The 288,358-nt window shown below is 41.7% G+C and overlaps 1 protein-coding gene across 1 annotated transcript; it reads left to right on the forward strand.

Annotated features, from left to right (window-relative positions):
- Positions 1 to 40,254: 40,254 nt before the first annotated feature.
- On the forward strand, positions 40,255 to 214,910 carry LOC126276148 (delta-1-pyrroline-5-carboxylate synthase). The gene is made up of 15 exons (XM_049977255.1): positions 40,255 to 40,514; positions 64,721 to 64,894; positions 76,399 to 76,542; positions 89,426 to 89,533; positions 96,390 to 96,557; positions 125,701 to 125,916; positions 141,395 to 141,563; positions 148,111 to 148,320; positions 157,720 to 157,871; positions 170,918 to 171,055; positions 174,900 to 175,095; positions 177,385 to 177,509; positions 180,837 to 181,023; positions 196,589 to 196,684; positions 214,548 to 214,910. Exons 1-15 carry the CDS (start codon positions 40,368 to 40,370, stop codon positions 214,712 to 214,714), a joined length of 2,397 nt encoding a protein of 798 aa, XP_049833212.1. The 5' UTR covers positions 40,255 to 40,367; the 3' UTR covers positions 214,715 to 214,910.
- The last annotated feature ends 73,448 nt before the right edge of the window (positions 214,911 to 288,358 follow it).

Here is a 288,358-nt window from a genome sequence, read left to right on the forward strand (position 1 = left end):
ATCTAAATAAAAGATTACAGTAAAAACTTTTGCGGATCTTCAGATTTTATCGTACTTCTGCTTGTAATGTGAAAGCGTAAACACGGTTGTCTTTAGGCCATTAAAGTGAGCGGTCTTGCCAGCGTGCAGACAGCATTATTAATTAATAAAATTCGAGTAATTTATGTTCGATACTGTAAACCGGCAAGTTATTGTTATGAAGGTGTTGAAGGGTGCAAGAATTGTCTTGAAGGAAGGAGAAAAATAATTACTGTAATTTGTGACAAAAACTTGAACCAAGGAGCTAGCCTAGGACAGGCTGTAATCTGACCGCAGCATACAGTTAGAAAAGTACTTATATAAGCTATACTCTTTATAAATAAGGCCTAATTGCTTGTGAGAATTGTTTGAATATATTTAGTGTGTACCAGATTTCTTATACTATTGCTTTTCTTTATATATTTTTTTTACCTCCATGTCAAATTATTTTTGTAGCTATCAAACAGCCTTTACTACAGCAGAGAACACTGCGGCATCTTGGTCGTAGACAGAAGGCCGCTCCTTGTCTTCTATACAACACATAGCTGCCCCATTTATTAATGATTTCATTTGCAAATGCAATTTTTTATTGTTCATTGTTAAAGCTCCCGTAGGCGATTATAAATTTCATATTTATTAATTAAAGAAATCCGGGTTTCTCTTTTCCAAATAATAGAAGTCTTTGCGTAATCAAAAACTTGCCTCCTTATGACAACGATCAGAAGCCGACCAGAAGACGGGCGTCTTCGACCGTTTTCGTGTTTCCTGTGCCAAACTGGGAACACGACATTCTAGTATGAGACACAATATAATAAAATTGAAATAAAATTCAAATATATTTTCCGTAACTTATTTGTTTTTTTTTTTCTTTTATCATACTAGAACTACTGTCACTTTGAACGGTACTCTTGAGTCGTCGTAGGTCCCATTCTTGCAGGATCTTTTTCCGGCCGCAGCGATGTCAGAGATTTGACGTTTTACCGAATTCCCGATATTTACGGTACACTCGTGAAATGGTCCTATTGAAAAATCCCCACTTCATCTATACCTGAGGGGTGCTGTGTCCCATCGCTCGTGCGCCGACTATAGCACCACCTTCAATGGTTCAAATGGCTCTGAGTACTATGGGACTTAACTTCAGAGGTCATCAGTTACCTAGAACTCAGAACTACTTAAACCTAACTAACTTAAGGACATCACACACATCCATGTCCGTGGCAGGATTCAAACCTGCGACCGTAGCGGTCCGCGGTCCCAGACTGTAGCGCCTACAACCGCTCGGCCACCTCGGCCGGCACACCACGTTCAAACTCACTTAAATCTTGATAATCAGCCGTTGTAGCAGCAGTAGCCGATCTAACAATTGCGCCAAACACTTGTCTTATATAGACACTGCCGACCGCAGCGCCGTATTCTGCCTGTTTACACAGCTCTGTATTTGAATACGCATGCCTATATCAGTTTCTTTGGCACTTCAGTGTATTGTTATGAAATATCAAGAATTGTTAATATCACCAGAAATCTTCCTATTATTATTAATTCAATTACCTTCATTACATAGATTCTCCTTCTTCTTGTCGTATCGACCATATGCAAACAGTGATATTTCATCTCTGCTCCCCTTTTCGTTGAACCTCGGCTTTAACTTTAGTTCACTATTCCTTTTTTTCCTTCCCTGCGCAGTCTTAACACTGCTTCAGTACATATTTTGCCAGTTTGTAGTTTCGTCTTTTCTTGTAAACCAGGTTGCTCTTGGTTTTTCTCATTGAATGGAATGCTTTTACTTACGCGTTCGTGAGGTGTTCCAAACTCCAAAGTAACGCTGACCTCACGTAGCTTGCTCGAAATCCCATAGCTTTCAACGCGAATTCCTGAATTAACGCTTGGACTGTGAAAGCAATAGCGTACAATGTGTTAGCAAAGATCATCACAATTACATCCTTGTGCAATACATTCTGGATATTCATCCCACACGAAATTAGCGGCAATTACGTGAATTGTCCCAGAAAAGATGTTGGCGGTTGGCAATCTTTTGTTTTAATTTCACACGTATAGAGTTATGGGAATATTTCACGTTATAGTGTTGTTGTTTCACACATGTATTGAAGTTAGAAAAAACTGTTGAGTGTATATTGCGTACATGTGAATTATGTGGAAATAAGAAAAATTTTAACAGACACCTGGAACGAGTCTCACGTCAATCAACAAAGCGCGTGAAAACACGGCGAATAGTTTACAATAGTCTACGACTGTGGTTGACTCAGAATACACCGACGAAAAAAAAAAAACCGTGCACGAAAGGTGGCAGTCGTGTTCCCACATCTGAAAGATGACGTCTATTAAAAATTCACGCCATCCGCACTCGGAGGATCCAAATCTGGTTTGCTTTAAATGCTTATATAATGGTCGTTAGTTGCCTCTGAGGTTGGGCGTGGAGAATTGATGTTAGTCAAGAGCGACGAAGGCACCATTATCAACAGCTCATTCAGTCTGAACGACGTCATTTAAGAGAGTTACGGGAAGCTGGATATTCCTTTCGCGATACTGCCGAACGACTTTGCAAGAACGTAGCCACTGTATGTGACTACTGGCATTAGTGGTCACGGGAAACGACGGTTGTAATAAGATTGGACCCCATACTGATACGCGACGCTACCGTGAGGGAAGACCGTCGTGTTCCACGTATAGCTGTGGCTCATCATATTGTGCCTGCAGCAGGAATTCGAGTAGTAGTTGACACCACCGTGACACGAAGAACTGTTGCAAATCGTTTACTTTAATGATAGCTACGAGCCAAACGCCCTGAGCGTCCGTTCCACTGACTCCAAATCACCGCCATTTTTGACTTCAGTGATCTCAAGCGAGAGCTCATTGGAGGGCCGAGCGGAGGTCTGTTGTGTTTTCTGACAAAATCCGGTGCTGTCTCGGTGCCAGTGATGGCTATGTTTTGGTTAGGAGCACAGATGAACTACTCCAACCATCCTGTCTGCGGCCTAGACACTTTGGAACTACACTTGGTGTTGTGGTCTGCAGCACAAATTCGTAAAACAACAGGAGCACTTTCGTTCCTATCCCATCCGCCCTGACTGAAAATCTGATCGTCAGTCTGGTGATTCGACCTGCTGATCTGCCATTCATGACCATTAGTCGTAATGAACGCCACGCAGAGTGGTTTGCCATTTGGTGCTACTTCTCAGCACTAGCTACCGTTATATTCCATGTCCAGTAGTCAAATACCATGTCGCAGCCAGCATGGCATTATACCACGAGAAAGCAAGATGTGGCACGTAATCCGCTGTTCGTGCCATTCTTGGTCCAAGTTGTACATACAGTACATTATGATAGCGCACCTGGCATGCCATTTCAATGCCTCGAATTTCTTATAATATGATGTTAAAATTTGACTTATGTGAGCAGACTTTTATGAGGGTTATTGTTTTCCAACAGATTACATAGTGCTAATGTGACAGAGTGATTGAAGCACTGGGTGGTGTAACTACCACTGTCCGGTTTTAAGAGTATGTAGTTTTCGTCATTGAGCTGTTGTGTATACCATGATACAGTTTTCATATTACTGTAAGCCTGTAAACTCGGCCTATTTTCTTGTTGTAAATCTGAAGGTAGCAATACATATTGTCGAAACTACTAATCCAATACCTGTGTTAACATAGCGATCTAGTCAAGTAAACCGGTTCTCACAAGAGGACTAAAGTCCAAATTTATGGATAGCCTCCTGCACTGAATGATCTTCTCAGGTAACAATAATATGCCAAAGTAATGAAGAAGTAATTGTGAAATATGTCAATAGAAAATCATCCAGGCCAAAACATAAATAAATCAAAGTAATAAACTGATGAAAAATATTTATAAGCAATGAAATATGAAAATACAATTGTAGTCTGTAAGAAAAATGTTAAGAATTGTTTTTAAAGAAGAATTATTTAAGTTCTTAGTATATCGATGATGAATGGAATATCCGCACCAAGATCTTTGTTGGCGGGAGAGCCAGCATATTGATACATACAGAGTGCGGCGAGAAGCGCGCAGCATTACTGATAGAACACCCTTGAGTCAACCTTTGTCCAGTGAAGTTGTGTGTAGAGACAGAGACGTGTGCCTGTTCGCCGCCAGCTATATATTACATTTGATCAGTCACATTAATATTGTTGCCAATAAAGGCACAAGGTGTATAACACTGTGTACGCTTAAGACTACCATGTCAGACACGTTGTCAAAAGCAAGGCCAGACAGGAAGCGGCAAGGCAAAAAAAGTTCCAATCTCTTTCTTTATTTCATTAGACGGAAAAAAGTTAAATAATTATTATTATTAAGTTATATTATTCTAGACAGGAAGGTAATCGTTTAAACGCATTAGGTTCAATTATTATTTCTTTTATTTATTCGATGGGAGGGTTTCACTTGGTGACATCCGCACGCTACGAATACTAAGAGAATCTACTGTGAAAGTGTGGATATACTAACTCTGAAATATTTTCTTGTTAAGCTAATATTAAGTGGCGCAACGCATTTACTAATGTGTATACATTTATTTATAGCCCATCGGCAATTCTGTTTGCCTTTTTGTTGGCTCCGCTTTATAAATTGACTTATTGTGGCGCACAGTGTTAATTACCGACCATGCCGTGCAGAACCATTACTCGTACCTTCCGTGACAGGAGCGTAGAAAATAAAGATTTTTTTCAGCAGTAGTTAATAATCCTACACGTAATGACCTCAGTGGTGAAATGTCAGAGAATCAGATGTTCGAGAGTGTAAATAATTTACAATCCAGTGACGAACATATGAATTTACCTATGCCATCAGACAGTGTGACAACAATGCAAAACCGTATACTTTCAAATACAACAGAAGGTACAGAGCTACAGACAGTCACAATAACGAAGACGCCACAATGCAGTCAAACAATGTGACACCATTGCACGATGCAACACGTACAAATACAACAGATGGTACACAGCTACTGAATCCGCGTAGCAGAGACGATAGTTATAGTGACGAAAAATCCGAAATCACGGAAAACGTGATGAATGAATCGGATACCAATGTAGCAACAAACGGTATCTCAGCAACAAACACACAGTTACATTCATCTGAAAATGTTCAAATGAACACAGATGCACAACTTCCAACAATGATGGCAATTTTGCTACAAATGAAACCACAAGCGGACAAACAAGAAAAACAGTCACAAAAACTGGAGAAGCAGTCACAAGACACGAATAAAAAACTAGACAAAATGTCACAAGAATCAAAAGACACAAAAAAATAAATTAAAGCAGAAATAAAAACAGTCGCTAAAATATGCTCACAGACAACAGGAGAATTACACGCTAAGTATAAGGAACTATCAAAAAAACATGATGAACTCGCACTTAGTCTACGTGAGACAATGTCAGAAAACTTTGCCAAACATAACGCTCAGATTGACGAACGTTTTAATAATTAATAATCACGTAGAAAATTGCTTGATACGTCTCCAAAAACGGGTGCCATCACAAGACAAAGAAATCACTAAACAGCGACAAGAAGACAAAGGCAAACTGTTTGCCCAAGGGAAAAAGTATGTAGATAATAACATTGCATCAATTTTGGAAGAAATTGAAACAATATATTAAAGAGAGCATTACTCAAATACAAGAAACTCTTACTACGATACAAATGAACACAGAAGAGGCAAAAACAAACACAAACACTGAAATACAGTGTGTCAAGGACAAACTTTCAGATGGCATTCAAACACTCACTGACAGAATAGAGCAGATCTAAATTGTACAAGATCGAGAAACTTTTAAATCAGACTTAAAGAAAGTGACTAAAAGAAATCGTAAGTTACAAAAAGAACTCACAAAGAGAATCGATGAGAATGGGTATGTTAGACACCAACAACGATACCAAATCAGATAACACAACACCAAATGATACTCCACCAGTCCCACTTCAACAGATTTCTGGAAGTCAGAGTATGCGAAGTCAGAATGTGCAACAGACAATATCAGATTTAGAATCACGTAACAACTTGTTACACCAAAAAATTGATTAATTACAGCAAGTAATAGCTGAAACACACGAAACGGTTCCAAACAATCTGTACCAACAAAACGCACATTATCATGCTATGTCACAGTTGCATAATCCATACAACATAGGTAGACTACAGAGAGTCAGGGGTCTTGATCACTAACAAAGACACACAAACCCATGTTCATACCATTGTGATAACAGTTACTCATACAGAAATTATGGTTTCGACGACAAACATTTTCTATCCGTTAGGAAATTCAAAACGTTCAAGAATGACAGAACACAAATACATCCCTTACATTGGATACAGTATTTAGCATTGCATTCCCAACGTCGTGACCAGTACAACACAAATTGAAATTCATTAGTATTTTCCTTGAAGGTGAACTGGCTAGGAGAATGAGACTAATTGCAAGGCAATGTTATTCACTAGAAACATTTCAAGACGCATTTTTGTCAGCGTATTGGTAAGGCGCAACCCAAAGAAGTATCAAAGATCAGTTAATTAGCCTGGCAACTGAGAATTCCAACTTTCAGACCATAACACAATTCTTTGAATACATCTTAGAGCAAAACGAGTATTTAAATGAATCGCACAGCCAATCCCACTAATACAGTTGTGCATTTCAAAACTTCCAAGATCATTGAAGGTTTCATTACTAACAGGGCAACAGAAAGACAACATTTCCATATTTAGGGAACTATTACAACTACTAGAAGTAAAACAATCCGATTATGCGTTTATCAATAAAAATGTTGAAGACAAAACGAAAATCAGCCAAACAAAGGTAATTTTGAACAGTCACGCTTCGTCAATAACAATCGTAAGAAACGCTTCTGCAGTGAAGGGGAAAATTTTGTTTCAGATTACACACAAGGCCATAATGAAACGCAGTATAGCAACAGTGCGAGTTTGAATACACAGCATCAACGAAGCCAGTCGCGTAGCACGACGGAGGTACAGCACAACATTCCAAATAGGCCTAATTTTCACATGACTCAGCTTCCAACACACACACGAGCTGTGACTCATTCTACGACGCCATAGCGAAGATACCTATACATACACAAGTCGCAGTTCCATAATAATGCGCGCCACACGCAATATAACAGCAGTTATAGTAACAGGCGTAGATGAAACGAACAGGGATCACAACGCATATTCCACAACAGTGATTTTAATCAGTATCACAACAATTCACAACAAAATAATTATCGTGTGAACGAACCTGATACCGTCACAGAACGCCAATAACCAGTGTGTTAGAACTGTGTGTGTAATAGAAAACTCACAACATTCCTCGACAGGAAATGACACACCAGAACACGTATGACTAGAAACAGTCCCTGACGCGTTTCTGAACAACGATACAAATAACAGGGAAATATAATGTATCACGATTGAACTTGCAATTACATTCGATGATGTACTTGATACACTACTACATAAGAAGCCAGTAGTACAGAAAAGCATATGCCACCCTATAGTCTACATAAGAATACAATCACAGGTTATCCCAGCAATAATTGATTCAGGATCACCAATGTAAGTAATTAATGAAGAAACATTTAACAGATGCAATATGAAGAATAACTGCCCGGTATTGCCATTAAGTAAAACCAAATTTAAAGTTGCATTTCCAGGTAAAGGAATAGAAGTAAAGGGACAGACACAGTTATCATTTATTCTTGCAGGTACAGCATTTCACACTAATTGTTGGATAGTTCCACTACTGATAACAGACGTCATATTAGGAGTAAATTTCCCCGTGCAGTACGACGCAAATGTCGATTTTAAACTGTGATATCTAACACTACATTATGGAGTCTAAGGAATTGTACTGTTATTCCAAAATGCATCTTCAACGGAAGAACAAAGCATTAATAGGATTGAAATTATTCCATATTCTTCCGACAATGATTGTTATTTAACATTATACACAGATGTAAATAATGGCGATTCCCAGAGGACCATGAATATAATTTGATAGAATCTATTGCACATGACGTAGGGTATAGTATGGCGAATACCAAACCAGAAAATACAGAATTAGAGAATATTCTTGTGTAGCATAAAACAGTCTTCATTAACATTCCAGGAACTACGACAGGATTCATGTATGAATTCCAGGTAAAACCACATGAAACTTTTAAAGCAAAACATTATCTCATTCCACACATATACAGATAAGGTAAAGAAGGAATTACAAGCAATGCTTAAACAACGAATAATTGATCCAGCATCCAGTCAGTCTATAAATCCTTTGCATATTGCAAAAACGAGCTGCAGAGCGTCGAAAGATCACCAGAGGCAGGTAAGTAAACTTAAAAATTATGAGATTGGTGACAAAGTATTAGTTCGCACTCATTATACAGAATTCGCAATATTCCACATGACAATGTAGTGCATGTTGAAACGATATGTAACAAGAAATGCAAACGATACCACAATGTCTCCAATGTGAAACATTTCTTAACTTAGAAAACTCTCCAGAATGAGATTTTCACTCTGCAGCGCAGTGTGCACTGATATGAAACTTCCTAGCAGATTAAAACTGTATGCCCGACCGAGGCTCGAACTCGGGACCTTTGACTTTCGCGGGCAAGTGCACTACCATCTTTTCTTTTATTTTTTTTTCGTAATCTATCGTTGTGTTTGATCGTTGCCGACGTCGCAAGACGTCCTGTTCAAGTTCGGTGGCTGATCCTTCTACTCAGTTTTTTTGTTACAGAGGCCAACCGGCTCTCTGACCGAACACGCTGAGCTACCGTGCCGGCTGCCATCTGAGCTACCGAAGCACGACTCTCGCCCGGTGCTCACAGCTTTACTTCTGACAGCATCTCGTCTCCCACCTTCCAAACTCGAGTCGTGCTTCGGTAGCTCAGATGGTAGAGCACTTACTCGCGAAAGGCAAAGGTCCCGAGTTCGAGTCTCGGTCGGGCACATAGTTTTAATCTGCCAGGAAGTTTAGAAAACTTTATTCCAGACTACACAAGGGAACAGAATGAAACGTAAACATGCAACTATGGTAGTTTCAGCGCGCTTCAGCAACAAACAAATCCATATAACACAGCAAACCAATAATGGTATTTTCCAAGTACAAAATAGGTCCACAAGGGGCTGCCCCGGGCAAATGAATCAGCTGTGGTTAATTACGCTGTATCGCAGAGAGAAAATAACAGTTCCTGAAAGAGGACTTCCAGTATATTTCGTCGCAAATTCTATACAACAGAGCTGTGCTTAATCATACTGCGTCAAGGCAAGAGAAACATGTGAAACATTTCTTATCTGAAAGACAAGATACAGATAATGAAACGACTATTGAATTTGTGCACTGTTGATTTATTCAGCAATAAAAATATATTACATTGAAGAATACTATAATTATATAATTGGTAATTATTCATGAATGATTAAAAATCAACGTCATGAAGATATCAAGGTATTTTTAGCGCTAACTGCATATTGTAAGTTCGTTGCTACATTTTTAATCTGTTTTATGTAAACGATCCCCAAACTAAAGCTTTATAAACTGAATCATTATAAAGAGTTAAAAATTTATATTCAATCATTTTCACAAGAGATCAGTTTACCTCAGTCACTATCGTATTATTTTTCATTGAACCTAGTAACCACAAGATTTAACTTTTGTTGAGTTTTCTCAGTTTTTTTAATTTAATAGTGACATTGAATTTGGCACCAGTAACTTCAATCAAAAAGAAAATTAATAATAACCACAGTTTGAGCCCACATATCTGCAATCCTAGTAAATGAATGCCAACCAAAATAATTATCAACAACATCAACAACAGATCAGAGTGAGTATATTCAGACATGCAGTCAGATGACGTTATGCAGAGGCGACCCAGTAAAACAAAAGGTAAGAAAAATATATACGTATGTTTTCAGGTTCACTGCACAGACAAACAGTACTAAGGGCCACGGCGTAAGCTTTTGTGTTCACGTCGAAATAATCTTCTTTTGATCAGTCACATTAATATTGTTACCGATAAAGGCACAAATCGTATAACATTGTGTACGCTAAAGACTACTAGATCAGACACGTTGTCAAAAGCAAGTCCAGACAGGAAAGCTGTAAGGCACAAAAAGTTCAATGCTCTTTCTATCTTTCATTAGACGGAAAGTAAGTTAAATTATTTTATTCTAGACGGGAAGGTTATCGTCTAAACACATTAAGATCAATCATTATTCCTTTTCTTTATTCGACGGGAAGGTTTCAATTGCATTAAGGAGTAACTGCATTACTATAGACTGGGTGGCGTCCAGTGATGTGGATAGTCATAAGTATAATGTCAGTATCATGAGCAGAAGTGTGGTAACTGCTCAGAATGGTTGTTATTGATCGTTATCATTTATTCAGCGATGCTAAACTGTGACAGACGATGTAATTGATGAGAATAATTTGCGACTTACAAAGCAGTGCTTCATACGGAATGTTGTGGAATGTCTCGTGACTGTATTTTGGAGACTGTAGTAGCAAGACTCACGACGACGAATAAATTAATGGTATCCCTAAAACGGAATTTATGTACGCTTTACAGGAATGTACAGCAACATTTTTCCCACAATAGTCGCAGTGACACATCATAAATGGACCCACTACCGTGTCGGGAGTTCTGCCAGAGGGATAGCTTTAGAGGATGCAAATTGAGCAAATAGAGTCCTGCAGAATGTGCCCGACGCTGTACGTATCCAACTGCATCCTTTCCATAAACTGTCATGCTGCTACCGACGGCCATACTATCACGGCTTTTAGAGCAAACGTGTCGCGAAGTATGTGCGAGTGAAGTTATGAGAAATGGGAATGACACTGTGGTTCGACAGCCGTGTTATAAAGCAGCAACGAAAGAAAAAAGAGCTTCACTGTGAATTGGAAAGTAGCCAGTGCCCAGTAGACGAAAAAAAAATTAAAACGAAGTCAAAATAAGCCTAAGGAGAGTCGTGGGTAAAGCGTCCTACGAATTTGAAAGTAAAGGTCTATCTACTTACCTGACATAAGATGCTAAGAAGTTTTGGACTTTTGTTAGTTCAGTAAACGGGTAAACCTTCTGCCCAGATACCCTCTGATCATACTTGCCTCAACGAAGAAGTACAGAGAGAACTCCTTTTAGAAAAATTGATTCGCTGCTGAAGATTGAGTAAATTGTCACGTGAACGTCAGATTGACAGACAGCAAAACAACAGAAAATGGGATAAAAAAGTCAGCTAACGCCATTCAACAAGGAGAAAAATGACTGGGTCTTACACTATTTTAGTGTTAAGGTTTAGATTTCACAACATCTATACAATCTTCTTACTGCAACCTTGACAAAATGTGTAGGCGTGAAACTAACTTAAATGGCCACCGAGTCGCTATCTGCTGATAGAAGTTGAGGTGATCAATCTCTCCCAGATAATTGGCAGAGAGGGACCAGTGTTATTCGGCAGAGATGGACCACTTGTCTTAATGTGAGAGAGATGGAGCACAGTTAAATTTAGTTTTAAGGTATGTGGAATAATTCCAGTGGTTCAAATGGCTCTGAGCACTATGGGACTTAACATCTGTGGTCATCAGTCCCCTAGAACTTAGAACTACTTAAACCTAACTAACCTAATGACATCACACACATCCATGCCCGAGGCAGGATTCGAACCTGCTACCGTAGCAGTCGCGCGGTTATGGACTGCGCGCCTAGAACCGCTAGACCACCGCGGCCGGCTAATAATTCCAATTAAAATGACAAAAGTAACATACTATGTTTAGTTGTCGTCTATGGCTGTGCCAGCAAATGGAAGATCAGAATCTCACACACTGACCAGCCAACCACTTCGAAGCTCATTCAAAGACTTACTGATCCCAAGCAACATCAAAAGACTTGAATTATCTGCACAAATCAATTTCCTTCACGAACACAACTCCGGACTCCACTCCTATTAAATCTATAACTTTCAGGATCACCGCCTCAGAACAGACTACTACTAAGCAGACACAGACAAAACTTTTGGGAAAAAATCACCTAATCCTTCTATTGACAAAACCATGAATTTTAAGATGAAGGCAGCAACTGTATCCAGAGGGACAGACTCTGATGAAAATATTGAAACAGTCCAGAAAAAGAGGGATAAGAAATGAAAGGAAACAGAAAAACGCACCAAAAGATCACCAGAGGAAATACTAGAGAAGAGAAAAGCAGATTGAAGAAGCTAAGGAACAAAAATACTGCCAACAGTTCACCATGTTCACCAATGCGGACATCGTAAAAGATTACGAATATAACTTTGATTAATGGGATGAAGAAGTATGTGTTAGATGAAGATGACTGCGTTCAATGTTGTGAAATCTGTTTATTACGAAACTAATAAAAATAATGATTCATTCAGTGTGCTTCCTGTTCACGATGGTCACACGAATGTTGTTCAGCATTTGGTAATACGTACAGCTGTTGTGGTGAAAGAAAGACAGGATAATACTTGAACAAAACCAACAAGTCATCAGAAAAGCCAGTGTTTAATCAAGATTTATAATAAAATGATAAGATTGTTTCTGACTAAGATATTTAATAGCATAATTCTGCCTTCATGATATTATATTCCAAATCAAATTATGTAGTTTTAATTGACTCCTTTCTTCCTGTATAGCTATTTTTGTTTGGTCCATTTCTCCCAGTACACTTGCCTATATACTTATGGCTGAGGTGGACCACACATGTATATTTTCATTTTATCATCTCTCTTTTATTTTAAGTGGCAGTGTCCCAGCAATATATTGTACTTCAGTTTAATATCACTCCATACGACCATGCGGCCAGAATTAAAAAAAACTTGAAAAACGTGACGAACCTTTTGCTGAAAGAAAGTGACGTAGCTCTCCGAAATTGTCAAAATAAGTTGTACCTCTTCTAGTAGCTATCTTACAGAGGTCACTCGAGCAACGGTGCATTCCAAGTAAATGAAAAAACAGACAGTTTATAAGAAGGACCGCAGAACAAATGCGCACAACTATATCCCTACATTCCTGATATTAGTGTGTTATAGAAGTATGGAGTAGGTGTTACGGCTGCGTATAATAATTCTTTCGGGTGGTAGAAAATCTTATCTGAAGCATGAACAAATATTCAGCAAACAACGATCGTGTAAAACACAGCTCGGTCTGTTTGTCCACGAGACCCAGAAGGCAGTAGATGGTGGTGGCCACCAGATTAATGCAGTATTTCTTGCCTTCTGGAAGTCGTTCGATACAGTTCCAAAATGTTGCATAACGAACGAAATACGTGAGTATGACATATGAGACTAGCTGTGTGATGGTAATGAAGAGTTCCGAGGAAATCATTCTTAACACAGAGAGATCTTCAGACTAAAAGGGAAGCATTAGACTGCCATTACCCTTCACAATATTTATAACTGACTTAACAAATGGTTCAAATGGCTCTGAGCACTATGGGACGTAACATCTATGGCCATCAGTCCACTAGAACTTAGAACTACTTAAACCTAAGTAACCTAAGGACATCACACAACGCCCAGCCATCACGCGGCAGAGAAAATCCCTGACCCCGCCGGGAATCGAACCCGGGAACCCGGACGTGGGAAGCAAGAAGGCTAACGCACGACCACGAGATGTGGGCACTGACTTAACAGACAACGTCCGAAGCTCCATGAAGTTGTTTACGGGTGACAAGGTGAGGCAGCTAAGACAGGCTAATACAAATTTATCCAGAATGAATAAATACACTCCTGGAAATTGAAATAAGAACACCGTGAATTCATTGTCCCAGGAAGGGTAAACTTTATTGACACATTCCTGGGGTCAGATACATCACATGATCACACTGACAGAACCACAGGCACATAGACACAGGCAACAGAGCATGCACAATGTCGGCACTAGTACAATGTATATCCACCTTTCGCAGCAATGCAGGCTGCTATTCTCCCATGGAGACGATCGTAGAGATTCTGGATGTAGTCCTGTGGAACGGCTTGCCATGCCATTTCCACCTGGCGCCTCAGTTGGACCAGCGTTCGTGCTGGACGTGCAGACCGCGTGAGACGACGCTTCATCCAGTCCCAAACATGCTCAATGGAGGACAGATCCCGAGATCTTGCTGGCCAGGTTAGTTGACTTACACCTTCTAGAGCACGTTGCGTGGCACGGGATACATGCGGACGTGCATTGTCCTGTTGGAACAGCAAGTTCCCTTGCTGGTCTAGGAATGGTAGAACGATACGTTCGATGACGGTTTGGATGTACCGTGCACTATTCAGTGTCCCCTCGACGATCACCAGAGGTGTACGGCCAGTGTAGGAGATCGCTCCCCACACCATGATACCGGGTGTTGGCTCTCTGTGCCTTGGTCGTATGCAGTCCTGATTGTGGCGCTCACCTGCACGGCGCCAAACATGCATACGACCATCATTGGCATCAAGGCAGAAGCGACTCTCATCGCTGAAGACGACACGTCTCCATTCGTCCCTCCATTCACGCCTGTCGCGATACCACTGGAGGCGGGCTGCACGATGTTGGGGCGTGAGCGGAAGACGGCTTAACGGTGTGCGGGACCGTTGCCGAGCTTCATGGAGACGGTTGCGAATGGTCCTCACCGATACCCCAGGAATAACAGTGTCCCTAATTTGCTGGGAAGTGGCGGTGCGGTCCCCTACGGCACTGCGTAGGACCCTACGGTCTTGGAGTGCATCCGTGCGTCGCTGCGGTCCGGTCCCAGGTCGACGGGCACGTGCACCTTCCGCCGACCACTGGCGACAACATCGATGTACTGTGGAGACCTCACGCCCCACGTGTTGAGCAATTCGGCGGTACGTCCACCCGGCCTCCCGCATGCCCACTATACGCCCTCGCTCGAAGTCCGTCAACTGCACATACTGTTCACGTCCACGCTGTCGCGGCATGCTACCAGTGTTAAAGAATGCGATGGAGCTCCGTATGCCACGGCAAACTGGCTGACACTGACGGCGGCGGTGCACAAATAATGCGCAGCTAGCGCCATTCGACGGCCAACACCGTGGTTCCTGGTGTGTCCGATGTGCCGTGCTTGTGATCATTGCTTGTACAGCCCTCTCGCAGTGTCCGGAGCAAACATGATGGGTCTGACACACTGGTGTCAATGTGTTCTTTTTTCCATTTCCAGGAGTGTATATGGAGGTGTGATTTTTGCCAAGTTATAGTGGACAATATGGAGAATTTGCTGATGTTCACCAGTAACTTTATCGTTTATACTCATCGAATTACTACAACGACTGTGCTTTTTTTTGTTTTCTAATGGACGTATGTACCTTTTTCTGGGTGCGTTTGAAATAGCTTCTAAGAGAACTTCAGCAGTATAAGATGTGTGGGACTTGATCAAATAGTATCAAGATAACAGCGTCACAAACCACTTCCTCGCCGTCAGGAGAACAATTTCCACAAACGACTGCACTGTTATACCAAATGTAAGTAAGCATGTAACTCAGATACGGTTCGTGTGACTACTGCTGTGGCTGTCATCCCAAGGGCTTAAAGTGATGATTGAGTACAGCTACATGCTATGAAGAGAGAAATAATACTGCATGTTGAAATTCATTTAGAGTTAATGGCAGCACAGGTCAATGCTATAAGGCATTTCACTCCTTTCGAAGTCGTCGGTGTTTCCTAATAACCCTCTTGTTTTAATTTTCGCCACCGAGAGAAGTATAATATTTTCAAATTTGTTGAGACCACTGACCATTTTGCGTTCCCTATCGACAGTTCTACAGCGCTCCAAATATTCTCGTAAGAGGGTCTGTCATTACATGTGCGGAAAGGGAGACACATCCTTGATTTTCAACTGATTATTAGCACATATAGCGAAAATTGACTTTCCCTGGTTTGTAAACAATACATCTACCTTACAAAAATTTTTCCGTAGATATACCACATCATTTTGCACTTTTCGTAGATAACAGTGGGAGAATTCTTAATAGCATTGGAAGAACTGTAAACGAGTGAAATGTAAAGAGAAAGAAATTGTAGGTAGTACTGGAAGTCATTCCCACAAAACTGTAAATGAGCGAAATGCGAAGAGAATGAAAAGAGACGTAATGTAGTGTTCGCAGAACGCTCGCTTGGTTGATCCCTCTCGTACTTCCGAGATGCCTCTTACGAGGAGAAAATTCCAAGTTCCATAAGCCGAATTCCCAGAACCTTCTCTCAGCGGAAGAGGAGTCAAAATAAGCGAGCACGTGCCTCTGCTTATCTGTAGATACTCGACTGTCTCTGAGAAGACGACGCTCTAAGTTTTCGACTTCATTTAGATGCCTTTTAGCACGTGGCACTGTGATTTGCGTTGCGGCCTTTCGCTTTGCGTCCCGCGTTCGAAACCTTTTTATTGTTTTTATCTATTTTATTTTACTTTATTAGGTATATTTAACCAGGTCCGTACAAAGCTACTACACGAATGTTTCTTATGAAGTAGAGGATACAGAGGTGCTGTGTTAACTGTAAAATTACAATTTATAAGTCTAGGTTCCCACAGTTTGCAGTCACAGACAAATCGTAACTCTGCCTGACTTCCCCTTTTATTCACTATACGTGGACTGTGTTTTTAATAACAGCCTCCAGCTTCAAAGCTTGTCCGAATGGGAAACTTTGTCTCTTCCCACATTACGAAGCAATATTACGTTACCAAGGCGGTCGGATTTGCACGCTCTCACTGGCTTCCGACTGGACGCCCCACGTTCTACACGGGTGGTCGACGGCAGTTTGGAGACGCTTTATAGAAAATATCGCTGCCTCGCGGAAGTGCCGGGGGTAGCTGGCGGATCACGTCAGCCAGTCGCCGTCAATTCGAGCAAACTTTAATCCTCTCAAACAGAGAAACCGCCGCCGGCCCACCTGAAGGACCATGGACAAACGGTCCACGGCCCTCGCCTAAACAACGGCTTATAGCATACTGGTTCCCCGGGTGCTTACCTGGCCTCCATCCCTGCCCTACCCACATCCCCTGGTCACCGCTCTGCTATTCTGCCCTCTAATTACAAAGATATTCAGTTCAGCAAGATGTATTACAATTACAAATGGGTAATCTGAGTAATCGTCACACACACCTCTCCAGAATTAATTTCTGCATTATGTACATGTTACATTCTCGAAAACAAAATCTACCTATAATATTTCTGATTCAATCCAAACACGTAATCAGAATGAAGCATGAACCTCATTCATTTCAAAGTCCAGTAACTGCTCTGGTTTACTTACTTAATCCAGCGAAGGTCTTTCTTCCACTGATTATGGAACAATGTCAATTTGTATTTGTTCCTCTAGGTTATCACGTTTATATGTTCCCTTGTATTAATGTGTTTTCCATTGGTTTTCTTTCTAGCGTATGTGATGCCTGTGTCAATCCTTACATTGTATCATTTGATAAATAAACAATTATCTGCATTGCGGATTTTCATTTTTCAGATTTGGCGTCACTTATATTGTTATAGTTATGTCAATATCTACCATAAGTTAGTTGTTGCATTCATCATCGCAGTCAATTTGCATATCACCTCTTTAGGAGCTTTTCCTTAGGCTTAGCATGTACATTATAGCCCCCACCCCCCAGCCAAAGGATCCAGAGTAACAGGGATAAAAAAAACAGTTAGAATGGGGGCTAGATTCTTTTAGACAAGTTGTTCCATAAAATCGTTTTTCCCCAATTCGATTTAGTATTTCCTCATTCGTCTGTTGCACCGTATTTCAAATGCTTCTAGTCTCTTTCTGCCTGAACTGCTTATAGTCCACGTTTCACGTCTGTGTAAGACCAATTCTTTCAGAACAGACTTCCAAACACTGAAATTTAAAGTAGATGTTAGCTAATTAATCGTTTTCATAAAATGAATTTTATATCGTTTCTGCTTCGGCCATCATCAGTTGTTTTGCTACCCAAATTTCACAACGCATCTATTACTTTTAGTGACTCATTTTCTAATCTAATTCCTTCAGCATCATTTGATTGGACTCGACGGTATTCCCCTTAACCTCTTTGCAAGACGCTATACATTCAATTCAACGGCTCTTCAATGTCCTTTGCTGTCTGTACAAAAATTACAGCGTCATCCTTAAACCTCAAAATTTTTATTTATTCTGCCTAAATTTCTACTCCCTTTCCAAACATCTTGATTTCCTTTATGGCTTTCCGTTGGTACGCCTGTCTCAATCCCTCCTGCTTCCCTTTCAGGCTCTTCGGTTCTTATATTGACAGGCTGGATTCTGTACAAGCTGTAGATAACTTTAATTTTTTGTCTTTTATTCCTCCTATCTTCAGAAACACGAAGAGTATATTCCAGTGAAGAATGTCAAATAATTTATCTACATCTACATTTGCTATAAACGTAGGTTTTCCTTGCTTTAACTTACCGTTTATGGAAAGTCGTATGTATCCCTATTCTTCGCTTGTCCTTGCGATTCACCGAAACCCATACAGAGCTTCTACGAACTCGGGTACCACCAGTTTTTCTATTCTTCTGCAAACAATTCTTGTAAGTGTTATGTAAGCATGACTTATTAAACTGATGGTTCAATGTTACTGACATCTTTCAGCAAATGCCTTCATTGGTGTTGGAAATTTTCCATTCTTGTTGTAGTATTTCTCATGTCCCACATGTCTTACACAACAAATTGCATAGTTTTGTCATGGATGGCTTTGACAAGGATTTCAATAATTCTGAGTGAATGTCGTTACTCTAGGGGCTCCGTTACGACTTAAACTTGTAGTGTTCTAATTTTTATCGTAGTATCACGTGCCAGTCTTATCTTCATTTACATTCCCTTCCTTTTCTATAACATTGCCTTCATTTCACTTGCACAGCCCCTCCCTATTTTCCTTCGAGCTTTCAGCTTTTCCTTCTTTGCTTAGTACCGGATTCCCATCTCAGTTCTTGATTTTCAGACGGTTGCTTCACTTTATTCCAAACGTCTACTTAATTTTTGCGTATGTAATATTGTCTATTTGTCTATCTCATTTTTTTAGACGTGAGAATTTTTCTACTCCAGTTATATTCTGGAATCCAAGAAGAGTTTTTTTTTTTTTTTTTTTTTTTTTTTTTTTTTTTTTTTTTGTAAAGGCTCGAATTTTCCTTTCCTTACAGAACAGATAAGATGGAGACAGATCCAGGCTAATCCCAAACTACCTATTATTCACTCACAAGTTAAGCAGCACAAAAATAATTTGCCGATATATTCGATTATAAATGGGTGCAAAGGCTCTAATTACAGTATCAATAAGATTTGATACATTAAATTAAAAATTGCTTTCATATTTGTCAAGATGGTCTGTTAAAATAGTTATGAAATGGATATGTAGAGAATCCAGTGTGCCACAAGGAGTCATTATTGCTTCTTGGGATATCACTACTCTACATACAAATATTCCTATAGATATTGTGAAAGTAAATTTCCTGAGGTACGCGAAATTAACCGTTGGGGAAATATTCGAGTTGATGGGAATGATACGCTTATTGCTGACCTTGAACCATTTTGCATTTAATAATAAAATACACTGTCAAAAACATATTGAAATGGATTGTTGTCTCTTTGGCAACCTCGCCGACATCTTCAGCAATGACACAAATTTTCTTTTAATCATAGAATTATTTCTGAAAATATTCTTGTCTATTGAAGGTACGTTAATGAATGACCTTTTTTTTACTTAAGGTAAATTATCAGATTATAGCTGATTTGGCAAAACGTTCAACCAGCTGCACTCACATATCGTGTTTACATTGCAATTAGAAACGAATAAGAGACTCAATAATTGGGACCTGCAGGAAGTTCAGAAATGTACAAGTTTCGCCTTGAACATTTTTAGAAAATCGACTGCCTCGAACGTAATCATCAGTGCTGACTCTTGCCAACCAAGAATGCACAAACGTGCGTTCTTCAAGCCGACGTTCAACATAACAGCCAACCTAGTCATGAATCAAGCATACATTTGGAGAGAAACAAACATAGTCTTACAGATAGGATTGTAGACTGGTTATAAAGAGAGCGTTATTCGTGAAATAAGATATCCAGGTTTTAGTAGAGAAACAACCGCACTTGGGGCAACGGATATAGCGTTAAAGTTTGCTTCCATCTCTTACTCAGGCCAGTTTTGCGAATGTATCGCAAGGGCCAGAATGAGATTTTCACTCTGCAGCGGAGTGTGCGCTGATATGAAACTTCCTGGCAGATTAAAACTGTGTGCCCGACCGAGACTCGAACTCGGGACCTTTGCCTTTCGCGGGCAAGTGCTCTACCAACTGAGCTACCGAAGCACGACTCACGTCCGGTACTCACAGCTTTACTTCTGCCAGTATCCGTCTCCTACCTTCCAAACTTTACAGAAGCTCTTCCGCGAACCTTGCAGAACTAGCACTCCTGAAAGAAAGGATACTGCGGAGACATGGCTTAGCCACAGCCTGGGGGATGGTTCCAGAATGAGATTTTCACTCTGCAGCGGAGTGTGCGCTTCTGTAAAGTTTGGAAGGTAGGAGACGGATACTGGCAGAAGTAAAGCTGTGAGTACCGGCCGTAAGTCGTGCTTTGGTAGCTCAGTTGGTAGAGCACTTGTCCGCGAAAGGCAAAGGTCCCGAGTTCGAGTCTCGGTCGGGCACATAGTTTTAATCTGCCAGGAAGTTTTATAGCAAGGGCATCTACGAAAGCTAATTTACTTCAGACACAGGGTAAGCACAGATCAGTGATACGCACTTCGTTTGGTGGAAACTCAAGCAAATTCTTAACATCAGGTGTCTTCAAAATATCAAGTAGACCCTGTGATAAAATGTAAATCGACAAAATGGTTAGTGATTTTCAAACAAGATTAAAGGAACATTGGAGTTACAATTCCACGGCCTTAGGATGCCACCTTTCCAGGGATAAACATACATTTGAGGCAACTGAAAAGTTTTTGTCTGAATACATAGCCCAAGGGGTTAGAGCTGGATATTTTGTGAGAGACTACGATGTATAAAACATTTAATGACTGGACAGGTAATATATTGAATTAGCAAATCTACTCCAATCAGAAGTGGTTTTCTGATTTTTTTAAAGATTTGATATAGACAGGTCTTTTCATTTTCCAAGGCATTTGTCCTAAACTCATATCTGTCTTTGATCCATTGTGTTCCCCTTCTTCTCCCCTCCCCCCCCCCACCTGTTAACCACCACCCTCCGCCTTCCCCCCCCCCCCCCCTTCCCTTAGCTCCCATATACCACCACCCCCTGATACGGAAATTTCGCTTACTGTTGACACTGTTCTATGTGTAGCGTATCTCTGAACACAATATTGTTTGGAAATTTTTTTGGAAATTTGAGATAAGTTCCTATGGGACCAAACTGCTGAGGTCATCGGTCCCTAGGCTTACATATTACTTGATCTAACTTTAACTTACGCTACGGACAACACACACACACACACACACACACACACACACACACACACACACACACACACTCATGCCCTAGGGAGGACCCGAAGGGAGGACCCGAAGCTCCGACGGGAGGAGCCGCACAAACCGCAACAAGGCGCCCTCGAGACCGCTCGGTTACACCGCGATGCATATTCAGTTTGCATTGACGTTGTATCTTATGATCATTCTCATATATCTTAAAATTCAGCAGGTAGTAATAATACTGCACCTTTATGTTACTCGGAAAGTCTAGCGTTTTTGAGTCGGTATTATAAATCTTGTCGCTTCCCAAAGTTTTGTACCACGTAATGTGATTTGTTACTTGTACTGTAACACCTCTTTGGTGCAATACACTCCCCTTCTTGTACCCTATCCCTAACCCTCCTCCTCCCCCTTCCTACTATGAGCAATTTTCATACTGGTGTTACTTTTCTACTAATAACAAGTATCTAACTACGAAATCCAATCTGCATTGACATTCTATTTTATTGTCATTTGTATATGTACTAAATTTTTATACTAGCAGTAACAAACTGTGCCTTAACTTGTTTCTTGAAATGGGTTGCGTCTTTGTCTCATAGCACATTTATTTTGTTTATTCTACTTCTGTGCGTTAACTAGTTTTGTAAAGACACTAACTCTTGTGATCATTTCATTTGGTAGCTTTATTACAAGCTGACGTCAGCCAATACGGTTCTGTTAATCCGTTTTCGTATTTGTATTGTAATTTTATTTAATTTTATTGTCTAGCTTTTATTACATCCACTGTCAATTGCGACAACATAGGCACCCATGTCGCTACTATTCTGTCAACTGACAGCAGCCAGCAAGGCATCGAGTATTACTTTTTATTTTGTATTTTAAATTTTGTGATTTTTTGTTGTTCATCTTTCATTATGTCTCATTCTTCATAAATGTAATTCGTTCTCAATCTTGAAGATGTACAACGCAACATTCGCTTCAATTCTGCCACCTGATCGCAGTGATGCGACTTTTTTCTGTGCTGTTTTTGTTTTAAACTAAAAATATTTGCAATCTTTCTTAAAGTTAAATTGTTATCGTTTGTATTTGACTATTATATTTTAAGGGGACATGCAGCTTTACTGTACGGTTAAATGATCATGGCGTCCTCTTGGGTAAAATATTCCAGAGGTAAAATAGTCCCCCATTCGGATCTCCGGGCGGGGACTACTCAAGAGGACGTCGTTATCAGAAGAAAGAATACTGGCGTTCTACGGATCGGACCTTGATTGTCAGATACCTTAATCGGGCAGGTAGGTTAGAAAATTTAAAAAGGAAAATGGCTAGGCTAACGTTAGATATAATGGGAATTAGTGAAGTTCGGCGGCAGGAGGAACAAGACTTTTGGTCAGGCGAATACAGGGTTGTAAATACAAAGTCAAATAGGGGTAATGCAGGAGTAGGTTTAATAATGAATAAAAAATAGGAATGCAGGTAAGCTACTACAAACAGCATAGTGAACGCAGTATTGTGGCCGAGATAGACACGAAGGCCACGCCTACTACAGTAGTACAAGTTTATATGCCAACTAGCTCTGCAGATGACGAAGAAATTGAAGAAATGTATAATGAAATAAAAGAAGTTATTCAGATAGTGAAGGGTGACGAAAATTTAATAGTCATGGGCGACTGAAATTCGGTAGTAGGAAAAGGGAGGGAAGCAAACGTAGTAGGTGAATATGGTTTCGGGCTAAGTAATGAAAGAGGAAGCCACCTGGTTGCATTTTGCACAGAGCACATCATAGCTAACACTTGGTTCAAGAATCATAATAGAAGGCTGTATACATGGAAGAAGCCTGGAGATACTGACAGGTTTCAGATAGATTATCTAATGCGAAGACAGAGATATAGGAACCAGGTTTTAAATTGTACAACATTTCCAGGGGCAGATATGGACTCTGACCACAATCTATTAGTAATGACCTGTAGATTAAAACTAAAGAAACTGCAAAAAGGTGGGAATTTAAGGAGACGGAACCTGGAAAAACCTGAAAGAACTAGAGGTTGTGCAGAGTTTCAGGGAGAGCATAAGGGAACAATTGACAGGAATTGGGGAAAGAAATACAGTAGAAGAAGAATGAGTAGCTTTGAGGGATGGAGTAGTGAAGGCAGCAGAGCATCAAGTAGGTAAAAAGACGAGGGTTAGTAGAAATCCTTGGATAACAGATGATATATTGAATTTAATTGATGAAAGGAGAGAATATAAAAATGCAATAAATGAAGCAAAAAGGAACACAAACGTCTCAAAAATGAGATCTACAGGAAGGGCAAAATGGCTAAGCAGGGATGGCTAGAGGACATATGTAACGATGTAGAGGCTTATTTCACTAGGGGTAAGACAGATACTGCTTACAGGAAGATTAAAGATACTATTGGAGAAAAGGGAACCACTTGTATGAATATCAAGGGCTCAGATGGAAACCCAGTTCTAAGCAAAGAAGGGAAAGCAGAAAGGTGGAAGGAGTATATAGAGGGTCTATACAAGGGCGATGCACTTCAGGACAATATTATGGAAATGTAAGAGGATGTAGATGAAGAAGAAATTGGAGATACGATACTGCGTGAAGAGTTTGACAGAGAACTGAAAGACCTGAGTCGAAACAAGGCCCCCGGAGCAGACAACATTCCACTTGAACTACTGACGACCTTGGGAGAGCCAGTCCTAACAAAACTCTACCATCTGGTGAGCAAGATGTATGAAACAGGAGAAATACCCTCAGACTTCAAGAAGAATTCTTTACAGAAGAATGGAAAAACTAGTAGAAACCGACCTAGGGGAAGATCAGTTTGGATTCCGTAGAAATGTTGGAACACGTGAGGCAATACTGACCCAACGACTCATCTTGGAAGCTAGATTAAGCAAGGGCAAACCTACGTTTCTAGCATTTGTAGACTTAGAGAAAGCTTTAGACAATGTTGACTTGAATACTCTCTTTCAAATTCTGAAGGTTGCAGGGATAAAATACAGGGAGCGAAAGGCTATTTACAATTTGAACAGAAACCACATGGCAGTTATACGAGTCGAGGGACATGAAAGGGAAGCAAGTGGTTGGGAAGGGAGTGAGACAGGGCTGTAGCCTCTCCCCGATGTTATTCAATCTGTATATTGAGCAAGCAGTGAAGGAAACAAAAGAAAAATTCGGAGTAGGTATTAAAATCCATGGAGAAGAAATAAAAACTTTGAGGTTCGCCGATGACATTGTAATTCTTCAGTGACGGCAAAGCGCTTGGAAAAATTTGTTAACGTCTAGTATAGATTTAAGTGTCAGGAAGCCATTTCTGAAAGTATTTGTTTGGAATGTAACATGTATGGAAGTGAAAAATGGACGATAAATAGTTTGGACAAGAAGAGAATAGAAGCTTTTGAAATGTGGTGCTACAGAAGAATGCTGAAGATTAGATGGGTAGATCACATAACTAATGAGGAAGTATTGAATATGATTGGGGAGAAGAGACGTTTGTGGCACAACTTGACTGGAAGAAGGGATCGGTTGGTAGAACATGTTCTGAGGCATCAAGGGATCACCAATTTAGTATTGGAGGGCAGCGTTGAGGGTAAAAATCGTAGAGGGAGACCAAGAGATGAATACACTAAGCAGATTCAGAAGGATGTAGGTTGCGGTAGGTACTGTGAGATGAAAGGATAGAGTAGCATTTAGAGCTGCATCAAACCAGTCTCAGGACTGAAGACCACAACAACAATAACAACATTTTTATGATTTGATTTTTTAGACTATGTTGTCAATTACGACGAAGTATGGCACCACCATCACTACCACACTCCCATCTAGCGTGAATAGTCACCTCTAAGTTTAATTTTAAGATTTTTTCGCTAGCCTGCTTCTGATTGGACTTTTATATCTACGTGCGGCATGTTGCTCGTAGGTATGTTTTTACCTGAAGTTCTTTCTGTGTACAACTGAGACTTGTCTTGTTTTTCCCTATTCTTAATTTTTTGTGATTTCCATGTATCTCGACTATCTTTTAACAGATATCAGAAGTCCGAAACGCCATTTCGATCAGCGACCACTCTAGACTTTGTGCAGTACTACTGTTCATTTTGAACATGGTTGCCTGCGTCCTGAACGACTTATGTTGCCGTTCTGTTGCTTCTACAATCCTACATTTGTTTTCTAGTCTTAGCGGCCCCGTTTTGCACTTCCTGTCTATCTCTTATTCTAGATGTCTGATAATCCTTTTGCTAAAATTTTTTTCTCCTTTCGTGAATTGTATGTTGCTTCTATGCCTTCAGAATGTCATCTCTGAAAACTACTCATTCGCCTTTTGTAGTGTTTCTTTCCTCTGTTTCAGTCAATAGCTGCCTAATGTTCCCCATGAAACTCTCAGCAACCACTCGTTATTTTAGTTATACTTATAGGTCCCTGATGAAAGGCACCTTGCTCCAAATGTATAAAAATGCAAATTACTGCAGGTGAGTACGGAAAACAATCCCTTACTGTTGTAATACGGAATTAGTAGTGTACTGCTTGACACAGTCATGTCGATTAAATATCTAGACGTAAGGTTTCAAAACGATATAAAATGAAACGAGGACGTGCGGGCATTAATTATGAAGGCGAATGGTCAACTATGATTTGTTGTAAGAATTTAGGACTTTGTAGATCTATGGAGGAGACCACATATAGAACACTAGTACGACCCATTCTTGAGTCCTGCTCGTGTGTTTGTGATCCCTACCAGATCGAAAGACATCGAAGTAATTCAGGGTTGTGCTGTTAAATTTGTTACCGGTAGGTTCGCCCTACATGCAAGTGCTCTGACAACGTTTTATCAACTCAAATGGAAATCGCTGGATAGAAGACGATGTTCTTTCCGTGAAAAAAAAATTGAGACCCGGCATCTGAAGATGGCTGAAAAACTCTTCTACTCCCACCTTCTTAATGACCACGAAGATAAAACAAACAAAAAATTAAATTTCTTCTCCTGTCCAAGAATCCAGCAACATGGGTCATACTTTTAGCTTCTATCTGTGCTCTCTATAATCCTCATAGTCTAAATTCTCAAGAAGTGATAATTTATTCCACTAACTTCAGCCCCCAATTCTTCCACAACTTTAGTTCTTCCTTTGTTTCCATCACTAAATGTAAAGCCAGAGTAATTTACTCTAGGCTTCAGTTGATATTAACGATACTTTTTTTTTGTAGTCGTGACAAAATAACATAGCTGAAAGACTCATTGACCTGTTTAGATTTTCGTTTCAGACATTTTATCTTAATTAGAGAAATCTCTATGAACTTGATATATTATCTCATGAAGAGCCTCACGAAAAATTTTTTAAATGAATTCACGATGACTTAGAGATCCTTTTCTCCTGTTTTTTTTTTTTTTATTTTCTAGTAACACGAATCTGTGGAACACACAATATGCGAATGCTTTTAAAAGATTCTTTGTGAAAATATGTTGCCGATAAAGCTCTTCTCGTAGTATTTTTCTATATGTAGGTTGACCATAAACATGGTTCAAATGGCTCTGAGCACTATGGGACTCAACACCTGAGGACATCAGTCGCCTAGAACTTAGAACTACTTAAACCTAACTAACCTAAGGACATCACATACGTCCATGCCCGAGGCAGGATTAGAACATGCGACCGTAGCGCTGAAGCGCCTAGAACAGCTCGGGCAAAGTGGCCGGCCGGTTGACCATAGCTCTGATCCAATGGAGGTGTGCAGTGAGCGCGTAACTGCCAGTTGGCGCCAGTTCGATACCGATGCTTCTCGGACATACTCTTTGATTTGTTGATTTGATTGGGCGGGATCTGTGACTTTCGCCGTGAAAATGCAGTGGTGGTTGGTGAGAAGCGTATTTAGAGACATGCCGTGCTCGGACTGAAGGAAGTCGACCCCATGAAAAAGTAGTTGGCGTGGCTCGTGGAAGGAGTGTGCGCAGGACCGTGTTGACACGGATCAGGTTGGGTTTGGCGAGAAACACAGCGGCGCTTCTGTCAACAAGTCTGTGCGGCCGGGGCCAGTGGGCGGCTGGCGTTCGTACGTGAGGCCGTAAACGCAGCAACAAGCGTTGGACAATCTGCACTCCGTTCAGTTTCGAGAACACTGGTGATTCAAGATGCATTTGTACGTGTAAGAGCATCCCTTGGTGTTTTGGGTCTGACTGTGTGCCATTCAGTGACCTTCGGGCTTCAGTAGCGACAGAGCGTGCGCGATAAATTTTGATTAAGACTGAGCTGAAATGTGACTAACTGTATGGTCCTGTGTATGTTTCAGAGAAGTGCTACTACTAAATCAGGCCGGACTGTTAATTCAAATGGTGTTGTTAAGCTTTGCTTCTCTTGCTAAGGCTGGTAAGTGAGTGTCAGCGGAATTAAGATGCCAGTTCTAAGCATTGCTTTTTTGTAGGGCCCCTCAAATAAAACCGGTCACCCCGTTTGGTTAAGCAAATATTTTTCTTGGCATCAGCGGTAGTATAAGCCCACCATAACTGCCGGCAATTGGTATCCTTTAAGGCTATTACGGAGAATATTTTGCTCTGGGGGATTCCTGTTAAGTGTGTTGACACAAACCTACGGCTGCGCCTCTGTTTAAGGTTGGATCTTATGCACGCTCTCAAGACTTTGAATTTATTTAGTTAGTATTCTTTAATAGTGCTGGGGAAGGGGTGCGCTACCTATTCCACGCTCCGAGAGGCGAAAGATTGGGTTCATGGTTAACCAGATCAGGGGCGTGTGCAATTGCACTGGACGACGTAAATTGTAAAAGTCTTTAAAATACCTACTGTGGAATTTTGGTATTCATTCATTGTATTATGTAAACATAAAATGTTAATGGTTAAGTTTTCTCAGCCCACCTTTTACTGACGAAAAAATTTCAGTTTATACCTCATGAAGTCCTCTGTTTTCTTGAAACTGCCCAAGTAACCAAAGCCAAAGATATACAAGGCTATTCAAAAAGAAGGAGCAGGGGTTATTGCTTCCAAACTGCAAAAGATAGAAACACAATTCCAACATTCCTCGAAAGAGAAAAGTTCAAATTTTTATGCATTCAATGAGAGCACAATCTTTTACACCAAAAATACGAAAACGGTGCCTCATTTCCTGCCACACAGGAAGCAGCTGGTCTCTTGTTATCGAATTCACAGCTTCAACAATGCGATGTCGCAGACTTTCAAGATGTCAGACATAGGGGGATGAAAACGCGGTCCTTTAAGTAATCCCGCAGATAAAAGTCACAAGGTGTGGGTATAGAGCTCTGGGAGGCCACTGTGGATGAAGTTTGCCTTCTGCTCCTCCTTTTCCAGTTCAACACCATGGAATGGTGTCATTCAGGTAACAAAGGATGTGCTTAGAGAATTTCAATAAAGACCACGTTTTTTCCCCTTGTGACTGACACTTTTATGATGCTCACATTGAATGCATAAAAATTTGATCTTTTTTTTCAGTAACATTGGAATTGTTTTTCTGTCTTTTGTAGTTTGGAAGCAAGAAATGTTATGAGTCCGTTCCTTCTTTTTCAGTAGCCCTGTGTATAGATTTGTTTCTTTGGGTTACCTGAAAATTTACCTCCCCTCTCTAATGCGTATTTAGATTATGCTTTTATTGCTTTTATGTGAACGTAAAGAATGAAATCTAGATAAGATCTGCAAGTGAATACTTGACCTTTTCTTTATGATTAGACTGGTCTCTGGGTTAATCCATAAAGTTTTATCAACTGAGCCTAGTGGATTGTTTAACTAGTAATTTTGGAGGCATTGTGTTCTTTAATGTTGGAACACAAAAGGGGAAACAAAAATTGGCTAATGCCAAAATTAAATATTATTTTACCATGTACCAACCCCCTACCGATCCCAATCCAACCACTGCACTACCGCCTCAGGCGGTATAATTACTTTTCATTGTAGAACAGGAGTAATTATTGTGTATTTTGCTACGTTACGACGAAGAAACAATTCACTAAAAATCACACTCTTCCACTTAGAACCAGCTAATGCTCATTCCACGGAAAAAATCAACAGCGCAAATGTTACCAACAGCTGCACATGTAGGCCTATGTAAGCCATAGCCTTCTGAATCAACCTGAACACGAAATTACACTTTGCAGTGTACTAATAACCTAATAACGAGTTAACAAACGCGTTTTCATTTTGCCAAAGATAGAACACATGACAAGCGGAAGAGTAGATCCCAAATTTTCACTTTTCCCCAAAAACAGAAAGTGATTTTTTCCATAACGGTATTTGCTGTCTTCTGAATGTTCCACTCGACGTTACACTAAAATTATTTCCTTAATATATGCCAAACTACTGAAAGATGTTTACCACCACTGCAATGCGAGAGACCTGTGATACATATTTTGACATCTCCTATGCTACAAGTAAATTTATCATACGCTATTATTTTCAGATCCAATACCGAATGTTCACCTTCACTAATTTTCCCTAGTGATGAACCAGCTGGATGTTTTAACAACTTCAGCACGAAATTGGAATTAAGAGGACAAGTGAAGTCTCTGCGTGTCAGGAGCCGTTGGGGGGAGGGGGAAGTGGATGGGGAGGGGGGGGGGGCGGGGGAATTTGCCGCCCCGTGTTCATCAGGTGCGAGATAGGACGGTTCAGTACTTACGAACCCACTTATCTCTGCAGATCCCAGGTAAGAAAGTGTGCCTGCAGTTTAGTGACATAAAAATAAGCAACGTTTTCAGGAATGTCCCATTATCTGAGGGCTATCCCCACGAAATTCATTTACCCTACATCGATTCGCCACAGGAAAAACCAATCGTATATAGAGGCCTTGAGCGATATGACGAGTAAATATAAACACGATGATGTCGATTGTCATGTTCTGGATAAGAAAGACCGCAGTGATATACCTGTCTCTACGCATGAGAAGTCGTAAACACTCATCCAGTTCTTTAGATATGAAATTCTTGACATCAGAACTACTGTGACAGTAGCTGATACGTCACTAGTTCTACATCCTTGTAGTTACGTTGACTCTTCCTACGGTTGAGTTTTACATTACTGGTGTCCATGTTCACCATAGGTACGGGCTTAAGGGGTACAGCATGAGTTTGGGAACATACTGCTTAATTATTGTTTATGTAATTCCTGTTTTTAGGAAAAGAGTCTGATAACTATACATAGACTACGAGAGGTTATAAATCAATAACACATTATTTTCCCGTAAACTCAAGATGAGGAATCATGGTTAGAGGAAAAGATGTGTGTTCAAATCACTTTCCCGTAATTAGACCAATAGCCTTAATAGAAACTTGGAACTAATTTTCTAAAAGGAATTTCTTTAGAAAAACTATTAACAGCATTTATATTACAAAGTAGAGTGTAAAAAACTGAATCAACAGAGACTGGAGGAATACGTAGCAAAATTCTAACTGAAAAAGATGTGGAGACAGGGTGAAGCGATATAAAATACTACATACAAAGAGTAGCTTTAGAAGCAGTTGGTAAGAAGAAAAAGTTAAGGAGAAGAGGGCTAAAAATTTGGAATATAGAAACTGGAGAAACCGTAAAGTGAAAGCAGAAGGCGTATCACCTCCTGCTATGTAAAAAGAAAACACAAGAAGCAGAGCAGTAGTATAAGGAAAAGCAGAATAATGCTACATCAAGACACTTGGGACAAATTAGTTACAAATAGGTATATCGACCTTGATATAGATGAGATACAGAATTTTGTATATAAAATATTAAATAACTTAAATCACTCGGTCAGAGATATACCTAGAATTAATGCACTTAATAATGAACAGTGGATACAATATTATAGCAATCTATAGTATTGTGAAAGCTCTGCAATAAATACAGAATGCCTAACACCCTGTGTCACAAGACAATTGATTCGATAACCTTAGACGAGGCTCAACACGTTCTGAAAAGTTTGAAAAATCGCCGAAGTTGTGCCCCACATGGAATAAATATTGAACTTACTAAGTATGGGAAGACACTGTAAGAACTAAGACCTTTACATTTATTTAACGAATGCCGGAAAAGCTGCGAAATTCCTGATGACTGAAAAACTGACGCAGTAATTTCTGCTTTCAAAAAGGTCCAAAGGAATTCGTGTTACAGTTACAGATCTCACGAATACAGTCCGTAAAGCTTACTCAAAAACAATATACAATCGACTGAAAGTAATAACAGATGCATGTTTGAGAGAAAACCAGAGTAGGTCTCGAATAGGAAGCGACTAAATTATCAACATCAAGGGAATATCAAAAAAGCGACGATAAGTCAATTTGGAAACATATGTTGCTTTCATTGCGTTAGAAAAATCCTGTGATTTGGTCATCAGAAATAAGACTATGGACAATAATGGAGAAAAAACGACAAGCGAGGATACATCATACGTCTTATCCTGGTAATCAAAAACATATAAAAGACATCAAAATAGTTAAAATACGGGCATTTCCAGAACAGATAAGATAATAAGATAATAATGAAAGTCAGACAGGTGTCTAGCATGTCACCTACTCTTTAACATTTGTCCTGAAGCCCTCATAAAAATCTGAAAGAAGGAAATCCATGGAGCATACAGCTGAAAAGAAACTATTACCTAAATGTTGTGTTGTATGTAGATGATGTTACTGTATTATAGTAAAAAGATAGACTAATAACACTCTGTGTATAAATTATGTTAGTTGAGAAGAAAACACTGCAATCTAAAGATATCTGCTATTGAACGAAAAGTTTTGGCACACTACGGGATATTCCCATTTCTATCTCAGACAATTACTGAAAACAAGGTAGTTGAGCAGGTTTCTATTTCAACTTATTTAGGCAATTACGTAAATCTGGACATACACAAAGACATAGACATAGAAAAGAGAATCAACAGATTTCATCAGAACTTTATTTTTTAAAGTTTGAAAAGTCACAAAACTGAAACTGTATAAAACAATGGCAGTGCTCGTGCTACTTTATGATAGCGAAACCTGGATTGATGGAACAAGAGAGAAAAATAATTTACAGTCAGCAGAAATAAGTTTTTTAATATGCGTCAAAGGTTGGTCAAGGTGCGTCCACAAAAAATGATGACATTTGGGTAGCGTTGGGACTTTGTAATTTTAATGAAAAGACTGAAGAATACAGGGAAGAATTGGGACAACACCTCAAGCACACGGATGACGATATAATTCCAGTCATTGTAAACAAGTAGAAGCCATCAGGAAGAAGAGATGTAGGACAACCGAGAAGAAAGAGACGGAGTTAAGTATATGAAGTTGGAACAGGCACATTGTCTAATCTTTTAAGTCCAGAAGAAGAAGACTTCTGTTTATTTCATTTTATTTATTGTGGAAGTTTTAGGGAATCGCACACCAAAGAAACAAAGAAACGAATCTAATGAAACGATTAGTCACACTCCAGTTGTACAATAAAAGTTACATTCACGTAGCAAGGAATTATAAATGTTGGTAATTCTTAGTTATAACAGATTCCAGAAGTTGATAATGGTTAGAGAAAAATATCCTTATTGTTATGCTCATAACACCAGTGTATTTGTTGACGGGTTTGTGAACTGATCACCGACAGCTGTCACAAGACACATCCACAGGCATAAATGTCAGATTTTATAATACGTTGGCTTTTTGTAGATGGTTCATTGAAGAACTGTTACGGTATAGAAGAATAAATTCAATATATTTTAGCTTCTAGACAAATTTTGCTTCCCCATTTATCAACAGTTATATTTATCAGAGAATAAAGGGATGGTGGATTTTTTTAAAAATAAAACGTTATTTTGTAAGATGGCCATTATTCTCGTTGCAGAATAAATTTTCCATTGCTCTGTTGTTGATTTGTTGCTATGTGTGGTCTCGGTGATACATATCATTGATCTACGTGGCCCCATCCATTGTAACGAAAAATGATCGTTGACAATGAAACTACATGCATCCGGGTCCTTTAGTACTTTTGAAAAGGATGTTCATTAACGTAAGCTGATAACAAGTAAAATTTAGGTCCTTTTAGGAGTACATAGACTTGATGATTGAATCACATTCTTTCTATGATCTGCCATTAGAAACAGCCAATGAGATTTACTCACCGATTTTTCGTGCTTATTTTGTAAAATGGCTTACGGTAAACGAGGCTACTTCGTAATGAGCTACTCCGCTGAGGCAGAAATGGTACAAGAACTCTAGTAAACGTAATATCATCAACAGTGGGAAATACGAAGATAGCAACGTTACTGCAGGTGTGATAGGTAATCTTGGAAGGACAGAAGCTATCAAGTCCTTCAGAGATATGCCTGTCTGATATCGTCAGGTAAACGTACCGGAACAGAAGAATTGAGTAACAGTATATACTTCAAAGGAAATTCGATTTTCTGATTTCAAGAGTGACTAACGCAGGTTTCCCACAAACTAAGTGCCTCTGCTAATGGGACAAGCCCTTTGTTCCCCTTTCGTGTTGCAGCACAAAAAGATAGCAAGTGCAAAAAAAGGTATGTCGACTGACATTTATCTTCCGCAGCTGCTTATAGGGAGGTACAGTCTCATTCCAACTCTGCCCCACCCACACCATAACCACTTACTGCGTTCGCACAGGGTGCGTGGCAAGAAAGAATGACTGTTAGCGCCTATACAGGATGAACATAAATAAACCCGACAAACTGTAGGGACGGATTCCTCACTGGAAATGGAGGAAGAAAGGTCCTATGAACAAATGTCCGGAAAGCATCCTTGCCATGATAGATGGCGCTGATGAATGAAAGTTCCTCCGACCAAGTGCCGTGTGTTCCTTGTGTGTTGCAGTTTGTGTGAGTGGCGCAGCGTACTGTAAGCAGCAGAATGGTCCGGTATTCAAGTCGGGAACAAGCCGAGATGGAATAGGTCGGGAGGAAGATCGGCTATATCAAAACAAGTACCCTCACAGACACCAGTCACATCGCACAACATTCAAGCCCTTTTTCGGCGTTTGTGTGATTATAGATCCTTCCAGACAGACAGATGAACATGCAGGGAGGCGGCGGCCTGTGTGTACACCAGAGTTGGAGGACCGGGTTCTACAGGATATTTAGTCAAACCAAATTGCGAGGGTTGGAACTTAAACAGCGCCAACTATTTATTCACAACCGTTACAAAAGAGTTACATGTTTGCACTTGTTACTGTCCTTAAAAGTAGTCACCAGCGTTGTGTATAGCCCGTTGCCAGCGATGTGGAAGTCGTAGTATACCGTTAGCAGAGCCCGTTCTGTTGATGGTGCGAATGGTGATTCTTGTGTACGACTGTGATGGTGTTATCCTAACGCATTACGTTCCTCCAAGGCAGACCGCCAGTGCACAGGATTACTCTTCGTTTTTGGAGCATCACCTGCGACCAGCTTTGCGAAAGAAGTGGCGGCGACACTCTCTGCGCAACCCACCCATCATTTTGCACCACAATGCGCGGGCGGGCGCATACGGCGCAAGCTGTGGCTGCTCTGTTCGTTCGATGGGACTGGGTGGTGCTGTACCACCCACCATAATGGCCGGACCTAAGTCCTTGTGACTTTGATTTTGATACTGAAGATGAAGTAACCACTCCGTGGCATTCGCTTTAGAACTGTTCCAGAGAATCGACAGGCAGTAGACTACTCCATTCGCACCATTAACAGAACAGGCTGTGCTAACAGTATACTACGCATTGTTCATCGCTGGCAACGCGTCCTACACGACGCTGGTGATTACTTTGAAGGACAGTAGGAGGTGCAAACATGTAACTCTTTTGTATCGGTTGTGGATAAAAAGTTGCCACTATTTGAGTTCCAACCCTCGTACAAGCTCCAGGCAAGTGGCCCGTCAACATGTTGTAGGCCAAAGTAAGATTTTGTGGTTCCTCCATTACAACCGATACTCTCCCTATCACCTGCAAATCCATGGAAGCCACGCTGAACAGCGACGTAGATGCGATGCAGCTCTGTACTGTGATCCAGGACGATCTGATGACGTGGCACGCACACCGTTCATTTCCGGACATATGTTCTTAAAACTTCTTTCCTCATTTAGGAATCTGTCCCTACAGTTTGTCGGTATTATTAATCTTCGCTCTGCATAAGCCCGAAGTTCTTCCGTTAAGCTGTATTCTGGCGACCTGAAACATTCGCCCGCTATATTTTGATAGTCTTTCCGGAATGCTCTACGTAATTCTTGTAGTGCTTTTTAGTAGAGTTAGCTGAGAATTTCTTCGCTCTTCTTAAAAAGATATGTAAAGAAGCTTCTCTGAATCATCTCAGTCTCCACCGATAATCCACCTTGGTAACAGGCTATGATAGAAAACAACACCAAGAGTCGGTTGGATGAGTGTTTCATAAATAATGTGTTGCCAGTAGAATGAGTTACTTCGAACTTCTAGCATTAGAGATTTTCTCCTTTTTCGCAATAAGAGGTAGATATTTTTCCTTCATCTGGTTGATTTATAGGATTGTAACCTTCATAATTTGTGTCTTACAATACTGATTGTAAATCTTCCTGTTGAGTTTATATTCTATTAATTAGCTTCTGCGTAATTCGTTTCTCCTTTTTCTTTCTGTTTCTTCCTCCTCGCATGCTGTAAAACCAGGAATTCTGAATAGATTTATTTGTGACAGTGGTTGAGAAACACATCTTCAACGTATATGAAGAAGGTAAGTGACTTGAAATAAAGAGGAACGTAATTTACTGTTGTTCCACTTACCTTTTCTCTACAAATATAGCCGACGATAAGTGGTTGAATGATTTCGTTAGTGCCATAAATTTGGTTTTCAGATCTATTCACTCTGATCTCATTGTGGGAGGTTTTCTTGGAACAGCTTACAGTTCCCGTCAGTCTGTGATAACAGAAGTATTTAAAGATTGCCAAATATGCTGACATGGAATTTGTTTACAAGTTTTGTAAAGAAAATGCTATTGCTGCTAGTGGAAAATGTTGTAAACAGCTTATAACCGCAAAACAACAAACTGTCTCGTGTCGTGTTCTCAGTATTCACAATGTTTCAAAATGACCAAATACAAAAAAATTGTGTATTAAATAGATGCTGTCTTGTCGGTTGACAAGAGTCTTACGACAAGCACACATGAAATTTCATTGCGTATCGTTCTTCCACACACAAAAGCATAGCAGAAACCGATGGAATGTAGTAGAGATTCAAATGCCAGTTGCCGGTTAATTGCGCTCACATTGTTCACTTTGAAGCTATTTTCACTTCTAATCACGTCAAAGGCACATGTAACCCACATCGGCTGTGAGTCGAAAATACTCACGCCATTCCGTAAAAATATTTACTGAAATATATCTCGTGGAATGTGCGTACCACAATAGTCGACCATAGTTTTAACTGAGCCCGTTGTGTTACTTTATCGTTTTACGCGGTTCACGCATTGTAGTTTACTGAGAAATAAATTATGACTTTCGTCAGAAGTTCATTTGTTAGCAAGATTAGACGAATTCTTTCAAAATAACTGAATCCTGACGAAAAACCTGTGAATTAGGCAGTTTATCATCTAAAACTAATGATCCTTAACCAATGACGCCCATTGATTAAGAAGACCGCCGTCGTGAGAGACTTTCCTCCCCTCCAGTAAGTTAGTGTCCGTGCACACACTTTTTGCGTTGCGCACTCGCCAAGCAACTCCAGTTGGCGAAATGGACCTATTGGTTCTCAATTAACCACGTGAGGACACGTTCAAAAGCCATCTGATGCCGTCTGCAACACGCTCAACAAGCGAAACAAACTTTCAACACCAGGCCCCAAGGTTTTTCTATTATGAATTACCCTGAATTAATACGGACGAATTGTCCATTCAGAAGAGTGCATTCACTGGGGGGTAGCCTATATGCAACGGAGTCTGACTCCAATGCAGGTACATACGCACCGATAGGTAGACATGTACAAAATGCGTCCAAACTGGACCAACATGCTTTTCTTGGTCGCCGAAGGACAAAGACTGGCAGACATCTATTGGAAAAGGAAGAATTTGTTTTTGACGTTGTGTCCGCGAAAACCACCGTTGCTGAATGGTGCGCCAAGTCCCGTTGTGGTCACGGTTTGACACAAAACGCCGGTCGATCTGGGAGGCCAGCCTCATCCATTAAGGAGCAACTCAGGGAAGACAATCGAGCACCTGCCCTACAGGCCTGATCTCTCCCGATGCGATTGTCACCTCTTCGGTCCCTTGAAAAAAACCCTACAAGGGGGTGACGCCTCTTATCGGATGAGGATGTGCAGCAGAGAGTTATGGACCTCTTCACGCAAGAAAACACGGTGTTTTACGAAGCGGTTATCTTCAACCTGGTGCGATGTTGGGATGATTGCCTCCGTGCTCAAGGCGATATTGTCTGATCGGCAAACAGATTCTTGCCTGTGCATCCATTGAAGGGAAACTTGCTGATCGCTCTCTATATAACAAATTTATTAAGATCTATGCTGTACTTTAGCTCTTTCGACGTTCGTGACGGAATGGTTATTTACCTATAACCCCGCTTAACGATAACTAGAATATTAGAGCTGAAGCCTTTTCTTTTGAACTGGTTCGACGTGGGCCACCACAACCTCTTCTCCTGTGGCCAGCCTCCTCATTACAGAGTATCATTTGCACCAAACGCCCTCAATTATATGTTGGATATGTTAAAATCTGCATCTTTCCCTCAGTTTTACAATCTACGGCTCCCTCTCGTATCCTGAAAGTGTTCTCTACATGTACCTATCTTCGCCTATTCTGCGGAGACCTCTTCATTTCTTATCTGTCCATCCAACTTCCAGCATCCTTAAACAGCGTCACTTTTCAAACGCATCGATTCTCTATTTTACCGGTCACCCCGCAGTCCATAGTTCACCTCCATACAGTGCGGTGCTGCAAACTTAGTCTCAGAAATTACTCCTTCAGAATAAGCTCGATATTTGATACTAGTAAGCTTCTTGCGGCCAGGAATGCGTGAGCTGCTTCCAGGGTAGCACAATTCGTTCAGTCTGTATACTTCGTGGTCCAGGAATGCGTGAGCTGCTTCCAGGGTAGCAGAATTCGTTGTCTACATACTTCGTGGTCCAGGAATGCGTGAGCTGCTTCCAAGGTAGCAGCATTCGTTCAGTCTATATACTTCGTGGTCGAGGAATGCGTGAGCTGCTTCCAAGGTAGCAGAATTCGTTCACAGAATGAGATTTTCACTCTGCAGCGGAGTGTGCGCTGATATGAAACTTCCTGGCAGATTAAAACTGTGTGCCGGACCAAGACTCGAACTAGGGACCTTTCCCTTTCGCGGGCAAGTGCTCTACCAACAGGGCTACCGAAGCACGACTCAGGCCCCGTCCTCACATCTTTACTTCTGCCAGTACCTCGTCTCCTACCTTCCATACTTTACAGAAGCTCTCCAGCGAACCTTACAAAACTAGCACTCCTGAAAGAAAGGATATTGCGGAGACATGGTTTAACCAAAGCCTGGGGGGTGTCTCCAGAATGAGATTTTCACTCTGCTCTCGGTCCGGCACACAGTTTTAATCTGCCAGGAAGTTTCAGAATTCGTTCAGTCTGTATACTTCGTGGTCTACAATTTTGATTTTTAGTTTATTGTTATTCGCATTTCCCTTACTTTTCGTTACTTTTACTTCTTTGGTCTAACTTTAGTTCTCATTCTGTGCCTATAAGTTTATTACATTTAGAATCGTTTTTACTTCAATTAGATATTGTACCTGAGCTATTGTTGTTGGTATGGTGTCCATTTTGATGAGAGAAATCTTATCACTGAACTGTTTAGTATTCTCTGCCTTACCTGCCTGTTCACAACGAATCCTACTCCTGAAAATAGAGAACTTGAGTAGCATTCGTTGCGAAGAGCGTGGTCGGGCAGAGAGTGAGTTACGGTGAATAATTTAGTGACAGCAAACCATTATCAACAACAGTTTAGAAGTTTTATCAAGTGTGTGGGATATTGCATGTATACAGAGAAGGGCAGCACTAATTGTCACTTCTTTTTTATCCATGGGAGGGTGCCATAAAGATGCTGAAGAAACTGAACTGGCTGATTGTTGAAGATAGAGGTAACCCATATCGAGAAAGCCTATTTACTTTCAACAAGCGGCTTTAAATGATAATTCTAGGAGAATGCCACAACCCCTTACGTATCGCTCTGGTAGGGATCGTGAGGACAAGAGTAGAGTAATTACAGCACACACTGAGGCATTTGAACATTCTTCCCGCGCTCATTTCGTGAATGGAACAGAAGAAAACCCTAATAACTGTTACAGTGAGACATAGCCTCTGCCATGCACTTCAAGTGGTTGGCAGATTTTACATGTAGACGTAGATGTGTACATGCCAACGCCTCAAGGAGAAGATGAGGAAACAGAGGAGGTATATGAAGATATTAAACGGCTAATGAGCATATAAAGGAAAACTGGAGTCTAATAGTGAGGGGAATTGGAACACTGTGGTAGATGAAGGAATGTAAGTTATTATAGAATTTAGGTTCGGTAGTAGAAATAATAAAGAAAAAAGACTGACTGATTTCTACAATAATTTTCAGAGGTTTCAAGAATCACAAGAAGAGGACTACTCTCGGAAATAGCCTTTAGAGACGTGACGATACCAGCTGATTTTCATCCTGGTGAGAGAGAGAGAAATTCTGAAATCGGTTATTGGAATGTAAGGTATACCCGAGATAGATATGGACTCAATGCACACGTCTCGATTTTCATAGGTGTGTATCATCGTTGTGGAGTGTACTGGATGAAGAATACACATCTGGCGGTGGACGGGATTCGTGCTGTCATCTTTCGAAAGCAGGAAGACTGGCCGAGTCCGTCCGTGAGTGGCCGGTGCCGCCGTTGATAAGCGAGCGCGGCTCAAGGGTCTGCGCTACAAAAGCGGCGCCGGGGCGCAGAGTCCAGCAGTGGGTCATCCAGCGGCCAGTAGTCAGCCGGAGACAGCAGCGACACCATGTGGAGAGCGGCGCGAGCGGTCACGGCCACCGGCGGCCTGCGGGCCTCCGCCCCCACCCACGCCTCCACCCCCGCCCCCGCAGCCACCCACGCCATGGCACGCAGGGGTCACCGCACCGTCGCCCCCCGCCTCATCCTGCCGCAGGTACGAGCGCGCACTGCCAGGATTACACGTCCAGTAAACAAGTCGTCAAATAGTGCTAGAGATTACACTTCAAGCAAATAAGTCGTCAAATAGCGTGCTAGAACGAACACTACAGTGGCACACAGATGCCGGATGTCATTGGAACCGATGTAACCTAGTCGTCTTCCCACCGGCTCATTTAGAGTCGTGCAACGGTATCGGATCCATTAATGGCTTGCCATTTTTACATACGTGTAGCTTTGCTATAGCGCTAGGCTGCGTTAAACGGAGTGCAAACCTTGATGTTTACATAACAGTCTACATCCACTCTTACGTTTGTACATACAAGGTTACAAGGTCATAGTTTAGTGTGGATGTTATGTAGTGTATCAATATGATTTTCTTCCCCCTTACACAAAATGATGCACTAAAAGAATCATTATACATATGTCATGGTGCAAGTGATAACGTCCCTAATTGTGTTATTCCAATCTATATCCAAAATATAAGTGAGAGAAAATAATTGACCTCTTATCTTGAAACGTACTATATCAAAATTTCAAGAGTAAGTGTCTCGTTAATACGCAGGACAATCCTATAGCATCTCCATATACAGTTTGTTGGTCCTTTCTACAACGCTATGGCCCGGACTTTGAACCTCCTCTGTCTCCTCCGTGAATCCCAACTGGTCCCAGACTGATGAACAAATATGTTACCTGTTCGAACGTATCTGTCCTTCCCGAGTATTGTTTTGTGTAGTTCTACCATATTAAGTAGACGAAGATAAGAAATTATCTTGCCTTGAAAACCAAATAATATGTGACGGGCGAAGCAAGGAGATTATGAAAAGCAGACAAGCACAGGCAAAGAGGGCATTCATAGCCAAAGGAATCTACAAGTGTCAAAAATAGGTCTTAATTTGAGCAACAAATCTTTGAGAATCTAGATTTGGAGCAAGCATTACATGGTTGTAAATTATGAACTGCGGGAAAACCTCATAAGTAGAATCAAAGAATTTAAGATATGGTGCTGTAGAACGACGTTGAAAATTAGTTGTACTCATCAGAGGTTCTCGGCAGGGTAGGCAAAGAAAGGAACATAAGGAATAACATGACAAGAAGATGAGATAAAATGACGCAGAAATGCATTGAGACATCAAGGAATAACTTACATAGCATAGAGAGTAAAAACTGAAAGGGAAGGCAAAGATTGTAATACATCCAGCAAATAACTGAGAATTGTAGTGTGAAAGAGCTACTGTGAGATGAATAGATTGACACAAGAGAGGAATTCGTGGCGGATCGCAACATATTAGTCACACGAATGACAGGCTTAAAAAGTAAGTCAATAAAATAAAACCTTATATTACTCCAGACGTAATTATATGTGGTTCGTTTGTCGCTGAGTCCGCTGACAATTAGCGATGATGTACCCGGAACCCTTGAAGGCACCAAGTGCAAAAACCTAGTCGAAAATCAGTTACACAACATTTCTTCTTCCCGGTATGATTTCGATTTTCCTTCGCAGATTTCAGGCATCAAGCTCTCATCTTTAGCGGAACACCTCACGTTAATAATTTCTTTTTGTGCATGTAACTATTCTTCTTCTACATTATTTTTCTTGTTGCTAAAGAGGTTAAAGGTGTGATGATAACAAAGTCTATGATTGTATCAAACAACACAAATAAAGCAAATATATCCCGGCATAAACGACGTACTCTCCTACTACGAAATGTACGTCCGTATGCCGTCTTTTTAATTTATACACGAAGAAATAAATCGAAACCCGCTGTATGAAAAAGGGATTAAAACAGTTGGTAGTTCATAGAAGGCTGTGTTATTTAAGCCGTATGCAAGATATTGTTCACTATACTTACACAAATTTATTCCCAACTATCTTACGACTAGAGGCAATAAAATTTACGTGGAAACGCATGCCTCAACGCTTAGCCGTCATGTGGCGGAAATTTATTATTTATGTATGTCACTTCACCCTTTGCTGAATCATGGAAAGCTATGAGAGGGGAGGGCTGGGGAGATTTGAGGAGAAGGGCGATGGGAGATGGAGGGAGGAGGAGAGAACCCACGTGAGTATACAGAATCTCCTCAGCTGTCAGACTTCATGGTGATACATTATCCACAACCACTCAGCGAATATAGCGCCATATCCGTCAACTAGGCACGGTGTTAGGCGTATACCTATCTTTTACACATGCTACAAGACTGAAAAAAAACTTCACCTGTATGTATTTAAACGCTTAAACGAATTTTTAAATTAAAGTATGTAACGGCGTACCATATTTCATCTACGCACAACTGATATTTATGATGACAGCAGTTCTTTTCACAATGTTATGAATGCAGCCAGGTACCGTAAAGCACTCATTATTGGCATTTCTGTTAGGTATTGGGACGTTAAAAGCATCGAATCTCAGTTGGTGTAATCCCTTAGGATTTTTTTTTTTAAACTGGGAATACTTGTATCGTTTCGACACCTAGTTAACATACTGACAGTTTATCTTCTTCATTTCCTTCGGCTAAACAGCGTTTTTTCGATTAGCAACTTCAGTTTCTTCATTAGTCTCTACCACCAAGGTCAGTGTTCTCAGCGGCTTTTAAACTGCAGGAGGCAGATATGATCTTCTGGAATAAAACAACTTAGCAGCTGTCGTCGTGGCAAGCACTGACCTCTGGCTGCCTCGGGACGCAGAAGGAGCAAAATCAGCTCTTATCTTCCGCAAACAAACAGCTTAGCCTCATAACATACACACATCGCTGTTGTGCCCTGGGTGATACGAGAGGAAAGTTTTCTCTGCAATGGACTTTTATTACATTCTCTACATAATACATTCACTCATATCAACGCGAGTTCTAGCTGTACAGCACCATACAGAGTGGGATAACAAAAGTATTACGAAACACTTGTCCAGCCTGCTTATCGTTGCGTTTTTCGAGTATGAGGCATGATCGTGGAAAGAAAGATATGGTTTCCGTATCTTCTATGATCCTAACGTTACAATATTAGTACATTACGTATAAAATAAGTATTATCCTTTTTGTAGTATGAATCGTTTCAGAGCGAAGACATGATCACAGAACGTTTATCCAGTGAAGTTGGGCTCGAAGTTAAAAGTTACTTCAATGCCACGGTATCTTTTTTCTCATAAGTGCAAGGTGCCATTTCATGTTACGGACACTTCTGTGGCAGCTATCTAGAAACATTTCAATCAGTGCCACGTATACCAGTCTGATTGCTCATTGTCGCCTAAAGCGTGTCAGCCGTAATCTTTGTGCAAACTTATAATATCAGCGGTCGTCAACAGATTAAACACCGGTAAATGCCCGAAAACGATAAGAGAGCTTCTAACTGATTGACGGTAAACCTGACCTTATAGCCAACAAGTTAAAAGTTCCGTAACATATAAAATATTTGTCCAATGTTCATCGTCACGTCAGTTATCGATTTAAGTACGTAATCTACATCTATCTAGCTAGAATACAACAAATAAAGGACGAGGGTGACTCTTCGAAGTATCTTAATGGTGTTATATGAAGTAATAGACGACCCATACCACAACTGAAAACTGTCACATCTATGACGCTTATGTAAGGAGCAATTATATTAGTACGTTGAGAAGAAATTGTGCAAAATTAATGGAGAAACGCATGGTGAAAAGCAAGTAAATTTAATAAGAATTGAAACTATGAAGAAGCGTGAACCTTGATAATGATTACGAGGTCCACAACAGTACAATTGAGATTAGTTAAAGAGGTAACACCTGTATAAAAAAAAGTTAGATAAAGCACTTAAATAGATGTCACTATATACAGTACAACACATAATAACAGGAAACAGAAAAAACTAGTCATCCGATGTAGTACGATAAGTTCCTGAAAGTGTTGGAATATATCAGGCAAAGCCGCGCAGAGGCTCATTCGCGCTGCTGCTGCTGCAAAGGCAACTGCATTGAACGCCGCCACGACGCCTTACAGGAGAATTCGTCGCCCGTTCTAAACAGACAGTGCATAAAACCATCGAGAACATCGAGTTCGCCACAACAGCTGGAGACAAGAAGAACCGCGTACCAGTTAAGAGTCTGTGGTTGCAGACTTAATTTTAGTACTGACATTAACGATACTTTCGATCATGCTAATGGTTGGCTCACCGTAGCCACTGTACATTTAGGTACAGGAGTACCTAGTGTTCCTGGACTTGAAAGTTTTGTTGATAGGGACATTAATGCCTATCATACCTACCATATGGCAGAACTTGCAAATAAAGACTTTGGTAAATCTGCTTATATGTCGCCTTCTGCATTGTCTTTGTATACCCGTATAAAGAGAAAAATATCTGTAATAGATGTCACTATATACAGTACAACAGATAGTAACAGGAAACAGAAAAAACTAGTCATCCGATGTAGTACGATAAGTTGCTGAAAGTGTTGGAATATGTCAGACAGAGTTTTTCACAGTCTCGGACAAAGAACTTCCAGCACCTTTTTTATACACATCAGATTCTGATGTTCCGGAACATGTGCAGAAAATTGGAATATAAATCAACATAAAACATCATTTCCGCCGTTTTTATTGCTCATGAAAACCACAAAATGGTTCAAATGGCTCTGAGCACTATGGGACTTACCATCCGAGGTTATTAGTCCCCTAGAACTTAGAACTACTTAAACCTAACTAACCTAAGAACATCACACACATCCATGCCTGAGGCAGGATTCGAACTTGCGACCGTAGCAGTCACGCGGTTCCAGAAGCGCCTAGATCAGCTCGGCTGAAAACCACACATTGCAAGGTGTACCACCACACAGCGAGACCTTCAGAGATGATGGTCCAGATTCTGTACACGCCAGTACCTCTAATACCCAGTAGCACGTCCTCTTGCATTGATACATGGCTGTATTCGTCGTACCACTCTACCCACTAGTTCGTCAAGGCATTCTTGATTCATATTGCCGCACTCCTTAATGACGATTCGGCGTAGATCAGTCAGAATGGTTGGTGGGTCACGCCGTCCATAAACAGCCCTATTCAATCAATACCAGGCATGTTCGATTGGTTCATGTGTGGAGAACATGCTGGCCACTCTAGTCGAGCAATGTCGTTATCCTGAAGGAAGTCATTCAGAAGATGTGCACGATGGGGGCGTGAATTGTCGTTCATGAAGACGAACGCCTCACCAATATGCTGCTGATATGGTCGCACTATCGGTCGGGGGATGGCATTCTCGTATCGTACAGCCGTTACGGTGCCTTCCATGACCAGCTGCGTACGTCGGCCCCACATAGCGCCACCCCAAAACAGCAGGTAACCTCCACCTTTCTGCACTCGCTGGGCAGTGTGTCTAAGGCATTAAGCCTGACCGGGGTACCTCCAAACACGTCTCCGACGATTGTGTGGTTGAAGGCATATGCGACATTCATCGGTGAAGAGAATGTGAAGCCAGTTCTGTGCGGTCCATTCGGCATGTTGTTGGGCCCATCTGTACCGCGCTGTTGGTGTCGTGGTTGCAAAGACGGGCCTCGTCTTGGACGTCGGGAGTGACGTTGCGCATCATGCAGCCTATCGCGCACAGTTTGAGTCGTAACACGACTTCCTGTGGCTGTAAGAAAAGCATAATCTGAAGGTATCTACCATCCACTGCAGTAATAGCCCTTGGGCGGCCTGAGCGCGGCATGTCATCGACAGTTACAGTCTCTCTGTATCTTCTCCATGTCCGAACAAGATCGCTTTGGTTCACTCCGAGACGCCTGGACACTTCCCTTGTTAAGAAGCCGTCCTGGCGCAAAGTAACAATACGGACGCCATAGACCCGCGGTATTGACCGTCTATGCATGGTTGAACTATGGACAACACGACCCGTGTACCTCCTTTCTGGTGGAATGACTGGAACTGATCCGCTGCCGGACCCCCTCCGTCAAATAGGCGCTGCTCATGCATGGTTGTTTACATATTTGGGCGGGTTTAGTCAAAGGGGCTGTGTCTGTGATACAATATCCAGAGTCAACGTCTATCTTCAGAAGTTCTGGGAAATGGGTGATGTAAAACTTTTTTTGATGTGTATAATTGGTTTGAGAACCCATGTCCAGGAAACGGGAACCAGCGTCTTTTATAGTTGGATGATACAGACATACAAAAAATGTTAACGAAATGGAAGTTCTCAAAAAAAAAAATGGCTCTGAGCACTATGGGAATCAACTGCTGTGGTCATTAGTCCCCTAGAACTTAGAACTACTTAAACCTAACTAACCTAATGACATCACACACATCCATGCCCGAGGCAGGATTCGAACCTGCGACCGTAGCAGTCGCACGGTTCCGGACTGCGCGCCTAGAACCGCGAGACCACCTCGGCCGGCACAAAAGAAAGGCCCCATCAGATTGAAAGAATGGTTAAATACTACAGAATGATAAATTAATAGGCACATGAATTATATGCTCTTAACAGTCACCAGACGTAAACAGAACTTAAACAATAAGTACATATGACACCAAAGAAAAATCTCTAACGTAGGTATAGAAGAAAATAAGACTGAAAAAATACAGCTTTTTATAGAATGTGTCCAATATTAGAACTATATCACCTAATGTGTATATCTCTGTTAATTAACAGTCAAATTTTAGTGAAAAATCCCTGTTTCTTCACAAAAATAAATCCTTGACTTGACGTTGAAGAAATGATGTTAGCAAACTAATTAAATGTGTACAACAACTAATCAATTATTTACTTATAGCAATTAATATCCATTACAGATGGAATTGAATCCTAGCCTGTCTCGTTAGTGTGTCTGTTAAAAAGCTTCATTATGTTGAAGTAACTCCTCTAATTTATTTTATTATGAAAGACAAACAGCAATGTCTTACATAATTACGTAACCAGAGCAATCAAGTCATTACTGAACTGTGTACACAAGATACGTAATATTTCCAAGTGAAATACATAAATGGTAACAGCTATAATGTTTGGACAATAGAAGGGTGCAGAGCTAGATCTGTGACCCACAGTTGACGTGGCTACCTCAGAATTCGGAATATCCAGATGTAAACATACCTGGAGTTGCGCTATGTCATCTTTATCAATCACAACACTAGGAGATATTCTGATTTATAAAGAACCAAATCAGCAACTGAAGATCCTTCGCTTCGCTCTGTGCGGCTTTGTTGACATAAATATCAATTCCATACGACTTATCAGTAGGCTGACAATTTCACTGCATGGTCCTCGCAACTTAGACAGGCAACGCCCCTTGGCAGAAGATATGTCAATTGCTGGGATTGGGTGAAAGCACGTAGGGCTACTCCCATGAATCGGTTGTCTGCAGTGGATCATGTTGCCGTGGCATGGTGGTGATCTGTATCTGTCGTGACAGAGAACAGAATCACTCCCAAGACAAAACTAGTTCAGTCACATCATAAAACATATGAAAAATAGTCGCATGTAAATTAGTACAAAGCCCTAATTTTATATACATCACTCAATTTACTGCTTACTGTCTTCCGCAAAATAATTTCTCTGAACACAAAACATATTTACACCGTAGTTCACTCATTACAGGGAGCATGCTTAATCAGTTTGTTGTGCTACATTACGGGAAAGAATACTGAACTAGACAATCACATCCTAGCAAAGGCACAACATGACAATTTCATTCCTATAGTATTATTCATTTTCAGTCTTTTCTGTGCATTAATGGTACACCTTAATGGTCCCCATACGACGAAATTCAAAATACTATGCGCGATTATGTCTTTCTATTAAAAAGGAATTTGAATATACTATAGTTTGAATTCTAAATTTCATGATTTCGTCCTTTGCCCTCCAAGACTTCAAAAGTGATTTTATGAGATTTATACACAATGTGTTTCACTAATTGGTCATGTTTCAATTTTCTAGCAAGTGGCAGCTTCTACATCTACTGTAACGCCACTCATTGTCTCTCTTTGGCTGTCAGCACAATTCATGATGGAAAACAAATAATCTCGACGAAAATGTTGTCCGGCTTTTTCGTCGTAAAACTTTACAAGGTGGCAGAACACTACTATCATGAGCTAAAATGTTCATCACATCTTCAAAACCGGACAGGTTATTAATCCAGACCTTGCATTTCTTTTGCTGTATGTTTGAAACAGTCTGTCAAGCTCCCACAATATACACATGGATGGATTGGATGATGGATGATACATATATAGTAATTTGACATATCTCCTCCTCTTTAATGAATGAGTTCCACACTTCAGAAACAAATTGTGGTTCATTCTGAAGGGATACATTATGGGCAAATGATATTCAGAAAGTTATATTCTTTTAATTTTTTATCTGTGATTTAGCAGTTAGATTGTCTCAGCGGAAAGCAGTGAACAAATTTTGAAAATAAATCCAACAAACACTACTAAGATATTTGAGATTTTTCTACAAGACATCGAGAAAGGCCTGTAGAGGTGCAAAGTGATGTTTTTGCTTAGTGTTCTTCATAGTTTACAGTTCTTCATAGTTACTGACATGTGATCTAAGATTACCTATTGTAAGCACTTCTTGGGACCAAAGTGTGTGAAACTGGTATGAATACATTTAATCAGATCGTCATTAATGTGTTTTGGAATGCAAGTTCAAGTCTGTTCTGTGGTAGATGACGTCATAAAGAATTTTAGTCTCCGTTTCCTCTTGAAGGATTGTTTTGACAAATTTTAATATTTCATCTGCTTGCAGCTCTTCTTTGATGTTACGTATGCCTGCGAATTTTTGACTCTCCAACCACGTCTCTCATAATATTAACCTTGATCTCTCGTACACATGGTTCTATGGTTCTCGGTGCAAAAATCTTGTAACTATTGTAGAAGACGTGTCAAAAAATTTGGTACCACATTTGTTTTGCTGGGATTTCAAAACTAAATTCCTGGAGGATGAAGACCCAACCAGCGAGTCGATTATGCATCAACTTACACTGAAGTAAGAACAGTGCCAAGGATCTATATTCGCAATGGGATGCTGTATGAGCAGAAAATAACGAAACCGTTAGAAGCCCCAAACATCGCACTCTATCATGCTGTGTCTCCTTTCTACAATGAAAAAACTCGACTTGTGAACACCATCTTATGGTGTTATTCCTCACCATTCTCACTGACTATTAATTGTAAAAGGGCTCCCAGTCCAAAGTCACTATCGTCAGCTGCGTGTATAAAATGCTAGAATTATATGTATACATTATTTACGGAAATATCGGTATCTCTTCTGTTTCACGAAGCTGTTTGTTTAATTTCTGGGATATTTAAGTAGCATTACTTGATGAATCTTGAAATGTTGCAATTTTATGACCATTTACCTAAGATAAAACACTAGAATTAAAGCGTCATTAATATTTTGTACGTCTGTCCATCATAATTCTGTTTTAACGTTTAATTACTTTTAGTTTCCCAGCGTCGGCTTCTTTTCTCATGCCTGTCAACCGTATCGTGGAGAGACAGACGAACGATCTCGAAATCTTTTGCTTTCTACGATCTGCTAGTTCCATCTTCTCGTCATTTCTACATCAATCATCTCCGCGCGCGTAAATCTGCGACTCGTCATGCCTTAATGCATCACTGTATCTCGGCAGATTATAGCTGTGTTGACTACACGGCTGGCGCCCAAAATTACCTTGATGCGGTGCTTTGCATCACTGAATATGTTGGTTGCGACGTGCTCCACTTCGTTCCATTCACCTGCTGCTGCTTCATTGTCGATCTCTTTTAAATCATCAACAGCTCCAAAAAGTTCGTCGAAATCATCGATGGTCACGAAGCTAAATGTTTTCTCACTTTTCACAACAAACTTTTTACCAAAATTTTAATTATATAATCGTAGCTCAAGGGACCGTCCAGATAACTGTTCAGTATCCAATGATTTCACACCGACCCATCGTTGCGGTCGATTGCGCAAAGAAAATAACTTCTCTTTGATGCTTCGTTGTTTCTCTCGCGAGCAATACTTGTGAATGAATGCGTTTTCGAAGTCTGCAAGTGTAGTATATTGGTCAGGTACACAGTTTCCCCACGCTCGACCATATGTGCCCATGTGCCGTGTATAAATATCAATTTTTCCTGACTCATTCTAAATTTGTGCGAAAGAAGTTCTAAATTATTTTAGGAAAATAGCTGGATGTAATTTTGTGTGCTGGCCAAAGTCGTTAAACAGTCACTGACGAGCTCACTATCGACGATAAAATTAGTGCAGCAGCCCTCCCCACGATTGTCTGGCATTAGCATTTCTACTTCCTGTTGGTAGTGACCAGCGTGTTGCAAATTCTAATGTCATCCATTGGTTCTTCCAACTCCTGTACCTCTGATTCTAAATCGGAATATTGCTGTTGCTCGTCTAATTCTATTTTAATAACCGATTTTCTTGTTCTGTTCGCACGCTTCTTTATCAGAAACTACCTCATTATTTTTAACGCAATGTCCAGTAGAAGTTGTTTCACAGCTTCCTATTGTAAATATACTTGGGCTTCTGCTTCTGTCTTCTGACAGTGTGACTTAACCTCACACATAAATTCAGACTGTTGCACACCGGGTGCTACATGCTTCCGTAAATTTATTGAACTGAAACTGTGGCTTATTACAAACATGTACTACAATTTGATCCAAAATGTTGTTCAAATCACTTTCCCATTTTTGACTAAGCTCATTGAGTATTTTTCCCATATTGGTGCTCAGTTGTTGCTTAGTACTATCTAGTACAAATTTTGATCATCTGCCTTCAAATCTCTTAACTTTTTTCATTCTCATTATGTTTTTTTTTATCTAATGTTTGCAAAATTTGCATTAATACATACTCTCTTCCCGGATTACCAACGCGCTTATTGTCTATCGCTGCCTCTCGTGGTTCTAGGTCTTCTTTGAACTATCGTTTTCAACAGCGTTTACAATTTGGATTCTGTTAATTAACTCTGATTCATTAATGAAATCCATATAACCACTGCCCTGATTAACACTATCCTCGCCATTGATTACGTTATGATCTTCTCTCCGACTAATCACTGTTATTCAGCTACGTAATTCATAATTAAAGTAACAGTTCACTGTCTATATCTTTTTCCCTGTCCAACGTTGCTTGAAACACCAAGGTGCCACTAAAAATTCAAAATTCATTCACCATACGTTGACGCTGGCTATCGGACTCTGGATCCGAAAATTACCGCAGGTTTCCGTGTATAACATGACTAGCTGGTGTCCTATATTAAACGATGGTGCTTCGCTTCCCATTTTTCTTCTTGTTAATTTTATTATACGTTTTCTTTTGCTGGTAACTTTTAAGAAGTAGAATATGAAAGGCTCTGCTGCTAACTGTTAAGATAGATCAAACATTGTGGATTTATGGAAGCGATAACTCATTTCAGAACCAATTTAAATACACTCAATTTTAGCGAAGTCCCACATGTCATAATAAGGCATTCATCACATCACACTGAAGCCTTTAGACTATCAGAACACGGCACGGTTAACTAGCCCGAAAACATACGAGCGAGCGAGACCGCCCTGTGCCGACTCAGTTCCGTAACTGTCCACCCGTTACTGTGTTGCCACACTAAGTGCACGAGCATAGCAACAACAGTCACTGTATAGCAACGCAATGTCAGAGGGAAAATCCTGGATTCGGCTACACTAGCGGTAGCTGCAGTAACAGAATACATAATCTGCGATTTAGCTGAACTGTAAACTTAGGACACATGTCACAAAGAAAAACCGCTCATGTGAAACTCAGCTTGCCCATTCCTCTAATGACATACTGCGAACTATGGATGAAGGGCAACAGGCAGATATTTCTAGATTTCCGGAAAGCATTTGAAACGGCGCCCCATTGCAGGTTGTTAACGAAGGTAGGAGCATGTGGAATATGTTCAAAAATTCGTGAGTGGCTCGAAAGACTTCTTAAATAGTAGAACCCATTACGTTGGCCTCGACGGCGAGTGTTAATCAGAGACAAGATTATCGTCATTAGTGCCCCAGGGAATGTGCTAGGACCGCTGTTGTTCTCTATATTCATAAATAATTTGGCAGTGAGGGAGGGCAGCAATCTGTGATTGTTTGCTGATCATGCAGTGGTGTACAATAATGCATCGAAGCTGAGTGACTGTAGGAACATACAAGACGACTTAGACAAAATTTCTGATTGGTGTGACGAATGGCAGCTAGCCCTGAACATGGACAAATGTAAGTTAATGCGGATGAGTAGGAAGATCTAACCTGTAATGTTACAATACGGTATTGCTAGTGTTCTGCTTAACACAATCAAGTCGTTTATATACCTCACCGTAACGTTGCAAAGCGATGTGCGACAGAACGAGCACATGACAACTGTGCCACGGAAGGTGAATGTTCGACTTCCGTTCATTTTGGGAATTTTAGGAAAGAGTGGTTCACCTACAAAGGAGACCACATATGGGACGTAGGTGCGACGTATTCTCGAGTACGGCTCGAGTGTTTGGAATCAGTAGCAGGTCGAAGCAACTCGTAGGTGTGTTGCTAGATTTGTTACCGGTAGGTTCAAACAACACGTAAGTGTTGCGGAGATGCTTCGGAAACTCCAATGGGAAGACCTGGAGGAAAACCGACCTCTTTTTCGAGGGACACTATGTAATCATAAATATCCTGACACCTGGCTGAATATGAGATTTACAAGTTCGTGGTGCCCTCCATCGGTAATGCTGAAATTCAATATGGTATTGGCCCACCCTAAGACTTGATGACAGCTTCCACTCTTGCAGGCATACGTTCAATCAGGTGCTGGAAGGATTGTTGGGGACATGAAGCCCATTCTTCACGGAGTGCTGCAATAAGGATGTCGGTTGATGAGGCCTGGCACGAAGTCTGCATTCCAAAACATCCCAAAAGTGTTCTGTAGGATTCAGATTAGGACTCTGTGCACGCCAGTTCATTATAGGGATGTTATTGTCGCGCAACCACTCCGCCAAAGGCCGTGCATTATGAACAGTTGCTCGTTCGTGTTGAAAGATACAGTCACCTCCGGATTTTACTGTTGGCACTACACACGCTGGCAGATAACGTTCACTGGGCATTTTCCATGCCCACACACTGTCATCGGATCGTCACATTGTGTACCGTGATTCGTCACTCCACACAACGTTTTTTCATTATTCAATCTTCGACCCTTACACCAAGCGAGGCGTCATTTGGCATTTACCGGCGTGATGTGTGACATATGTGTAGCCACTCGACCATTAGATCCAAATTTTCTCACTTACTGCCTAACTGTCGTAGTACTTGCAATGGATCCTGATGTTTTGAATTCCTGTGTGATGGTCTAAATAGATGTCTGCCTATTACACGTTACGACCCTCTTCAACTGTCGGCGGTCTATGTCAGTGAACAGACGACGTCAGCCTGTACGCTTTTGTGCTGTATGTGTCCCCTCATGTTTGACTTCACTATCACATCGGAAACAGACGACAAAGGGATGTTTAGGAGTGTGGAAATCTCGCATAACGCAAGTGACACCCAATCACCTGATCACGTACTAAGTCCGTGAGTTCCACGGAGCGACCCATTTTGCTCTCTCACGATTTTTAATGACTACTGAGGTCGCTGATATGGAGTACGTGGCAGTAGGTGGCAGCACAAGGCACCTAATATAAAAACATATGTTTTGAGGGTGTCAGGATACTGTTTATCACATACTAAACACTACTGAGAAAATTTAGCGACCGGCATTTGAAGCTGACGTTGCGCGTAGGGAGCACTAAGATAAGATACGAAAAAGTAGGGTTATACGGAGGCATATAGACAGTCATTTTTCAGTCGCTCTATTTTCGAGTGAAACAGGAAAGGAAATGACTAGTAATGGTACAGCGTACCCTCCGCCATGTGCCGTACGGTGGCTTGCGGAGTATGTACTTACATGTAGATGAGAGATATATCAACGACGTAGGATATAGGCTTATTACACGTAATAGCATGATGTTGTGACGCCCAAACGACTCGCTGTGACAATCCATTTTACCTGTGGAAAATCAGTGTGTCCCATTGGAAGTCACATCGTGGTACTGAGATTTTTGATAACGAGGCATATTTATTTCTTTCAAGTTTCCTCTGGGTTTTGTGACACTTCATATACTGAGCTTGGCTACATCCTTTGCAGTCACCTGCAAAGGACGTTACAGTCTTTCATGTACGCTATCTGTCTTCAGTATCAATTACATATTCCTGGTACAGGGTTCTAGAAAACATTTAAGCGTGGGTTTATTTGGATAATCTTTCCTGATCATACAATTTTCGCAAGTATTACTGCGTTACTCGTTTAAAGTATCCTATTTGTGTATCACTTCTAAATAGTTTACGTAGCTGAACATTGGCTTTATAACCCTCTGGTAGTACTGTAATTGAAGAAAGGTCGTCACTGGTGCACGTCTTAATGCTCGTCTGAAGGTTAGATCCTTTTTTCCATTACATATAAAGTAAGACGCTTCTCCTACCTTGCTGCTCTCAACATGTCTATCAAAATACTTAAACGCATTCAATTCAGAGCCCACAAATACACATTCTCAATATTGCACAACGTACTGATAGAGTAGCTGCTTATGTTGAAGCAAGAATTGCTATTTAGGGTTAAGCGGCTATGCCTAACATGAAGTTTTAAAGTAAATAAATGTACGGTGGTGCAAAGAATGCCGTTAAGTTACGGCATGTACTACGAATATAGACTCCGACGCACACATGAAAATGATGTTAAATATGTCAAGGAACAATCACCTAAAGTTCTGAAACGTGTTGCTATGAATGTTGGCTTGGTGGTGGGGGGGGGGGGGGGGGTGGAGGTGTCACTCACTTTTCGGTGTAAATTTTAAGTGATATTTAGAACAAAATAGACTGAGTCTGTTAAGAAAACCTTCGCTGATCGACTTTATCAGATGATCAGATGAATGCTGATGAACAGTAAGCTAGACAACTAATGTTTTTGAAAGAAAAAGTTTTCTCTGCGATTCAGCTGGAGCAGTCTACAGGGTGAGTCACCTCACGTTACCGCTGGATATATTTCGTAAACCACTTCAAATACTGACGAACAGATTCCAGACCGAACTTGAGGAGAGGGGCTAGTGTAAATGGTTAATACAAAACTGCACGGAAGTATGTTTTTTTACACAACCTACGTATTTTCAAATGGAACCACGTTAGTTTTGTTAGCACATCTGAACATATGAACAAATACGTAATCAGTGCCGCTTGTTGCATTGTAAAACGTTAATTACATCCAGAGATATAGTAACCTAAAGTTGACGCTTGAGTACCACTCCTCCGCTGTTTGATCGTGTGTATCGGAGAGCACCGAATTACGTAGGAGTCCAAAGGGAACGGTGATGGACCTTAGGTACAGAAGAGACTAGAACAGCACATTACGTCCCCATGCTAACACCTTTTTATTGGCCTTTTTCACTGACGCACATCTACATTACCATGAGTGGTGAGGTACACGTACACACGTGGTGTGCGTCAGTGAAAAAGACCAATAAAAAGGTGTTAGCATGTGGACGTAATGTGCTGTTCCAGTCTCTTCTGTACCTAAGATCCATCACCGTTCCCTTTGGATCCCTACGTAATTCGGTGCTCTCCGATACACACGATCGAACAGCGGAGGAGTGTTACTCAAGCATCAACTTTAGGTTACTATATCTCTGGATGTAATTAACGTTTTACAATGCAACAAGCGGCACTGATTACGTATTTGTTCATATGTTCAGATGTGCTAACAACACTAACGCGGTTCCATTTAAAAAAAACGTAGGTTTCTGTTAAAAAACATACTTCCGTCCATTTTTCATGGTTTGTATTAACCAATTACATTAGCCTCTCTTCTCACGTTCGGTCTGTGGAATCGATTCGTCAGTATTTGATGTGGTTTACGAAATATGTCGAGCGATAATGTTAGGTGACTCACACTGTATTATCTCCTCATCAAGCGTTCGTAATAAACATCTATTAATCTTACCAAAAAGCGTGAAAGAATTTGTTATTTGTTACCGTATAGTGTTCAATCGAGATTAGATATTACAGAAACCACAGGCTAAAAAAGAATATTTTTCCATAAAACAATTTTTTGTCTTGTCATATTCGTTCTTAAGGCACCCACAGTAGGTGAATTCCAAAATTCAGAAGCCTGTCGTTCACGGCGCGTAAATCATTCTCCATTTTCTGCCGTCGTTACCGAATGTACTTGCCGGGCGCTGAAATCGTGCGAATCGCGCTCCCTGAGGTTCACATAATGTGATCTATTGAGCTACGCTACATTAACCACAATAAAGTCGCGTTAAAGGGCTGTCGTCAATCGCCCAAACCATTACAGAAGCTCAGGAGAATTTTTTCTGTGATAGGGAAATCCCTTTTATTATGACAAAGGACCATAAATGGTCCCTCGGAGAGCATATGCACTGCATGAAGACCCTGGTAAATCACGCAGACGGATTTGAGCAGTTGCAAGAAGACGTCGATAAGTTCTCGATCATTCTCTCAGTTGTTAGCGCCAAAGGCAAATGCCGACTGTACATTTTCTGTGTATTTCTAGCATTCGTTCATATTCAGAAATACATTTTATCTGTTTTACAGAATTCACCTCCCAACAAATGGCAATTAGAGTTTACAATGGAAAAAGAGACAGTGTGTATGTTAACGTCTTTTGAAACGTATCGGTCAGTGCTATTTAGTTTCAATGTATTGACGGCTGTGTGTTGTATTTATATATGTTGGATGTACCATTGATTACTGATCATGTCATCAAATAACATTTGCACTGGACTCGGTGTAATTTTCACAAAGCTTTGTTACAGATAGCTTAAGTGCTAGATAAAGGCTTAGTAGAGACACCTGCGAGTAATCAGAAATAAATGACGTCATAATACCACCACGTTAAGACAGGATTTACCTTTTCTATTTCGTTTTAATGAACGTGACTATAACTGCCTTTCTCGGATACGTGTCTTATTAATGACTCTGTTGAACTCTTCAGCCGTAATTTCTCCTTTAAGAATACATATACTTCCATTCTTTACAAGGAACCTTACGGTGCGTGGTGGAAGGTATTTCTGATACACCAATTACTTTCCTACCGTTTGTTTAATGTAGTTATTCCACTTTGGATCGCGTGGGAATATTTCGCCAAGGTATGTTGTTTCTGTTTCCAGTCATTGTCGTCAATAGTATTATCGTAGGATATGCTTGAGGTTAAAAAAGGAGTGTGAAACTTCCACCCATTTACAGAATCATTTCCATAACATTTAGGTAGTATGACACGTAGCTCCTGTACGGGGAGTCAGATGTACATTAAAAAAAAAGGAAGGTAAGAGGTTGGTTTAAAACAACTGCTTCCTTTGTCCGGTGTTTTATACCCAGGAGATTAAAAACGGATCATCTTAACAGATCTCGTGCTCTCTTTATAACTAACGTACTTGCAACTACGATGTTAAAACGCACAAAAACGTTTCCATTATCTGATTTGTGCGCCATAAACAGCCCCACCCAGCCCGTATCAGCTAAAGCATTCAGTCGCTTCGCTTCATAAGACCCGTATTCGGACACAATTTCTTCGCTACATGTACTTTCGATAAGGATGATGAAATGCATCCACCTGTCTTTCGGTAAGGTAGATGACTGTCATCACAAAATTCCCCATAGAAAGGGAGCACTTATGGAAATCTTCATTTCTTTAGTTACTTATCTTGACAAAGTCAGGTCCATGAGGCCCACATTTAAATCTAACAAAGACATTCTGCATAATTTTCATTACATCTGTTACGAAAAAAATGGTTCAAATGGCTCTGGGCACTATGGGACTCAACTGCTGAGGTTATCAGTCCCCTAGAACTTAGAACTACTTAAACCTAACTAACCTAAGGGCATCACACACATCCATGTCCGAGGCAGGATTTGAACCTGCGACCGTAGCAGTCGCACGGTTCCGGACTGCGCGCCTAGAACCGCGAGACCACCGCGGCCGGCACCTGTTACGACCAGCATGTTATAAGTGATCTTGTATTTAAGTTAGAAATAACTATTATGTAAAAAGAGATATCAGTGGTAGCAGTAGCAGAAAAAGCCATGGTTAATATTCGCTCCTGAAAAGTAGATCAACGAAGAGAAATAACTCGTGCATGCAGATAGTCCTAAGTTACGAGCGCTAACAGAAATGGGTACGAGAGAAGGGCGAGCGAGGCGGGAAAACACGATCGTGCTGAAACGAAAGTAATTATGAGAGCGTATGAGACAGTGGTGTAACTGACTGAGAAATGAAAAGGGACAGAAGGGTAACTGGGAGACGATGGGAGAATTTGCTTTACTGTTTGATACTGACCGTACCTAATGTTTTTAAAGGAAATTATGAGATGCCAGAAGGAAAACCCCAGCTTTTACTTAAACTCAACACTTCACAGTATTGTGCACAAAGCGCAGGTTGCTTGTTCCACAGGCGGACAGTAGGAACAAAGTTAACAGCTGTTTTTGTCTTGTGGACTGGCACAGCTAGAGAACTAGACATGTGAGACTTATTGTTACGATTATGGTGAGATGACAGGTGCTTAATCTCTGTTGCGAAGTACTGGAGTGTCTATGCACCGACAAGTCGAGAAAATAAACATAATTACACATGGTAGTGACGTAGGTTGCTACCATTGTAATTGGGTGTTGCAAGCACTAACTGGGTGTTGGAAGCAAATGACATGGTCAAACAGCCATTCTGTCTGGGGATCCAATAGTCGTGCCATGATGGATTGCTTCCCCATAGAGTAGAGGTTCGGTAGAGCGAGTCATTGCACAAATTTACGTTACATATCCTGTAGAAATTTACACCATGGCATATGGCGAACGCCTTTCTGCATGTTGCGATAGTATGTACTTTCTGTCCATATGAGGCGTTCATTCAAAGTTGCACCTAAGTTCTTTGCTATTTCCTGATGTGTTATTCGGATTCTGTCGATAAGAACAGGAGTCATAACTCTTTATTTTCCGACGAAATACTAAAATTACTTGGTACTTCTTTGCTTGAGATAAAGTCCCAGGTTTGGCATTCATGCGAATACCGAGACAGATCGCAATTCATCCGAATGGTGTCAGTATCGATACCTTCAGGACTGGCACTTAACGTAAGCTGAATATCATTGACATGGAAATGATAAGCAGGACAAAATGGACTGGATTTCATTGACGTACGAGGAGGACAATAGGTGGCTCAGAACTGATCTCTGTGGGACTTCTGCAGAACATTCTTCCAGGACAACTTTTCACTCACACAGACCACACGCCGCTGTCACTCGAGTAGCTTTCCAAGCTCATCAGCGCACTGTCTGAAAACTGCAGCGGTCACATTTTTCAGGGCAGTATGTAAAATTCGATGGTATCAGATGCTTTGCTTAGGTGTAGTATTGTGAATTGTGGCCTTGAGCTTGCCCGTGGCACATTTTCAGGTTCTAGTGCAGTGTTTGTATTAGAGATCATATTCCAGTGCTTACGGTATGGCGGGTAAGATATTGATTAGCTCGAAATAGCAGGGTCATAACGGATTTTAGTTCATCTAGGAAGGTCGGACTGCACATCTTTTACATTGAGTGGGAAATATCCGTTTACAAGAGAAAAATTATGCCATAAGACAGGTTCTAAGGTAACAGCGACTTTGCGCTGATACCGTAGCTGCCTATCACTTCAGAAGAGGTCCTCATTATTCTTTTGCTTGTCATATTCATTGCAATGTACACGGCCTGGCGAAGAAAGTAGAACCCTCAGAGGATATGGTCCGATGCCAATGTAACTTCGTACACGTACACGCCATGGACGAGCGTCTAAATGATTAGATTTGTAGTTCTCCGTGACAGCTAGCACGGCACCACAGTGCACTAGTGATGTTCGTGTTTAGTGTGCTTACCAGGTCTGGAAGGGTATATAACGGACGTAACCAGCGTCAGATGTTGAGTGATCATACATACGCACATACTGGTGTGACACTGAAGTATCAGCAACTGACGTTGGGAGTCTCCATCGCACTGGCCAGTCGAATCGTGTAATATCCAGACTCGTGGCGCACTTGGATGTGACAGCGATCCGATGTTGGGCTGCATGGAAACGTTAGGGCATGTATACTCGTCGTCAACCTTCTGATGACCACGTCCAACCACCACAAAGGAGGATCGTCGTACTGTGCGCCTATCACATCGTAATCCCTTCACATCTGGGCCTGCCATCCAAGAACAAGAATAGGACTTCCTGCAATATCAATAATTCAAGAACAGTCTTAATCGCATTTATTATTATTATTATTATACCTCCAACCGGTTTTAACCCGACGTAGGGGTCATGTTCTGAGCGTTTACACCATTGGTTGATTGGTTAACTGCTGGTGGTGTCACTCCTGTCTACATAACTGCAGAAGGAGTTTCCTGCCGTTATGTAGACAGACATGAGTGACACCACAAGCAGTCGACCAATGGTGTAAACGCCCAGATCATGCCCCCTACGTCGGGCTGAAACCGGTTGACGGTATAATAATAATAATAATAATAAGTGCGATTAAGACTGTTCTTGAATTATTGATTAATCATACTAACCGTTGCTTCTCTCCACTACCATGTTGCCCAAAAATCTTCCTGCAATATTCTGTGTCATCCCTCACCACTGGTCAGAGACTATCAGCAGCCGAACTAGGGATTTACTGTCTGGCAGTGCGCTGCCAGTAACACCACAACACAATTGGAAAGCATGAAGTGCTGACGATTGGCGTCATATTGTGCTCAGTGAGGACTCCCCGTTCTTTAGTATCCCGGTTGACAATCATCAGCAAATATGGCGGCGACCTGGGCATAGCTCGATTTCAGTGTTTCGCAGAGGTCTGGCGCAGTTACGTCTGGCGTCTTGTTGTAGTGTACCATCAGGTCTGACTTCAGTCACGGCTCTATGCCTCTACGAACTATTTGCATGAAATTGACTTCCTTGGATAGCAAGATCCCCAGACGTAACCCCAATAGGGCATGTATGGGACCAGCTCGGACTTCATTTCCGTCCCAGGTCCAGTATCCAGCATATCAGGGATCAGTTACCACTACTGTGCCCCAGGTGCCCTCAGCACAGGATACAGCGGCTTTACACTGTGTTGAGAGAAGTTATGGAATACAGATAACGGTAGTAGCGCATACACAAGGTATAAAAGAACGGTGCATTGGCGGAGATACCACTTGCACTCAGGTGATTCATGTATAAAGGTTTCCGACGTGATTATGGCTGCACGACGGGAATTAACAGACATTGAATACAAAATGGTGTTTGGAACCAGACGCAGGGGGAATCCCATTTAGGAAATGGTTAGGGAATTCAATATTCCGAGATTCAAAGTCTCAAGAGTGTGCCAAGAACACCAGATTTCAGGCATAACCTCTCACTGTTGACAACGCAGTGACTGACAGCCTTCACTTAACAACCGAGTGTACCACTGCTTGCGTAGAGTTGGCAATGCTAACAGATACGCAACACTGCAGGAAATAAATGCAGAAATCAATGTGGGACGTGTGATAAACGTATCCGCCAGGATAATGTGGTGAAATCTGGCGTTAAGCTACTATGACAGAAAATGACCGAAGCGAGTGCCTTTGCTAACAGCACAACGTCGCCTGCATAGCCTCTCCTGGGCTTCTCGATCGTGTCGGTTCGACCGTAGACGACTCGAAAACCGTAGCAATGGCCAGAGGAGTCCCGATATGATGAAGGGTTTGATGTGGCACAGACACCAGAAAGCTATGTATCAAAGTTGTCAATAAGGCACTGTGCAAGCCGGAAGTGGCACCATAACGGTGTGAGCTGTGCCTACAAGGATCATTGATTAGAAATGGTTATGATGGGCTACTTGGATACCGTCTGCAGCCATTCCCAAACTACAATGGAATTTTTATGGATGAGAGTGCACCATTTCGCTGGGTCGCAATCATTCGCAATTGATTTGGAGAATATTCTGAACAGTCTGAGCAAATGGTTTGGCCACCCAGATCACCCGACACGAATCAGATCAAACATTTATGAGACATAATAGAGAGGTCAGTTTCTGCACAAAATACTGCACCGGCAGAACTTTCGCAATCATGGCTGGTTATAGAGATACCGTGGCTCAGTATACCAGCAGGGGACTTTCAACGACTTGTTGAGTCCATGCCACGTCGAGTCGTTGCACGACGCCTGCAACAAGGAGGTCCTAACGATATTAGGAGGTATTTCATGAGCCGCGCGACTGCTACGGTCGCAGGTTCGAATCCTGCCTCGGGCATGGATGTGTGTTATGTCCTTAGGTTAGTTAGGTTTAAGTAGTTCTAAGTTCTAGGGGACTGATGACCATAGATTTAAGTCCCATAGAGCTCAGAGCCATTTGAACCGTTTTTTGAAGGTATTTCATGACTTTTATCACCTGACTGTAAAACACCCTTCCCACCCGAGTCACACTGTTAAGTGGCCTCACACTGCTGAGATGTTAGTAAATAGGGCTCGATTTCGTAATAACTAAAATAACATCACATACCATATCAATCAGTGAAGTTTCATTCAATTTCCTCCTCCTCATGTGGGTGCTTTACCTCATTTCTCAGGTGGTGCACTTTAGGTGGGAAGTGTTGGGGTTAGTTACGTAGTATAGAGATTGAGAGCTGTCGTTTTTCTGCAACATAGGAGCTCAATGTTGCTAAAAGAATTCGTTCAGTTCTTCAGAAAAGACGGTTTCTAATTTTTCATTTCTGACTATGAAGTTATGGAGATTCTTCCACAGAATAGCGGATGTCGCATCATTGCACACAAAGCTGGTGCGCGCCTTCAGGATTTCTTCGTATGGAGCACGTAGAACATGCTATCTTCGATGCAGAATCATTGAAAAATGTAGAAGTATCTTCAGGGCTGCCCATGGAGGTGTATGTGGATCCTTGTTGTTCATGTAACTTAGTAATGACTTTGAAGAAAATATTAATAATAACACTTTTCGCAGATAATTCAGTAACCTGTAATGAAGTCTGCCTGAAAAAATCTAAAGGTCGCCAATTTCCTTTAAATGATTAGTAATGTAAAATTGTGCACTTCACAAAACACAAAACATTGCATCCTACGACTACAATATCACAGGGTCTCATTTGACGAAAGCTGACACTGTTCTCTTTAAATTTTATTTGACCTTCTACGTCCGTCTCTCATTGTCAAGTCTCAATCACGCCCATCAAGTTCGCCTCCCTGTATGCCAGTCACACGTTACGTAATACACTATGTAATTTTCCGAATAAGATAATTGATAACACATCTACTTCTGATAACGACAATAAGAATTTACCGATCACTGAATGGACATACAGATTGTGGGGAAAATAACATCGCTAACAGTGCAATACTCTGTGTCATAGAGTGTAATCAAAACTCTTATTGAGTTAATAAGTCTTAGTTGGAGGGGGAGAGGGTGTTTCGAAGTGACTGAGTGGGAAGGCGCTAATGAACTAGGGGCTGTCATTAGTCATCTCAATATTTACTCATCAAGAAATTATTTGTTATTATCAATACTGAAATCTCTGTAGGATACGCTGCCATGCCAAGGCTTATGAAAGCAACTATACCATATCACATTCCAAATAAGCACTTGCGAACATGATATGCATAAAATATCGAAATATCGTAAATAAAATTATCTAATACAGTTTGCTATGTGGGGATGGAAGGATCAAGTAGTGATCAGAAGAGGTATGTTCGAATCATTCATACGTTAATGTCTGTTTCCAAAGCAGAAGTGATGAATGTCAACCTTAGTATGTTAGTGAGCCTAGTATTGAGCTAACTTCCGACGCTCCAGGAAACCCGCCAATCAATTTCAAACAATTTCCCGAAAAAGGGCACGTAGACCAATGGACCCGTCTTCCGCAAAATCCTTCAATTAATTTTTACTGAGAAAATGAAGAAATTCTCTTTCAAAAAATTCAAATGGGCTGTTTAAATCGAAGACAAAATGTAATATTTATCAGGAACGATTATAAAGGAATGATTTAATGAGTTAATCCACTCCGTGGCAAATTGATGTATTGGTTTTATTCAAGGTTACAAATGAGAAATGAAAATGCTTAGTATATCCAAACAAATACAATAAAACTGTCATTCAGAAGTAAAACACTGGTATTGGTTTTAACTGGGTGATTTTTCCCACACACTCCTTTAACACAGCTGGCTACGGCGTGTCTGCAGGTGCAGCCGGCGCGCCGCTGGGTGCAGACGGGCGAGCGCCGGAGGCCGTCGTTCACGGACCGCAGCCAGTTCAAGTACGCACGCCGGCTCGTCGTCAAGATGGGCAGCGCCGTCATCACCAGAGAGGACGAGAACGGCCTCGCGCTCGGCCGGCTCGCCTCCATTGTTGAGCAGGTGAGCCCACACCTGCACTCTCCCATTCGTCTCACGCTTTTGCCAAATGGGGGCAAAAGTGGATATTTTACGTGTAACTTTTGCAGCCACTTCTATATCAGTTATCTAAGGCAAAACTAGTCTTAAGAGTTCACCTCGCAGTCTCAAATATTACAGATATCACCTACTGGGAAGCAGTACGACATGTTGTTGTGGTTTACATTTGGAAGACTGGTTTGACGCAGCCCTCCATACTATTCTTTCCTGTGCAAACTTCATCTCTGTCACTTCTACTGAGGTTATTTCACCTCTGTATAGGTTGCAGAGATGAAGTTTGCACAAGAAAGCCTAGTATGGATGGTCAGTCAAACAAGTCTTCCAGCCCGCCGCAGTGTCCATGCGGTTCTAGGCGCTGCAGTCCGGAATCGCGCGACTGCTACAGTCGCAGGTTCAAATCCTGCATCGGGCATGGATGTGTGTGATGTCCTTAGGATAGTTAGCTTTAAGTAGGTCTACGTTCTAGGGGACTCATAACCTCAGATGCTAATTCCCATAATGCTCAGAGCCATTTTTGAACCAGTCTTCCAAATGTAAACCACAACAATATACCGTACGGCTTCCTAAGAGGTGGTCTAATACCAAGTCGGACCTCCTTTTGCGCAACGTAGTGCAGAAACTCCATGTGTCATAGGCTCAACAAGTTGGAAGTATCCTGAAGTAATATTGAACCATGCAACCTGTAAGGTGTCAGACAAATCCAACACCTTCCATGAAAACCCTGACATGATAGCAAATCCGGCAGTATGTCACATAGCTCCGAATAAATCCTGACATTAAACTAACCAAAGTAATACGATCAACGAGTGAGCAAATGGAATACCACAGACTAACACAAGAACGCCTAAACGCATGTCATACCTTCCCACGGTCAAACAGACGCAGTTCCGAGGGGAGAGACGAGAACTGAAGCCGAGAGCAGAGTCGTGTAAGCTTGAAGGCCCTACAATAAGGGACAGACACTAACGTCGCCAGACGACCGCCAAGAACCCCCCAGCTCATGTTAAAAGATAGAGCCCTCCAGAAGAACAATACAGATCTTACGATAACACTAAAAGGGCCACACCAGCTGCAGGTTTTAGCGTGAGACTTTTTCGCGTCTCTGTTACGTTGCAAACGTTAAAAACATTGCCCCACCACGAAAAGTATAACTTTTCCCATTGTATAGACAGAATTTTTGTAGGCGGAGATTAAGTTTAACATTGAGACCCTGATTGGTCAGTTGAAAACACAGTCAGATACCTTTGTTTTTAAACCTACTTCGGTAAATTGTATTAAGGAGAAGTTAGGAGAGAGTTGCATCCGAGATGGCAAGATGTGTGGAGCTGCGCCGTCCGCCGCCCCCTGACGCTTCCTAAACATCGTCAAGGTAATGAACGCAAGCGATGCCGCATTTTTGAGCGCATAAGGCTTCACTCATCTGTTACACTCCCTTTTTACGTAATACTAGTGTCGATTGTCAATTAAATCTCATGGTGTTCACTTTTGCTACTTGAAGTAAAAATCTGAAACGCGATGATTTTTCTGTTATATAATTATTGAGAAGCCACATCAGCCACTGTAATTTACGACAAGTTAAATAAGTAATTTAAGATAATTGAGGGTCACTGTAGACGATTTTGATAGTTTTCTCTGTTGTGAAACTTAATTTAAACTTAAATTATAGATGTGATATGGCATAGGTCATCCTTCGACCCATTGTAGAACTTGGAAACCCATTCAGGGAATATTCGTTCACATTTTTGTTGAACGCAGTTGGTTTTTACCATCCTGTATTAAAACACTTCCTTTTATCAATAGTGCAATTTATAAACGATGTTTTGTGAGTAGAATAAAATTTCCAATGGTAAACTTAACTGCTTTTTCGACGTTACTTTACCAGCTAACTAAAAATAGGAAAGCCTTGAACCCCTTCCACTAAATTTAGTTAGTATTAAAATTCTTTTACAGGGAGTGCAGTGGAGCTGACGCTGAGATCATTAAGTATTTGGGTATATCATCGCTAGTCTCACTGAACTCTTCTGAATTCTACATGTCATGTGTGGTCTGGCGTCTCCTTACCAGCAACAGGTCCCAGGTTCAAACTAGTCAGTTCCCTAAAAAAAACACGCTCAGAGCGTCGTTGCACGAAAGTGGTAGGGAGACACGACTTAGAACAAACAGACACCACGCAGAATGTTAGAAACCTCTATAGCCGTCCGTAATTGCACATGTGTTTGTGGGACAGGATTTTGTGCACGAACTCACCTCTCGGTTATGTCCCATAAATGTTCGATGGGATTGACGTTGGGCGATCTGGATGGTCAAATCATTCGCTCAAATCGTCTAAAGTGTTCTTCAAACCAACCGCAAACAACTATGGCTCGGTGACGTGGCGCAATGTCATTCACAAAAAATCCATCATGGTTTGGGAACATGAAGGCCATACTTAGCTGCACATGGTCTGCAAGTAGCCGATTGTAAACATTTCCAGTCAATGATCGGTTCAGTTGGACCAGAGGACCCAGTCCATCCTATGTAAAAACAACCCAAACAATCATCGAGCCACCATCAACTAGCACAATCCATTATTGACCTGGATCCAGGGCTATGCGGGATCTGCTACACACTCAGACTCCACCGTCAGCTCTTGCCTGCTGAAATCAGGACTCATCTGACCAGCCCATGTTTTCAAGTCGTCTAGCATCCAAACGATATGGCCACGAGCCCAGGTGAAGGCACTCGCGTCGGTCGTCTGCTGCCATAGGTCATTAATGTCAGATTTGACAATTCTACGCAAACTGTGCTCCTCTCGGTTGTTAAATGAAGGCCATCTGTCACTGCGTTGTCCTTGGTGAGAGGTAATGTCTGAGATTTGGTACTCTCGGCACTCTCCTGACACTGGATCTAGGAATCTTGAATGGCCTAATTACTTTCAAAATAAAATGTCCTATGCGTCCAACTCCAACCGCCATCTCACATTCTAAGTCTGTTAATTCCCATTGTGCGACCCTAATCACTTTAGAAGTCTATTCATATGAACCACACGAGTACAAGCGACAGCTCAGCCAATTCAAAGCCCTTTTATGCCTTGTGTACGCTGTACTACCGCCGTCTGTATGTGTGCATATCGCTATCCAATTACATCCAAGTGTATATAAATTTCAAAGCTGCTTGCTTCAGTCAAACTTTCGTCTCGCTCTTCTCTCCATTAGCAAAATGATAACTCCATGCCTCATAATAAGCTATGTCATTCGATCTCTTTTGTTAAACAAGTTGTACCATAAATACATTTTCTTCTAAGTTAGTAATTTCTCTTTATTTCGATGATCTACTCATTTAATCTCCAAAATTGTCCTTGAGCAACACATTTCAAAATCAAAAGCTTCAACGCTCTTCTTGTCTGGACTGTTTATCAGCTACTACTGTACAGTGCTACGCTATACTCATTTATCCTCCTGCAACATTCTGTTTTCATAAATGCTCTTCTGACTATTCAAAGTCTGCATTTTATATCTTCTCTACTTGGGCGATCGTCATTTATTTTGCCGTCCAAAATAACGAAATACATATCTACTTTTTTGTCTCTCATTTCCTAAACTAGCGTCTAATTTCATTTGACTACCTTCCCTTATCCTTATTTTACTATGAGAAAAATACTGAGTTATTCAACCGACAGACGTGATCCCAAAATCATCATTATCATGAATAAAATCATACAGAAAAGTGCTTATTTCACTTCAGTCATTGCATACTCATAAAAGTAATGTATTCCCACAATTTATCCCTCTGCTAACAATTTTAGTGTCAAGTAAACTAAAGTGGAAGCCTCGAAAGATGTCCCACTTTTCTGCTAAGAATTGCATATAGAGTTCATTCTTCGCCCACTTCTTGTCAGGCATTGATTTCTAACCATTTTATACTCTCTCCCTCTCTCTCTGCCTCTCTTTCGTCATCGGTCTTCTGAATGGCTTGATGCAGCTAGCCAAGAGTTCGTGTCTCGCGTCCCCATCTCAGAGTAGCAGTTCCACCACATCTGTTCTATTATTTGTTGGATGTTTTCAAATTTCAGTTTTCCCAACAATTATCACCCTCCACAGCAGCTTGTAGTACCATGGAAATTATTCGACGTTACTGGTCTTACCGCTCCTATTAGTGTTGTACTGCTTACATGTCAATGGCACGTTAGATGGATATGCCGTATTCGGCGAATATTTACTATTTTCACGATATACGAGAGATAATTGAGGTAGGATGTACCTCGATAAGTGCCAATGTGATGAGGAATACCATTCAATCCATGATAAAAGGTTGCAGAACTGCATTGGTACCAGTGGTAATCACTTCGAACACCTTCTGCAAATGGACGTTCATGCCACCTTTTTGACCTTCCTTCACCTTCAAAGACCTTACTGTTACACATCATTGGATTTGTCTCGATAATCGCTATCATAAAATAAGTACCTAACTATATCACCCCATTAAAAAGAAACCGTTGACCTTCATATCTCTGACGCGACCCGACCTAGCAACAAAAAACTGACGTCATATGAAGGCCCCCATTGTCCCATTTAACATTTGTCCCACAAACTATTCAGCTACTTTCATACTTTCGGAGTTATTCTAGATGGCAACGGTTAGTGACTCACCCTGTTTGTTAAAATAAAAATTCTAGAATACTTTACTCTCTTTGTCATAACAAAGTTTTTAACAAAAAACAATCCAACAGAATCATAGAGACAAATATTTCAAATTTCACTGGATTTCACTGGATCGTTACGCTCCTCGCACCTAACATGTGTCTTATACATATTTTACACCGATTTATTTTATGAGGTCCTCTATTTGTTCAGTCAAATATCAGTACTAATAACGATGCTTCATTTAATCCATGTCGGGTTTCACACTACCATCTGCTCGGTCTCTAATGTTACACACTCAATTTGCATACATTTGCGCCGGAAATAGAGAAACATTTCCCCAGGCGTTCACGTACGCACTTGTTTGCATTTGTATAGGAGCGACTGTGTAATTGCATTTTCCAATAGACTCGCCTGTCTGTCTATATTGTTGTCTTTCTGATACCGATTATAATGGAGGATACACTTAACGCGAAATGTAGTTTCCCAATCACGAGTCCTACATCAAATAAAAGAGAAACCCTCAGACGAAACTAATATTAACGAGATCTGGTTTAGAGGAAAGAAAAATACGTGGCGTACAAATATCGTACATCCATTTGGTGAAGAAATTGACGTACAAAAATCTACAGATACCGGTACCACAACAAGATTATTATTATGTTATATATATTTCTGTTAATTGCTTATCTAATGCGGAAGGAATACACTTTGAAATTCTCATTGTCAGGCAATAGACTATGATCCATCAGTAACATAATCAAAAACTAACAACCGATAATCATATTCTGTTTGCGTATATTTTGGATTTTATGCTCAGGAAGTTATGCTGATATAAAAACAAGCGGTGTTAGCGACATCGGTCTTGGTGACTTGTGTCTTTCCACAGAGACACGTCTTTTTACTACGAAGTAATACTGACAGTGTATCAGTTAACAGTGACCTCTATTACATAAATTTTTAATATATAATGTTTGAGGTATAGTCGTATGTGACCTGGAGGTTTACAGCACTGCTTCGCTGATTCGCAGGATGGAATTCTGCAAAGCTGGGTGTCAGGCGTAGCAGTACTTCCATGTGTTCTAGAAATCGTCATCTTTGTGTCACACGTTTTGAAAGGAAGTTGATGTGAAAACACCAGAGTTAGTGTCCAGACACTCACAGACGAGACAGGGTTTGAAACTGAGGGTAACAAAAGCAAAAGCATAAATGCTTAACTGCATTTTCAAGTATTCGTTTACAAAGGGAAACCCGGGAATATTGCCCTCGTTTACTTCTCAGTCCACTGAAACGATGAGAAATAGATAGTAGCGTCAGTGGCATTAAGAAACATCTAAAATCGTTAGAACTGAACATAGCTCCAGGTCTCGATGGACTATCTATCAGATTCTAAACTGAATCTTAGGCTGAGTTAGTCCCTCTTGTAACTACAACCTACTGTCGGTCTCTCGAACACCTGACCAGTAGTTGGAAGAAAGAATAAGTCACACCTGTCTACAAGAATGGTAGCAGGAGTGAGCCACAAAACTACCGTCCATTGTCCTTGACATCCATATAATGTAAAATCTTAGAACACAATCTGAGCTCAAAGTTAATGAGCTGCCTCGAAAGGAACGACCTCTACCATGCCCATCACGATAGATTCCGAATACACAGACCAAGTGAACCCGACCAGCACTTTTCTCATATGATATTGTGACAGCCATAGATCAAGGCAGTCATGTAGATGTAATAATCTTCGATTCCCGAAAAGCATTTGACACAGTACTACATCTATAATTATTATCAAAAGTACGATCGTCTGGGGCATCAGGTGAATTTGTGACTGGATTGAGGAATTGTTGATAGGCAGGATCTATTCATCGACATATGTCGACTTAACTCCGGGTGTTCACGAGAGAAATGTGTTAGGACCCTTGCTGTTCATGTTGTGTATTAATGAACTTGCGGAAAATATTGATAGAACCTCAGAATTTTCTCAGACCAAGCAGTTATTTGTGATGATGTGCTGCACAGATATTCAGTCAGATTTGGGGGAAGACTGCAAAGTGGTGCTATGATTATAAACTTCCTTTAAATGTTTAGAAATGTAAAACTGGCCTCTTCAAAAAGTTATAGTGTCGATGAGCTGCAATTGGAGTCGGTCAACTCATATAAATACCGGGGGTAAGAGTTTGTATGGATGTGAAATTGAACGACTGAATGGTGTTATTCGCAGTTAAAGCAGGACATTTTAAAGTATAAATAATTGGTGTTATATTACGGTGTAGATATGAGATATAAATATGAGGTAATGTCCCACATCACAGCAACGTTAGCTACAGCGGTGTTCACCAGAATAAGTAACATAATTACCAAATACCTCTCTTGTTTCATAAATTCCTTTTCTCGCAAATTCGATTCCATACATTCTCATTTCTTACTCGATATACTCACTTAATCTTTGGCAGCCACATGTAGCTTCTACTCCCTTTTTGCATAAATTGACTACCGTCCATGTTTCACAACCTCAAAAAGACTGCTCTGCAGACAAATACCTTAAGAAAAATGTTCCCTACACTTAAACATGTATTTGGTTTTAGCAAATTCCCCTTTTTCATAAATGTCTTTCCCGCTGTAACCAGTCTACATCTTATATCCTTTCTACTTCATTCATTATCAGTTATTTTTGGGGCCAAACAGCAAAAGTATCTGTTATCTTTAGTGTATCATATCCTAGTATAATTCCCTCGGTATCGTCCGATTTAGTTCATCTTCATTTCATTACCCTAGTAGACTACCCATTTCGTTCAACTGCTCTTCGAAGTACTTTGCTGTCTCTAAAAGAATTTCAATGTAATTGACGAACCTCAAAGTATATATTTATAATCTTATAACCGCAGTCTGATATTTATGCAAGATGTGAATAAACTTTCGCTCATTGTATTTTACTCCAGAATTCCTAAGTAATATAAATCCTAGCATCAGTTTTACGTCGCGTACTGCTATATTTCCTCGGAACTGATATTCGCCGGCCACGGTGGTCTAGCGGTTCTAGGCGCTCAGTCCGGAAACGCGCGGCTGCGACGGTCGCAGGTTCGAATCCAGCCTCGGGCATGGATGTGTGTGATGTCCTTAGGTTAGTTAGGTTTAAGTAGTTCTAAGTTCTAGGGGACTGATGACCACAGGTGTTAAGTCCCATAGTGCTCATAGCCATTTGAACTGATATTCCCCGAGGTCTACTTCTAGCAGTTTTTCCTGGCTTTTGCACGCAATTCATGTCGGTATATTGCAGCCCTAACTTATTAAATGGATGTTAAATAGTATTCATGCCTGTCAGCACCAGTCTTCTTTGTAATATGAGTAATTACATTCTTCTTGGTTACGGTATTTCGTCTGCAACACATGTGCAGGTCAGGCGTAATACACTAACGGCAAAAAACGCAACACCAAGGTGGAGATCTGCCGCAAAACGGAAGTTGGTGATCGTGTTATTTAATCTTGAAGATGATGTCTATTCAAATTTCGCGTCAGTCGCATAAGAATGGTTCTAGTAGCGGCACTACCAAGATAAAAAACAGGTTTGCTTTAAATATACGCTCTAATGGTCGTGAGCGTTAGTTAAATTTGAGATTTGATGCGATGAGTTGATGTTAGTCAATAATGTCTTTAAGGCAACAAAGACACCATTATCAACCGTTCACAGAATTTGAGTAAGGTCGTGTAATAGGGCTAAGCACTATGGGACTCAACTGCTGTGGTCATTAGTCCCCTAGAACTTAGAACTACTTAAACCTAACTAACCTAAGGACATCACACACATCCATGCCACAGGCAGGATTCGAACCTGCGACCGTAGCAGTCGCGCGGTTCCGGACGGTGGATGTTCCTTCTGCGATATTGCAGAAAGACTTGGTAGGGTTGTAGCCACTGAATACGATTGCTAGCAGCGGTGTTCACGAAGCTGTAACCACGCTGTTTAGCGCCCGTAAACCTCAAACACATACACACACACACACACACACACATACACACACACACACACACACACGAAGATGTGCGGTCGCAAGAACGCACACACACACACACACACACACACACACACACACACACACGAAGATGTGCGGTCGCAAGAACGTTAGGCGCCAGACGGTCACGTGATGCTAACGAAAGATAAGACCATCGTGTTCGGCGTATGGCTCTGGCGGATCGTACTGCATCAGTAGCAGTAATATGAGGAGCAGTTGGCACCACAGTGACACAACGAACTGTTACAAACACGTTACCTCAAGAATAGTTCCGACCCAGACGCCCTGTAGCGTGCATTCAATAGACCCCAATCTACAGACATTTGCGTCTTCATTGGTGTCAAGCAAGAGCTCATAGGAGGACAGGGTGGAAGCCTATTGTGTTTACTAGTGAAAGCTGGTTCAGCCGCGGTGCCAGTGAAGGCCGTGTGTTGGTTAGAAGGATGCCAGTTGAGGGCCTAGAACCATCTTGTCTGTGTGCTACACAAAATTGACTTACAGCTGGAGTTATGGTCTCGCATAAGATTTTGTGTGACAGCATGAGCACTCTCGTGGAATCCCACACTCCCTGACTTCAAATTTTTTCATCATTTCGGTGATTTGACGGGTTGTGCTGTCATTCAAGGCCAGCCTGAGATGTTAAGTCCCATAGTGCTAAGAGCCATTTTTTTGTCATTCACGAACGGCATTCCAGGGGATGTTTTCCAAAAGGATAACCCTCGCCCACTGTTGTACCCCAACACGCGCTACAGAGTGTGCTGCTCATTAGATTTGTCTCCGATTGCACATATATGGAACATCATCGGACAACAACCAGCGTTATCCACAACCAGTATTAACCGTCCCTGTGTTGACTAACCAAGTGCAACAGTCATGAAACTGCATACCTGTATATGAAGATGAAATGGGAGATATGACACTGCGTGAAGATTTTGACAGAGCACTGAAAGACCTAAGTCGAAACAAGGCCCCCGGAGTACACAACATTTCATTAGAACTATTGACAGCCTTGGGAGAGCCAGTCCTGACAAAACTCTACCATTTGGTGAGCAAAATGTATGAGACAGGCGAAATACCCTCAGATTTTAAGAAGAATGTAATAATTCCAATCCCAAAGAAATCAGTTGTTGACAGATGTGAAAATTACCGAGCTATCAGGTTAATAAGTCACGACTGCAAAGTAGTAAGGCGAATTCTTCACAGACGATTGGAAAAACTGGTAGAAGCCGACCTCGGGGAGGATCAGTTTGGATTCAGTAGAAATATTGGAACACGCGAGGCAATACTGACCCTACGACTTATCTTAGAAGCTAGATTAAGAAAAGACAAATCTACGTTTCTAGCATTTCTTGACTTAGAGAAAGCTTTTGACAATGTTGACTGGAATACTCTCGTTCAAATTCAGAAGGTAACAGGTGTAAAACACAGGGAGCGAAAGGCTATTTACAATTTGTGCAGAAACGAGATGGCAGTTATAAGAGTCGAGGGACATGAAAGGGAAGCAGTGGTTGGGAAGGGAGTGAGACGGGATTGTAGCCTATCCTCGATGTTATTCAATCTGTATATTGAGCAAGTAATAAAGCAAACAAACGAAAAATTGGGATAGGGTTTTAAATCCATGGAGAAGAAATAAAAACTTTAAGGTTCGGCGATGACATTATAATTATGTCAGAGACAGCAAAATGACTTGGAAGAGCAGTTGAACGGAATGGACAGTATGTTGAAAGGAGGCTATAAGCTGAACATTAACAAAAGCAAAACGAGGATAATGGAATGTAGTCGAATTAAGTCGGGTGATGCTGAGGGAATTAGATTAGTATATGAGACGCTTAAAGTAGTAAAGGAGTTTTGTTATTTGGGGAGCAAAATAACTGATAATAGGTGGAGAGGATATAAAATGTAGACTGGCAATGGCACGGACAACGTTTCTGAAGAAGAGGAATTTGTTAACATCGAGTACAGATTTAAGTGGCAGGAAGTCGTTTCTGAGAGTATTTGTATGGAGTGTAGTCATTTCTGGAAGTGAAACATGGACGATGAATAGTTCGGACAAGAAGAGAATAGAAGCTTTCGAAATGTGGTGCTACAGAAGAATACTGAAGATTAGGTAGGTGGATCACATAACTAATGAGGAGGTATTGAATAGTATTGGGGAGAAGAGGTGTTTGTGGCACAACTTAACTAGAAGAAGTGATCGCTTGGTAGGACATGTTCTGAGGCATCAAGGGATCACCAGTTTAGTATTGGAGGGCAGTGTGGATCGTAAAAATCGTAGAGAGAGACCAAGAGATGAATACACAAGCAGATTCAGAAGGATGTAGGCTGCAGTACCTACTGGGAGACGAAGCAGCTTGCGCAGGATAGAGTAGCATGGAGAGCTGCATCAAACCAGTCTCAGGACTGAAGACCACAACAACACCAATAACAACAACCTGTACAACACAATACATGCACGTTTGCATGCTTGCATTGAACATTCTGACGGTTATACCGGTACCAGCATTTCACATTTGCAGTTGCTTATCTTATGCTTGCATTAACCTGTGAGCTTGCAACGTGAATCCCTTAAATATGTTACCTAGACAAATGTAATCCATAAAATTTATTAGTATACATTACTTACCTTTTGGTGTCGCGATTTTTCCTCTCATTTTAGTTTCGTCATGAATTTCTGAATAAGTGAGAAACACTGCTTCCCTTTCTCCTTTTTTATACGTAATTCAAAATGCACAGACACTATGACACATTTATAAGTTTATGGTGAGCGAGAGGCCCATGCGAAGTGCTCTTGTGGAGCCAGGTAGCGCATCTGACTGTAGCGGTGTTTACGCGTGTGCTACAGGTGGCCGAGTGCCAGATAGAGGGGCGCGAGTGCATCATGGTGACCAGCGGTGCCGTCGCGTTCGGCAAGCAGAAGCTGACGCAGGAGCTGCTCATGTCGCTCAGCATGCGGGAGACGCTGTCGCCCAAGGACCACACGCGAGAGGTGAGTACCCGCCGTGCGCGAGCACCAACAATTACGTCTTTGCGTACGGGCTGTGATGTCTGCTACTGTATTACAATGCACGTTGCTCTTTATGTACGTCGGCATCGACAAAATAACACTTTTGAGCACAATTGAAGGATCTATTAAAAAACTAAAAACCTTCCTCGATTGCGAAAAAAGCACCTAGTGTTAAACCAGGTTTCGGCGTAGATAACTACACCTTCAGAACAACAATAAAACCCACAAGTGCCTAAGAAGACCTCTGTCAATGATTAAAAGAACACCATAGCTATACATTTATAAACGAAAAAGAAAAGGAAACACAAACAGTTCATATGTACAAAGTCAAAAACACTACTTAACTTAATAGTGTACGCTCCACCTCACACCGGTGGACCATTTGTAGCTGCAGTTTATGGCGGGTCATGACCCATCGAACATAGGCCGGTGTGAGGTGGAGCATACACTATTAAGTTAAGTAATAGTTTTGACTTTGTACATATGTACTGTTTATGTTTCCTTTTCTTTTTCGTTTGTAAATGTATAGCTATGGTGTGTTTTTAATCTTTGACAAAGGTCTTCTTAGGCACTTGTGGGTTTTATTGTTGTCCTGAAGAAGGTGTAGTTACCTACGCGGAAACCTGGGTTAACACTAGGTGCTTTTCTCCAAATCGAGGCGGGTTTTAGTTTTTTTAGTATATTAACCAACGATTGCTGACGCGCTGCAATATTGAAGGTTCTTAAATTGAAGGGTCACTTTTTTTAAAAACCCTTAAATGTCTCAAATTTCAGTGCAGAAGTTTGAAGTTTGGTTCAAAGGTGCCTACATCCTTCCTCTGGAATACGAAGTTACAGTACCTGTGTTGTGAAGAAATAAGGCACAAGTTTCCTTCAGACATACGTGCATGTCTGAAGGAATACTGCTTCTTACTTCCTCGCAACACTGTAATTTCGTATTTATCGGTCGACATTGGGCCTGCGACTTACAAATAAAATCAAAATATTTTATACTGTGGTCATCTGCAGTTGTGGAAACTCATGACCTTAAGAAGAAACATCATTCAAATAAAATGTGTGCCGTGAACAGGAATAACATTAATAAGCTGTTCGAATACAGGTGTGGCACATGGATGACGACATATGGAAGTTTGGGTCTGGGGGTGAGTCGTGCTCGGATAGCTGACTTGGTTAAAGCTACTGCTCGCGTGAAGTGGAGAATTTGTGTTCGAGTCACGGTCCGGCACAAATTTTCACTGTTGTCATTCGATTATACAGCTGAAAATCGTTCATATTCACAACTACAAATACATTTCACGTCTTCGTCTGTATGGTGTGGAGGCGTAGCGCCATGCGAAGTCACACTCGGACTCGGTGACGCTTCAAACGACAAGGAGTCGGCAAATGAAAATGAGGCGGCAAATGAAAATGAAGTACCAGTACTCTGAAGTTCATGTGAGTTGCAAGGTGAGTTAATGACGTCACATTGGCACAAAATTCCACCATAATACTCCCCAACGCCACCGTGGACGAGTGACACGGTGGCAAAGTCTTCACGACCCCTCTTACCAGCGTTTCATCCCATCTCTTGACGCATCTACGATGGAGATCAGAACTGCTCAAACGTCTCTTATAGGCGGCCGAAGAAAACATCTAAAACACACCGCCGCTCAGAATCGACAAGAAAATAGCTCAGGATTTGGCGTAAAGGGCCTCAATGTAATCACACCTTCACCAATCTCTACCCGCAGGTGGGGCAGCCAACATGCTCCATACGACCGTCTGTCGGTCACTTGCGGAATCAGCTTCCTTGTCGTTAACTTCTCCTTCTTAGGACAATGACGAATTGGCTGGTGAAACCGGAAAGAGATCAAGCTCATTATTCTTCGAGCAGAGCTTTCGCCGTAGCACATCGAAAAGAGAAAATGTGGTACGCTAATAGTAGACTGCAGTATTTTTCATGACATGGTCTCAGGATAAAAATCGCCTATTAAAAAATTAATGCTCACATACTATTACGCACAGTAAGATGGGAGAAATCAAAAGTGAATTGCAGCGAAATTCTAAATACACATGGAACTATACCGTCTGAACCAAAATTGACGCACTCCCATTTCACAGCGCAATTTGACTGCATACTAACGTTGAACCCCAGCGTTGACCTGGCGCACGAACGAGTGAGTACGGGCAGTGTTTAAGACACTCAAGTCATACCTAGGAAGAGCAGAATTCATAAATCCGACCAGATGTCCCGATCTGGGGTCGTGAACTCAGGTCATGGTGGACTGGTTTCTTGGAAATCCCAGCACTTCAGCGTTCATCTATACCTTCCTCCCACTTAGGTAATACCCCAAGGATGATACTGCGAAATTCCAACATCCTCTCTTAAATGAACCAGCATTTCCCTAAATCATTCCTTCAGTGTTTTCTTAAGTTTCGTATGATATTCATCAGAGCTGCGCTGAGAGGACCAGCGTTTTCTCAACACTGTTGATGCTGAATTGTGGCCAATAGCGCGATTGTTGTGTGCGGCGTAGTGCGCCTCAAGCCAGTGGCGGCTGTGCTGTGATGACCATTTCTGCCCTTTGTCTGCTACTGAAAATCACCCACAGAGCGGAGGAGAGCCCTCTTCTGTCATCGTCCTCTCCTTCGCCATCGACATCAGTCTCGCTTCTAAAATACGAGCGCTGGACACTTGATGATCCATTTTTCGGCCTTGAGTCGCTGAAAAGGCAGGATCGACGACAGCCACAGTACCTTCAGTCGAAGACGACGGAAAACTAATTTCAGTCACTAGTCATAAGTTACTTTCCATTTCCACGGTGGGTAATTCGCGCTTCGACATTTGCGAAATGCTTCATAACTCGCCGCTACACAATAATTCCTCCAAAATTACCAAAAGAGACCTATGAAAGCTTATTCTGTCATACCATCAGTTTAGCCGGCCGGTGTGGCCGAGTGGTTCCAGGAGCTTCAGTCCGGAACCGCGCGACCGCTACGGTCGCATTTTAGAATTCTGCATCGGGCATGGATGTGTGTGATGTCCTTAGGTTAGTTAGGTTTAAGTAATTCTAAGTTCTAGGGGACTGATGACCTCAGATGTTAATTCCCATAGTGCTCAGAGCCATTTTTTTGAACCATCAGTTTAGTTACTAGTCTGATTAACAAATTCATAAAGTATTCATTCGTGTATTCATATTACATTAAAACATCGAAACGTACATATCCAATATTCTCGCTTTTGACTCTATTGACTCCTGTAGCATATAGAAGGAGTAGTCATAAAGTTCTAATTATCATCTAGAAAAACAAAGCCCTGGCACACACCGATCACAGTGACAAACCATGCCGCTAGTGGGCAACAAATTTGGCGCAACCCATTATTAAAATGGAGTATCGTTCAGTAATTCGTTTCCGGTGTAAGTAGGCTATTTAGGTTTTTATGTTGGTAACGCCACGTAATGCTCTGTATGAAAATCGCTGACAGCGCTGTGGGTAGTCTGTGGCTGGTTGGACTCATTGTTGGAATATTCGCTTGCGTAGTGTCGGGCAGTTGGATGTGAACAGCGCGTAACGTTGTGCATTTGGAGGTGAATGGCCAGCAGTGGTGGATGTGGAGAGAGATGTATGCCAGAGTTTTGAGAACGGACGATCTGGACGTGTGTTCGCCAGAAAAAGGAATTTTGTAAAGATGGATGTCATGAACTGACTTTTGAGCTCTATTAAGTTAAATACATTGTTTGTTCTCTATCAAAATCTTTCATTTGCTAACTATGCCTATCAGTAGTTAGTGCCTTCAGTAGTTAGAATCTTTTATTTACTGGCAGTATTGGCGCTCGTTGTATTGCAGTAGTTCGAGTGACGAAGACTTTTGCGAGGTAAGTGATTCATGAAAGGTATAGGTTATTTTTTAGTAAGGGCCATTCTTTTGTGGGGATTATTGAAAGTCAGACTGTTTGCGCTAAAAATATTGTGTCTCAGTTTGATGATGATCAGACTAAGTAAAGAGAGAAATGTCTGAGTACGTTCAGTTTTGCTCAGCTGTTTGAAAACAAATAACGTAAGAGGTTTACCAACACAGTAATACATAATTTTCCAAAGGAGACGTTTCACCGGCAGCTACTTGAATGTTGGTGCGGTGCCAGAAAAATCCAGATGTCTTCTTCAGCTGTCTGTATTTGTCTGACGTAGCTGAAAGAATTCGGGTGCTTCTGAAAACTAACTACTGCACCAAACTCTACTTCGTCAACGGGATGTACCGTTTTGTTTTCATTCGTATAGCGATTTGCTACGGTTGCGTGCTACGCGGATTTTGATGTGTGCCAGGACGGCAGACATGTGTCTGCAAATAAACAATGTAAGAATTATGTAACTTTGGTTTTTCGAGGGGATGATTAAAGCGTCGTGACTATAATCCCTCGTTAGCAAAAAGCGCGCATGTTCGCGACAGTTGTATCTGTTCCAAACAGTTACAGGGTTCAGCAATAATATGGATTTCTAGTTTTATATGAAATGGGTAAGAGGACGAATACATTTTAACTGATGATCCTGTCAGCGTGAAATAGCTGTGCTTAGCTGTTTCTTGCTTCAGCAAATCCTCAGTGCTGTTGGAAAAGTGAGAGAGATTGAGGGCGCGACAGCCACTTTCTCGACTTCCCGTTCGGTGCCCGCCTGATTCATTAAGGTTCCACTTGGCCCATTCGTATTCTGATGACGGCTTATGGCCTCCAGTTAGAGCGGAGAGCAGGCGAAGAAGTTTTATGTCGGCCATAGCCCGAGAGCGAAGTTGTCGCCCGACCCCACCTGCGCTACGCGGGAAATCCATTGCGCCGCGGCGACGAGCCCCGGACAGGAGTGCTTTGGCGTGTACGTCGCCGCCGTGTCTGCGCGCTCGCACCGCGGCTGCAGCGCCGTCCTCGCGCTTTTTTCTGGCAGCCAGAGAGGGCGGAGCCGGTAACCCTCATCTGTGACGAACGCCATCAGTCACAGCCGATGCGGTAAGAGAGTCGGGAGAGAGCTTTAGCGGCCGAACAGGTCTCCAGGCAGTTGATTCTGGCTTTTGACTTGACATAAAACATTTTTTTCTCAGCGACTGATGTATGAAATCTGAAATTTTTCAAATTATTGATGATTATATTCGACAATATTCAATAATTCAATAAAGAGTAGAACTACAAATTATGAATTTATTCATAGCATTATATTCTTACCAATTCTGAGCGTAAACATGATCTTGTCACCATCGCTGAAAGAAAATATGAAGCTTATTTGAATTTGGCTGACAGTCCTGTATAGAAGGACATACCCTTATTCAGTTTTTGTAGGACATCGCAACATTGACCTCCGATCGTAGCTGGAGCGAAACATGAAAAGACTGTCGGTGTGACGAGCATTTAGATGGCTTATTTTGCTTGGAACACGGTGCACAGCCACCACGAACTGTTTGACCGACAATACACCATTGGCTATTAACACAGTATCGTAAGGATGTATTACAAATAACTAATTTTTTATTTATAGTATAGTAGAAGGTATACGTGACTAAATTTATGATTTGGAAGTCAGCGGGATATGAAATTTAGTATTGAGAGCTGGCAGCAACAACAGCGGTTATCCGCTTGTGTATCGAGCCGAACTGGTACGTTACCAAACACATCAGAGACAAGAGTATCGTCAGAAGCACCCGCATGGGATGTGTGATAGGATCGTTCTTGTCCTCTACATATAGAGGGTGATGAGAAATATTCTGAAAAGTTTACAAGGGTGTTGCAGAGTAGATTGTATTGAAAATAATTATTGAGAAAATTTTGATACGTTTCGTCGTTTCCGCGTTAATTAAAATTGAAGTTAGCCAGTCAGATCGTTCCGAGAACAAATACAAGCTCCCCGCCTGGGACAGTGTGCCCAAACGTGTTCTTCGTTTTGTTCCCTGAATCCGAACAAGAGAGAGATACAAAAATTGGACGTAGGATGGTAGTGAGGATGGAACCCGAACTAAAAGCTCAACAGTCTCGTGCGCCATCATCTACCCTATGAGAACAACTGACGTTAATTTTATCTGTCAAGCCACTTCGCGCATGCTAACTTCAGCACTAATTAACTCTGAAACGATGCATCGTACCGAATTTCGCTTCTTATCAACAATTTCTCAGAAAAAACGTACCACGCAACACCCTTGAAAGCTTTTCAAACTGTTTCTGACTATCGTGTTTAAATGATCTAGCCGGTAGGATGAGTAGCAACCTGCGGCTGTTTGCCAATGAGGTTGTGGTGTATGGGAAGTTGTCGTCGTTCTGTGGCTGTAGGAGGATAATAGATAACGTAGGCAAAACTTCTGGTTGGTGTGATGAACAACAGCTTACTCCAAATGTAGAAAAATGTAAGTTACTGCAGATGAGTAGCAAAAATAATTGTGTAATGTTGAAATAGCTTATATGTGACGTAGATCGCATATAGAATACTAGCGTGACCCATTCTTGAGTACTACTCGAGTGTTTGGGATCCCCACCAGGGCGGATCAGAGTCAGACATTGAAGCTATTCAGAGACGTGCTACTAAATTCGTGAACGGTAGGTTCGACCGACATGAAGATATTACGATTCACTATTGACAAAATTTAGAGGACCGGAATTTGCAGCTGGAACTATTCTGTTACCATCAACGTACATTTCGTCTAAGGAGCATGCAGAGAAGACAAATTATGGCTCGTATGGAGGCATATAGAACCTTGTTTTTGCCGCACTGCATTTTCAAGTGGAACAGCAAAGGAAATCACTAGTAGCGGTACAAGAAATCCTTCGCCATGGACCATACGGTGGCTTGCAGAGTATCGATGTAGACGTAGATGCAGAAATTCCATGCGACTGCAACTGTCTGCCAGAGTTCATCAGTGACGAGTGGCGTCGTGCCATTCTCTCGGGAACCGACGACCACATGTTTTCACTGTGGGTGAGAATGTGCTCAAGAACGCGGTGACTAAAGTGCGCATCATTTATGACGACGTCCGAGTTTAGGTTCGTTCTGCGCATCTGACGTCACAAAACACAGTCAACCAATGAACAGAGAACGACGTTGCCATAGCTCGACTGCAGTGCAGAGCACTCACGAGTGTCTTCAGTTTTAGAAACATTCAGTCATAAATAAAGTAATTGAACGAAAGCAATGTCTAGATAGCAGACTTTCTTTTATAGAAAGTTTAGAAAAAGCATTCTTTATACCAGTTGCTTCATATTCTATTAATTACTTAAACCAAACAAGCAATAAGCTTCCTAATTCAGGCGATAGCAAGGAAAGGTGTATGCATCATTCTCACTAACCGCTTTTTCGCAATAAAGAACAGCGGTAACTGTTATTTCCAATTGTACTTCTACAAAACGTGAATAATTCATAGCCATACCAACAGTGTTTGTCGCTATTTTGCATGATCTTTTTAAGACATCAGGGAGATGCGTTGAACGCTGAGCTGCGTTAGTGTAATGCTTAAAGCGCATGACTGATAAATGAAAGGTTGTGTGTTCAAACCTTGTTCAGTGCTTAATATTTTCTTATATTTAAAAACAATATCGAAGTGACTTACTTGATGAATTTTATTCGTTTGAATGTAATTTTTTGAAATTTCTAGTGGCAACTAAAATCGACCATATGGAAAGTATATGCTATGGCCTTTTACCTCTGGAAATTCTTCAAAATTTCGTGCAATGGTTTACTACATGTAATGCTGCACAATAACTGCGTTGAATATCGAAACAAAATTAAGTCACTTATGGGCGAAGGTGTCAGTCAAGAAGATGTGTAAAAATCAAATTTTTGGGCCAAATAGTTTTCATGAAAACGAATGATAAAGTATGTCAAAGCAGTCGAAACACCATGTGTCTGCACAGGTGAGCAATGCAATGCTGACAAAATCACGCACATTGCGGAATGCGGGGAGCACGTCTCTGTAACAGCGGAAGGGTTAATGCGGCCGTGGTGGCTTAACTTCATAAACTGCGCGCTCCCCCCGAAACGTAAGTTCGTGAACTATACTACGGCGCTACTTCTCTTGGCGCGTACAACTGGCAACGCAGCAATCTCCCGCGTATGGGCGGGCATGCGCGAACCGCCAAGATAAAGGAACTGAACTATACAGCAACATCCAAACACCCTCTATATCGAGGAAGTTCAGGGCAGAACAAATAACATCTGGTCTTGGATCACCTGTTCAAAGATAACGTCACGAATATACCGTAGAGCACAGCCACTGGCCTTGATACGTCTTAAATGTAACGTCTGCTGTCCAAATTACCAGCCGTGCCAACCAGAAGTGATTGTGACGTGGCCCAGCGGCACTGCACACCATCACGCCAGGTACTGGGCCCGTACGGCGGTGACGAATGCAATCTGGCAACGCTCGTTCTCCTCGAACTCTCCACACACGGTTGCGTCCATCGTGATGACGTGCGTAGAACCGGGACTGGTTTGAAAAGACGACGCGGTGCTCGTTAGTCGTGTAGCTGCTGATATGATCGGCGCGCCCCTCAGCTGTCGCGACAATGGTGCCGCAACAATGCTCGCAGTAGTGCAGTCCGTGGTGCTCCTGTTGTCGCAGCCTCACCCATGTAGACATTGCCGTGCTGTAAACCCACTTTCTGACTCACAGTTTGATGTTTAAGGTTGCACTGAATTAATGCTAATTATTTATACATAACTGGTGCCCGCGAAGTAAGGACGAATTTGAATTTTGAGCCATTTTGTCATATGACGGTTGGCACATGTGGTTTTTTCATGTTTGTTATCTGCGATCCCTCTCATTAGTTGTCTGGCAGCTTTTGTGTTTGTATTTGATTATTGTCTTCGTCATGGACCCGATGACCAGTAGGCAGCGTATTCAAGTGACAAAAACTTATTACAAAAACAGTGAAAGTCCGACGGCAACCGTTCATGAATCGCGTGTGACACTTGGACGTAATGTTACACTAACCGAATCATCAATTCGGAAGTTGATCCGGAAGTTTGAGACCACGTGTTGTGTTTCAAATTTTAAGACAACATGACGACCACTTTCTCCTCGAACACAGTAACACACTGCTGTCGTGCGTGACAACGTTACCGTAAGCCCCAGAAAATCGTTCTGAACGATTTAATTTACCACCAAGTTCACTGCATGAAATCCTTTCAAAATATCTGAAAATGGATGCGTACAAGATTCAACTCTCACTGGAGGTTAGGCCTGTCGATTATGGAAAGAGACATCGAGTTGCTCAATGGGTCTGGCCTCGATAAGCGGAGAACGAGATCTTCACAAAAAGAATAATTTTCTCAGATGAGGCGCACTTCCATCTCAGTGAGCTTATCAATAAGCAGCACTGCAGAATTTGGGGTAACGAAAATCCGCGAGTGACAGTGGAACACGAGGTGCATCCCCAGCGCACGACTGTATACAAAGCGCCGAAGCGAACACGTCTAGAGACCACGAGTATCCGACATATCAAAGCTTTAGATTCACCAATATTTTTGTTTCACAACATGCGTCACATACTTTCCCTTGTCCAGCATATACTGACATTGTAATATATAAGGTGAATCACCTGAAACTTGCACCGCAAAAATTGAAGAAAAGGAAAATATCGTTGATTTGTAGTTTTCACAGAATAGACTGGTAGTCAGTGGCTTGTATTGTTAGCCAATAAACAGATAGTAATAGTTCTTAAAAAGTGTTTTTTTCGTGCAAACATACACTTTTTTAAAATGGAACAGCGCCTATTGACATTAACAAACTAAAAGTAGGGTAAATTAGAAAGTCAGTGGTGTTTGTTGCATGATTCTAGCGCGACTCGTTTACGAGATATCGTAATTTGAAAAGTTTCCACACTGACACTTGTTTGTGCCATTCAACCTGAGTAAATGCTAGGTACGAAGTTGTTTTGTTTGCTTACATTTGCTTGTGTACTCCTTGAGTGTAGTACAACTTGCTTGCCAGTTGGTGTGTGATAGTTCAAACAGTAAGTCGTGAGTAGACGATGGTATTTGCAAATCATGGCCAGGTAAACTGCCGAGACATGCACTATTGTCCTGTTGACAATCCTCTTAGCTTCCTCAGGTCGAACGTCAGCATCGATGGAGTGTAAAGGTGTGGTGTGGGATTGTGAAACATCAGCTCATAGGTCCGTTTTTCGTAGACGGAACACTGAACGCGCACAAGTGTCGCAGGTTGTTGACAGATTATCTTCCACGAATGATAGAAGACGTACTTCTGCAGGCTAGGGGAAACATGTGGTACCAACGTGATGGCTGGCCAGCCCTTAGTGCACGAAGTACTACTACCATGTCTGCACAAATTTTTTCGAAATGGTTCGATTTGGGGCAGAGGACTTGTACGTCGGCTGGCCCTTTCACCATATTTATCGCCTGTAGAATTTTTTCTGGGGGGAAAGTTGAAGGACGCTGTCTACAAGGACATACCAACTACACCCGATGATATCCACAGACGTATTACTGCCGCCTGCTCAGACATTTCTGCTGAAATGCTAGCTCGTGTGGTCATTTTGAACTGGTCAGAATTCACATAACTACTGTAAGCACTTGTGTTGTTCCTTAGCGAGTGCCACCACAGTTATTGTACAAGTGGCAAAGTGGATACTTTTCAAAATAGATAACTCATCAATGACTCGCACCACAATCTTGCAACAAATTCCACTGACGTTCTAATTTTCCCTGCTTTTAGTCTGTTAATGTCGATAGGTATTGTTCCATTTAAAAAGTGTATGTTTGCTTAAAAATACAATTTATAAGTATTATCACAATATTTGTATTGGCTAACAACACAAGCCCCTGACTACCAATCCATTCTTTAAAAATTGCTCATCAATAGTGCTTCCCATTTCAGCAATGTTTGCGGTGCACGTTTTAGTTGATTCACGCTCTATATGATCACGTTTCCTTAGAATGTACCATTCGACATTTTAATTCCGATAATTCTCCGTTCTTTTCTTTTTTAAACTTAATGTAGATGTCCTTAGAGGATATGTAATCTCGTTTGCTCGTAATAACTTATATATTCTCGCACACTTTGAAAGTAAATCTTACAGACAAATCAATTTTTTGTCTTAATTTCTTCCGTTGTCTTCAGTCCAGTTCGGTGAGACAAAAACTAAGGAGCTTCCCCAATGTAGGTACTCCATTATATTGTTCCTAACATTGCGAGACTTGCGGCTTAATAATAAGCTTCTCTATATGGTCAACGGACTACTTATTGCGGGTATTTTTCTGCTCCTCCTTTGGAATAGATACTAGTTTTCCAGTGAACACTGTGTCCCTCCTGTGATAACTGGCACACCCAGCTTCTGACATTTTGCTCCCACGTCGCGTCAGTTTTTCTGTCTGCGCTGTCACTTCGTTTTGCTTCATTTTGACTTTATCCAAACTGCAGCGGCTGACCGCAAAAGCACTTTCTATTTCACTTTCCTTACTTCGCCTTAGAGGTAGTAAAACAGCTCTAATTTCAGCTGTGGACCTTTTTACTGGACCGTGTAATTTCTCGCCATGGCCGCTTTGTCGAGCAATAAGTAAGTGAAGTTAGGTCACGAGGAAGAAAAATCTAAAGGAAAACCAAATATTCTAAGTTCCGCAGTTACAGGAGAGCAAGCAGAATCAGTAAAAATCCACAACTGGAGAACTAAATATGCCATCAGACGAACACAATTAAATATCTATTACTGCATGAAACTTGGATTTCGAAGAGGAAAAGTGTGTTGTTTATTACTTGTTTAGGAGGAAATACATGAAATACATGACGAAGGGGAAGACTTTTAAATTGTTGAAAACTACACTTACTCCGCTTGGTGAAAGACTGTCTTCCCCCAAGACAATGCACTAACCTCACAGGTATATTTACAGTGGCCACATACCGTGCTGTTAAGGGGTGTAGGACGTCAAACGGGCCGACTTCGAGAAGGAGAGGCACCACAGGACATTTTAATTTGCACTGACTACTCTTTTACAAATAAATTCATAAAACTTTGTCAGCATGACCAGGAAGGATTCAGCATTCACACCCATAGCAGTGGAAGTTCAAAAACACGAAAAAATAATATTTCAAAAAAATGAAATATCAAGATTTTTTCACTTACTGTCGGCTGCATTTGTTGCTATAGGTACACTTTTCTTCATAAGTAAGAGAGATTCTCGATAAATTTTGCACAGCTTACAAACCATACCTACAGGTGTATGAAACTCTATAATTTATTTAATCTATGAAAAAATGAATGGGCTGTTACATTTTGAACTTCGTGTTTAGAGAAAACTCGAATTTTATAGTTAATTATCTAAATTTTTACCACTGTTTTTAACAGATTTGGGAAATTCTAGAGTTTCATACACCTGTAAGTATGGTTTGTATGCTGTGCAAATTCCATCGAAGAATCTCTCTTACTTACGAAGAAAAGTGTACCTACAGCAACAAATGCTGGCAATACTAAGTGAAAAAATGATCAAATTTCACATGAAAAAAAGTTTTGTTATGTTTGTGAACTTCCACTGCTATGAGTGTGAATCCTGAATCCTTCCTGGTCATGCTGACAAAGTTTTATGAATTTATTTGTAAAAGTATAGACAGTGCAAATTAAAAGGTCCTGTGGTGCTTCTCCTGCTCCAAGGCCGCCCGTTTCATGTCCTGCCCCTCTTAATACTACGAACTGCTATCTCGTGGCCCCATCCCCATCAGCTGATTCTTCCGATGTGGCGCCTTGCCACCATTTTCACTTCAAGCTGATGAAACCTGAACTGTTGTTGGGTACAATGTTATTTTGTACAGATAACTTTTGTTTTAAGTAAAGGAGGTAGTGTGCTGATTGAAAGGACTTGTGAACTCGAACTATGCAAGTTCACGGTAGCGGCGGTCATGTTGCAGGACGCGGGGAAGCTGCTGGAGCCGCGCGCCGCCGCCGCCGTGGGCCAGTCTGGCCTCATGTCGCTGTACGACGCCATGTTCGCGCAGTACGGCGTCAAGCTGGCGCAGGTGAGTACCGGCTCGTCACAGCGTCTCGCTTACTCTGGGCTCGCGGCCAAGCCTCCTTACCCATTTCCTTTATCCTCCCCAAAAACCACACGTGCCTGTAGTAGTCAGAAATAGATGTGTTACCACCAGAGCCCAGTTTTGTATGTAATACTAGGGCTATTCCGAATTTTTTTCCGCAACTGTTAGCTACAGCTTCCAGCCACTGCTCTACATAGACACCACTCCGACTTAGACATTTGTCGTAGCGTTCTACCAACTTTCCAATACCCTCGTCATTGTGCTTCCCGACAATTCTCTACACTCGTCTATACTCTGTGCGAAAATATTACCTTCAGAGCCAATAGTTAACGTGAGTAGAGATGAAACACAGAGGTAGCCAACTACGGGCTTAGTGTGGGTGATGAAACAATCCTCATCGAAAACGCTGCAGGAGCATTTTCATTGCCCTGCAGTTTGCGACCTAGAATTGTCACAAAGTAGGAACCCTATGAGAGTTCTGTAATGTGGGCTGCATAACATCAGGTGAAATGTCTCAACAGGACATCATACTTTGCGGGAGACACTATTTTCCACGCATCTTTGTGTGCTCACCATGGGCTCAGAACTGAAAAGAGCGAAGTGATATAACCGACAGGCATACTAGAGACAATGTCGAAAACATATGTGGAAAGCTTTATTAGATTTTCACAGTGGTTTCCACTTGTTGACCGATGGGAACTTACTTTCCGGATATCCATCGTATCAACAAGCAAAATACGTAGGCATTTATGTAATGAAAACAATTACACTATGAATATAAACATGAAATCTTACGAAAACATGTTAGGAAATGTTTAACACAGAATAATAATTTCACCTGAAACCAATTTCTGAATTACACCATATTATCTTAATATGCACTTAACGTACCAGAAATACGAGAAGTATACTTATGTGTTGGTTGGTTGATTTTGGCCCAAACGGGGAGGTCATCTGTCCCACCGGATTAGGGAAGTATGGGAAAGGAAGTTGGCCGTGCCCTTCCAAACAAACCACCCCAGCATTTGCCTGAAGCGATATAGGGAAATCACACAAAATCTAAATCATCATGGCCAGGCGTGGCTTTAAACCGTCGACCCCCAGAATGCGAGTCTAGTGTGCTAACCACTGCGCCACCTCGCTCAATAGTATATTTCTAGGGTTCATTATATATTAATAATTTTTCTTTTGGAAATAATGAATTATTTTCGATATCAACCGTTTATTAAAATGCCTATTAACGTTATATAACAAGTAAGGTGTTTTTGATCTTCTCACTTCTGTTTATTTCTAAAGAGTTTTCTGGTTATCGTTCCATCTTCAGGAAACAACCGTGTAGTGTCTGCATGGGGAACTAGTTCTTGTAACCAAACAGTAGCCGGCCGCGGTGGTCTCGCGGTTCTAGGCGCGCAGTCCGGAACCGTGCCACTGCTACGGTCGCAGGTTCGAATCCTGCCTCGGGCATGGATGTGTGTGATGTCCTTAGGTTAGTTAGGTTTAAGTAGTTCTAAGTTCTAGGGGACTAATGACCACAGCAGTTGAGTCCCATAGTGCTCAGAGCCAACCAAACAGTATAAGCAAAGATACAGTCTACTTGCAGCGAATGATGTGTGCCAAACTTGTTTTTTAATGTCGTAAATTACATTTTAAGCAGTAGACAATATTAAACACAGCAGAATAATTAAAGAAAACTATATAATGTAGTTGTGTACTGGGTAATTAAAGTACGCAGTACTGTGTATTTTAATTATTTACTCTGTTCAGTATTGGCCGTTGCGTAAAGTGTAATTTACAACGTTTAAATACATCTTTGGTGAGCAACATAAATGAAGAGTGGGTGGTTTGATAGCCTCTTAACCAATGTCATGTCCTCACTAACTTTAGCCTTATAACTATGTACCACATAAGACTGTAGTATTATGTAGTTTAATTACTGTCCATTGCGTAAAACGTAATTTTCAAAGTCAGAAAATAAGTCTGGTGTACAACACCCTGTGCAAGTGCTAGTCAGTTGTTTCCTGAAGATGACCCAATAAACCGAAAACTATTTAGAAATAAGTAAAAATTAGAAGATGAAAAACAATTTATTCGTTGTTCAACCATAAATATAGAATTGTTGTACCATGAAATGACGGAAGAATCCATTAATAAAATTTCTGTATTCACCGAAATTACTGAGATACAATACCTCACCTTTCATTTCGAATCACAATGAAACTCCAGGTGCTCCAAATCGTCTGCAGTGGTAGAATGTTAGCGATCAGAAAAGACTTTTTTTTTTTATATAGCAACAAAATGATTTTCCATGTCAAAGGATGCTGGTGATACACGTTTCAGAAGATGATATATTTCTGGAGGGAAGTACACTGGAGGGTCCTTCCCCACTGAGGATATTGTAGATAGCAACAAAAGTGGAGCAGCTATCATTTCTCCTCAAAACTGCGTCAAAAATAGTCACTTCCTTCTGCCCTATATCGCCCCTAATGTCAGTCACCCTACATTTGTTACTCTCAACAATTTGTAACTACAGTGCCTGACAAAAGAACTATAGCACACAGAAAACACTGTCAGATCCCACTGCTACTTCATACACGTACACGCCAGCGACGTTGGGTAAATGATTATAGTATAACGGCCGCCAGAATGCATTAATACTCATCATGTTTAGTGTTGTTACCAGTCCTGGTAGGGCAAATAAGGGACTTGAATAGTGTAACACATTGAGCGATCAGTGTGAACAACATGGAGATTCCGCGTACCCGTGTGATCCAACGTTATCAGCCGAAAGGGTTCTCACTGTGATTCTTCATTTGGCAGGCTAGTTAAATCGTTCATTGTCCATTTTTGTGGGACTTTCCGGTATGGCTACGCTTCAAGGTTCCAATCGACCACGTCTGACCACCACAATGAAGGATCACTGTGCTGTGCACCAACCGCTTCGTAAACCATTCACTCCTGCGTCTACCATCCAAGAATAAGTAGAGGGCTCCCTGCAACATTCTCTATCATCCCGAACCATCGACGGGAGACTAGTAATGCGTAGGCTGCAGTTAACACCTCAACACAAACGGCTGCGTTTGGCGTGTTGGCGTCACCAGGAAGCTCGGATTGGCGACGAATGGTGTCGCGCTTTGGTCAGTGTGAATCGGTTCTGTACCACCCCAGATGATCATCGTCGGCGAAGTATGACGGTGATCTGTGGAGAGGACCTATTCTTCCAATGCTTTGGGGAGGCAGGACTGTGTTAGTCGTTCTGTCATGGTATGCGTTGGCTACGACTTCAGGTCATGGTTAACAGTGACTGAGGGACTCTAGCAGCACAGTGATACGACACGGACATCCTGCGGCCTCATGTGTTACCTCCCATGAGATAGTATCGGGTGCCATTTTTCCGTAGGACAATTACGGCTGTATGAAAGTATAAAAGTGACTGGGGGATGGGAGGGGGAGAGAAAATGCTGTGGATGTAAATGAGGGATTGTATCGAGTTCTGATGCACTCAAATGCTGTTCAGTCCCCACATTAATTCTTCTTTCGCTTACCCACCTCCTTGCCACTACGAATGACATTTAACTTTTTCATTTTTTACTGGAAATGCAGGACATGTGAGATGCCTATTCGTGTTCTGTCGCTTCAAGACAGAACACAGAAATTCCGTTGCAGTTCACGACTCTGATACCTATATATTTGACGTTGGCCCACCGCAGTTGTACTGCTGAGGTTGCGAGTTCGCTGTTCTTGAAGTGACGCTGTAACATAACTAATGATGTGGCTACGGCTCTCAATTCTACTGCAAGATTTGATGCGTTCCAAATCAGGGATACTAATAGCTTTCCTGTTTTATTTACAACTGAGGAAGTAGGTAAAGCTATAAACTGCACAAGTTCGATTACGAAGTCACTAGTTTCACAGTTCATATTAGAAAGGATCACAATCAAATTATATTATTCTTTTAGGAAACATGTTCACCAAAACTGTTCATTGTTACTTTATTCTTCTCTGCTTTGTGCTCAGAGTCGTATTATTTGAACACAACATAAATTGATTCGCATCCGAGATTCTAATTGTGCGGCCAGTAACGCAAACCATATCTTTCAACCTCTAGCTCCAGACTAAACCGGACAGCCCGCGTAACTTCTCTTCAGAGCATATTGTAGAGCACATTGGGTTCCAACAAAGGTGTGTGGGCGAGTGTTATCCTGTTGGAAAACACTCCCTGGAATGCTGTTCGTGAATTGCAGTACAACAGGCTGAATCACAAGAACGACCCACAAATTTACATTCAGGTTGCGTAGAATGACCATGAGAGTGCTACTGCTGTCATACGAAATCGCAACCCAGACCATAACTCCAGGTGTGGGTACAATGTGTCTAGCACGCTGACAGGTTGGTTGCAGCTTCTCAAGTGGCCACCTTATAAGCAACACACGACCATCAATGGCGCCGAAGAAGATAAAGCTTCCATCAAAACACACAACAGACCTCCCCCTGCCTTTCAATGAGCTCTTGCCTGACACCAGTGAAGTCGTAAGCGCTACAGCGCTTCTTGATCGGAGCTGTCCCTGAAGCAATAGAATTGTAAGAGTTCGTTGTGTCACTGTGGCGCCAACCGCTTCTCAGAATGCTGCTGCAGATGCAGTACGATGCGCCATAATCATACGCCGAACACGATGATCTTCGCTCTCGGTAGTGCCACGTGGCCCTCCGGAAACACGGTCTTCTTGTGACCGTACATTCTCAGGAACACCGCTACCAGTAATCACGTATAGCGGCTATATTGCTGCCAAATCTTTTTGCAGCATCGCAGAAGAAACATCCAGATTCTCGTAGCCCTATTACACGACCTCGTGCAAATCATTGAGGTGCTTATAATGGGGTCTTTGTCGCACTGAAAGCATTTTTGACTGACATCAGCTCACCATATCCAGTCTCAAAGGTAACGACCGCCCATGACAGTTGCAGTGTGTATTTAAAGCAAACCTGATCTTCATACTCGTAATGGCGCTAGTGGCACCACTCTTAGGCGAGTGGCTCGAAATTTCAGTAGACATCCTCCTTCAGATGTAGAAACACGCCTATCTACTTCCGTTTATATCGCACACCTCCTTCTTGGTGCTGCGATTGTTTTCCACCAGTGTTCTTAGGGCGAGTCTAGTAGCACAAATAAATTTAAAAAAATGTATTAGACAAAATACGTTGTGATGTCTTGACTGCAGAAATTTTATATCCTACTTCAAATTTCCTATTTTTTAAATGTACCGTATTTGAGGTCGTTCTTCATTTATCCTGTCAGATGTACAGGGTGGTGCAAGTAAAAATAGCCCAAAAAACAGAGTTCCAAGGGTACAAAGAAACATAGCAGAGGAAAGGAAATACAGTAGTATCGTAACTATAGCAGATGTTGAAAGTGACCAACATTCATCTCTTGGCACTTTTGGGCCCTGGTCAGCAAGCTGCTGAATGCAGATCGAATGTGGACTGTTGGAATTGCTGAAGACTCATCCGAAATGTTATGCTGCAGTTCCTGAAGACTACGAGGGTAGTTGCTATTTACCGAAGACTTGAGAGCTCCCTACCCAAAGTAAACGCACATCGACAGATCAGGTGACCCGGGTGGTCAGCTAATATCGCTTCCAGACTGACCTCTTCTAAGACTCTGCCAGGCGTGAAGACTGTGTGAATGTGCTCCAAGATTCGAGCAGCTGTAAGGGCAGTTGCTTCATCCTGTTGGAAGTAACTGTAGCTTTTTTTTCCTGTTCCTGTTGTATCAACTCGTCCGTGCCACTTTTACTTGTCCCAGTCCGTATAAAGATTATATTGTGTTAGATGTACAGGGTGAATCCAAACTTTACTGAGGAGGTTTTATAGGTTGATCGGAGTTTTCTGCAGCGTTTTGGGATACAAAACACTTCATCTCCAATGAATGGTTGCAAAATCATTACTTCGGTTTATTAGCCTGTTTACTTTTGTAAATTTATTCATATGAGGATATCTGGACAAAGGAGTAAATATGTGTAGAATAGTAGCATGTGTGTCAAGTTTTCAATACAGACGTAAATGCAGTTAAAATAACACGGTGACTATGTTATTTTGTAACGAGCCGCTGGGGAACACAAGTTCTTGTTTTACTATGATCAGCCTCTCAAACTCTGTCAGTGGATTTCGGACTCAGCCTGCACTATGAAATCCAGTACTTTTCTGAAGCAAAGTGCAGTAACATGTACAAATTTAACTGTAAGGAAGACTCATACTGATTTAAATGTCTTCTAAGAAAGCATCTATGTCTGTCTCACTTGAAAAAGCAACTTATTGAAGGAACCCAGGTAGCTGCATTGGAATCCACGTTTGTATGGCATCCCATAATATTCTTCATACGTTCACGGATTTTGCTCTGGATCTTCATCTGCTCCTTCACTGCGGTACCTACTTATCTATCGTATTCTCTAAGAGGACATTATACCACGAGACGTGACAGAAAAATGTAATTTTCCTCTCTCCGTCATCCACAGAAGTAAAGATTAAAATGACTCCTTCCAGCCCTGTTACGTGTCTTACGCAACTTCGGTGAATTCCTACCACAGCATCATTTTCATTAACTTAATGTAGAACTTTTCCCACGTTCCTCTTAAATAGCACATATCGGTATGGAATTACTTGTTCTATTTTCATATTGTGGTTTCTATATTAGTTGTATTTCCTTCCACAGGCTTTATTTTACTTACTGAATCGCTGAATTGGCTTCTTCGGTGCCTTATGCTCATTCTTATTCTATGCAAGTATCATACAGGTATTCATTTATAATGATGATTTTCACTGATGCGTCGTGCCTTGTGTGCAGGTGCTCGTAACAAAGCCCGACTTCTACAACGAGGAGACTCGGCGCAACCTGTTCAGCACGTTGTCGGAGCTGATCTCTCTGAACATCGTGCCCATCATCAACACCAACGACGCAGTCTCGCCGCCCATGTTCACCACCAACGAGGACTTGGCTGGCGACGGCCGCAAGGTACGGTACACGCCAACATGTCTTCAAAAATACTTAGTTCACTGACACACAAGCATCGCACAGCCATAAGAGCGACAATAATTGCGTTGATTAACATATATTATCATTAAATGCAAGCTTCAAAGGTACAACTATGTAGGGCAGGAAGATGATTTCAATTATGTTATTTTCTTACGTGAGATAAACAAAACTGATTATCTGATAAAAACAGGAGATTTGCATGCAATGGGTGGACCTCTTTGGCAAATGTTATACATTCTGAATGGGAAAATGTAATAAATAATAGTGAAAATAGACTGTAGACATCGTCATTTTATAATGAGTTAAGGATAACGAACACTTTTTCTTGCATAAACAGATCCACAAATATAACCACATAGTTAAAGGATCTACCACAGTCACAGTCTGGCCCCGGTAGCTGAGTGGTCAGCGCGACGGAATGTCACTCCTAAGGTCCCGGGTTCGATTCCCGACTGGGTTGGAGATTTTCTCATCTCAGGGACTGGGTGTTGTGTTGTTCTGATCATCATCATTTCATCCCCATCGACGCGCAAGTCGCGAAGTGGCGTCAAATCGAAAGACTTGCACCAGGCGAACGGTCTACCCGACGGGCGGCCCTAGCCACACGACATTTCATTTTTTTACCATAGTCACAGACTGTGTGATAACAAATAAGACTTGGCGTGTAGTGCAAGACAAAACAGTATTCAGAGTTCCATATGTCTTTTCTCACTATTTTCTGTAACTCACGAAATAGTATTAATTCAAAGATAGAAGGTAATTGGCAAACAGAAACAAAATAATCCTGATACAATATTTAAAGTACATTTAAGAAGAGAACATCTAGTTACTATAATAGAAAAGGCCTGGATAGTATGTAAGTTTAAAAAGGGATACCTAGGAATGGAATAACATAAAGGAAACAATAATTAAAGCGGCAGCAGAAGCACTTGGCACAAGAAAGAAAAGTCTTTTGAAAATGGGTCTGTCATACTGGATAGATGAAGCACATAGTCTAATTGAAGATAAGAAACATACCTACTAAAAATGTTAAATACCCCAGATGATCAAGTTCTGAGCCTATATTGTAAAAGAGAATCGGCTGTACTGAAAAGGGACGTCAGGCAATTTAAAAATCATAGTTGGGAGTATTTATCACAAACATTGAACAGGATTTTTGAGGAATCATACGAAATAATGAAACATTTAAACAAAGAAGACAAGGACAATCTGTAACTAAACACAGTAGCAGAAGCAAATTGATGGCAGTACCTTACAACACTCTGGACACATGTGCAAGACGCTCAGATGTTTCTGGCGTAAGTAGATAGCAATGTGGGCTTAATAACGCTGGAGGAATTACAGGATACAACAAATTCTAGCAAGAACAGGAAGACTCCAGGATGTGATAAAATCAATATAGAACTGATAAAATGTGCACCAAATATGGTGCAAGTTAGAATACTCGATTTTGTGAAATTATGTTTATATACCAAATGAACTCTAACGCAGTCCAGACACACCCAGTTTATAAGAAATTAAATAGACATGGAAATGAGGACTGCAAAGGTATTAACCTTCTAAACGCATATCATAAATTGTGTGCTAAAATTTTAACAAAAAGATTATCACCAGTCGCGAAACTATGTTATCAGATACTCAACGTGGTTTTCACAAAAGAGAGTACTCGGATTGTAACGTCGCTATGATACAACTGATAGTAAAACACCATGAATTCAGTTTACCAACTTTTCTTGCCTTCATTCACTTCCAGAGATGCGTTTGATAAAGTAAACCGAAACAAACTGTGAAAATTTTTAAGAAACATAGGAATGCCATCTCATTTTGTAAGAGCTATACAAGGCTTATAAATGAATAACAAAATGAAAATAAAAATAGCTGGTGGTAGACATAATTCGACTGAAATAAAGTAAGGAGCTAGATAAGGGTGTCTCCTTCCACCCACTCTTTCTAATATACTCCTATATCGACGACACAACCAAAACCTGAGTATAGGCAATAACACATTTTAAAACAATATAGATGTTAGTACACTGCTTTTTGCTGCCGACCAAGGACTTGTTAAAATGAGAATGACCTGCTGCTTTTGATGTAAGTAGAATAGCAAAAGATTTCAACGTGAACCTCTCCATTATGAAGACAAAATCAAGGGCGTTTTCAGGAATCCAGTCGATACTAAACAGATAAAAGAGCAAGTTAATATATTTAAACATTAAGGGTGCGGCATGACATGTGGGATAAATAATAAAATGCAAAATATGTTAGACGTATTCCACTATTTGTATGGAACTACTAGGTGGTTATAATTAAAGTGCAGCTTCTCACGGAGATCAAGTGTGGCTTGTATGTAATTATCAAATGGCAGCGAAACTTGGTAAATATGCTAATCTGTTACTGCAGAACCGATTTGCATTGGAGAAAAAAATTAATTCCTATTGTAGCCACCAGGTGCAAATCTGGCTCTATACAGCAAGTATCTCGCCGACATCTCTAGTGCTCGTGTTGAACAACTGTATTAGCAGCGATTATTAATAAAATCAGCATGATACCGCCTCGCGGAATGGCCGCGAAGTTTGAGGTGTCGTGTCACGGACTGCGCGGCCCCTCCCACCGGTGGTTCGAGTCATCCCTCGGGCATGGGTGTGTGTGTTGTTCTTAGCATAAGTTAGTTTAAGTAGTGTGTAAGTCTAGGGACCGATGACCTTAGCAGTTTGGTCCCTTACGAACTCACACACATTTCATCATGATGCCTTCCTCACTTGGTTAACCTTTTATGCCCACGTCCCCTTCCTAATCAATTACATATGGAAATATTTCTATACGTCTTCTTGCATTCACAACGCCAGATTTGCACCTAGCGGCCAAAATTAGAACAATTCTTTTCCAGCGTAAATCGGTTCCATAATAACGCATTAGAATACCTACCTATTTTCGCTGCGATATAACAGTTACAGCCCACACTGGATCTCTGTAAGTAGCTGCACTTTAATTATAACCACCTGGTATATGCAAAACTTTGAGAAAGAAACTCCACAGAGATACTCTACTGAAAAGAGAAGAGATGCATGCAAAATGAAATTTCCTTCATACCAGGCTAGATATACTTTAATGGATAAAGGTACAAATAATAACACTAGAGCTGGACTGAATATGCCAAACATAATTGACACAATAAACAGTATCACCTAAGAAAGAAAGAACACAAAACATTATGTCAGATGCCAGAATCACTGAAAAATAATGTGATATACACCAAGAGGCAAAAGATATTTAGGAAGACCGATAAAGAGATGGACTGACCAAATCTGAAAAACGTAACGGACCAAACGCCCCAGCACTTGATGTAGACTATTAATATTAATATTATTATTATTACTATTGTTCAGCCTGAATAACGGAAAAAGCATTTTTAACCCTGTGGAGTCGTATGCCGTCACCTGCTGTACATTTAGTGGCCTTATTTACTGAGACTCTTTCAGATTTAACGGACCTTGACTTATACAATTCACTTCAGGTGTCATTAAGTAGCTGTGACAGATATGAATAGCTGAATGAATTTTTGTAACAGCTTCGAAAGACCACAGTGCACTGAAAAAGACGCGAATTAATGTTGACATAGGCGGGCTCTTCTCCTAAAGGAGGTCCTGAATCGTTACGAAATGAGGCGACAGGAATAGCTCTAGCGGAGAGTTCAGTTCAAATATTCATGCAGCGCGGCGGCACTCAAGTGGGAGCTTATCGGAGCCAGTGGCGGACGATCTAAAGTAAACTCGCCGATAGCCGCTATCTCGCAAAGTGTTTGCCCCTGCTGGTGGAAAGTTTCTCCGTCAGGTTGAGCCGATAGCAATAGCTCCTCCGCAAACAGCCTTCTTGTCATTTTGTGGCTCGGCTTAATAATTGAAATGCTAGCATTGTAATACTGACAGGATCACCTAAAGTTCAATGTTACTAAGGTAACTAATACTGAGGAAACACTACCTTAAAAGCAGTTATCTCATATCCACGAAGATATCTCATCGTTTAAGTTAGCTCTCTGAGGGAAGCATCTAGAAGGCATAAAAAAACGCAAGCAATATTCGTTTGAATGGACATGGATACAGCTAGCACTAAGGAAAGCATACCCGTCCTAACAGTAACATGTAGCTGTGCTTCAAATGTTGTATATGCAGCACTCAAAACAGCTGTGAGTGTTGACATAATGTGTAAATCCGATATCAAACAGCTCAAGGGGCTTTAGAGGAGAAAACAGGGCACTTATGTATCACATAGCTAATGTGTTTCTTTCTATCTCCTCTAAAAATTCCGTCAATCTGTATACGTAGTTTCCTTACACCCTTCATGCAGTGAACCAATCTACCGACAAAATTTCTGAGATTGTTCAGGGATATTTTCTGAACTTCTTGGTTTAAAGGAACTGTCGTTTTCAGTGGCTTTTGAAAAGGGAATTGTATCTGAACAGCAGTGTAAAACATCGACGGTATGTGTTGTGTGTCTTGTTAAGAAACAAAATTATTCCCGTCACTCACAGAATTAGTCGACCACATTATTATTCCGTCTGAGAGTGAGGGCGCTTCAGCCGGCTTGTCGTGATTTTTTATTGTGACATTTCACAAGGACACACCGAACCATTTGATAGTACGATGCACAACTGTCTTGAAACCGTTCACAATAGGATGCGCTTTCCTTCGATATCACTCTGTTCGTTTACTCTAATGCCTCCGCGTGTTTCCGGAAGCACCCACGGCAAGCCAAGTGCAGTAATATCGTTGTCGAGTAATACTGGCTGACGACAATAATGCCCACTCTATTTTTCGCCCTCAAGCTTGCAGTCAGTACTGCCTGTTTCTGCCTCAGATTTGCTTTACTAGCGGTGTTAGTTTTAAAATACGTCAACTATGATAGGTTTACCGATGAAGAGATGACTGCATGCGTTCATTGCCGGAATGGAAGAGCGGTAATGTGACGTTGCGCTGAGCTGCTCTCGCAGCGATAGGAGCCACATTACTTTTGAAGCTGAGAGTTGTTGCAATACTTCGTGTTTCGTTTTATAAGTTTTAGTGATAACATATTACAGACTTTCTCAATTTCGTGAAGGAAGTTTCACAGAAACAAAGGTAAATGGGACAAGAAAACGAATAAACCATAACTGCATTATTTCGTTTTGACGAACCACCGAAGATCACGGATCCGTATCCAAAAATACTCTGTAAATACGGCTCAGAAACATCCCAAATTTTTTAGTTGGCGTTTGGATTCATAGCGTGTTCTGTAATCAAACATACAGAGTGAGTCATGAGGGACGCTACATGCTCTGAGGGGTGAAAAAAAACGGCATATGAACGTAAGTCCTGTTCTTAACAATTTACAAAGAAATTAATGGTAACAACAGGCAAGAGGACAAATGCGGATAGTAGTAAATGAAATATTGTGATTTAGAGGGGATTATGGGAATACCTGTTATGGACATTGCGATAATATCAAACCAGCCACAGGTATTTTTGTGCGCACTCTCTTTAATGGCGCGTTTCGAAGATATCATCAGACTCAATTAAGGGCACACACGCCAACACACCATACAGTGCACTGAGTCAACTTAAGTGTGTCATATTCCTACTCGATATGGCCCACTTTATATGACTCAGTACATTGTACGATGTGCGTTCCCTTACTTGAATATGATGAGATTTTCGAAACGCGACATTAAAAGAGTGGTTCAAAAGTACCTGTGGCTATTTTACTATTATCACAGCGTCCAGCATACAGGCACACCTCATTCGCGATTTCATATCGCAAATGCAATATTATGATCTAACTTTTTTTTAACTGTCTACATTTCCTCACAAAAGACGTTCCGAAGTCCACCGTCAACTGCAATCATTTTTCCGGTCTTGTAGACAGGTGTTCTGTTGCTAGTCTTAGCGCACGCATGTAAAATACGAGCGAAAAGTTCCTCCATTATGTTCACATTGCGCTCGTAGACTTCGCTCTTAAGCCAACTCCACAAACAGAATTCAACGGATTAAGATCGAATGATCTCGGTGGCCAAGAAATGACTCTCGGCGACGAATCCAACGTCCAGAATACTTTTCACTGAGATACTGTGTCACTGGCCATACAGTATGTGCAGGAGCTCCGTCGTGCTGAAAATACATACGACGTCGCGTTGCCAAAGGAATATCCCCCATGTATTCTGGTAAGACATTTTGAAATAAGTCAAGTTACCGTACTCTGTTAAGACGGCTATCTAAAGGAAATGGACAGATGAGTTGTGGTCAGTAATCATAGAAATGGTCAGTAAAGAATGAGTGATGGTGAAGAAGAAAATACGACTAACGCACGTGTATTTCAAACTGCTGTATGTTAGATACGGTTTAGAAAACGGCATATGTTCATTTGAAGAACCTTGTTCAGAATCATCAGTACTATCGCATATCAGAGCATGTATCTCTCCTCCTGACTCATTTCATATGTTGTTTGATGGAAGGTGTCTTGTGTTATGGATAGCCTATGTGTTTTATGATCCATGCGCGCTAGGATCGGGGCAAAACAACGGTCTGTAAGCTTCAACCAGCTCTTTTTTGTCTCTTACATTGTCCCCTTCATTCAAATGCCAAATTTTATAAAATTCTTTCAGAATTTATATGAAGTAATGGTGAATTAAATACAGTCAACAACATTTCGGTTGAATAAATTGCCACCCTTCGCATTTCGCTGCCTGAGACTTTTAGTTACGCTTTCGTATGAACTAAACACACAGAGTTCTACCCTGGAATACTTATGACACCTTATAAAGTTCGTCATATGACCACACGGCTGTACTCCTACCTACTTTGGTCAGTTTTAAGATCATCTTCAAGTTATAGAAATCTTACTTCTTATATGATCCAAAGACATTCTTAATAGCGACAAAAATTAGTAGTATAATAAAGTTATAACTTAAAATTGTTCAAATATTTACAGAAATATGTGAAGCGGTCATTCACATCTTACTCAAAATATTGTGTACAAAATCAAAATGTCGCGGTGGTTTGAGAAATACTGTAGCAATTCTCAGACCTTTCCAGAAGTCAAATAAGAAATCGAAATATTTTATTAGGCACGCCAAACATCAAGCGTTAATACTCCTATTTGAGAACATTGAAATATTAGGACAGATGTAATTTAAAAGCCCGAAGTGCCAAAGACGAACAGTAATTTAGAAACAGTCGTTTTCTTTAATTTCAAGGCTAAATATTTTCTTACGCGGGAATATTACCTACATCTGGTACATAATGCGACAGTAATCAGTGGACACATCCATCTAAGGCTCTATTCGTGTAGTACGTAACCAATCAATTCAAAGACAGTTCACAGCAAAGCTATATTTGTTTCCTTCATAATTACTATATTCTCGTGTCCATAGCCTGCATCTTAGCGTGCTTCTAAAACAAACATTCACTGATTCATCTTCAAAGCCGGCGGCTTACTACCAACTTAGTCCCTATAATACCCAACTCACAACTGTCCCTCGACTAGGACAGACACAGTGATTCTTTGTCCATTTTTATTTCTAAACACAGAAGATAACTTCATTTTTACTTTTATAATTTCCGTATTGAATCACTTTACAGATCTGTTTATAATATAATCTCACTTCAGGTTCTGTCTGTGCTTTTCTGACCACATTACGAAGTCTCTTCAATGTTGTAGGGTATTAATGTTCCACTGAAAGCCGTACACGGTCGTTAAGTGGTTTACTTAACGTAGCTTTAATAAGATCATAGTTTTCATTCTTCCTTATCTCAGAAACTGGAGTATTAAATATGAACATAAACGTAAAAGATTATTAGAATCATCATAACCAAAGTAATACTAACATAAAAGGTAACTCAGTAAGAACTAGAGTATTGGCAAGGGGTGAGACACCCTCCCCCCGCCTCCTCAGGTGATCGAGTGAACCTAACCATACAAATAAATACGATAGCTACGGTGTACATTAATGAGATACATTAAAATTTGTATAATGTTGACATAGAATTGCAACATACAAAACGTATGACATCCATAATAGAGATTATAATTACATTCTTCGAATGATTTACTATGCAGCGTGAAACTAGATACCTTTCAATAGTCTTCAAATCATTGAATACCTTCTCCTCTAAATATCACGTAAATTGTTTAAAACACGTTGTTATTCCTTAATGACAAAAATTAGAAGTAATTCGTGAAGTCAGTATATTCTTATATAAACATACATATATTCTTAGTAAGTAAGAAAAATTATCTATACAACAGAAGTAATATAAAATATGAATTTCAGATTTATCATCTCATTCTGCTGAGAATTATAGAACACTGGATTTTGGAAATATATTATTGTTAAATAACTTCTCCATAAAATAAATGTTTCTGTTTATATCGAAGATGATGATATGGACTATGTATAGAATAAAAAATTATATGAGACTTCGACAGACGTATGTGCAGTAATCTCAGTAACGATAAGAAGCACAAAGAAACCACCTCGGGCTCTTAGTTGTCTGACGAGACATTCGATTTAGAAATAAGAAAAGTAGGGCAATAACAAAAATTTTTTGGATGTGCTGCTAGGAAAGAATTACAAAACACTAACGTTTTAAATGAGTTCACCGACGGTGTACATTGTTCAACAGCTTCTGACTGTAAAGCTCTTTCTTAATTTTGCGACCGTGCAAGATTACTTAATCGTTGGTGCACTGCTCATCCATCTTAGACAACGTACAATTTCATAACATAAAGCAGAATAAAAGACTAACAGAAGTGCTTTAAAGCAGTCGATAGTCGATAGGCTATTGAAGTCAGTAGCGTCAGAATTTAATGAAGGAGCTACTGGACGTGTAAGCGACGGTACACAGGAACGTTCGCCTCGTTTTCATGAATATGGGAGCGGGTTCTCAGAATAGCTCCGCCGTGCAGCGTTCGTGAGCGCAGCCCGCACCTCCTCTCGATTCCTGAGGACAAGAGGCACCTATATCTACATCTACATGACTGCTCCGTAATTCACACTGAAGCACCTGGCAGGCAGTTCACGGAACCACCTTCAGGCCTCCGGTTTCTCTTACTTTTTGCGATGATAATTTCTCCCTCTGTAGGAGGGCGGCCGGCCGGCCGGTTTGGCCGAGCGGTTCTAGGCGCTTCAGTTTGGAACCGCGCGACCGCTACGGTCGCAGGTTCGACTCCTGCCTCAGGCATGGATGTGTGTAATGTCCTTAGGTTAGTTAGGTTTAAGTAGTTCTAAGTTCTAATGAACTGATGACCTCAGATGTTAAGTCCCATAGTGCAAAGAGCCATTTTAGCCATTTGTAGGAGGGCGTCAACAAAATGTGTTCTCATTCGAAGGCGACAGTTGGAGATTGAAATATCGTGACAAGATCTAGCTGAAACTGAAATCTCCTTTGATATGCTGAAGAATTATGACGTTCTTGGAAAATGAACGATTCCTCTATAAAAATCAACATGGATTCCGCAAACAGAGATCTTGTGAAACTCAGCTCGCTTTGTTTCTCCACGAGATCCACAGCGCAGTGGATAACGGCGCTCAGGCTGATAACGTGTTCCATGATTTCAGTAAGGCATGTGACACCGTCCCGCATTGGCGTTTAATGAAAAAAATACGAGCTTACGGAGTATCGTAGCAGACATGTGATTGGATTCAAGACTTTCTTGCAGGTAGAACTCAACCCGTCGCTCTTAACTGAGCTAAATCGACAGATGTAAAGGTAATATCCGGAGTACCACAGGGGAGTGTAATAGGACCCTTGTTGTTCACAATACCCATAAATGACCTAGTACAAAGCGTCGGATGCTCTTTAAGGCTATTCGTAGATGATGCAGCTGTTTCTACTAAAATAGCAACGCAGTACGACCTGCAGAGAATTCATGAATGGTGCAGACTCTGGCAGTTGACCCTGACCGTAAAGAAATGTAACATATTGAGCATACGTAGGAAAAGAAATCCACTACTGTACACCTACATTATTGATGACAAACAGATGGAAACAGCATCTGCCGTAAAAAATCTAGGCATAACTATCCAGAGCGATCTTAAGTGGAATGACCATATAAAACTGCTAGTGGGAAAAGCAGGCACAAGACTCAGATTCATCGGAAGACTCTTAAGGAAATGTAACTCATCCACGAAGGAAGTGGTTTATAAAGCGTCTGTTCGCCCAGTTCTTGAGTACTGTTCATCTCTCTGGGATCCCTATCAAGTAGGGCCGATAGAATAGATAGAAAAGATCCAACGAAGAGCGGCGCGTTTCGTCACGGGATCGTTAATCTGGCGAGAGAGCGTTACGGAGATGCTAAACAAACTCCAGTGGCAGACGTTACAAGTGGGACTTTGGGCATCACGGAGAGGTTTACTATTGAAATTTCAGGACAGCTCTTTTCAGGAGGAGTCGGGTAACATACCACTTCCCCCCACATACACCTCGCGTATTGACCACGAGAAGAAAATTCGAGAAATTAGAGCCAATACAGAGGCTTACCGACAATCAGTCTTCCCAATCACTATTCGCTAGTGGAATAACGTTAGAGAGATCCGATAGTTGTACCGAAAGTATCCTCCGCCACACACCATTAGGTGGCTTGCGGAGTATGATGTAGATGTAGATAGATGATTTAATGATTGCCACCCCAACTCGTATATCATATCCGTAACACTCTCTCCCCTATTTCGCGATAATACAAAAATAGCTACCTTTCTTCGAAATTTGTCTCTGTTTTCCGTCAATCCTACCTCGAAACGAACCCACATCGAGCAGCGATATTTCAGAAGAGGACGAACAAGCGCAGTGTAGGCGGTCTTTAGTAGACCTGTTGCATCTTGCAAGTATTCCGAGATGAAAACGCAACCTTTGGTTTGCCTTTCCCACAAAATTAGCAATGTGGTCATTCCAGTTTTGAGCTGATAGTAACTGAAATCCCTACTTATTTAGTTGAACTGACAGCTTTTGTATTTGTGTGATCTATTGTGTAACCGAAATTTAACGGTCTCCTTTTAGTACTCAAGTAGATCACTCACACTTTTCAATATTTAGAATGCTGTTGTAGTTGCAAGCTGAGACGCGGGTTCGAGTACAGTGAGGACAGAATGCCCTATCAGTCACCGTTTTCGACAAGCCTCCTGTTATACCCTTCCTTGAAGCGACTTCTCACTGTAGACTTACGATTGACAGTAGCACTTGTTGTAAATAGAGAGACCCGCCAAGATATAGAGATATTCAAAAGCTTAATGAACTAAGAAATTGGAAAATGCCTACCTAATCTGTTCTCTTGGAAATCTGATGGAATGGACAATGTGTAAAGGCTGTTACGACTGGTGGTGGCATTTGTAAATATAAATACATCGAGAACTTGAGTTAGCCGCTTTTATCATGCAGTGATCGTGACTGCGGGAACCACTCCACATACAACATTATTGTTCAGAACCGCTCCGTAAATAAGGATTCTTGTGACTGCAAAAATCTTTATACCAGAGAAAAGAACGTAACGGTAATAAGAGAATTAGTTTTACGTAACTGTACCTCATCTCGGATTCTTCTAGTTAAGGATGGTGTGAAGGATTACAATTACGAACAATTTCAGGTGCAACCATCACAAACATAACATTGTGAGGAAGGCAAACCAAAGACTGAGTTTTATTTTTCGAAGACTTGGAAGATGCAACAAGTCTACTAAAGAGACTACATACAATACGCTTGACCATCATTTTTTGGTGTACTTCTGCGTGATTTGGGATCTGTATCAGACAGGATTGATGGAGAACATCGAAAGAGTTCAGAAAATGGTAGCTCTTTTGTATTCTCGCGAATTAGGGGAGAGAGTGTTATGATATGACACGCCAGTTAGGGGTGGCAATGATTAAAACCACGACGTTTTCCACTGTGGGGAGATCCACTGAAGAAATTTCAGTCACTAACTTTCTCCTCCTAGGGCGAAAATGTTTTGTGACGCCAATTAACAAAGGGAAAAATGGTTGTTGTAATAAAATAAGAGAAATCTGAGCTCGGAAGGAAGGATTTAATGTTCCTTTTTCTCGCGCGCTGTTCGAGAGTGGGACGGTAGATAACATAGTCTGAAGGCAGTTGGACAAACACTCTGGCAAGCACGTAAGAGTAAGTTACAGAGTTGTCATGCAGAAGTAGATGCAGAAATTCCCAACTACTGCAGTCGTAGTCTTTAAATGACGTGGTACAAAGAGGTCGTGGATGAGTTCCTGGAAAATCCCTCTCCTTGGGATCTGAGTCTACGGAGAGGTAATCTTGTTTCCGGGAGATGCGTAACGAACAAGTTATCGTCCAATCGTAATCACATATATTTGGATGAGTGACCTGTCAGGCGAAAGAGCAGCCCAAGAAATAGGTGGTACCTGCTGCTGTACCTTCACATTCGCTGTCGCATATCTTGTACATTACTCTGTAGACATGTAAAGTGGATTCGTTGAGGAAGAAGCATCTCCAGCTCTGAAATGTACCTGACGTTAGCCAAGCTATCGACTGCAACACGGTAGAACAGTGAAAGCATTCTGTATACAGACTGCAGCGTCTCCATTAAACTCTGGAATGTATGTGGCTAATACGGAAGCACAGACTGAAGCGGGTTTCGTCCGAAAACACAGCAGGTTGTCACACACGACGCCAGCAGTGGCTTGCAGTCTGAATTGTGCGAGGTTTCTTGACAATGAAAATCGATGCAGTAACGTTCGCGCTACTGCTAATAGCTCAGCCCATATTACATAGCATCAGAAAGTCGACGCGGACAGGTCAACACAGGATGCAGAGCTCCATCAACCACATGGTGGCGGTCATCTCATGCCACTACGTGGTCGTGTACCAGTTCGTTACTGCCAACACTCTTTTTCTCTGTTGAAAGGTTCTAAACATGCATCACTGTCACAGAAATAAGTCATGTACATGCAGAAATGCTATTTTGTGAATAACAAAATTCAAATTTCCGGAACTCACTATCTCGGCAGAATCTGTCATCGGTTGTGCCGGCCTTTTGCGTACATGAGGCGTTTGACATTTCCACCTCATTTGAAGATTATTCAGAAGTTAGGCGTAGCTTGTCTAGGCACATAAAGGCTTCTTCATGTAAGATCGCAGCTCCACTAAACGAGAAAACCGCAAGAGGGCGAATGTTTAGCTGGTGATCAAGATAACATAGCTGTCGAGCTATCCAAGATGATTCAGAGAGCGACTGAGATCATCTATCAACAAAGTTTATACTGGAAGGGGCAAAGGAAAAGATTAAAACTGCACGGAAGAGAAAATAGGTAAGAATTAGTCGAAGAGATTTGCATCGAGCATCTCACGTGCTTCTTAAAGAAGTGGCAGTTGAAGACCCAAACTAATACCTGTCCATGCTGAAAGTGTGGTAAAAGTTATTTCAATTCTCCGTAATAAAAAAGTCCATAAGATATAAATTACCCGCAGAATCAAAACTGTAAACAGACATAACCTCGATCATCGTATCACCAATCCATCGAGCTACGTTGCCGAACCCGAATAATCAAATAACGGAGAAGTTATAGATGACCATAGATTGACTTCTAACGCATTTCAGTAAACATACGGTGTTCACAGTTGCACAGTGGCGTGACAGTAGTGAGATGGCTGCTTAACGTTTACCATCCAACACAGTAGAGAAGCCATTTTATTAAACCACTTGACCAAACAATGATGTCAACACACGATTGGTTACTAAATCATTCTGTACTCCAAGGGGGATAGAAAGCTCTTTGATATATGGTGCAATGTAGAGTTGTGGTTCTTCTCAATTACTAGACGGGATGGCAGTGGTATAGACTGGTTTTCTATTGAGTATAATTCAGAGCAGGTTATCATTTCCAGACCTGGCTTGACAACGAAAGGAACCTCCCGAAACCGTTACTCGAAACCAGAAGAAGATAACCATTTTAATCTATGTTTGGAACAATGCTGTCTGTTGATCGAGACAAATGTAAAATTGAAGCCTTTCTCTTAGATTGTCTTTCAGGTATGTAGACACGTATGAAAGTATGTGCGAGTGTGGTGTAATGTATGCACACATGTATGAGTGTGTTGTGTAATATGTGGCACTGTGTGGTGTTTAAGGGATGTAGACAAGTATGAGGGTATGTAATGTTTGGAAGTGTGTGTGATTGTCTTAGACCGCGGTTAAGGTATGCAGACATGTATGAGGGTATGAGTGAATGGTGTAATGTATGAAAATGTGTGTAATGTTTGTTATTACTGCCTGGTGCAGAATAACTCGCCACCCCATTAAATTATTGCGCTAGTACAAAGCAGCCTCAAGAGAAAATCTGGATCTAAGAAGCACTCCTATGCGTCTTCATTCTGCGTATTCTCCGACTTCGGATTCTATCTTTCGGTTTGTAACTATTTTCAGCATCTTTAGTGTACTACGTTGCCTTATTACTAATTTTTTTGGGTCATCAGTCTTCTGACTGCTTCGATGCAGCTCCCCACGAATTCCTCTCCTGTGCCAACTGCTTCATCTCAGATTAGCACTTTGCAACCTACGTCCTCAATTATTTGCTGGATGTACGTATTCCAGCCTCTGCCTTCCTCTACAGTTTTTGCCCTCTACAGCTCCGTCTAGTACTATGGAAGTCATTCCCTTATGTCTCACCAGATGTCCTACCATCCTGCACTTTCTCCTTGTAAATGTTTTCCACATATTCCTTTCCTCTCCGATTATGCTCAAAACCTCCTCTTTTCTTACCTTATCAGTCTACCTAACTTTCAACATTCGCCTGTAGCACCACTTCTCAAATGTTTCGATTCCCTTCTGTTCCGGTTTTTCCCACAGTCCAAGCTTCAATACCAGTCACTGTTGTGCTCCAGACGTACGAGTACATTGTCTGAAATTTCATCCTCAAATTGAGGCCTATGTTTGATACTACTAGACTTCTCTTGGCCAAGAATGCTTTTGATGTCCTCCTTGCTCCGTACGTCATTGGTTATTTTGCTGCCCTACTTAACTTCATCTTCCTCCTGACCTTCAATCCTGGAGTTATCTTTCTCGATATTCTCATTTCTGCTACATCTCATTACTCTCGTCTTTCCTCGATTTATTCTCAATACATATTCCGTACTCACTAGATTGTTCATTCCATTCAGCATATCATGTAATTCTTCTTCAATTTCTCTGAGGGTAGCAATGTTATTAGGGAATCGTATCACCTCGAATTTTAATGACAATCCTGAACCTTCCTTTTATTCCCATCGTTGCCTCTTTGATATACAGGCTGAACATTATTGGGGCAAGACTACATTTCAGTCTAACACCCTTTTCTTCCGAGAGCTTCGTTCTCGGTCGTCAGCTCTTATTATTCCCTCTTGGGTTTTGTACGTGTTGTACCTTACCCGTCTCTCCGTATAGCTTATCCCTATTTTTCTCAAAATTTCGAACATCTTGGACTGTTTTACAATGTCCGATGCCTTTTCCAGGTCGACAAATCCTATGAACGTGTCTTGATTTTTCTTTACTCTTGCTTTTTATCAATCGCAATGTCAGAATTGCCTCGCTAGTGTCTTTGCTTTTTCTAAAACCAAAGTGACTCTGATCAAAAACATCCCCAATTTTCTTTTGCGTTCTACTGTATATTATTCTTGTCAGCAAACGTGGATGCATGAGCTATTAAGCTGACTGTGCGATAATTCTCGCAATTTTGCGACTCTTGCAGTCTGCGGTACTGTGTGGAAGATATTTTTCCAAAAGTCAGATGGTATGTCGCCAGACTCATACATTCTACACATTAACGTTAATAGTAGTTTTGTTGTTAGTATTACTAAATGAAATCGTACGTGAAGGTAAAAGAAACGTACGGAAATCAACCCATTCGTTTCTATTTCCCGGAGATGAGAAAGGATACAGGCAGTTATCACAGAAATACGGTGCAGACTTGCAGGCACTTGGCAAACAGTAGTGGCTAAGTGGTGTCGGAAGCGAGAACGCTAATATTGCGAGCTCCGGTGAGGAAACAGCCTTGCAGTTCCGCCATGCGCGCTCATCATCCGGCGCGACCTAAATCTCTGCTGCATTAGCGGGTCACAAATCTAAATCCAGAGAGGCCGCGCCAGAAAGACGAACGCCGCTCGCTTCCGAGTAGTTAGCGCGCCATGACTATGCATCAGGCGAGTGAATATTCCACGGTACGATCTGCAAATGGAACGTGAAATTACACACCTCTGCTTCCATTTATGTGTGCTGTTTCCTCTTGCCTACTGTATATTAATGAAATTTCAACCATCTTCGCTACGATGCGTCACTTTTATTTACTGCGGACAGTGCAGTCCAGTTTATCTGGCATTCCAAAGCTTTTTCAGTAGTCTGTGTTCCGTGTTTCCAGAGCAAAAAAAAAAGAAAAGAACCTTGCACGTTATCGATCAGTGTTTAGTGTAGTAGTTTCTCGCATGCCTATTTCTGTTTCCAGATTGAGTATTTAGTACTACAGTTTACACAGTACACATTTTGAAAGGGACAGTCCAAGCGTCGAGTCCTTGAACGGCAAACCGCTTTAATCCCTCCACAAGTTTTATGTTGTTCCATAAACGTAGATTTTACTCCCTTCGGACGCAGCCCGTATTGGGTATCCCACAGCAGTAGTAAATTAAATTGATTAATGTGAGTTATAGATTAAGTTTACACCAATGTAACCTACAGATAAGTTTCTACTTACGTTGCCGTTACTGAAAAGCTTAAAATAAATTTATTTGTTAAAAAGTAAATCACACAAAACGCTTCCATCATCGACGATGCATTGCTGAAGACGATCGCGAAAGCTCTTCGTTAGATTTTCAGTAATTTCTTTAGGAATTGCCTGTATGTCCACCAGGATTACGGCTTCCAACTCGTAAGTATCGTGAAGCCACCTCGAAAAATCTAAGCTCCTGAGACGACCTTAGAGAGAAAAATAATTCAACCTTCTGATTTTTCTGTGTCTTTATCTCAAGAACAAATGTTTTTTGTGGCGAATCCACAGTACCGCTATGTTTCAGCCCGCAGTCCGGACAGGGATAGAGGTCATCCATGAAGAAATGATTGAGAACGTAATGAACAGCTTCCGCGATTGTGCTAAGCAATGCTTACCGATAATGGAAGCCATTTTCGTGATGTACATTTTGAGCAATAAACTTGGGCTAAGCTTTCCAGTAATGGCAATAAGTGTAGAACAGTTACCTATAAGCTACATTGGTGTTAATATGCTATAAACCTCATAATAAGCGAATGAAAATGTGCTATGCAAGTGGGCCATATTGTATAATCCGCTTTCGATCTTGTGTACGCATCGTTACATCTATGAATAACACTTCCTAATCATATTTATCTTTCACAAGTGATTCTGAATATTTTTATCTCTTTGACGGTATTTAGAGAGGACTTTCAACTATTCTAATCCCTCACGTCAACACCTCTGAGAAATGATCACTTGCAATGGTTCGCGCGACTCCCCCAGTCGGACGTTAGAGTCCTCCCTCGGGCATGGGTGTGTGTGTGTGTGTGTGTGTGTGTGTGTGTGTGTGTGTGTGTGTGTGTGAGTGTGTGTGTATGTGTGTGCTGTCCTTAGCGTAAGTTACTTTAAGTTAGATTAATTAGTGTGTAGGCCTAGGAACCGATGAGCTCAGCAGTTTGGTCCCATAGGACCACAAATTTCCAATAATCACTTCTTACTCGGTAGTGACCGAGATTCAAATTAATGACCCAGAGCACTTTACAACCATTATAGCAGAGAACTTATTTTTTACTGTAATTGGATTTTTAGTGATTCTGAAGTCAGGATAAAGACTAAAGCTCTTTGTCCGGGAAGATCGGAGCAGATATCCTTCTTTTGAGAACAGTGGTCTAACAGTTGAATTGTCTTACTGTTCCAACAGTGTCTCACGAATTGATGGAGAGTGATAAAGCTGAAGACGCCCACATTTCATTTCGAAATTTTGTTAGTACATCAGTCAAGTTTCGAGGGAGAAGGCACTGCCCTACTCCAGAAATTATATCGTGCGACTTCCAAGGAATATAGAGGCGAACTCCAGTAGTCTATTACCAGACCAATACTCATTTTCACTGAAAGTTGGACAGAGCCACATATCCAACTCTTCATCGCACCGAACTTGGTTTCTAAAGAAGCAGTCTCCAAACGGACGCCATTGGAGATAACAGTATTAAAAAACAACATTGGCCTAAGAGGCCATAGAAGATAGCTAACGACGTTGTCGTCGCCACCAGACGAATCCCAACTACGTTTATAGCACGTCAACTTGAATTTCATCATTTCTAGCGAGATATGTGCAAATATTGTTAAAAGAGAAGTGCTTTCATGAAAAATTCATTCATACAATGAATACGGTATATTCACGCAATTGAGATGCTTTTCGTTACTGTGCATTAATGAGAGTCATATGCTGAGAAATTAGTCATCATCTCAGTTTGTGTATATAAACGAATACCCTAATTTTTTGTTTAAAGAATTATTTTACTATAAATAACATCTCATTGAACTTTGACTTTAGTAAAATCCGTCGTACAAAATTTTTCTCAAAGGTGATGCAATCTTGTCCACTATTCGGTTCACCTTCATATCCCCCATCCCCCCCCCCCCCCCCCCCAACAAACAGTCTCGAGCACCGCCTCCGTCATGAACGTGACTTCTAAACATATCCTTACTGTGCGTCCAGTCTGCTGGCTAAGCTTCTGAATTCTTCACACACCAACAGTTTGCTTTGCCGTTACAAATTTTCCCACATATTTATTTCTCCTAGGTTTATTTAGCGTACTGACTCCCCCCATACGACTGGATGGATGAACACTGAAACAAATATACGATTGTGAAATAAAAAAAACTAACAAACATGAACTAAACAAAGTGGAATCTACAGACTACTATTAGTTTGTTAGGTGTAATAGTTACAAGCCGCACCTTAAAATGTGCTGCCTGGCCAGTAACACATCTACTATTATTTTGTGTTATTAGTATCAAAAATGCACAAAAATGGCATGCATCGTCCTAATGATACCTCAAATGAAAACTTCTGCGGTAAATTCTATTTCGAACTGGTACCTTGTAAATGTGTATATTAGACAGTATTACAAATAAATAGTATCAGTCCTATCTTACTGCTTATAATTTTACTTCTTAATATCTCCCAGTTTGTGAAAAACAACACTCAGTTTCAATTTAGGTCCTTAAAAAGATATTTAGAAGCTTTTTTCTCGCTCCTGAAAAGTTGGGTTGTTGCACTTAGGAGGTATTACACGTTAAGGAGCGAAGTGTCACTTACAAGATGAATGGTTTCAGCCTATGCGACTGTCTTCAGATCTTTTAGTCATCATCAAATGATCCTCTACACTAGGATAATAACTTCATCACAACAAGCTATGGTTTAAACCACAGGTTACTGAATGTCTCTGAATAATATGTGTTCCCTAATGATACATATAATCCTTAAATGTTTAAGCTTTTGTCATTTACCGTCTACCGTAAATGTCTAAGTGGTGAATCTCAAAGGCGAATTTAGAAAATGAGTGACAGCATGCAAAAGCTCGTATATCGCATAAAATAAGAACTAAAAGGAGGCTTCCAAAATGCGTGTCATGCTAGGTTGCGCCGTTGTCGGCTCAGAAGCAGCGAAAGACCAGCGGAGGAGAACAACGAGATAGGCTGGATATCTCGTTTCCAGGACGTGGCCATTCGGAAAGACAATGTGTCACAACACAATGGACAACACGGTCGCAGGCTGGCCACCTCATTCCATTCCAGTGCAACGATGGCACGTCAACACATAATGGATACCTGTAGCACGCAACACATGTCACACAAGAACAAAACGTGAGCTGAAACAGAAGGCCGCTGGGAGATGGAGACTACCTCGTTATTTCTCATCAAAAACATTACCTGCAGAAATGCTACCCCACTGTCTCTAATTCCCGATTACCAATAACTAAATGATTTGAGGCACTCCTACATTGATGATGGTCACCAATACATGCACGTCAGTGGCTGTGGACATTCCAGGAGCCGCTGTTTTGTTGTGCCAATAATTTACAGTTAGCACTTCTCACCAGCACCCATGCAGATGCAAATCTAACAAAATAATTTTGGCTGGACTCCGCCTCTAACAGTTTACATTTCTTTGGTTTGTCATTTATAAGGTTAGTGGGTTCAAATATGAGAGAAATTTGTTCACTATCAATCTGTCATCCAAAGTAACAATCGACATTGGCGTTAGTCATTTCACAATGTCCCTCAGTTGTGATCTTCTCTGACTACTGTGTTGCCCTTGCTATACGTAACATTATTCTTTTTACCTCCCAGGCAGCAGATACTGAACAACCGAGCGAGACGGCAAGGTTTTAACAGATCTGAATTCACTTGGAGTGATGTTTCATTTCGATTTTTCGTGGATTTCCTGAGTCACTTCCGACGAACACCTTGAATAGGTCACTGTCAGACCACGGGAAATGCGATTTTCTAAACCCCAACTCGCTGGTGTGTTATAAAAGGTTGGTTGATATTTACAAATAGCATATCATTTCTGGGGTGCATTATATCTCCCGTGTGAAAGTTTGTTTTTAAAGTTACCGTGTGTATTACAGGTATGTGCGACGCAAAATATTAAACGTTTTCAACCGATGCAACCAAGGTCCTCGATAACCATAAATCACTCTGTGTAGAGTATTACGGACCTCCACTCATCCCATCAACATTTCATCATTATAACAACACGCTCAGACGCGTTTAAGGCAAGTTAAAACTATTTGTCGGAACGAGGCTCGAACACGTGCTACATGAATTGCGCACTCCGTGAGTTCCTCATCTATAAACTAAGAATTTCGTCATATTTTTCCCAGTTCCCAAGTTCTACAGACCCTCAAGTTCTTGGGAGAACGGATATATCGAGAGTTCGACTTAACCACAGCCGAAGGTTTGTTACTAAATGGTTCAAAAGGCTCTGAACACTGTGGGACTTAACATCTTAGGTCATCAGTCCCCTAGAACTTAGAACTACTTAAACCTAACTAACCTTAGGACATCACACACATCCATGCCCGAGGCAGGATTCGAACCTGCGTCCGTAGCAGTCCCACGGTTCCGGACTGAAGCGCCTAGAACCGCACGGCCACCGCTGCCGGCTTTGTTACTAAAATTTATTTTTAGAGGAGCACATAGAACGATGAAACATTCAACACGAGTTTAAAATTTATACCCGCCTAGCAGCCTGCGAGGCATACAGGAAACCAGCAAATAGTTTAAACTTACAGATGTTCCTTGCGACAGGAAAGAAAAATTGCCATCTTAACTACGTGTCCCGTTCGTTAGCCACACTTGATTGTACACCTAAAACTGTCGTATTACTGAACTAAAATCCATAATACAAATAAAGAGTATGATGTTGAGATGTGAACGCTCAGCCATTTGTATGATTACTTCCACAATTCATCCACACGTTACTGCAACGAAATGAATTTTGAAACTGCACTGTGAACGCAATATGCACAACTAGAGATAACCTTTTAGACACTTTCACGAATCGCTATGCGGTTAGTGGATGCGAGCATGCAGTTTAGTGGATCCCACTGTCGTGTGATATGCTATTGTCATCTGACAAAATGATATCCTGCTTGTATAGGACAAGAACTAGGTAACAGATGTCTAAAAATTAAAAAAGAAACCTGACGAGGTGCATACGGGTTTCATAGGTTTGTCTGCGTAGCCGTCTACCACAGCAGAATTTCAGTTTTACCGATAAAAGCAAACTGTAATTTCTCGCTGTCATTGGTTACTTGAAACTATCCTCACATTGGCTACACGGAATGCCACATTACCAACCGATGACGAGTCCTGGTTGCCACTCGGCTACAGGTTACAGACGACACAAACACATTCAAAACGACAAAAGAATGATAGGAACAAAAATGAGAGCGAATAAAAAATGTCAATCCGATGATGAAAATGACGCAGCAAAGAATTAGAAATAAAACAACACATTTGAATCAATTAATTGAATAAAAATGTTTAAGTCTTTTGATTAGATTCAGAAAAATAAAAATTTTTTCTGCATTTGGTGAGATTCGAAACTTAAACCTCTACACGTCCGTTTTATACACTAGCCACTTCGCTATGCCATTACACTGCAAAAATTAGTTATATTTATGACTCTACTGTCGCAGTAGCAACGATTTATTGACGGCCTTCAAAATTCCAGCTTCACGCAATATCGTGCGAGGCTTATCTAATGTAAGCAGATCGCTGTGATTATAATTACTGTATTAACGATAATGAATTGCGCCTAGGGTGGAAGGATCCAGTAGTGTTTGATTAATGCTACGTGCGAAACATGTGCATTTCATTAGCATCATGTGTGTGTGTGTGTGATGAAAGAAGTAATAAAAAGGTCAGACCCAGGATTCAACATCAAAATGCATGAAGAAAGAAATCTGTACAAAGAATAGGAAGTAAACTAATTGTTGTGGCAGTTTGGCAAAGGCGAACGTTTCGGGCTTGACGTTGAGCGCTTTGATGGGAGGCCAGCTACAACGGATGAAGTAATTTTAATCGGATTATAGGTGAAGGCTACCGAGTTTTAGGGGGAGAAACGGTCGCTAGAGCGGGGCGAAGGAACTCAGCCGTTGCACGGAGAGTGGCAGAGAGTAATGCGGCAGCTTCAGCTCGGGGACGGTGGCTCCAAGGAGAGAGCCGTACACACCGCGCCGCGCGGCTCCCTGCTCGGCGTGCCGGCGCGCCGCGTCTTTTGATAACTGGGCGCCGTCAGACGTCACGGACGCCGGCGGCCGGCTATTAATCACTCCATGGGGCGCCAACACCTGGCGTGATCGATCGCCCCAGCCTCAGGTGCAACTCCTGCCCCCCCACCACCCCCACCCCCTACTTCGACCCAAAAGCCACTGTTGCACGAGCGCACTCTGCGACGAGAAGGCAGCGAACACACCACCTGTCATTCACGCGACTACTGTCAAAATTCAGTATCAGCCGTAATCCCAAACTTCCGAACAGCTCTCGGCACTGTACCGCTATAAAATCGAAGTTCTACAACCAACACGAAACCTTGACACCACGTGTCGATGACATGTTCATCCCTACTTCTACACATTAACAAACCGCAGCATTTTAAAACTGAATATTTCAAGTCGTATTACCTTCTAAATTACATCCCTAACATACTAGGCAAACTATCAGCGTGATAATGCTGCATGTTGGACAGAATGTATATTAGGTTGTATCTAGTTTTACGTGACCACTTCGACACACCATTGAAAATTTTGACATGAAATGGATTCAGTTGTGCGACTGGATTCGTGATTTCCTGTCAGAAACGTCACAGTTGGTAGTAATAGATGGAACGTTATCGAGTGAAACAGAAGTAATATCCGGCGTTCCCCAAGGAAGTGTTATAGGCCTTAGATTGTCTACAGATGATGCTGTCATTTACCGTCTTTTAAGGTCATCAGATGATCAAAACGTTGTTGTTGTTGTGGTCTTCAGTCCTTAGACTGGTTTGATGCGGCTCTCCATTATACTCTATCCTGTGCAAGTTTCTTCATCTCCCAGTACTTACGTCAGCTTACATCCTTCTGAATCTGCTTAGTGTATTCATCTCTTGGTCTCCCTCTACGATTTTTACCCTCCACGCTGCCATCCAACGCTAAATTTGTGATCCCTTGATGCCTCAGAACATGTTCTACCAACCGGTCCCTTCTTCTCGTCAAGTTGTCCCACAAACTCCTCTTCTCCCAATTCTGTTCAATACCTCCTCATTAGTTATGTGATCTAACCATCTTATCTTCAGCATTCTTCTGTAGCACATTTCGAAAGCTTCTATTCTCTTCTTGTCTAAGCTATTTATCGTCCATGTTTCACTTCCATACATGGCTACACTCCATACAAAAACTTTCAGATATGACTTCCTGACAATTAAATTAATACTCGATATTAACAAATTTCTCTTCTTAAGAAACGCTTTCCTTGCCATTGCCAGTCTACATTTTATATCCTCTCTACTTCGACCGTCATCAGTTATTTTGCTCTCCAAATAGCAAAACTCCTTTACTACTTTAAGTGTCTCATTTCCTAATGTAATTCCCTCAGCATCACCCGACTTAATTTGACTACATTCCATTATCCTCGTTTTGATTTTGTTGATGTTCATCTTATACCCTCCTTTCAAGACACTGTCCATTCCGCTCAGCTGCTCTGCCTAATTCTTTGCTGTCTGTGACAGAATTACAATGTCATCGGCCAACCTCAAAGTTTTTATTTCTTCTCCATGGATTTTAATACCTACTCCGAACTTTTCTTTCGTTTCCTTTATTGCTTGCTCAATATACAGATTGAATAACATCGGGGATAGGCTACAACCCTGTCTCACTCCCTTCCCAACTACTGCCTCCCTGTACTTCCCTCTGCAAATTGTAAATAGCCTTTCGCTCCCTCTATTTTACCCCTGCCACCTTCAGAATTTTAAAGAGAGTATTCCAATCAACATTGTCAAAAGCTTCCTCTATGTCTACAAATGCTAGAAACGTAGGTTTGCCTTTCCTTAATCTTTCTTCTAAGATAAGTCGTAGGGTCAGTATTGCCTCACGTGTTCCAACATTTCTACGGAATCCACACTGACAAAACTAAATGCAGTATGGTTTAGATAAGATATCTGTATGGTGCGAAAAGTGGCAATTAACCCTGAATAAAGAGAAGTGTGAAGTTATTCACATGAGTACTAAAAGAAATCAGCTACATTTCGAATATGCGATAAGTCACACTAATCTGAAGGCTGTAAATTCAGCTAAATACATAGGGATTACAATTGCAAATAACTTAAATTGGAACAGCCACATAGATAATATTGTGGGTAGAACAAACCAAAGACTGCGATTCATTGGCAGAGCACTTGGAAGGTGCTTGTCCGCCCTATTCTGGAATATTGCTGTGCGGTATGGGATCTGCATCACGTGAGAGTGACGGATGACATCGAAAAAGTACAAAGAAGGACAGCTCGTTTTGTATTATCCCGAAATAGGGGAGATAGTGTAACAGACATGGTACGTGAATTGGAGTGGCAATCATTGAAACAAAGGCGGTTTTCGTTGCGACGCGATATTCTCATTAAATTTCAATCACCAGTTGTCTCCTCCGATTGCAAAAACATTCTGTTGGCACCCACCTACATAGTGAAAAATGATCATCACGATATAATGAGAGTAATCAGGGCTCTCAGAGAAAAATTTAAGTGCTCGTTTTTCCTTCGTGCCGTTTGAGAGTGGAACGGTAGAGAGACAGCTTGAAGGTGGTTCATTGAACCCTCTGCCACGCAATTTATTGTGAATAGCAAAGTAATCACGTAGATGTAGATGTAGATGTATTTTCCGCTCGTAGGAAGTAAATATTTGTTTATGAAGTAAGGTAACTATACGCTTACAGATGTACAAAGTTTATTTATAATGTATATAGCAAATAACAATACTTATTCAGTGATGATACAGCTCAGAAAATTTTTAAATATTCTTACATGTAGGTTTACAAACATACTCCGCAAGCCACTTAATGGTGAATGGCAGATGGTACCTTGTACCACTACTAGTGACTCCCTTTCTTCTTCCACTAGCAAATGGAGAGCGTGAAGAACTGCTGTCTACATGTCTCTGTGCGACCCTAATTTCTCTTATCTTCCTGATCCTTACACGAAACCCACTTGGCCAAAGAACGATCGTTCTGCAGTCAGCTTCAAATACCGTTTCTCTAAATTTTCTTAACGTGTTTCGCGAAAAGAACGTCGCCTTCCCTCCAGCTATTCCCATTTGTCTTCACGAAGCATCTTAACAGTCGCTTGTTGAAAGTACCTAACGGTAACAATTCTAGCAGCACGTCTCTGATTGTCTCGATGTTTTCCTTTAACCGCACCTGGTGGGATCAGAAACGCTCGAGCAACATTCAAAAATAGGTCGTACTAGTGCACTATACGCGATATCCTTTACAGACGAGCTGCACTTTTCTCCCAATAAACAGAATTTGCCTTCCCTACTAGCATGCTTACTTACATACTCGCCCAATTTCGTACTGATTTGCAGCGTTACACCTAGATATTTAATCTACGTGATTGTGCCAAGCAGCACAGCACTAATGCTGTATTCGAACATTTCCTACTCATCTGCATTAATGTTTTCGAGACGGAGCCGAGTCTCACGAACTTGGCGTTTTAATTTATTAGTTTTTAGCACTGACTCTATTAGCACCAAATTTTACAGACAGTATCTACATATGCTCACTAAATGTACTGCAAAAATTATATCATTGGATGACGAAGAATTCACGAGACTATGGTTGTAGGCAAGTGCCCGAGTGAGACTCGGACCCATCTGGAATGCGTCAGCCTAACACTTTTCTACGATTAGATCAAGGTGCCATTCATCACACCAACTAGGATTTTGTCTGTCACCTTGCATCCTTCTACAGTCACTCAAAGATGACACCTTCTCGTACAGAAAAGCGTCATCAGCAAACAACTGCAGATTGCTGCTCACCATGTCCGTTAGAGAATTTATGTATATGCCACACTTCCTGGGGCACTTCTGGCAGAACCCTTGTTCCTAACGAACACTCACCGTCGAGAACAACGAACTGGGTTATATTACATAAGAAGTCTTCGAGAAACTCACATACCTGGGATCTTAATGCGTATGTTCGGACATTTGTCAACGGTCTGCTGAGGGGTACCGTATCGAAAGCTTTCCGAACATTTATGGATATTTAATCTTCTTGTCGCCCTTCATTCGCAGTTCGCAGGATATCATACGAGAAAAAGGCAAGCTGAGTTTCGCAAGAGCGATGCTTTCTAAATCCACGCTAATCATTGGACATAAACTTTTCCGTCTCAAGGAAACTTATTATAATCGAACTCAGAATGCGTTCAAGAGTTCTGGAGCAAATTTGTGTTAAGGATATAGGTCTGTAACCTTGCAGCTCCGTTCTTATACCCTTCTGATGTACAGGAGTCAGCTGCGCTTTTTTACAGTCATTTGGAATTTCGCGCTGTGCAAAATATTTCCAAGAATGAAAGCTAATTAAGAGGCCAGTGCTGTAGAGTACTCTCTGCAAAACTAAATGGGTTTCCATTCGGATGTTGTGATTTATTTGCTTTGGACCCTTTCGGTTGCTGCATAGTGAAACGGTAGCTAAAGATCATTCTTTGCCAGCGCGCACATACCGCTCACAGGCTACAGCCAAACTGGAAACTGACCACTGAATCCACACATTTTCAGACTTCGAGGCGACTGCATCCAATCCATAATCACGGCCGCCTGTAGTGGCCGAGTGGTTCTAGGCGCTATAGTCTGGAACCGCGCGGCCGCTACGGTGGCAGGTTCGAATCCTGCCTCGGGCATGGATGTGTGTGATGTCCTTAGATTACTTAGGTTTAAGTAGTTCTAACTTCTAAGGGACTGATGACCTCAGTAGTTAAGTCCCATAGTGCTCAGAGTCATTTGAACCATTTGAACCATAATCACGAGCTAGAACCGAGGAAGAAGAAATGAGTGAGCAGCCAAGTCAATAACTCCCATGAAAAACAAGACAAACAAATGTAAATTGAGCACTCCTGAATCCAGGTCCCACAAAACAAACCTGCAGTAGGAGACTGTCAGTACACCACGAGAAATATATATACCCGATCCAAACTGTGCAAAAAAGAACAGGAGGCAAAGTAACGTTATCTATTGCAGAGATCACTGGTCGTCCTTACAAAAGGATGCTCCATGACAAAGAATCTGAGAAAAACGAAAGTGGATTTAACAAAACTAAAACTCGAAGAAACAAAAGTGATGCTAAGTCTTCAAGCTGGTTCTACATCTACATCTACATGGATACTCTGCAAATCACATTTAAGTTCCTTGCAGAGGGTTCATCGAACAATTCTCTATTATTCCAATCTCGTATAGCGCGCTGAAAGAATTAACACCTATATCTTACCATACCAGCTCTGATTTCCCTTATTTTATCGTGGTGATCGTTCCTCCCTATGTAGGTCTTTTAATGATGTCCATCCCAAATCCTGTATAATTTCTGTGACACTCTCTCCCATATTTCGCGATAATACAAAACGTGCTGCCTTTCTTTGAACTTTTTCAATGGATTCCGTCAGTGCTGTCTGGTAAGGATCCCACACCGCGCAGAGGACGGATAAGTGTAGTGTAGGCAGTCTCCTTAGTAGGTCTGTTACATTTTCTAAGTGTCCTGCCAATAAAACGCAATCTTTGGTTAGCCTTCCCCACAACATTTTCTGTGTGTTCCTTCTGATTTAAGTTGTTCGTAATTGTAATACCTAGGCTTTTAGATTAGACTGATTTGTTGTGTAACCGTTATACAAGATCTGCGAAGTTAACCAGGAGGCAGAAATGATAAAGACGGTGTGAGAAAGTAAGAGCGAAGAAAGATGTATGCTGTTGTACTAGTTGCAAGTCGGAATGGAAATGTTGAAACCGTTCAGTGTAACTCCAAATGTAGCCTAATAGTTTAGATAATGAACACATATGAAGAACTCAGATGTTTTTGCTAATGTTTTAAAAATTAAAATAATTGTTTGTCAAACCGAATAAATTTCTGTATTTTTTGCTATAGCTGAAAAAGTTCTGATGGTACAATTTATAATGTAGAAGACCTTCTCACGTGCTGTACCGCTTTGCTCTTCTCCACCTATCATGTCATATTTTCCGCAACTGTAGAAAATTTATTTTTAAAGCTTTCAGCATGTGTGTTCGATAGAATGGGCCGACAAATTACTAGTCTTACTTTTTAGGTAATGTACATTAGATTTCAGTAATATCAGAAAAAATTCTGAAAGTGACACAGTTGTTGTCGCCAGAGCTAAGGACATTCACTCTGAGTGTGCCACACAGGCTGTAGCCACAGAAACTCTTTGTCGACTCTCTCTATTAGCTTTTGCTATTTACACTAAGTTGCGCATTTTGAAAAGAGCGCGTAGCAGTCACTTAGCACTAAACTGTCTGCACATATCCCTGATGTTAGAGGCGGAAAAGGCGTAGACGGTTGTGAAGTAGTAAGGCGAGCCCGCGGCGTGTGTTGCAGGTGATCAGCATCAAGGACAACGACAGCCTGGCGGCGATGCTGGCGGCCGAGGTGCAGGCGGACCTGCTGATCCTGATGTCGGACGTGGACGGCATGTACACGGCGCCGCCGGGCCAGGAGGGCGCCCGCCTCATCTCCACGTACACGCCCGACCTCGAGGAGACCATCCGCTTCGGCAAGAAGTCCAGCGTCGGCACCGGCGGCATGGACTCCAAGGTACCGTACTGCTGTGCTTCCGCGCCTTCTCACTTCTATGCCGCACGATTATTCGTCATACGTTCAACTTTATTCGTCTCATAGAAATTGACTTACCCGCCGATATACGAGGTTTCAAATAATTCTTCTTGGTGTGTGACTGCGTCATCTGATGTACAGGTTTTAACTAAATTCCCTATGTAGATTTTGAGGACTTGTAGTGGGGACCAAGAAGGTTAAGTTTAGCATAGGAACCCTTGTCTGGAAATGAACCTTTTTTTACGCTACATGCAAAGTACTGTAATAATGAAACTTCCTGGCAGATTAAAACGGTGTACACCGACCGAGACTCGAATTCGGGACCTTTGCCTTTCGCGGGCAAGTGCTCTACCAACTGAGCTACCGAAGCACGACTCACGCCCGGTACTCACAGCTTTCTTCTGCCAGTATCTCGTCTCCTACCTTCCAAACTTTACAGAAGCTCTCCTGCGAACCAGAGCAAAAGGCAAAGGTCCCGAGTTCGAGCCTCGGTCGGGGCACACAGTTTTAATCTGCCAGGAAGTTTCATCTCAGCGCACAGTCCGCTGCAGAGTGAAAATCTCATTCTACTGTAATAATCGTTGGCCTCTGTGTCCTGTTGCTCGTCGTCTAGGTCCACTTACACGCAAGGCTCGATGTAACCACCACCGACATCAACACTGATACAGTACCAGCGTACCATGCCCTGGTACAGACGATCACCAGTCACTGGTTCTCCACCATCTGCCGGAGGCATAACCGGCGCCAGTAGGCTTTCCTCGGATGCCACAGGGGTCTCGTAAAGCATGGATTTTGTGTGACCCAGACAGGTAGTAGTCTACAGAGTTCAAGTAGGGAGAACGTGTATGCTAAGAAATGGGGCCACCACGACGTATCCACTGTTGCGCAAATCGTTGGTCCAGATGATCTAAGACCGCAAGTGAAAAATTAGGTAGTGTACCATCTTTCTGAATCCACATGTTTCAACGCACATGCAGTATGCAATCCAAGAGCCCATGCAAATCGCCTTCAATGAGTCACAAGTATGCGGCACCCATGAGATGTCGTGGAAGAAGGTATGGCACAATCACACATCCATTCGGAATGCTGCCCAAAAATTCAGACCCATCCTGTTCCTTTTTCATCAGTCTTGTGACTGGTTTGATGCGGCCCACCACGAATTCCTCTCCTGTACCAATCTTTTCATTTCATAGCAGCACTTGAGACCTAAATCCTCAGTTATTTCCTGGATGTATTCCAATTCTGTCTTCTTCTACAGTTTTACTCTCTACAGCTCTCTCTAGTACCATAGGGGTTATACACTGATGTGTTAAAAGATGTCCTATCGTTCTGTCACTTCATCTTGTCAAAGTTTTCCATATATTTCTTTCCTTGATGATTCTATAGAGAACGTCCTCGTTCCTTACCTTATCGGTCCAGCCTATTTTCAACATTCGTCTGTAGCACCACATCTCAATTGCTTCGACTCTCTTCTGTTCCTGTCTCCCCACAGTCCTTACTCCACTACCGTAAAATACTGTACTCCAAAAGTACATTCTCAGAAAATTCTTCCTTAAATTCACGTCCATTTTTAATACCAGTATACTTCCCTTGGACAAAGAAAAAGTTCAAATGTGTGTGAATTCTTATGGGACTTAACTGCTAAGGTCATCACTCCCTAAGCTTACACACTAATTAACCTAAATTATCCTAAGGACAAACACACACACCCATGCCCGAGGGAGGACTCGAACCTCCGCCGGGACCAGCCGCACAGTCTATGACTGCAGCGCCTTGGACAGGAATGCCCTTTTTCCAGTGTTAGTCTGCTTTTTATGTCCTCCTTCGTCCGTCTGTCATGGGGGACAGAAATGTCATTAGACCGTATCCCTCCTGAAACCCTAAGGGCGGGCGGTATGTGAGTTTTCATCGGCCCACACATGACTGTTGTGGGAATTGAGAACACCTTACCTGGTGAACTTGCCTTCATTTGCGAAAAGACACCTCTGTGAGAAGTCGGATTCGTCCACACAACAGTGCTAGAACCACTTGCAGAAGTTGGCTCCAGCCGTAAAATCCTGTGGCAGCCTTCTGGAGATGCTAGGTCTATCTACTGCTCAAGCATAACATACCGGACAGTTTTCTGATCAACAGTCAGTCTACTTCCTACGTTCCTGGTACTCGATGTCACGTTCTCTTGCACATCATGGAGTACAGCCATTTCAAACTAGGGCGTACTGGTGGTGAATGTACCTGTCTCCGAAGACCCTAGTGCACCATGGCAAAAAGGGAGTTTGAAGGTGTCTGGCGATGCGGAAAACGTTCCGTGTACAACTGACGAGCAGCCGTCCCATTGCACCAAGTTGCGCCGTTCAGTAATATCATGTCGGAGTCTTCCGCAAACGTGACATTCACCATGGTCAACAACAGCACACTAAAAATGAAATGTACATGCAGCTTGCATTCTGTACCGAAGTGAATGATTTCTACCGTCCAGTAGTAGTGTGCGAACAAAGGCCACAAGCACAACAGCAAGTACAAACCTCTCTCACCACATCACAAACTCATCGGAATGAGATGCAAAGAAAGCTGTTGTGGATACGAGACATCAGTTGAGCGGTGAATGACGTTCGTAATACTGTAGTGAAGCTTCAAAATACGGGAGATTTGAATGTTGTAGAACTGTGTAGAAATTCAACCTCAAAATTATGTCACTTCATTTTAAGAAAAATAAACCTCAAAATAATAAACATGAGGATCTGTCAGTAAGAATATCGCGTTCCTGTATCCACATCACAATGAATTTTTTAGTATTCGGAAACTACTGAGCCAGACCACTACCTAACCAGAGTGAAACTACATTTAAAGACCCCTGTTCTTAGGAAACGAACTCGACAAAACAGAAGCACAAAACTGAGAACAACTCAAAAAAAGTTCATCAAACTGCTCAAAACCTTGGTGCATTAAGAATTGTGAACAGGAACTAAGACGTCTACACAAGGAATTACGTCGGATAAGAACCACTGCTACACCGGTATAAAAGATACACTAAGTAAATGTAGTTGTATGTTTGAAAACCAAACGTCTCTCAGAAACCAGGAGAAACTAGATAGGCTGCTTATTTACGAAGAATGAAGATTGAACGTGAAAAGAACAGTTGAGTATCCTGCACGAAGTTATCTTGACAGACGATGTCCAACAAGACAGACAGTTCAGTGAATTCGTAAAATCTTTTAATTGAAAAGGGAGGGGGGGGGGGGGGAGGGTGAGTAGAACACTACACGAAAGGTAAGGAGGAAGCTTGCAACGAGCAGAACAAACGATTGCACATGTTTCTATTGGTGGCTGAGGACTGTGTAGTGGACAACATTACATGAGTATTTACGTGATTTACTGGTTAATAGTTATAGCAGTTACAGGTATTAAATTTTAGGTAGGTTAGTACCTGTAAGTATGTGCCGCAAGAGCAGCCATTAATGCTTATTTTCCCCTGGCAGCAAGTTAGGTGTTGAAGTGTGGATAAATGGATGAAAATGAGTTCTTCATATTGACGGATATACTCCGCTGATTAGTGCAATTATGACCGTGCAGAAAACGTTAGGTCATGAAGTTTTTGACGTGTTTATGAGAAGACTGAGCATCACACACTTATGAGTGTACATATTAAGGTACCATACACACTGAAGCGCTAAAGAAACCGGTATAGGCATGCGTATTCAAATAAAAAGGTAAGTAACAAGGAGAATACCGCGCGCCACTAATAATGTGGGGCTTGTGCAGCTGGTGTGAAATGGGACCCCTGATACGTTTAGATACGACTCTGACAGGTGACACGTACGTAAGCATCCTGTCTGATCACCTGCATCCTTTCATGTCCACTGCGCATTCCCACTGACTTGGGTAATTCCAGCAGGACACTGCGACACCCCACACGTCCAGAATTCCTACAGAGTGGCTCCAGGAACACTCTTCTGAGTTTAAACACTTACGCTGCCCACTAAACTCACCAGGCACGAACATTATTGATCATAGATGCCTCGCAAGGTGATGTTCAGAAGATATCTCCACTCCCTCGTACCCCTAAGGGTTCATCCCTGTAGGATTCATGGTGTCAGTTCTTTTCGCAGCGAGCTAGCCGCGCGGTCTCAAGCGCCTTGCCACGCTTCCCGAAGCTCTCCCCGTCGGAGGTTAGAGCCCTCCCTCGGGCATGGGTGTGTGTGTGTGTTGTCAAGCTAGTTTAAGTTAGATTAAGTAGTGTGTAAGCCTAGGAACCGATGATCTCAGCAGTTTGGTCCCTTAGGAACTTATCACAAATTTCCAAATTTTCAGTTCCCTCCAGCACTACTTCAGACGGTATTCGAGTGCATGTCACGTCGTGTTGCGGCACTTGTGCGTGCTCGCGAGGCACCTACACGACAGTTTCTTTGGCTCTTCAGTGCTTTATACGCGGAAACTCTGTGCCCATGAGTCGCAGCAAGGTGCAGATTGTTGCTCCTAGATTAGTTCTAAGTAACAGTTATCTCCTTTCTCGCTTTAGTACAAATCTGTTACGTAGTATAACGCTTTGTGGCAGAATGTAGACACCGATGATTGCGGTGCTTCAGGAACTTCGTGTCGAAGTGAACCTAACCGTAATTAACATTCTTCACAGGAACGCACAGACCTGGAATACGTAGAGACGCTATATTCACTGAAACACTCCTCCAGTGCTTCGTCTGACACGCAGCAGTCCTGCAAATCTCAAATGGATTGGAAATAACAGTGCGGTGTGAACATTCGAGGAGGAAAAGAGCCGCATTTTCTGCTTGAACCGCGCAACTAAACTGCCAGTTTGTGTGTTTAAAACAACTGTGTACCGGAGCCGGCCCGGCAGTCGCTTGTTTCGCTTGTAAACAGAGCGTTATGAACAGTTCGCAGTGTACCACCCCGTCCCCCTTCTGCCACCAACCGCTTTTCCGCACCTCCCCCCCCCCCCCCCCCTTCCGTCCCTTTCACCCATTGCGTAATCACAAAAAGGGCCGCACAAGGGCCGTGGGCCGCTTGCGTCCTGGTGGCCTGTTCCAACATACCCCGTAGATATAAATTCGTACGGGTTTACCTGCATGAGTACGGCGAGGCGTTTCTAAATCTAATCAACATAAAATACTCGCTATCTTCCCATTTCTGTTTTCTCCGAATAAATTTACTTGAAATGGCTGTTTACCTTGCGAAAAGAAATACAGCATTTTTTATTCTGTGATATGTCATCCCTGCAAGAGGTACCCTACAGCAGAGCGGAGGCAGATTTCAGTCCTCCGAAAGTCATGTGGTGCGCTAAATGGTTCAAATGGCTCTGAGCACTATGCGACTTAACATCTGTGGTCATCAGTCGCCTAGAACTTAGAACTAATTAAACCTAACTAACCTAAGGACATCACTCACATCCATGCCCGAGGCAGGATTCGAACCTGCGACCGTAGCAGTCACGCGGTTCCGGACTGAGCGCCTAGAACCGCGAGACCACCGCGGCCGGCTGTGGTGCGCTACAAGGGCACTGAGCGGTATTATCTCGCTTCAGTTATCTACATCTACATCTGCAGGATTTCCCAGGAGGAATGGTCAACATTCAGGGGTATGAAAGCAACGATCATTCGAAACAGAAAAATATAATAAACATGGGTTTTGAAATGCATGAGTTATGAACACTTGTTCATCTTCTCTAATGGAAACACATCTCTTCTACAGAAGAAGTGCTTATAGCTCTTAAGTTATGCACTTCACAGTCCAAGTGTACTAGGAAACTGTTTTTCTTGGTTTGGTCCTGACTGACTTCTCAGAAGATGTCGAAAGCAAAGAGTTTACGGTAGAAGAGATATGTTTCATAATATCGAAGATGAAGTGCTTATAAATCTTATGGAACGGATTTTAGAGCACTGTGTACTAGACTTTTGTGCATCGAATGAGCGTTCCTGTCACATACCTGAATACTGACTATTCCTTCTACCCTGTACACTCTTCTTGTTACTAAGGTGATGGGCGAAAAAGCGTAGTAACCTCTGGTACCATTAGAATTCCCCGTCTCCCTTGTCTATTCCATTCCCGAATGGTGCCGGGAAAGAACGACTGTCGATAAACTTCTGCATGCACTCTAATTTGATGACCCCGATTGTTAACAATGGCAGGTACACTCGATGCGAAACATAGTTATTACATGGTATGTGGTATGCTTTATTTATATTAGTTGACAGCTCCACAATAAACAGAGGAACGGCAGCTCTATCTCTAACTTCAGATACTCACTAACGACAACTTTATTATGATGTGCATATGTACACAGTGATAAGCGCCAAAACCATGGCTGCCCGCAGCAAGGACGTCAAGACGATAGTTTATAGCGGGGTAGGGGTGGCTAGACCAGGAAGATAAATGGTGACTTGGATGTAGACATAAAAACGTTACTGGTCTGACTTTGTTAAAAACCTGCGTACTACCGGCGTTTAGGTCATTTTCTTACAAGAAAACATTTGACGACACTGTATTCTTTTCTATCCGTGACAGCTCTCTCCGTTGCCCCAGGGCATAGGCGCCTTTAGCAAGTAATAGTAACGTGTAAGGTGTTAGTAGCAGAAATATGGATTTCAGGGTCGATTTGTAAAATGTCAGGATGGTGTGGATAACAACGAGTCACATAAATATCCTGAATAGGTTCCTGAACGCAAATTCGGGTCAAAAGTTGTTGCTGATCAGGTAAATATGAATAAATCAGTAAATAATCTTGTGTCGGGTACCATTTTTACGTGAATTTACGTGGCAGTGTGATGGCAGAACTGGTAAGAACCATCATTAATATCAAACTTCCTGGAAGATTAAAACTGTGTGCCCGACCGAGACTCGAACTCGGGACCTTTGCCTTTCGCGGGCAAGTGCTCTACCACCTAGGCTACCGAAGCACGACTCACGTCCGGTACTCACAGCTTTACTTCTGCCAGTATCCGTCTCCTACCTTCCAAACTTTACAGAAGCTCTTCTGCGAACCTTGCAGAACTAGCACTCCTGAAAGAAAGGATACTGCGGAGACATGGCTTAGCCACAGCCTGGGGGATGTTTCCAGAATGAGATTTTCACTCTGCAGCGGAGTGTGCGCTGATATGAAACTTCTTGGCAGATTAAAACTGTGTGCCCGACCGAGACTCGAACTCAGGACCTTTGCCTTTCGCGGGCAAGTGCTCTACCAACTGAGCTACCGAAGCACCACTCACGTCTGCAAGGTTCGCAGAAGAGCTTCTGTAAAGTTTGGAAGGTAGGAGACGGATACTGGCAGAAGTAAAGCTGTGAGTACCGGACGTGAGTCGTGCTTCGGTAGCCTAGGTGGTAGAGCACTTGCCCGCGAAAGGCAAAGGTCCCGAGTTCGAGTCTCGGTCGGGCACACAGTTTTAATCTGCCAGGAAGTTTCATATCAGCGCACACTCCTCTGCAGAGTGAAAATCTCATTCTGGATCATTAATATCGTTTATGTGCTGTCGTAAGCCGACAATAGATTGAACGTTATATTTTGCTGAATCATAAATTAATGTTTTAGATTGTTACACCTCATTATTTCAAAATTTGCTAATGCAAATCTTAATGTCATAAAATGAAGCAAGGCGCACCTTTTAAATTTGTATTTTTGAAATGATACATAGTAATGTTTCCTTCTAGAGATGCGTCTACATCTACGAGGATAGTCTGAAAAGCCTAAAACTAGAAAAAATGTTTGTTTCTTAAACAGCTCTCCTTACATCTTGACTTATGTATTGTGTATCGAACTGGGGGCCTAGAAAGGACGGAGAGGCTTCGTCCCGCCGTAGCCCTCAGTGGTTCACAGCCCCACAACAGGCCACAGCAGTCCACCCACTCCACCGCCACTCTTAATTGGCAACAATTCCTGTCGGGCTTTGATGCGAGTGTCATTTACATGGCGCATACCTCTAGTTCCGTTCCTTCGCCTGGATCTTCTTGCGACCGCTGTTTTTAAGTGGCCTTACCTTACCTTCGAGTACTACATGGAAGACACATTGAACAGTGACCTGTAAGTACACCAACAAATCGGGAAAATCAATTCCAGTTGCATTCGTAGACACATTGGAAATGCGATAACTTCTTTTTTGTCAGTCTGGTACCTCTCCATGTAGACACGATCTTTAAGATCGGATCAAGAAGTTTTCATTTGGGGGCGTTGCTGCAGCGTATATGAAACGTAGCATGACTCCGATGTGGTTATACAAGCACTGACATGTAGGGAAAGGGTTAGTGGGACATTAGTGTCTTTCCGACGTGCGTGCGGAAAACGCGGAGATTTATCTACTGCGACTTTATTACCAAAAAGAACCACGCATAATAGCCTTGCCAGTTTTAGTAAGTTCAGTCGTAGAATGGCTGGCAGTCTCGTATCTAGGGCATTTGATTCGAATAACACACTTAATCAAAATGAGCTGTCATTATCTCGAACTTAACGGACTCCTCCGTGTAACTTTTAAAAACTAAATCAACGAAACTGACTGTAACTACAGGGATTTTCGAGTGAGCAGTAGGGTCCCTTCGTGAGGCAGGGGAGACGATCAAGAAACTGTTAAGCATTGTTTAGAGGGAAAAGCCAAGTGTGACAGCCATCACAACTTATGGTGCATAGCGGAGAGTACGTTCTGACAGCACCTCTGATGGCGCCCAGTTCTTTCCCCCTCCTCAAAGAAATGTTTTACAATGAAGAGTAATACGATGAACAGATTACCTGCAGGCCTTTACTATTTACAGATGGTTAAAATGTTCGAGAGATTTAGAATGCAGAAGTACGTTTTAGAATATTTCCACTGCAATTTGGCATGAGGGTTATTGCCAATGGTAGGCTCATTTTCAATCAAGGAAGACAAATAAAACGTTTGCATTGCCGTATGTGTTACAATAAGATACGATCAATTTCTGCAGCTTTTAAATCTATTGTTTCATTTGGTTCGCTGTTCTCTAAAAATCTTCTCCATTACATAGTTCTATAATAAATTTCAAAAATTTTTGGTAATTATATGTTCCGCAACAAAATCTCCGCTACTGGTGATAATCCTTTGCAAGATTTGGTTTACGACGCAGAATGTTCCCGTGCTTCTCAAGATCTTAATCTTGAAAAGACACATATGACGAACTTACCTCGTGTAGTGTTTACGTAACAAATCTAACTTGGTAGCGCCGGCAGATCCTTTTAGAAGTGCAAATACAAGTTACGACTTCTCTTAGAAGATAGATTAGGGAAAGACAAACCTGCGTTTCTAGAATTTGTAGACTTAGAGAAAGCTTTTGCCAATATTGGCTGGATTACTCTCTTTCAAATTCTGAAGGTGGCAGCTGTCAGAGAGTGGGAACGAAAGGCTATTTATGCTTTGTACAGAAACCAAATGGAAGTTACGAGAGTCGAGGGACATGAAAGGGAAGCAGTGGTTGGGAAGGGAATGAGACAGGGTTGTACGTAGGTTGGATCTTAAATAGTGGAAACACTGCTGTGGAGACACTGTGCAATGGAATCTACCATTGTCGCTGATAGCACACGTTGTGGACATACCTATCTTACCCCACAGCAAATGGATTCGCCCAACCCACGTGAGCAAGGGGAACACAGTCACTTCTGAGCGAGCGGTCTAACGTAACGGTGTCACTATGTTTTTGCAACAGGAACAACGGAGGTGGATCAAGATTGAATGTGCCAGAGGTCTTCAAGAGGCGTGCGGAGAATCGGCATTGCCGTACAGAACAGTGGCGCCTTGGGTAAAAGCCTTTAACGAAGGTCGGCAAACTGTGGCGCGCATGCATCGGACAGATCGTCCTAGCATCTCTGAAGAAGTGCATACTGTAGCCGCGCTAGTGGACAGTGATCGACACCATACGATTCGTGAGCTCACCCATGAAACCGGATTAGAGCAAACGACTGAGCTTCGCATATTGAAGGAACGCTTGGACATGCGAAAAATTGCTTCACGATGGGTTCCGCATGACTTGACGGAAATGCAGAAATATATACGTTACGAAGCTGCTCGGACGCACTTGAAGCGCTATGAGCAGGAAGAAGAAGCTTTCTTACGCCGTATCGTACCACTGGACGAATTACGTTCCTCTACGCCAGACCGTCAATGCACAGTATTACTGTTCGTTTTTGGAGCATCACCTGCGACCAGCTTTGCGAAAGAAGCGGCGACATTTTCTGCCCAGCCCACCCATCATTTTGCACGACAGCGCAAGTTGTGGCTGCTATGTTCGATCGATGGGACTGTACCATCCAACATACTCCCAGGACTTAAGTCCTTGTGACTTTGATTTGATTCCGAAGATCAAGGAACCACATCGTGGCATTCGCTTCAGAATTGTTCCAGAGATTCGACAGGCCGTAGACCGCTCCATTCTCACCATCAACAGAACAGGCTCTGCTAACGGTATACTACAGCTTCTACGTCGCTGGCAACGGGTTCTACACAACCGCTATGAAGGACAGTAATAGGTGCAAACGTGTAACTCTTTTGTATCGGTCGTGAATAAACAGTTGCCCCTATTTAAGTTCCAACCTTTGTAAGATGAACATCAACAAAGGCAAAACGAGGATAATGGTGGTGCTGGTGGTGGTGGTGGTGGTGGTGGTTAGTTTTTAACGTCCAATCGACAACGAGGTCATTAGAGACGGAGCGCAAGCTCGGGGTAGGGAAGGATTGGGAAGGAAATCGGTCGTGCCCTTTCAAAGGAACCATCCCGGCGTTTGCCTGAAACGATTTAGGGAAATCACGGAAAACCTAAATCAGGATGGCCGGAGACGGGATTGAACCGTCGTCCTCCCGAATGCGAGTCCAGTGTGGAGGATAATGGAATGTTATCAAATTAAATCAGGTGATGCTGAGGGAATTAGATTAGGAAATGAGATACTTAAAGTAGTAGATGAGTTTTGCTATTTCGGGAGCAAAATAACGGATTATGATCGTAGTAGAGAGGATATAAACTATAGACTGGCAATGGCAAGGAAAGCGTTTCTGAAGAAGAGAAATTTGTTAACGTCGAGTATAGATATTTAAGTGTCAGGAAGTCGTTTCTGAATGTATTTGTTTGTAGGGTAGCCATGTATTGAAGTGAAAAAACAACGGTAAATAGTTTTAGCAAGAAGAGAATAGAAGCTTTCGAAATGTGGTGCTACTGAAGATTGGCAGCCGGAGTGGAGGAGTGGTTCTAGGCCTTACAGTATGGAACCGCGGGACTGCTACGGTCGCAGGTTCGAATCCTGTCTCGGGCATGGATTTGTGTGATGTCCTTAGGTTAGTTACGTTAAAGTAGTTCTAAGTTCTAGCGGACTTATGACCTCAGAAGTTGAGTCCCATAGTGCTCAGATCCATTTTTTGAACTGAAGATTGCTGATCACGTTACTAATAAGGAGGTACTGAATAGAATTGGAGAGAAGAGGAATTTATGGCACAACTCGACTAGTAGGACATGTTCTGAGGCATCAAGACATCATGAATTTAGTATTGGAGGACAGCATGGAAGTTAAAAATCGAAGACGGAGACCAAGAGATGAATACACTAAGCAGATTCAGAAGGATGTAGTTTGCAGGGGGTAGTTACTAGGAGATGAAGAAGCTTGCACAGGGTAGAGTAGCATGGAGAGTTGCATCAAACCAGTCTTTGGACTGAGGACCACAACAACAACAAATACAAGTTTAGATAAAGAAACTAAGATACGCTTAAATCACTTGGAGGCTTAAATTCCATCATCGTAGATAACAGCACTGCACAGGAATCTGTCCTCCAGAAGTTAGTGGTCCGTGGCCAGTTTCTCAGACTTGAAACAGCAGAAGAAAATGTTCACAACTGTACCTCATGTCCAAGTGGCGTTGTACATAGAAGTCATGTGCTGCATCCACGGACGGAAGTATTCGTACGGAAACTTCTCTCGAATGGTACGAAGCTATGTACCGAAGGCACTGATCTCGCATGCTGAAAGAGTGGGGTTCAAAGCTCTTGCTAGACATTCATAATTAGATGGTTTGTCTCAAAAACTCATGACCATATTTTAACATCACTCTTGTACAATCCATCTAGCGTAACGCCCCACATCAAAGGCTGAATAAACAGCCCAGTATGAGAAGGGACTATCTATGCGACAAGCTGCTGAAGTAAACCAATTATTGCTATTATTTTCCTTATCGTCTCTCTCTCTCTCTCCCTCTCTCTCTCTCTCTCTCTCTCTCTCTCTCTCTCTCTCTCTCTCTCTCTCTGTCTCTCTCTCTCTAACTTTCTCTCTCTCTCACTCGCTTCCTCACGTTCACACAGAAGTATACCACGGTGTGCGTTTATACATAGTTTAAGTCCAAACAGGACCAACGTGCTGCTATTCTTACCGGTAGACAACCGGTAGACAACCATCAGCGAATGAGGAATGTGTATGGGGTAGCCTGTCTGTCGAAAACCACTGTTGGTGAATGATGCGCCATGTTTTACGCTGGTCGCGATTCAACAGAAGACGCTGGTCGATATGTGAAGCCAGCTTCATCCACTGCGAGCTGGAGTTGGATGTCGACGATGGAATGGTGTCATCTGTTGTCCACTCGTCCCAAGACGTTCAAGAGCCAACCATCTACTGGAAAGACACAAAAGAATTTGGGGAAAACTGAAAATTTGTGCCAGACTAGGATTCGGTTCTAGGCGCTTCAGTCCGGAACCACGCTGCTGCTACGGTCGCAGGTTCGAATCCTGCCTGGGGCATGGATGTGTGTGATGTCCTTAGGTTAGTTAGGTTTAAGAAGTTCTAAGTCTAGGGGACTGATGACCTCAGATGTTAAGTCCCACAGTGCTCAGAGCAATTTGAAACCAGAATTCGGACCCAGGTTTCCTGCTTACGAGGCAGATGGCTGAGAACTCATCCTTAGGTCTGAGCAATTGCACGAATCACTCTAACACGCCTCCATTCAGACCGAAATTCTCGACATTCATGCACTACTAATGTAGTGTCCCTCGCCCATTATTCTCATAAATCGCGGCATTTCGCCTACTTCCTAAAGAGTTGGAATCTGATGTGGATCTGCACTGAAGAGATCATTGGCTGTCCTCGCCATAATTTTATGGTTTCTGTTCTTTCGAATATTATTACCGGAACTCACTGCTTATTGATTTCAAGGAACCTGGTGTCTCCATACCGGGGAACGGTAGTGGCAACGCTGGAGAAATTACGGCATGAAGTTCTAGCGAAACGTTCGCGAAATCTGCCACAAGGGATGCTGCTGCTTCATGATAATGCGGGTCCCCACATCGCCAATATCGTAACACATAAGTTAGGCCAATTCTAGTTGGAGAACTCGAGCAACCGCTCTACACTCCTGATCTCTTCCCATGCGATTATCACGCCTTCGATCCCTTTAAAAAAAAGACTTGAAGGGTCAAAGATTTCTGTCGAACGAAGATGTGGAGCAGGTGGTCACGAGACTCTTCAGGCAACAGGATACGTTGTTTTATCATACGGTTATCCTCAACCTTTTGAATCGATGTGATGGTTGCCTCAGTAGTCACGATGGTTTTGCGCCATTGGCATGCCGATTCTAGATTGCACGGCCTTGAGAACGGAAACTATTTGACTGCCCCTTATGCAATAACCGACTGACATATGCATTTCAAAAAAAAAAAAAAAAAAAAAAAAAAAAAAAAAAAAGTGGCTCTGAGCACTATGGGACTTAACATCTGAGGTCATCAGTCCCTTAGAACTTAGTACTACTTAAACCTAACTAACCTAAGGACATCACACACTTCCATACCCGAGGCAGAATTCGAACCTGCAACCGTAGCGGTCGCGCGGTTCCAGACTGAAGCGCCTAGAACCACTCCGTCACTGCGGCCGGCTATGCACTTTAGTTCGTTAACATGGCTTACGTCATCGGTGGAGGGTCACTGCCAGATACCAGTTCCACATTGTCTACATAACTCCAAAGCGTCCAGTACGCTCTTTTAAGTCAATGACTAATATCTTCTTAGCTTACGTTGTCCATCATAAGATAAAGGCGCCAAATTCCAGCCACGTTCCTCGCACTCAGAATCCAGTGCCGTTTATTTGAAGGCTGTCCTTATTCAAGGAACGCGCGTCCCCAAATCGTAAAGTGACGATACCAATCCGTACTTGTAGGTTCCGCTTTTACCCTTAACAGCTTGTGGATATTGAATAACTGCAGGGTTTTGGAGAGGTAATATTGTATCAGCCTGGTACATATTGCATTGTCATTGTTCTGAACGTTTTCCCAAAGGCAATCTAGACTACCTTTATTAGCTGCAAATCCAAAACTTCAGAGATATCTGGTTAATTACTAGGTGTTGTCTACACAGAGGACTGGTATTTCGCTGAGGTTATTTCGTGGTTGTTCAGGCGCCATTGATGACTTGTGGACCTCTTATTTTGGTTCATAATAGTATAAACATTTTAATTTTTGTTGCTTGAGAAACTAAAGTGTCATAGTAGCATACAAAAGACTTTACTGCATTAAAATTAACCAAAATAATAAACACGGAAATATGAATTCTGGAATGAAAGTAACGATGAAAGTAACTTTAAGACCACGACAACAAAGTGTAATCAGTTACTGCCTTTCGCAAATCTTCACACTGGGCAAGGCCGTTTAGCAGGAACCATAATAGCAGTCACCGAGGAAGATTGAGGAAAAGTGTGGACAACACATTTCAGAATGGCAAAATCAGATAAAGAGAAATGTATACTTGTCGTACTTCCAAATACATTTTAATTGCTAGTTTAAATAAAATGAGCAAGTGAAAGGTACCATCAACTATTCCAATCATTGTATCCCAATAGAATAATTAAGATGGGCAAGTGAAAGGTATCATCAACTATTCCATTCATTGTGTCCCAATAGAATATTTAAGTTTACATTATGTCTTCACTTCAGAAAGTGGGGCTGTGTTTGGATGAAAGCATTATACTTGGTATGATCTCGCTCTCCTTAACGGCAAACTGAACTAGTAAAAAGTTACCGAATTTCGAGTAGAATGAAAATCCAGGCGCCGTCCCAGCACTTCGCCAAGACATGATGGATGCCAAAATTATGGGACAATCGCAACAATTCAGCAAACCAACCCTGCTAGAAAAACGAGAACATTCAATCACGACATTCAGCCTGACCTGAATGGTTGCTGATATTCCATTTAATAACGTTCACATTTTCAACAACAAATATCTTGAACGACTAGATGTACGGCAATATCAGTGTAAGAATTCCCAGCTCGTGTAGTAGGTATTCGTCAATTAACAGCGTATATTTCCAAAATGGTTCGCTCTTGGACCAAAAATAGTCTTCCTGTTAGGACGAAGTTAAATTAAATGCCGAACGGAAGTCAAGGGACTACGCACCCATCGCTGAAATTTCCTCCCTCTGAAACACATGTGTTGCTAAGAAGTAAATATACCTTTGTCTGCGTCAGCCAGTAACTTCTGTTTTTCTGGTTGCAGGTCAAGGCGGCCACATGGGCGCTAGACCATGGCGTTTCGGTGGTGATCTGCAACGGCATGCAGGAGAAGGCCATCAAAACCATCCTGGCCGGCCGCAAGATCGGCACCTTCTTCACCGACTGCAGCACCAGCTCGGGGGCCTCCACCACTGACGTACTTGCAGAGAACGGTACGTACTCAAGGTCTGCCCAGCTGTCACTCCTTCACTTTTATATTGTGCCCCCGTGTATTACGTACATCATCTCTTGGTTTTTTGCTTAGCTTAAGGTCACTGAGGATTCAGTCAGTTATTGTTTTTCTTTTTTTTCCTTTTTTTCCAATTTTCCACCTGGTTTGATGCTGTCCGACACGAATTCCTATCCTTCTCTAACTTCTTCATCTCAGAGTGGCACTTGCAATCTATGTCCTCAATTATTTGTTGTATATATTCCAGTCTCTGTCTTCCTGTACAGTTTTTACCCTCGAGAACTTCCTCTAATACCAAGGAAGCTATTCCTTGACGTCCTAATACATGTCCTATCATCCTGTCCCGTCATCTTGTCAGTGTTTTACATATGTCCCTTTCTTCACCGACCCTGCGGAGAATCTCCTCACTCCTTATTTTATCATTCCACCCAATTTTCAACATTCTTTTGTAGCACAATAGCTCAGAAATTTCTATTCTCTTCTGTTCCGGTTTTTCCACTGTCCATGATTCACTACCATACAATGCTCTGCACTAAACGTGGTAATCAATAATCGAAATAGTTTACCCTTTCGACAACATATTTCTCAAAGCTTTCCGGTGCATAAATCCAAATATAGCATTGCGTGCACCTACTGCCAACCTAATTTTGAAGTCTAGTGGTTTTCAAGGAGTCTATTAGGCGATATAGCGAACAACTCTTTCAAGAAAATTATGTAGATTAGTGTCCATTCCATGTACAACTCTCTTCCTTTCTCACTTCACCACATAGCTTCCATCTTCACCCCATAGGAATCGCGATAGGTGGACTGGTAATGATCAAAGATAATTTTTTTAAACAATTAATCTCGGATATAGAAGTTCTGAAAATATGGGTAAAACACGTACTTTATTATTTATAAATAAGAGGATGACTGTATCTCTATTATTAAATGAAGTACTTATTTTCATACTAAGTTAATCCTTATGTAGTTTGCTGGAACTGCCAACTGTTGTGAAAGACAAGCAAAATGGCATGAACGTCGAGAGAAGTTGCTTGTAGTGCAAGGTATGGAGCAGCGATCATTGTTAGAGATCTAGGTTCAAAGTAGTATAAATATGTCATTCTCTCGGACTGAAAGTAGGCGGTGCTGCTTGGAAAGATTGAGTATGGATCACAGATCTAGATTACGATGGAATGGATAGGAGTCCTGATCACGGTAGGACCAGGAAGCGCATGCTGTTGATTCTAAATACTGGACTGAACGGGGCAAAATTCTTGCGTACCTCTCTCGAAATCAGTTAACGGATGACAGAAACAAGAACCATCACTACGGATCTAGGGAGACCAAAATGGAATGGTTAAACTTTCTTTCTCTTTCTCATATAAAAAACATTCCTATAGTTTAATTTTCATTTTATCGCCAGGTCTCTCTCACTCTCTCTCTGTCTTGCATGCGCGCGCGCTTCTACACAAACAGACACACACACACACACACACACACACACACACACACACGTATTTTTGCCGCTTACAAATAATATGATGTGTGTGTGTGTGTGTGTGTGTGTGTGTGTGTGTGTGTGAGAGAGAGAGAGAGAGAGAGGGAGAGAGAGAGAGAGAGGCCGAGAGCGAGAGAAAGACAGGGAGAAAATCGGTAAGGAAGATAGGAGCCGTAATTCGTGTATGTGAGCATCTTGTAGTATGCATCAGTTCTTCTCTTACTGCGTTGTTTATTTAGTTTCTGATGCGGGTGGTCTTCTTCACACCACTCGAAAGATCCGAGGAAGATAGATACAGTTTGAGTCATCGTCAGAATTAGTGGAACACCAAACTAAATGTGCAGGAGTGAAATTAAAAAATGTGGTCATGTGTTTTTGAAAGAAAAAATCTTAATATGAATGTCTGGAGAGGGTTTTGAACATTGCTCTATTGCTCTTGCTGACTGCTAGGCCAGCGCTCTCAGCACTTGGCCTCGTATCATTCTAGAGGAGCTCCCAAACGAATGCTTTCGTGCATGGATGAGGCACACGCATTCCATGTTTAACATGGACATGAGATACATCTGTAAACATCTGTAATACATCTGTGAATGAGATACATCTGTGAACATTTTCTCCTCCCATTTCAGTTCTGAGAAGGTGGACATGTAGCAGTATGTTCTGGAGCACAAATTACGGTGCAGTGCCGTTACCTAAAATTATGTCATTTACGCTTTCAAGTGATTTAAATGTATCTTAGTTTCGTTATCTAGACTCGTATTTACACTTTTAAAGAGATTTGCCAAGTATCAGTTGCCGGTGCTGCCGCTGCCAATGTATATTTATTGCATAAATACTTCAAGAGATAAGCTCGCCGTATCTTTCTCTTCAAGATTAAGTTCTTGACTGGCATGGGAACATTCTACGCCGTAAAACAAATCTTGGAAACGACCATTGGCAATGACAGAGATTTTGTTCTTGAACATCGAACTACAAACGTTTTGACGTATTTGTTGTAGAATCATGAGGGAAAGAACAAAACAGGCCTCAATTAATTCAGGTTCATGGACCCACACTGTCATATAATGACTTGACGCCAGACTGCTAAAACAATGTCCTCATCGACCGTTGTCTACACTAGCTGAAGCAAGAGAGCAATCGATCTTGCCAAACCGAGCCTCTGTAGGTCTGCTTCCCAGAGCGGAGAGATCCCGGAAGCAAATGTCCAGAAACGTGCTTACCAAGTCCTGTTCCTCCCGTGATGACCGGGACTGAACAAGATGTGCCCAGAACGCTTCCACATCCAGTTCAACAGTGCTTCAAACCACTGATGTCGGTTGATCGTGTCACTTAGTCCACTGTGGGCTGCAAGGTAGTTGTCTCCTGCCAGCATATCGGTTAGTTTCCTCTTGTGGCTCCATACTGACAGGGTATTCTGCGCGGCCAGCGGTGCCTCTCCCCCCCCCCCCCCCCACCCTACCCACCACCCCGCTCCAATCCGAGGTCGGAAGCAGAGCGTCGTGAGCGCTTTCAAGCCTCGCAGGTGAACAGCAGAGCCCTCTCGGCAGACACTCCCGGACTCGTTGCTGGGCAACTGCAGAGGCAGGCAGAAGTATTCAAATATCAATCATATGCTACTAAAAGAGGCTGCTTAACTTTCAAAACATAGACATTTCACCTTGAAAGCGACATGTACTGACTTAAATTAAACATAAATACGTTTTCGTAAGGTGTACTGAAAAATGTCCTCCCAACAGTACGACGTTGGTATTCAGATAAACAAATCACCGACTTCTACTACTTAGTAGATTACAAAAACTCCCTTTGCCTCCCAACTGATCGCCGACCCTGGTATGCTGCCGCGCCTTCACAGACACAACCCACCGTCCCCGAACTTACACACACTTCGTATCCCATCCCAACGCAGCTTCAGCCAACTTCCTCTCCCAGACAATGAGATCCGCGCCGACGTTTGTCCCTCCTTCCTCCCTATCCTACTCCACATCTCTTCTACCCTCTCCATCCATCCCCATCCCTTTACTCTCATAATCAGTACCCTATCCATTCACCACACTACTTCTCAACCTCCGTTTTTCCCACAGACTGTATTTCTCACTGTCCTCCTCAACTCCTGTCGTTTCACCTATACCCTTCAGCCGCGTGAGTCTCTTACAATACTTCTCACACAATGCAGCGCTTCAGGTTTTAAGTGAATAGTGCAGTGCTCCAGTGTTTTTTATGAGGATAATTTCATCTTTCTGAGATTTGTTCTTCAAATGTTTATATTTTCTTTTATAGCTGTCTATCTTTGATTTTTAATTTAAAATAGAAAAAAAAACAATTTGTTTTTAGTTTGCTTGCAAGAAGAGCAGAGTACTATACCGCTGACAAGCCACCCAGAGCCCATATTGGGAGAGGGATATGTAATAACACTAAAGAAAAAAGATCTGCTACTTGGTTATCACGCCTTCCCATGATTAACTGCTGCCAAATGCCTTGGCATTGAATGTATGAGCTTATCACGTACGAATCGATATTATTCCACTCTGGCAGAATGATATCTTGCATGCTGGTTTTACTTGTGATGTGGTGTTTCCTGCTCCTAATTTCTAATTCATGGCAAGTATTCGTATCGGGTTCAGGTCAGGCGACTGTGGTGGTGTTTTGAGTGTTCTTGGTGTGTTATAGATAATCAATAGCCCAGCAAATTCTCAGACATGCTTAGGACCACCGTCTTGTTGAAATTAATAATTATGGCTATGTTTTAGTTTTTGATCGCTCCTGTGCAAATCTTCTTGTACTATATTCTTGTAAACATACTTGTTCATGTTGCCATCATTAAAAGCTAATTCATCCACACCACTTGGTGGTAAACCCTCCCCCATACCGACGCGCTGCCCCCCCCCCCCCCCCCATGTTTGACCGTAGCTTCCACACTTTTACGTTATCAGTACTCTACTAGCTTCACACCTTTAATCGACCAGCACTTCGTTATAGATTGAAATTGCTTACATCTGACCATAACACGTGATTTCTGAACTTATTTTCTCTCGTTACATACTCATTGGCAAATAGTAAATGCTTAAACCTGTTTGCTTAAGTTACATACAGGTTTTCTTCTTAGTGTTCTGGAACTGTATCCAATACTGTTCCGAGTCCTACGAACTGTTCTTCCATGAACCGCCTTCCCACGATATCTTTCCAGATGTGCTCTAATTTCTATTGCTGTTATTCTGGTATTTTGCTCAACCGTTTCCACAACTGTGTCTTTTATCTCTAGAAGTGTTCGTGGGAAACATATCTTGGCTGATTCGTTATCCTATTCCTCATTTTATAGCGTTGGATGACGATCCACACATTGAACTGATTTCTGTTTTCAGTTTCTCAGACTGCTTTAAATGTTTCATGTTATTCTGGCGTACGCGAGATGACTGTCCTTACCTCTAAGGTCGTCTCTTTCCCGTTCTGCCCCTTGTAGGCTGTGACCACTTGTAACTGAATTTGCTTGTGTACCGTTTGAGAGCAAACAATGACTACTGAACGTACAAACGTCAACATTTCCACCGTTTGTCGTGTTTACTGCCTTATCATAGAGGGCATCTGAATACTTGTGATAAGATACCGTACAGGATATCATATGTTGAATAATACACATGTATTTTTATCATACATATGGAACATCGCCAGTTAACTGTGTAAGACAACTTCCGTTTATCGTAATTCTAACTTCATTCCCTTGTTATTTCTATGTTTTAAAATAGCCTGGAATTGGTATGAGCTTTTTAAGGTCTTTTTTCACATATTTTTTAGATAAGTTCACAATATGACTCGCGCTCGATGACGCTTTTAACTACATACTGTCCTAGTCTTGCTGGTCCATAATAGGAATGCTTGTCATTGCATGATTGTTGCTAATGGTGATTTTTTACAATGCACATTCAACTCGTGTTGAAGGTTTGAGTGGTAGGTTATGTTAAATGCAGCATCATATTACGTATGGAAACAATGTTAAGTGAGCTTATTATTTTACTGTTGGAGTTTGTTCTCATTACATATTTTGTTTAGCTGTTAAACATTCTTTATACTCTACTTTACTGTATAAAATTTCCTTAGGCTATTTTCTCCTCTTCCTCTTTACAGACCTGAAGATAATTTTGAAAGCATCAGAAACTAGTCATCAAGCTTTACTTCTATGACAAAATTGCGGTCTAGGCATTTTAAAAGTTTATATATACCTGGGAGAAATCATACAGCCATCAGGGATCAACCTAAAGGTCAATGAGGAAATAATAAAAAAACTACAGAAATCATATAAATTTATGTGGAACTATTATAACAAAAAGTCCATATCCGAAATTGAGGCGCTACAACACTGTTGTACTTCCGGAGGCACTGTATACATCTGAAACCACACAAATAGGTGGGCAAACTAAAATCAAAGAAACAGAGAAACAAGAAAGGAAAATTCTCAGGAAAATTTTTGCCCAAATACATCTGCAAGGAATCTAGAAGAAGAGACCAACATCAGAATTATATAAATACACAGACAAGATTACGGATACAATAAGGAAAAGAAGAATGCAGTTCTATGGACATATCCACAGGATGAATGGAAACAGAATTTCAAAGCGAATTCTTAAAGTCATCAATTCAGGCAGAGAAAAAACAAAATGGAAAAAAGACGTTGAAAAGGACCTCAGACAAACACACATAACAGTAAACGATGCAGAAAATTGAACTGAATTCAGGAACATAATCAAAAAACATAAATTTGACACCACAACACAGAAAAGACCAGGATGCAAATGGACAGCGGAGCGAAAGGAACAACACAGTGAACACACCAAATAAATTTGGGCTCAGAAAAAACATAAACAATCATCATAAAGGAATTCAAGTTCAAATGCTTTCTTTGAATGGGAATAATCGAAAATAATAACATAACTGTGGAAACAAGTGCAGCTTCGTTGTGGTCTCGTAACTTTAAGGTCTAACCCCTATGTACCTATTTGCACTTAAACTGCAGGAAAGTAAGGCACAAGTGCAGCTAACTTATTTTCTTGCTTTCCAGCGAGAGTGGGTAGCCGGCAGCTGCAGGCGCTGGCGCCGGAAGATCGCGCGGCAGCCATCACGAGCCTGGCGGGTCTGCTGATGAGCAAGCAGCAGCGCGTGCTCGACGCCAACAACGCGGACCTCGCAGAGGCCACCAAGAGCGGGCTGGCCAAGCCGCTGCTGTCGCGGCTGTCGCTCACTCCCGCCAAGATCAAAGGGCTCGCCGCTGGTGAGTGGGCTGCCTGTGTCCGCGCTCCGCTCTCATCTCGAATGTCCACGGCTAACACCGACTATGTCACTGTGTCGGGTTTTTCTCTGTATTAACGTTCTCTCGCTACATGTATTGAAACTCATTTGTTAATCTCTGACGTATACGCCACCATGCACAGCAGGTTGATGAACCAGGCCACTACTGCTCGAACGCATCACACCTGTCATGCAGAGTAGCCCACATACTGGGGCCCGGAAACCTGTTTCTTGCCCTTGACATGTAGGCTGCCCGTCAAAGCAGGTTAACTTTTTGACGGGCTGATACTTTTCCCACACAACATGCTTGTCGTACTGGGCAAGCTAGAAAAAACACGATTTTGACCGTTTCTCTACATTTATTGGAGTTAGGAAGTTATAAACCCACAGTACTAATACTCGCGAGTCTTGCTGTTTCTGTGCTAAATTTGGTTGCAATCAATCCAGGAATTTTGGAGAAGATCACGCATACACACACAGACACTACACACAGACATCACGTACACTCTGCTTTATATAGATAACAGATTATATGATTGCAGGACAGTGACTGGAAGCTATCACGTCCGTAACGCATCTCAGAGTATGCATATAGAGCGACTTAAAGCGCAACGACAACATTAAACTAATCGCAGGTAAAGCAGGGGCCAGACTGAGATTCTTGGAAGACTCCTTAGGGGTAGCTTACAAAACAATCGTTTGAGCAATATTTGAACACAGCTCGTCAATCTGGGATCCATACCACATAGGATTGATAGAGAAAAAAGAGAAGTCCAAAGAAGAGGAGCACCTTTTGTGACAGGTTCATTTACTAACCACAAAAGCATCACGGAGTTGAACAGCGAACTCCAGTGGCAGGCGTTCTGAATCACGTTATGGTTTAATGTTAATGTTCTGAGAGCGAATCTTTCTTTAAGAACCAACCAATATATAGCTTATTCCTACATGAAGATAAAATTAGAGGGATTCCAGCTCACATGGTGGCTTAACAACAGTTGTTCTCCACCGAACCACTGGTACAGAAAAAAGGAGAAGTGACAGCAAGCACACAAAGAACCATCCACCATTGGTGGAGTATAGATGCTGAAGTAGATGTATATTTTTGAAAATTGTTTTTGCACGTTTAGTAATGTTTTTGGCAAGATACTGCTTTCCTAGTCCTTCATGGAGGTTTCTACAGCTAGTCATCTGTGGGTTCCTAGGCACCACCACTGCCATTTGTTCTGTAGACGCTGTAGTTTTTAATTTGGACCACAGGTTGTATCCCACCCCAGGACGTCACCCTATGTATGATGGTTGGCTTATTTGTAGCTTTATAAAGCCTTAGCTTTGTAACAGGATTAAAGTTTTTACTGCTCAAAAACGATGTCAATGCGTTCATTTACTGAACAGAAAAGACGTATAAAACAATTATGTTTTCTGTGCCCTCGCTAAAGTATTGTTTAGAAATTAGTCACTCTACAGTGTAATACCTGGAAGACGCACTTTATCCATCACTTATAGCTTACACATCATCCCTCTATGTTCCTTCGCTTGCAGACCATCAACAGCTTTAAGCACTTGGAGTCACACGCTCCGTACTCCATTTCTATAACCCTATTTTCCTAACTGTTAGTCTCTGAGTCATTTTTATGCATTCGATGTCCAGAAAATTTCACGTCAATTTTCTGTTTCTTTTACTCCTCTGGTTTTACACAGACATTAATCTCCCTGTGCATTGCACAAATACAACAGAAGATACACAAGTATAACACTTACATACATACAAATTTACATGTAGCAAAGAATATAGAACGCAAGCAAAAATTAGGGTCTCAGTCTAACAAGAACTACATGCTGCCCACACCTATTCGCAGCTTCTAACTGAAACAAAAATTAATATAGAAACAAAAAGAAACCAAATAACATAACCCGTACTTTAAAAATAGTTTGGATATCACGAGTCAGTCTCCATCCCTACGATAAGCTGCAGCAAATATTTCCCTAAGTCTAGCACAAACTCAGTCATCTAAAATCCACAAAAACAGTTGTGTACCACCTATTCTTTCCTTTTACAGCAGAGCATGCAACGATTAGGAGGAAAATATACCATATGCCATAGCCTAAATTCTAAGAAGCTAATCACAAACATGCGAACAAAGTTTGTAAGGACAATATTTTTGTTTTGTTTTTCTGTTCCTTGAATTAGTTGAAGTAATTATGTATTTAAAAAATTGTACGTGAATGATTTCTCGCTCACATTGCTTTGCAGAGAGTGTGACAGAACACTGTCTACGATTTATTTACTTTTTGGAATCAGTTAGTTCTTTGAAATTTTCCAATTCTGTTGTTGTTTTATAATGTTAAGTACGTCAATAATTTCTAAGACAGGAGAAAACACGAAGATGCGTTACATCTTTTCAAAAATTATGAAGGAGACAAGCCAACTACTACATTCCTGTTTCAAATATATGGTCTCAGCCTTCAAAAGTTTTCCTCTGAAGAGTTTTTGAAAAGGAGATTTGCTCCAGCTGACAGTTCCAGCCAACTGGAGGCAAACGTCTGCCACAAATTTATTAAAACTTACGAAAAAGCAAACGAAAGCGAAAAAGTACTCCATGTTTTAGTTCAGTGAGTAAACCTTGGAATCAGGAACCGTAAACGACAAATTCTAAAGCATTAATCGATAAAGCCAAATATTTGATTGGTCAACGTTTATTTTTCCTTCACACGTTTACGCAGTACTGGCATTTAAGTAAAGCATACAGCTTCACATTTCGTAATACGGTTACATCACAACGTTACTCTATGGGACCAGATAATGGAACCTTTTGACAGCTGCAGCGATTCTAGCAGTCAAAGTGGCTGGCACGTAGTAGCAGAAGGATTGCATGATGGAAAACTGCATTGTATAAAACGAGAAATTACTATTTTTAATGCTTTTACTTCCATATTTCCTGTTTCTCAAATACCATAGGAAAGTGTAATTAATATAACATAAAATTAAATACAAGTGCAATTTATCACACTGATAGGAAAAAATTGCAACATCAAAAAGTAATTAATGAAGAGAAATGAAAATGCATGAATACATTTGTGCAGGTGACATTAAGTGATTATAATTGCAAGATCACAGGTTAATGTAAGCGCACGATAAGCCATTGCAAATGTGATAGGGCTGGTACATGAATAACCAGTGTAACCGATAAAAGGCTGAATACAAACACGCAAACGTACATGCGTTGCGTTGCACAGGTGCCGGATGTCAGTTTGTGGGATGAATTTCCATGCCCGTTGCACTTGTTCAGTAAATAGAGAGTCGCTAAATACTGGTTGTGGATGATGCTGCAGTTGTCGTTCAATGATTTCCCCTATGTGCTCGATTGGAGACTGATCTGGTGCCGGCCGCGGTGGTCTAGCGGTTCTAGGCGCGCAGTCCGGAACCGCGCGACTGCTACGGCCGCAAGTTCGAATCCTGCCTCGGGCATGGATGTGTGTGATGTCCTTCGGTTAGTTAGGTTTAAGTAGTTCTAAGTTCTAGGGGACTGATGACCACAGATGTTATGTCCCATAGTGCTCAGAGCCATTTGAACCATTTTTGAACAGATCTGGTGATCGAGCAGCCCAAGGCAACATGTCGACACTCGGTAGAGCTTTCTGGGTAACAACAGTGCAGCAGTTCATTTTTTTCAGTGTCGAACACCTTGCAAGAAATAACAATTATAATACACCAAAGTTCTATTTCAACTGCTAGAGAATGCACTAATTTTCGAACAGGCGATCAAAAATTCCAGTGTGACCTAGAGTGGCGTTGGGGGAAGGGGGGACAAACAGGTGCACAGGCACCTGAAGGGGGTTTGTTAGCCTGTCTCCATTACTAAATAAATTTAAATGCAGGTTTTCAAACCTGCATCTGTTATTTTGAACGAAACGTGAGCACTGGAAGCGATCACTGCACCTGCTTGATTGTTTTTTTTTTTTAAACATATACATGTATCGTTGGTGGATAAATTAATACAAAATACCACGTCCTGCATACAAGTCATGGCCGGTACATCAGACATTGTAGAGCCACAAATATTATTATTACATCGGTGCAAGATTTGTAATACTTATGAACGTAATTTAATTTCCATCAACTAATGCCAGATTTTATGCAACTATAAAAAAACTAACGTAAGTAAGGATAATACTTTAATCATCAAATGAGTTTATTCCTAGCCATATCAAGCGTGTATGTTGCGTGTTACGCACGAATACGAATCTACCAATCTTAAACATCGAGCACGTCATCAAGGTCTGGTGTCGCTTACTAAGCTGAAGTGTTCCCGTTTCGGCAAGTATCATCGGATAATAACAGAAGTCAGAGTGACATAGATTTCGGCTCGCTGCACAGTAACCCCCCCCCCCCCCCCCCCCCCATCGCCAAGCCATGCTGTCTGACAGGGAGGAGAGGGAATACTGGAAAACTGGAAACTCGCCACATCTAAATAGCAGTGCAATTGCACTGCATACAAACTGGTTTTATATTTTACATTTCTCAGCAACATAGATCACAAGCAAAACTAATTATGAGTAGTATTCAATTATTTTTGGCGCACTGGAGACATAATTTTTATTTTACATAACCTATCCACATACAGACAGATGCAAACATTTTCAGAGTTTCACACTCATGTCCCCCGTAATTGTGAATTATTGAGTTTCATAACGGAAAGAAGGTCTTCCACACAAATATGTCGATTGAAATAATGCAGCGCCTTTGTAGCTTCATAATGGAGACTTGGAAATTCTACCCGAGGAAAGCAATGTAGACGTCCTGTACGGTTTTAACGTAAAAAGATTTGTAATTAAAACTGGTATTACCATGCAAATCAGTCAGTTACATCTCCACAAGGACAGGTGAGCTTTCAGCTGAAGCGGCAAATGCTCTCTAAAACAGCTCCAAAACGGTATATTGTCCTCAAAACCTTTATAAAATAATCTTTGTAATTCTTTCAAGGCTAAAATTAATTATTCAGATCTCGCGTTTTCTTTAAAGACAGTAAGCTTAGTGAATTCGCCCGTCTTTTTCAGAATGTTTCCCCCTTTTAAAAGCATCCTGATCAAAACAGAAAGAAGTTACCGGCGGTGTCTGACTCGGGCAGTCTGAAATCAAGTCCGCTTAAACTGCAAAGTCTGAAATCCATTTAGGATATTCTAATATTCGATCATAAATTCAACAACAGCGTGTTTTAAATCGAAATAACGGTACAGGCATGCCCGCTGACTTAAACTTTGCGGTAATGTATGAAATCTCCATACTCTTCGTTCAGCTCTATTGGACACTGTCACAACAGAAAATGTAGCATTGTGTCCGATGTCAGGAATTTTATATTGGTATCACTAATTTCTTCACATGCTCCATGTCTTAAAATTTAGCACAAACTGTTTCTTGATGCACAGAAAAATGAATCCCGTCTGTCGATAGCTACAACTTTTTCTCTTTCATTGTCAACTAAATATTTAAATTCTCTCTCCTTGATTTTGTAGTGTCGTACGCAGCAAATATGCACTTGTTATGGTGCAGCTATTTACGAACAACACTCTCGTGAAAAATCAGGGTCATTTTTCAAAATTTTGTTGATCGTGATATAAAAGAAAGTATCTGCAGTATCGGCTGTGCACAGGTGGGACCACGCCAATCGAGAGAGACACGACTCATGACAGTTAGGATGGCATTTGTGTTGAAAGCTGCACATAAAACAGTGAACTTACTATTAGTGACAGTGACAGTGACGAAATCCAATGGTGGCTCACACAAAATTATGCCAATGTGGTGGCCCATATCCTTTCGGATTATCAATGCTACTAATCGTAACTAAATGGAGTGTTTCAGTTTTACATATATAAATTCAACTGTTTAAATAATTTTAAATTTCATAACGAATAGTTTAACATTGTGAGGAATAAAATGGAAAGAAATGTTATCGGCAGGAATCGAAACCAGGTACGCAAATTACTAGTCTACGCTAAAGTTAAAAAAAAGTGGTTCAAATGGTTCTGAGCACTATGGGACTTAACATCTGTGGTCATCAGTCCCATAGAACTTAGAACTACTTAAACCTAACTAACCTAAGGACATCACACACAATCATGCCCGAGGCAGGATTCGAACTTGCGGCCGTAGCAGTCACGCGGTTCCGGACTGCACGCCTAGAACCGCTAGACCACCGCGGCCGGCGCTAAAGTTAAAACAACAGGTTTTTAAAGAACCATTCATAATCTGCGTTTGCATCATACGATATGTTTAATTTTAAAGAAAAATACTGATATTTTGAATTCTATATTCTGTCAGAAACGATTGACTTCAGATCTAATATTTGCTCAGAATATGAACTATAATTTATGAACTGCCATTTATATTCAGCAAAATTACTCGCCAGTGTCGTTTCTACTGTGTTTAGTACAGTATTGGAAAACATGTTGTATACATCTGGTTGCAAAGAAATTGTTCTGTTGCATTACATTTTGTTTATTGTCTTTCTTATGTACCGGATATATCAGGGCCACCTTCCACTCTCTTGGGAGTTTTTCTATTTTCCAGTTTCTCTCAACGATTAATTTTAGCTCCTTTTTTAACTTGTAGTAGAGATCCTTTCAAAATTTCTACTGTAGTAGAGTCTTCTCCCCAAGATTTCTAATGTTTAAATAACTTCTTCAACTCCTTTGACAGTTGAGAGAAAACCTTCTTCTAGGTATTCATCGGTGTTAGAGTATTCGAAGATATGGATTTGTTCTGATCAATTAAGAAGCTTTTTAAAATGTTTTACAAGAATTTCTAAATTTTTAGTGTTACAAAAGCCAGATCGGAGAGCCTTATCCAACGTCCCTCTGTTGTAAATTTACATTTGAAGTAGATCTACCTAACTCTTGAAATCTCACCTTCTTCCCAAATACCTACTGGAAAAAGGCCTCATTAGCATATCACCTACAGATCACATACAGAAAACATTTGCATACTAATTTTCCATGTATGGTCTCTTGTTTTGCCACCATCTAGACTCTAACCTTTTGACTTAAGTGTGGTAATCGTAACTAAATGGAATAAATTAATTTTACATGTATAAACTGAACAGATAGTTTTCAATTCTGTAGTTAATAGTTTAACATTGTGAGGAAGAAGGAATGAATAAAAAATTAACATTGGCGGGAGTCGAAACCAGGTCCACAAATTACCCCTCTATTGTTTTGAGCACTCATCCACAGTCTGGTAGTGAAATTGAGCTTTTAAAATACCTGATGCACTTCTCTTGCTCAGTATATTAAACGCAATATCAAATAACGCTGCGCCACTTCTCTGAGCTGATCGTAGTGCGGCTGACTGTCACGTTTTCATCCGTTTTATTTGCTTACCAGCATACGTTCGAAGAGAAATGGCAGTGTTAGAGAGATTCCCGGATCGCATTTGAAAGTAAATGCCGCAAGTTTAGTGCAATTTCCGGCTCGATTTAGAAGAGAAATGGCATAAATTTAGTGCGATATTTACAGTGTGCTGTAGCACAGTAGCATACGATAACCCGCCGCCACTAACGAAATCGTTTAAGAAACTGAACATGTTTTAATGGTTAGGTCGACAAGGAATGAGACACATTTCCAATAGGTCCTTGGAGTGGAAAATAGGGCTTCAGCAATATATAAGAAGCAGAAGCCGTCAGGCGAGGATATGAGCAAACACCGAAAAGATTGTCATGGGACTGAAAAGTTATCTATTTTTCGCTTCAGATGTGTTTGAGCGCATCTTAAAAAACGGGGAAAATTTCAAGAAAAGACTGGTTTGTCATGCAAGCAAGTTTTGTACTGCTTTACTTACCAGTTGTTTTTCCGATGCACAAATGTTTCTAATATGACTCTAGGCTATGGCTGGGAATTATCCGTACGTCCAAAAAGATAAAATAAAAAATAAGTTAACGCTGAAACAGTTCTGATCATAGTACGTCCTATTTAGAATGGCGCGTATTATATAATGCTCTGCATAGTTGTTCACCAACAGAAAATCTCTTAGATCGATACATTGTAAAAGGAGAGCAATATTGGACGAAGTATATTGCATCGCTTAATCTAAGGGATTCTTTTTCTCTTGCAAAGAAGTTGAGCATTGAGAGATGATAGTGACTTGGTCGGAGATTGTCGAAATGAATGTTGTTTCGGTGCCTTTTAGTTTTTGGTAAAGTTTGATCCAATTAATAAAAACATTTAAGAAAAGTTGAGGCCTCGCAACAAGGAAAAAATTGCATGTTTCATTATCTTTCGCAGTCTTCACAACGAATTCATTTAAATAGCTGGAGACTTCGTTAATCGAACTATTTTGACACATATGAAACGCTACAAATCCTTTTTTCTGTAGATGCAATTCCCGATGACGCTCAAACAAAGTAAAATGTTTTTATACTGCATTACGATTCTGCTGATGAAGGAAATCAATACAAAATGAGAGCGCGTTTTCACGACATAGTCGACTATAACCAGAAGACTGGTCAGTCAATCGCTAAAATGATCTACAATGTGCTGAACCATTGAGGCTTACATCTTTCAGTCTGCCGTGGGTAGGGTAATGGCAATATATGTTAAATGAGTGGCAACTATCAAGAAGCTCAAGCGCCTATATTAAAAGAAAATCCATTGGTAATTTCTTCACCTTGCAGTGAAAATTAAAGTCTTTCTAGCATCCATACTAAGAGCTCATCGCCCCCTTAGGTGACATCTCCCTCGAGCGATCTACGTAGACCTCATTGGTTTCATTCCACGACATTTCGACGCTTTATCTCTGCCGAAGGTGGACATACGGCTATTAGGTAGGTGGTCAAATTGTTCTGCCTGATCAGTGTATAATTAAGGTGGTGATTGCCAATAATCCCTACAGTGAGAAGAACACCAAGCTCGAACTCTTATGGAAATTGGCGAGATGCTGCGAGTAATGGGCCTACTGTATAGTGGCACTAAATTCATGTTTTGCGGTATAAGTTGAGAATTTTGTTCTGACGCTATGGGTGATAAGGTAGTCTGTACAGCTGTGGTAACAACTGTGTCCGAGTGACGTAGTGGTTAGCGCATCTGCTAAGTACGCAGGAGAGCTGGGTTCAAATCCAGCTCTGGCACAAACTTCAACTTAACCAATTTATATAAATCAATATTCACTGTCAGCTAATGTCTTTAATTGCTTTGTGTCTTGATTCAGAGTGACTGCAGGATCAAAATGGTGTCTGTTCTTTCGGACATTTCGGAGTGTATGTTAGCATTAGTTTGAAGCAGCGCTACTCTGTTCAGCACTTGTCAAGTAGTCTAGACTGCACTGACACGTGGCGGACTGCTCGACCGCCTCGCACTGTACCCGACAAGTGAGCGCGCCTCTGTTGTGCCGCAGGCCTGCGACAGATCGCCGAGACGAGCCACCAGAACGTGAACCGCGTGCTGAGGCGCACGCGACTCGCCAACGGCCTGGAGCTCAAGCAGGTCACCGTCCCCATCGGCGTGCTGCTCGTCATCTTCGAGTCACGGCCCGACTGCCTGCCACAGGTACGCTACTCATTCCGCTCCAGCAGAGGTTTGACGCCGCAGGAATCGATTTATTGGTGCGGTTCTAGTTTCTGGGGTTCATAAACCACGTACTTATTACTTCCCCATTACTGTCTAGTCTTTATGGGTGGATCATATCGGCAGGTACTACGAATATGAGAAGGATCATGGTGTCATCGAACACGTACTTTTGCAGTCAATTGAAAATATAGGGATGTGCTACTGAAGACTCTAATAAGTATTGATAAGAAAATAATGCTAGTGAGTAACTGAAATTGGCACTGTTCTGAAGACAAATTGCTTTTGTCGTTACGGTGAATGAAATACAATCCGATTTACACTTGTCGGGGTACACACTGATGTGTCAAAAGTCATGGAATACCTACTAATATCGTATCGGATCATCTTCTGCCCAGCACAGTGCAGCAAATCGATGTGGCAAGGACTGAACAAGTCGTTGGTAGCCTCTTGCAGAAATACAGAGCCATGCTGCCTCTAAAACCGACAGTACCTACGAAAGTGTTGTTACTGCTAGATTTTTTGCAGGAATTGACCTCTCGAGTATCTCCCATAAATGTTAAAATTTTTAGCTTTTTATACCGATCGCTGCTTTGTTCCATTTACAGAATGCTTCCTAATATTTTAATTTCCCATAAACGTTCGATGGGTTTCACGTCGGGTGATGTGGGTGGCTGAACTATTCGCTCAAACTGTCCAGAACTTTCTTCAAACCAATCGTGAACACTCGTGGCCCAGTGACATGGCGCACTGCCATCCATAAAACCTCCATTGTTGTTTGGGAACATGAATTCTGTGGATAGCTGCAAATAGTCTCCAAGTAGCGGAATATATTTCCAGTCAATGATTAGTCCACTCCATGTGAATACAGCCCACTCCATTATAAAGCCAGCACCAACTTGATACGTGCCTTGTTGACAAATTGGGTCCTTAGCTTCGTGCGATCTGCCCCACGCTTGAACCCTGCCATCAGCTCTCACCAACTAAAATCAGTAGTCTAGCGTCCAGCCGATATGGTCAGGAGTCCAGGACACTCGCTTCGGGCGTCTGCTGCACACAGCCAAGTAACGCCAAATTTCGTAGCACTGTCCTAACGGGTACGGTCGTTATAGACCCCACAATGATTTCTGCGGTGATTCACGCATCGTTGCTTGTCTGTTAGCACTGACAACTCTACGCAAACGGTGATGCTCTCGGACGTTCGTTAAGTGAAAGCGTCGGCCGCTGTTCGTGGTGAGAGATGGTCCGTGAAATCTGGTATTCTCGACACACTTTTGACACTGTGGATCTCAGAATATTAATTTCCCTAACGATTTCGGATATGGAATGGCCAATGCGTCTAGCTCCAACTACAATTCCGCGTTCAAAGCCTCTTAATTCCCTACGATATTTATCATGTCGGAAATGTTTTCACACGACTCATGCGAGGAAAAACGACAGCTCCGCCAATGCACTGCCCTTTCATATCTAGTTTACTAAATACTGTCGCCATCTTCATGTTTGCATCTTGCTATCATGACTTTTGTCAGCTCTGTGGACGGCCAGCGGGCTTCACCGCTCCCACCATCAAATACTCGTACACCAGTGGGAGCCCGGCAGCGTGACGACTCCAAGCCTGTTGTCAATTCCGCTGAGTAAAGATTTGTTTCTAGCATTTTTCAAGCAGGAAATCTTCCCAGACGCGAATATTTCGCTTATTTGAAGAAATAACTTAACTCCAGCCCTAATAAATATCGAGAACAGATTTTAAACAAAGTTAGAGTCATCAAGGAGCTCCACAGCCTATAATCTCTGTGTATGTAAGTGATGTTTGTAGGAGATAAAGAGTTGAAGCTTCATACTTGCTTCGAGTTAAACATCGACAAAACTGAAAACAGAAACTGTATTCCGAAGTTCAGATATAGCAAACGCAAAATACTGTACGAAATTGTGGAAAAATCTTGACTAAGGAGCTGTTCTGATAACGAAAGAACAGAATTTCACTGAGTTCATTAGTTTTCTCTGTGTGATGTCTAACTGTAATTAAGTGAAATATTTAGAGACGCTATAGACGTCTATACTACACGCAAAGTTCAGATATTTTTATTTGATTTTTGTAGCAGATTGACACTTTGTAGTAATTTTCTATCGCTACTAGGAACGGAGCGCTTTTAGTGTCAGCGTTGCAACTTTGAACCTTAAACATAAGATATCATCGAATTTAAATCAGACCATAGATCACCGATGTCTGATGGTCGAGTGGAGGAAAAAGCGCTTTAACAGCTGTGGTTATTCTAGGTGCTAAGTATAAGAGGACAGTCAAATGTAAATGACACAGAAGGAGAAAAGTAAGTAAACTATCTATTCTTTCAAAAGTAATCGCCGTAACTGTAAACACTTTATCCCATTGGGAGACGATACGTTCAGTGCCTTCATGTAATAACGTTTGAGGTTGCCGACAGAACCATAATTATATGCAGGCGTACACGTCTTCGTTCGTAGTACGAATGTCTTTCATCAGAGCCCCACAAATATGACAATCGCATGGGGAGAGATCGGGATTGTGTGGAGGGTGTGTGAGGGCATTCCAGTGAAACTTGTGGGTTGCCCCACATGTCGGCAAGGTCATTTCGACTACAATGCTGACGCAGAAACTAAATTAACCTCTCCCTGTGCCGAAACCACATAACTGTGTGAGCACTGTGGGTAGCAGACGCTGCGCCATATGAAATTTTGGGCCTGTCCGTGAAGCGTGCTCGGGTGGCCGAAGCAGTTAAGGCTACCTGTCCGGTAAAGCGGGAAACGGATTTGCGTCCCGATCGAGCACAAATTTTCCAGTATTGGTGTGGCTGTGGTGGTACCGTATTCGCAATAGCGTGTACACTTCATGATTTAATACCGCTATAAATCATCAAAAGTATCTGTTTCTTTGGACATGCATGCGTGTTCAAAGGAAAATTGCACCAGGCCTTGCAAATACTGTCAAATGCAGACACTGCACTACTTTATTTATTGTAGAGTAGATTTGCGGAACAACATTTATTTCTCTTTAGTAAGCCACAAAAATAACAAAAATGACCCGAAAGTTTCAGAATGACTTCAGAGCTGTTAGACATTATATGTGTTTCCATTTCAAGCCCTTATTTGCCCCAGAAGAATCTTATTCTCCGCGGCTTCCAGAAAGCCATACATTTATATGCTCCTTGCTTAAACAAACAGAGATTGTTCCGAGATGACTTAATTTGAACATGAAAAGAAGTCTCAGTTTGGATTCTGACACGTTACATTGCCTCTGGGACCACTGAGTAACACGCGCTGCTCTCCAGCAGTGACCTGGATCTGCATTTCTGTCGTCGCTCAGGACCTCCCTTCATTAACTTCGAGAAATGAACTTCCACTTCTCACTTAGTTATTCTGCTTCGTTAAGTTCCGTATTATCCTCTGAGGAATTATTAACATCTATTCATTAATCTCCGAAAATGAAAATCAGATGTTCGTTAGTTTTCTTCGTTAGTCTTCCATAATCACTAGGGAATTTATTAACGTTCTTGAGGAAAATCCACTATTCTGGTTACTCAAAAGCACTCTTCGTATTTCACTTGCATTAATCACACCACCGGGATCACTTGATTATCGCTATGTCGTTGTTTTCCACTTCCCTCATGCGCTCTTCGTTATCGGGCATGTTAATCAACGGGCAAGCAAAAAAAAATGCAACAGCACGAAATGCACATGAAACAATTGTGAGATTTAAATCTATAACTTTTGTCATTGACAAGCCTACGGCATCAATAGACGAACCTAGGTGGAGGACGGTGGGGTGGGAAGGGGGCAGGGGGGGGAGAGGAGGCGGTACGGGCTGGGGGGGAGGGGTTAAGGGGGATGGAGAGGGGAAGGGGGCAGGGGGGAAGTTTACAACTCTATTCTGTCGGTCTCCGCTGTCAGCTCCCGAAATCAGAGAACACGTTTTGTGCTCGAGTATTGGGATCTTTCGAAAATCCAATCTGCAGTAATCAACATGCATCCTGTAAACAAAAATCGTCTCAGGCCCAGATATCTCTCTTTTTTCACGAGACATAGAAGGCAGTAGATACTGGGATTCACGTTGGTACCGTGTTCCTTCACTTCCAGTTCCACACTTTCGCATTATGAACAAAATACTTGCTTACGGAGTATCAGGCCAACTTTGTAACAGAACTGAAGAGTTTCTAGCAAAAGGCCGTGAGAGAAGTTTCGAGCGTACTTTGAGGATATGTTACACGATCATTGTTTTTCATATTTTCATAAACAACTAGTGACTCAGGACAGTGTATTTAACAACATCAGTATTTACTTCAGTTGCAGACCAATAATTATAGTTATTATAATTAGTATGATTTTCGGTTGGTTGGTACCTCCAGGTACATGTGGCAAGAGCAAGCCACTACTGCTTCTTTTCTTTTGGGCTGCATGTCTGGTGTTGTAGTGTGGACGAGTGGACGCAAAACGGTTAGTCTCTACTGACTCACGTGGTTCAGTCAGTGGTGCAGTTACGACTGTGTAGAATACATCAGGTAGAACATTACGTGACGTGTTTGCGGGAAGACCGTTAGAAGCATCGAAAAAGCAACTAACACACTGAAATGGGTATATACAAGGGCTGTTAGGGAAGTAAGGTCCGATCGGTCGCGAAATGGAAACCATTGTGAAAATCAAAACTATTTTATTTGCAACAGTTAGCTACACCTTCCAGTTATTTCTCTACATAGTCGCCGCTTCGGCTTAGACATCGGTCGTAGCGTTGTACCAAGTTTCAAATACCCTTGTCATAGAAGGCAGCCAGCCGCCAGTGCTTTCCGCTAATTCTCTATACTGGTCCAAAGCTCGTTGTCTGTGCCAAAATGTTGTCTTCATAGCCATCGGTTCATGTGAGCAGATATGAGACTCAGAGCGAGCCAATTAGTGGTTGTATTGTGGAAGATCAAACACTTCTCATCTAAAACGCTGCAGGAGCATCTTAAATGCCACTGCAAAGTGCAGCCGAGAATTGTCATGAAGTAGGAAAGGCATGACCGTTACATTAGGTGGGCTGCGTAACATCAGGTGAAAACTCTCACCAGGTCTTCATACTTAGCGGGAGACACTGTTTCCTAGACATCATTACGTGCTCAGTGTGTGTTCAGAACTGAGAAGAGCGAGAGACGCGATCGACAGATACATTAAAGACACTGGCCAAGTGTGTGCAACGGCTTATCGGATTTTAACTGTGGAATCGACTTCACGCCCGATCGGACCTTACTGTCCGAACAGCCCTCATACCAAGCTACCAATGATCAAACATATACAATTGCACCCCTAACATCGTGCAAGTCACACCGTTATAAAACTGTAGATAAATGCAAGAAAAACTGCAGAGGAAAACACTTGGTGCAGGGTTTAGCAGTTGACCCCCGACAAAAACAGATGTAACCCACCGCCCATAAATAAATGTAAAGACCGGTTACTACGTGATTACATTATTTCTGCACAATCACATCCATTGAACCTGTGACTATGCGTACGGTGCAATTTGGAGTGGAATGACGATATAAAATTAATCTGTGAAAACGGCAGATACCAGACTCAGATTCATTGGAAGGATCCTCAGGAACTGTAGTCCATCGACAAAGTAGGTGCGTTACAAAACCCTCGTTCTACACTGGAGTACTGCTCGTCAGACTGGGAGCCTCACCAGGTACGACAGATAGTCGGAATAAAGAAAAGCAAAGAGCACCGCCTTTCGTCATAGATTCGTTTTGTAAGAGGCTAATACAGCTCCAGTGACAGGTACGCAATCAAAATATCCACGGGTGTACTACCGGTCTACATTGTCCAACGGGCATAATATTTCGGCGATCGTACATGTCGCCATCATCAGGTGAACTGACGGACTGAGTTCCTGTGGACGTGCCGGCACGGAGATCCGTACGCTATGGCTGCTCAGAGGGAACTGGGTTCGGTCGCGGCGGCGGCCGATTTAAATACCCTCCGCCCGCGGTCCGCTCCCTCCGCTGTCCGCGCCCCGCGCCACGGTCGCGCGGTGGAACAGATTGCGACGGCCTCTGAGATGACGTCGGAGTGATGGCTCTGTCCGCCGTGGTCGTCACAATTATACGTTTGCTCGATTTACTCTACATTAACCCAATCGCTGGTTCCCAAGCCTTGCTAAGATTATAGCCACAGTCACGGTTTATGAGGTCGTCACTGGTGCGAATTTCGAAGGCCTCTCTAACAACGCTGTCCCAGTATCTCGACGTCTGTACCAGAATCCTCGTGCGGTCATACTCCATAGCGTGATTTTCCGACAAACAATGTTCAGCGACCGCCGACTTGCTCGGATACATCAGTCGAGTGTGCCTCTGGTGTTCAGGGCGGCATCGATCCTCGACGGTACGCATCGTCTGACCAATATACGACTTCCCACATTGACACGGAATTTGGTACACGCCGGCCTGCATCAGAGATAGTGCGCGCCCTATGTAGTAGAGAATTAAGTACCCCATTCCTCCGTGAAGGGTGGTGGCAGCTGTCCGCGTGCAAATACAGATCAGTGTGCGTTGTCTTCCGATACACCCCATGACCTAGGGTGCCGCCAGCCCTTCTCTTGACCAAGTCGTCAAGGAAAGGTAATTAACCTCCGTTTCAGTCTCCATAGTGAATTTGATGTTGGGGTGTGTGGAGTTTAGATGTGTAAGAAAGTCAAGTAGTTTATCCATACCATGTGGCCAGATGACGAACGTGTCGTCCACGTAACGGAAAAAGCAAGTGCGTTTCCATTCGGATGACGACAGGGCTTCCTCCTCGAAGTACTGAATGTACAAATTCGCTACCACCGGTGAGAGTGGGCTACCCATGGCAAATAAACGGAGGGAGTCGCCATGGGTAGCCCAGATTGTTTTATTTGTTGCAATAGGCATATTTCGGTAAATAGCGATCGTTGCATTATCTGTAAGTAAACGGTACGTAATTCTGATACAATATTTGTAACATTTTAGGCAGATATTAATTAGAAAACATTATTATCAAATTTCTCACATACGGCACATACGTTTGACATCCATAGGTAATCGTGGTTCGTCATCTGTCTCTTTCTTTTAATTACACTCCATTACCGTTGTTGGAGTAATAACAATTAATTTTTGTTGGTATTCTAGTTGGTGGTCTTGTGTCATCTTTGAATGTTTAATAATACTTTTTTTTCTTTTTCCTGACTGATAATTTCAAGAGTTTTCGATGTATTGTTTGTGTTTTAGGTCGATTTTCTGAAATTATTTTTAGTAGGCAGCTGTGTGTATGTAAACAGATTGCCATCTCTTGCAAAATGTTCATTCCTGGTCTTTTGGATGTTACGCGTAGCGTGATTTTCTATTTTTAAGTGGTGGAAAAAAGTAGACGGATTATTGTCGTTGTGTCTATTGTGTTCATGGCATCTAAAACTGAAATTTTCTAACCGCCCGACATATGTAGATTTTATCGCATTCTTTGCTTTGAATTTTGTATATGACTGGTCTCGAGTAAATTGGTAATTTAGTTTTACCCGATTCAGTTTGTGAATTAAGAGTAATTTGTGATCTTATATTTACCTATAATATTAGAAATATTCTTCAAGTTATGTACCATTTGCTTACAGCTAACTAAGGATGGCTAATTGCCGAAAAAGGCCTATTGTAAAAAATAAAATGATCTGGCTGACCAACGACGGAATAGGAAAGTGTTACACCTTCATCGAAAGCTTCCAGAACTATACGCCAATATTTCCGTGCCTGTAGGTAATGTTGATTTAAATTTTGTTTCTGTGCACGGTTATTTTCAGTGGTCCAAGCCGAGGAAAAAACATTCCTCCAGATGGAGAGTGATGTGAGATCATGATGACGGTTGGTTGTGTCTAATGATATTAGAATTTTTACAGTAGGGATCAAAACAGTGTAGACAGAGAACGTTGGACGTGCGGCCTATCGTCACCTTCTTTTACTCTTTTTGTCCTTTTTTTGACTTCGAGAAAAGTCGAATCACTGGCTTGAAGCACATAGGAGTTTCCTACAGATGAATCCTCGTGAAATGCCGGCAGAATGGTTCGCGACAGGTGACCTCAGCGCACTTGTGAAAGGAAGAGAAGGCAAGGACTGTTCGAGAAGGGCTACACCGGGAGAATGTAGTAGGAGTGTTCCATGGGCTCTAACCGATAGACGGATGTCAACAGCTGCAAGATGGTCAGACATTGCAGGCAGAGTGTCACCACAAGCTGCCGGGAACAGATTACTAGATCTGAAATGGCAGGGAGATAGGATCTGGGAGTGGAAAGGTAACAAGCATACAGTAAATAATCTTTAAACATACACTTAATTTACTTCAGTGGCCCTATTTAAAAATACAGTTTCCATAACAATAAAGATAATTTTGAAACTAAACAAATATTTTTAACCATTAGAATATGGTCGCAGGGGCGCTTGATGGATCTCACAACAGGTCTGGCCACTTGAAGGTTGATATTACAAAGACCACAATGTGAAAGCAAAAACCTCTAAGACAATAGAACAGCCAAATTACAAACACTCCTACAATGGATTTACAATAAGAAGGACAGCATTAGCAAATCAACAGGCGTAATAATTCACAAGAGCAATCAAGGATAATTCCAAAACAATGGTGTTGAAATGCACGAATTAACAAAAGCGCGATAACCGATTCGAGTTCGGCCCACACCTTCACAGATTCTAAAATACATCAAATTTACATAATCAAATTAGCACACGTGCCCCCCAAAGCAAGTCTTTCACAAACAAAATGAGTCAAAATAGAACAGAATAAATATTTAACTCAGGTACGTACTTATTACGAGGATACTGATAACACGTTAAGGGCTTCGGCCAAAACAACAGCCAGCAGAACAAGTCAAATCAGCTTAGGCAAGAACATCGCATGTACATCAGTAGCACAGTGTTATGACTGACAATTCCCAATTTTTCACAAACACAACTTCTATTTATGTAAGTTCATAAGGTTAATAACTTATCAACAAACGAAAGGTAACAATAACGATTCCAGTAAAAGTCTCATAACTGAGGCAAATAAAAGTTCACTTCTAAATGTCCACTAAGGTTCGTGGTAACACACACACACATTAGTAAGAGTCCAATTCAGAGACGAAAACGTGATCTTCAGTGGTCGAAGTACACGAGGTCGGCATCTGAACTGCACTGAACTGCAGGGCTGGTACTAGCCTCTAAATAGCTGTCTCCAGCCAATCAGGTTTTGGCATAGTGATACTTCCTGCAGGCCGTGGCTCGAGCTCCCCATGCAGGAAGTAGTGCTCGGGATGTCTGTTACCATTATCTTGTATGTAAATAGCCGGTGTTTAACGTGGTGCTTTTGGTATGCCTTGGACATAGACAACCTCGTCCTCTGTGGTGTAATATGGGTAGCCGGCCTTCAGGGGCTACATTGGATCCGGCATAACACACAGCAAGAGGGTTTCCATGAACCGGGATGGGCACGTAACTGCTCAGAAGAAATGGTATGCACCATTAATTATGCGTCAGACCTTGGAAGATTAAGGACGGTGTAAGTAGCCAAGACCACCAACCACGGCAGCAAGGCACAGTTCCAATTGAACTGAAAAGTATGGCACGGTACCGTGCAGGCTTACAGAAATGGCGACTCTCCAGTAATTGTAAGCACATTCCTCAAAGTAAACATCTGCCATTCAAATTCGGCGAGGAGTTCTGCACGGATAGCAAGCTCAGCCACGATCCAGAGAGACTCCTCAGACAATCAGCCTCCAGCAGACACAACTCTAGTGCGAGCTGCGTACACGCGTAAGATAGAGGCGCCACAAAGGTGACACCTTCCGAAACGCCAGAGAAACCGTAGCTGGGCAACGAAGTCCAAAAGGGTTGCACAGACAAAGGTATCACCATGAGCAGGCGCACGGCTCAGGATCTGTGTTAAAATCACGAGTTCCCGCTTTATAGTGTAGATTTATAGTCAAATGCGACAGTGAGTACCATTCTATAGTGTTCAGCAATGACTCTCGCTTCTGTCCGTAAGTGGCCTGATGAAATACCAAAGGAAGCAACTATTCTTTTGACGCTGTCTCTCTGCAGCTCCTGGAATTATAGTGGGTGGGGGGGAATTGATATGACAAATGAAATGATAAAATGTGTGGATGAGAAATCCTGTTGTGGATGAGGAATCCTATGTCATGATAGCTAAGAGAGCCGTCTTATGATATTAAATACAGGAAATTACATAAATGAAGTGAACTACAATATCATACATTTTGTATTTAAACTTTCTGTGATACGTACCAATAAACATTATCACTTAATTCATGGTGTACCGGCCACCAGGTATTACACATCGTCATAATCTTGAGCTGAATCGCTCTTGTTGTCATGAACACTACGAAGAATTTTATAGGACGTGATAAAAACAAAGACATACAAAGTGATATAATGTTATAATATATAATCCATGTTCCTTGCAGACACGTATTTCAAAATAAACCTAAATAATGCTTACTGTTCACAGGTCAACTTCTATATTGGCGTGTATCGTATGTGGTATTGTTTGTTGATATAATCTGTAGCAAATACCTAGGTGCAAAGTACTAAATTATTTTCATGAAGATAGATCTTTCTAATTGTCCGTAATGCAACACCTAATGGCTCAGTTCTACCATTTAGGTTTTATCCAACTATTTACTGGTTTGAATCAAAGCCACTTGTAACGCTGATTGAAACTGGCACCTCGACTTCTGATTACAGTATTACTGGATCCACATCTACATCTACATGGATACTCTGCAAATCAAACTTAAGTGCCTGGCACTGGAGTCATCGAACCATCTTCATAATAATTCGGAAGAGAGAGTAGGTGACAGAATTTTCGTGAAATTCTACATCATGCCCGTGACTCTCTCTTCCCTATTTCGCGACGATACAGAACGTGCTGCACTTCTTTGAACTTTCTCGATGTACTCCGTTATTCTAGCTGGTAAGGATCCCAGATCCCCTAGCAATACCCCAAAAGAGGACGGACAAGCGTAGTGTAGGCTGTGTCTTTGGTAGATGTGTTACATTTTGCTGTTCTGGTGAGTTTACTAGAAAATAAACAGCATCATCTGTAAACAATCTAAGACTGTTGCTCAGATTGTCTGCTAAATCCTTTATATAAACCTACGTGCCTAAGAAACTGGTATCGGCATACGTATTCAGATACAGAGATAAATAAAAGGCCAAATACCGAGCTGCGGTCGGCAACACATATATAAGACAAGTCTCTCGCGCAGTTGTTAGATCGGTTCCTGCTGCTACAATGGCGAGCTAACGATGGAGTAGGGATTTTCCCGTACAACCGTTTCATGAGTGTACCGTGAATATCAGAAATCCGGGAAAACATCAAATTTCCGACATCGCTGCGGCCGGAAAAAGATCCTGCAAGAACGGGACCCTAGGTTCGTTGTGTGGCGGCGGTGGGTTGCGTGGACTGTTGTAATCTGCTGTGTGGTTGAGGCGGGGACGAAGCCTCTCCACCGTTTCTAGGTCCCCAGTTCCATACAATATAATGTCCTGGTTTTGTATTACTTAACCAACGGCTTATGTTCTGTATATGGTTGTTACAGATTGTAGAATCTGCACATATTTCCTACACTTGATATGACGTAAATCTAATAGACGTTCGGTTAGTTACAAATCTTTATCTTATTATAGAGGCATGACTTTGTAAAACTGCCATCTGGTAGTTAGTATTCGCGTATAGCGCTAACGCTACATATGTCGCCAGTTCTCTGACAGTCGTAATACAGCTACTTCCTTGTTGCTGTAGATGGCATAGTGAGTGATATGCCATACTTACACCCACACATGGACTGTATAATAGTTGCCACTATCGATCTCCTTGCATTTAAGCCGAAGTGTGGCAATATGAGCACTGCAGGAACGAATAGCTAACGTTGTAAATTATGTAAACATGACGACCTACTTTAGGTAAAGATTCTATCTTAATACCACTTACGAAATGTATTTTGGATTTCTTTATTTTTGGCACCGTGTGTACACGACAACAAGAGCGATTCGGCTCAACAGATTGTGACGACGTGTAACGCCAGGTGGCTGCTACAGACTGGATTAAGTAATAATTTCTATTGATACGTATCGTCGCTTGGAAGTTTAAATACAAAATGATGATACTGTCTTCACATCTTTTATGCAATTTTCTGTATTTGATGTCTGAAGATTGGACGTCAGTGAGCTAAAAGTAGTAATGAATGAAGGACTTTTAGTAATCTTGTCATAGGACTTTTATCCGCAGATTTTAACATAACAGACCGCCTGTCTTCTGATTTGACAATGCCAAATCGAATGATGTGATATCTGTTTGGTGGAGACTGCTTACTTGCCAAAATGTCGCAAGAACGATAAAACATATTGTCATATCCTCTATGAGCTACGAAATGACATATTCCAGAAGCATAATCCAAGAAGTCACAGTGCATTTCAACTTTGAGGAATGGCCTGCCCGCTCTGCTTGTTTTTCAGCCACACAGCACGTCTGAGGTGCAATGGAAAAATTTTCGCCCCACCTTCCAATCAGCGTCTTCAAGAACTGAGACAGCACGTGTTTCAGACGTATCAAAACTGATGTTCGGAGGATTCTTGCCTCCATGCCACGATGAATATTTGTCGCTGTGAGAATCACACATACTGATGCTGATGACGGACGTTAGTTTCGAACACAATGAAAATTTAATGGTTTAATGCCTGCTGTGTGTTGAATGTCGCTTCAAAGACGCAGAAATATGATACTGTTGCTTCATGGTGCAATATTTTCTATTAATTTCAGTTTATGTTCCTAACCTTCGTGTACATTACAGTTATTCTGGCAATCGAAGTGTCTGAGTTGACACCGTCGCGCCGTCACGTAGGCTTCACATGTGATTCAATAATTCTGTTCGTAATTGGCTGACAGTCTCGCGCCATTGCCGGGGCTGACTGAAACAGCTTCTTCGATTAATTTTTTTGTTGTGGCAGGTGGCAGCATTGGCGCTGAGCTCTGCCAACGGTCTGCTGCTCAAGGGCGGCAAAGAGGCGGCGCACAGCAACGCCGCCCTCATGGAGCTGGTGCACGAGGCCCTGCAGCCCTTCGGAGCCACCAACGCCATCTCGCTGGTAAGTTTACTAGCATAAAAAAAATTACTGAAGTAATCCTGTACCCGAGAATGAAGCTGTGAGAAAAGACGGAATATCAGATAGTTCTATGAGTAAGGTTCAAGGGTAGTTTTCAACTGCACTCACCGATCAACCTATAATGACCTGTCTGAATCGTGTGGATGTCCGCGATCAGAGATTGGGTAGTTGTTAGGCATTATATCGATGACTTTCAAATGAACACAAGCGAAAGGTGTGAAAAAAGCTAACACAGCTCAGCGTAAACACTTCACGGGACACCAGTGGGTCCGTCAGCGTTAATGTTTCGTTTTGACAATCAGTCATCGAGAGACTCAAAATCGTCACTCGAAAGAACCGTACGGATAGGCCTAGTGTTTTTTCTCGAGAGCACTGGGGGATGTTCTGGCGATCTGTAACAGTTATTCAGCACTTCTCCTCCTTTGGCTCTGCAGTTCTACTGACGAAGATTTCTTTCAACACCACGATTCGAACTGACAAATTCTAGCTAAGGTGCGTTAGTGAACTCGGTCAAAGACACTGGTATAATATTTTCCGGCACATCACCAAGTTTTCATCTGAGATATAGATTTTAGCCGACTAACAGGAGCGCGAATAAAGTTAGAGGTACAATAATTTCATCAAATATCGACGAGTCTTAAAAGTATTGCTAACATCTTTTATTTGCAGGGATACCATATCCTGATTTGCTGTAAAGGACTATTTCATCAAAAACGTAAAAACGCAAACGTTATTTAGATTAACATTAATAGAATAAAAATTAACTGAATTGAAGAAATTGATTTAACCAATGGCGTTCAATTAAATGGAATTATATAGAATACTACCACTGAGAACAGCTCCGAAAAACTGCACCTACATTTTAATGAATATATCGTGGCAAATGACAATTTATGGGAGACCATTAATCAAATCTGAATCTCCTTTTTATCGTGAGTAGGCGCCTTAATCACTTAGATCAGCCAAGCTCTCTCCCAAAATCTGCCCAAACATTGTCACTTACGTTTTTCCTCTTATTATTTGAACTAACAACCCCCCCCCCCCCCCCCCCCGTTACCGTAATAGAATCACCAGAAGGTCAGATATGAGCAGGGGGCAAATACATAAAAGTAATCATTTCCACTGAAATAAGAAGACTGCGCAAAATAAGCAAGAGCTATGGGTTCGAGTCTTGTTTTGGCACAAAATTACATTTGTCACAACATAACCATTAGTCAGTTTGTGAACGTAACATCCATCAGTATACGGCAGTAACACGTCAGTGCATGAGCCAAGTGATTTTCAGTTGTATGAAACATTCTCGGTTTTCTTGCGGCGTCGAATCTGAGTACAATCTCGATATTTCGGTGAAATCTTCTACCGCCTTCGTCAGCAACAACAGACCATCATGGGTGCTGTTGTTGTGACACTTTATCATTAATTAACGGCTTGAGTCAAGTCTGCGTGCGTCACCGTTATGTCATGCAGCCAGATATTGTGTCCATGTCAATAATCTCACAGGAGTAGCGCTCTTAGGAACGCAGGGAATTCACGGTATTGGTCTCTCACATTGTGCCACTTATTATTTAGTTTATCTGTGATCCCTCCGACGGTTCGCCTACGTAGCTGGGAGGTTTGCACGTCTAACTGCCATGGGGATGACCAGCTTTCAGTTATCGGTATTGCTAGGGATTTTTCCTTGGTGGGAGGAGTGGAATGGGGTGCACTCGGCCTCGTGATGCCAGTTGAGAAGCTGCTTTATGTTACTGTGCCGTGACTCCAACGTCCGGAAAGCTAACAACACGCGTCTCCACACGGCATTCACGTGACTCCGTATGCCAGGAGATAACTCAGCCGACGGTCAGCATCGCACGTTTGACTGATACTAACTGCAGAGTTACGTTACCTTTTTTTTCTTTTTTTAGTGGTTTGTCAGTAACTGCACTGTATGCTTCTGCAGCAGTGTACTATTCTGGTTATCATGGATGAAACCGGTATAAAAGAAAGAGAGGACAGTGTGCTGATATGTAGCCTATTGCTGTAACTTCCCATCGAACTTAACGGACAGATCAAGTTCAGTAGTATCACATGCCCCCACTCCATGAGAAAATGCGGAGAGATTTGATGGACTTAAAACCTTTCGTCATTGATGTAATATTACTGGTAATGAAAATTTCTTCAAGTACGAGAATTAAAGCCAACTACACTCCTGGAAATGGAAAAAAGAACAAATCGACACCGGTGTGTCAGACCCACCATACTTGCTCCGGACACTGCGAGAGGGTTGTACAAGCCATGATCACACGCACGGCACAGCGAACACACCAGGAACCGCGGTGTTGGCCGTCGAATGGCGCTAGCTGCGCAGCATTTGTGCACCGCCGCCGTCAGTGTCAGCCAGTTTGCCGTGGCATACGGAGCTCCATCGCAGTCTTTAACACTGGTAGCATTCCGCGACAGCGTGGACGTGATCCGTATCTGCAGTTGACGGACTTTGAGCGAGGGCGTATAGTGGGCATACGGGAGGCCGGGTGGACGTACCGCCGAATTGCTCAACACGTGGGGCGTGAGGTCTCCACAGTACATCGATGTTGTCGCCAGTGGTCGGCGGAAGGTGCAAGTGCCCGTCGACCTGGGACCGGACCGCAGCGACGCACGGATGCACGCCAAGACCGTAGGATCCTACGCAGTGCCGTAGGGGACCGCACCGCCACTTCCCAGCAAATTAGGGACACTGTTGCTCCTGGGGTATCGGCGAGGACCATTCGCAACCGTCTCCATGAAGCTGGGCTACGGTCCCGCACACCGTTAGGCCGTCTTCCGCTCACGCCCCAACATCGTGCAGCCCGCCTCCAGTGGTGTCGCGACAGGCGTGAATGGAGGGACGAATGGAGACGTGTCGTCTTCAGCGATGAGAGTCACTTCTGACTTGGTGCCAATGATGGTCGTATGCGTGTTTGGCGCCGTGCAGGTGAGCGCCACAATCAGGACTGCATACGACCGAGGCACACAGGGCCAACACCCGGCATCATGGTGTGGGGAGCGATCTCCTACACTGGCCATACACCTCTGGTGATCGTCGAGGGGACACTGAATAGTGCACGGTACATCCAAACCGTCATCGAACCCATCGTTCTACCATTCCTAGACCGGCAAGGGAACTTGCTGTTCCAACAGGACAATGCACGTCCGCATGTATCCCGTGCCACCCAACGTGCTCTAGAAGTTGTAAGTCAACTATCCTGGCCAGCAAGATCTTCGGATCTGTCCCCCATTGAGCATGTTTGGGACTGGATGAAGCGTCGTCTCACGCGGTCTGCACGTCCAACACGAACGCTAGTCCAACTGAGGCGCCAGGTGGATATGGCATGGCAAGCCGTTCCACAGGACTACATCCAGCATCTCTACGATCGTCTCCATGGGAGAATAGCAGCCCGCATTGCTGCGAAAGGTGGATATACACTGTACTAGTGCCGACATTGTGCATGCTCTGTTGCCTGTGTCTATGTGCCTGTGGTTCTGTCAGTGTGATCATGTGATGTATCTGACCCCAGGAATGTGTCAATAAAGTTTCCCCTTCCTGGGACAATGGATTGACGGTGTTCGTATTTCAATTTCCAGGAGTGTATTAGTACGAAAGTGCGTTAAGAACCTAGCCGAAAAGGGAAATAGAACTTCGTAATTAAGGTATGCGTTACGGCGTAAGATACAACAGAAAATACAGAAAACCGAACTTTAGTTGCAGCTACCGGGTTCTGGGATAGCGTTTCAGTAATACAGGTACGCCATTATTGTTTGCACGGTGCAATATCTGCTGGTGCTGTTCAGACGTGACGTTTACTGCCAGGTGTCGACGCGAGAGGAGATCAGCGACTTGCTGGCGATGGAGCGGCACATCGACCTGGTGATACCGCGGGGCTCCAGCGAGCTGGTGCGCACCATCCAGGAGCAGAGCGGCCACATCCCCGTGCTGGGCCACGCCGAGGGCGTCTGCCACGTCTACGTCGACAGGGAGGCCGACTTGGAGCGCGCGCTCAAGATCGGTAAGCGGCCCAGCGCCGACTTCTGCCCACCTCACTTCCCACAAGTCCCCCGGCTTTCACGGCAGTTGTCATCCATGATACAATCATCTGAGTCCTTAGACAGGGTCGTATTCCTCGCCAAACTTCTTCACAGTTCGACGTTTCGATCCCTCTGGTGGGAATTTCTTCTTGATTCCATTGGTATCCATTGGTGGCTGCCCGTCCAGGGACACCATTGGAATCCTGAAGAAGATTTCGCCACAGAGATCGAAACGTCAAACAGACGAGAAATACGACGCGTCGTAGTGACTCATTTATCATCAGTTCACTTTGTTCGTATTTGTGACGTTGTTACCCGAGGGTGTCTGTGAATTCTTGAAATTTTACTATGTGTTTGTATCACTCAACGGTCACACACACACATACACACACACACACACACAGACTTCTAGTAGAAGCTTTGAGGATTTGCCATCGGCCAAGGAGCACTGTGGGCTATTGATAATAACTGTTAAGTTGAAACCGATATAGCCAGTAATTAAATTTGCTTAACTTAATGTTACTTATATCATATTCAAGATAATCATCATAATGTGCAACATGTTAAAGGAACAAAACAATGAAATAAAAGAATCTGGTACAAAATGAATAGTTAACCAAGGAGAAACAATAATTTATTTAATTGATTTTTTGAGTTCCGTGGGTGCGGATTATATTACTTTATTTCTGAAGTTATTTTATTTCTTAAAATAAAACTGGAACAATTTCAGACAGCTTCCGAAGAGAACTGTTTTATTTCAATGGGTAAAGAGTCGAAAAGTAGTGTTTTGAGATATTACTTTTTTTTTATAAATCACCTGAGCAATATTAGTTCTGACGATATACTATATTAGAGGTAAAAATGTCGATTTATATCAGATGAACAATATGGCTGTTATTTGAAACAAGTTGTTAAAGACACAAATCAGTTATTATCAGAATCTGGTTCCTCATTCTTGCCAAGAAATTTGTTTCATTTTTACATACAAATCTTAATAGTATCATTGCTTCTAAAATGTAGGCAATGTGTAGAGATCTTTAATGGCACTAAACTTATCTTAATACAAATATCAGAGATGAAATAGTTTTCCTAAATTCCCAATAATATTTACAAATCAACAACTGAAACAATTTTAAAGCTCTACTTAGTATATGAGTACTATAGTCACTGCAACATTGAACAGAGGTGACAATATACATGCTAACAAAAAATTATCCATTTACGTACAACGTGAAGTTCTAACGGGTATTCATTCCAGTACCATTTTTTATGTTTCTCCTTCGAGAATCCCTCTACTTTTTTCTCTTGTCCGTGATAATCACTGGCATTTGAGACCTTTTTCAATTTAACGATATCGGTAATCTTCATTAACTAAGTGTTAATACCAGTGTGATACTACAGTTACTTAATAATATTTAAATACTAATATTTCTGACAAGTACCGATATTTTCGATACATCGTTCCCACCTCTAATGTTGTGCCAGAATTCTATAATCATGTGTTGTTGCTAGGAAGCTAACTTTTTTCAACTGTTATATTTGCGAACATATCCACAGATTTTAAAATTGTTGGCCAGTGACAAATGTGGTGGTAGCTGTTGTAAACATTACCCACTATTTTAGCATGTTAACTAGATGTTTGGATATAACGGCAAGACCTATTTCTAATAACTTCGCATTGCATTTTTCTCCTGCTTGTGGTATTACTCCGAGACAAAGGACATTAAAGAATGAAAATGTCCTTCTTCCAGCAGGTCAAATGCAACAGTAATGCTAATCGCTTTCCCCATTTAGTACTGCAGCATGGTACGCTGTGTTACCAAGTATGTTCTCTATGAAACATTTTTCCGAACCTCTCGAGAAGTTTTACATTTCTAGGAATTTTTCCGAGCCAGCATCTGCAATTTACCTTATTTTAGACACCTACACACTCTCATTGCGCACTAAATTGTGACAACATGGAATTTCACACCAGACACTAGGCTTTTAGGTCCTACAAAAAGACATGTAACTATCAAGAGCCTTGTGTGATACATCTGAAAATATCGTTAGTGTTGGATTTTGTAGAACGTTTTACCCAACTCAGAATCTTTGAGGCCATTGAGTGTAATAGGTTTCCATGATACACAGTCTTTTTGCAAACATTTTATAACACATTACTTCACACCAGTTCACGAAAGATGTCCAGATGTAAAAAGTCAATATTCTACATATTTCTTTAAGTAATGCGCAATAACAATCTGTAAAGAGCGTTTATTTCACATTTTCAGTGCGTGACTCGAAGTGTGACTACCCAGCAGCTTGTAATGCCATGGAGACGCTGCTCATCCATGAAGACTTAGTCAAGAACAGTTCCTTCTTCGTTGACGTATGCAGTATGCTAAAACAAGAGGGAGTAAGTAATCAAACCCAGACAATTTGTTCAATGTTTTCAACTTTGTTTTACTCATCTTAGAGAGTTCTAATAGCAAATTGTCTTTCATCGTATAGTCTAGAAAATAAGCAAGTGCTAGAACATTATGTCTGTCTTTGACGTACCGTAGATGTAGTGCATACTCTTGCTCCTAAGGCTCTGCCCTTCGTAAAATCAATACAAAAACCTCTGACTTCACAGTTTTTATTCTACAAGATCTTTGTGGCTAAGACTCTCCAAAAGCAGCAAGATTCGAGACTCGAGATTTTTTTATGCCGGGATAGTAATGTTAGCAAGCGACTTAATTATACTTGTTTTTAGTTCTTCAGTCCATAGTTATTACTGGAATAACTCTGCGGAATTCCATCAAGAGAGACATTATGACACAATGCATAAATAAGCAATATAAATATCTTTGGCAGTGCAGATGATGCTGAAATAGATCAGTATGCATGGTACTGTCGCTTTACTCTGAGAAAACAATTATCCGAGCAAATTAATTTGTGAAAACGGTTTGCTTATTGCCTCATCTCGTAAGCAATTCAACCCTCGTTTGCTTCAGCAGCTTGAAGAGAACGCAGCTGGTGGCTCTTTGTGCAAGATTATAGCCTTAAAATGTATTGCAGTTACTCATCTCTCATTCTGAAGCTTCATTTCATTTATACGCCTCTTCATGTCTTGGCGACCTAAGGTAATGGGTTGACTTACTGTTTGCTCATCTGAATTCAAACATTTATCTCCACGACATAAACGTTTACACGAATAATTCCAATGTTTTAATGAGTATGACTGTGCGACGAAAAAAACTGAATATTTATAATGGTGGTTGTATGGGCAATATTGATCAACAGAACAGCAAAGTTATTAGAATCTCTGAGACCTTCGACAGTATAAATGCGTTAACTACATGTTTCAATAAAATAACCAAACGGAGGCATAAGAAAAGCCCAATACACCCTTTTACTGGTGTCTCCCTATTACCACACAGATACAGCTAACGAAATATGCAGCGTGCAGTTTGAATGAGGCAGTTTTTAACTTTAGGAATAACTTGTGATATAATAATGGAAACCCTACTGTAGCCATTACACAACACAAACTCAGTGCAAATGTTGAAATTAACTCTTTAATTTTTTAAAGCATTGACCAACAGAATTTTCAATGACAAAGACTACTCAAACTTAACCTCTTCATTTATTACCCACAATATACAAGCTCAATGCAGTCTGACTGCTATACATTGACAACATGACTTCCAATAATTAACACAAAAAATAGCCCTGAATTACAAGAAATCCTAACAATAACACAAATCCAAAAAATATTAAATTAAAGAAATATGAAATTATCTCCAACTCTGTTAATTGCCTAAACTAATTTCAGTTTCGAATTCCGATAGTAGAAACCCCATTCTATTTCATATGTCACTTACCTCACAAAAAATCTTAACAACATGAACTACAGCAGTTACAGCAAGTAGCAATAACCACCAGCTAAATAAAAGATTCTAACTACTAGAGACTCTATCTACCAGGAGGCATATGGATAGCAAAAGAAAGTTTTTGTTGAAGAGCAAACAATGTATTTAGAAAGTTTTACCTTATTCATGTGACATCCACTTCCAAAAATTAAATAGTTTTCAATAATTCTACTCCCTAAACATTATCATACCTTTCCTTGTGTCTTTTCTTACAAGAAATTTCACCTCACTTTACATTGCGTGTCCTGCGAACACAGAGTCTCCACTAAGAAAAACTTGTCCATACACTCCTCTATCCACTCGCTAACTGCTAGTCCGTCCAACTACAGAATCTCTTGCTGAAGGCGCAGAGCGTTGTCAGCGATATTAATACACTCTATAGCACTACAGACATACAAACAGGCAATGTTACAGAAGCATATTTTACAAAATACATCTTATCGCATAAAGTCCAGAGATCACATGCCTCATTATAACTGTTTGTGGTACTGAGGCTTAACCTTACTACCTCATGAGGTAGATGACCCCATTTCGAATCCTACCTCAGGCAGGTTTCAAATTATCAAATGTGTAGTAACTGTGTGATCTAAAAACTGTATTAGAATACCGTATTCCAACAGTAGGGAGGAAACTCATAACTGTTTAAAGGAGCTAGACAGAGTGCAAAGCATCCACTTAAATGAGTCTTTTTATTTATTGTGTCCTTTGGCCTGAGGGCATACAGCCATCCAGTCATAAATTTCCAAACAGCTTGCGATAAAGCAACTAAAATTGACAAAAGTCACAGTCAAAACAAAATACAGCATTTTACTATTGCGTATTGATATAAAAATACGACTAGCCAAATACACAGCGTGCAGTTTGAATCAGAGACTGCTGAACTTGATGAACATCTTTGAATCTACTGATACAGTACACATGAAAAGGAACTAAAATAGTAAATGAGAAAAGAACTGTACTGAATTCGTTTCCAAAACAAGGGACACATAAAATGAGCACGTGGTTAACTTATGGTTAATTTAGTACTGGAAGCTACAATAGAGGGCCTAATTTTTAAGGATTTCATCTGGATGGAATATGTGGGACATGTTGTCGACTTTGTTGGTTATTGTAAAAATGTCCAGATGGAAAGGACAGACAAGATTACAACGATTTGAAGGCAGGAAAATCTGGGTGAAAGACTCATTTCTTGAACAGAAGTGAGAAATGTGTTCACCCTAAAAAAAAAGAAAAGAATCATTATTTGTTGTTGACTTATATTAACAACATACTTTTTAAATACATATTGATGTTTAAGTTTGATTCAGAGCATGCAAAATAATATATTGTAGCATACTGTCAACAATACCTATGCAGTTCCAATCGTATATACTGACAGTGGAGTGTTACATCGCAAATAAAATAAAAATCAAAATTTCGTTAATTGTTGTTGACTTTTACTCACAGAATATTATTTAATCAGATACTGATGTGTAAGTAAGGTCTTGAACCTGAAAATATTGAATATGACATTCCAAGGGGAAATGACATCTGCTCCTAAGACTTACATTTTTCGGTTAAGTTTAATCTAAAAAGTTTATGGAATCTTGGAGAGAAATTCATTGAAAGAAAATACACTTATTCAACATTTCAATATATAAAAATAACTGACTAGATTACAATATTGTCAAAAGGTTCCGTGTGTACGATATTGGTGAATGTGTATATTTTACAATCGCTTTCGGACTAATGCAAAAATTTTACGGTTGCCCAGTAAACAGCATTTTCTCCATTTCGTTTGCACTTGGTCCTTCCGTCTACGTGATGCAGCGTTCTCTGGCTGCCCGCAGGTGAACATCTACGCGGGCCCCAACCTGAGCAAACAACTGACGTTTGGCCCGCCGCCAGCAAAGTCGCTCCGCACCGAGTACAGCGCCCTCGAGTGCACTGTGGAGTCCGTGCCCAACATGCAGGCGGCCATAGACCACATTCACACCTACGGCAGCTCGCACACCGACGTCATCGTCACGGAGAACCGTAAGTACTGTTGTCGAGCTCCGGCAAATATGGTCGGCAACCAGTGCCGACGTCGGCGAGGACGCCGTATTTTGGCTGCCCGAGTTAGTTCCGTGTTCCTCACACCGCCCTCTCTCGGCACACAGTTCCTCCAGTAAGTTTGGAGGTCTGGCCACTGCTGCTCCATGTATTCTCAACTACTGAAGCTTTGTGCACATTTCCATGCTGTTCTCTAAAACTGCTCCGAACTGCCTTATAGATGCTTCGCAAAAAAGTTAGCGACTACCGAATATCAGACCAGTATCACTCGGAACCGAAAGAAATCTGACAAAGATAAACAAGTGCTCTGGTAGCGCCTCTAGCAGCTAGTGTGCTAACTAGTTTTAAATGTCGCATCTGTGGTGGCGTCTTTATCTTCTTCTCCCGGTCCATGGTTAGGCCTTAAACCCTGTTCCTGTCTCTCTGTCTTCCTCCGCCTTCCCACAGTTCTTCTTACAACACAATTGAATTCCATCGCTTGTCTAGGAATTCTCTGGGGTGAGGTACACAATACATGCTTTTCCAATCCTGCTTTTTTCGCATTACTTCCTCAATTAATGGGTGTAACGACTATTTCTCCATTTATTGTCTTTCTTATCTTGTGGAGGTTTCCACTGACCTCAGTAACAACAGGGCTGAGGAACTTCATCTCCATGTTTAATGTTCTGTTAGCTTTTTTTATATTTATAATGTACAACTTTGTAGTCCAGGGCAGGTCACTGGGGCGTTAGCGGCCACCTGGCAGGAAAAATACCGCCGGTTGAACTTAACAAATAGTAACACACCGAATGCAGCAATTAGTAACAAGAAATGGAGAAAGCTAATTAGGTCCGCCTTTCACAAGCACTCCACTCGCTGCTCTTCGTTTCGGCGACACTGCAAGCAGCAACATGAACACAAGTCACTGGACAATCGCGAGATCTCACAATGGTGGGGGTTTAACTGCTAGGATTAAAATCCACTGAACTTAAGCTTGTTGGATCCAGTTGACGATTAGGTCGTGTACCCTCGCGAACACAGCCCTTCCATCCGGCAGTGCATGCGTGCCACCAGCGGTCCCAGTGTGTTCTTGCACTGCCCTCTTGGCTCCTCAGGAGTCCCCAACCGAACCGCTCACTCCCACGACCCGGAAGAACAACGACGTCACTCCAAAGCTAGGGCCACAGTTACTACATATCGAGAACGCCGCTGCTGCCACTAGCGGACAGGCAACGCTTGCGAAACAAAGTGGCGCCAGTCAACACAAGAACAATACAAACAACCGCAACCATGTCAACTAAACGATACAGTTTGGCCTCCAACAGAGGACGGAAACCTACAACAGAACCAACGCGAGCCGCAACATGGCACAGCTCTCATTCTTTTTTTGATGATGGTCAGATATGAAAACGGTGTTAACCGTACAGTATGTTTGTAGGAAAGATCGGTACAGCAATATCGCATTCTTGTCTGAAAGACTGTATGAAAGTAAGAGACTGTCATCTACATTCCTTTTATTTCCAAATTCTCCAGGAAACTTGTAAAACCGAAAAACAAAATTGATGACTCCAGAAATTATCTGAAAGGGACTACGATATTGGCATACCAGTTGTTACACTTCTTTATTCTGATTTGCATGCAATAATAAACTTATAATTCTATTCTTTCATTAGTTTAGCTTTAACCTGTACATTGCATTCTTTGAAAAATTATTAGTTTAAGTCACATGTAAACTCTGTAGAAAAGAAGTATAGCTATCATATGAATAATTTACTAGCTACTAACTTAACTTAAATATGAGTACATACATTGACACCATAAGAACTTTAAAAGATGACACCTCAGATTTTCAGTGATATATTTGTGGTAGTAAAGGTGCCATGTGGAATGTGGTGTTTATTACTTAATCTGGCATTTTATCTTGTGTCCATTTGATCAACGAGCAAATATGAGATAAGACACTTAACAATTTAAGGAATCATAAACAAATTTGTGTAGTAACGATTGCATACTTGGAAAAATTATGAAAGTTATTATTTATCATTTTCTAATATATCAGGGTCTTTGTATTTCTTCCCGATTGGTTTTATTAATTCACTCAAACGGAGGCCTTCGCACTTCACTGCGCTCACTTCAGTCGTGATGTGAGTGTTGATGAAAGAAAGATCCTGTAATGGAAGAGTGCGTAAAAATGCCTGTGCGATTGCGTGTAAAATCTCCTGGAACCAATGTTCGGTTTACCTGTATCTGCAACCAGACGGAAAAGCGCGAACGCCCACGATCGTAGGCCGCTGATGTTGTGGCTATGACCAGCGCCCGTCTTGACAGTTATTGCAAAGTGGTAGTATTCGTGGCTGCGTAGCCAATTGAGACGACAAATACGAAAAAACTCCGTCTCCTGTGGGTCAGCTCATGCAGTGGCAATGGTCTGAAGCTTGTTTGCTTCCTGCTACGGTAGATATGCACCAGCCGCTCCGCTGCAAGTTCAAAAAATGGTTCAAATAGCTCTGAGCACTATGGGACTTAAAATCTGTGGTCATCCGTCCCCTAGAACTTAGAACTACTTAAACCTAACTGACCTAAGGACATCACACACATCCATGCCCGAGGCAGGATTCGAACCTGCGACCGTAGCAGTCGCGCGGTTCCGGACTGAGCGCCTAGAGCCGCTAGACCACCGCGGCCCGCTCGCTGCAAGTAACAAACTCATTACGTCGCGTTTCAGTCTCCACTAGTGATATTAGGTACAGTGTCATAAAGACATCACTTTATTCTAATCATTGATAAACGAAACACTTTAACTACTTGAAAGTGTGCAAAATTCCTCTGTCCGAAACAAACTTTTCTGAAAATACTTCAGTTGACTACCGATCGCATATCAATCGTTGTCCCTCCCATTGCTATATACTGGCTGACCCATTCATCTACACAACCTCAAATAACTTCTTGTCTTGAAACTGTGTAAAAAATATATCAAATAAATGTTGTTTAGCTAGGGAGACAATAACCATCATGATTGAATTTCTTATAACTTTGTTCGTTAAGAAGATATGAAAAGCAATGTAAGGGTGTGAAAAAATATTGAAGTGCTACCATGAGTTGTTAGTTAAAGCCTTGAACTGTCATGCTTTCCATAAATCGTGAACCTTTATGCCCTAGAAACAATTGGAAGCGCTAACTGTTCACAAATATTTAGCATAACTGTCAGACATACACCCTTGCGTTGTCTGACGGCAACTGAAATGAATTTTACGTATTGAGTAATAAGTAATGATACATCAGGAAGGTGTCCAGAAATTGAATAGAGCAGTTGTTTTCGCTTTATAGGCACTGCAACTGAGGATATTCCTTCAAATATGCAATCATTGTAACTAATATTGCAATAGAAAGTCTCTTAGCATTTTATATTTCATAATATATCTCACTGATATCCGAGATTACTCTTCAGTACATTTAGGAAACAGCGGTCGCCATTAACATAAGCCGATGTCCTGCTTTTCACCATCTGAAACCTAATTTCATGCAAAGAAATAATATTTATTGCTAGCGAATCACAACTACAAAATGTAATCAGTTCAGTTTGCTGGCTGTGGCATCTTAGAATGTTTCCTGTCCCATTCGGCTTCAGTAAGAGTGCCCAACACTGTGGCCAGTCAGCGTGTTGTCGCTCAGAGTAAACATAATAAATTTAGTGGCTTGAATAGAGTCAAATGACTGAAAGAAGAAGTTACGAATATACCTTTGCATTGTTCGCTTCTTGGAATGAATAACGAAAACACATGCTCGCATCACAGTGCTTTCTGCAACACAATAACTCATTTACGTTTCAGCAGTGGATGACATTTTTGAATCTTTAACGCTACATAATCGTTGGTCCTATAATCAGCTTCCATTTAACAAAAAGTGAGCGCACGTATGCGATTCCGTTTCGTCACTCGAAGCCATATCCTTCACGGTCTGAGCGAAGTACATCGTAAGTTAACTATGCAGAACTTTTGAATATATTTCCGAAATAAAGTATACGTTTCCTGATAGTCACGACGGCAAGTAATTGAACATATCTATCCGATTTCTTCAAAGTCACGGAAATTCCGATCCAGCTGAGGTCAACACCAGACAAAGCCAGTTTTCCTTCAAATCATACAGAATAACGCTCGACAAAAACAGTACCAGAATGGTGAATGCAAATTGGAGTACCTCGTTGTCCGAAAACCGCAAAGATTTCTCATTGGCTGATGCCCAAACCCGACCTCCGAAGACGCCAAATACCTCGGCAAACACACGAAGAGTTGGCTCTAAGAGCTTATTTCAACTACTCGAAGCTGGTTATCGCAGAAACACGCAAAACATCCTAGAGATAATGTTGTGATTTAAAAACAGCAAAAATATGGTGAACGAAAAATGAAATTCAAAATGAATAGGCAACTTTTACAGTAAGTCTTTTTTTATACCAACCTACATTTTTTTTAAAAAATTGATAGCCCACTGTTTACCTCGTGGCTTCTCCAAAACGTAGCATAATGTACTATCACGTAAAGTGGCGTTATATCCAACGTAACACAAATTTGAATTTGACTCTTGTGTAATTGCACACTGTTCAGGCCCCTGGGGTGACGTAAGTCGTCCACTTGCTGTAGATGGAAACACAAGGGAAATGCGCACTGATCGCTTAGTCAACCGATCATTGAGTCAGACATTTTGAATTGCAGGTTTTTGCGAGTACAATTATTTACACCAACAAAGAGAAGGTAGAAACGCAGCTCATCTGTGGGAAATGCAAGTTAGCTGTACTGTAACTGCAATAATATTCTCTTATTTGCAGTACAGGTACATATAGTTCAGTACTTTTAAACGATATGTTGTGTACAATAAATGCAAACCTAGCTTAAAAGTTGCATCATCATTACTTTACTTTTACTGTGGTCGAAGGTAGGTTTCCTCGTCTTGTTGTGACTCATCAGAAGACGGGAAATTGCAGCCCAAGGTCACACAATCGTTGTAGAAATCACACAGACGAAGCTGCAGAAGTTACCGTCATCACTTCTGTTTCAATGGATCCACACGTGAGCGCACTACAGCTTGGACAGGAAATTTCCATTCCTAAAACCAGCGTACGTCACACTCCAGCACTCGCCATTTCCTCCCTTATCGTGTAGATTTACACGAAAAATTGCATGGGAATGGCTTCCAGAAACGTGTGCTGTTCATCAGTAGGCACAGCAGAAAATCGTCCCCACCCAGAATTTCTTACACGGTGTTCTCTTTACTGCTGAGTGTCTCTTCTCAAACGATGGACATGTCGATACAAAGAACACGCCATATTAATCCAGCGAAAACCCACGACAGTTTAGACAAGTGGAACACCAGCTTCAATGGAAAGTTAGTTTTTGGTAGTATACGCTAGGTACCATAATTATGGTTCCATATTTCATCGATAGTAACCTCAAAGGCAGAATATACTAACTTTCTCCTACGAATTCTTCCTCGTCTTGTGGGTGAAGTACCGCTAAGCACCCTAACGCTTATGTGGTACCAACATTCGGATAACCTTCACATAATGTCTTGCGAACATGTTCTGTTCTGAAACGATATTATGCTGCCAGATGGTTTGATAGTGAACCGACGACAGGGGTTGGCCTGTTCGGTATCCTGACTTAACGCCTCTGAAGTTTCTTCTTTGAGGATGCATAAAAGACGTTGCTTATCGCGATATTCGAATAACTCGAACGACATGCAGGAATTTATTGTTTGCTAAGTAATACACTACAGCAGGCCATACTGGAAGCAGCGAGGAGCTTTTTCATCATAGGTAGGACCAAGGTATCGCTGTCAATGGTCATAGCTGTCAATGGTCAACACTTGCAAAATTTTTGAACGTTTTATTCCTTTCCTTGCCCACAGCTCTACCAAATGGTATCGAAGATCCATTTTCTGTTTTTTAATTGAGTTAAGTGGTGTGTTTAATTAAACGTGATACATTTTTGAGAAGATCTTTGAAAACTATTTGAAAAAGACATACTACTGTTCATACCTCTGTAACAAACAAACCTATAAGAAAGAGAGTCATGCTGGTTAATGTCCCCCTGATAGCTAAATAAAACTATTCATTATTTTGTTTATGGACAAAAAGATGATTTAGACTGTCAGGATTAATGCGACATCATCGATAGAAGCCAACGTCATTTCCTGGTGAAATGAATTTTCGGTAATAGATTCTATCTTACACCAGGTGATCAAAAAGTCAGTATAAATTTTAAAACTTAATAAACCACGGAATAATGTAGCCAGAGAGGTAAAAATTGACACACATGCTTGTAATGATATGGGGTTTTATTAGAACCAAAAAAATTACTAGACGCGTGAAAGATCTCTTACGCGCTTCGTTTGGTGATGATCATGTACTCAGCCGCCACTTTCGTCATCCCTGGCTTCCCACGTCCCCAGACCTCAGTCCGTGCGATTATTGGCTTTGGTTTTACCTGAAGTCGCAAATGTATCATGATCGACCGACATCTCTAGGGATGCTGAAAGACAACATCCGACGTCAATGCCTCACCATAACTCCTGACATGCTTTACAGTGCTGTTCACAACATTATTCCTCGACTGCAGCTATTGTTGAGGAATGATGGTGGACATATTAAGCATTTCCTGTCAAGAACATCATCTTTGCTTTGTCTTACTTTGTTATGCTAATTATTGCTATTCTGATCAGACGAAGCGCCATCTGTGTGACATTTTGTGAACTTTTGTATTTTTTGGTTCTAATAAAACCCCACGTCATTCTAAGCATGTGTGTCAATTTGTACCTCTCTATCTACACCATTACGTGATTTATTCAGTTTTCAAATTTATACTGACTTTTTGATCACCCAGTACATTAAATATGGTCACCTCTTTCACTTTCGTAGGTGTTGGAATCATGGGCGACATCAAGCAAAGTATTGTTAAGACCATTAGTGCCACTAAACGAAGCACCCTCTTAATCGTCGCCAGTAATCCAATGTTCATTCTGCGTTGTATTCTGCATTTGTTACTCCAGTCAAAAGGAATGTCTTACATAAAAGTTCCGTTACCAACTTATAAACTAAATTGCATAAAACAGCTCCAACTATAATCTGAATCAAATTTCTTTTGGTTAATCCGAACACAGTAAAGATTCAGAGCGCTATTGTCACCTACGGTACAGGGTACTTTAAAAATCCATGAAACATCTTAAAAGTCTCTTCAAGTAAATGACTAAATACAACGTAACAAATGAAGCAATAAGTGAAAGAAAAACTCTCAAATTACGTTTTTAATGTGGTGCCGGCAAGTTACCTTCAAAAACCACCACCACAGTTGATGAAGATGGCGGCGAATCAGCAGAGGAAGCATTTTGTGGATCATAATTTGCTCATAGCCAGTCGGTAGTAAGTGTGCAAACAGCTTTCAATAACAAGATTCACATGATGCCACCAGTCTACTATATCATACTGAAGTGGTACAGAAATCCGAGGAAGATGGTTGTTTGCTCGATGCAAAACGTTTGCGGTGACCTGGCGTGTCAGGAAAAACCCTTGACCGTGTGAGGAATGTAATGTGAAGTCCCACAAACTCTACGAATTGATCTAGGGTAGAGCTGACCATCCCTCAGCCAACAGTGTGGAAAATACTTCGTAAGAGATGAAGACTGAAGCCGTACAGATTGCCGTACAAAGTGACTCCCCTGGAATATAAACACGTGTTACTGTTGATGGTCATCCACCCACCGGATGCCTACGTTAAGCTCGGCAGACCCTTTTGTGTTATTCAAGAGGCATAAACATTTTCCCGGCACCAAGTTCCACCGTCTCCATCATTGTTCTTGGTGTGGACAAACATATGGAAACAATTAAATACAACGCATAACCATAGCTAAGACAGTGAGGAACACTAGTTTTCAGTTGTCTCAGAATGGATAAATACAGGTTCTGCATGGCTTTTAATGGAATTTTATCCATCCTTCACGCAAAATAGTTGTAAGTTTAGGTAACGATGATGGAGGTGGAAAACAGTATCGGACGCTTCTCCGAAGTAGATCTCAGAGTCTCGATAATTCTGAGATCTAGTAACTGTGATGGTCGAGAGAGATGCGAAAATTCATCCTCGTGCTCTCAAAACCAGGACGACGAGAACTGTGCAAACAGGGTCCCTGTATGTAGTCTTGGAACACAGCATCACCACGGAGGAACGAACCTTGTACCACTGGATGGACCTGAGCAGCCAGAATGGCCACATAATCCTTGGCAGTCATGCGTCCTTGCAGAGTATTCATGGAAACCAAGGGATAACACGATATGGTAGTCCAAATCAGCACCGAACACCCGCCATGTTTCACTCTTGGGACGTTAACTGGGCCAGAAGTGAGAAGTAGTGTGAAACAAGACTCATCCCTCCATAAGGTATTTTTCCACTGCGGCGTAGTCTCAGTTCTCCTGTTACGGGCATTTGCATCACTGATTAACTTTGGAATTCTAGCTCTCCCTGCAATGTCCTACTTCTGTAGCTACCTTCGTGGTGGTTTGGTGCTGACAGGGTTCGCGAGTGCGACATTCTTTTCTGTAGTGACTTTTGTGGCTTTCGTCCTCTTGTTTTTTGTCACACTCCCCTTCAATAACCGCCTGTCACGATCACCCAACACACACTTTCTATTGTGTATTTCCACTTGATCTGTGTGCGGTATAAATTATTCGATAAGATACTCCCTGAAACACGAGAAAATTCGGTTACGTGGGTTACGGTAGCCCCCACCATACGAACACTAACAATTTGCCCTCATTCGATTTCAGGTAGCTCCGACATAATGCACTCACAACTACACAGAATTCAGCTGTGGGCACGACTGGAGAACATCGTAAACGTTCTGTTCGTGGTCAAATACAACAGCACAGCTTGCAGACTTCGGTAGCATTTGCATTTATGTTCAAGCAGAAATTTTTCGCTGTGTTCTATTTATCCAACTCCTGTACAACACAAACTTGTTACCGCACTATGCACACGTCCATTAAAATCACTTGCTCCCAAAAGGTGCAGACAGCAACGGAGTGAGCCATTTATACGGCGGAAGAAAGTTGACTGAACGTGCCCCATGGGCTGGCCATCTGAAGCAACGTCCCATCTGTGAACTTGTACGCCACTGGTTGCCGGAACCAGGTCGATTAGCATATGCACCTACCTTGAATTACCATCAGCACAAATCATTCACAGCTCGCTCCTTTGTCCAGTGTTTTCGGTAGTTTTTCAGAATGGCCACCAACCTCCAACAGACCCACAATAAACTCGCTCTAAAATTCTGTTAATTCGGTCTTGTGATCATCGACCCACACTAGCTTGTTCACTACACCTTTTAATTCAGTATGGTGCTCAAAACACTCGTTTTCAGCAAGTGAAATGCAACTGTTGTCGGCACGGTAACTCAGCGTGTTCGGTCAGAGGGTTAGTTGCACTGTGTAATAAAAAAACTGAGTTAATGGATCAAAGACGAAGTGAAACGGGTGTCTTGCGACGTCCGCCCCGAGCAGATAAAACGAACAAAATGAGTTTTTAAAAAAAAATCCAGGTCGCTTTTATAGAGAGAAAAAATTTATGGGAAGGTCTTACGGGACCAAACTGCTAGATCATCGGTCCCTAAGTTTATGCACAACTTTAACTAACTTACGTTAACGACAACATACACACCAATGCCCGATGGAGGACTCGAACCTCCGACGGGGGGAGCCGCCCAGACCGGGACAAGAAGCCTCAAACCGCGCGGCTTTTTATAGAGATACTCATAGTTCACTTTACATGTGTTCATTCCCTGCACATTGCGTTATATGTTAGTCAAATGTAAAATGACATTTAAATAAAACATACAGTTCATATCCTTGGTCACGTTTCCCCTTACTTCCATCATCAGATTTATAAGCAGAAAATACGATTAAAGGTATTTCAAAATTTTTGTAACAGTACTTGTTACATACGATTTATTTACTCCTTAAATATGCCTCAAGCGCCAAGGTTTGTAACTATTACGCATTACACAAGTAACTGTTAACAACTTCCTTACCTCTGCGTCGCTTCAGTATAGAACAACAAACATACTCCTTTTTTCGTTTGTATGTAATATGTTACCGTTCTTGTTTCACAATTTCTAAAATTCTTTGGTTTTTATCCATTCTTATAAATCTGATGACGGCCTAAAGCCTAGACCTATTATGTGTTGAATTAACTGAAAATGTAACTAAGACTGTGAATTTTACGATTTATTCCGTTATCAAGGTCATCCGTCTCTCCTAATGTTAAAACGGCATCATTTCATGTAGAGATACCACGGGTTACTATGGACACATACACCGTCTGTCCCCAAAGCTCCTAGAATGATTTTATTCCTGTGGTAGAAGCGACGTCAGTGCGGTAACTACGGTGCCAGCTTTGCTACCAACAGAGAACAGCTAACTTAACACTCGATCGGTCAGTTGGGAACAGGCGGTGTTACGTAGTGGATGACGTTGAGTCGGAGTGTGTCAGCGTTATTGTGTCACAATTTTTCAATGGAGTAATATATCTAAATCAAATGTTCTACATGTTCTCCAGAATGTTTCGATGAAGAGAAAAGTGTGCGCAAAGTTTGAACCACGCAATTTGACTCTTGAACAAAAAAACCAGTCGTGGATTCCTGCTCCAAATAGTCTGTAAATAAGAATGCGCACAGTTCTTTCCTAGGTAAAATCATCATGGGTAATGAGACTTGGTGTCATCAATACAAAACTATCAAAAATCGACAAACTGCAGAAATTCACATAAAGGGTAAACGCGTTGATGACGTAACTGACATTGAAGCCAATTTTAAGTGTGAGTTGAACAACGTCCCGAAATGGAAATGAGCGTTTCGCGTCATTGGCCGGGAGGTCCCTTGCGGGGCATATCCGGCCGCCTTGGTGCAGGTCTTATTACATTCGGCGCCACATTGGGCGACCTTCGCACCGGCTGGGGATGAAATGATGATGAAGACAACACAACAGCCAGCCCCTGAGCGGAGAAAAACTCCGACCAAGCCGGGATTCGAACCCGGGCCCGTAGGACGGCAATGCGTCACGCTGACCACTCAGCTACCGGAGCTGACAACATCCCGAAGAAGTGTTTTTATAACCATTTCGTACAGTGAACGTAAGGAGCATTGTGCTGAAGAAAGGGAGACGAAGTGAAACACCTGAAGGATTAAAGGTATCATCTTAACTTTTCTCTGCTTTTTATTAATCCAGTCTCTAAACTTTTAGCGACCAGTTACAAATATAATATGAGCGACGTCGTAGTCTGGAAATTAAATTAACAGTCAGCACACCTTGCAAAACATGAACTTGTATCAGAAATGCCTAACCTGATTTAATTCTTATTGAATATGCTTGTATAACCGTTGAAATCACACAATGATACCCGTAATGCCGCTTTCGAATATCATAGTAGCCATCTTCAGGTATTAAATTCGTGACAATATACTGTACAGTTTACTTTCGACGCCGAATGTATTTACATAAGCTGTGGTTCGTCAGTGCGGCGGTAATACGTAGCCTTATGAGTGAAACTAGTAATTGAGAATCATAATTGGGTGACTTTATCGATTAGATATTTTTAAGATCAGCACACTGTGCTTCGCCACACTGGCATGCTTTTTGTCGAGTTACTACAGAAGTAGTTCCCCTTCCCATTCACGTAGAGTTTTACAGAAGACTAAAAGCATGACTGGTTCCGGCGGAGGTTCGAGTCCTACCTCGGGCATGACTGTGTGTGTTTGTCCTTATTATAATTTAGATTAAGTAGTTTGTAAGCTTAGGGACTGATGACCTTAGCAGTTAGGTCCCATAAGATCTCACACACTTTTGAAATTTTTTTTGAAAATATGACCAAATTTGATATTAAAATTACGTGATATATGAACTTCTTTAACTCCTTCACTCACCTGCTGGCACCGTTATTTAGTATTGAGACTCAGAATAACAACGCTTACGCGTTTTGAGCCTCGAAATGTATGTTAAACAGCCGACAACAGAGTTACATGGAAGTGGAAAAGATAGAATGTACACAGTGAGGCAAGTAAGAGGAGAAAGAATATTCCTAGAAGTACGTATTCCTAGACACGAACGATGCCTTGCATTAGTACTCAGTTTATAATGCCGCTTCTGTATGTATCTATCCCCCTCCCCCCCTCCCCCCCCCCCCCCTACTGCAAAAGGCACAGATTCTGAAAGTACACACGGTTTTCTCAAATGCAGGCAAGAGCTGTTTGCAAATATCCGGCGGCGTGTACCTGAGACATAAATGCGGTTGAAACTCCAGCAGCTGCACCAACTATGCACATCGGACTTGCAAATGCAGAAAAACCTGTCGCTAGCGGTGCACCCGCAAACAGAACTGCATGCATTCGCTCTGAAACGGCTCGGTTAGTGCAGGCTGTGTACCCTGGAATTCTGCGCCTCAGGACGCAGGGGAGCGCCGCTGATGCAGCGCCGCGCTGTGAAACAATAAGGTTTTGATACGCGCGGCACCAGCTGTATGCACGTACTGGATCTGAATTTGTATATGCTGACCTGGTTTATAGGACTGCAGCAAGTACTGTATCCATTGGGGAGTAACAACGTCTTCACGTGAGATTGACTCTACTGATGGGTATTCAATTTCAGACCTTTTAACAATCGTTTTACGCAGGTCATTGAGCTCAATACTTCTTCACTGCATAAATAGCAGTCTGTGCACTTACTGTCCTCTTGTTCTGTATTAGTTTTCGTCACTGAACAGGGTAATACTGCCTCGACGCAAAACGTTGTTTTGCGTGTATTTGAGACTGTTAGTTCAAGAATTACTGATTCTATTATCTTGTAAATACTTCCCTGTTGAGCAACAATCCGTACATAGTACTGGAGCAAACCTGTGCTTTCACATCTAAGGATATATTATTAAGTATTTCCAGGATTTAAGATGACCAAACACGCCCGGATAGCCGGGCACGTTAAAGCGCCCGCTTAGTAAGTCAAGGAAGTCGCTGACACGAATTGCCTGGGAAGGTGGACAGCATCTTTTGGAAATTGTCATTTAGCTTGACTGTCTACAGGCTCGAACTGTTGCAATGCGACATTACGGAGCAGATGATTTGTCTACATGTTCTGACACGCCTATGCCCCAGTGAAATTACGCCACGGCGCCGATTACGTACCGAAATTTTGAGAGATGCTCCAACCACTGATATGTGGAACTCCTTTGTGTATGTATAATGAATGCGGACTGTCCCCATAGGTAGTGAAAAACAAGCTCTGATACTTTAATGATATGCAGAATGTATATTTCCAGTGCACGAGGTAACAAACTTATTAATGCTATCTCACCCTCAAATTAAATAGGCAATAGTCATGCAACTGTGCAGGATTTGGAGTGTATTTTCGATTCATCAATATGGCCTTCAGTTTTCAAACATAGAAATAATGCAGAGACAACGAGAATAGTCATTTGAGCTTCTTTCTAAATCTAACAAATCAAAACCACACTACTGATACAATCGAAAACACACTCCAAATCCTACACAGCATACCAAAAGGTTTTGCTGTGAACATTCTTGAAGAATTGAAAATCTATATAAATACGATAAAACGCCCACAAGCGAACAGCGTCGCGATTGGTAAAATAAACACTTAAAGTCCTTCCGAGCGAGGTCGCATTTCTCCTATTTTATTATGATGATTGTTCCTCCCTGTAGAGGTGGCCGCCAAAAAGTACTTTCACGCTCTGAGAAAAAAGATGGTGATTGAAATTTCATGAATAGTTCTGCCTCAACGAAAACGCCTTTGTTTTAACGATTGTCACCCCAATTCACTCATCATATTCGTAGGACTGTCTCCCCTATTTCGTGATATTACAAAATAAGCTGCCCTTCTTAAACTTTTTCGATGTCCTTTGTCGATCCTTTCTGATGTGGATCCCAAACCGCACAGCAATAATACAGAAGAGGGCGTACAAGCGTTGTGCAGGCAGTATCTTCACTAGACCTGTCACGTTTTCTCAGTGTTCTGCCAATAAATCGTAGTCTTTGGCTTCCTTTACCCAGAACATCATCTGTGTTATCGTTCCGGTTAAGCTGTAGTATTTAGTTGAATTGAAAGCATTTATATTTGTATGATTTATCGTGTAACCGAAATTTTATAGTTTCCTCATGTGGATGTTACACATTTCTCAGTATCTAGAGTCAATTTCCACTCTTCGCACCATGCAGATATCTTGTCTAAATCGTTTTGCAATTTCTTTTGATCATCCTGTGATTTTATAAAATGTTATGTGACAGCATCATCTGCAAACGATCTAAGTGTACTATTCAGATTGTCTTCTAAGTCATCCATGTAGATCAGGAACAGCGGAAGTCCTATAACACTTCCCTGGAGAACTCCAGATATTACTTCTGTTTTACTCGTTGACTTTCCTTCAATTGCTACTAACCTTCGTCACAGTAAATGTATTGAGTAGGTCTAATCCGATTCCTCACACACTGAAATGTCTGCTCAACAGACAAAAGCAGCTAAATTCTCAACGTCGTACCACAGCACAAAGTGCCTCTTCGACTTTCCCATACCTACTCTGAACAACAACTAACCAAGAATAATGGCGTACAACTTTCAAAGGAGTAGGACATCGTGCCCCGACATCCGCGAACGAATAATTTTGGTCGAGAATAAATCGACTCGATACAGATTTAAGTTCGTCATACGGATCATTCAAAGAGTTTCTAAAGACATTATATCGATAGATCTAAACTGGTTAGACCAAGTTCGCATAGATTATTGAAAACATAAACATCGCTATTCACAAAAAGGATTACCTAATTCTCGGGAGCCATATGCGAGATATATAATGATGGCGGCATAATGATATCAGTCTTCTTCGAATGCAAAAATGGTTCAAATGGCTCAGAGCACTATGGGACTTCTTCTGAGGTCATCAGTCCCCTACATCTTAGAACTACTTAAACCTAACGACGTCACACACATCCATGCCTAAGGCAGGATTCGAACCTGCGACCGTAGCAGTCGCGCGGTTCCAGACTGTAGCGACTAGCACCGCACGGCCACAACGGCCGGCCTGTGTTTGTGTAAAAATAAGCACTGAATAAAAACTGTAAAAATAAATGATTTTCCAATGTTTATCGATACATTGTGTTTGTGTTTTGTTTATCCATTTTCCTGAGCTGGTGTATACAAGAGGGTTTCTTTTTTTTTTCACACTACGAGGTATGATAAGAAATCGATATTGATCACATATATATCTGTCGGTTGTGGCGTACTTATTCCCACTCGATTTTCAACTAGGAATTGAAACATTACGCTATTTAATGAAAATCAGTCCACAGCAGTTTAGAGAAGTGTGTTCTTGAGCTTTGCCAGAAAATGTTGCATTTTAGGGCTAACAAAAGAATAAACGAGGACGATAATGCAAAATTGTGTGCACAACAAACGGTCAGCACTACGATTTCGAAGTCTTAGCGATCTGTCATAAACACCCATCTTGAACTTTCGTTCTAATGTTGACAGATAATGCCGCAGAGGAGTTCCAGCGACAGGTGGACAGTGCGTGCGTCTTCCACAACGCCAGCTCCAGGTTCGCTGACGGCTACCGCTTTGGACTCGGTGAGTATTGAATAATAAGAATAATACTAACATTTATTTGTTCTTTGATCATTTTGTACAAATAACTTCAAACAAGAGTTCAATACACAGAATTAGACAATATAACAAGTAAACAAATCTTTATCTTATTATGTACAAACGCAAGGAAAATATACTTTTTTAACCTACACATCATCTTTTCTGGTGATTGTCAGTGCACACACACACACACACACACACACACACACACACACACACACACACACACACACACACACACACTCACACGCACACTCACATACACCACACACCACACTACACTGACTATAGCAGATTACACTCAGTCAGATCATAGATGTAATTTCACTCATACAGTTATTGTTGCTCTTCACCAAGCGCTTACTTATACAGCTTTCTAGTTGCCGGGTAACCTAGAAAGATTAAAACTGAAAATCAGCAGCAGAAATATACTCTGCACAAGATGCCACAGGAGGAATTGTAATAATCAGGATATTTCAGGAACGACCTTTCAAAACAAAAAGGTCTAGTAAGCGTGGGCTCTAAAGTGCGTACATTAAGAGCTGTGAGAACTTCTTCTGTAGAAGAGATGCGTTTCACAGTAGCGAAGATGAACAACATATCATAGTTCTTAACATAAGCATTTTAGAGCCCTTGTTTAAGGGCATCTTTGTTTAGAATGGTCGTTCCTGTCACATCCCCGAATATTGGCGGTTCCTCCTGGAACACCCTGTATAAAACACGTAGAAAAACAGAATACACCTACTTTGTGGCAAAGTGGATGACCCGTGTCATTGTGAATACTTTATATATTCCTTCGTGTTACAACAAACTATTTGGTATCATGAACTTCCTCAACTCTTATCTTTAACGTATCTAACGTTTTGATGGTCTGTAATTTTTCTTTACAACATTTTTCTTATATAGGGCTCCCACTGTGTTCTTCGCTATGAAAAGCATTCCTGCATTTTGGTCATTATTGTTTATTTGGCTGTTTAATGCTGAAAATTCCCTATACGATTTACGGTAACACACACATTCGCATACAATAGCAAGCTAAAACATAAGGACCACTGCCCACCGCGATATTCACTGTTTCCTAGAGTTATTACGGGCACGCAGCGCCGTCAGAAAATTATGTAAGCGGACTAGAGACGATTGGGGAATCATTCTAGTAACAACAGAGGCCGCAGTTGGGGAAATCCACTAATGAAAGTAACTTTGACAAAGGGCAGATTGTAATGGCGCCTGGGAACCAGCATTTCGGAAACGACATAAATGGTCGACTGATCGAGTGCTGGACTTCTATGGAAAGTGGTTTTAGGACACAAAAAGCACGAATAGGCGAAAAAGTGTTGGACGTCAACGCCTCACCGCAGAACGTGGACGCAGAAGACTTGCCCACTCTCTAAATCAGGACAGGCAGCGATCTGTCGCACATCTGACAACAGAGTACAGTTCTGATGCAGACATGTTTCGGAGTGCGTCGTTCAGCGCACGGGGGGATCCATAACTTACGGTCCTAAGAGTTTACATTTTGACCGACAGAAATGCGTGGGACGGTGGAACAATAGAAACGTGTGACCTGGTTGGATGAATCACGTTTCTTGTTACACCAGGTCGACGTTCGTTTCCGGATACGCCGTGGACCAGACGAACGACTGTTCGAAGAAAGTAGGAAGGCTGGAGACGTTCGCCTGGGACATGTGATAGTAATGGAAGGTACCATGGCAGCTGGGGACTACGTGAACTTTACAGAGGATCGCCTGCATCCCATGATGTGTAATGTCTTCTCTGGTAACGATGATATATGTCAGGCAGAGAGACTGACCGCTTCATAAAGTCAGAATCGTGCCACAGTGGTTTAAGGGGATTACACTGAACTCACGTTGATGTCTTCTCAAGTATACATCAGATTTATCTTCAAATCCTTAATACGAGAAATATTTTTTCAGTAGTTACTCTCAGTTTCCGAAAGAAGATTGTCCGTTTCATCAGTATTTTTCGATCCATTTTGTTAGTTCTGGTTCTCTTGCTTTCTCAGAAGATCCTGACGTAAGACTACGTGGATGCTTGATTACGAAGAAATTGTTCAGTTACGTAAGAAACTTTGAATGGAGGATTTTCTAGTTTTCTTCGTATATTATATAGTAGCTGCATCAATTACGTCCATCATCTGAGTATTAGGATTCTGAAATTAGGCATGTATTTATTATAAACTAGATTAGCGCCCATTGCTGTGCTAGTGTAGACTGTAAGGCCTACAGAGATCATTTTGTTTTTAGTTAATCGAATTTTTATGTTGTTCGCAGATTGCAATACTTTCTAAGCTTTTCACGCTAATTAAGGCCATATAAGCATGATTGTTTTCCGAATGTACTTGTGACCAAGAAGTGATTCTGGTAGCTGGAGTCTAAATTTTTTGTTAATCATGCCTTTTGCGTTCATTTCTAGATATTTCCATAGCAACTTTCATTACCTAACAGATGTTTATTTATATCTAACCGAGAAGTAAAATACCAGTTTTCATAAATTTAGCTAAAATTTTATTAATGTAACGAAATATTTTCTTAAAAATTTTCATCCCCTATTTTACTTCCTTGGGGGTTAAATTTCCAGAAACACTGAAACTCGTATCTTTTTTATTTCTAACCAAGAAGTCAAATACCAGTTGTCATAGATGTAGCCTTAAAAATCTCTTAGTAGTTCTTTAGTAACTACTTACTTTCAAAAAAAACTTTCAGCCTCTGTTTTAGCCCCTTAGTGGCTGAAGTAGTCAGGTTCCCGGGTTCGATTCCCGGCGGGGTCAGGGATTTTCTCTGCCTCGTGATGGCTGGGTGTTGTGTGATGTCCTTAGGTTAGTTAGGTTTAAGTAGGGGACTGATGACCATAGACGTTAAGTCCCATAGTGCTCAGAGCCATTTGAACCTTTTTTTTTTTTTTTTTTTTTTTTTTTTTTTTTTTTTTTTTTTTTTTTTTTTGCTGAAGTAGTTCTTATTTCTGTCTGAGAAACCAAATATCAGTTGTCGTAGATCTAGCTTCAAAATTTCCTTAATAGCGACACACTTTCAAAACGCCTTTCATCCCCCTCCTCCCCATTAGGAGTGGAATTTCGGTCGGGCAATCCCTTTTTAAAGATCCACGCTGTCTCGAAATTTCAAGTTTCTGTCCTTAGGGATTGAGTCTGGCGATGACGAGTCAGTGAATCAGTGTGACTCTTTTTCACCCCATTAGGGGTTGAATTTCCAAATCAGTGGCACAGTATTTTTTTATCTCTAACGGAGAAGCCAAACACCAATTTTCAAAGATTTAGCTTGAAAAATGCTTGCACAGTGAAATATGTCCATCAAACTTTTTATCCGAGTTTCACCCATCCCCCCCACCACCCCTCTAGGGGCAGAATTTCCAAAAACAGTGACACACGTGTTTTATTATCTCTAACTGAGAAGCCAAATTTATATTTTCATAGATTTAACGTCAAAAATTCTTTCATAATAATAGAAGATTTCACCCCCTTATGACTTCTATTTCCAAAAACATTGCAACACATAATTTTTCTTTTTATTTATAACTGAGAAGTCAGATACCAATATATGTAGGTTTAGAAATATTTTAGTAGTTCTTTAATAATGACATATTTTCAAAAAATAGAGTAGCATGGAGAGTTGCATCAAACCAGTCTCAGGACTGAAGATGACAACAACAACAACATTTTCAAAAAAAAACTTTCATTTACTGTGTCATACGGTATGGTTAAATTACCAAAAATGCTGAAACATGTACTTCTTTACTTTTGACTGAGGAACCAAATAACAATTTTCTTACTTCCAGCTTCAACATTACCTTAACAGTGATATTTTTGAAAAAACCTTCATCTCCTACTTCACCCCTTAGGGTTGGAAGTTCGAAAAATCCTTTCTTAAACGACGCCTGCAGTTTAAGATCCACATCTCCGAATTTCAGGTTTCTGTCCTTAACGGCTTGGGGTGGGCGAAGATGAGTCAGCCAGTCACCCAGGACCCTCTCTTTTATATAAAATGATTAAAGGGATGAATGTGGGCCCCCGAAAACGGTTTGAGTAATTATTAAGGGTCCATCCCAATTGTTTCAGTTTGCAACTGGTGATATTAAACTGTATCTCTACAGCAGATAGCGAGAGGCGATTAAGAGAGGTTTGTTTCTTCTTTTGATACAGGTTCTTTACAAACGTTGCACAGTTGCAAATCGTCACAGACATTTAAACTGCAGCAGTAGACATTTGCAGTACTTATCAGTCTTTTACTAAGGTCGTTCTAATGAAAGCTATCATATGGCAGAAGGTTTTGGAGGACAGGCATCTGCATTATGGCATAGCAAAAAATTCAAGTCCCTTTTATGTAGAATATGTGGAGAGGACGCGTTTTGCGTTTGATGGTTTCGAACATCTTTAATAAATAATCTATTTTTGATAATAAAGATATCCGGGTGTAGACGCTCAACATTAATCAGAGTGGAGTAATAGGCGAGAAGAGTTTAAGAACTGACACCTACATCGTTGGAGGGCAAGCAAAATGGAATATGTACGGAAAATGATAAATAGTTTTTTGGAAATCAGCCGAGTACCATATTTCTTTCAGAGCGACGTTTCGACATGTTTCTTCTAATCTTCGAAACTTGTTGAAACGTCGATTTGAAACAAACATGTTACTTGCCTGATTCACAGAGAAGAATTCAACACTGTGAATCACCAAGAATGCCTGCATTCGCCTAAACTACGTGGGAGGGGATATTCAGTAGCTTCGTGAATGTAAACATCCAAGCACTTTCTTGGATTGATTGAGATGAACCTTGAATTCTTTAATCAGTAAGCGTATAAGGGCATTTGAACCCTGTTCCCCAAGAACAGGAGTCGAACATCTTAGCTACGAAACCTCATCGCATGGTCCTCGGTGAGTGGACCACAAGTGAGATAAAACGAAGGGAAAGCGTAACGAGGCCATGTTATCACAGTGATTCACCTTTATCTCGCACCGCTCCCAATAAAAGATGCTGCATCAACAAATTTCTCTCCTAGGTTGTCGAGGCTGTATCCTATTTTTCTGCCATGCACACCAGTGTTAAAACATAAAGTACAGCAGATATTGCAGATCTCTCTCTCTCTCTCTCTCTCTCTCTCTCTCTCTCTCTATCTATCTATCTATCTATCTATCTATCTCTCTATCTACGTCTCGAACGCCGTGGCTATAAGCGTAACAACCATAATACAAAGCAGTGTAATCAGCAGTTTCACGTAAGCAGTTTTTGTTGAGGGTATTGCAACCCACGTTGTGAGCTGAGTGAAGATAGATTTCTTTTTCTAATTTTTGCTATTCGTGCTGCGTTCACCACCCTTTCCACTTTACGCAAATGCTCTTTTGGCCTGTGCATTAAATCTGACTTCACACATTCGCTGTACCTTTGTCCGTTACCGGACTTCACACGTATCTTTTGAGTGCGCGTTAATGGCTTCCGCGACCTTCTAAAAAGATAACATCTCAGAGCAAAGTATAAAATTTTGTGACAAGGCCAGTAAGTAGTTGCAGTACAATTTTGTTAAGATTACCGAGTCTAAGTGGGAGTAATGGTACAGTCGTTACGTTCGAGAACACGAGGAACTGGCAGCATTAGGCGGCGGAAACCACCGGGACAATGGAATCAGATCTGGCTGGCAGCCAAAACGACGAACGCTTAGTGCGGGGTGAGATAGGGGAGGGGGCAGGAAGTCACCGCCCGACACGTCACAATAACTTACCGGCGGCGCGAGGACGGTTTTGCATGGACGGCTCTCAACACGAATGTGGATGCAAGCCAAATCTGCGTCCTCGCAAATTTGCAGGCCACCTGGCAGTTTGATGTTTTTGGTCGTACACGAAGTGTCGTAGAGCCTCGCTGTTGTAGTGTCGTCGACCAAGAGCTGATGGACTAGAATTAACTCCTCCGTACTTCCCTGTATACTTTTTCCCGGAAGGAAGGGGTCTGGAAAGGTTCAAATTTAACTTACACACTATGTCAGGTGCCCTTACGCAAGTCAATGTGGTCATTACTGGAAGAAAGCTGACGTGTCCAAAGCATAATTATGGTTGACGACCGTGTTACTCAGACAATAGATTCATGAGGTTGTACAAGAATTATGCAAGTGAATACATGCTTCTTTCTTCTGAGTGTCATGCCGTTCAACACTTTCGCAGTTTGAGTGTACAGCGTTGGAACTACGCTCTGGTTCTGCGTAAAATTTGTTCTATAATTGACAGATGCCTGTCCTTCTGGCTAATTACGACAAAACACGCGGTTTACGAGCGTGATTTAATAAGCCAGGTAAGAAAGCAAGAAAAAAATGTTTGTCTTTTAAACAACTCACCGTACCCCTCAGCAAAGTCTCCATTGAGAGAAATACATTTGCTCCAGCGATCCTCCAGATATTTAATCCCATCGGAAAAAGTATGTTCTGTTAAACTCTGCAAAATACACGCTGATTGGAACTGTCACTTCCTCTTTGATGACAATTTATTTTCCGTAAACCTAAGTTTCAAATTAGAGAGTCTATTTGTGGAGCTGGAGCTGACAAAGTAGTTGCACCCAATCAAAAATCGGTACTGACTGGGTTGATTTCAACCAAAGTTGGAGCACCAGTTTCTTACTTTATGGGAAGTATACTATTCGAGTGGGACACTGCTTGCACCCTTAGGAGTGGCATGGGATTGACAGGGGAATGACATTAAAAATAATGGAAAGAGGACAATATTAGTGCTTGATCCAAAAGATTGAAGAGGTCTGGGCCGATTGGTGACCCACACTACCAGTTTTAACGCCTTATTGTGAGGGGAGGCGGTAGGAACGGGTGACATGTAAAGCATACACCTACGTTTAAAACGCTTGTAACAAGCCTTAATATCAAGAAAAAACACTGCGGTACTAGAAAGCCACTATCACTCCTAGAGGTCGTAGTAAGTGGCAGTAAGGGAAGGCCTGGTTCAATTGCAGCCAAACATGGTGCATATTAACATACAGTCTAGAAAAATATATTGGTTGAGTAAGACACCCCTTATGGGTGGAACGGGTGTGGGAAGGAGATAACAAGGGGAAACCGGTCGTAAATTACCTGTAGACAGATTTAATTCCTTTCCCTGCTAATACAAGATTCGCATAAATAAGTAACATGGCCTCGCCGAGTGAGCAGTTACTTATCTACAATTTCACGGAACTAAATTAAGCGTGCAATCGGCGAAAACAGATTCTGCACCATCAATTTCTAGGGATGGATGAAATGATAATGTGCAATGGCGTCAGCTATTGACGACAAGATGAAAGACAGAGATGTCCCACTTTACAATTTGCGATAGCATGGAGTTCAGAAGAACGGATCTAGGTGCTCTCTGTGTCCGCTTTTCATCACCTCTGTGCCAGATGCGGGTCACGTTCATACTCCCATCTTGTTATACTCTTGGAAACCATTCTACCTTTCTACATCCTGTGAGATACTGAAAAAGCACGTTCCAAATTTTATACCGCCAAAGACACGTTCGTGTAACCCGCTCCCTGGTAATACGGATGGGGGCACGGTAACTCACGACGGCACTTCACATTTGTGCGAGTGTTCTGTGCTGAACATATTGTGATTTTCATTTTGCGAATGGTTATGTCTTTATCAGATACAATTTTCTTTGTTAGTCAAAAGTCACTCTTGCTGGGCTGCTTCTCTTTCATTTATTTAAATCGTTTCGCCCAAACGGAATAACGGAATAATTTCGGTTCTTCTTCTTTCCTGGTTACTTCCTATTTTTGGTATCCTTTCATCTTTTATTCCTTATTTCACCCACATTGTTTCCCTTGCTTACAACTTTGTTTAACTTTGGGTCCTAAAGTGTTGATCTAACGAATTTATTATTTGACAATGTTTCATTTCATTCCTGTCACCCGAGTTATAAATGACTTCTTTTCGAGGAATGAAGGAGTATTCGTTTTGTCAGTGCGTCTTCTTCGCTACGGTAGAGATGTATAAAGCAGATTGATTCTCGTTATGTCGAAATTTCGTATGTGTTGGTAAAACTCTTTGATGCTGTTCATTTTCCGACAGTCATTTGTTTGTGCTGACTCATTTTTCTCATAATTCGTCTTTTCAGTTCATCCAGTTTGTAGGCAAGTGTTAATCAAGTGCATGCACACAAACATTGTGGGCTTAACCTTATGGTGGAATGTTTTGTTTTTATTATTTCTAGATACGAATTTCTTGTAATTTTTTTAGTTAAAACGTGTGCTCTTTCTCTTTTATTAATTCTTATATCAGTTTACTCGATTACACAGTTTCTCCAATAAATTTAAATCTAGCATTTTTTCTATTTTATCTATTTGTGGTTCTAAACTGAAGAGACAAAGAAACTGGTACACCTGCCCAACATCGTGTAGGACCCCCGCGAACACGCAAAAGTGCCACAACACGACATGGCGTGGACTCGAGTAATGTCTGAAGTAGTGTTGAAGGGAACTTAAACCATGAATTCTGAAGGGCTGTCCATAAACCCGTAAGATCACTTTTGAACAGCATGTTGCAAGACATCCTAGATATGCTCAATAATGATCACACTCGGGGATGTCGGTGGCCAGCGAAGGTGTTTAATTTCAGAAGATCCTCTGTGTAGCAATTATGGACATTTGGGATGTCTCATTGTCCTGCTGGAATTGCCCAAGTTCGTCAGAATGCAAAATCGACGTGAATGGATGCAGGAGATCAGACAAGATGCTAACCTACGCGTCACCTGTCAGATTCACATCTAGACGCATCAGGAGTTCCATATCACTCCAACTAGACACACCCCATAACATTACAGAGCCTCCAACAGCTTGAACAGTGCCCTGCTGACATCCAGGGTCCATAGATTCATGAGGGTGCAAGCCCCTCCGCTCACTACAATTTGAAACGAGACTCGTCCGACCAGGCAACATGTTTCCAGTTATCAACAATCCAAAGTCGGTGTTGTTCGACACAGACGAGGCGTAAAGCTTTGTGTCGTGCAGCCATCAAGAGTACACGTGTGGGCCTCTGGCTCCGAAAACCCAATTAGATTATGTTTCGTCGAATGGTTCGCACGTTGACACCTGTTGAAGGCTCAGCATTGAAATCTGTAGCAATTTGCGAATGGGTTGCACTTCTGTCACACTGAACGTTTCTCTTCAGTCGTCGTTGATCCCGTTCTTGTAGGATCTTTATCCGGCCGGAGTGATGTCACACATTTGATGTTTCACCGGATTCCTGATATTCACGGTACACTCGTGAAATGGTCGTACGGGAAAATCGCCACTTCATCGCTCGTGCGCCGACTATAACACCACGTTCAAACTTAAATCTTGATGACCTGCCATTGTAGCAGCAGTAACCGATCTAACAACTGCGCCAGACACTTTTTGCCTTGTATCTGCATAGATCATGTACTGTGCTCAGAAAAGATGAGTTTCTGGAAGCCGAGTCGATCTCTGGGAAGCAGCAGGGATTGAGCAAGTAGTGAATGTGTGAAACCCAGCTTGCTCCGTACATTCCCAGTTCATAAGACTGAAGATAAATGCTTGGATTAATGTCGTCTTTTTTTTTTACTTTAGAAAGCCTTAGAAACATGTATTGAATGAAATGAACAGCATAATGAGCCACAGCATACATGGCGAGTAAGCTGAAGAAAGACGAAAATGATGAGCGGTGGCAGAGACGAGAGTAGAGAGAAAATATACATCAGATTTGGAGTCCAGGAAGTAGGCAAAGTTACGGAATTCTGCTACCTTGTGAGCAATATAACACCTGACCCTCTGAGTCAAAGAATCCTCAGTGTCTGTGACTGGCTAGGCTGTGGATTTCTGCACCCGCGCTGTAGGATGGAAAACTGTAGGACTCCACCACTTGGTAAGTCAGGAGACCACTATACAAAGGAAGCAGCTGCTCGGGTAGCAGAGTACCAGGCTAAACACAATTAAACTGTCAAAGTTTTAACAGTAAGTTATTGAAGTATACGTAGCAAATTTCCTCAATTTCCTGCGCTCCATGAAATTTATCACACGCAAATTAGTGTAGGAAACGACGGCTGGCTGAAACGTGGAATAGAAAGCTCGAAAATATTTAACGAGGAATGGAACGTATACCGAAAAGACAGATTAGACGCAATGGAAGGGGAAATGTTCAATGCAGTCGAAGTAAATATTGTGTCTGCCGAGGTCGAAATTGAGTATAAGTGTGAAGTGATCTGGACTCTTGAAAAAGGAGTAGGTGAATTCAAGTTAATCAAGAGAAGTTTCCGCCGTAACGGTTGTAAAATGGAGTAGCACGGAAATACCCAGATCATGCATATTAGCTAGAGGCGACTTCAACCTATTGAGAGTAGGCGGGGACGTCTGTGGATTCATTGCAAGTGGTACAGACAGACAGTCTTGTGAGGTGGTTCTGAACACGTTTCCCAGGTGCTGCCTTGACCAGCTTCCTCGACAGCTCTCATGCAATGGACATATTTTACACTTTACGGCTACAAACAGGCCTGATCTTAAAGGCAGTGTCAGTGTAGAGACTGGATTAGAGATCACGATACCGTAGCGGCAATGGTTACTAAACCTCATAAATCCGTCAAGAGGGCTATAAGAGTATATTTACTATAAAAAATAGATACGCGGTTGTTGGTATCCCACTTAGACAATGAATTGACATCATTTACGTCCCGTGTGATGCGTGTAGAGGAATTAGGGACAAAGTATAATTGATAAACTGCCTATTGGCTTTTGTCTCGGGTTTTTCGGCCGAAGTTCATCTAATGGTTTCACTGACGTCTCGCCAGCACGAGTGGCTGCCATTGCCGGTGGTGAACTGGAGCCGGGCTGGCGGCCGCAGACTATATGTACCTGGCGCGCCAACGTCCGAGGGCTTCTCCGCGGTCATTTCCGGTGCGGTTCTCCTCTTGCTACCTGCGACGGTCGTTTTCTGCAGTACGGGAAGCCAGGATCCGTTTACCTTAAGGCTTTCCTCAAAAAATGGTTCAAATGGCTCTGAGCACTATGGGACTTAACTGCTGAGGTCATCAGTCCCCTACAACTTAGAACTACTTAAACCTAACTAACCTAAGAACACCACACACACCCAAGCCCGAGGCAGGATTCGAACCTGCGACCATAGCGGTCGCGCGCTTCCAGACTGTAGCGCCTAGAACCGGTTGGCCGGCCGGCTTTCCTCTTTCTTGTTGCAGCTGTTAGCGTGTTTTTGTATTTCTACAACTTCTCTGAAGAAGCGCGTATGACAATGCTTCGCCGGCCAGTGTGGCCGAGCGGTTCTAGGCGCTTCAGTCTGCAACCGCGCGAACGCTACGGTAGCAAATTTGAATCCTGCCTCGGGCATGGATGTGTATGGCGTCCTTAGGTTAGTTAGGTTTAAGTAGTTCTAAGTTCTAGGGACTGATGACCTCAGATGTTAAGTCCCTCAGAGCTCAGAGCCATTTGAACCATTTTCGATAGTGCTTCTCTACAGCCAGAACTTCCGTGTCGGCGAATTTTATTACGTGGTCTGTCTCAGTGCGTGCTCTGCCACGCCCGATTACTCCACCTGCCCCAACCTACAATGTCACTTATGTTCTTTGATCCTGGTGTTGATTTATCATCCAGTGATTCCGACATAAACTTTCCCGTCATTGCATGTGGGTCCCTTTTCTCCTTTGCCGATCTAAGACATTCTTTGATCTTCCTTGTCAGTTTGAATATCGTCTCTACGCCATGTTTGCGCAATATACGGCCGATTCTGTCCGTCACTCTGGGAATGTATTTCAAAAAGGCCGTACGCGACATTTCTTTTTCTGATTCCTTACTTCGCCGAGTGTTTGGCTCTGTTACATTTTTAATATCATTTGTGGAGTACCCATTGCTCCTCAGAACACTTTCCAGCATTTCGCGTCTGAGGTGCTGCGGTTCACATCTTCCTCCTGATCGTAACGCGAGACAGAACCAATAGGCAGTTTGTCAACAAGTGGCCACGAAAGCCTTAACAATTTTGTAAAGTTTAAATTGAATGAAAATTCTGATGAAGCAGAAACAGTTGCACCCTCGGTTCGAAAAAGACGGCGCAAATGTCGACAGGAAAAAGTTAGTAGAAATACGTCTATCTGTAAAAAGATCGACACCGTAAGCATTCAACGGCTTCCTCTGTCATACCTTAGTGAGAAATCTTGCCGAGAAACTTAGAAAATTCAGATCCTACGCAAAGGCGTGGGTAACAACGGTTTCCGTCATATCATCAGCGTTAAACGCTGTCGGGCTTGGCTAGCACTTGGATAGGTGACCGTCCGCTCTGCCGAGCGCTGTTGGAAGCGAGATGTACTCAGTCCTTACTTAGAAGTAATGGCTCTGCTCACGAAAACTGACAACGGTCCGGGAGAGCAGTTTTCTGGCCACACGCCGATCCATATCCGTATCCAGTGACGCTAATCGTATGAGGATGACACCGCGGTCGATCGGTGAGTTGGGCCTTCCAAGGTCTGTAGGGTCGGAGAGAGAGTCTACGCAGAAGCAGTAAGTGGTTCGAAAGCTTCTAGCCACTCACTCGACCACCAGTCTCATGTGGAAACAGAAGGAACCAAAACGAAACGCCAGTCATTCACGTAGGAGAATGGTACAACCGTCGTTTCACTATCTCACAGAGTCACATACGAAAGATTTAGAGAAGCAGCTGAAAGAGTTAAAAGCAAATAAGTCCCAGTTCGATTTTACAGAGAATACTATATTGCACTGACCCATACTTACCTTTATTTATCACGAAACTCTCTCCAGCGCAAAATCTCAAGAGACTGGGAAAAATCTCAGGCGGCTCCTGCTCACAAGAAGTGTAAAAGAACAGACTGGTTTGCTACAGAATTCTTGAACGTGGTCTCATTTCGGTTACAATAAATTTCCTTGGGACGGAAAAGCTCCTGTCCAAAAGTCTCCACGATTTTTTCTTTTTTAAGTCACCCATAGCAAAGTCAGCTTGCCCTTTTCTCACTTGACATGCCGTGAACCATGGCAGGCAACTGGCCGGTTCCATATTCCGAAAGTCTGAAAATGCGTTTGACACGGTGTCCCATTGCACTCAAGTAACGAAGGCTCGAGCATGCAGAATAGGTTCCCAGATAAGTTAGAGACTCGAAGACTGCCTAAGTAACAGAATCTAGTGCGTTGTCCTCGACGGTGAATGTTCGTCACAGTCAAGGATAGGAGTGCCCCAGCGAAGTGTAATGCCTGAAGACCCGCTCTTGTTTTCTGACAGCAGTTTGCAGCTGTTTACTGAGGAGGATGTGGTGTGTGGGAGGGTGTCGTCATTAAATTAGGGGGCAAGGTAACTTAGGCAAGATTTTCAGTTGGTGTGACGTGATGTCAGATTGTTTTAAATGAAGAAAAATGTAAATTAATTCAGCTGAGTAGGAAAACAATCCTTCAATTTTCGAATGTACTATTAACAGCGTGCTGCTCAACACAGTCACAGCGAGTAAATATCTAGGCCTAACGTTGCAAAGTGATATGAAATACAACGAGCACGTAAGGACGGTAGCGCAGAAGGCGAACGGTTGACTTCGGTTTATTGGGGTTGTCTTAGGAAAGCGTATCTCATCTGTAAAGGAAAAAGCTTAAAGAATACTAGAGCGACCTATTCTTGAGTCCTGCTCAAGTGCTTGGGGTCCCCAACAGGTCGAAGCAATTCCGAGGCGGGCTGCTGGATTTCTCACCGGCAGGTTGGATCAAAACGCAAGTATTCCGGAGATCTTTCGTGAACCCAGATGAGAACCTCCGGTGGAAAAACGAAGTTCTGCGCGCGAAACGCCGTTGAGAAAATACAGACAGCCGACATCTGAAGCAGATTGCAGAACTATTCTACTGCAACCAATGAACATTTCGCGTAAGGTCCATGAGGATAAAATTAGAGTTCGTACAGAGGCGTATAGATAGATGTTTTTCATTCGCTCGACTTGCAAGTGGAACACGAAAGGAAATGGTTGGCAGTGGTACGAGATACTGTCCACTATGACCACAAGGTGCCTTTTGGAGTATGTATGGAGATGCAGAGACACAGCACACGAGGACAGGCGAAGCTGGCAGCTCTTGCCTAGTATCAAATATGGGCCTTAAGTAGAACAACCAATTTCTGGGAATATACGTTTGAAGCACAGCTTTTTACGGAAGTAAATCATGGCCTTTGGGAAAATACGGAAAAGAGAACTGAAGCGTTTGAGTTCTGGTGCTACAGAAGGATTTTGGAAACTAGAAACTACAATGGACTCATATCAGATACGATGAGGTTCAAGTCGTATTAGCAGAACAATAATTTCCCCTAAGTTTCAACGACGAAATCGAAGCCGAAGTGCCTGAAAAATAGTTAAATGCGTGACATGCCCTTCCTGCCACGCCCGCTTTTTGAAGCAACACTTCAGTATCCACAGGCTCAGAGCGGTAACAACCCCTCCATACACAAGGAGAGGTTTCCAAACTGCATCCTAGATGTTGTCAAGCTCACTTACAGGTTTTTGGCCGATCCAAAACTTCTAAAAATGTGTGTTCATAATAAAATCCAGAATGCAAATTAGTATCTAAATTCACTCCTATGGAAACGATGACGTAAAATCACATTTTCATCTGTAACAGTTGTCAGAATTGCAACTTATGATGCAAAGTGGTTCAAATGGCTCTGAGCACTATGGGACTTAACATCGAAGGTCATCATTCCCCTAGAACTTAGAACTACTTAAACCTAACTAACATAAAGACATCACACACATCCATGCCCGAGGCAGGATTCGAACCTGCGACCGTAGCGGTCGCGCGGTTCCAGACTGTTGCGCATAGAACCGCTCGGCCACCCCGGCCGGCAGTATTTAATGATGGGAACATAGGGGGGGAGGGGGGGAGAGGGGAGTTGAGGATATTAGAGACAATGAGCTTTAAGATAGGGAATCTTACTTACGACATATTGAGAAAAATAGAATTAACAGCGCTTCTCTGCTTTCTGGTACAGGAAAGATGGCACAAAACAAGGAACGAGAAGAGTAGAGTTGAAGAGGAAGAGGACCCTGAGTATAAATCTGAGGTCTCCTGAAGAGATGACATAAGAAAAAACGTTACTTTGAACTTTAAGTTGCATTTCTTGAATATATTTTTTTAATTTAGGTACCTTATTTTCAGAAGCTCTAAGTGTAAGCTGAGAAATGGGGCAAAGTGCTTCGAATTTTGCATTCATTTTATATTATACATACAGTAATATAACTAAAAAATTATGATTCTCCTGTTCGACATATTCAAAATAAACTCATGAGAGAAGCTTACAATATCAAAAGAGATTAAACAGAGAAAACTGTGTACGAATATCTTGAATAGTTTCTGAGAAAAAGGTACATACATTACATTTAAAGTAAAATTTTTCAATTCCATAAAAATGTTAATGGATTTAGTGCAGCTTTTACGAGGGTAAGCCCAAAAGTAAGGTCTCCTATTTTTTTATAAGTGCATAGAGTTTTTTTTTATTTCTACACTGGTTTAAATCAGTTTACAGCTTGAACATTTAGCTATTTTTCGACATAATCACCATTCCTGTCGATGCATTTTTGTAGACGCTGTGGCAGTTTTTGTATGTCCATGTCATACCAGCTCGCCGCCATGCTGTTCAGAAAGTTATGAACCTCTTCTTACACCTCGTCGTAGGAGCTGAATCGCTGGGACCACAATAAACGCTGGCAGGTACCGTGAGACTCTGTAAAAAAACTCAAACTGGCAATTCCGAGCCGGAGAAGAGGAATGTTGAGCAAGGGCGCACACATTCTCCATGACAACGCTCGCCCACACATCGCTCGGCAAACCGTCGCTCTGCTGCAACAGTTTCAGTGGAACATAATCACCCACCCACCCTACAGTCCTGACTTGGTGCCCAGTGACTATCACCTGTTCCCTAGGTTAAAAGAACATTTGGCCGGAAAGCGATTCAGCTCCGACGACGAGGTGAAAGGAGAGGTTCATAACTTTCTGAACAGCATGGCGGCGAGCTGGTGTGACATGAGCATGCAAAAACTGCCACAGCGTCTACAAAAATGAATCGACAGACATGGTGATTATGTCGAAAAATAGCTAAATGTTCAAGCTGATAAACTGATGTAAACCATTGTAGAAATAAGAAGGTCTATGTACTTATAAAAAATAGGAGACCTTACTTTTGGGATTACCCTCGTACATAGTGTATGTTTATCATGTATGTGTCTCCTTTAGCAACGAGAAGACTGATGACAAAAATAAAAAAATATAAAAACAGAATAAATTCCATCGCCTTTTTTGGGAAATACACTCCTGGAAATAGAAAAAAGAACACATTGACACCGGCGTGTCAGACCCACCATACTTGCTCCGGACACTGCGAGAGGGCTGTACAAGCAATGATCACACGCACGGCACAGCGGACACACCAGGAACCGCGGTGTTGGCCGTCGAATGGCGCTAGCTGCGCAGCATTTGTGCACCGCCGCCGTCAGTGTCAGCCAGTTTGCCGTGGCATACGGAGCTCCATCGCAGTCTTTAACACTGGTAGCATGCCGCGACAGCGTGGACGTGAACCGTATGTGCAGTTGACGGACTTTGAGCGAGGGCGTATAGTGGGCATGCGGGAGGCCGGGAGGACATACCGCCGAATTGCTCAACACGTGGGGCGTGAGGTCTCCACAGTACATCGATGTTGTCGCCAGTGGTCGGCGGAAGGTGCACGTGCCCGTCGACCTGGGACCGGACCGCAGCGACGCATGGATGCACGCCAAGACCGTAGGATCCTAGGCAGTGCCGTAGGGGACCGCACCGCCACTTCCCAGCAAATTAGGGACACTGTTGCTCCTGGGGTATCGGCGAGGACCATTCGCAACCGTCTCCATGAAGCTGGGCTACGGTCCCGCACACCGTTAGGCCGTCTTCCGCTCACGCCCCAACATCGTGCAGCACGCCTCCAGTGGTGTCGCGACAGGCGTGAATGGAGGGACGAATGGAGACGTGTCGTCTTCAGCGATGAGAGTCGCTTCTGCCTTGGTGCCAATGATGGCCGTATGCGTGTTTGGCGCCGTGCAGGTGAGCGCCACAATCAGCACTGCATACGACCGAGGCACACAGGGCCAACACCCGGCATCATGGTGTGGGGAGCGTACTCCTACACTGGCCGTACACCTCTGGTGATCGTCGAGGGGACACGGAATAGTGCACGGTACATCCAAACCGTCATCGAACCCATCGTTCTACCATTCCTTGACCGGCAAGGGAACTTGCTGTTCCAACAGGACAATGCACGTCCGCATGTATCCCGTTCCACCCAACGTGCTCTAGAAGGTGTAAGTCAACTACCCTGGCCAGAAAGATCTCCGGATCTGTCCCCCATTGACTATGTTTGGGACTGGATGAAGCGTCGTCTCACGCGGTCTGCACGTCCAGCACGAACGCTGGTCCAACTGAGGCGCCAGGTGGAAATGGCATGGCAAGCCGTTCCACAGGACTACATCCAGCATCTCTACGATCGTCTCCATGGGAGAATAGCAGCCTGCATTGCTGCGAAAGGTGGATATACACTGTACTAGTGCCGACTTTGTGCATGCTCTGTTGCCTGTGTCTATGTGCCTGTGGTTCTGTCAGTGTGATCATGTGATGTATCTGACCCCAGGAATGTGTCAATAAAGTTTCCCCTTCCTGGGACAATGAATTCACGGTGTTCTTATTTCAATTTCCAGGAGTGTACATTACATTCGTTTACGTTTTACTTGCGTTCTGCCCGTCCCTGAACCAATCGTGTGTGGACTGCACGACCTGGTGCCGTTGCTCGTTGCTGATGTGCTCCGTGACTGTTCCGCAGGGGCCGAGGTGGGCATCAGCACGGCGCGCATCCACGCGCGCGGCCCGGTCGGCGTGGAGGGCCTGCTGACCACCAAGTGGGTGCTGAGCGGCGAGGGCCACACCGTGCAGGACTTCGCCGAGGGAGGGCCCTGCACCTACCTGCACGAGCAGCTGCCGCTCCACTGAGGGCCCCTCGCCTCTCCGTCCTCTGCTCCTGCCTATTTATTCCGACCATTCAGACATCGGTGGCTGAGCTCGGAGCCAGCCGCAGCTGCCAGCAATTCAACTCCACAATGTTCATCACCCATCATGTAATCATAATTCATGTATAATGTTCAGAATGCACTAAACAGTGAGATAATAAACAACTCACAAATTCTTATCGCTTGTTTTGCAAATTTGCCTAACACCGGCATCAGTGGCGTAATACTCAACGACTGGACTGTAAGAAAAGGTCGATAGGAGCAATTACTATCAAAGTCAAAAACTCTTTAAAAAATAGCTTATTACCCGATACAGTCTACTGCGCGGGATTTTGGTGGAGTGGTTAGTCCAGGAACCCACGCGAATTGTAAATGGTTGCGAAAACGCACTTGACCTCTTAGCCACAAACAATCCAGAGCTGATAGAGAGCATCATGACTGATACAGGGATTAGTGATCACAAGGTCGTTGTAGCAAGGCTCAATAACATTTCTTCCAAATCCATCAGAAACAAACGCAAAATAATTTTATTTAAAAAAGCGGATAAAGTGCCACTAGAAGCCTTCCTAAAAGACAATTTCCATTCCTTCCGAACTGACTATGCGAATGTAGACGAGATGTGGCTCAAATTCAAAGATATAGTAGCAACATCAATTGAGATATTCATACCTCATAAATTGGTAACAGATGGAACGGATCCCCCGTGGTACACAAAAAAGGTCCGAACGCTGTTGCAGAGGCAACGGAAAAAGCATGCGAAGTTCAGAAGAACGCGAAATCCCGAAGATGGGCTAAAACTTACAGACGCGCGAAATGTGGCACGTACTTCGATGCGAGATGCCTTTAATAGGTTCCACAGCGAAACATTGTCTCGAAATTTGGTAGAAAATCCGAAGAAATTCTGGTCGTATGTAAAGAACACAAGCGGCAAGACGCAGTCAATACCTTCGCTGCGCAGTGCCGATGGTACTGTTATCGACGACTGTGCCGCTAAAGCGGAGTTATTGAACGCAGTTTTCCGAAATTCCTTCACCAGGGAAGACGAATGGAATATTCCAGAATTTGAAACATGAACATCTGCTAGCATGAGTTTCTTAGAAGTAGATACCTTACGGGTTTTGAAGCAACTCAAATCGCTTGATACGGGCAAGTCTTCAGGTCCAGATTGTATACCGATTAGGTTCCTTTCAGATTACGCTGATACTATGGCTCCCTACTTAGCACTCATATACAACCGCTCGCTCACCGATAGATCTGTACCTACAGATTGGAAAACTGCGCAGGTCGCACCAGTGTTCAAGGGTAGTAGGAGTAATCCATTTAACTACAGACCTATATCATTGACGTCGGTTTGCAGTTGCAAAGCGATTTAGAAAAGATTGCTGTATGGTGTGTCAGGTGGCAGTTGACGCTAAATAACGAAAAGTGTGAGATGATCCACATGAGTTCCAAAAGAAATCCGTTGGAATTCGATTACTCGATAAATAGTACAATTCTCAAGGCTGTCAATTCAACTAAGTACCTGGGTGTTAAAATTACGAACAACTTCAGTTGGAAGGACCACATAGATAATATTGTCGGGAAGGCGAGCCAAAGGTTGCGTTTCATTGGCAGGACACTTAGAAGATGCAACAAGTCCACTAAAGAGACAGCTTACACTACACTCGTTCGTCCTCTGTTAGAGTATTGTTGCGCGGTGTGGGATTCTTACCAGGTGGGATTGACGGAGGACATCGAAAGGGTGCAAAAAAGGGCAGCTCGTTTCGTATTATCACGTTATAGGGGAGAGAGTGTGGCAGATATGATACACGAGTTGGGATGGAAGTCATTACAGCATAGACGTTTTTCGTCGCGGCGAGACCTTTTTACGAAATTTCAGTCACCAACTTTCTCTTCCGAATGCGAAAATATTTTGTTGAGCCCAACCTACATAGGTAGAAATGATCATCAAAATAAAATAAGAGAAATCAGAGCTCGAACAGAAAGGTTTAGGTGTTCGTTTTTCCCGCTCGCTGTTCGGGAGTGGAATAGTAGAGAGATAGTATGATTGTGGTTCGATGAACCCTCTTCCAAGCACTTAAATGTGAATTGCAGAGTAGTCATGTAGATGTAGATGGTGCTCTGCTGGGCGCAGTAAAATCTGGACTTAGAATTAATATCTCCTGTATTAAAAAATATACTGCAACACAGAGCATTTCAGTTTCAAGCAGGAAAATTTCAGGAGTATAATTATACAAGACATCAAAATTATAACTAAAATACGTCCATCAATTATACAGGGTGCAGAAAAACAATTTGAGCAAAAGTGTAGTGCAGAAAGATAACACCAAAGAAAGGAATTGGCGTGCAAATAGAATCTGAAGGTCGCAGATGCATATTTTGGCGCTTGATGAAAGTGATTTAATCTAACATGTGGACCTCTTTTCTCAGAATAAAATGTAATTCACACACAATCTATATATAGTCAAAATGATTGGACTAATCAATCATCACAATCAGAACAAGAAAAGTTTAAATCATAACTTACACTGACATACTGTACAGCACTTCATTACAAATCAAAACAGTCATATGTCCATGCTTCATGCTTCCGTATGTCCTAAAAAGGTCGAACTAAATCAGAAATGAGTATTCTCTTGAACACAGACTTGCTTCCACTCAACATAAGTATCTCTTAGCAAATGTTCAAAGTGACAATCGTTTTCTTGCTGGCATAGCGTACCAAACATTCACTTTCGACCCGCGGTCCCTGTGCTCAAATTCATTCGTTTCATGTTATCTTTCTGCTCTGCACTTTTGCTCTGATTGTTTTTCCGCTATTTGTATATAAATCAAACCAACTTTCTTCGGCCCAGAATGATTATACAAAAGTGTTCCAAAATAAAATGACCACATGTTGCTACCAACGATTAACCTTACAAGTGGGCACGAAACAAAGAACAAACCAGCTTCTGTCCATTAATAAATTTGCAGGGGCATATTAAAAAAGGCCAGGACAAGTAACTGAAGCACTATAATTATATAGAACCTACCATTACCAACACGCCCCTACATACAACACAGCCACACATAACTACGACTATTATATTGATCCCAAGAAACGGAAAATGTGCATAAGTAAAAAACACTACAGCTTATTACAAATACACTTTAATCTAACTATGGTCTCGCCATATTTAGGATTCCACAGTGGAAAATGCTACACTCAACACCGCCATAGCCATGCCATCCAAAACACTTGACAATAGTTATGGCATGATCAAATCCCTCGTCATTTCAACATGCGTTCATACAACAAACTGAATCAGCTCGACTTCACCTATCCTGACACACACCGTCACACTGTAGTTGACCAAACTGAGTAGTAGTAGTAGTAGTAGTAGTAGTAGAGGGGATTTGGGCGCACGACAGCAAGATCTTCAGCGCCCGTTCAGTAACTAAGTGAGACGGGTGTCAAGAAAAATCCCAGAACAGGAATATAAAACCGAACAGAAAACATGGGTAACAATTGTTGGAAAACAAGTGCTCACCCACACCAAAGCGTGGGATGAAGCAGAGCGTCAGAAGTAAAATATGGACAACACAGGAAGAAAATGATAGAGGAAGCTAAAACAATGTAGCAGATGGAAGTGGCTGGCTGACCGCAAGGAAAAAAGGGGAGGAGTCAGCCACTCCGCAATACACTAAAACCTCCAGCCTAGAAGTTTAGGCCAGAGTCCAGACACATCACAAAACTTAAAAACCCTAGACACACACGTCTCATCATTAGCTAAAACAGAAGGCAGATCCCCTTCAACTTGGGCTTCTGCCCGTGCATCATGGTATTAAATGCAGTCTGTTAAAATGTGCTGGACAGAGACGTGCACACCACAAGATTCACAAAATTGGAGGATCCTCCCGCCGTAATAAAAAGCTATGTGTCAGAGGACAGTGTCCGATCCGAAGACGTGTGAGGGCCACCTTCTCCCGCCTGAGCAATCGGCAGGAGGAACGCCACGGCCGAGTGGTAGACTTTATCAACCGCAGTTTATTGGCCGTCACCGCCAGCCATTCGTCCTCCCAAACTTCATGCACTTCCTGTGGAGTGCAGCGATGACCGACTGCAAGGGAATAGGCCAAACTGAGATAACTATTGCTGCTTACCAATTGTAAACAAGGCCAATTCTGATCTGCACCTACCATTCCCTCTCACTGACTACGAGCTGCCATCTTCTCCTGGATATTGACAAGAAGACACCATCCATTACCTCAGCTCAATGATATCTGCATTACAGCTGGCCACAGCGCATACTGACTAGAGATCGGCAAAACGGTTCTTTTTAGGGATGGAATCAGAACCGTTCTCTTTCTGACATGAACTGTCTCTTTCTGATGACTCACCACTCATCATTTACTTACCAAAACAAATAAAACAAATGCCCCTTACCTTTTTAATTCAAGGACGCTATACCTGTATTTTTACTTTATTTTCACCGTTTTCGAAAGAATATTAGAGAGGGTTAATAATTTAACCCTGTGTCCTTTGTAGTTAAATCTTCCAAAAAGTCCTACATTTCTAATTTCCACAAGTTTCAACAAGTTTTCAAACGCAAAAATACTCTTCCCGAAAAACTTGACTGCTGTTTAAATCTCATCAGCAGTTTTCTCTATTGACTTCTGTATTATTTGTTGCACAACATGATGCAAAGAGCGTGCAAAACATGAAACAAATGGAACATTTAGAAGTATGGCAGCTGGCTTCATGTTGTAAGTATTACCCATTATTATGAAACTGCTTTTAAAGAAATTATATTTGATAGTAATTAACGTTACTGAATTTCCAATATTTCTGCAGTGTGCCTTTCTTTAAATTGGATCCACTCTATAGAGTGTACAACTTTAATTGAATCTTATTATCTACAAATTGTCACATGAATGCATATAGGCTACACATTTTGATTTATACATTCAATGTCTTCCCAACTGCGAATATGGACATCAGTTGTAGAATGGAATGACGACAGTAAAAAATTGTGCTGAACTGGGACTCTAACTCGGATTTCCCGCTTATCACGAGTGGTCACCATCCCAATTGGATATCCATGACTTGCGGCCAGATCCGAATCTCCATATTTCGTCAACCGTTTGTTCCTTTGGACATGTAAGACTTGTAAATTTGCGCCGAACACATTCAAAATAGTACCCATGTAAACAAAAACAGTGATCTGCTCGACATTTTACCACTCTCGGGATGTTTCAGGCTCCATTCATCTCATTCTGCACAGTTGTACAGCCAATTCCAGTTTTCAGCTGTAGTTAAGGTACATTCTCAGTTGCAACACCATACAAGACGTCCTTGAGATGGCTCCAAAAGTAAAAGTCCAAGGGGTAAGATAAGAGATACGGTTCAAAAATCGCTCTGAGCACTATGGTACTTAAAATCTAGGGGACTGATGACCTAAGATGTTAAGTCCCATAGTGCTCAGAGCCATTTTTGAACTTAAAATCTGAGGTTATCAGTCCCCTAGACTTATAACTGCTTAAAACAAACAAACCTAAGGACATCATACACACCCAAGCCCGAGGATGAGAGATATCTCCTGCATGACCTATCCATTTATAGGGATAAGCAACATTGATATACTCTCTTGCCTCTGTCCTGATATGTGCAGAGGCACTTCAGTGCTTAAGCCAGTAGTTGGTGTAACGAGTGGGACATCATGAAGCAGACCACGCAATTCATGTTCCAAAAACTTTCAATATACTCTGCCAGCCAGCTGCTGTGCAATAACTTGCGGTCTGATTAACTAGTTTTCCTCTGAACCAAAGCAAATACTTACTGCAAAACGGTGGCTACATTCCCTTAAACGACTGTCCACAGCTGTGGAAATCTGATGTTTCAGTGCTCTTTTCTTTGGAAACATTTCCAAGTACCAATGTCTTGCTGCTCGTGCATTGCCTTTTAATGCACCATGAAGGATGTGCATATCTACATATTCACCATTTCAGTATGCCATCATACCACATGCAACAACTGCGGTCTATGAATTATTGACAACATGAATGTACGTAATATGTGTGATGCCGCTATATTACAATAGCGTCATAGAGTAGAACGAACCACACAGTCAAGGCATCTCGTGTCAGAATCCAATGAGCAGTGTAGAAGGGTCTACAAAGCAACATCAGTAGATATACAGGCGAATGCAACACACCAAAAGCTTGTACCGTTCCATGATGTAATGCCTGCCACAAATGAAATTATGCATCGTAACTCGGAAATAAACCGATTTCAGAAAAAACTTCATTATTTTACTCTTACTTTGATTCATACATTACACTTTCAACGTGTGTACACTTACTTTTTAGTCACTATATGCTGTCTATATACATATAGAATATATAAATGTTTGCATGTTTGTGTGTGTGTGTGATATTTTTATTTGGGTGGGGGGAGGGGAGAGGGAGGATGGTGTCTGCTCTTTTGGACATGTTTGAAAGAACACCCCCCACCCCACCATACACACACACACACACACACACACACACACAAGGATACACACCATGCCTCATGTCTTACAGGGATTAGAAACTAGATGTAAGGGGTAGGTAGATGCTATGTCAGCAGTGTGCAACAGGCTGGAAATTTTGGTCAGGTGGGCAGCATGCTCAGATGGTTGAGACAGTTAAGGTGACTGCTCGTGATATGTGGAAAATCCAGGTTCGAATCTCAGTCTGACACAAATTTTCACCTCTTAACACTAATTCATTTCAGTGCCCAAATTTGCATTATGCTCTGCAGATGCTTTGAAAGGCCACAAATGAAGAAACTGTAATACTGAAATTAAAACAAAACTTGCAAAAATTGAATTTAATATTACAGAAAAAAATTATAGAATCTCTAAACCCGCAGTACAATAACTTAATAATTTTATTTAAAGTGGATTTATAGCATCGATAGATTCACTTATGTGTTTTTGTAAACAAAGTGAGTAACAAAGTAAATCAGTATCTGGTTGTGAACAAAACAACAGTGATAGGCTGGAAACAGATTGAGACTCGCTTTGATTTCCTACATTGAGAGATTCTTCTCAACTGGAAGCAGACAGCAATGAGGACATCTTGCGAGAAAGATTTTCTCGAATTTACACAGAAGAATCATCAGCTGATTCCGATATTGGTGGGATTCCTGCCCCACACCGATCCAGTGGTACTACTGGATACTTGAACTTACGGCATGTATTCAGGTTTGACGTGGAGCATAAGAACAGGACGGTATTGCTCCTAGTAATAGCATTTCTTTTTTTATCCAGTTTCCTAAAATGGTACTATATATCACTTGAAACCCTTCTACGTGAATGCAACATGGTTGTGTTGTGTCCTGCAGCCTCGAAAAATATTTTATGTGAAAAAATTAAAGTACTAGGTCATCAAAAAGTCAGTATAAATTTGAAAACTGAATAAAACACGGAATAATGTAGATAGAGAGGTACAAGTTGACACATGCTTGTAATGACACGGGGGTTTATTAGAACAAACAAAATACAAAATTTCAAAAAATGTCCGACAGATGGCGCTTCATCTGATCAGAATAGCAATAATTAGCATACCAAAGTAAGACAAAGCAATGCTGTTCTACACAGGAAATGCTCAATATGTCCACCATCATTCCTCAACAATAGCTGTAGTCTAGGAATAATGTTGTGAAGAGCATTGTAAACCATGTCTGGAGTCATGGTGAGGCATTGGCGTCGGATGTTGTCTTTCAGCATCCCTAGAGATGTCTGTCGATTACGGTGCACTTGCTACGTCAGGTAACCCCATAGCAAATAATCGCACGGAGTGAGGTCTGGAGACCTGGGAGGCCAAGCATGACGAAAGTGGCGGCTGAGCACACGATCATTACCAAACGACGCGCGAGAGATCTTTCACGCGTCTAGCAATATGGGGTGGAGCGCCATCCTGCATAAACATCGTACATTCCAGCAGGTGTTTATCAGCCAGGCTAGGAATGATGCGATTCTGTAACATATTGGCATGCCTCTCACCCGTCACAGTAGCAGTTTTGCTGTCCAGCGCCATCTGTCGGACATTTTGTGAACTTTTCTTCTCTAATAAACCCCATGTCATTCCCAGCATGTGTGTCAATTTTTACCTCTCTATCTACATTATTCCGTTGTTTATTAAGTTTTCAAATTTATACTGATTTTTGATCACCCAGTACTAGCTATGATGATACACTTGTTAAACAGTAGCACTGAAAATGTGAACAAATGCATAATCAGTGTATGTGCACTATTGTATATGCAAACTTTAACAATGTAATAACATATCTTACGATGAACAATATCCACGTAGTGCTGAACTTAAATGGAGGTTCGTGAGTCAAAGGTTCGGTCTGAACTACAAGCTGAATCAGTGAACGAGACAAGAACAGTGAGAGCTAAATCAGTGAGTGAGCCAAGAGTGTAAACAGCAGGGTTATCCATGAGTCACCTTGTGATGAACTCTGTGAGGAGTCAGGAGCAACAGGCAGATACCAGGATCTGAATAAGTGAGCCAAGAGCACAGTGACTCATTAGTCACCTGCTCTCTGTTCCGCACTGAATTGGGAGCTTTAGGGTAGTTAATCACTTCTGTTCCGTAGAGCACCATCTTTCAAGGTGAAGCACTGAGTGGGCTGGCAGCTCCAAGTATCCTGTCTTTTCAAATAAAATAAGAGGAAGTGCTTTTGTGGTAATGAAGTGTTCTAAAGGACTGACGAAGTATATAAGCATGTATACAACATATTCTGTATAGAGAATTTTTTGCATCGTAGTCTATATCATTGTGACTAAGTCAGCATGCTGGGTGGGATGTTGTTTCAGCAACCTGCCCTGGAATCTACGTTCTGGAAACTGATATTGTTGGAGAGACTTTTTGGATCTAAAGAGCTACCACTTATTTTTTCCAAGTCACCAGTCACTTAGTCTGCGTAAGGATCTAAGTCTTTGAATCAGTTTGGGAGTGGCTTCCACATCTCTTGTGCTGACTGCTGCAGTACACTGTGCCCATTTTCATGCTGTTGGCAGTTCCACAGTGCTTGCTCTCCAGCAGAGTTTGTTTTGCTTGATGGCCACTCATGAGCTCCATTCACAGTGCACCTGTGTAGAACGACTGCCGACCACTGATGCAAACACAAGTTCAGCCAGCTCGCCAACAAGGACCATTTGCCACCCTACAGCTAGTCTGTCACTGCCCACAGTGACTTCTGGCACTGGCTTAAAATGATGTGGCTGATCCCACTCCTTACTAGTGACTCTCGCGTCTACTAGTGACTGCTCTCCTTAGTAATTCTGCGGACCACCCACGCTGTGGCCAGCGTGCCATACTAGGCCCCCAGTGCCAACCCGAATTTGTTAGCCATTACTCATTGCTTCCTCCGATGCTGGCTCAAGTAAACACCGTCGCTTCTTGTCAGTACTACAGGCTGCCCGCCACTGCGTTATGCCACCTCCCAATAGAGCTGTCACTGCGTCCTCGCCGCCACACACACGTCCTCGCACCTGGCCCATGGTGGCACTACCAGCAGGGCGAGTGGGAATAGAATTGTGTCAGGAAATTACAATATCGCAGCACAAGTCTCGTATAATTTAAGAAAGAAATTATCGGTTTTAGCAGTCACAGTCCACCGTCAGATCATAAAAAGGAAGCGGTACTTCAATTCAAAACAATGAGAAAACCAAATTGTCAATGGTGTACAAGAAGCTGTTCCCCATCACACACATTAAAATGCACAAGAGGACTGCAGCATATGAAACACGTATCATAACAGCTGTGCACAATAGCAGTACAGCCTTTCCATACTTCGCAAACTTCTAAGAAGCAACTGAAACACACATGACAAAGAATGGCCAGAAATGTCTTTTCCTGTAATCGGAAATTTTGCTTTCTCAGGATGACAGTCTCTATATATCTTATTTACACTTGACGAAATTTGAAACGAAATAATGCACAGTTTTTTTCATCCCTCACGTAAACGCAGTGACGATTTCGGTGTGATCTTTGCACAGAATCAAGCAGCTTCCATTGTAGGGTCGAAGCTCTATATGTTCCACAGATCTACGTTAATCTACATTCTCGACATCTTGCAGCTAACACTTCCAGCCAGCAATTTACATCCCTAGTGTTTCAATTATATGCTGATGACCTTCTTTGCAGTTTATTTAAGTTGGCAAACCTCGCATTTACGTGGCAAAATTCGCATTTAAACGCCTATTGTTTCAACAACGTTACACATCTATCGGAAGAACTGTATCCGTGACACCACACGCAGGCACAAACACACACACACACACACACACACACACACACACACACACACGCAGGCGCGTGTGCCTGCTACGTACGCAAGCACGCACAGTGCAACAATATTATCAGCAGGAAATCTGGAACATCAACACTAGGGAAAATGAAAATAAAAGAATTGAAACTCATTAGCAAATTTAATGCTGCCGAATGTTTTGTGATCTACGGTGATACAAAACTATGAGCCCCGGTGATGCAGAGCGCTGTATGTGAAAATTCTAACTGCCAAGCCTAATTAACTCCCAACTACTCCAGGGCTGAAAGTGCCCTTTCATTTTATGTGAAGTATAACGACTCTGTGTGTGGAAACTTTCGGAACGCGATAACGGAATTACAGCAACTTCAGTTATAGAATGACTTCTGGAAACGCGCTCTTGAAACCTCGCCAACGGAAATCTCTTTCTGCAGCAATGAGAGCCTATGGAATTAATTTCGCAGGTAGTAGTACCCTTCACAATTCAGATGCTCCTGATAACACTGGCACAGCACATATTCGAAACATTTGCGATTTCTAGGTTTTATTCGACTATGCTCTGAGAAATGTTCACATGTTTCGTTCTGCTGGACTGTGCAAAACCGAACACTTGCAGTTGAGTAACTCATTTGTGTACGTCACTCAGTAAGTAAGAGGAACAATACATAATTTGTTGTTAATTTGTCCAACCATTCTTCCTCAGTCGATAATTTAATCCCTTTATGTTGTTTACAGGGTGTTCGAAAATTCCCGTTACAAAGTTGCAGGACTTGTACAGGGGAGAGAGCACATAATATTTTGGATAGGAACTCACGTCCGGAAACATACCGTTTCTGTTTTACGACGGTTTCAATTCAGATGTTTCATTGATCCTCTTCTACTTGAGGAACAGTACAATTATTAGGTAATAATTCGAAAGCAAACATAATGAAACGTCGAGTTATCAATTAATCGTAATTTTTTATATTACTACTTAAGTATTACGTATTTACATGATTCAGAAAAAAAGGTATGCATTACAACAGCGGCCCGCCGTGGCGACCACCAACGTTGTTACAGACACTGTACCTACGAAGCATGTTCTGGTACACACCTACATCCCACCTGGTGTCTCTTCAGTGTAGCGGCCAGAACTCGTGCCAGTAGATCCTCCTGTCTTTACAGGAGTCTCGTAAATTAAACTTTGCATACTACCTTCCCCATACTCTCCACCATATTGCATAGCAGGACAAACGACTCTGCGATGTTTCTCATTCCCTCAGCAGATGTGGAAGCGGTACACATCTGAACTTAACACGAGTTCTATTCAGGATATTATGTACTGATTCCCCTCTAAAAGTCCTAAAGGTTTGCAACAGGAATTTTAGAACACCCACTATAAGAATAAATACACTACTGGCCATTACAATTGCTACACCGAGAAGAAATGCAGATGATAAACGGGTTTTCATTGCACAAATACATTATACTAGAACTGACATGTGATTACATTTCACGCAATTCGGGTGCATACATACTGAGAAATCAGTACCTTGATACGCCTGGGAATTGAGTCAAACAGAGCTTGGATGGCTTCAACACGATACCACACCTGATCAAGAGTAGTGACTGGCGTGTTGGACGAGCCAGTTGCTCGGCCTGACCATACGTTTTCAATTGGTGAGAGACTTGGAGAATGTGCTGGCCAGGGCAGCAGTCGTACATTTTCTCTATCCAGAAAGGCCCGTGCAGGACCTGCAACATGCGGTCGTGCATTATCCTGCTGAAAAGCAGGGTTTCGCAGGGATCGAATGAAGGGTAGGGCGACGGGTCGTAACACATTTGAAATATAACGTCCAGTGTTCAAAGCGCCGTCAATGCGAAGAAGAGGTGACCGAGACGTATAACTAATGGCACCCCATACCATCACGCCGGGTGATACGCCAGTATGGTGATGACGAATACACGCTTCCAATGTGCGTTCACCGCGATGTCGTAAAACACGGATGCGATAATCATGATGCCGTAAACAGAACGTGGATTCATCCGAAAAAATGACGTTTTGCCATTCGTGCACCCAGGTTCGTCGTTCAGTACACCATCGCAGGTGTTCCTGTCTGCGATGCAGCGTCAAGGGTAAACGCAGCCATGGTCTCCGAGCTGACCGTAATAAGCTGCTGCAAACGTCGTCGAACTGTTCGTGCAGATGGTTGTTGTGTTGCAAACGTCCCCATTGTTGACTCAGGGATCGAGACGTGGTTGCACGATCCGTTACAGCCATATTGATAAAATGCCTGTCATTTCGACTGCTAGTGATACGAGGCTGTTGGTATCTAACACGGTGTTCCTTATTACCCTCCTGAACCCACCGATTCCATATTCTGCTAACAGTCATTGGATCTGTACCAACGCGAGCAGCAGTGTCGCGATACGGTGAACTGCAATAGCGATAGGCTACAATCCGACCTTTATCAATGTCGGAAACGTGATGGTACGCATTTCCCCTCCTTACATGAGGATAACAACAACGTTTCACCAGGCAACGCCGGCCAACTGTTGTTTGTGTAGGAGAAACCGGTTGGAAACTTTCCTCATGTCTGCACTTTGTAAGTGTCGCCAGCCGCGCCAATATTGTGTGAATGCTCTGAAAAGCTAATCATTTGCATATCATAGCATCTTCTTCCTGTCGGTTAAATTTCGCGTCTGTAGCACGTCCTCTTCGTGGTGTAGCACTTTTAATGACCAGTAGTGTAATATTCGTTTTATGCAATTGAAGTTTTATTATTTTTACCAAAAATGTTTCACCTGTGTCAGGCTTCTTCAGTGGTATTTATATCTTATATGCTCTTGGCTAAATGCTGTTGTCAGTCATCTAGTGCTTACACGTATAAAGGTAGGAGAGATAAAAAACGACTGAAGACGCCTAATACCGTCATATGGAACATATTTTATACAATAAATAATAATAAAAGTTTTAAAAGCCAGTTAATCATATAACCAAATACGCCTACAAAAAGAAATCAGTGTCCATTAACGCCAATGAAGGCGAGACCTAATCGATAAATTAGAAACAAGAGAAAGACAGAACTGAAAGGAAATTACAGGTCGAGTCAAGAAAATCACGAACCCTATTCACTTGTAGTACAGGTCACAGGCATCATTTATAGGGAGAGTGTTATTTTCTGCAGCCTCATTGCATTTATGAGATTGGATTGGATTGTTTGGGGGCAAGAGACCAAACAGCTAGATCATCGGTCTCATCGGATTAGGGAAGGACGGGGAAGGAAGTCGGCCGTGCCCTTTCAAAGGAACCATCCCGGCATTTGCCTGGAGTGATTTAGGGAAATCACGGAAAACCTAAATCAGGATGGCCGGACGCAGAATTGAACCGTCGTCCTCCCGAATGCGAGTCCAGTGTGCTAACCACTGCGCCACCTCGCTCGGTGCATTTATGAGACCTACGACCTTAATCAGTCAGCCGTTCTACGATTTTCTGAAGAGAAAACAAAGGAGCCGTGGTAGAGAAAGACCCGCAAAAAATAAGGATAACAAGAGGATACCCAACGACACACTATGATCAAGAAAAACTACAAGAAATGCAAGAAATGAAAAAGACTAAAAACTGGAAAAAAGTGTGTAGGAGCGAGAAGGAGCAACATAGAATACAAATGTGGGAATACTGGACTTCAGTTAAGATCCAAGCACAATGATCTGTAAAGTTGAATAGCGTGGTTCGTAGAAGGCCAATAATAGATGTAGAGAAAAAAAACACTTTCAAAAGACAAAGAATACTTATTCTACGAGGTAAACAGCATTTTTACAGTGTGTCCTGCAGGCACTGGATAAAACGCTTGTATGTATAGAAACATTATTTCACAGTTCACAAGAAGTATATAGCACATGTCTTGATCACAAAGTTTATGTCAATGAGTCCACGAACTGTTTGTGTAAAACAGATGTAAGTAATCACCGTGCCCAAAACAGGCTCTGTGAAAGAGGGTTAATTTGTGTTTTAGTACACAAGAATTGACGAAAAGTAGCACTTATTAAGTATGCCTAGTGTAACCCAACAACGCGAATGTATAAATCCAGTAGAGATATAGCTACCTAACCAACTTCATTGTTTGGTTATACAGTATCCTCATAAAGCCTTCATTAAAAATTTGGAGGAATTCATAGAAAAGCTACGTAGGTACGCTATGTGTATTTTTGAACACCAGTTCAAGTTTCCACAGCTGGTTGACGCTGAAGTCGCGTGAGAAATTCAAACACCCAGGATTTCACATCGTGAGAAATTCAAAACTTGGAGAGTAATTAAAAAATTGATGAAAAATCAAAATAGGTCTACTGATCCGCGTATAAAATGACAGGACATTTAGAAACTAGTTGTAAATGTAATATTCAAAGACACTGGACGATGGGAAATTTGAAAAAAATCATAGATAACTTTGTTGTGAAACTTAAAGTTGGTTGTAATTTTAAAAATAGCAAGCGCAGGAAATAGCCCTATTGTCTTAGTGACAAATTAAAAAACCCCTCCACTCCTCTTTCCACCTAATCACAGTGAAGTACAGAAATGGGCTGTCAGTCAGAATATAGTTTCCATAAATAGATTTAAACAAACCTAATATGGTGTATATGGCTCAGTTGTGCCTTATGTTTCCAACCAATCACAGGGAAGTATTAAAATGGAGCATTCAGTCAGAATGCAGTTTCAAGAAATAGACTCTAAAAATAATTTAACTAACTCAATTGTACTTTATACCGCCGCAAATGCTCCCTTCTCCCCAACCACACAAAGAGCAGTATTAAAAAATGATGTACTGAAAGTACACCAAGTTGCATTATTTCTCTGACGTCTACATAAAACTGTGTAAAAACACACTCTGTATAATGTACCACCTCCCTCTCCTCTCCTTCACTCAGAACCTAATATTTTAGCCGTCATTAAAATGAAAGCCAATTACAGTGTAGCCCCATCTTGGCTTACAAAAAGACGTCTGAACTATTTATGGAAAAAACTTACGTTTCATATAATTCTGTCTAAAATACCTGAACTGCGTAAAAAAGCTGTCAACTATGTTTTTATTGTTGATTATAAAATATCGTTTATGGACTGGCTCAACAGTCACATTTTTAATTGCTTTGGAAGCCGCATAGCATTCATACTGGAACAATGTAATTGGTATAAAACACATTATCTGTAAATAGTTAAAAACCAGCATTTACTTGGGCTATGCAATCAATGAATTAGTAATACGCAGTTGCTCAGCATGAGTTTTAGTTTAATTATTTCGCAAAAGTCCAACAACGCGAGATAAGATAAACTACTTATTTATGGCCCCTGTAGCTTGTCTTCGCCAACAGATTGCAGTGTTCGAAGTTCTATCTAAATACAGTGATTGGTGTAAGACGTAACATAGGCTCCAGTTAATTATTTACCATGTCTATAATGCGTATCACATATCAAAATAGTCTAAAGTGTCTGCAACAAGGAAAAAAGTTCCTGTGTTTGCATCAAGTACTAAAATATTCACATTAAGTATCATGATGTCATTTAAGATACATATTTGTGCCTAAAATATCGCTGTGGCCTATTGCGGCAGGGCTGGGTTTGTCAACGTTGCTCGTTCGTACAGTCTCTCATTAATTGTCCACTTACCTCAGTACGGCTTCTTTACGACGTCCCTTCACTCTGCAGTAGTAGATACTCACTAGACCGAGTAAAGCAGCGTTGATGAAACCACGACCTAATACCTACCACACAGGGGCCGTGTAACTCAAGCTGCGAATCAGTTACTGTAAGTTCATTTTAAAAGATTTCGGGTGCTGGGAAAATGCAGTTTACCTGCAGTAAGCCTTCGCAAATTTTAATGAACTGTTTTTATCCATAAGGAAGCACATAAATTTTATATCAAGTTCGAATTTATTATTTTAACTGCTCTCCTATTCCCATCTCAGTCTGTACAAAATGTTCTCACACTAAAAAAAGCAGCCAGAATATATACCAGTCCGACCCGATTAATGTTAAATCTGACTGTCACTGACAGACTACTATGGCGAGTTGAACATTCGGTCAAACCAGTGGTCTTCAATGTCTGAAGTGCTCGCGCATGTATTCCATAAAGTATACGGAATATGCCACGCGAAATTTCACTAAGACCGAAATATCACACGCTCATACTACATCAGTTAATCAAATTGTCCTCAAAATGTTATTAACTTTAATTGTCTGAGTCACGACTCTTCCTAACAGCAATTAACTCAACAGTTCTTCGTTTTACAAGTTATTTTTTCAACGACATTTTGCATGATGTTTCACATACGAAGGTTGGCGAGCGACTCTCTCGATGCCACCCCACTCTCTGCCTATCTAACTTTCTGAGCACGGAAACAGCTTAATTCTGACTGGCTAATGGTCTCAATGACCAATCAGAGTGATCCTTCTAGATCATTCTCGCGGCAAAACGTGCCTGAGCCACTCACTAATCAGAAAATCATCTACGTCATTCCAATACCAATTTCTAATTTAATATTTAATAAAATAGATCGAAATACAAAATAATCTTTAAATTAACTTGAAAACTTATTCCTCTTCTAACTTACATTCTGGCTGCTCTCTTACAAAAGCAAACACACATCGACATACGTCGTCAGCATCGTGGTTGCATCACAATTTTTCCACGATTCAATTTTATGAGGTTATACATAAAACAATACTAAGTTTTAACGTATGTCCCACAGACACTCTCTCATTCATTTCCATGTATATACACAAGAAAATAATAAGCTGATAATAACTTCGAATGATTTTTACACTACGAAATTGCAGTGTAATTAATGTTCTGAAAAGAAAAATTCCAATTAAGTCGTTTTATATAAGAAGAATTCTGGTATAACTTTAGATGATAATAAAGACAAACTGCTATTGTTCCTAACTGAGTTTTGAAACATAAGTGTCGGTTTTTGGACATTTAAGTAATTTTCTCAATCTTCTGAACTAAATGACATAAAAATCTGAAATTTTGACAAGATTCTTTTCGTAATAGTAAAAGATGGTATACCAAGTTTGAACAAAATCGGTTGAGACTTATTATGGTTTATTTAGGTTCGTAAGGGGTATGAACTTACGTTCCTACTAGATGTTACTGGAGACCGTTCTCATGTCGGATAGCGTCAGCTGCGCTGTGAGTCATAGCACAGAAGCAATCCTGCAGTCACCGTGAGACACGCCTGCGTGCTGTACTGTACTGAATGTTATCCCATGATAACTTGCTACGTTACACTATTTTCAAATAAAGCGCCTCAATGCTATCTTTAAGCCAAGCAATAATAAATAAGACACTGTTGAAGTTCTAAAAGATCGAAATTAACCAGACCAGTCTTGTGACTGCAGAAAATTGAAGTTCTCTCAAATACTAGGCAAGTACACATAAATATCGCTCAAATTAAGTGTCCCAACATTTAAAGTTAAGTGCAAAAGATCGAAACTAATGTGATCAGAATCAAATATTAGGCTTAAGTGTTACAACGGTATCTAAATACTTAAAGGATCTCCACTCTGCTTCTGCGTACTGTAATTATGAAGCTTATTTTTCAGTACTGTTTCACCATTAATTTAGAACAAGGACGAAGTTAATGATCTACTGGAAAACTTATAATCGATGGCATGTATTAGAAACTATTTAACAGACTGCTCCAGTCGCAACTACATCTGTCCAAAGCTGTACTCAGGTAAACCAACATCTAATAAAAACGCCACCACAGCGTTATATGACATAAACTGCAGAACGACTTGCTTCGTTTATACACACGACCAAAGACGGCAACATAGACGTACCATCTCAAAAGACAATGACAAAGTCGATAACTCGAAAATCAACAAAATTATTGTATCATTTCAACATACATAACTTAGATAGATTCTTGATAGGCCTTCCCTGGCGAGGAGAGGTGTTATTGGTCTTCTGACTGATTTGATGCGGCTCGCCAAGAAATTCCTCTTCTGCGCCAATCTTTTCATCTCAGAGTAGCACTTGCAACCTGTGTCGTCAATTATCGGCAGGAGGCATTCTATCTCTATCTTCCCCTATAGGTTTTACCTTATCAGCTCCCTCTACTACCACGCATGTTATACCATGATGTCTTAACAAATGTCGTCTCAGCCAGTCCCTGTCAGTGTTTTCCAGATATTCCTTTGCTACCGATTCTGCGGAGAAACCCCTTATTTCTTAAATTATTAATCACCCTAATTTCCAACATTCGTCTATAGCACCACATCTCAAAAGCTTCTATTTTGCTATGTTCCGGTTTTCTCACAGTCTGCATCTCACTACCATACAATTCCTTGCTACAAACGAACGTTTCCAAGTAAATCAAAGAGGCACAAACGCATGGATTAATGGACGGTCGGTAACTGACTCGACTCATGCCTCAAATGGGTTCCCGAATCAGTACAGATTCTAAAACATACACACAGAAAATACAATGAATTTACGTAACCAAAATAGTACAAAGGCCCCCGACCATGACGGCGGAAATGAGGGCAGAAGACAGTCCATTTGATCCACAATTAATACTTAACAGTGTAAAATTTACGTAAATAAATAAATTACAAAATAAACATGGGCCTTTGAAACTCAACTGACATTGTAAAATATAAAAGGTGCTTAAACCCGAAGAGCGCACGCACCTGTAGTGTTGGTAAAGATCAAGATTAACAGTCAATAAAATTGTAACGGTACTTCAACCTAAACAAGACAGGCACTAATTGCTGAAGTTAGGATGAAGGTAATTAAAAAAAATGAAGATAGCTAAATTTCTTAAATGTACACGTCGGTGGTGCGTGTAAAATCATTTTTTTTTTTTTTTTTCACAAGTAGAGCGCGATAACCTGTAATCGAATAGATGTTCAGTTCATGCACGTCCTTATTACCGGGACACTGGTACACGTTAAGGAATTCAGTCAAAACAATGTACAGCATAAAAGTCAAATAAGTTTGTGGCAAGAACATCAAACTAAATTTAGTAACAAAGCACTGTTTTTCTTTCACATACTGCTGAGGGCCCCTAATTGCTCATAAAAGTGGTGCTCACCGTTTTTCCTGCGTCAGGCCTAAAAGAATTAAAGGCGGCCTTAGGAGCCACGTGCACCGACGAAGGCAGCAGGCAACAGGCCTAGTCGAACTCCGAAGTGCCGCACGCCACTGCACAGGTGGGGGGAAACGACGGCTCCTCATTACGCGTTGATGTTGGCATATCCGCCATCCAAATTTGGCGAACGGTCCTCCACGGCTTGCAAGCTCAGGCTCAGGGGTTCGAAGTTCCTCTCATGCAAACAGTCAATCTCCAACATAAACACATCAAGTGTGACCTGCGCACGCGCTTAAATCTCGCTAGATGCGGCACGAGGGCGCTACCTACAGAAACACCTGGTAAATCGTTGGTAGGTAATGCAGCTTAAACAGAAAGGTGTCGACGTACATTAAATTTCATGCGTGCAGTCATATAAATTACACTTCTTCTTCTAATATTTCGGCCAGATGCCGCTCTACCACCTTCAGACTCGTCCGAGCTCGTGGCCTAGGAACGAGCGTTGCTGCCTCTGGATCACGGGATCCCGGCTTCGATTCCCGGCAGGGTTGGGGATTTTCGGGGACTGGGTGTTTGTATTGTCCTCAACATTTCATCATCATCTATGACGGTGGCTAGATTGGAATGGAAAAAAGAAATGGACTGTGTAAAAATTGGTACTTTGTACAAGTGCTGACGACTGCGCAGTTGAGTGACCCACAAACCAAACAACATCATCGAACCTTCAGGCCGAGCCGAAAGACCGACGTTACAGCACTCACTCCATCCATTTCAACTAGCGGACAGCGCCACTGGGCATGTGGCCCCAGATACACAGGTGCCAGAGACGTTGATCGGCGGCAAAGAAGTACTCAGATGCATGAATTAGTTCTATCGGTATGCGGTAGTTCCACGCGGAGACCCTATATGTATCACTGTGGGCTGCACTGAAGCACGGTCTTTGCAAGTTTATTTAATGACTTATCTAAGATGAAACCGAATTTTCGTTAAATTCGCCGCCAAATGAATTTCAACCAATCCTTTCACTACTGAGTCCTAAAAAGATGAAGCCGATGCTAGAATTTAGACGTTTGCGTGTATGAATACAAGCACACAAGGAAGTAATATATCTGCTGCAGAGAGGGCTACACCACGTAAGCTTTACCAATATACCCAGCCGGCCGCGGTGATCTCGCGGTTCTAGGCGCGCAGTCCGGAACCGTGCGACTGCTACGGTCGCAGATTCGAATCCTGCCTCGGGCATGGATGTGTGTGATGTCCTTAGGTTAGTTAGGTTTAAGTAGTTCTAAGTTCTAGGGGACTAATGACCACAACAGTTGAGTCCCATAGTGCTCAGAGCCATTTGAACCAGTATACCCAGACGGTAGTTCTTCCGCCTGATAAAGGTAATGCCACTATTTCAACGTTTCGTGACGACTAGCGAAACAAAATATACAGTTTAATAATAGCACATATCTGAAGACCAGTAAAGACCACTCTAACCAAATGGTAAGGAAGACTGCTTCGCTTCTGAAGGCCTCCCCATTTCCGCAATAGTTTGTGTGGTGACTGAAACCAAGTCGTGCAGCTCCTCCGAGGCCTGAGGGACTTCCAAACATCAACAAGAAAGATGTTCTTATGCGTACAATAGAGAGTAACAGTGACTCTCAAAATGTGACTGTGCCAAATAATTAGCACTGTTATAAAACCTCTTATAGGAAAATCTGCTCATCACATGACTCGTTCCACATCGTGACGATTTATCGTACAATATGATGCTTGGAACATGAAAGTAACTAACTATCTGCTAGCTTCAAGTCACAGTGTTTTAGAGATGTGTTGACAATACGTTCGTATTGCGGCCCCATTGTGAAGACAAGTAACAATAATTTTTAAACCATTTGACTTCAGTTCATGAACAAATCCATTTCACAATGTAAATCTAAAAGGAGGGATACCTTGCATTTTTGGATGTTTTGGCTCGACGCAAAGACGATGGCACCTTGGGACATGCAGTATATCGTAAAGTGACGCAAACGTATTTATATTTAAGTGCAAATAGCTGGCACTACGCTTAATTGACGATGAGTGTTCTCAAAACTTTGGGTCAGCATCATTACTGACGAGATCAGTCTGAAGGATGAACTTGTACACTTAAAGAAAGTACTTGAATCCGACATGTACTCTCCACACCATATGCATAGGGCGTTATGAATGCAATCAAATTTGGGCATAAGAAATGCAGAAGAAGACATAGAAAGAATTAAATCCTTGGCTTTGCTGCCACAAGGCTACAGTAAAAGTGAGTTTTCGCCTTTCACCGAAGAAAGCAGAACTCTTGGGTTCCGTTAAAGATGATGTGATACCCTGGAAGACTGGAGTGTACAAAATACATTGTGAGTGTGGCCTTTCATACGTTGGACAGACGACTCGTACAGTCTTCGAAAGATGCGCGGAATACCGTAGCTGCACCCGGATCTTATAGCCTAATATATGGGTTGTGGAAGAGAACCGCATAGATATTGGTCATTCTGTGTTATACTTAACTCTGAAATTGTGGCGTCGACCTCACCTTTTGGGAATCTAAAGTGAAAGAAGCGGCTAAAATTCATTTGGCGACGACTTTAATTAATAGAGATAGCGGTTTTAGCTTGGATAAGTCATGAAATCCGGCGTTTTCTTTAGTATTGCAGAGACGTCACCGCAGTGCAGCTCAAAGTGATACATCGAGATCTACATCTACATCTACATCCATACTCCGCAAGCCACCTGACGGTGTGTGGAGGAGGGTACCTTGAGTACCTCTATCGGTTCTCCCTTCTATTCCAGTCTCGTATTGTTCGTGGAAAGAAGGATTGTCGGTATGCTTCTGCGTGTGCTCTAATCTCTCTGATTTTACCCTCATGGTCTCTTAGCGAGATATACGTAGGAGGGAGCAATATACTGCTTGACTCTTCGGTGAAGGTATGTTCTCGAAACTTTAACAAAAGCCCGTATCGAGCTACTGAGCGTCTCTCCTGCAGAGTCTTCCACTGGAGTTTATCTATCATCTCCGTAACGCTTTCACGATTACTAAATGGTCCTGTAAGGAAGCGCGCTGCTCTTCGTTGGATCTTCTTTATCTCTTCTATCAACCCTATCTGGTACGGATCCCACACTGCTGAGCAGTATTCAAGCAGTGGGCGAACAAGCGTACTGTAACCTACTTCCTTTGTTTTCGCGTTGCATTCGCTTAGGATTCTTCCAATGAATCTCAGTCTGGCATCTGCCTTACCAACGATTAACTTTATATGATCATTCCATTTTAAATCATTCCTAATGCGTACTTCCAGATAATTTATGCAATTAACTGCTTCCAGTTGCTGACCTGCTATTTTGTAGCTAAATGATAAGGGATCTATCTTTCTATATATTCGTAGCGCATTACACTTTTCTACATTAAGATTCAATTGCCATTCCCTGCACCATGCGTCAATTCGCTGCAGATCCTCCTGCATTTCAGTACAATTTTCCATTGTTGCAACCTCTCGATACACCACAGCATCATCTGAAAAAAGCCTCAGTGAACTTCCGATGTCATACACCACGTCATTTATGTATATTGTGAATAGCAACGGTCCTATGACACTCCCCTGCCTCACACCTGAAATCACTCTTACTTCGGAAGACTTCTCTCCATTGAGAATGACATGCTGCGTTCTCCTATCTAGCAACTCCTCAATCCAATCACACAATTGGTCTGATAGACCGTATGCTCTTACTTTGTCCATTAAACGACTGTGGGGAACTGCGTCAAACGCTTTGCCGAAGTCAAGAAACACGGCATCTACCTGTGAACCCGTGTCTATGGCCCTCTGAGTCTCGTGGACGAATAGCGCGAGCTGGGTTTCACACGACCGTCTTTTTTGAAACCAATGCTGATTCCTACAGAGTAGATTTCTAGTCTCCAGAAAAGACTTTATACTCGAACATAATACGCGTTCCAAAATTCTACAACTGATCGACGTTAGAGATATAGGTCTATAGTTCTTCACATCTATTCGACGTCCCTTCTTGAAAATGGAGATGACCTGTGCCCTTTTCCAATCCTTTGGAACGCTTCGCTCTTCTAGAGACCTACGGTACACCGCCGCAAGAAGGGGGGCAAGTTCCTTCTCGTACTCTGTGTAAACTCGAACTGGTATCCCATCAGGACCAGCGGCCTTTCCTCTTTTGAGCGATTTTAATTGTTTCTCTATACCTCTGTCGTCTATTTCGATATCTACCATTTTGTCAACTGTGCGACAATCTAGAGAAGGAAGTACAGTGCAGTCTTCCTCTGTGAAACAGCTTTGGAAGAAGACATTTAGTATTTCGGCCTTTAGTCTGTCATCCTCTGTTTCGGTACCATTTTGGTCACAAAGTGTCTGGACATTTTGTTTTGATCCACCTACAGCTTTGACATAGGACCAAAATTTCTTAGGGTTTTCTGCCAAGTCAGTACATAGAACTTTACTTTCGAATGCATTGAACGCCTCTCGCATAGCCCTCCTCACACAACATTTCGCTTCGCGTAATTTTTGTTTGTCTGCAAGGCTTTGGCTATGTTTATGTTTGCTGTGAAGTTCCCTTTGCTTCCGCAGCAGTTTTCTAACTCGGTTGTTGCACCACGGTGGCTCTTTCCCATCTCTTACGATCTTGCTTGGCACATACTCATCTAAGGCATATTGTACGATGGTTTTGAACTTTGTCCACTGATCCTCAACACTATCTGTACTTGAGACAAAACTTTTATGTTGAGCCATCAGGTACTTTGTAATCTGCTTTTTGTCACTTTTTCTAAACAGAAAAATCGATGCAGTAACCGCTTTATGTTCGCTGATTCCCTGTTCTGGATAAACTGATTCAAAAAACTGATTCGGGTCTGTTTGTCACCAGAAGGTCTAACATGTTATCGCCACGAGTCGGTTCTCTGTTTAACTGCTCAAGGTAGTTTTCAGATAAAGCACTTAAAAACCGAGCGAGGTGGCGCAGTGGTTAGCACACTGGACTCGCATTCGGAGGACGACGGTTCAATCCCGCGTCCGGCCATCCTGATTTAGGTTTTCCGTGATTTCCCTAAATCACTCCAGGCAAATTCCGGGATGGTTCCTTCGAAAGGGCACGGCCGACTTCCTTTCCCGTCCTTCCCTAACCCGATGAGACCGATGACCTCGCTGTTTGGTCTCTTCCCCCAAACAACTCCCAACCCCACTTAAAAATATTTCACTGGATTCTTTGTCCCTGACACCCGTTATGAACGTTTGAGTCTCCCAGGCTATATCCGGCAAATTAAAATCTCCACCCAGAAATATAACATGGTGGGGAAATCTACTCAAAATATTTTCCAAATTATTCTTCAGGTGCTCAGACACAACAGCTGCTCAGCTGTTTTTTTTTTTCTTCATCATCAGTCTACTGACTGGTTTGATGCAAGCCCCCACAAATTCCTTTCCTGTGCTAACCTCTTCATCTCAGAGTAGCACTTGCAACCTACGTCCTCAGTTATTTGCTTGACGTATTCCAATCTCTGTCTTCCTCTACAGTTTTTGCTCTCTACAGCTCCCTCTAGTACCATGGAAGTCTTTCCCTCATGTCTTAGCAGATGTCCTATCATCCTGTCCCTTCTCCTTATCAGTGTTTTCCACATATTCCTTTCCTCTCGGATTCTGCGTAGAACCTCCTCATTCCTTACGTTATCAGTCCACTTAATTTTCAACATTCGTCTATAGCACCACATCTCAAATGCTTCGATTCTCTTCTGTTCCGGTTTTCCCACAGTCCATGTTTCACTACCATACAATGCTGTACTCCAGACGTACATCCTCAGAAATTTCTTCCTCAAATTAAGGCCGGTATTTGATATTAGTAGACTTCTCTTGGCCAGAAATGCCTTTTTTGACATAGCGAGTCTGCTTTTGATGTCCTCCTTGCTCCGTCCGTCATTGGTTATTTTACTGCCTAGATAGCAGAATTCCTTAACTTCATTGAGTTCGTGACCGTCAATCCTGATGTTAAGTTTCTCGCTGTTCTCATTTCTACTATTTCTCATTACCTTCGTCTTTCTCCGATTTACTCTCAAACCATACTGTGTACTCATTAGACTGTTCATTCCGTTCAGCAGATCATTTAATTCTTCTTCACTTTCACTCAGGATAGCAATGTCATCAGCGAATCGTTTCATTGATATCCTTTCACCTTGTATTTTAATTCCACTCCTGAACCTTTCTTTTATTTCCATCATTGCTTCCTCTATGTACAGATTGAAGAGTAGGGGCGAAAGACTACAGCCTTGTCTTACTCCCTTCTTAATACGAGCACTTCGTTCTTGATCGTCCACTCTTATTATTCCCTCTTGGTTGTTGTACATATTGTATATGACCCGTCTCTCCCTACGGCTTACCCCAACTTTTTTCAGAATCTTGAACAGCTTGCACCATTTTATATTGTCGAACGCTTTTTCCAGGTCGACAAATCCTATAAACGTGTCTTGATTTTTCTTGAGCCTTGCTTCCATTATTAGCCGTAACGTCAGAAGTGCCTCTCTCGTGCCCTTACTTTTCCTAAAGCCAAACTGATCGTCACCTAGCGCATTCTCAATTTTCTTTTCCATTCTTCTGTATATTATTCTTGTAAGCAGCTTCGATGCATGAGCTGTTAAGCTGATTGTGCGATAATTCTCGCACTTGTCAGCTCTTGTCATCTTCGGAATTGTGTGGATGATGCTTTTCCGAAAGTAAGATGGTGTGTCGCCAGACTCATATATTCTACACACCAACGTGAATAGTCGTTTTGCTGCCACTTCCCCTAATGATTTTAGAAATGCTGATGGAATGTTATCTATCCCTTCTGCCTTATTTGACCGTAAGTCCTCCAAAGCTCTTTTAAATTCCGAGTCTAATACTGGATCCCCTATCTCTTCTAAATCGACTCCTGTTTCTTCTTCTATCACATCAGACAAATCTTCACCCTCATAGAGGCTTTCAATGTATTCTTTCCACCTATCTGCTCTCTCCTCTGCATTTAACAGTGGAATTCCCGTTGCACTCTTAATGTTACCACCGTTGCTTTTAATGTCACCAAAGGTTGTTTTGACTTTCCTGTATGCTGAGTCTGTCCTTCCGACAATCATATCTTTTTCGATGTCTTCACATTTTTGCTGCAGCCATTTCGTTTTAGCTTCCCTGCACTTCCTATTTATTTCATTCCTCAGCGACTTGTACTTCTGTATTCCTGATTTTCCTGGAACATGTTTGTACTTCCTCCTTTCATCAGTCAACTGAAGTATTTCTTCTGTTACCCGTGGTTTCTTCGCAGCTACCTTCTTTGTACCTATGTTTTCCTTCCCAAATTCCGTGACGGCCCTTTTTAGAGACGTCCATTCCTCTTTAACTGTGTTGCCTACTGCGCTATTCCTTATTGCTGTATCTATAGCGTTAGAGAACTTCAAACGTATCTCATCATTCCTTAAAACTTCCGTATCCCACTTCTTAGCGTATTGATTCTTCCTGACTAATGTCTTGAACTTCAGCCTACTCTTCATCACTACTATATTGTAATCTGAGTCTATATCTGCTCCTGGGTACGCCTTACAATCCAATATCTGATTTCGGAATCTCTGTCTGACCATGAAGTAATCTAATTGAAATCTTCCAGTATTTCCCGGCCTTTTCCAAGTATACCTCCTCCTCTTGTGATCCTTGAACAGGGTATTCGCTATTACTAACTGAAACTTGTTAAGGAACTCAATTAGTCTTTCTCCTCTTTCATTCCTTGTCCCAAGCCCATATTCTCCTGTAACCTTTTCTTCTACTCCTTCCCCTACAACTGCATTCCAGTCGCCCATGACTATTAGATTTTCGTCCCCCTTTACATACTGCATACATGAAATAGCGAATCAGAATTATTGAATGACCTTTTGGATCTGTTAATGTTAAACAAAGAGGCGAAACGTTCGTAGTGAGCAAATGCATTAGTAAAACGTTAAGCATCTGTGATCTTGTAGCGCTATTTTGGTATTGATAGTACTGACGCTGCAGAACATTCCTCTTCCACGGCTATTGTGCAACCAAAAAGCTTGCATTGGTTCAAATTGAACAAAATTTATGGCCTTTCCTTAATAGTCAACAGTGCTGCAAAAAGTACGTTAGTCACTTGAAACTCCTGGTCTCGATTCTCAATGAAAAAAGATTACCAATGTCTTCCATACGTTAAACGATATATTGGATGCAAAAGTTAAGCGTCTTACTCTTTATGTGTCACACAATGACCCTTGCGTCTACCTCCAACTACCATTCTGCGTTCAAAATCTCTTAACTCACGTTCTGCAGCCATAATCCCATCGGAAACCTTTTCATATGTATCACCTGAGTACAAATAACAGCTCCGTCAATGAACTTCCCTGTTGTAGCTCGTGCACGTGACACTACCGACATCTGTGTGTGTTCACATTGCTATCCCTTGACTTTTGTCACCTCAGCGTAGTGAGTGCTGCTTCAGCTCCGCTGTGTGGACCACACGATCGCGGTAATCTCGCATGCTCAACTGCGTTAAGAGTCATTTTCAGTTCCTTACTTGTGCACCAATTGCTCGCTTGCAGGACTTTGTACTATTGCACCGTATGCCACTTTTCCAAAACCGTCTCGGCCATGCCGTTACCGTAACTTTGCGTGACCAGTTAATAACATTAATATCCTCTGTATGGCGTCCTCAAACGGCGCGATTGCCGATGCAGCACACACTACTGCAGCCTTCTAAAACGTGATGTAATCGTCACTTGCCATATCGCTGATTTTTGTTTTTAGGCACCAGCGGCAATCTATAGCAAGTAATTTGTTCGTGCACCTTTAACATAAATCATTTACACCCTCCTTCGTTATTATGCAGTGAATAAATGTTTCCTTAGCCGATATTCCTTTACGGACTTTAAATTTTCTTTTTACGGCGCGTGTGTAAAATATTACACTTTACACTCCAATTTATAACATAGTATCCTGACTCATCTATGTAATACGAAACGTAATGCAATGTCATGAGAGGCGGACCCTAAGGTTTAAAAGGAGGCGGAGAGTTTTGCTTTGACGTTAGAGAATCAGTAACAACGGAATGCATCGGTAAGGAAAGCTCAGTGACTTCGAACATGGATTAGTCATTTAAAGTCACCTAAGTAAGAAACCCATCAAGGACATTTCAACACTTCTAAAACCACAAAGTCGATTGTTGATGATACGACTTAAGTGGAAACGTGAAGGGACAACCACAGCTGAAGTAAGCCAGACAGACGTTATGCACTGACGAAGAGGGACCGTTAAATACTGCGGAATGATTGCACATATTGGCGAAACATACAACAAACTTTCCTGTGGTATCGATGGAATATCAGCCGGCCGGTGTGGCCGAGCGGTTCTAGGGGCTACAGTCTGGAACCGCGCCACCGCTACGGTTGCAGGTTCGAATCCTTCCTCGGGCATGGATGTGTGTTATGTCCTTAGGTTAGTTAGGTTTAAGTAGTTCTAGGTTCTAGGAGACTGATGACCTCAGAAGTTAAGTCCCATAGTGCTCAGAGCCGTTTGAACCATTGATGGAATGCCCAAGTGGAGAGCAACTTTCGTGGAGCCCGCTGGTTGGTAAAGATAGCGAGGTAGGCTTAGCATAATCTAACTAAAATGCAAATTAAAAAGAGACTATCAAATCACACAAACTGTGCTGTTGTGATGTTGTGTGAGCCTCACTGCCCTTTTCTTAACCAATTTATGCCTAATTTTATTCTGAGAGGCTCAGTAACGTATGTAAATACCGTAAATGTAAATTTGATTCAAAAAGTACTTGAAGTGAAACGCAGCGCACAATCCCCGCAACGATAGTGGTTGTGAATCTTTGAGTATGGAGTCAAAAAAAAAAGTGATTTATTAAAGAAAGAGGGCTGTTAATCATTATCCTGTGGAAAGTGGACGTGTTGCCAGGCCGTCGCTTAGAACGTATTGTTACATTTAATGAAAACTGATATTTCAGTAAAAAAAAAAAGCGCGTGAAGTATGTGTAAAAGTTGTCAAACATTTATGTAAACAAATTTTCTGGAAGTGAAAGTTAGAAATATCTTGTATTTGGAAAAGAAAGTGAACTTCTTTGTCGTCGCCGGCTATCAATCGACAGAATTGTGAGTGTACAAAGTTAGCTAAAATACAGGAAAGGAAATGTATTCTCTTTAGTTTTCATTCGATACGTAACAGCCTCTCGTCATTTCTTTATTGCAGTAAGTGGATTATGTTGTTGTATAATAGTATGGTTCGACTCCACTGACCAATTTTGATGCAACAGGACGTGTAATTTGAAGGAAGTTTGTGTGGCAAGCAATCTCTTTTTCTCACGAAAAGCAGATTGCTGTTTGATCTTATTTACTTACAACAGTGGTCACTTAGGTATGAAAAGCTACGAAAACTTGGGCTCAAAATTATCCGCTATACGGCCAAGTAACCAACAGAGTCGTATTTTAAATCTTAAAGTACAATAACTTCCTCCAAATTATAATACGTCACCACCTGGTGCAGAAGCTGATCATTTAAGGAGGCAGCAACCTAAATTCAGGTACCAGTTACAACTTAAAGTAAAGTCTCAATCAAGAATCAATCTCTGTCTCTCCAAATACATATATAAATATTCATATTATTAAAAAAAGTTATTTTATATTGTTCAGTCATATTAATGTGACCATATGTCAAAAGCGCGGACAACTATGAGACGTGCAGGGAAAGATTCAGTGGCCTCTGAAAGGTACCGACAGAGATGTGGAGCGACGCAGACTTCATTGCCCTGGCCAGCTGCGAAAGATTTTCCAGTTGTGGATATATGCCGCGAACAGTTGATCCCACGGTTTATCGATTGGGTTTAAATCCGAGGAGTCATCCTGGTTCTCTTCGAACCACGCAAAAGCACTGCGAGCTGCGTGACACGTTGAATTGTCCTGCTAGGTAGACGCCATCGTACCGAGAAGAAAATAACTGCACATTGGAGTGGACGTGGTCCCCAAGGATAGATGCATATTTGCGTTGATCCATTCCGTCTTCCAAAATGACTTCATCACACAGGGAATCCCGCAAAAAACGTTCCTAGGACCATAACGCTCCCTCATAGAGTCTGGATGTTAGGTTTCAGACGTTTCATGCCGCACATACCAACCACCATCTATCCGTTAGAGGATAAATGTGATTCATCTGAAAAAGCCACCTCTCACCGCTCAGTGGACGTACAGTGCCGTTACTTCAGTGCAAATTCTAGCCTTCGTCGCCGATGAACAACAGTCAGCATGGGTGCATGAACCAGGCGATGCTGTGGAGGCTTGTAAGCAGCAATGGTGGTCGATAACCCCTCGGTTCACCTGTGTGGTCTGTTGCCCAACAGTCGCACGTCTATTCGCCCGTACACATCTCCGCAGCGGTCATTCACGCCAGTCATCTGTGGCCCGTGGTGCAGCCCAGTTGTATCGCCGCTGGTTTCCGATAGCACCATTTTGCCATACACGGTATACTTTAACGACAGCTGTAGGCTTAGAAACGTACACGTTTCGTAAATGCTTCCACTCTCAGCCCCAAGTCAATGATCACGCCAATTTCGTAGTTAGATAAGTCGCTCCGTTTCAGCATTACAACAATGACTGCACTGTTTCCTGTGTAACCCCGACACGCTTTATGTACGCCCCTCTACTAGTGCTGCAACCTGCCCTCTGTGAGTGATTATTGCACGTTGACGTCGAACGTAGGTTTTGGTCACATTATTGTGACTGGACCGCGTACATGTACAAATGACTTCGAAAAGTAAGTTACACGTTTTCGAGGCAAGCTATGTAGCTTCAGTGCATTTCAAAGTGACACTAATGTAGAACATTATTGTCCAGCATAGTCTTTAACTCCGTGTAAACAACGGTCGTAGCGTACTGCCAATCGTTCATTTCCTTGACAGTAGGAATCCACTCCTTGGTCACCGAGCCATTCAACAATATTCGGAAAAGATGTTCTTTCAGCTCGCTGAAAAGATGGAATTGCTTGGCACAAGGTCTGGACTGCCTCATCCATGTCTGTGCGACCTAGGTCGAATTGTTGAAAACATTACACTCCTTCTGAACACGACGCTGCACTTGGTCTACAGACTGCCAGAAATTCACTGTGCGTCTGTGCGAAATTTAAGGGTTTTCCCCAGAAGAATAGTAGTGTCAAGCGTACTTCGGAGTACGTCCCAGGTTGACACGCCATTTCACTCGCACAGTTAAAGCACGTGTTATCTGCACCGCAGCAAAACTACGTTTGCAGGACACCTGATACCTGTACTCTCATCTGCACAATGCTCTTAGCGTGGAACGACATGTGTAACTTAACTTGCTGAGGTCCCTACGTATGATGCAATAGTATAGTGAATAACCTACTGAAAGAAAAGATAGAAGCGAGCCAGAGTCGGTGAAACGAATAGCTTGCAGCCTTTGGGCATTACGAAGTAGCGAACGGAAGTGCGAGCAGGGGACCTCGAGAGAAAGGGATGAGAAAGGGATGAACCACTGTGAAGGTCAGACATTGCCTCGCCTGAGCGTGAAGTAGCATCGTGACATACTTTTGTTAATTTTACTGACAGTCGATTTGAGGATTGGTACAAGGACATGACCAACGAACTTCCTTAAACTGATGGAAAGCGGTGACTGCGAAGAATGTTTAACAGACTGTAACACAGTATGACAGATGTTGGAACAGAGACTAAATTAAGTATCATCTGAGTCGAGGTTCGAAAAACGATGTGTCACGCTTTCGCGGGTGCAGAAGAGAAATCCGAAATTCGCGTATCCTACGCAACTATCCCCAAAAAAAAAAAATAGTTAATATGGTTACTAAGATAACGGTGAACTTCACAGTGGATGTGTTATGTGACAAACAATTATGTCAGGGCATTCTATGAAAACAATGCATGGCGTGCTTTGTCACATCAGTCAATAGATATCGTTTCTGTGTTCGTGGTGAACTGAACGAGTGAAGAAATATGTTTAACTTAACACATTCTTTACTTGGTTCCGTGTCATCTCAGAATATCCAGGTCAAAGCTCCCTTCCACTACGCGGACTCAATGGAAATAAAAACGGGAAGATTACGAGTCACGCCGCCTGCTATAGCTGTTGAAAGTGAGAAGACTTCGCCTCCGAGCTCATGTAGAAGGAAGTATCTTTCAAATGACGGTCCAGTAACTGGTGCGTGAATCCTTACGAATGGTCCGCAAGTGTAAGTTCCATTCTAAAGCATAAACTCTAAAAGACTGGAATTTCTGAAACAACAATCCAATTTTCATTCGAATTCATACACTTCAACAAATTAGACTCTCAAGAACGGTAATTCAAAATTCCATTCTTAGAATACCCACGGCTATTTTTGCTATTTTTGGAATCTCCTGACCACTTGGGCACTTTTTAATTGACCGTAGGATTGCAATCACAGCATAAATGCTTATATATGTCTCAACATTGCCTGAGTTTGGAGTCGATCTTCCGCCATTGTCCCTTCTCACGAGAACTCAAGTAACAGAGAGCATGCTGACAGAACTATCTCACATAGAGAAGGAAGATTATTAACTTTCTACAGTTAAATGCTCAGTGTGTTACCTGCTCACTTACTTTTCTTCCACGCACAGGGCTTTCAACGCAGTCTGCGCTGAAAGCCCTGTGCGTGGGAGAAAAATACGGCTCAGGTCAGCAGCTGCGTGAAGGGAGGCATTAGCCCGCAGAGCTGGCCATAAAACACAGCTGAGTGCCATGCCTGCAACAGGCGAGAAGCGAACACACCGAGGGCTCACGTGGACCCACACAATCATCCAAAATAGAATAATATGTGAACACAAAATCAAATAGGGGTAATGCAGGAGTTGGTTTAATGATGAATAATAAAATAGGTGTACGAGTAAGCTACTACAAACAGCATAGTGAACGCATTATTACGGCCAAGATAGACACGAAGCCCACACCTATTACAGTAGTTCAAGTTTATATACCAACTAGCTCTGCAGATGACGAAGAAATTGAAGAAATGTATGATGAGATACAAGAAATTATTCAGGTAGTGAAGGGAGACGAAAATTTAAATGTCATGGGTGACTGGAATTCGTCAGTAGGAAAAGGGAGAGAAGGGAACATAGTAGGTGAATGTGGATTGGGGCTAAGAAAAGAAAGAGGAAGCCGCCTGGTAGAATTTTGCGCACAGCATAACTTCATTATAGCTAATACTTGGTTTAATAATCATAAAAGAAGGTTGTATACATGGAAGAACCCTGGAGATACTAAAAGGTATCAGATAGATCATATAATGGTAAGACAGAGATCTAGGAACCAGGTTTTAAATTGTAAGACATTTCCAGGGGCAGATGTGGACTCTGACCACAATCTATTGGTTATGACCTGTAGATAAAAAATGAAGAAACTGCAAATTTAAGGAAATTTAAGGAGATGGGACATGGATAAACTGAAAGAACCAGAGGTTGTACAGAGTTTCAGGGAGAGCATAAGGGAACAATTTAAGGAATGGGGGAAAGAAATACAGTAGAAGAAGAATCGGTAGCTTTGAGGGATGAAATAGTAAAGGCAGCAGAGGATCAAATAGGTAAAAAGACGAGGGCTAGTAGAAACCCTTGGGTAACAGAAGAAATATTGAATTAAATTGATAAAAAGAGAAAATATAAAAATGCAGTAAATGAAGCAGGCAAAAAGGAATACAAACGTCTCAAAAATGATATCGACAGGAAGTGCAAAAAGGCTAAGCAGGGATGGCTAGAGGACAAATGTAAGGGTGTAGAGGCTTATCTCACTAGGGCTAAGATAGATACTGCCTACAGGAAAATTACAGAGACCTTTGGAGAAAAGAGAACCACTTGCATGAATATCAAGAACTCAGATGGAAACCCAGTTCTAAGTAAAGAAGGGAAACAGAAAGGTGGAAGGAGTATAAAGAGTGCCTATTCAAGGGCGATGTACTTGAGGACAATATTACGGAAATGGAAGAGGATGTAGATGAAGTTGAAATGGGAGATATGATATTGCGTGAAGAGTTTGACAGAGCACTGAAAGACCTTAGTCGAAACAAGGCCCCCGGAGTAGACAACATTCCATTAGAACTACTGACAACCTTGGGAGAGCCAATTCTGACAAAATTCTACCATCTGGTGAGCAAGATGTATGAGACAGGCTAAATACACTCAGACTTCAAGAAGAATATAATTATCCCAATCCCAAAGAAAGAAGTTGTTGATAGATGTGAAAATTACCGAACTATTAGTTTAATAAGTCACAGCTGCAAAATACTAACGCGAATTCTTTACATACGAATGGAAAAACTGGTAGAAGCAGACCTTGGGGAAGATCAGTTTGGATTCCGTACAAATGTTGGGACACGTGAGGCAATACTGACCCTACGACATACCTTAGAAGAAAGATTAAGGAAAGTCAAACCTACGTTTCTAGCATTTGTAGACTTAGAGAAAGCTTTTGACAATGTTGATTGGAATACTCTATTTCAAGTTCTGGAAGTGGCAGGGGTAAAATACAGGGAGCGAAAAGCTATTTACAATTTGTACAGAAACCAGATGGCAATTATAAGAGTCGAGGGGTATGAAAGGGAAACAGTTGTTGGGAACGGAGTGAGACCGGGTTGTAGCCTCTCCCCGATGTTATTCAATCTGTATATTGATCAAGCAATAAAAGAAACAAAAGAAAAGTTCGGAATAGGTATTAAAATCCATGGAGAAGAAATAAAAACTATGAGATTCGCCGATGACATTGTAATTCTGCCAGAGACAGCAAAGGATTTGGAAGAGCAGTTGAATGGAATGGACAGTGTCTTGAAAGGAGTATATAAGATGAACATCAGCAAAAGCGAAACGAGGATAATGGAATGTAGTCGTATTAAGTCGGGTGATGCTGAGGGAATTAGATTAGGAAATGACACACTTAAAGTAGTAAAATAGTTTTGCTATTTGGAGAGCAAAATAACTGATGTCAATAAAATTCTTCTGGGTTAGAGACCGCATTGTCATTTATAAAATTCCAACGTTTCGGCGTCTGTTGCAAGACGCCTTCCTCAGGGTGTGTTGCTAACTGCTGAATGAGCACAAGTGTGGGTACATATATACTATGGAAGAGTGTTGTGATTGGATGTGAGGATGAGGAGGAAGGGTACTAGGAGTTCATTTTATTGGCGTTTGCATTGCGTCTTGTTATTGGCGGAAATAGGCGTTTTCCATTGGAGTTTCCTTTACTGTCTGCCAGTGGTGGAAATCGGCGAATAGGAGACTTAGCGGCGGCGACTGCAGCGTAGCGTTGTTTACTAACTGCCTAGTATCGACTAGGCCGCGTCAGCGCTCTGTGTACCATCCTCCGCTGTGGCCTACCGCACGCCTGTTGCTTTGCGCGAGCTGTCCTTCCGCAAAGCTGTCACAGCAGGCAGCCAAGACGCTGGAAGTCTGTACCCGTCTTCTCTGTTCATATTATCGGGTCGCTTGGCTATTTCTATAGCCTCTCTAATCTTCCTCCTCAAACTAAACGGCTGTTTCGCCAGTACTCGGACCTTTGGAATTTCGATGTTCATCCTGCACTGCTCATGGTGTTCTGACACCGCTGATTTGCTATATTGTTTGAGGCGGATATATCTCTCATGTTCAGTTAGCCTCGTGCTTATTGGACGCCCAGTCTCACCTACATACACCACCATACACCACCATACATTCACACTCGATTTCATAAACTCCGGCGGCATGAAACTTGTCAATTGTATCTTTTGTCGAGCCCATAATGTCTTTTATTTTGTTGTTGTTACGAAAAATCGGCTTAATGCCTGCCCGACGGAGAATTTTGCCCAGACGTTCAGTAACCCCTTGTACATACGGTAGCACGGCGGTGTTCTGTGCTTCGTTCTGTATTTCCCTGTTGCCCTCCTCCTTCGGCGCCATGGTTTTGCGTATCAGCCTCATGTCGTAGCCATTAGCTCCAAAAATGGTCCTGAGGTTCTGCAGTTCAGCTTGCAGGCTGTATTCATCGCTGATCCTGTAGGCTCTCTTAGTTAAAGTTCGCAGGGCCGAATTCTTTTGCATAGGATGGTGGTGGGAGGATGCATGCAGGTACCTGTCCGTGTTGGTGGGCTTCCTGTAAACTCTGTGTCCAAGCTTCCCGTCTGGCTTACGATAAACTTCTACGTCGAGAAAAGGCAATACCCCGTTCTTTTCAATCTCCATGGTAAAATGAATTTTGCTGTGCTGCTGGTTAAGATGTTCGTGGAAGTTCGTAGCAACAACAAAATAAAAGACATTCTGGGCTCGACAAAAGATACAATTGACAAGTTTCATGCCGCCGGAGTTTATGAAATCGAGTGTGAATGTATGGTGGTGTATGGTGGTGTATGTAGGTGAGACTGGGCGTCCAATAAGCACGAGGCTAACTGAACATGAGAGATATATCCGCCTCAAACAATATAGCAAATCAGCGGTGTCAGAACACCATGAGCAGTGCAGGATGAACATCGAAATTCCAGAGGTCCGAGTACTGGCGAAACAGCCGTTTAGTTTGAGGAGGAAGATTAGAGAGGCTATAGAAATAGCCAAGCGACCCGATAATATGAACAGAGAAGACGGGTACAGACTTCCAGCGTCTTGGCTGCCTGCTGTGACAGCTTTGCGGAAGGACAGCTCGCGCAAAGCAACAGGCGTGCGGTAGGCCACAGCGGAGGTTGGTACACAGAGCGCTGACGCGGCCTAGTCGATACTAGGCAGTTAGTAAACAACGCTACGCTGCAGTCGCCGCCGCTAAGTCTCCTATTCGCCGATTTCCACCACTGGCAGACAGTAAAGGAAACTCCAATGGAAAACGCCTATTTCCGCCAATAACAAGACGCAATGCAAACGCCAATAAAATGAACTCCTAGTACCCTTCCTCCTCATCCTCACATCCAATCACAACACTCTTCCATAGTATATATGTACCCACACTTGTGCTCATTCAGCAGTTAGCAACACACCCTGAGGAAGGCGTCTTGCAACAGACGCCGAAACGTTGGAATTTTATAAATGACAATGCGGTCTCTAACCCAGAAGAATTTTATTGACATTGACAACGGCCGCGGAAGCCTACGGTTACAAAATAACTGATGATGGTCGAAGTAGAGAGGATATAAATTGTAGACTGGCAATGGCAAGGAAAGCATTTCTTAAGAAGAGAAATTTGTTAATATCGAGTATTAATTTAATTGTCAGGAAGTCATTTCTGGAAGTATTTGTATGGAGTGTAGCCATGTATGGAAGTGAAACATGGACGATAAATAGCTTAGACAAGAAGAGAATAGAAGCTTTCGAAATGTGGTGCTACAGAAGGATGCTATACATAAGCTGGATTGATCACATAAGTAATGAGGAGGTATTGAGTAGAATTGGGGAGAAGAAGAGCTTGTGGCACAACTTGACTAGAAGAAGGGATCGGTTGGTAGGACATGTGCTGAGACATCGAGGGATCACCAATTTAGTATTGGAGGGCAGCGTGGAGGGTAAAAATCGTAGAGGGAGACCAAGAGATGAATACACTACACAGATTCAGAAGGATGTAGGTTGCAGTAGGTACTGGGAGATGATGAAGCTTGCACAAGGTAGAGTAGCATGGACAGCTGCATCAAACCACTTTCAGGACTGAAGGCCACCACAACAACATGAACACAAAGTGGATATTTAGTGGATACCGTTGTAAACTTACCCTCGAACTGTTCTTTATTGCAATGGCTCTTATAAATTGGTTATGTATGGCATGATACTATTTGATCTGATTTTGGAGGATACCTCTTGTTGTACGCTGTGACTGATAGGCAGCAGGATATTTCTTCATTAACGACTCGACAAACAAAATGACAACTTTGTCTCTCGTTAAGACGGGAAACGGGGTAATGCATTGGATAATATCCCTCGAACTTTCCTATATTCAGAACGAGTAGTCTAGAGGGAGGGTGAAATTTCTGCATTTAAAGATCTGCTTTATTCTTTAATCAACTATTTTAATTTAGATCTCAAATTTCTCTTTAATCATATGACTTGGCATCTGATTTATGCCAATCCCAGGAGGTATCTCTTATGTAATGACTGGGTTAAATTTAAATCAGGACCACTATGGGGGATTCGAGTATAATCACAGTTTATTTTCTATTTCAGAAACATTCCTTGTGTTCAACTCACTTTCTATGCGGGCAGAATTAATGGTTCATTACTTCAGGTCTATTGTCAATGGGTTTCCTAATCCTTAATTAAGGGCGCCACACTACAGAGGAATCAAGGGGAAAACCTAATCATGTGAAAGAAACTGTTTCGGGTTCAACTGCACAATAAACTAAGCTACTGCAATTATAAAATGATTAAGCAGGGTTGACCCAACAAGTTGAGCCTAGTAGAACGACGCGTAATAAGATTTTTAGCGCTTAATACAATATTTGGCAAAGCAAAATTCACTTGTTTTAATATAAAGGAAATAACTTTGATTATTCTATGATTTGTACTCTCTAATTGCAGCTGACTGCTTATGGGATAACTCTCGGGAACGCCACCACGCTCGATAAATTGCCTTGGATTGAATATCTTTCTTACATTCAACAAGGGATATTGTTATTTTCAGTCACTGAAACTACTGGAGACATTACAAGCGCCTGTTGTCCATCACTCTCATTGATCTCCTGTCTTCACGAAGAAATCACGCAAAATAAGCATTATAAAATCATTTAAACACACTCACTGGGCTGTAATTGCCTTTAAACATTACCTAAATTTACGCTAATAGACACACTGGGGACATGTGCCATCTCAGCATTAACGGATTTGGCGCGAAGCAGGCTAAGTACAAAGAAAACGACATATCGAAAATTATCCCACATTAAATTGAGCCTGAATTCACAGTTATTTCTGGTAACTACTCAGGTGGTTCGTACCTAATGTCCGAATGCACTGTTCATTACCACCACGTGGCACAAACCGTTACACCAGTACCCAACACAAAGAAATCCTCCAAAAATTTCAAGTTCGTTGCTTTAAACCAGCGATACTTCATTTTCACAAATATGTCAAACATTTTTAGCGTAGAACTGTGAAAGAAACTCTAGAATTTTCATGGCTTAAGGCCCTCGTCCGTTTTCTAGCCAGCTGTACTCTACTATGATACAAAGAAAAGTATGTAAAATTATGATTTAATGTTAACAAACCGCACACTAGATCGCACCATTTCAATTGAGCTATGCATTGAAAAACCTTTAGTTATTGATTATTGACTTACCCGAGCACTGATGGCCAGTACTCCATCTCACGAATCTAAGTCCCTACCTTACTATCAGTTAATTAGCTCCAGATTGCCAAAAAATCATATTATTACGCTTTTTCTCCATCACAACATTAACGTTCTATCGCTCATTTACCGAAGATTTTTCTTACGATAGTGACCTCGAGCGTGGAAACGCCTCCCTTCTCAGTCAGCCTGGAACACTGCCAAAAACGGCGTAGCCTGCACCAAATGTATTCTGTGTTTCAGACCTCCCGAACAAGAAGTCTGCTATTGGATGAGCCCCCTGACCCCCTCTCTACCTACTGATACTCTCTACCCTTAACGTCTGTCATTTTCCTTGCCCTTTCTCCCCAACAGTTTCATTTTTCCAACCACACACTCGCCGTATCTTTGGTTAGTCTTTCTGCTACTAACACTAACACACCGTCATTCATATTTTCAAATGGTAGAAAAAAGAAAGTGTGACCACTGAAATAAAAATAAAATTAAAAAAAAACAGTGATTGCCTTTCCACGTACTCATGTGAGAATCTTTACATGTAGCTACATATTCTGTCATTACGAAATTATTTCCTCACAATATAATTTACTTCAAATGCAAATAGCCTCGAGGTCTTTAATGGAACGAAAGTAGTAGTTTCGTTTCACCGTTCGTAGCATTCGCCAGTTAGTTCGCAACGCGTTCTACTGCAGATTACCCCACCTGAATGGACTACTAGCTGATTATAATTTTGTAATAAATGAAATTTTCCCATGTTGAAAGCTATATTGTAATGCCCGCGGCCAGAGAGATGTTTTGGCGGCTGTTAAGTGTTGCATACCGCCAAACATATGGCTGTTTGCGCGAGCATTTCCGCCAGCCGGCCGCACTGGCCGAGCGGTTCTCGGAGGTTCAGTCCGCAACCGCGCGACTGCTACGGTCGCAGGTTCGAATGCTGCGTAGGGCATGGATGTGTGTGATGTCCTTAGGTTAGTTATGTTTAAGTAGTTCTACGTTCTAGGGGACTGAAGACCTCAGATTTTTAAGTTCCATAGTGTTCAGAGCCATCATCATTTGCGCCAACGTGGGAGGGGTGGGGGGTCAGACTGTGGACCAGACAACAAGTATGTGTTCTGCGAAGCTAGCGTTCCGAGGAGATGGAGCTTTGAATCCACACACAGTAAATGTGGGGCGTGATTGCAAAGTGTGTACACAACAGGGCATGAGGTTGCTGGTGTCTTCCCTGGACGAGAGGACGGCGGGTTGAGAAGATATGCAGACAGGGGCCCCCCGCATTAGAAGAGGAACTCTAAACCGTGCTTTGGTGACCGATTTGATTCAGAAGTGTGTACACTGTACGGTGAGGGTGCAAGCAGTGTGAGCTGAGTGTAATGATTTTGACAGAAATATTGCACACAGGAGAACCGTGTGCACTGTTTTCTGTGTTTGCCTGCACGCTGGTCGTGCGTTTGTTGTCTCCAAACCAGAACTCTGTAAATCTCTTTGTAATCGTTACACTGTGAGCGTAGCCAACATTGTATATGTATTTGTTCAGAGAATGGCATTTGCTGATTGTGGGCAGACGGTATTCCAATTGGTTGGCCGTAGTTCTGCGAGTAGAGAGTAGCTCGTCGAGAGAGTGGTTATATTATAAACGTGTGGATGCCCAGTTATAAAGTCTTTGGGCTGGTATTCTGATTTTACAGGTCGTATTAAATTACCTGTATTAAGAGCTATTTTTCGTTTTGTGCTAATTGCATTTTGGGTCAAGAGACCGAATATTGTGAAATGTTAGTATTCTTATTATTACCCCGAGTTTTAGTGTTACTGGTGCCGCATTAATTTCTAATTACTTTATTGTTTAATTGAAGAAATTTAAATTCGTTTATTGTGTTGTCCCCACGCCCAGCGCTTCAGGAACTATAGCTAGGCCGTATATTTGAACTTCAGTTTGTTTGACTACTATTTTGTTTATTGTAGAGAAAGATGTTTTTGTGTAATAAATATTGTTTGTCAAAGTAAGCCCACATCTGTATAATCCCTCGCTCAAATCGCACTCCACCCAAATCTTAAACTACAAAGTCCAAATAACTAAAAATAAATAAGAAAGCCGCGAGCGCCATTGTGTGCTCTGCTACATACCCAACACGAATGGCACTCCTGGAAGGTGATAGAGAGGCAATTGTGGAACTAAAGCTCTGTGGCTGGCTGATCAGCTGTGGCTTGATAACTCAGTCCGTAACAGCTGTTGCCCGTTAAAGTCTGAAAAGTTTTTTTCGGTGAACCATGACGTGTAACACATAGAAGCTATTGACTGTGGTTTCTCCAGATAAGTCAAGGATACTTTTATCTCTTTATTCATTAAGCTCATGTATGTCTTACAAATATTCCACGGAAGTTAACATTTGAATAGTTAACAGCTGACTCCAATTGTTTATTCATGTTGCCTGAAGCGCATTTGGGACTTAAGCAAATATACTTGAGCTTGTAATTTTAGGTAGCTGCTTCATCATTATTCGACCATTTCATCTTCATTCGGCGTACATAAATTATTAATTATGTTTTTGTACACCACATTTACAGTGCTACTCATCTCGGCTTACCAGCTGCTTAAGTCAAAAACAGAAAATTAATAATAATAATCTCAACTTGAAGGTTGGGCAGTTTCACCTTCAACATTGATGTTTCCCGGCATTTGTAATACTTACTAACATTCCAGCGTCTTCGAGTACGTTGGCATGACCATGTGACCTGCACAGAGCCTTCAAAGCCTGTTAACTCGGATAGCTGATGTGTACACAGTTATTCAGTCACTTAAATTTTATAGAATCCGAATACGCACCACTCTGCTAACGGAAGGATTAAGGAAATAGGATAAAGATGGGGACGTTTTGACAAACATACTGCCGATTTCAAGGTAAGTAGATAATTTTGTAAACATCATTGTGAGAGATATTTCTTACTTAACAACAACTAAGTCACGCAAGTATTTATTTTGGAATGCATTGCATTTCTAGGCAGACGATTCTGAGATTCACACTTGACCTAGAATGTTCTCTTGTAAAGTTTATTGTTCCATTTTTACGTTTTTTTATGACATTTAATGAAGAAAGTGGAATTTGACGCAGCTTTTGTTTTAATCGTGTGGTCGCGTTCAAAGATGCAAGTCAAAACAAAGTTGAAAGGCACATTGACTTATTTAGGTGAATATGCGGTTCCTTTTCTCCATTAGCATCGAATAATTATTTGGCATACTTAAATGCAGAACGATGATACAACAATAAAATGAGCAAATCATGCAACTTGTCAGTCATTTAATTTCCTTATCGAGGTCACAGACGTTCATAAATAATATGTCGTCATTAGTGTAATTATTTGTTAATTAGTAGGTTTAGACTAAGAAGCAGCACAGAGGCGTAGCAACAATCAGCAATGAGCCCAGAGTCCAGATTCGTATCCGTCTCTCTGGGGGGGAAATGACAAAAATACCGTCTTAAATCTCTCATTAACTGAGATACTAAATCCACTGTTTAAGGAGGGGGTTATTACACAGCATACTCTGCCTTCACATCCAATCGTTTTCTCATACCTAAGATGTGAGTATATGCATTAAGGTTAACTGTTGTTGTCGTCGACGTCGTCGTCGTCGTCGTTGTTGTTGTTGTGACGATGTGCAGTCCGAAAACTGGTTTGACGCAGCTCTACACACAAATCTATCTTGTACAAGCCTCTTCATCTTTGTATGACTACCATAACATACATCCGTTTGAACCCGGTATTTGTGCCATGGTCTCCCTTTACAGTTTTTACCTCCACACGTTTCTCCATTTATTTATTTATTTATTTTTTCTTTCTTTTTGCCAATACGATTCAGTATCCCTCCATTTAGTTGTTCGATTGTGGCCCCTCCCACCGGAGGTTCGAGTCCTCCCTCGTGTGTTTTATTCTTAGCGTAAGTTAGTTTAATTTACTTTAAGTGATGTGTAAGTCTAGGGACCGATGACCTTAGCAGTTTGGTCCCTTAGGAATTCACACACATATTGAACATTTGAAGTTTTTCGATTTACCATTTAATTTTCAACATTTTCCTGTAGTACCACATTTCAAAAGCTTCCGTTCCCTCTTCTTGTCTGAAACTGCTTATCTCCTATCACTTCCGTGCAAGGCTACATTCCATATGAACATATTCAGAAAAGTCTTCCTAACTCATACATTTATAACCATGTTAACAAGTTACTTTTTCAGAAACGTTTTTCTTCCTATTGCCAATGTGCATTTCACATAGTCTCTATTTTCGGCAATTGTCACTTATTTTTCTACCCAAAAAGTAAATCTCATCTACTGATTTTAATGTTTCATATCAAAATGTAATTATCTCTGCGTCATCTAATTTAATTCGCCAACATTCGATTGTCCTTGCTTCACCTTTATTGATGTTCACCTTATAATCTCGTTTAGAAACACTGTTCACATCATTCAACTGCTTTCCCCAGTGCTTAGCGATCCCTGACATGATTAGGTCATCGAAACACCGCAGAGGTTTTATTTCTTTGCTCTGAACTTTAATTTCCTTCCAAAAGTTCCCTGTCCTCGATGTATAGTCTGAAAAACATCGAGGATAGTCTACAATGCTGCCTCACTACCTACTAAACTTCGGCTTCCCTTTCATTGTCTTTGACACCAACCTCGTTTCTGTACAAGTTCCAAACTTTTCGCTTATTGTATTTTGCCCTGCTACCTTGAGAGTTTCAGTGTAATGCAACAAACACTGTCACAAGTTTTCTCTAAATCGACAAATGCTATTAATTTACGTTAGCTTTTTTTCAGTTTGTCCTCTAAGGTCAGTATAGCCTTGCGTTTTTCCAAATTTTTCCGGAAACCAAAGTGATTGTCCCCGAAGACGGCTTCTGAAGTTTTTCATTCCTCTGTATATAATTAGACTCAATATTTGGGAACCACTGGTTATTAAACTGACGGTTTGGTAGCATTCACACTTGCCGGCACCTGCCTTTTTTTAGAATTAGAATTACTGCTTCGTTTTTGAAGTCTGTAGGTACTTCACCTGTCCCATACATCTTGCCCACCAGATGGAATAGTTTTTCTTCGATGACTCTCCCAAACACCTCAGTAACTCTGAGGGAATCTCGCCTACTAAAGGGATTTGTGTAACTTTAGTGGCTCAATTTCATATCTTCCATCTCATCTTCATTTACTTCCTCTTCTCAGTCTATAACATTGTCTTGGTTTCCACTGAGACGTAGCGACGCCGAAGATCATAACTACACCCACAATTTTTTTAAATGTTTCTTGAGTCTTAAATATCAACAACATGACAATCCATATTTAACATATGAAACTGTCTTATTATTTGATCTTAAATATAAAGTTTTATTAGTATGTACAATAACTGTAGATTTCAACATCAAATGAGTTCCTGGTTGGAGACTAAATGCATATCGCCATTTCGCCGTCAGCGTGGTTTTAATGTGTGCAGAAGCACAGAATTTTGGTGTTTAAAAATTAGGAGCTCGCACAACAAATAGAATACAAACACACGGATTTGAGTCGTTTCAAAGCAAACTGCAGCTAGTGTCGTTGCCACGGCAACCCTCCACGGTTTGAAATTAGAAGAAATCGAGAACACAGCAGCATAGACGGAAAGTGAAATCGTTTCGCGGTGCTACATCCGGCAGAGCCACGGTAGTTCTATCAAGTTACATCCGCTAACAGAAACCCCAATGTGTCCAGTCCGGATAAAGATCTAGATTTCGCTGACTTTCGCTGTTCCATTTCCACATGTGCATAATGCTCGTGCAGTAATGCAATCTAACAAACAGCTGCGCTGGCATGCCCACGCGATATATCAGCGGGTATGGCATTGAAAGTAATGAAATCGTTTAGAGCGACCGGCAGTTTAATCAGACAGCAGCACGTGACGCCTGCGCCGGCCGCAACCCGTGACACACGCACCAACCTACCCGTCCTACGCACATTAATCGCACGCCGACACATCGGCCGACAATAGACTGACGCCGGCGCGACACGGCGCGCAGCCGGTCGCAAAATTTTAATTTAACGAGCCTAGTCTCGTAAATGTTTGCCACCCCCTGGAATGTTCAACACGCCTCTGTGTGGTCCATTCAGCAATAACAGTGAAATTTTGTAGTCTAGCAAGGCACTTAGCTTTCTTGTCGCCACGCTTACAACATGGAAAATATTGATCGTCGAACAGACCTGAAACAATTCAATATAGTGTTACAAAATATCTACGGAGATTCCGCTGAATATGCTTTGTATGACGTCACTACGTATCCGAGCCATTTTATATTTCGGCAACCGCAGCTATTTAAAGGCATGATGTTAGCAAGATCCCCGCTAACAACTGCTACATTTGTTGTTTATTAAAACACAACTGGTTTTGTAGCCTAAAGCAAGCAACATGTAAGCTGCACAAATTCGCTAGTTGTTAGCGGAGTTCTTTCTAACATCATACGTATCTGATCCTAGATGAGAGCACAAATACAATTGTTTTCTATCAGAAATAGTTAAAGGAGAGAAATGGGTGTTTTGAACGAACCTCGATTGCATGCATTCCAGAGTTTCAGCATTCTGGCAGCGTGATTTTGGTGGAAGTATAGAGGTGGTAGTGTCACAGAAGCAATTACTTTTAACATCGTTGTGGTATGTCTCAAGCCTTAAAGAGAGTCATAAACTCTCTCAAGAATATTTTACGGCCAATCGTTGAACATTGTTGTCAACTTCTGCAGAGAAATTTCGTCACAACTATGCCAAAGTGTGAAAACTGATAAGACCTGCCTTCCGCACTCGTACGGCATCCCTGACGTATATCAGCACTTTACTGAATACTGAAATGTATTTGTGGTGATGGAAATGGGGAGCAACAAAAATTAAATTAGCTATAAACCAAACATCAAAGTTCACCTCGTAGAGCAAATCAAGGAGTTTTCCTGCCTTGGAAACAAAATAGTGTGTGACGAATGAAGCAATGAGGACATAACAGGGACACTACCACCGGTGAAGAGGATATTCCTTAAGGTAGACGTTAATTTGAGGAAGACGATTCTATGAATGAACATCTGATGAGAATCATTGGTAGTAGTGAAACACGGACTTTGGAAAAACCGGAAAAGAATCCAAGCGTTTGAGATGTGGCTTTGCTGTAGGATTTTAGACTTAAAATATGAAATAAAGCTGTATTCACTGGAATTGACCAGAAAATGAACGTATGGGAAACACTGACCAGAAGTAGGGATAGGATGACAGTATGCGCATCAAGACAATGGGAAACAAATTCCATGTTGCTAGAGGGAGCCATAGAGAGCAGAAACTGTAGGGGAAAATAATGTGGTGGAAATAATGATAACATTTATTTTTGAAATACACCACACCTCTCTAGCGATACGGAGACAGACTCAGACGTTGGTGACCATTTTTTTGTACGGTTCTTACCCTTTTATTTCCTTTTTCAACATAATAGTCACCGTCAGCTAAACCACAGTCAGTCTAATCCACTGAAGTTCTATATTTTCTGCTCTGTTGCTCTGTCGGTGAGGCACTATGGTTCATGGTGCCATTAAATTCTTGAACTATTCTTACTGTAAGCTGGTCACATACTGACACCACAGGAAAATATATAGCTGTGAAACCATTTTTGGAAAGAAGGAAGATAACACTCTAATATACTACCATACGTGGACACACTAATAAAAAGACCTAAATCGCAAAATAGTGGTACATGCATTAAATGCAAGCAAGAAGAGAATGTGAGTTGAACATATTGTAATAAATCAGCCTTATAATTTTGTGTAGATCTTGTCACACTCTTTTCACACTCTTTCTGTTTCTTTCTGATTTTGTACCAAATGAACCATTTCTATGTATACATTATTTTATAATATTTTATGGCTTGCTGTTCCATGTAAACAAGTAAGGTCGAAAGAATTGTTGCAATAGGATAGAGAAAGCCGGAGAAAATTCTCTCTTTGTGAAGGAGACAAAAGCGTGCCAGCGACAAAGTTAGGAAGGGGGGGGGGGGGACGAATAAAGCGCAAAAACGGAGAGCAAGCAACCAGTCAGTCAGTCATGAGACTGTGCACTCTATGAGAGAATAATATCCATATGGTTACACGGAATTGAAGTCTCGTAGGAGTTGGTTCCACTAATTAAGGTACGTAATGATTATTTAGTACTCAGTGGCTTTGGAAATTAGAAGAAGACCAGGGTGTAGGTTTCGTAGATTTTATGTAATATTCTACAATGTCTGCGCAGTGCTTCGCATAGTCATCTCCAAGCAATGTACAGTTATCTTTAATATTTATACCACAAGGGCCAATATTTATTTGTGTTCTTTTATCAGAATGGAAAGTTGAAGTGTGTACATAGGTTGTTATTCACACAAATCATCTTACCTGTGATACTTTCTTCACCTTAGGCCTAAAATTAGCCTTACAATCACAGTTATAATGAAAAACTACCATATATTGCTAAGAAGGCTGTCAGAAATTTACGTCTTAAAGAATTCTTTACCGATTAAAATTTTTCTAAACTGTTCTGCAAATGTAATATAATTTAAATTTTATGTAAAAGTTATCATTAAAGTAAAAGTAACTCTATTTTGGCAGTAATATTTAACTAACATTCATGATCAATGATTAAATTGTGTTTCGAATTTCATTCTTTGGGAAGTGTGGCAGTGTATATTCGTTTCTTTGTGTATGTGATGATGAGACATCAATGCAAAGAAATTATGGATATAGATTAACTTTCATGGTGCTTTAGATGTTACTTTACTCAGAACCATCTATATTAATCAGATATTGTTAATGTAAGGAAGTGATTTTCTGCTTAATTAGCGTCTTACAGTCAAGTGTTTTCTCATGAACTAATTGATAATCACTATTGCTTATTGTAGTTGTGAATTTAACTGCTATAGTTTGCTTGCTCACTGAAGTACATGTCCAATTTGGACAGGCAACTGTTATACTACCTTCCTATAACTATAATTGTCTGGTCTGCCACCTAACACGGGGTAACCATTACTGTCAAATTTTGGTGAAATGACACCACACGACACGTAGAAAAAGTTGTAAAACGGAGTGTGATTAAGGACTTGAGATATCTTAGGCAGTTATTGCAGCCAGAGAGGGTAAAGAATGATTTCTGGTAGAATATTAGTTGTCGTGTACCGTGAGTGTAAGTACATTCACAGCGCAGCACCTGGCCCTCTGCAAGCAGAGAAAATCTCACATCATAACAAACTGCTAGTCCTTGGCGTAGACATTCTCCGCTATGCCTTATCTCTCAAGAGAGGTAGTCCAGTAGGGTACGCTGGGGTGCCTCTGTGGACTTCATAAAAGTAGGAGGGAGTGGCAGACAAAATCTCTGAGACATATTCTGATGACTGATATTTTAGGTCATTACTAGAGAAAGGCACAGCCCTGGTTTCCAGTCTCGCTCTCTATCATTCATTTGCAACATACTTAAGTGGCAGTCACGTGTCTTGGTGGGTGGTGGGGGAGTTCTGCGCAGCCAGCAGTCAGTGGTGGGGGAAGCCAGCTGCCAGCTGCGGCAGTGTAGCCACACTATTCGTTACCGCTTCATTCCACTATACGTCTATAATACCTATACGTCTTTCTGAGAAAGGCCTTGTCATCGAATCATCTGCCTTTAAAATGTGGAGTTATATAAAATGTGTAAAAATTAAAAAGCTATGAACATTGAACATTGGGAAGAATAACAGACAGACTTGCATTGTTTTTGTGTCTGTCGATCAACACAAGAATACCGTGTTGAGTAAATGGGAAAATTGCTTTGCATTTATTTATCTTTCCTGTTCTAACTCAGAAAATACAAACTTCTTGTGCTGCATTGAAAAATAAAATTTGAAAAGTATAAGAAACCTCGCGAAAAAATACATACCTACTGATACTCAATCGATTTTTATAAGACACAAAAATGTTTTGCAATACGTGTAAGTGCTGAGAAAAATTGTGGCATTACAGGAGTTTTTCTGTCTCCATTTCGAACCCAGAGAATACGTTCACCCTGTGATCGCTTGCCATCTGCAGTCAAAATTATTTATTTGGATTGCAGGGGAAGTATTCGCACACGTGAAATTTTTATGTGCCAAGTTTTCACGTGACCTAAGCAAACGTTTGAGCAGTCTACAAGTAGAGCATCTTTTCGGCACATAGCTGAAAGAATAATACTTCATAAAACATAAAAAGAGCCTGTCATACATTAAAAATCGTTATTAAAAGAACCAAAGGCACTTTCTGGTTCTAGACACCTCACTTATAACAAATAATTTAAAGTTGTTGATATTGTGTCTATGGTACATAGTTATACATAATATAAAACAAGTTTGCACGTGCTGTTTGTTGGAACAAATTTTCGGGAAAGAAAGAACAATTACTTTTTCAAAAACGAGGACAGCAGTCCGACTAGCATAAATACAAACGGAATTTTACATATTTTGACGGATAATTCAATACAAAAATCGACGAGTGTAATCACCGAAGACAAGCTTTAAACAATGTCCACAACGAAATTGCGTAAGAAACTAACATATTTTTATAATTACTATACCAGCCAGGCAAACATATACTCAAGTTACATAATATGGGCAAATGATTTACGATGTATGCTTAAACGCTTACCGCAGCACTGCAGTACTGTCACAGGTATCCCAAAACATCGTCTTCATCTACATATCTACATACATACTCCGCAATCCACCATACCGTGCGTGGCGGAGGGTACCTCGTACCACAACTAGCATCTTCTCTCACTCTTCCACTCCCAAACAGAATGAGGGAAAAATAACTGTCTATATGCCTCTGTACGAGCCCTAATCTCTATTATCTTATCTTTGTGGTCTTTCCGCCAAATATAAGTTGAGAGCAGTAAAATTGTACTGCAGTCAGCCTCAAATGCTGGTTCTCTAAATTTCCTCACTAGCGATGCACGAAAAGAACGCCTCCTTTCCTCTAGAGACTCCCACCAGAGTTCCTGAAGCATTTCCGTAACACTCGCGTGATGATCAAGCCTACCAGTAACAAATCTAGCAGCCCGCCTCTGAATTGCTTCTATGTCCTCCCTCAATCCGACATGATAGGGATCCCAAACGCTCGAGCAGTACTCGTCAACGCTTCATATTCGCTGTCTGATAAAGACGAATCCGAATCGTGAAGATTAACTATGGAAGGCTCCATCACCGAATCTCTGTATATTTCCTTTTTAAAATCTTCTTACTGAAGTGTTTCCTAATGTCTGACGCAGTTTGCCCATGCAGATATGCTTACGTTGTCCACTGCTATGTGTGTGGGTCTTTCACTGTCAGCATTTCGGAACGTGCTGTTTCTTTCTGAGATATGAGCTTTAACTTGTGTACATACCAGGTCAATAGGATTGTAGTGGCAGTGATATAGTGGTAACTTGATTACTCGGTGACCATTCTGTCTTGCCATTTCATCTATCTCGTAAGTGCGGTATTTAGACTTGTATGCATTTACGAGCATGAGTAACTCTGCCCTGGTCTGTGACGCTGTGTGAGGAATTCCTTTACCGTAGACGACAACTATGAAATAATTTCATCCTTCCTGGTATTTGAAGTAGGAGCCTTATTCAGTTGTACAGAGTGCATGCTTGCGTTGTCCATGACGATAACAAAATTCTCTGCCATGTATGGAAGTAGCTTTTGAACAAACCGACCCTTGCAGACAGCATAGGTCATTTCAGAGTAACAGTCATATGTTTCCTTCGTCTCCCTTTTCCCACAGGAATCTTCAGGCCACCAACATCGTCACTCGTCTTCTAGCACATTGGTCTTGAATGGTTCTGGTGAACATACGTTTCATCGAGATAATAAATACGTGCTTTCCTGGCTTGTTTTATCTCGTGCGTTTCTCTCAGAAACACAGTTCTTGCTGCTACAATGTCACTTCTCTCTAAGAACAGTTTTCTTCCGTCATTGCTCTTCCTGTATTTCAATCCCACCCCCTTAAAATTCTGACTGTGGTAGATTTACTGCCATTGAAGCTTTCGGCTTCTTTCATGTAATAACATAATTTATCTGCTTTAGGATATTCACCTTGTCTATACATGTCTATCCATTCTTGCTGAAATCATCGCGCTCACTTGCGAATTTCTATCGATTTTGGCACTTATCAGGCGACTTAAAATAGGTGATTCGTTGTCTTCAGTAGATGCTTTGGCTTCACTGGTGATCCGTTGTACAGTTCTCAAACCGATAGCACACGCCTCAGCTGTTCGTTCTTGGCACTTGGCAACACTGGGCGACGGTTTTTTGTCAGCTGTGGTTATTGCTTCCAGCTCCCTTCTAAATGACTGATACACGCGAAACATTATTTCTCTTACCTGCCTGTGTAATACTGGGTGAGATTTGCTGTTGCCATTCATGTTACACAATGCCTGTCAATAACGTCCGAAAAAGCACCACACACAATGCTAAAACTAGTCGTAAACTTGCTCCGCACAGAATGACATTAAATCTGGCACTCGCTACAGCTGACTGACTCCTATTGGTCGGCAGATCACGTGACTTCCGTGCTACTGCGCATCCATTCCTCAACCGCCAAGTTTCATAACGCCCGCTCTAGAAAGCTCTAATAATGAAAAATTTGGTAATTTCCAAGAATGATTGCCTATCGACGTTGGAGGGCTCCAAACGATGCATATCGAACGTGAAAGAGTTAATCGATTATGGAAGTCTCGTGGCGCGCGTTATGGTAAATTATTTGTGATCGTCATTCGTATTCCTTCAGTTTGTGTACATTAAATTCCCGCCGTAATTGTAATTCCATTGGGAAATCGACACGGTTTCTCTTGATAGCGAGTGTAATGTATGCTGCTTCTCAAGTTTCTTCTACCGATTGCCTCACATGGAAAACTCTAATTCCATGCATATCCAGCATAGAAAAATGTTTGACTTTTTGCCGGAAATATGGACAGCTGTCGGACGGGGAAAGGAGGGACTGTGTTGGCTGTGGTGCTGCGAAGTCTGTGAAACTCCGCAAGAGGAGTGTGGACACAGAGATTCCGTTGCAATTTCATTGCGGACTTAGCGGAAAGCGAGACAGCATCAGGAAAAATACGTGGTTCGAGTCCTCCAAATTATCGATTCAGACGAGCGTAATTCTTGTGGTATTCGAGATTACACGTTGCAAACTACAGCATCAGAAACTGACTTATCGGCAAAAACCGTGTCTGACTACTTCGGATTTTGCCGAGAAGTGTGCTACCTGATAGTGACAAATGACAGTGTGCCAACTGGTGGACCGAATAAAATAGTAGAAGTAGACGAATCTCATATTGCTAGACGAAAGAATCAGAGAGGACGACCTTATAAAAGTGAAGTAGATCATATTTGGGTTTTTGGTGGGATGGAAGGGAGTCACGCAAGTGTTTCGTTGTGAGGGTATCGTCCCGAGACAAGGTGACTTTAATGGGTCTCATAAAACACGTCGTACTGCCTGGAACAAAAGTCATCACAGACGGGTTTCAGTCGTACCAGACTCTGAAATCTGAAGGGTTCGACCAAGAATTCGTGAACCACTCTGTGGAGTTCGTCTCTTTGGATGGCGCCAGTTTCCACACCCAGAATACAGAACGGCTGTGGAAGTCTGTCAAGTCTACCATAAAAATAGAAGGTCGTTCAGGACAGAGGGACGAACAGTATTTGTTCCAATACCTATACTTTCACAACTTGCGTTTGCAGGGGAAAGTCGACACATGCGACACTCTGCCGATATTCCTGCGCGATATTGTCAGAGTTTAACCTGGGTACGGGAAAAAAAAGGAATTGGCCCTGTAGCTTATACATCACGCGGACTGTCACATGACGATAACACCAACGAGTAAGGTAAGCATCTCCTTTGAATTTACAATTACTTCTAAAACGCTTCTCTTTTGTCGTTGCTGTAGTGACAACTTGAAACATACTCCTAACGCGTGCCACGGGGACTTCCATAAGCGATTGACTATCGCACGTTCGATATATATCGTTTGGAGCCATCCAACTTCGATAGGCAATCATTCTTGGAAATTACCAAAACTTTTATAATAGATTGATGAAATGCACTTAGTCGGCGACTACTGCTAGCTGTGTATATGTTCAGCACCTCATGGTGCCAATGCACCCACTATAAATATTATAATCTACATACAGTGCTTTAATATAACACACTAGGAAAGATTTACCTAACAGTTTCATTTTTTGATGCTACTATTTACACTCCTAAAAGTGTGCCGTGGATCGGAAAATTCTGCTATTAATCTCCACTACGTATATCATTCTGCTCTTACTGAATTACATGAAACCAACTACATCCAGCTCTGACTGTGTAATCCTCTCTCACCACACATACAGTATCAACCAGGGTGTTATTCTTCTGCCAGAAGAAACTAAGTACCAGGATACAGCCCCGGGATATGCGGATGAATAACACTTCTGACCCACTATGGAGAACACAGCTGTCCAATAGCTTCCTCCTGAAGAGCGTACCTTTGCAGGCGTTGTTCTAGCAGCAGGAGAGGCGCTCAGAGACACAACGCATAATATGGGCAATATTTTTCTCATAAAAAGTTCGTGGAGCGTATTCGAGTAACTAGAATGTCTGCGGAACTTGAAAGCCAACTGTAACTTCGTTGATCTACAGTAGTAAATTTTTCATTGCATTAAGCAATGCATCTTTCTTGAGTATAAGGGTATTCTGTGATCCAACATACTCAAATAATTGATCAATTAACAAAGGTTTATATTAGTGAAGTGATACTTTTCCTAGTACGTCTGCCATATTCAGCAGAGTTTTAGAGTAAAATAAAAGAAGCGGTATTGGATGAATGATCCTGCTTTGTGGAACGCATTGTAACGTGAAACTATATAAAATAATATTAAAGTGTATGATGTCCTTAGGTTAGTTAGGTTTAAGTAATTCTAAGTTCTAGGGGACTGATGACCTCAGCAGTTAAGTCCCACAGTGCCCAGAGCCATTTGAACCATTTTTTGACATGCGTGTTTCAACATTTCAAATATAACATCCGTTCAAATTCCTCACCAGTCGCTTATGAGCGGCTGTAGGAGCGACACTATGAGAATGCAAATCAGATTTACTTTACATGCACGCTGTAAGCTCGCGAGCTTTAGTTTCTCCTGAAATTGAATGTGGTAAGTTGATGTTAGTCAAGAGTGCATTTAAGTCGACAAAGATACCATTATCAACATGTTATTAAGTTTGAACAAGATCATGTAATAAGGTTACTCGAAGCTGGATGTTCCTTCTGCTACACTGGAAAAAGACTTGGCAGCTATGTAGTCACTGTATGTGAGTGCTGGCAACGTTGGTTACGAGAATCAACAGCCGCAAGAAGATCGGGCTCCCTAACGCCACGGGGCACAATCGAAAGGGAAGACCATCGTGTTCGGCATATGGCTCTGGCACATTGTGATACATCAGTAGCAGCAATTTTAGCAGCAATTGGAACCACAGTGACAGAACGGTTACAAATCGGCTACTTCAAGGATAGCTCCACGCCAAACGTCCTGTTGGGCGCATTCAAATGGTTCAAATGGCTCTGAGAACTATGGGACTTAACTTCTGAGGTCATCAGTCCCCTAGAACTTAGAACTACTTAAACCTAACTAACCTAAGGACATCACACACATCCATGTCCGAGGCAGGATTCGAACCTGAGACCGTAGCGGTCGCGCGGTTCCGGACTGTAGCGCCTAGAACCGCTCGGTCACTCTGGCCGGCTTGCGCGCATTCAATTGACCTTCAACAATCGGCATTTGTGACTTCATTGGTGTCAAGCGTGGCTCATTGGAGGGTAGGATGGAGATCTGTTGTGTTTTCTGATGAAATCTCGTTCCGCATCGGTATTGATGATGACTGTGTGTTGGTTAGAAGGAGGCCAGAGGAGAGCCTGTAAACAACCTTGCTGCGTACTGGACACATTGAACTTACGGCTTGAGCTATGGTCTGGAGTGAGATATCATATGAGAGCAAGAGCGTTCTCATATGCAACCTGACTGCAAATTTGTACTGAGTATGGTGAATCGAACTGTTGCCTTGCGATTCATGAACAGCATTCCAGTGGGTGCTTTCCAACAGGATAACGCTCGACACATACCGCTGTTGTGTCCCAACATGCTCTACAGAGTGTCACATGTTCCCTTGACCTATGCAATCACCAGATCTGTCTCCAAACGAGCACGTAAGGAAAATCATCGGACGACAACTGCGGCGTCATCCACAACCAGCATTAACTGTTCCTGTATTGAGCGACAAGTGCAAAAGGCAAGGAATTCCATCCCACAGATTGACATGTGGCACCTGTACAACACAATGCATGCACGTTTGTATGATTACATTCAACATTCTGTGGGTTACACCCGTAATGTACCAGCATTTCGCGTTTTCAATGGCTTATTTCGAGTTTGCATTAAGCTGTGATTTTGAAATGTTAATCACTTAATCAGGTTACATAGACAAATGTATTCGCAAAGTTTCATTATTCTACGTTAGTTAACTTTGGTGTTATGATTTTTTTCGCAGTTTTTGTAGCTAAAGCTCATGTAAGAATTTTTTTTTAAATTAATCTTGTTGTCTCTTAATTTGTTTGGACTTATCTACATCCACATACATACTCCGCAAGCCAAGGTGGACGGCGAGAGTCGTGCGTGGCAGAGAGTACCCTATGGCATTGCTGGTCATTTCCTTTCCTGTCCCACTTGCAAATTGAGCGAGAGAAAAACGGCTATCTATATGCCTCCGAATGAGCCCTAGTTTCTCGTATGTTATCTTCGTGGTCGTTACGGTCAATACACAGAATCCGTCCAAAAGATCTCACACAAGACCTCCCTTATTTCAAAAAGTAATTACAAACAAATAAAGAAAGATACAGAGAAAATACTTTTATTTGTGAATAACAAATACTATGGCATCTATATTAGCTCGTCTTAAAATTTTGCCGGTTAAGTGACGTCCTCCACTGTTGACACATTGGCGAAGCCTTTCCCGAAAGTTGTCTATAGTCTTTCTTGCCGTTTCCTGTGGAGTAGCAATCACTTCATAGGTGATTAACTCCTTAAGTTTATGGGGCGATGTTTGGACCTTTAAAAGTTCATAATGACTTTCGGGACCAGGCGATGTCTCGTCACTGAGAGAGACGACGCCTAGCAAAACTACCAAAATTCCTAGAAAATACCGATAAGAGTGTGCTGTTGCTCCATCTTGTCTGTTTCAGGCTTTCCCCTCTTCATGATCCCCGACAAACTGGTTTAACTTAGGTCGGAGGATAGTCTCTATCATGATACAGTAGCGATTTGAATTAACCGTTATCTTTATGCCATCTTCTCCGAATAAATATGCTGCGAAACACCAAATTCAGCAATGGTGCAACCAGCTTTCTTGTGATGGCTGATAAGTGGTTGCTGGTGAAGTTCCGGAGAGTGTTCTGCTGTCCGCTTGTCGAAATTTTGTTTATTTATAGTACCTGGAAACGGGCTTCATCAGGATCGCCAGAGACAATGCTCTCAAGAATTTCTTCATACACAGCTCCGCGAGTGTCAACGTCTCTCTTTTAATTCTTGGGTAACCAACATTTAGTATGGGTATGTAAATGAAGATCTGTGTGCAGTATTCTTCTTTCACACCTATCAGACAACGCCAGCTTAGCTACATGTTTAAGTACTGAACGCTTTTGAGATTACTAGACGGACGCTCTCATAAGCGCCACGTTTTCCACCTTGTTACAGTCCGAGATCGGCCAGTAGATTTTCTACTCAGTGCAGAATTTGATACTCTAAAGTCTGACAACTAAACTGCACTTGTTTTCCTATCAGGAATAGAATCATATCAGTCAATGTTGAAACCGAGTACTAAAAACTCGCTTAGTAGTAATCACAGAACCACCATTACGAATATACTCCATCACAACAAAAGCCAAGCCACTGAAAATGGCAGGTATTCTGATATCGATCGATACCATCTCCATCTCAGTATCCCCACCACAACTTACACACCGGACTATCCAACACGGGAGGCCTTTTTGCCACACCCTGTATGTTCCACCATTGAACAATGTCGTCGGTCGGTGTTGTCGTAGTCGAGTTTCACACAGAACACCAATCGACTCTGTAGATTCATATTCTCATGACCACTATGTAAATTGGTTTAACGTACCCTAGACCACGAGGCCCAAAATGGTTTAACATACACTACTGGCCATTAAAATTGCATACCAAGAAGAAATGCAGATGATAAACGGATATTCATTGGACAAATATATTATACTAGAACTGATATGTGATTAAATTTTCACGGAATTTGGGTGCATAGATCCTTAGAAATCAGTACCCAGAACAACTACCTCCGACCGTTATAACAGCCTTGATACGCCTGAGCATTGCATCAAACAGAGCTTGGATGGCGTGTACAGGTACAGCTTCCCATGCAGCTTCAACACGATACCACAGTGCATCAAGAGTAGTGACTGGCGTATTGTGACGAGCCAGTTGCTCGGCCACCATCGACCAGACGTTTTCAATTGGTGAGAGATCTGGAGAATGTGCTGGCCAGGGCAGCAGTCGAACATTTTCTGTATAGAGATAGGCCCGTACAGGACCTGCAACATGCAGTCGTGCATTATCCTGCTAAAATGTAGGGTTTCGCAGGGATCGAATTAAGGGTAGAGCCACGGGTCGTAACATATCTGAAATGTAACGTCCACTGTTCAAAGTGCCGTCAAGCGAACAAGAGGTGACCAAGACGTGTAACCGGTGGCACCCCATATCGTCACGCCGGGTGATACGACAGTATGGCGATGATGAATACACGCTTCCAATGTGGGTTCACCGCGATGTCACCAAACACGGATGCGACCATCATGATGCTGTAAACAGAACCTGGATTCATCCGAAAAACGACGGTTTGCCATTCGTGCACGCAGGTTCGTCGTTGAGTACACCATCGCAGGCGCTCCTGTCTGTGATGTAGCGTGAAGGGTAACCGCAGTCATGGTCTCCGAGCTGATAATCCATGCTGCTGCAAATGTCCTCGAACTGTTCCTGTAGATGGTTGTTGTCTTGCAAACGTCCCAACGTCCCCATCTGTTGACTTAGGTATCGAGACGTTGGTACACGATCCGTTGCAGCCATGCTGATAAGATGCCTGTCATCTCGACTACTAGTGATACGAGGCCGTTGGGATCCAGCACGGCGTTCCGTATTACCCTCCTGAACCCACCGATTCCATATTCTGCTAAAAGTCATTGGATGTCGACCAACGCGATCAGTAATGTCACGATACGATAAACCGCAATCGCGATAGGCTACAATTAGACCTTTATCAAAGTCGGAAACGTAATGGTACGCATTTCTCATCCTTACACGAGGCATCACAACAACGTTTCACGAGGCAACGCCGGTCAACTGCTGTTTGTGTATGAGAAATCGGTTGGAAACTTTCCTCATGTCAGCACGTTGTAGGAGTCGACACTGGCGCCAATCTTGTGTGAATGTTCTGAAAAGCTAATCGTTTGCATATCATAGCATCTTCTTCCTGTCGGTTAAGTTTCGTGTCTGTAGCACGTCATCTTCGTGGTGTAGTGATTTTAATGGCGAGCAGTGTACCATAGAACACAAGGTCATTAGAGATGGAGCACGAGTTTGGACTGCCAAAAAAGGGAACTAAATGGGCCGTGCCCATGTCAAAGGAATCAACAAGGTCTTTTATTTTATTTATTGAAGGTAATCACGAGAAATCTGTGTGGCTGGACGGGGTTTTGCAGCACTGTCCTCTCATACGAGAGTCTACAGTCTGTCACAGTTTCGTCTCACCCGTTGTATTCAAAATAAAGTCGTTACTCCACTCGCTACTCAATTTAACCCCGGAGATAAGTGAACAGGTCATAAATTTTCTTGTTTAGGATACAGTGTCTCGCTTCGCTCTTAGGCTCGTGATCGTATTTTTTAACAGGGATAAACACTTTCTATACTCATTGCAACATTCACCCAAATCTGTCCGAACTCTACTTACACATTAAGTAACAAACGCCTTGAGTATATCAGGCTATAGAAGAATGCTGAAGATTAGATGGGTAAATCACATAATTACTGAGGAGATATTGAATAGAATTGGAGAGAAGAGAATTTTGTAGCGCATCTTGACTAGAAGAAGGGATTGGTTCGAAGGGCATATTCTGAGTCATCAATGGATCACCAATTTAGTATTGGATGGCAGCGTGGAGGGTAAAAATCGTAGAGGGAGACCAAGAGATGAATACACTAAACAGATTTAGAAGGATGTAGGTTGCAGTAAGTACTGGGAGATGAAAAAGCTTGCACAGGATAGAGTAGCATGGAGAGCTGCATCAAACCAGTCTCTGGACTGAAGACCACAACAACATATCAGCTCTACGTATTGATCGGAACCACACTGCCTGAAAAAACGCAGCACCGTCAATGACTGTGCATATCGAGGGGTTGTATTGTTAGTGATTCTTTTGTCACTGTCATCGGTGATCAGGTAGTGCTGAGAAAGCCGCCCTGTGAATTCCCTTTGTTGACTCTGCAGGCAGTAACTGTACTAAGTTAAGAGGAGAACAGTGTTTGCAACTATCATTTTAGGGTACACTCCTGCCTCGCCGAGGAGTACGTACTCCTGCTGGCTTCAGCCATCTGAACGAGGTCGCACTGTGGGACTGTGCTGGACAGACGTATCGACAGACTGCCGCGCGTGTTGGGTGCCTTACTGGTGGTTTTTCGATGCTTTCACCACTGATCTGAGGTACATTCCCACATTTTAGACCAGGTTTCTGGATGTCTGAGTCGTGTAACGTACGTCAAGATTGACCCAATGTGCGAGCAGCAGTGGCCTCTCGAACATCACCCAGGATAGAAATCCAGGGACATGTTTTACCTGCTGTGTCACCAAGGATTATTGGGAAGAGTCTGCTCGCAACGGTTCTACGATCACCTGTGACACTGGCCAGGCTGATGTTGACACCACCTCACTGCCAAGCACAGATACTCTGGTGTTGTGACAGAGCCGACTGCAGAGTGAAATGGCACTTTCTTGTCCTCGGAGGTGAAGTAAGCTTCAGTCTATATGAAAGTGGGGAGTGCACATGTACGGTGTAGATCTGGTGAGCGACTAATTCCGGAATGCACTCCCCCACTGCACACAGGTCCCATCTCAGTCCTCTTCATGAGCAACAATATACATTTGGTGTTTCTGCAGGGTGCAGTAGCAGTGGCCGCTACAGTGCACAGTGTTATATCCCATGCCACTGCCATTTCACAGACGAGAAGGTGATGTTGTCTTTCAGTGGGACAATGGGCATCCACATACGACTGTCACGGTGCAAAGTGCTCTTCATGGTGTACAATAACTGTCTTGCCCATCAAGTTCACCAGATCTCTCGGCAATTGAATACCTGTGGTACTCGATGAAGCGGAAACTTACTTTTCCTCCAAAGTATGAAAGAATTGTTGCCCCAATGAAACAAAAGATGCAAGATGCTGTGGATAATCCATTGCAGGATGGCATTCACCATCTTTACGCCCGTTTGCATGCTAGAATACGCCCCTGTATTGCCGCTCGAGCGTTGTACACACTGTATTTTTGTCACTGTTTGGGCACTCTTTGCTGTGTTTCATTCCGTCTGTATTTGTTGTCATGCAATTCTACAATGATGAAACATCTTTCACATCACTTTTAGAATAAAATAACCTCGTCCTTCAAGATGATACAATTTTTCCAGCAGTGAGTGTAACATAATGATGTAACTGGAACATTGAAGACAATGAGAATGTAATGCATTGGTTATCCTAATCGTATGGTATCTAAGGAAACGGCAAAACATTTTCTGCAGGCAGAACTGAAGTTGATGTGTTGTCGGCTGTTAATTTTGCACGCGAGACTCCTTTTAAATGTTTTGCATTAAACTGTTTTATAGATATTAAGTTGCGTCAGTTTTCCATCATATGACTGTTCATTCTTTAATTGGATTTAGGTTATACTTTCAGGTAACTGAAACCACCAGGAAGTTTAAATTATCAGTTACTACCCATAATAACAACGACAAATGCATTCCTACGTAGTCATCTTCAGTTACAAAAATTCAATATTTCTTGCAAACTACAAGTCACACAAAGCAACAGGCACTTGCGGGTCAGTGGAACGGATAAGAAGCAGAACGAAGTCATTGACCGGCCGTTGTCGTGTTCTGTAATAACGGCGAGGAATTCACAGATTCTCGGCGATCAGTTTGATAAACTTCCACAGCGAAGCGAGACCGTGAAGCATGGTTGAGCACAGTTCCACAATAGCAACTGCCGAGTGCTGCCGTCTGTGAGCACTTTCAGACTCATTAACTTTTCTGTAACTTTTCAGAAAATTATAATAGGCGAAATAAACAGATATTTGCTATCTGTGACACCATTAATGATTTCCACTTATTCGCGGTTACCCCTGCAACATAGTGCATCTGCCTAAGGCCTTTGAGGCGTGTGTGGCTTCTGCCAATGTCCAGCGAGACCGGGGTCGTCACACGTGGCTTGCTAGTTAGGAAGGAAAACAAAGATTTCGCTTCAGTTTATTCCGCTTGGTCTACTCTGAAGTAACGATGCATTGCTCGTGTGTGATATGGGGCACTAATGAGTGTGGCTGCAGAAACATAACGCACACCGAAAAGAAAAAATAGTACAAGTCCAAAAACAACAACTTCAGCGTATGTCACTGAAAAATGCGAGTGAAGTGCCCTAGCGTGCACGTTGTAATGGATTGTATTACCGATACTACTTAATCTCAATTTAAAGGACGTTTACACTCTTTCATTATAAGTTTTAGTTCGAGTTTTCTCAAGTACTAATTTTGTAAGTTGTGTCACTGATCTTGCCAGTGTGCGACATAATGAAAGAGGGTGTGTCATGCATGAAAGCTGCAATGGGCTTGCGTTGATGAAGTGGTAACAAGAAAAGCATGTACAGCTCCGGTCTATGTGTCGGTTCTGAGGAACCAAAAGAATTGCAGCACCAAAAAATAATTAATGTAGTGTAATGAAATTTCTGGAGTACATTTGTGTAGGTAACATTGGAACATCATAGACTAATGTGAGTGCCAGTTATGCCACTGCTAAACTGAATTGTTGGTACATTAGTAACCAGTGTAACCACTAGAATATGTCATTTTGTGAGAGGATTCCATACCTTTCGCACTTGGTATATCAATACAGGGCCGGTTAAGGCTAGTTGTGAATGACGCTGGAGTTGTCCTCCGATGATTTCCTATATGTGCTCGATTGAAGACATATCTGATGATTGAACAGGCCAAGGAAATATGTCGACGCTCTGTAGATCATGTTGGGATACAACAGTGGTATTTGGTAGCGCGTTATCCTGTTGGAAAGTACTCCCCGGTATACTCTTCATGGACGGCAGTACAACAGGTCGAATCATCACTCTCACGTTCACATTTGCGGTCTGGTTGCGTATGATAACCGTGAGAACGCTCCTGCTCTAGTACGAAATCTCACCCTACGCTGTAATTCCAGCTGTAGGTTCAGTGTTTCTAACATACAGACAGGCTGGCTACAGGGCTCATCTGGCCTCCTTGTAATCAACACACAGTCAACAACCGCACCAAAGCATCACTAGTTTTCATCAGAAAACACAACAGCTCTCCACTCTATCCTACAATGAGCCTCGCTTGACACCAATAAAATCGCAAATGGCGGTGGTTTTAGGTCAATGGAGTGCACGCAACAGGGCGTCCGGCGCAGAGCAGTTCTTGAAGTAACCGATTTGTAACAGTTTGTTCTGTCACTGTAGTTCCAACTTCTACTCAAATTGCTGCTGCTGATGTAGTACAGTATGCCAGAGCTATATGCCGAACACGATGGTCTTCCATTTTGGTAGTGCGTCGGTTTTCCCCTGAGCGCTGTTGACGAGTTAAGTCGCACCCGTTTACCGACCCCTCAGCGCTGATGACGAGTATAGACACGCCGCTACATGAGTGCTGATGACGAGATAACTCAGACAGCGGACTTCCCGCCTCATGCCTCAGATCTTCTTGCGACTGTTGATTCTCGTGACCAACGTTGCCAGCAGGCATGCAAAGTGACTACATTCCTGCCAGGTCCTTTTACAGAATTTCAGAAGGAACATCCAGCTTACACTATCTCGTTCAAACTCATTGAGGTGTCGATAATGGTATCTTTGTCGATTTAAATGCATTCTCGACTAACATCAACTCACCACATCCAATCTCAAAGCGTTACAGCGTGTATTTAAAGTAAATCTCATTTTCATCCTCATACTGGTGCTGCTACAGCCGCTCTTACGCGAATGGCGAAGAATTTGATTATATGTAGTATTTGAAACGTTAAAACACGCCTACCAACTTTCGTTTATGTTGCAGAATTCCTTGTTGATGTTGCGATTCTTTTCCCGTCAGTGTGTTTTTAGCATTTATCTGTTCAACAAGCCATTGCAGTTGATTAGCCAATCTCATGGGATGAGTAGCAGAGTGGCAGTGTGAGGCAGATCCCGTTTTTTACATGTTGCTTCTGATAGCGATAGTGTTTAGCGAACTGATATGTTATTCACCTAAAGTTTTTGCATTTCATCCGTATGTTTCTTTATACTTTTTCAAATCCACATTTTGGAGCAAGAGTCTGTATCACTGTGTTGAGAGCACAATATAAATCATGCAACATTACTCTGAAACATCTCTATAGAATCATTGTGCTTTCAATATTAAATAATAACCATGAAGTTAAAAAGAAACTCTCATGTCTTTATTGCTGTTTCATTCATTTCCTTAATTTAATCCTCTGTTAGAATATTGCTGCGCGGTGTGGGATCCTTACCAGGTGGGATTGACGGAGGACATCGAGAGGGTGCAAAGAAGGGCAGCTCGTTTTGTATTATCGCGTTATAGGGGAGAGAGTGTGGCAGATATGATACACGAGTTGGGATGGAAGTCATTACAGCATAGACGTTTTTCGTCGCGGCGAGACCTTTTTACGAAATTTCAGTCACCAGCTTTCTCTTCCGAATGCGAAAATATTTTGTTGAGCCCAACCTACATAGGTAGGAATGATCATCAAAATAAAATAAGAGAAATCAGAGCTCGAACAGAAAGGTTTAGGTGTTCGTTTTTCCCCCTCGCTGTTCGGGAGTGGAATAGTAGAGAGATAGTATGATTGTGGTTCGATGAACCCTCTGCCAAGTACTTAAATGTGAATTGCAGAGTAGTCATGTAGATGTAGATGTAGATGTAGAACACAAATTTTGAAAGGTAATAGCAAAAGGGCTTTTTTCACTTGTAAAGAGGGCGTGTGTAATGAGAGCAATTTCAAGTGTAACTTTTATCTCCACTACTACTACCACAGGCTTCTCATTAATGCCTTATGCAGGCGTAATTACAGAAAAATTGTCGTACGTTAATTCGATCGATTGCTCAATTGGAACCACTTCGGTTCCGAGCAATTTACTTAAATATCAAGCATTTCTTAGCATTAGTAAATTATTTTGAGGTTACGGAAGATAAGTTTGTGTCAGGAGTTCCGACCCAACAGATGTTTCGTCGTCACGTTATTGCACTCTGTTACAACGTTACCTTAACGGGTTACCTTAATTGGTAGATCGTTTCAGATGCCAACAGAATTTTCCATTACGTTGCGTATGGGTGTATGTAATGAATTATTCCTGAGGATAGTCAGATCGCATAATAATACCATTTCCTTTCGGCTCTTTTCACTTGTAAAGAGGCCATCTTTAATCAAGACTTTTCAAGTAGAACTTTAATGTCCACTAATACTACTGCTAGGGAAGTCATCGCTCAGGTTATCAGACAACATACAATATGTTTTTAAGAAATTGAAATGTCGTGCAAGTATCAGACTGATGCAAGCTTCTGTTTTCTTCAGGAATTAGTTATTATTTTGAAATACTTAGTGAAATGTGACTGAGCAGCGTCAAAGACACACTGGTTAACATCTGTACCAAATAGTTCAACGGTTTAGACTTTGTCTCCGCAAATTAAAGAAACCACTGAACAGCCACACGCTTTTCAGGGTCCGGTAAACTTACTATCATACAGATTTGGTACTGTTCGTTCTGAGAGCATACAGCTATCCAGAGCAATCGTCTGAAGCATGCATAAAACGCTATGTGTCCTTGATATTTTTTAAACCTTTCTCATCATTGCTAGGTATATGTATTTAAATATTTTCCACACAGTCAAGGGAATTTCTAATTAAAACGCTCTTGAAAGATAACTCAGTCTTCCTGTTGCCTGCGAACACGAACCAGAGATAACATTAACGAAGAGGGACTGTACCGAAACACCTTATAAGTAATTACTTACGTATAATCATCGAATGTTTAGAGCACGTAGTTAATGGTCAACGTATTAAAAAGTTTAAATTCAAGTGACCTTCAGTTCCAAAAGTAATGAATCCGTGAATATCTCAACCTGGTTCAAATGTCTCTGAGCACTATGGGACTTAACTTCTGAGGTCATCAGTCCCCTAGAACTTAGAACTACTTAAACCTAACTAACCTAAGGACATCACACACATCCATGCCCGAGACAGGATTCGAACCTGCGACCGTGGCTGTCGCGCGTTTCCAGACTATCTCAGCATGAACACTGCTCTCGTAACGGTTATGTACAAGTGACAGTAGCGGAACACTGAAAACAGATTGTTAAGATCTGCTTCGCAGATATTTAGACTTCTTGAACCATATGTCTAAATAGGTCCACTGATACTTCTTGCAACTGATAAAGTCGCATGACCAAGTGGTCCTCAGAGAAGCATGTAGCCATCACTTCGGTTTCATGCGTATTTATTTAAAAAGGTTCAGAAATTTCCCCAATGAACTTAGAACGTAAGTGTTATATGAAGAGTTACACGATCCTTGGATTTTACGCAAAAGATAGCGCAACTATTCATCTATTCTACAACCATTACCCTAGCAGGTCTTGACAAATAAAATGGTGTTGTTACTAACATTTCAATGGGAATAATATATCCCGGTAGGGCTCTACGAATAAAATGTTGCTAATACTTACTGAAGATTGTAGCCGAATGCCTACCAAAAGTCCTGGTAGGAATACAAATAAAACATGGCTATTGAACTGATTTCTGTTTTTATCCTGCACGGCCCAGCCTTGGGTACTATGTATATCGGACAGATTAATTTTGACACTCCAAATCCAAGTTCATTCGTATTGTAGTAAGACTGCCAAGATCAGTTAATGAATTTGATGTTGGCGACTAGCAACGACTTACGCACTGACCTCTTATCGACAATGGGTAGTTCTCACAGATTTAATTTTGGGCTGACGTTCTCTCAACTAACACATAGCACTTGGAATTAGTAAGTTAAAGGTGAATCTAGCGTGAGGTCTTGAAAGTGTAACGTGTGGATAACTAAGATATTTCCCATAAGATTTATTAAATAACAAGTGAGTGGGTAACGTTAAACATAAAGCATAGCCGTTCATATAATTCACGCTGGCCCCACGAGGATTGAATACACCTTAATTATGCACAATTTTTCAGAGTACGCATTGCATCAGATATTTTAGGATAGTCAAGTGTTACAGATAACATCGGTGTGAAGAAGGAAAACTGTCACATGCATGTGCATTCTCCAAGCTTAACTACGAAGGGATTTTTCCTTTTACAAACCAGAATCAGGAGAGCACTACACCACACTCAGCAAGCGAGCTGCACTGCGTTTCCAGACAAGTCCCAAGACGGGATAATTTAATTAATTAAAAAATCATGAATCTGGATAAAATTGGCTATGGATATAAATATAAGATAAACAGAAAGTGAAGTTCTACTCATTTACCGATAGTGGAGGATCTCCACGTACTGTAACGAACATGTGGGAGTACATCAGCAAACTGAGAAATCAGATCTTAAATTCACATATCGGAACTGAATAAAAGTTGATCAGGGGTAGAGGTATTAGATAGGCTCACAAAATTAATATCTATTCATTCAGTGACACTTTTGGGTTCAACAAACACTTTACTGCACATGTGGGAGAACATCAGCAAACTCATAAATGGGGAAACTATTTCGCCACAAAATTACGTTAAAAATCGAAACACACACAATTAGCAGGCAAGTACAAAAAATAGTAGCAATTGTTATTGGTTAAGTGATTTTATCTCTAACTTTATCTCGATAAACATGAAACCGACACAAAGACATAGTCTCCTAAGTGTCCCAGTTTGGAAAAATAAATTTCAATCCGGTGTTAAACACATATGCTATCTTTGAGATTCCTCAATGCAATGATGCTGGCAATACTCTGATAATCATTAATCAAACGCGTGATTTCTTCGTACTACAGTGATACTTGGTTGAAACTTGACCTATACACAAAGCATCTCCTTAAGAAATTCCGACAATTCACATACACACACACACACAATTGCATTCAAATGGTTCAATGGGCACTGAGCACTATGGGACTTAACATCTGAGGTCATCAGTCGCCTAGAACTTATAACTACTTAAACCTAACTAACCTAAGGACATCACACACATCCATGCCCGAGGCAGGATTCGAACCTGCGACCGTAGCGGCATCGCGGTTCCAGACTGAAGCGCCTAGAACCACTCGGCCACAATTGCATTCAGACTGACTACTGAATTCGTTATTATTATCCTAAGATTGAAAAGAAATTGTTAATCAGAATATTAACTCATTTAGGTGACATCCCAATATCTTCGGTGTACCTTTGCAGGGTGAACTGCAAATACGCCTGCCTTACTTCATTTCCGGAAGAAGAGTGCCAGGCCAACAGCCTGCTGTTAGCTGCCCAACTGAAGATGAGATGAGTGGGTGAAATTCACTCAAAGACGCTCTGTTCATCCTCACCAACTTAATAGGGGGTTCTTGACCAAAGTAAAGTGCTTTGCTGGCACTTGCTTCTCTGCCTATTCGCCACATCTCAATGACAGGCGAACCTGGTCCAGAAGATATCTAATTCCTTCGCCTGTGAGAAACACATTAAACTTTATCATTCATTTAGCGTCACTCACAGGACTGGGATATTTGCATTCCGCTAGTACAATCTATAGAGGTAGAAACAGAGAAAGAATATCTAGCACACCCCTTTCAGACTGTATTTTCGAGTCTGTACTTGTCAGCGTGCCACCGATTAGATTTGTCACTTTAATTTCATTGTATTGCTATTACTATGTTTATAACTAATATCACAATTTTTGTTGTATTAAATTCACATACCTCATAGAATCTCAAGCAAGGACAGAAGCCTTAAAAAATTATGCTTGAAAAAGCTATTTATTCTTTTCATTGTTCAGCCAGGCTAAGGAAAACCTAGACTCATTTCACATCAGAACAGACACCTCGCAATTTAGTATAGACAGATTTATTTTTAATGTGATAGTAATAGACTTTCGTCGTCATCAGATGTTAGACTTCTTCCGTGGGATAAAAAGAACTCCACTCAGCTTTTCTATGCGTTACCATCCAAACTGATATGCATCAATGTTGGTCTTGCATGTTTGCTTACTTCATAAATCAACTTCCTGTAGGCCAGTCCTCACAGTCTTTGCTTATCCCTTGGTATCCAACAAAGTGCATCCTTCGTACATCTGCCGTTTGGCTTCTGACCATCTGTCCTGCCGACTTCTACTACATCTTAGTTTCTTAACGCCGCTGTAGTCTGTTCCTTGACCTGTTTGCTTTCCCGCCTCTTCTTGTAATCCTGGATACGCACATCTCCATTTCTCATTGAACAACATCCAGTTTTTGAAGGGTTTTAGTAGTAAAGGTAAATATTTCCCTACCATTAGCCAACACTAGTGATATGCAATGTGGTTTAATTATTCTTTTTCAGACCCATGAGAACGTAGTGTTGAAAACATTGTTTAGTTTGCCAAAAGCACTGTAGACAATTTTTACACTTCCGTTCATTTCTGTTCCTGTCCACAATCAATAGCCCAAAATACAAAAACTTATGAACTACACTGAAGCCAAAGAAACTGGTACACCTTCCTAATATCGTGTAGTGCCCCCGAGAGCCCACAGAAGTGCCGCAGTGCTACATGAACACGACTAATGTCTGAAGTAGCGCTGGACAGAAATGTCGCCATGATCCTGCAGGGCCGTCCATAAATCCATGATGGCACGAGAGGCTAGAGATATCTTCTAAACAGCAGATTGCAAGACGTACCAGATATGCTCAATAATGTTCATGCCTGGAGAGTCTGGTGACCAGCGGAACTGAATTCAGAGGAGTGTTCCTGGAGCCACTCTGTAACAATTCTGGACGCGTGGAGTATCGCATTGTTCTGCTGGAATCGCCGAATCCGTCAAAATGCACACTGGACATGAGTGGATGCAGGTGATCAGACAGGATGCTTACCTATGTGCCACCTGTTAGAATCGTAGGGGTCCCACGTCACACCAAATGCACACGTCCCACACCACTACCGAGACTCCACCAACTTGAACAGTCCCCTGCTGATATGCAGGTCCCATGGATTCATAAGGTTGTCTCCATAGCCGTACCCACAATTTCAAACGAGACTCGTCCGACTGGCAACATGTTTCCAGTCGTCAACAATCCAATGTCAGTGTAGTCGGGCCCAGGCTTTGTGTCGTGCAGTCTTCAAGGATACACTAGTGGACCTTCGGATAGAATGGACGGCATTCGTTTTAACCATTGGAGCTATGAAAATGTAGAGAATTAACATGTTTAAATATGTCACAGACACAATCATATTCTTGAAACAGAATTTATCTCTATTTAATTCATTAATATCTTTTTCCGATTTACAATCGTATCCTGGTTTTGTTAAGAAAAGCGAAGTGCAGAAAGTCTTCTTCTTGCTACCGCTCCCTTCTTCTGACCACCAAGCTATTAGGTCATTTGTTAGGTTCCGTACTCTTCCTTGAATAATAACTGATACAGTTTTAAATACATTTGCCTTCTTTAACCATGTGCTTGATCCCTTTTACTAATATTGTACAAAACATGTATTAATGTTTCAGCCTATCACTGTCGTTGGAAGTGGTTCGTTAGCGCACTGTCATTTAGGCATTTTAATTTTTACAAGTCGAGCCTTCACTCTAACATTCTTTACGAAGTGCGATTATCACTGATATTATCACGCAAATCTTGTTGTTGCCAACAATGACTTGCGGATCTAATCAGACATTTCAATAATGACGGCATGTATTTCATCCTTTAAAACTATTAGACAACACAGGATAATGTGGTTTCAGATTATTTCCAAATTCAGTTTTTCGTACTGTTGCTGTCATGAATGAGATGTAAATTAATTCGAAAACATTTTAGTTTCAGTTCTAAACATTTATAAAATTCACACAGGGATGAACATTACTGAAATACCCGTACATAAGATGGGAAAGGAAAATAACACGTAGAAGGGCGGAACCACGATAACCGCATCATTTTCCTGTTGACAGTCCACATTTATTTACAGAACACATTGCACTAACAAGCCGAATACAATAGTAATCAGGCCAAATAATGAGCAACAATACTATTAATTTTTTTAAAGAAACAATCGGTATAAATCACTGACAAAATGGCCCCAAGCCACAAGCAAGAGATCAGTAATAAACAAAACGTTGAGAGATTTCTTAATTAAAGAAATTTACCCTTGGAATAATTAAAAGAATAATTCACCCAAAACTTTAAGAAAAATTGCCACTTATAACTATTAAAAGGTTTTTAAAAAACTTTAAATTACTTTAAATATTAATCAGACTAGCCTTTGATGGCACATCTGTAGCTGTGATTACTAAATGCCAAATCACAAGTCGAAACATTCAGTTTTCAGAACAGACCATCCATGAAAGTTAAGTGCCAACAATTACGATTCATCAAAATTTTCTTTTACATTTTGGAATGAATACAATACAGAAGTGATGGAAAGAATAATTAACAAACATTGACGACTAGAGCAAGTAACTTCAAAATTTCCAAACAGTATTAGCACAATGAAATAACTTGATTTACGAAACTTGTAGGTTAATCATATATCGCGCAATATTACCCATTTAGGGAGAGGCATAAAATATTTGGCGGAAAATATTAACACAAGAGCTTGTAAATAACAGTTTAGGCTAAACAAACTTAAGAAATACGCTGCTAGCACGAATATCCCCACTAACATAATGTCAGACAGCCACAACTACTCCCTAAGAACACCATGCTATTGCGTGACTGCAACAGGTCCCTGCAGCCAAGTGCCGCCCCAAACAGCGGACCTGCAACTCGTAAAACTAAGAGCTGATAACAAACACCACTCAGATGAAACATGAATCAATAGATACAAGTTAAGAATATGAAATTCACTCACGTCTTAATAATTTAATCGCATAAAACCTTCAAATTGGCCATAGTAATCAAATAATAATCTTAATCAAAACTTGACAGAGCAAAGGGTAAAACAGTAAAATTTAAGGATGATTCATGCCACCTAGCGGGGCGCACAAATGAAGAAGGAAGTAAAGATAAAATGATGCCGCCAAAGGTCAATTACCCTGGTTACACAATGACTGGACCAAAATTTTGATCGAGTCTGTGTGACACCAGTCTAAAGGTAGCTGTATATTCAACTGCGGAAAATAATCTCAGCACCAAGAAGGAATTGTGTGACTTAAGCGAAAATAGGTAGATGTGTTTCAACATCAGAAAGGTGACCTCTTTTCAAATTTCTCACCAGTCACGTAACAGCGGCACTAGTAACACCACGATGAGGATACAACTTCCGGACGGGATGAATAGCACTTCACTCTCAGTGGCAGAAGAATTTTTACTGCACACCAATCAGCTTCAACATATCACTCGAATCAGGACGACGGTTTGGACACATCTCGCTATGCATCGGTTTCTGATGGCTAGTGGGTAGTGGGTCCATGTATTGAGTGCACTGGGAACTTGTTATTCAGAAACTACTGCAGCTTGTATCGAGAAGAAGTGGTTCTTGTATGGCTTGAAAGCAGGTTTCACTGTACCGTGCTGATTTACGGCCATTGTGTTGAATCAGAAGATAAATATCTTACTTTCCATGTTTTGTGATTTATGAGCAAGCGAAGTTATTTTGAATCCGACTGGTGAGGCCGGTGTTAGTGGCTGATATTTTGTGTTTAGTCTAAGAATGTTTTATTTGCACGTTAAAGCATCTCTTGGTATTTTCGCATACCATCACTTGCTTATTTGACTACGTTCAGTCAATATTCGCCAGGCCCAGTCCTGGCCAAAACTTAATTATTTTTAATAAGATTTATTGGTGTAAAATCATTTTGTTTATAATTAAAAAACTTTTTAATGGTTAGGTCATGCTTGTCAAAATTTTTTTGAGACAGTTCTTTGATACCATTTTATGATTCTGGTCTGTTGGTTTTTAATTATTAAGAAAGTACAAGGTTAATGCGGCGATCACTCCTCATCATAGAGACTGCTGTTCAAGATTCTTTAAAGGAAATAAATATACATTCCTTTGTCATTTATATTGAGTGCATGTTTGCAAATTTCATGTTATAATTAACTGTGCATAAACTATTACAATGTGTCTCTCAGGTGAGCTGACATGTGGGTACTTTTAAAGAACATCTGCCTCTCAGTAGCCCTAAGACACAGAACACTACTACAAAAACCGATTTTAACGCAAGAGTTTGAAAAATATGGCCCTTGTAGTGAAACGGAAGACGGCACATTGTACTTCTTACTGCAAGACTACACCTCTTATCTCACACATAAGTAAATAAAATAATCAAAGGTGGTGATGGGATCTTGTGAACTAGAATGCTGGGTGGAATCAAATACCATGACAGATTTATTCATAAAAACATGAGTTCAAATGGAGTATGGCTCAACATAATATGTCGATTA

Source organism: Schistocerca gregaria, chromosome 1 (genome assembly GCF_023897955.1).
Source record: "Schistocerca gregaria isolate iqSchGreg1 chromosome 1, iqSchGreg1.2, whole genome shotgun sequence".
NCBI lineage: Eukaryota > Metazoa > Arthropoda > Insecta > Orthoptera > Acrididae > Schistocerca > Schistocerca gregaria.

Excerpts from the sequence above, each read along its gene's own strand:
- LOC126276148 (XM_049977255.1), top strand. The coding sequence starts at position 40,368 with ATGTGGAGAGCGGCGCGAGCGGTCACGGCCACCGGCGGCCTGCGGGCC. Across the intron at positions 175,096-177,384 it reads GGAGCGCGCGCTCAAGATCG|TGCGTGACTCGAAGTGTGAC; the intron begins GTAAGCGGCCCA and ends TCACATTTTCAG. Across the intron at positions 177,510-180,836 it reads GTATGCTAAAACAAGAGGGA|GTGAACATCTACGCGGGCCC; the intron begins GTAAGTAATCAA and ends GGCTGCCCGCAG.